General features: G+C 50.1%; 3 protein-coding genes and 1 non-coding gene across 6 annotated transcripts; 2 read left to right on the top strand and 2 right to left on the bottom strand.

The window, feature by feature from the left end:
• Positions 1-7409: 7409 nt before the first annotated feature.
• NBL1 (NBL1, DAN family BMP antagonist) lies at positions 7410-19740 on the bottom strand. Its single transcript, XM_056122922.1, has 6 exons — positions 19694-19740; positions 18840-19126; positions 10355-10395; positions 9412-9599; positions 9218-9329; positions 7410-7871 (listed from the first exon to the last, which is right to left on the bottom strand). The coding sequence occupies exons 1-6, from the start codon at positions 19738-19740 to the stop codon at positions 7614-7616; spliced, it is 933 nt and encodes a 310-aa protein (XP_055978897.1). The 3' UTR covers positions 7410-7613.
• Positions 19741-21114: 1374 nt separating this feature from the next.
• Positions 21115-21192, top strand: TRNAA-GGC (transfer RNA alanine (anticodon GGC)). Its single transcript has one exon. It is a non-coding gene; the product is annotated as a tRNA-Ala (tRNA).
• Positions 21193-35230: 14038 nt separating this feature from the next.
• MICOS10 (mitochondrial contact site and cristae organizing system subunit 10) lies at positions 35231-71359 on the bottom strand. Its single transcript, XM_056123342.1, has 4 exons — positions 71181-71359; positions 39378-39425; positions 38286-38395; positions 35231-35474 (listed from the first exon to the last, which is right to left on the bottom strand). The coding sequence occupies exons 1-4, from the start codon at positions 71242-71244 to the stop codon at positions 35460-35462; spliced, it is 237 nt and encodes a 78-aa protein (XP_055979317.1). The 5' UTR covers positions 71245-71359; the 3' UTR covers positions 35231-35459.
• Positions 71360-141621: 70262 nt separating this feature from the next.
• Positions 141622-253809, top strand: CAPZB (capping actin protein of muscle Z-line subunit beta). 3 transcript variants are annotated; one of them, XM_056122735.1, is made up of 10 exons: positions 141622-141678; positions 197032-197121; positions 224373-224494; positions 228676-228789; positions 241021-241162; positions 241657-241773; positions 249209-249274; positions 249735-249811; positions 251049-251160; positions 252972-253809. In XM_056122735.1, exons 1-9 carry the CDS (start codon positions 141676-141678, stop codon positions 251149-251151), a joined length of 834 nt encoding a protein of 277 aa, XP_055978710.1. In that variant the 5' UTR covers positions 141622-141675; the 3' UTR covers positions 251152-251160; positions 252972-253809. The 3 variants fall into 3 exon arrangements, with proteins under 3 accessions (XP_055978710.1, XP_055978708.1, XP_055978709.1); XM_056122733.1 differs by lacking the exon at positions 141622-141678 and adding an exon at positions 142390-142516; XM_056122734.1 differs by lacking the exons at positions 141622-141678; positions 251049-251160 and adding an exon at positions 142415-142516.
• Positions 253810-255929: the final 2120 nt, after the last annotated feature.

Here is a 255929-nt window from a genome sequence, read left to right as displayed (position 1 = left end):
ACCAGATAGCATTCCTTGGCATCCCATATGGTCCCCCAGCCCTGCCAAGAGTGATCCCTGAGCACAGAGTCAGAAGTAGTCCCTGGGCACTAATGGGTCTGGCTCCACAACAAAATAAACAAAAACTAGGAATCCAAATTCAGAGAGGCTAGAGCGATAGTGGGTAGGGTTTTACTTGCCTTGCACATGGCCAATCCAGGTTCAATCCTCAGCACCCTATAGGGTCCCCCCAAGCCCCATCACAAGTGATCCCTGAGCACAGAGCCAGGAGTAAGTCTGTGCACTGCCGGATGTGTCTCAATAAAGAAACAAAAAAAGAAAACCAAGTTCATGGCATTACGTCCTAGAGGAAGAAGTCAGACAATAAACAGCATAACAACTCATAGCACCCTCCGGCGTGGGCATTGCTCTACAAGAAAATGTAGAGGGAAGGAGGATGTCTTCTCCCTGCGCCAACCCTGGAGAATACCCCATGAGTGAGATTCTGCAGTATTCCGGGGACTTATGTTATCCCCTCCCCCACAGTAATACTGAGAGGTAATGTTATAATGGGGCTCAGAAAGGACAAGCGCCTCATCCCAGGCCACCTACACCCCGTAATTAAGAGGAACCAGAAAGGCTCAGTGCCCAAGGCGGGGAAGCCTGGGACCCTGCAGCATCCTCACCCCTCTCTAAGCCACTAGGTGGCGCTCAGGGCCCCCCTCTTGCTAGTGCTCAGAAGGCCTGCCTCCTGGTCACCATCTGCACCCCTGTGACAATTCCCCTCCCTCCTCCCTGGGGAGGAACTCCATCTCCTTGGGGCACTATTTCCTCCTCTGCAATTGTCGGCCAGACTGGGACCAGAGAGATAGCACAGCGGGTAGGTGCGTGCCTTGCACATACCTGACCAGGATTGGTTCAATCCCCAGCAGCCCATATGGTTCCCCGATATGCTCCAGGAGTAATTTTTGAGTGCAGAGCCAGGAGTAACCCCTGAGCATCGCTGGATTTGTCCCTTCCCCCTCCAAAATAACAGCAGGACAGTTCTACACCCAGGGCTGCTGAGGGGATGGAACAACAGGTGTAATCATAACTGTGACGGTGTCTGTACTGTTGAGCTCAGTGCTCCCACCTGTTAAATGGGAATATGCCCCTGTTCATTATGACTCCATCAGCTGGGGATTGCTGCTGTGAGTAACAGAAACTCCCGAGAGAAGACTCTGAGTGACCTGGGTTTCTAATCTGCTACCTGTCCTATGAAGGTGGCAACATCTGTTATCTTTGCGATAGCACAGCGGGTAGGGCGTTTGCCTTGCAAGCAGCCAACATGGCCAACCGGAGTTCAATTCCTCTGCCCCTCTCAGAGAGCCCGGCAAGCTACCGAGAGTATCTTGCCCACACGGCAAAGCCTGGCAAGCCTGTGAAGTATTCAATATGCCAAACACAGTAACAATTGTCACAATGGAGAGACATTACCGGGCCCGCTCAAGCAAATAGGTGAACAACGGGAGAACAGTGACAATGACAGTGATCTTTGCTACTGTGAAACTGGGGCATTGATGGTGAAGATGAGCATTTAAACTGTTAGGGTCCGTGATCTAAGGAATGAGTGCAACACAAATGCGTAAGTTTAGCAGAGCTTTATTTCATGCCAAGCACAGAGTCCAGATACTGATCCATCAGGGCCTGATCTCCCCAGAGAGTGAGCACGTCCCCTAGCCTCTGAGCCCCTTTTATACCCCAAACCCCAACTGTCAACTAACCTATTCCCTGATTGGTGGGCCTCTAGCTGGATAGAAACTTTCTGGCTCGGAATTGGCTGCCCTTTCCTGGGTCTGTTAATTCAGTTATTTCCTTCTCCCCCCATACTGGTCCTCCAACTGCTGAAGTTGGTAGTCATTCCAGCTAGGTGGTCCTAGGTGGGCCCTAACAAAACCATTTCATATTAAAGATGTGGCTGCTTCATTTTAAGTTTGTAGAAATGAGTCCTTTATAATAGGATAGAGTCCTATGTGATTAGTCCATCTGAGTTAGCTTCTGATGACTTTCACTTTTAAAGACCTACAGAAAACAATGACTCAAATAGTTAACATTGTATGCTGTGGGAGAGATGCTATGGCAGTAGGGCTCTTTCTTGCCCAGAACGTAGTCCATACAACTAGGTTTGATCCCTCACACCCCATATGGTTCCCCAAAGCCCATCAGGAATGATTCGAGTGCAGAGCCAGGGGTAACCCCTGAGCACACCCCAAAGACAAAACAAAAGTGAACATTGTTTCATTCTTTGTGATAATCAAAGATATTATAAAAATTTTTGTATTATATTATGGAGCTGTCCTTTGCCATGAGTAAGAAAAAACAAGTTTGAAGGAATTGATTCTCTATCACAAATAACTCTTTATTTCACAGTGATTCAATTAAAATAGCAAGAGCCGAATAACAAAATCTTACATCTTTGAGGAAGAAAAAAGAGGGACATAGAAATATTCCATTCATATGGGGAACAAAAAGTAACAAAATAGGAGACTAGCACCCAAGAATAGCCGAGATAAGTACCAGGAGGTTTACTCCATGGCTTGGAGGCCAGCTTCACACGTTAGGGAAAAGGCAACTCAGATAGAGAAGGGAGCACCAAATAAAGGATGTTAGGAGGATCCTCCCAGGATGGGAGAAGCATGCTGAAAATAGACTATAGACCAAACATGATTGCCACTCGATGCCTCTTTTGCAAACCACAGCACCCAAAAGAGAGATAAAACAAAAGGGAATGCCCTGCCACAGAGGCAGGGTGGGCTGGGGGGATGGGGGGGTGGGAGGGTTACTGGTATCATTGGTAGTGGAGAATGGGCACTGGTGGAGGGATGGGTACTCGATCATTGTATAACTGAAACTCAAGCACAAAAATTTGTAAGTTTACAACTGTAGCCCATGGTGTTTCACTAATAAAAATTAAAAAAAAAAAAAAAAAGCACACACACACACTTTTCAGGGTTGGGCCTGGTTGGAGTGCCACCTTGTGGCCACACTGTTATTATCTTAAATCCAAGACCTCAGAAGATATGTGTGTGCTCCTAAGTGAGTCATTTCAGACCTGGAATAACAGTGTAAGGATGAAGGTCGGGTTCCATTGCCCCTCGGAGAAGCTGATCAATCAAGAGACAAGGTGGTAGGTTGAGAAAGAGTTTTATTAGCAGTAGGCTGACAGTGGGAGAACGGCGGATTAACATCCAAGAGAGTATTCTTGACTGGTTGCTCAAAGAAGCAGCTACGTGGTCAGGGAGATGGCTCAAAGGGCTGGGCACACACTTTGCTTATGGGTGCCTGAGGCTTGATCCTCCAGGGAGGAGGGCTGGAGAGATAGTACAGCGGGTAAGGGTCTGGCCTTTTATGTGGCCGACCCAGGTTCCATCTCTGACATCCCATCTGGCTTCCTGACCACCAGGAATTATTCCTGAGTGCAGAGCCAGGAGTAACTCCTGGGCATGACCAGGTGCTTCCCCTCTCCAAAAGAAACAAGAAAGAAGTAAGGAAAGATAGAGAGATGGAGGGAGGGAGGAGGAAGAGAAGGAAGGCGAGAAAAGGAGAGAGAGGAAAAGGGAGAGAAAGAGCTAAAGAAGAAATTAATAGGAGATGACTGACTGGTGGGTGTCAGAGTGGTTGGCAAATTCCCTGTGGACTAGTTCTCTGGTGCATACTCCAATTTATAAATCGAAAGAAATATTTTGGAATATAAACTCATAAATGTAGTCATCTTCCTTGCATAGGCTTTTGGGAAGGACAAGAAACACTTTACATTTCCCCCTCAGGGTGGGGGTTGTTGGGGCTATTCCTGACTCTGAGTTCTAGAGTGATCTCTGGCAGTGCGCAGGAGATCAAACTCGTGTGGAGGGTTGGCCACATGCCAGGCAAGCGCCTGACCTCCTGGACTGGCTGTACAATCTCTTCGGTTCCAAAGGAACTATTCTTTTTTTTTTAATTAGTGAAACACCATGAGGTACAGCTGTAGACTTACAAATTTTTGTGCTTGGGTTTCCGTTGTACAATGATTGAGTGCCCATCCCTCCACCAGTGCCCATTCTCCACCTCCACTAATCCCAGTATCCCTCCCACCCCCCTCATCCCCCACATCCCACCCTGCCTCTGTGGCAGGGCATTCTCCAAAGGAAATATTCTTTTCTTTTCTTTCTTTTTTTTTCTTTTTGGGTCACACCCGGTGATGCACAGGGGTTACTTCTGGTTCTGCACTCAGGAATTACCCCTGGCAGTGCTCAGGGGACCACATGGGATGCTGGGAATCGAACCCGGGTCGGCCACAGGCAAGGCACACACCCTACCCGCTGTGCTATTGCTCCAGCCCCGGGAAATATTCTCTTCATTCTCAATAGACCAAACCCAGAGGAGTTTGCTGCTCTAAATGTTAAGTTCGTGATGAGATACAACAATTGTCACACTAAAAAAACTGATTTTCATCCTTATTGATTTTAATATTGGGGCTTTATTATCTAATCAATTTCAACTCTGAAACTGTATCAACAATTGTGATCTTTGTCTACATTAAAATTAATTCTTTTAAAAAGTTAGGTTTGACTCTTACTTTCTTTGGAACCAGTTTCAATAATTCCACCTTCATGATTTTCAGGGAGGATGCTCAGGTTGACTTGGCTGCTGCCTTCGTGGGGAGCTTTCCCCCAGAAGGAAAAAGCTGGTACCATGGTGGAGCAGAGGAAATCCTCTGCCCCAGACCTTGGTATCTGTCATACACAGAGAAAGAGACGAGGTTGTTCCAGAGATGGGGGAATCCATAGTCCAGGGAGTTGGTGGAGCCTGCCCAAAGCTGCTCTCCCAGAAGACCATGGATAAACCCTGTGAGGGCGGAGCTTGTCCACCTCCACTGTTTCTATTAGGTTGTCAGTAAATGTGTTCCGTGTTAGAGCACATGTCTGCATGCGCAGGTCCAATCCATGCATGTTAGAGCCGGAGAGACACTGGTTATGCTTGCTTTGCACGTGGCTAACCCACATTCCATCCCCAGCACCATATATAGTCCCACAAACACTGCCGGGAGGGAATCCCTGAGCACAGAAATAGGAGTTAGCCCTGAGCACTTTGGGTGTGGCCTCCAGCCCTGAAGATCCCTGCCATGACATGCCCTGCAACCAGAACTGCAGAAGTGGCCCCCAAACATTCAATGAATGAACAGAACTATCAATCCAACCACTGGCACCACTGAACCCATCATTCATTCCCAGCTATTATCACAATGAGCAACATTTCTCAAGGTCTTGCTGTGTGCCAGGCACTGTTTCAAGCCCTCTCTGTGCAGCGACACCCCTGGGAGGGGTCACGGTTCCCCATTCGACAGATGGCAAACATCAGACAGCATTGAATAGCTTGCCCAGGATCATGCAGGTTCAAGGGAGGCCATCAGAATTTGAACTCAGTCTCACTGTATTGTCCCAGGGGCTTGAAGCAAGGGGGGTGGGAAAGCCAAGAGGAATTGGTATAGCGAAGTCCACGACCAGCACCCCCCCCCGCCCCGCACCCTCCCACTCCCCCTCAGGAACCCCCTCAGAGAGCCGCAGGCTTGGGTTCAGGGAGGAAAGCCTGTATGTAGTACACAGCCATGGTCACTAGAGGGATGAGGACTGCATCGGAACCTCCCACCAGGCTCCGGGAAAGAGAGCTTGACATTTGCAGAGTCAGGATCTTCCATGGACTCCGAATCATCTATGTAGGCTGACAAATGGGGTGGTAACTATGTGAGGAGGAAGAAGGGGTCCAAATCCTCACCCATCCTTCTGGGTCTCAATAATCTGGGGGAGCCCACGCTCCATTTGTCTGGAGATTTGCATTTCAAAACGTGTCACTGTGAAAGGACAGGGCCCTCAGCACTGTGTTTCCAAACACAACAGCCTGGCAGGCACAGGGTACCTTCGAAGGACAGCCCGTGGGGAGAAGGGGGCTGCAGGAGCGGCTGACGGGACCCCTCATGCCTGGGCTCAATTCCGGAGAGGGACTACTTGCCACTTTCTTAATGCCTTGGGCTCCTCGATGTCATACCTGCAAAATGATGGAGGCCTGGATGCAGTCATAGCAAACCCCACCTGAGTGAGTAATGGGAACCCAAGGGCAAGTCCACTGGCCCATTGCCCCCAGGCCAGCTCAACTTGGGTCCAGGGGAAGCTGAGGGGCTCCTGGGAAGGTCAGCAGAGATGCTGTGAGCACAGCCCAAGGAATCTCAGGTCCAATCAGAGAAGTCCCCCTCCAAGTTACAGGTTGCGGGCACCCATGGAAAGGACCGAGAGCCAGGGGTACAGAGTGTGTCCAGAGAGAGGAGTGTGTAAGGATACAGGCAGGGATGCCCGCCTTTGTCCCGAGGCGTCGCTGCTGGGGAGCTGGCCTGGAAAGAAGAGGAAAGCCAACAAGGAAAACACAAGCCTGGTATGAGTTTATTCATGAGAAAACTCAGGTTCCACGGGGGGAGGGGGCGGGGGGGGGGCATGATCCATTGGTTACAAGCTCCAGAAGCTCTTGTCAGAAGGGGAAGGAAGGCGGGGAGGTGGGGGGGGCGCCCCAGGCCGGGCAAGTGCGGTGGGCAGGCCTCTCAGAGTGCTGAGGGTGCTCTCTGCTGCCCCCCTCGCTGTGCCCTGACCCTCCTCGAGTGTTAAAGTGCAGCTGGGGGCAAGGAGGCGGGTAGGAGTGGGATTCCCCGAGAGCCCCAGCGAACACTGGCACCTTCAGGCCCTCGGTTTGCTCCTTAAGGAGCTGCCTGAAGCCGCCCAGCCCAGTGCCCTCCCTGGGACTGAGTTGGGGAGCCCCCTTCCCCCCATCACTCTCAGAGCATGCTCCCCAGGAGAGGGGGGCTGCCTTCTGAGCAGCCTGGGGGGCGGGTAGGGGACAGTGGGGAACACTTCAGGCTGGGGGAAGGGAACCCTGGGCCCAGGAAGGCTCCGCCCTCCTCCAACTCCCCCCTACAGCCCTCCTCCAAGCCAAGAAAGCCAGAGGTGCAGTGAGCCCTGGCCTCAGAGCATGAGTCAGCAGGGTCCTGCCCAGGCCTGACTCATGAGGGAGGGTCCCTCAGGGCCAGGGGCAGGCGCTGCCTTGGGGACAGGAGAAGGCTGGAGGCCCATGGGGCAGTCCTGGGGTCTGAGCTCCCCCAGCTTCCGCCACTGGTCTGTGCTCCTGGAGCCTCCCCTCAGGGGGTGCAGGGAGGTCCCCAGCTCAGGGCCCAGCCCCAACATCTACCCCAGGGGCCCTGCCCCACCAGGGGCTGCTGGGCATCCGCCTGGCCTCACCCCACCTCAGCAGCTTAGCCAATGTCCTCCCTATTCCCAGGACGCCTCTCTGGGAGGTAAAAAAGGAAGAGAACTCCCCTCCCCAACAAAGACCCCCACCCCCCCAAGACTCGGCATCCTTCCCCCATTCCCCCACTCTTGAATATATTAGATTGTGCCGCATGGTGCCAACCCCTCCCTTCAGACCCCCGTGGCCACAGGGCAGCATTCCAAGTCCAGCCTGAATCCAAGTCCATCCCGTGCCAAGCGGGGAGGGGGTCGGCCTCTCCGCCTCCCTCCCCCCTGAGGGCAGGCCCACCATTCCACAGGGGGACAAGAGGGGGGGAAGAGTTGGGGGCCTCAGTCCTCAGCCCCCTCTTCCTCGGTGTGGGGGGGCCCCGGGGGGTCCTCGGGCTCCGGGGTCTGCTCCCCCAGGTGGGGGTGGGGGTGAGGGTGGGGGCCGGGCTGGGGGGCCGGCCCGTCCTCGCCCTGTACATAGACGCTCAGGCCCTCGGCGCTTGGCTCCTTGCCACACGCCTGGCAGCTGCAGTGCAAGATCTTCTCCACCAGCTTGTCCACGCGGGGCACCTCGTCATGGCCTGGGCACTCCAGGGTCACCTGGAGAGAGCAGCAGCAGGAAGGAAGTGGAGAGAAGTTTCCAAGGGCCTGGGGCAGGCCTGCAGCCCAGAGCCCCCCAGAGTCCTGGGCCCTGCAGTAAATGCACCCCCCTGAGCTCGATGGGCCACTGGGGAAGGTGGGAGTCGGGGCAGAAGCAGCTGACGGGGCCCCTTGTGTCCTGCCACTTTCCTCTTCTTGCTGCCCTCTGTGGACAGTCCGGTGTGGCTTGTCCACCTCACATTCTCCTCCACTGCACTGGGGCGCGGCCTGACTCCTGGCTCAGAACCCAGGGGCCACTCCCCGCAAACTCTGGCCAGCGGGTTCTGCCTGAGACAGGCTCACCCAAGTCACCATGCACCCCCACTGCCCCCCGCTGCAGCTAATCTCCACCCCACCACGCTTCCATAAGCCCCAAGGGCTAGTTCAGACAGTACTGCCCTGAGGAGCCTGACCAGTGCCTTCGCCAGTGCTAGGGATGCCCAACAGGGCATGGTCCTCCAGAGCTCAGAGCCCAGTCAAGAAAACTGGTTTCTCTCAAAATCACTCAAATGCCAATGAAAACCGGCAAGGGGACAGACGCTCAAAGCAGAGGCCAATGGGCTGTGGGGAAGGGGGCCCCCAAGAGTGGTGCCTGAGCCTGTAGCAGGAGAGAGCATTGAAGTCCTTGGAGATGAGGAAGAGGGGGGAGAGGAGGAGGAGAAAGTTCCCGAGTTCCCTCCCGAACGGGTGCAAGCGCATGTGCAAAGGCTCATGATGGAGGAGAGAGAGAAAGTGAGCCCTGTGCCAGTAAAAAGGTGAGAGGCAAGAAGCATCCCTGTGGGGACTGAGGTCCCACACAGAGAGCCTGGTCTGCTCCAAGAGCAACACGAGAAGACCCTAGCGGGTTCGGCATATGACTGACGTTCAGCCAATGGAATTCTGAAAACAGCTCGACAGTTGTGGGTATAGGTGTCAGGCCCTGGAGCCACCCAGAGACACTTTGGGGTGGAGGGGGTGTGGTGGGCGTGGCTGGGCAGAGCCAGGGCGTAACCAGGGTTTGGGGGCGGGGCCGGGGCGGGGCCAAGGCGTGGATGGGGCAGGGTGGGGCATGGGTAGGCGGGACCATGGAGGCGGGGCCAGAGCGTAGAGGGGCGTGGTGGGGCCAGGAGGGGCGGGGCAGGGATGCTAAGGGGAGGGGAACGGGCGGGGCCAGGGATGGAGGTGCGTGGTGGGTCAGATAGGGGCGTGGTCAGAACGCCAGGAGGCGTGGCGGGTGGGGACAGGGCTTGGACGGGGCGGGGCAGGGCAGGGCTGGGGGGCGTGGAGGGGAGGGCCGGGCCGGGGCGGGACGGGGCCGCAGCACTCACTATCTCCCACATGGACTGGGCCGGCATGCAGGAGTCGCAATGCACCAGGGACTCTGTAGACTGCGGGAAGGTGTTGGGGACGCTGTAGCTGAAGCACTGTCCGAGGCACGCCCTGTGGGAGGAGAGATGCCGGGCAGGGTGAGTGGGGGCGTGGGTGGACCCCTGGGCTGCTCCCTCCCTGCCCGCAGACCCACCTGTTCTGGATGGACTTGGCCTCACAGCCGCTGTGGCCCACGATCTGGGTGATGTTCTTGGCCTCGCACCAGGCACTCTTGTCCGGGAACAGCGCCAGCTTGTTGATGGGTGGTGGGGCTGCCAGCAGCACGGCGGGGAGGACTGCCCCCACCAGGACCCAAAGCATCGTGGCCTTCAGAGCCTGGAACTGGGCAGAGCATGCTGGTAAGTCCAGGCAGACGTGAGGGGTGGGGCAGGGGTGTGAGACAACGATCACGTGACCTGCACAGGTACTGCCTGCCTTTGGATCCCAGGACCACCCTGACAAGCCAAGCACAGCTTGGACATGCATTTCCGGGTTATGAATTTCCACAAGGGGACATCTGGGTCCTGGGCAACTCCGGGAGAGCTTGTACCTCTGGCAAGGAGGAAGCTGTGTGAGTGCCATGCCCCGCACCACACGTGGGGTCCCCCAGCACCACCACCAAGTGTGGGTGGCAAGAGTGAAGCAGTAGAAAGGGAAAGAAAGAGGAAAAATATCTGCTAATCATCCGTGGATTAGATGCCTACCGTGACAAGGTTACCAGGGCTACGCCCAGGAAGTCTCAGGTCACATGGTACCCAGGACCACACCCAGAGCCAGGCCCCTGCCAGACACGCTCTCCAGTGCCCTGCCCTGTGCCTCCTGATCTGTTCTATTGGGGAGGCCTTGCATGGCCAGGCTTGAGGGCTACTCTCAGCTCGGTGCTCAGATCCAGGCCTCCTGCATGCAAAGCAACTCCCGGCCCATCAAACTCACTCTTGGGCTTTGGATTTAGAGTGGTCACACCTAGAAGTGCTGGGGCAGGGAGAGGAGAAGGAGAGCTATCCTTGGCTTGACGCTCAAAGGCTGCTCTCAAGGGGCGTGAGGGGGTGTCAGCGCCCGAATCCGACCAGGACTTCCTGCATGCAGAGCAGGTTCACTTGCCCTTTGCACTCTCTCCCCAGTGGCTCAGTTTCTTGCTCTGAAAAACAAGGGCGGTGGGACCGGGGAGGTGGCTCAGAGGCAGAAGCACATTGTTGTGTGAGACATGCGTTTCACCCCCAGCATCACAGAAAGAAAAGAAAGAAAAAGCTGGTGGTGACAGTGTGCGTGGGAAGGGAGCACGGGATGAGTGAACATGAAGTTTCACTTCCAAACAGAGGCTCAGCACCAAGCTACTTGCTCCCTCTTCACTCAGATGTGGGTCCACCAGGAAAACACACATCCAAAACGCCCCCCGCGAGCCAGAGAGATTGTGCAGGGGTGGGAGAAATAGGACAGTGGGTAGGGCGCTTCCCATTAATGCCATCGACCAGGGTTTTATTCCTGGCACCCCATATGCTCTCCGGAGCACCACCAACAGTGGTCTCTGAGCACAGAGCCAGGAATAAGCCCTGAGCATAGCTGGGTGTGGCCCTAAAACCAACCAAACAAAGCCCCTCCCGCCCCCACCCCCTTGAGGTGCTTCCCTCTGAATCCAAACTCCTGGACACAAGGCCTTCGGGTCAGCATTCTGAGGTCAGGAATGCTGACCTCCAGCTGGGCACCGCCCTGTTCTCCCTGCTTCTTCTTCCCTTGTTGTTGCAGTGACCTGGTTCACAGACATCGGTCTGCAGGACTCATGGAAGGACACGCCTGAGCTGTGTCCAAAGAGACTGGACATGCTGTGGCACCACCTGACAGCACAGCAGAGCCACCAGGACCACAGTCAGTGCATGCAGGGAACACGAGGCATCAAAGGCAAGACCTCTGGCTGGCAAGGTAGAAGCTCAGGCCACCACATTCTAGACCTGCTTGGCTGCACGTGGGGAAGAAAAGCACCAGCCCTGGACTATCCTGTATTCCTTTCCAGGGTGCCCCTGCAAGAACCTCGAGCCCTGAGTCTACATACATCTCATGAACCCCGCTCCATCCTAAACCAGTAGGACAGATTCCGGCTGCGGCGGGAGAGAGCCAGACACCAGCCAAACCCAGCATCTTCCAGCAGATGGCACTGCAGGGCAGCACGAGTGTGGAAGGTGTGGCTCAGCCTCCTAGGCTCGGTGCTGGGAGGCGTGGGAGAGCCTGTATGCAGGGACAGGGCGACGAGGGAAGGGTGCTGGGCTGGGACAGGCTGTGTGATCCCAGACACCGACCTTCCGAAATGAGTGATGGTCTAGACCAGCAGCTTCCAAACCAGGCAGGAGATATTTCCTGGGACCTGGGACCTAGACCTTGAGGGTTCACTGAGTCTGCCTTTGTAAGATTCCCCAGGAAGAGCACCCAGGCCAGGCCGCCAAGGCACACAGGAGTCTGGGAGCCCAGGGAGTCTTCTCAAGCCTGGCCCCTGACTCAGGATGTCTCCAGGGGGCCCTGGAGGAGGAGCAGGAAAGAGAGAAGGCAGGAACCACCCCACCAGCCCCAGGGAGGCATGGCACCAGGGCTGGGCTGGATCATCACAACCATCCTCCCCGGGATCCTCCCTGTGGACAGTGGCAGGGACTTGGCCAGGGGTCTGGAGTGGTGTGGGCTGGCTCAGGGGGCCGTAACCACCCCTGCAGCTCTGCATCCTCTCCACCCCGCTGGTGCCCGGCTCTATGATGTGATTGATGCCTCAGGAGCCCTGCTGGCCCAGTCCAGCCTGTAGAAAGGGGGTCGCCTGACTCTCCCACCTGAGTCTGTGGCCTGACCGGGGCACCCCGTCTCTCTCACAAGATGGACAGCTCATGTAATGGGCCCAACCTCACTGGAACCCGACACCTAGGCTTGTTCCTCACTGGCATCTGATGGATTGCTCAGGGGCCCACCTGGCCCTTACAGTGCCTCCTACCCCGCCAGGGACTGGCCTCAGATGCGTCCAACCAGCAGGTCTGCAGGACATGGAGCTCCCTGCCCCACCATGCGCTCAGAGAGGCCTGGGGGCCTCTGTCCAGCCTGACACTGCCAGAGGAGGGGAAAGGAAGGTGACCAGAGCAGGGAATTAACTCGATGGTGCTGGAGATGCACAGTTGGGTCTGATGTGGGTGGGGACTGGGAGGCACTGAGAGCCACGGGCCAGGGCCAGGCTCGAGAAGACTCTCGTTGGTTCTCACTGCTCCCCCCATACATGCCCCAGGGGGACTGTAGGAAAGCTCGGCGACCCCGGGGCCCACATGCACACGGGGACAGGGAGATGCCAGCCGGCTCCACCTGGCCCTGTCAGCAGGACTCAGCCCTCCCTCCACCTCCTGCTGCCTCAGAGAGCCCCCTGCTGCCCCTCACTTGGGAATGTGATCTCTGCGAGAAAGGCCCATGACTTTGCTTGTTTGCGCCTCTTCTGTCTTTGCAAGCAGCAGTCACCCAGCTTTCTTTTCCCCCTTTCAGTTTTAGGGTCACATTCTCCAGTGCTCAGGAGCTACTCCCAGCTCCACGCTCAGGGGACCCTGTGGTACTAAGGATCAACCCCAGACGCCCCACATCCAAAGCCTGCACTCAGTTCACTGAGTCACCTCTCCAGCCGCTCAGCTCGCTTTGTTTGGAGGTGGGGTGGTTTGGGGCCACACCTGGTGGTGCTCAGAGTTTACCCCGGGCTCTGTGCTCAGGGATCACTCCTGGAGGGGCTCAGGGGACCATAAATATGCTAGGGATCCGAACCAGGATCAGTAGCACGTCGGGCTAGGCCTTAGTCCTTGTACTATCAGGCACGTTTTTTTTATAAAAAAAAAAAAGTAGTCGCCCCTTCCTTCCTGAGCCTCACCCCTTCCTTCCACCCTGGGGGCGGGGAGGGGGCGTTGGGAAGACACCCTCTTGTTATGCTAAGGGGTTGTGCCAAGGCCCTGCAGCTCCTGCTGTGCTGCTGGTGACAAGGCTCTTCTTGGAGGAGAGTGGAGAGGGAGCTGGGTCTCAGACCCCCTGCCCAGAGCTCAGAGCCCAGGGGGCGTGCCAAGAGGAAGGCATGGTTTGGGGAGGCAGCCAGAGGTTGGCTGGGGCGGGGGGCGGGGGGGGGGGGGAGCGGAAATCTTCACTCCGCTTTGAAAACTGTTTATTAAAGTGTGAGGTTGGGAGCGTGCATGCCTAGGATGGGTGAGGCCCTGGTTCCATCCCTGACACCACGTCCCTGCTCCCCTACGCATAAAACAGCTCCTGTAAAACAGCAACAATTAAAAAAAAAAAAAAGCAACTACTAGGAGTGGCCACAGCGGGGAGGAAGGGAGTTCCTGGCTGGAGAACCTGGGCAGGTTCTCAGAGTCCGGAACTCAGAAAGTGAATTCAGAGCCTGCCCGGGCTCCACGGAGGGGCAGGAACCTGCTATGGACACTGCACAAGGGGCCGGAGAGACTGCAGGGCACTTGCCTTGTATGCAGCCAACCCAGAAATGATCCCCAGTGTCCCACACGGTCCGCTGAACTTGCCAGGAGTGATTCCTGAGTGCAAAGCCAGGAGTAAGCCCTGAGCACCGCTGGATGTGGTCCCCAAACCAAAAAAAAAAAAAAAAAAAGAAAACCAAAAAGCCAGACACTGCACAAAGTTCTCCACCTATTCATTCACTTACTTAGTCCATGCCATGACCCCAAGGGACAGCTACTGTTATTTCCCCATATCTCACAGGTGAAGAAACGGAGGCACAGAAAAGAGAGAGGCTAAGAGAGGTGCACAGGAGGAAATCGAAGAGACAGCAGCCCCCAGCACCACTGCGGGTGAAGAGCTTCACAGCAACAAAAGAGAGGGCACAGCTGCTCCCTAACAGTGCTCTGAGGTTGCGCTCTACCGGGTTGGCAGACCCCTGAGGATGTCTGTGGGGTCCTAGTTACTCCGAGCTCAAGAAAGGGGTGACACCGTCCTTTCTCAGAGCCGTATTCAAGCCTCTAGGAAGTGCGGGTCCCTTCTTACCATCCCCTCCCGAATCCCAGTTCCCTCCCATCCTCAGAGGCCCGCGACAAACATCTGACCCATCCTGCAGCCACCAGCGCCCCAGAAAGGAAGTGGGGGGGGTTTGTGGAGACTTAGGCACAGACCAAGGACGTGATGTGACTACTCTACCTCCCGCAGCGAGGTGACAGAGGAGACCAACCCTGGCAGCTTCCTGGGGAGCCTTAAGTCAGAGGCCGGGGGTGGTGCAGGCCCTGGGGCCTCTCTGCAGGTCACCTCCACATTTTCACACCTCCCAGAATGTAGCATCTTCCTGACAGGCTGCCGTCTAGCTCAGACGCCTGGGTCCTGCCCTGGACTCTGGGACAGGGTTCCAGGGAGGTCCCTAACATTTGTATGTGTTCCTACAAGATCCTGAGGCACGGCCAGGCAGGGAACAAGGCTCCCCGACTCCCCAGGGAAGGGTCCCCCATAACAGTACCACTGACAGGGGTCACCCACCCCACGACCTGGATTCTCTGTTAGGTAATTTGTCGGGTTTTGTTTCTCTTTAGCTCATACTCCTGCTTGAGGGAACCTCTCTGCTTAGTACTCAGGAGACCGTGTGGTGCCGGGGCTTAAATCTAGGATGCCTGCATGTAAAGGCTGTGCTCCAGCCCTGTGAATCATCTCCCCCGTCTCTCTTGGAGAAATCTTAGTATCAGGGTAGGGGCTGGAGAGACAGTACCGCTATTTCCATGGTGTCTTGCGCAGGGCCAACCCGGGTTCGATCCCCCACGCCCCATTTAGTTCCCCAAGCATACCACCAGGCGTGATTCCTGAGCGCAGAGCCAGAAATAACCCCTGAGCATCGCCAGGTGTGCCCCCCCTCCAAAAACAGAGGGGGGGATGGCTGAAAGCCAGACACGCCAGGGTTTTCATGGTAGAATTCTCTCTCTCTCTCTCTCTCTCTCTCTCTCTCTCTCTCTCTCTCTCTCTCTCTCTCCCCTTCCCCCCCTCTCTCTCTCCAGCTATTACAGCTCCCAGAAATCCCTGGGTGTGGGAGCAGACCAAGGACAGGACAGCAAACCTGGCTGAAAACAGGGAAAGCCTCTCACAACTTTAGCCCCTGCATCCCTCAGGCCCCATTGGGCGTGGAAGTTCTGCCTGTGGGCTGAGCACTCAGTGGCCCTGCGACCCCCTGGCAAGCCCCGGGGGTGTCTACCAAACTTAGCCTAACTGGGGAGAGAGCTCAGTGGGCTGCAGCTCATGCTCGGCATGCAAGAGCTTAGATTAGATCTTCTCTAAGTCCCCAGAGCACCCCAGGAGGGACCTTCAAGCACCAGCCAGGAATAGCCCTGGACCACTGCTAGATGTGGGCCAAACCCCTCAGAAAACAAGAAACAAAAACAAAAATATCAGACTGGACGCTCCCAACCCCAGCTCTCCCTCTTTTTCAGACACATGTGCACATGCACACGCACACGCACGCACTCAAACACACATGCACTCGGGTTACACCTAGCTGGAGGTGTGAGGAGTAGCCCCCAGGTCATCCCAGGACCAGCCCCAACACACACACACACACACACACACACACACACACACACTCCTAACGAGAACTTGGGCTTTTTGTTTCCTGCAAAGTGAGGAGAGACCACAGTGAGCTCCCAGGGAACTGTGAGAATCGAGGCTGAGAGCCACCAAGGGGGTGAGCAAGCACCCAGAGACCACCCTTGGCTGTGGTCACTGATGGCTCAGGCTAGTCACCCCACCAACAGTTCCCCAGAGCCCATCCCAGCTGCCTCCCTCCCTGGGTGGGACAGGAGGGTCAATCTGGAGCTGCCTCTGCCCCAGGAAACTGAAGTCCAGGGAAATGCAAGCAAAGGAGAGGATGGCTGGGAAGGGGCTTACAAACTCTCAAGTGCTGGGATCAGAGAGAGAGAGGACAGCGGGTAGGGCTCTCGCCTGGTACAGGGCAGACCCAGGTTTGACCCCAGCATCCCCCACTGAGCCCACCAGGAGTGATTCTCCAGTGCAGGCCCCTGAGCACTGCGGGGTGTGGCCCCCAAACAAAATAAGAACAACAAACTCTCAAGTGCTGCCCCCACAGGACAGGCCTGCCAGTGCGGCACGGAGGAAGCCCTCTCCAGTCCTGGGTGGCTGATGGAAGGGACCATGCCCCCGGCAGACCAGCCCCCCTAGAACGGACTCCCAGAAACGCAGCAGGGCCCAGCTGCCATGCAGAGGCTGGCGCCTGCCCCAGCCCTCGGCTTGGAGACCAGCCAGGGTGGGGCGGGGCTGCAGGTCTTGGAATGAGTGCAGGGACTTCCTGCGGGCAACCGAAGAGGTGGGTCTTTGAGGGGGCAAGGCAGGGTCAGACCCCCGCCCTGTGAGCTCCGCGGGGCTCCAGGGCTCAGGCTGGAGCCCCAGGACAAGTTGAGGTCCTAGTTCCTACGGGAGTCCCGCGGGGGGTGCTGGGAGCGGCTGGTCTCCTGGGGGCTACAGGCCACCTGCTTGCTGCACCCGCGATGCTTGGGGACAGTGGGGTGCAGGGCATGGGAAGGCCACGTAAGCAGAGTCCCTGGAGGGGAGTGGGGCTCAACTGTTTCCATCCCTTGACCCCAGATCATGGCAGGGTGGTGAGCCCTCCCTGCCCCAAATAAAAACAACTCTTCCGAGAGGCGCTTCTCTCCGATGCCCACCCCAGGCTTCTGTAGTCCGTATCCCCTGGGTACGTGGAGCTGAAGTCAGTCAGGCCCCTGTTAGCTTCGAGAACGAACCCCACCAGCTCTAGGGGCACCTCCAGAAAGAGCCTTTTTCTGGATCGTGCATGGCACAGCGGGCGGCGAGAAGCCCCACCAGTCGCCTTCCCCTCATCGTGTGAGACCTCCACCCCATTCCCAGAACCCGTTTTCCCACCTAGGGTGGACTTCACAGCCATGTGAATGCTCCACACACAGGCAATGAAACGTATTCTTTCTCTCCTACTAATCCGATGTTCATTTGTTTGCTGAACCAGCCCTAGAAGAACTCAGGGCGGGTCGGGGGTGGGGGGGTAGAAAGGAGGGGTGGGGGTGTGCCCCTGTGCCCCGACATCTCTTTCCCATCAGTGCTGGACAGCACGAAGCACAACTGGTCAGCGGGTGGTCATGCAAGGCTCAGCTGGAGCCACCGGCCAGTGAGTGGGCTGCTCTCCATGTCCCGGAGGGAGCGGCAGCCCTGCGGCCCCAGACCCCAAACTGTCTCCCAGACAGACAGATCTCAGCTGGGAGGAGCCTCGCCCGCCTCCACATCTGCTCGGCAGAGTCCCCCTGCAGACTTCGCCAGCTCCCAGAGCCCCCACCCTTGGTGTGTGCCGGGCAGAGGGGGGGTGAGGGGCGGTAAAGAGCTCAGCTCCATCCGAAACTTTACTCTGAGAGACTGAGAACCTATCTCTGGATAACGGGAGCCCAGATTTGCCCCACCGGCCACCAGCCTCTACCCACTCAACACAGGACCCCGGCGGGGGGGGGGGGGGGGGAGATTGCCAGCTAGGAAGAGTCGGGGAGCAGGTGGGGGTCACCAAGGAAATGCCCCAATCTGGCCTTTTCTCTGCCACCCGTGTCCCCCACTAAAGCCAACCACACCCAAGCCTCCCACCCAGCATCTGCGGGACTTTGAGGCAGCCGGACTCTGTGTGTGTGTGTGTGTGTGTGTGTGTGTGTGTGTGTGTGTGTGTGTGTGTTGGGGGGGCGGGGAGAGGTTAGGCGAGTAACAAAGGGCCAGCGGCTGGCTGACAAATTGCTCCCCACCCCAGCTGCCCCCAGCGCAGAGCCTTTGGCCTTAAGCCCTGACCTCTGTTTTTTTCCCTAGGGTTCCCTTAGTTACTCGTCTGGTATCCTCCAGCGGGACTCGGAAAGACTGAATCTGTGCCCTTGTCCCTGGTCGCCCCCGGGGGCAGCCACGCCAGGCAGCTGCCCCTGCCCGCCGGCTGGTAAGAGAAGAGCCGCGCTGGAGCGGGCAGGTGGCCGGCCCCAGGGCCCTGTCCAGGCCGCCTCCTGGTGGGGGTGGAATTCTTAAGAAAGCTGAGCCCCCGGAAAGGCGGGCGCCCCCCACCCCAGCCTCGATTCCAGTGCGGGGTGTGGGGGAGGGAGATGACCTAGGCCAGGTCCCGGGGGCAGTCAGAAGGTGGGGGGGGGGGGGTTGGAATCGCCTCTTTCACCCGGTTCGGAAAACTGCTCCTGAGCTCCACGGGTGTGGGGGGTCTGCCCCGCTCACGTCTGACCTGGAGGGTGGGGGCCCCGGGAGACACGCAGAGGGAGTGGAGAGACGGAGGAAAACATATCGGGGAACGGAAAACGGGCGAAAAGGAAAGAAAGGGGCCGAGCCGGGGCGGGACGCGGACGGAGAGGGGCGACGGACGGGAAGGCAGAGGCAGAGGGACAAGAAAGGGGCTGCGGCGGGCGCGCGCGGGGCCCCGGGCGGAGCGCGGGGGACGCGGCTCTGGCTCTCGCTCCTCCCGCACCTCCTGCAGACTCCTCCCGGGGCGCAGCGGTGCCCGGCGCGCGGCCGCCTCCCCCCGGCCCTCGGAAGGCGCCTCCCGGCCCGCGGCCGCCGCACGGGCCGGGCGGGACTTACCGCGCGCGCGGAGCCGGTGCGGGGCAGGCTGGGCTGGGCTGCGCTCGCGCCGTCTGCGGCCCCGGGCGGGCGCGCGGTGCGGGGGAGCGGCGGGCCGAGCGGCTCCGACGTCAGGGGTGTCTCCGCTCCAAATAGGGAGCGAGGGCGGGGGCAGCGGAGGGAGGGCCGCGAGAAAGAAAGAGCGGGCGGGCGCGCAGGAGGGGGCCCCCGCGCTCCGACGGCGCGAGCCAGGGGCGCCCGGGCACCCGGGCCTGCCGGGGTCTGCTCTGCCGCCTCCCCGCGCGGGGCTGTTTTACCCGAGCCGGGGGTGGGGGCGGGGGGGCGGGGGGTGGAAAAGGGGGGAAGAAGCGCCAGGAGCCGGGATGACAAAGACCGAGATGTTTCCGCGGCCCGGGGAGCGCCGAGCATCGCCGTGCGGCTCCGAGGGCGTGGCGCGCCAGCGCACCGAGACCAGGTACCCGGCCCGTCCCGTCCGCAGGCTGCGATTCTGGAGCGCTCCCCGGAGGGCACCCCGCGGGGGTCGGAGCCGTGCTTAGGACGCTCGGGTCACGCGACCCCGCCCAATCCCGCCCCGGCTCCTGGTTTAGGCGCTTCAGCATCCCCAGAAGGATCTGCGAGGGGGCGCGGAGAGAGTGCGGTGGGTCCAAGTTTGCGCGCAGCCCACCCGGGGTCCGTCCTGGGCACCACAGATGGTCCTCCCATGCCCCGCCGGGAGAGCTCCCTGAGCACAGAGCTCCGAGCACCGCCTGGTGTGGCCAAACAGAACAACAAAACGGCTCTGCAGCCCCAGGAAGGAGTGCTTTTGAACCCGAGCCCGCCTCCCCCACCCCCCACCCCCCACCCCCCCCACGAACCTACGGATGGCCTCGTTCGCCAGCACCTCCGGGGAGTTTGGCTTCATCCGCTGCTTGAGCCGTGCAGATGGAGGAAAGAGAGTGTGGAACACCCACCTAAACTGTCGGTATTTGCGTGCCTAGGAGAACTGCCCCCATGCCCTCTCCGTCGTGTGCCCAGTTGTGAGGAAACAGCCTCCTCTAGGAAGGGAAGTATACCAGGACACAGTGGTGGGACAGGATTTTGCTTTTCCTCTGGATTTAACCCGCCCTTACTCTTCTGAAGGTTCCTAAGCACCCTGGGAGGGCTGCAAGGGGCAGGCTCCCTGTGTCCCTGGGTTTTTCTGCACTCTCCAACCCTACCAATACCCTTATGTCGTTCCTTTCCCTCCTCGGATCTCCCAGAGCAGACACTCTTCATGCCAGCTCGCAAGGCCTTCCCAAGGCCCCTCAGGCAGCTTATGTGGCCCCCTTCTCCGCGGTGATCTGGACACAGGTTTACGCCTCTGTCCACCACATCTCCCTTGGTGGCTCCACTGGACTGGGGGTTCCCTGAGGGCAGGGATCTCCTGTCCATTTCAGAGTCCCGAACATTCAGGGTTCTTCGGACAGGGTCCGTGATATCTTTGGCTAAATGAAGTCATTATCCTCTCTCATGAATGTATTTCTCAGAGGAAAACTTAACAACAATCATAACGGCTCACGTGCATTTAGCAACTTATTATGTGCTTGGTGCCATTCCAAGGACTTTCTACCTACACAATAAATTTGTGAGATAAGTGGTGTTACGATCCTTGTTTCATAAAATCTACACAGGTTAACTAATAGGTCTAAAGACGCAGAGTAGGGCCAGAGAGCATGCATGCAGCCCCACACGGGTTCCATCCCTGGTACCGCATATGGTCCCCCAGGCACCATCAGTATTGGCCTCCGAGCACAGAGCCAAGAATAAGCCCTGAGCACCACTGGATGTGCCGCTCCCCCACCAAAAGAAAAAAAGAAAAAGCTAAAGTTAAAAGGTGCTTTTAAGTTGAAAGATGGCCATGTCCCCCAGAGTAGTCACTCATTAAGTGTTTCCCTTGGGGCTTCCCCCTCACCTGTTCTCACCATGGCCCTGGCTGGGGTATAGAGTGGATGTCTACATTTGGAGGGAGGGAATGCTTGTGCTCAGAAGCTATTCCTGACAGTGCTCGGGACCATATGTGGTACTGGGAATCAAACTAGGGTTGGCTACATGCAAGACAAATGCTTTACCCCTTATACTATTTCTTCAGCCCCTGGGTGTCTATATTTTGTAAGAGCCCCTTCTCGGCTTACAGGAAGCTAGCTGGTTCGAGCAGAGAAACGATCAGGAGCATCAGCCCCCTACAACCAGTCACTGCTCACTCAGACATGAGGTTTTTAGAATAAACCCAAGTGTTTCATCAAGAACATGGGGTTTGGGCAGCCAGGGATGTGGCTCAGGGGTAAAGTACATGCCTGGCATGCATGAAACCTGGGTTCGATCCCCAGCACTGCCAAAACAAAAGCATGGAGTTTGACGCTGAGTCATGCCCGCCTGGTAGACTGGTTATTACAGGAACTACCCTGTGCGGGAAGGGGATCTGGGAAACGACTTGTTGCTTGTTGATAGAATAGCTGCCACTCTGGGCTAGGCGTACACTAGTCTGCTGCTCGCCTTATCCGATTCACACCCCATCATTCTTCCCACTTTGCGGGCAGGAACTCTGAGGTATCATTTCACGACCTGCCTAAGATCGCTTCAAGAGTGACTAACAGAGCCTAGACTTGAGCCAGGCCCTCAACTCTGAGCACTCCCTTACCCACCACACCCTCTTGACCAGCTCAGCACCCCTCCCTGCCCAGCTGCAGTGTCGGGAGGCTACACCTCAGGGACCGGGGCAGGAGCCCCAGTGGGAAAGGCAGAACCTGCCGGGGTCGGAGCTCATGGAGGTGCACCTGGTTGGCAGGCAGCAGTGCGCCAGTTGCCCTGACAGGCCTGGCTGGCACAGGGCACGGGCCAGAAGCCAGAGCCTGCTGGCCCTGGGCCAGCCTCCTGGGGCCGAGGTAATGTGGGGCCCAGAAGGAGGGTAGAAGGCTGAAAGCCTCTCTTCCCCAGCTCATTAGCAAACATCTGGGCTCAAGAAAATGACCGACCTGGAATGTGACGGGGTGTGGGGAGCTGCTCCCCCCCACCCCATCCAGTCCGGGAATGTGAGCTCCCTCCCGCAGGGCACTGCTCGGGCCAGCTGTTTCCTCTAATCCTGTCAGCCTGGCCGCGACAGGGGTCCAAACCTCTGCTCTCCCCGGGAGAGAGAGTCCAAACAAGCAAAAGGGCTTCCTTCCCAGGCCAGCCCACTGAATCAGAGGGTTGGTGCGGGCCCAGACCGCAGGGCCTCCCTCCGCAGGGAGGTCAAGCGCAGGAGCGTCCCTTCCTCCAGGTTTGGAGGGGGAAGGAGCTATGGGGACTCGCCACATCAGGTTCTGCAGTCTTGCTCCATTGCTGACTCTCCGACTCTCTGCAAGTTTTGTTTCTGCTCCTTGGCTTCCTTGTCTGCAAAACTGCAGTGGGTAGTGCTGGTCGAGACCCATTCATTTACTTAACAAATATTTGTGCTACCATGTCTCAGAGGAGTAGAGGACACTACGATGGACTCAACCAGTCTGGGACATTTCCCAGTCCTCAAGAAGCGTAAGTTGGCAGGGGGCCAGGGAAGTGGCTTAAGCAGTCTAGAGCACTTTTGTGTGTGTCAATTCCAGGCACCATCAAGGAAAAGAAAGCAAAAGACAACGACTCAGGAGCTGGAGAGATGCTGGAAGTGAAAGTTCAGCACAAGCTTGGCATGTAGGAGCTCCAGGTTGGGTCCAACCCCCTACCCTCACGCCGCCTCTGTATGGCTCCCCTGAGCACCAAGCTGGGAGGAGCCCCTGAGCACTTCCAGGTGTGGCCCCCAACCCCAACTCAAAATAAAGCAGCAGCAGAAGTTGCTTTTATAGGGCTGTAGCTCTGTGGTAGAGAACAGAGATGAGGCTCTGATCCCCGACACCCAAATCAAAACCAAACCAAAGAAACAAGAAGCGTTAAGTTCTCTGAATGGCAGGCCGAGCAAGCACAGACCCGCAGATGCAGAAGTTTATTCACGAGGGAACTGATTAAGTCAGAGCGGGAGAGCTGAGAGAAGCCTCCAGAGAGGGCTCTCTGGAGTGATAGTTGGTCAGGTTAGGATGAGATGGAGCCAGGACTCAAGATAAATGGCTTCCAGGGGCTCAGCTCAGCAAAGTTTCTGGGAGATAGCACCTGTTCCAGAAAATGAAAGCTATTTTAGGGAGGTTCGTATTAGCAGAGGGAAGGCAGGGAGTCTGTGTGCCAGGACCAAACCCATGGCCATGGCTCAAAGGTGTCTCACCTAAGGAAACCTCAGTTTCCTCATCTGTAAAACAGAAATGTTATTACTGGGGGCTATTCTGGCTTGGTGCTGGGAGGGTCCCTCTGGATCATGCTTGGAGGACCGTGCAGGACCAAGGACTAAACCTGGGGCCCAAAGCAAGCACTCAGTCATTTGATCCCCAAAATAGAAACATGGATAGTGGCCAGACTCAGGCCAGCTGCGAGGATTCACCAAGACAGGTCTGTTTGGCACCGGCCACAGCTATCCGGAAACGCAGCACCTGTTCTTCGCCTTTCCCAGGGAGGAATGGGACTGGCCTGAGCTCACGTGGGAGTGAGGGGCAGGTCCGGGAGGGGCACTGCTTAATCTGGCTGTGTCCTTTTGCTTCCTCCCTCACTGGTGGGCTCAGGAAGCCTTGGGGTCTGTCCTGAGAGATCGTGAGGGTGTGAAAGGAATGGCCCTGCTCTGGGGAACGGTCCTTGGCACTATGGAAAATGTTATGTGTATTTTTTTTTCTTTTTGGGTCACACCCGGCGATGCTCAGGGATTACTCCTGGCTCTGCACTCAGGAATTACTCCTGGAGGTGCTCAGGGGACCAATATGGGATGCTGGGATTAGAACCCAGGTCGGCTGCATGCAAGGCAAACGCCCTACCTGCTGTGCTATCGCTCCAGCCCGTTATGTGCATTTTGCTGGGAGAGTGGGAAACCAAGATCGAGACACGGGATCAAGTGCTAATAATGGAGGAGCTGGGAGAAGAGGGTCAGAGAGAAAAACTCAATTCCGAGGGTTAAGAATGGAAATGTCAACCCAAGTCAGACTGTACCCAACGGTCATCCTTTTCTCATTCAAGAGGGAGTTCCCTCCTCTGTTAAGACTGAAGCTGGAGACAGTACAGCTGCTAAGGCACTTGCCTTGCATATGGGTTTCAATCCCCGGCATCCCATATGGTCCCCTAAGCACTACCAGAAATGTTCCCTGAGTGCAAAGCGAGGACTAAGCCTTGAGCACTGCCGAGTGTGGCTCAAAAACTAATGAAAGACTGAGCATACTGACCTTAGCAGGAATGGGGCTGCCGGGGATGACCCCAGCCACACAGTTTCTTTGCGTCCTCCCCCTCTTGAGCCGAGTTCTCCATTTCCTTCAGTGCCCCTAGACCCCCAATGACCTCCACTCACCTCCAGGTACAGAACCAGATCTGGGCTTTCAGCAAAGGGCCTGGCACCCCCACTTAGCTACTATGTGCAGCATTAAGGAATCAGCTTACCACTCCTTTATGGGGAGGGGAGAGAGGGGTGGCTCCCAGCTCTCTGCCCAACTGTGTTTGGGGGACCATGCAGTATTGGGGATGGAAACTTGCCTCCCACATGCAAGATTCTACGCTCCAGCCTTGTGAGCCATGGCCCGGCCCCTCCCCTTTTTCCCTATGTGTGTCTTCCATTCTCAGCTCTCAGAAGCTCACCCACAGCACAAGCCAAGAGGCTAAGAGTGTTTCTCCTTCCACAAGAGCTGGTCCTTGTGTGCTTGTCTGTCTCTTGCTCTGTTCTTCTGTTCCAGATAAATTCATTGAGGATCAAAACACCAAAAATAAACCAGATAAATTCATTGGGGATCAAAAAACCAAAAATAAACCAAACCAAAAACCTTCTTGGAACATGGGGATTGTTTAAAAAAAAAAAAAGGCACAAGAGGATACTTTGCAAATGTTTACCTTGCCTCCCTCTTCCAGGGAACTGACTCCCAACCACACCCACAAAGCCACAGAGGTGACCCCAGCAACCAAGCTTGTTCCCCACGACCCTGTTCTCATGGGCAGAGCAGGGTGGGCTGCAGTGGATAGCTCCTTCATGCTGGGCCCCTGGTTTTCTCTGAAGAATTTAACTGGGACCACAGGACTGTGAAGAGGACCTGATCACACAGAGAGGATTCCCACAAACTCGGGTTGTGCACAAGGACGTGGGCACAGTTTTGGGGGGACCTGTCTTGGAAGTCAGTCGCTCCCCCAGTAGCTTCTGATCATAAGCAATTGGAAGGGACTTGTAACTTAAGCCCTTGGAAGTCTTAAGGCCTGTTGCTGCTGTTGATGATACCAGGGGGTGGGAGAGAGAAGACACTGGCCTGCTCGGTCAGCAGTGATGAAAGAAGTAGTGAAGGAAAGCAGAGCTCCCTGATGAGGAAGTGGCCAGCCCCGAGGGCCAGGAACTCAGTGAAGGGAGAAGTTCTTGAGGGAGGCCAGACAAAGCTTAGAAAGGCTTGATGTGAAAAGGCAGGATCTGAGCATGGGAGATGAGCAAGGAAGTCAGGGCACACTGGGGTCGAGAAAGCAGTCCTCTCTGGGGACCTGGGAAGAAAGATCTGTCTTCAACAAGTATATGGCCCGGGGCCGGGCAGATAGTTCAACAGAAGGGCAGCTTCCATCAAGGCACTGCATATGGTCCCCAAGCACCACCAGGAGTGACCCCAAACACTATTCCAGGAATAGAGCACTGCCAGGTGTGCCAAATTCCCCCAAAGCAAAGGTCTTGCTGAGAGAATGAACCAGAGGGTCCGGGGACACCGAGGACAGAATGACTGGGACAGAGCAGTGAGGCAGCAGATGATAGGAGTCAAGGTCAGAAGGGGACCAGGATGGCCACTCGATGGACGGTGAAGACTTGCAGGTTCTGACTGGGTGGAAGAAAAGCCCTGAGACCCCCTTTCCTGGACCAAAATGAGATCTGCAGATCACGATCTGAATCGAAAGAAACTTTATGGCAGTTCTCTGGGCCCCAGGGAGAGGAGTCAAGAAATCTTAATGGATTTGACTGACAGGGTTGATGTTTCCTTCTTTGGCTCTAGCTCCTCAGCTCCTCGTTCGTCTTCAAGATGAATTAGGGGCCAGAAAAATAGCACAGCAAGTAAGATGCTTGTCCTGCATGCAGGTGGTCTGGGTTCGATCCCCCCGCATTGAATACAGCTCCCCAAGCTCACCATATTGAGTCTAGCCAGGGGTGGTACCCCCCCTCCCCCCCAAGACAAAAAAGACTATGTAGGAAGGATCTGCAATGATCTCTACTCCTAAACAATAAGAGGACTTTTCCTGGTAAAACAGCTACAGCTGGGATTTAATTCATGAAGCAGTCTGCACTGTGGTAGGCTTTTTTATTGCTGTGCCATAAAAGTCTGTTCTGTGACATCACAATCAACATGCCTCTAGTTTAAATGGCAGGGGGCAGTGGGGGGAGAAGTTCTTTTGAGCTTAATTTGTCACAAAATTGATTCTTGTAAAAACTATTTTTCAAACAAAACATTTTTAATGTTTAAAAAATATTTCACCTTTTTCCTCAGTAACAGAGGGCCATGCTCACATTGGTACTATGTGGCAGATGGATCATTACAATGATCATTCAGTGAGGCCTGCAGAGATCAAGTGACTTGCTCATGATTCCTTAGTGACCCAGGGAAGAGGCTCAGGAGAGAACAGAGGATGCTCTATAGTAAGAATTTGGGAGTCTTTTCTTCCAATTCAAAGTCGCTGACCCACAGAAATGAAAAATCAGGGCCACCCACTTAGGAAACAACTGAAAGGGTTGATTATAATTAATTTAGGGGCCAGGGATCAAAGGGCTGGAGTGCATGTCTTGCATGCAAGAGGCTCCAGTTCCTCCCCAGTACTGCCTGGCCACCGAGTACTTCCAGGTGTGGCCCTGGTGGTTTCTCAGCACCACTGGGCCTGAGCATTGGACCTTCTGGCCAGGAGTTGCTCCTGGGTCCCCTGAATACTGTCTAAGAAGCCTCAAAAAATTAATTTCAGCTCTAAAAAAAATATAGAAAACACAAACTCATCACTAAAAAAAATATGAAGGACAAAACTATTGCATAAATATTACATTTAAAATGTATTCTAGGGGTCAGAGCAATAGTACAGCGGGCAGGCTGACCTTGCAGGTGGCTAACCTAGGTTTGGTCCCCTGAATTCCCTATGGCCCCCCAAGCACCGCCAGGAGTAATTCCTGGGTGCAGAGCCAGGAGTAACCCCTGAGCATTGCTGGATGTGACCGTAAAAAGTAAAACAAATAGCACTGTAGCACTGTCCTCTGATGAATTTGTTAATCGATTTGCTCAAGCGGGCACCAGTAACATCTCCATTGTAAGACATGTAACTGTTTTTGGCATATTGAATATGCCAAGGGGAGCTTGCCAGGCTCTGCCGTGCGGGATACTCTCGGTAGCTTGCCGGGCTCTCTAAGAGGGATGGAATCAAACCTGGGTCGGCTGTGTGCAAGGTAAACACCCTACCCGCTGTGCTATCGCTCCAGCCCAAAACAAATAAATAAATAGCACTGCACTCTAGCACTATCCTCCCGTTGTTCATCGATTTGCTTGAGCAGGCAACAGTAACGTCTCACAACAAATTGTGAGACTTGCTGTTACTGTGTTTGGCATATCGAATACGTCACGGGTAGCTTGCCAGGCTTTGCCATGTGGGCAAGATACTCTCAGTAGCTTGCCAGGCTCTCTGAGAGGGGCGGAGGAATCGAACCCGGGTTGGCCGCGTGCAAGGCAAATGCCCTACCCGCTGTGCCATCGCTCAAGCCCAAACAAATAAAATAAAATGTATCCTGGGTCACGTTCACTGTCAGCAAAAGATGGAAAGTAAGGCAGGACAGAAGCAAACACACAGACCCGGGGAGAGTCCAGACACACACTCTGCTCCCAGTCACGCACCTGCCATTCACCATGCTCCAAGAGCGAAACCAACCTAGTTTCTAACACAACTCTCTAGATATGAACGGGGAGGGCCCAGGATCTACACTGAAGATTTAACTAGAGAACACACTGCTTCCAGCTCAGCCAAGAGCCCCGGAAGCCATGGCAGACTCATGGCAGTGAGCACAACTACAGATTGTTTTTCCCATTTGTTATTTGTTTTGGGGCCACACCAGCAGTGCTCGGGGTGAATTTCTGGCTCGGAGATGCAGAGATCACTCCTGGCGATGCTTAGGGGACCTAAAGAAATGCTGGGGATCAAACATGTGTCAGCAACATACAAGGCAAGTGTCTGACCCGGTCTATGATCTTTCGGCTCTTCCTCCACCTTTGCTCCTTTAAGTCAGTTTTTGCAGTGCCAGGAATCAAACCCAGGACCTCACATGGGCCAGGCATGAGCTCTGTCACTGAGCCACACCCCAGGTCCCAGGTGTTGGTTTTTCTTCCTTAGAAGGAGGAGAGTTTGCACCACATAACATCGTTCAGGAGTTGCTCTTAGGTGGTGCTTCGGGACGATGTGACACTGGGAACGAACTACATACAAGGCCAGCACTGTAACCCCTTACTATCTGTACAGCACAAGATCTTAGTTCCTACCATTCTCTGCTATAAGGAACTAGGGCTCTGTTGGAAAATGGCTGAATCCAAGGGTGGAATAAAGCAAATGCAAGGAGAATCTGGAACATCTTGTGCTTAAAGACTGAATGAAGGGCCCTGAGAGGATGGACCTGGGCTCAATCCTTGACATGGCAAATGATCTCCCAGAGCACAGGGACAGGAGTAAGCCCTGAACAGTCAGGCGTGGCCTAAAAATAAACAAAAAGAGTGGATGGAGACCTGGGTATATGGCTGAGTCACCGAGCACAATGTAGGGGCCTGGGTTTGGTCCCCAGAACTATGGAAAAAGCAAGAATGGAGTCGGATGTAAGAAGCGTACAGAGGGCTGGAGCAATAGCACAGAGGGTAGGGTGTTTGCCTTGCATGCAGCTAACCCGGGTTCGATTCCCAGCATCCCATATGGTCCCCTGAGCAGCGCCAGGGGTAATTCCTGAGTGCAGAGTCAGGAGTCACCCTTGTGCATCGCCGGGTGTGACCCAAAAAGAAAAAGAAAAAAAAAAGAGTACAGATATCAGTCTGAATGAGCTCTTGGCAGACAAATCTAGACAACCAGCGTAGTAACTATTGCTACTAGGGGATTAGAATCATTTTAATAAATTGAGAATACATCAGTTCATGCTGACATAATCAAATGAATAAAAAGGGGGAGAAGGGAGCTACTCTTCGTAGAAAGTCAAGTAATAATAATGAATTTAGGAAGCCATTGATAGATGCTCAAACTATGATGACTTGATAAAGAACGGAATATTTATAGCCTCAAAAGTCTCCCCCTACAAATACTTATTAATTATAAAGAGAAAATATAATAAACTTACAGTGGTGAAACCAGGCAAAAACCCCCGAGTGTCCACTTGGGTGCTTATGTGACTGATACTGAGACAAATGAACATCAAACATACCTCCTGGTGATACCTCCTGTCTCCTCACACTGCAGTGCCTCAGCAAACCAGGAGCAAAGAGCACACCAACCCAACAGAGAAGCATCCTCCAGCTGGCCTGCTTAAACCATACTTGACTGCAGGGAGAGGAGGGGAGGGGAGGTGGGAGGAATTGAGCCAAAGCTCAGAGGGACCATACATGCTGCTGAGGATTGACTGAACCAGGGTCTGCTGTATTCAAGACAAATGCCCTACCCCTGAACTACCTCACCAACTCAAACAAACTTCTCAAATGAAAAGGGGTCACAAGTTGTGGTGACCTGCGGATAGCTGAACGGGAGAGTATCTCTTGTGGGCATGAGGAAGGATGTTCAATCCTATTTGCCCAGAGCAACCACAGTCCCCATTCCCCAGCCCCAGAACTGCATGTAAGTACGTGACCAAGTGTGAACCCCTGGTCACCACACCAACAATAAAAGAGAAGGGCAGGGAAACCAATAAGAATAACACAAAATACTGTGATCTGACGTGGGCTAAAGAAAGATTTAACAAAACACAATGCTTGATCTTTGACTGGATTCTAGGGGGAAATATCTAGACAAAAAACAAATGTGAGTATGTACTGAAGATTAGAAACTACTGCAACCATTGTAATTATTCTGATACACTATAGTTATATAAAAAGAATGCCCCAATTCTTAGAAAGTACACATTAAAATAAGGATAAATGAGCAGCATGTCTCCAACCTACTTCCAAATGACTCAAAAATACACACACATAAATAAGGGAGAACACAACAAGGTGGGCAAAGATACAGGGCAGAGAGACACGGCTTGAAATTTTTAAAACTTTCCTATAAAATTACATGAAAACCCAAAGTTAAAAATTTAGCCCCTAAAAAGCAAAGTATGGGTTAGTAAAATGTCATGATCCCTTATTTTCAAAGGTTTAAGGGAAAACTCATGATCAAAATAAATCTGACATTTTATGGCTAACCCAGCGGTGCTCAGGGGTTATTCCTGGCTCTGTTGGCCATGTGCAAGGCAAACGCCCTACCCGCTGTGCTATCACTCCGGCCCCTGAAAATCATTTTTAAGCAATTTCAAATTGTCTTGCTTTGATTTTGGACTCTACTCAGCGGTGCTCAGGGGGCCCTATATATCTGAAATTAGACCTGGATTGGCAGCATGCAAGGCAGGGCACTGCCCACTGTACTATCTCACCAGCTCCCATCTTTTTTTTTTTTTTAATTAAATTCAATAAAAGTTTATTCAACTAGTTCAAATATGTGGAATGAGGTTTGAAGTGTATCAAATCCTTCCCAGCTTAAAAAGAGCTTTCAGCTGGCCTAGCACAGTGGCTAGATCAGAGTTCTAGAAGTAGGTAAAATTCCTGTGTAGCACCTGTGAAAAAGTGAAAAATCCTGAGGAAAGTTCATTTATCCTTTCAAAATGTCTGTTCAACAAAAAATTAAATGCAAATTGGGGCTGGAGAGATAGTACAACAAGTAGGGCATTTGCCTTGCATGCAGGACTCGATCCCCAGCATCCCATATGGTTCCCCAAGCACTACTAGGAGTAATTCCTGAGTGCAGAACCTGAGCATCACCAGGTGTGACCCAAAAAGAAAAAAAAGAAACACTAAGACAAACAAAAAAATGCCTCTTCATCTCTAAACAAGAATAGTAATTCATAGGATGGTTATAAACATTAAGCACAATGTACTTGAAGACTCAGAATAGTAACTGGCACAGAGTGTGAGCCTAATAAATAATATAATTATCTGAAATGATTAAATTAAGTTTGGCCTGGTGCAAACTGGCTAAACCCGCAAAGAAAGATGCTGACTGACAGTTGAGAATGAGCTTTTCTTGGCTGTCCCTTCCCTAGTAAAGGGACATCTACTACCCATTCTTGAATTCCTCCAGTTTTTTTTTTTTTTCTTTTTGGGTCACACCCGGCGATGCACAAGGGTTACTCCTGGCGGTGCTCAGGGGACCATATGGGATGCTGGGAATCGAACCTGGGTCGGCCGCGTGCAAGGCGTTTGCCCTACCCGCTGTGCTATCGCTCCAGCCCCCCTTCCAGGAATTCTTAACGTCACCTTCCCCCACTTACATCTGATTCCAAACACCCTACTCAAGAATCACACAACTAAAGTCCGTTTGCCCTGGATGCAAATTGCAGTCACTTCTGTCTCCTGAAGAGCTGCTTTAGCTCTTGGGCCCCCGGTTCATGATCAGTGAATTCTTCCCCATTCCCTTTGTGATCTAGCATGAGTCTGTGTCCAGCAACTGGTTTTTTAAAAGCTCGGTTAGAGTTTCAAAAGGGGAGAAGCCACCCTGGCTTTACTTGTGTGTACTTCAAAGTAGCAGAGTGAGAACCAATGGCATTAATACTTACTCATGAAGATACTGTTTTTGGACAATTTTACTTTTTTTTTTTTAACCTTGAAGTTACTTGAGACAAGTCTTCTTGCCTTCAGACCTTGCGAATCTAGACTCCTGGAATCCAAGGATTATGTGCTTTCTTTTTTGGAATAGTCTCACGTACCAGTAACAGCCATGCACCCTACTTGATTCAAATAGCAACATTGCCTTTTTATTAGGCGTCGGGGCCAATTTGGCGGTGCTCAGGAGGCATAACTGGGGAATGATAGGTGGTGCTGGGATTCAACCAGCCGCAGGCTAGGCAAGTGCCTTATCTGTTGTAAGATCTCTCTGACCCCAATGTCCCCCTTTAGCACATATATTTAACCCTCAAAGCCTATAAGGCAAGAATTTCCAAATATTTCTTCCTTTACAGATGAAGATATTGAGGGTAAGGAGGTTAAGATCACATCCTACCTAATCCAGCAAGTAAAGGCAAAGGAACTAGGAGCCAAGTCCTTCGATTCCAACTCAGAGGTTCTTCCCACTGCTGTATAGCAATGCCTCTCCCTTGTTCCTTAGCCACCCTCCTTCGTCAAGGTGCTCCACCATCAAGTTCCCCCAGGCTCTCATGCTTGTTGGCGGCAGAGGCTGCCTAGTGAGTGACCTTGGGGACGTCCACCCTGCTCCTGCCCAGCTCTGTTACCCCTATCACCACCCTCTGGTGTCTGAGGGGACGTGGTGCTTGCAGTAGACTTGAGAAGAAAGTGGTGATAACTTCCAGATGAGCCTGTTATTCTAAATTTAACATTCCTTTTGGTACTTAGAGTTTCCACTTTCTCCCTTTCACCCCTCTGCATTTATGCAATTAGGAAGCATGCAACAGGAAACCATTTGTGTCTCAATACCATCCAGCAAGAAGGCTGGTTCCAGTCCCAAGGAGCACATCCTTGTGGAAATACTTTGCAGAGTTTATTTGGACAGGTTCAAAAACAGTCCTTCAACAATGCAATCAGATTGAACCATGATAAGTAAAATGTAATTATGGCTTGGTTACATAAGAAAAAAAAAAAAAGTGAGGTTTAGGAAAACCAGAAACAAAACTACATAGTTCTCTCGCCTTCACTGCCAATCTTTGCTATTCCTCTCCCAGTAGGATGCCAGGACTGAACCTTTGGCTCTTTCCAGTGATGAGAGCAGATGACACGCACTAGAGGAGACAGCTCAGGAACACGTGCACTCAGGCCAGTTCTCAGGACAAAGGCAAATTTCTGCAGAAGCCAAATGCAGCCTGATAAAAGTCTCCCCTGCTGGGCACTCGGAATGCCAAAGTCATTCACCTAAATGAATTCAAAATACATATTGATCTGGGCCAAATTACACAGTGTCAAGCTTGGACTGCATGCATTTATATATGTTGGCAGAAGAGGCCTCTTTTCGGGCGCCACAGCATTATCCTGTATCCTGTGCCCTGTTGGGTTCTCATTACTCTCTCCTCAAACCCATGAATTTCCTTGCACTTGGTTCCAGAAGGTAGACAAGAAGCAAAATCAAAGTTTCCCATCCCCACAAGGGAGCAAGGCCCCGAAGGACCCGAATTTCTAATGAAATTTAAAGTTAAACATACTGTGTGCCATTGCCAAAAACTGCAACTTTCTGAAGGGTGATTTGAGCTGGGTGTAGGGAGTGGGGACAAGATCATGCATTGTGCAGTGGTACAAAGAGAGAACACAAAGTATTCTAGAATTGAAGCAAACAGCCAATGCTTCCTTTGATGGTGCATGGAAATATAAACTTTTTTCTGGGGAGAAGGGTTCATTTGGGGGCCACACCCAGCAATGCTCAGGGATTCCTTCTGTTCTGCTCAGGATCACTTCCGATGGTGCTGGAAGACCATATCCTATGCCAGGGATCAGAGTCAACTGGGGCTGGAGGTAGGGCGTTTGTCTTGCACCTGGCCAACCTGGGTTCAATCCCCAGCATTCCGTATGGTCCCCCAAGCACCGCCAGGAGTAATTACTGAGTGCCGCCGGGTGTGACCCCCCCCAAAAAAAATCCACAAACTGAGTCAACCATGTGGAAGGCACGTGCCTCAACTGCTGATTTTTTTCCTTTGGCCCCTGATAAATATTTTAAAGCAAATATGGGTACTGGAAAGTGGTTCAGCAGCAGAGCACTTGCCTTGCATGAATGAAGTCCTGGGTTCAACTAAAACAAGACAAGAACAAATGAAAAATAAAGCAAATATTATGACAGGTGTAAGGGATAGACCAGAGTCCAAATTCTTTCTTAGTCGCATGGGTTGTCTTAATCACGGAATAAACAGGGCAAGATTGCAGAATGGTAATGGCAAGCTCTGCTTGCAGTCCTAGGTTCAAGCCCATCTTTGGGCTTCAACTGATCCAAACAAAAATGTTCTGAGAGCAGAGAAGTCAGGACCGTTTTCAGGGCGGAGGCCACTGTATAGAAGTTACTACACCTCTTCAGAAATGGCAGTGAGGCAAAGAACCAGGGAGGGAAGAGGAGAGGCATTTACTACCTTGAATCTTCTCATAAGACTGGCAAGAATCAAGGTCTAATTGGTGCTTCAAAATTGGTACCAGACACTAGTCCCACACTGGTGCCCAGCCTCATCCACCCAGCCTTCTCCCTGGCCTCTGCCAACTATGGCCTAGTTGTTGCTGCCCAGTTAAGAGTCTAAGTCCTTGTGTGAGTGACCTTCCTTGTTGTATCGCTGTGCCAGGAATGCCCATGGCAAGGCTGTGTCAGTGCATGCAGTTCCTTTCTGCCAGCGCATCCTCAGGAGGCTCCGGTGCACCTCCTCGATTCTCACCTCTGCAAGTGCTCGAGTCTGCAAGGATGTCTCTCCATCAGGCTCTAAATCCCTCAGAGGCACTCACAGGAGATCTCAATCAGCACTTACAGGATAAAGGGTGAGCAGGATTCAGCTTTACCAGAACAACTGCATTATACAAAACGTAAGATACAAGAGACTAGTCTCTTTTTAGAAGACATTGCCAGTGTTTTTTTGTTTTGCTTTCAATAGTTCTGTCTCAAGCCTTCCTGGTTCAAATGAAACCAAAGGAATGAATTCACAGATAAGCATTTAAAGTATCCTTTTGTACTTAAATATTTTTCAGGGTGTCAAAGGTAAAATTAATGCTAAACATGGCCTTCTAGTCGTGTCCGAATGTCACAAGCTCTAACTGTAGGAGAAAAAGCCGGTGCGGACTCCTGGTCTGAGTCAGGCTCCGAGAAAGGGAGAGACTGAGCGAGCCCTCAGCCCGGCTCTGTACACTGTGTGCGCAGCCTCACTGCCTGCCAACCTCCCGGAGATCAGCAGGCAGCAAGGCAAGACTCAAGGCACTCACCTGCCTGCATCAGACAACAACGGAGCAGGTGGAAGCGGTTCGGAGAACGACATGTCAGTTGGAGGCTGAGTTGAGGGAAGGAATGTACATAGTGTTGTCAGGACGTTCATGGGGCCTTGGGGTTACTGCTGACATAGGTCTGCCTCACGCTCAGACACTAAGACAAAGAAACACAGGCAAGGCTGCCTATTTTTAATTTATTTTTTTTAAGACCACCTCCTTGCCATTTCCAGAGAGAAAATACAAAACAAGAAACAGACTCGGTTTCAAATACATAAACAGTGTGCCGGAGTTTAAAGCATCACCGATAACATTGTTCCAGAAGAATGTCAGCTTACTCCAGGGCACTTCAATATTCCTGAGGAGTAAACAGGATCTCACTTTCCTCCTGCTGGGATGTTCTCGGCTGCAGTCACTGCTCCTGCTCCTGTAAAACAAGGAAACACAAGTTAGAGGTGTGCAGGATGCTCTGACACCGACAACGCTTACCTTCCTGCTGCAGGCCACTATCCTGGGCCCAAACTGGGCCACACTATCTGCTTTACAACTCACCCGAGAGTACTGCATGTGCCCTCTCTAGGATCTATCAGTGTCCCTCGCAAATCTTAGAGTAAGAAAAATTAGAAAGGACTGGAATAGAGCTTGGTAATAGCCCTAAAATCCATCAAAGGTAAGTGAAGAGAATGGTACTAGAACCAAGCAACCTCCTACTGATGGGATCTCAGACAAGTCACCCTCCTGAGGATTCAGTTTCCCATTTGTGGAGTGATAACTGCACTTCCCTCAGCCCTGGAGGCAGATCAGTAGGCAAAGTGCATGCTTAAGCTTGTAGGAGGCCCTAATTTGATCCCCAGCATTTGGGGGGGGGGGGGGAAGGAAACAATTACATACATGCAAACTTCATTGAATGCATGTCTCACATGCGGGGGGAGGGAGGGAGGAAAAGAGAGAGGAGGAAGGAAAGGAGGAAGGGAGGGAGAAAGGGAAAAAAATCACTCACAAATCGTTTGGGCGTTTATGAGAAAGCACACAGGAGAGTCCACGGGGTAGAGCAAACATTCAATACGCAATTACAATAATGTGACACAGTGAAAAAGCCGGGATTTTGCTCCTCTTACAGAAGGGAAGATGACAAATCCGAGGCACAGATTCAAGTTTAGATAAAGTTACAAGGCCTTTTTTGAGCAATACACATATGACTGTAAAAAATGTTACAATATTTTCCACAGTAACTCCCAGCCATTTAAATACATAATATGTATGTATAATCACCCCTGAGCTATTATCCATGACAACTCAGTGTGGAACAATGAAAACATTTCAAAGGATTCAAAGACCTGCAACTCCTTTCTCTGTTCCTTTCTGCTCCCCCCCATCCCAGATTCAGATTGGTGCCAAATGTGTAGAGTCGTGGAGCAACTGTGCTCAGCTTCGGGGCCATGCAGCTGTGCCTCTTCTCGCACTGTCCTGATGATCTCAGCCTGGCACTGGCTTACGACTGGGAAGGGCGAGGAGAGTCGGCCTTGCTTTCTTGCTTCCAAGCTGCCCGGCTCTCCTCACTCACTCCCTAGCGTTTCCAAACACACAAGAGGTCCACAGGCAGTCGACGGTGGCAGCAGTTTTTAAGACAGCGACTGGGCAGTGGCAGGGTTCTGTGCCTAGAGATTTAGTGACCCTGTGGCCTCAGCTTTAGACTAGAATTAGGAAACTCAGTGTGCCATTTTCCCTTCTCTACTTGTTACAGTAGAACAATGGTGAGGTCAAGCTCCCTATCTTGGTTAAATATAACTGTAATAACCAATATTTCTATGTAAATCACCAAATAGCTTAAAAATAATTTCACCTTTACTCCTCTCAACAACGCTGAAGGGTTACGAAGTAAAAAACTCAAAATCACAGACAAAGCAAGTGATGGACCTGCCCCAGGTCCTCTGGCTTCTCTGCTCTTTCCACTCACCCCCTGCTTCTGTGCACGGTACAGGAAGCAGCTCATGGGAACCAAGGCAGTAGATGACCCTGTACCCAGGCAGTGTGAGGTTCTTTGCTAAAGGCTATACTGCCGTACAGGCTGCCTTGGGAAGCTGGAGGCCATTACCTCATCGAATCAGATACACGATTCACCTCCTTCACTCATTTCACATGTCCATGGGTATTGATTGACCTTGTTCCAGGCCCAGGGAAAAGAGAAGTGTCACCTCTTTCTTACAGGAGCACTCAGTCTTCCAGAGTCCTTTCACTTAAACCCCATCATAGCCAATCATCTAACAGAAAGACAACCGGTAGGGCCGCTACATATAAACACTTTTTTGGGACATGCTACCTTCTTCCCCCATCCCTTTGTTTGTTTATTTGGGCCACATCTGGCAACGTTCAGGGCCTACTCCCTGTGGGGCTTGGGGGTCCATATGGAGTGCCGAGGATCAAACCTGGGTCATTCAAGGAAAATACCCTACCCACTGTACCATCACCCCAGACCCACATCTTCTCTTTTTAAAAGCACGTGTTAGATATTTTTATCTTGTCTATTATTAAAAAAATGCTTCAGTAGAAAAGGTCTTCAGCATTTGACTAATAGACAAAAACTTGCCCTCTTCAATGGAAATCACAATAATGGATGAATCCTAGCAGCCTTTAGGTTTTAGCTTGAGTGGTACGTTTACAAGGCACTCCGTCATCTTACATAAAAACTGTTACTGACAGATATTTAAAACCAATGATTTTACCATGATGATAATTTATTTTGTTTTGTTTGTTTTATGCCATACCTGACAGTGGATCATGTGATGTCATACAGAGCCTCTGCCCAGACCACTAAGCTATCCCTCTGGTCCCAGGATGCTAAATGTTAGGGCAAGTTCATCAATTCCAGTTTACTGGCATATGAGGATGGATCTGAATGTGTACCTGCACCTGACATATAGGTCAGGGGACCAAAGTAGTGTGCACATCACTACTGAACAAAGAACAATTGGAAATCTCAGCGGGTGGGGCCGAAGAGAAAGCAGTCATTGCCTTCAATCCCCAGCACTCCATCTGGTCCCTGAGCCCCACCAGAAATGATCCCTTAGCCTGACGCCAGGAGTAAGCCCTGAGCACTGCAGGGTATGACCCGAAACCGAACCAAAGCAGCTCAGTAGGGCCACAGTGATACTGACATGCATGCACTCTGAAGGATTTTTCAGGAACGGGCAAGAAGATGCTGATTCTTTTCAAAACGAAATAGCAATTCTGTACCTACTTTGACATATTTTCCATGTACAAGATATGGAGACTGGAAATCGTGCTGACAGTTGGAGTAGGCCATTCCCAATCCCATGCCAGAACCGAAAGCTAGAGGCCACATTCTTCCTAGTGAAGAGAAAAAGGAAAATTTAAATACAGACTCATTAAAAAGATTTGTTCTTTGGTCAAATACATTTGCTCATAATTCAGTAATTACTCAGCATGATTATGCCAGACATTTTTGTCAGTGTTTAATCAGTAGTCAAAAAAGAAAAGAGGAGGCATCTATTGGTAAATTTATTCATTTAGCCCAATATTTAAATACCTATGCTGCCAGTATTGCTAATGAATATAATATAAAAACCACAGGCATAGTGGCTCTTAACTTTTCTGTAGCAGCTTTAATCATTTTTTCACTTTAATGATTAACCTTATCATAAATAAAAACTTTCAGTAAGGCATACAATTTTTTTCAGTAAGAATTTCACCAATATTTATAATTTTTACCATCATCCCGATAGTTACTTAAGCCAACACAGTAAATGATTATTTCATACTAGTACTCTGTTTTAACTAAGATTCTCAGCCGTAATCCCCACCAGCTCTTCTCGGAAAAAAAGTCAAAGTAATCCACTTGGCACCTACTCAATATTCAAACTTCAGAAGTTTAACCAGAAAATGAAAGGGATATCGCCTGGCTTGATCTTAGGAGAATTTTAGGCCAAAAAGCATGTGTAATTCTGGTCTACTTGTTTTTATTACCAGCAGGATTTTTATTTTCAAGTTTAAGAAAAACATTAGAATTAATTAGAAATATTTGCACATTTAGTAAAATGACTCACTGGTATTAAATACAGCTTTTAAAATGATATCATATTTAAGGTATCAGGCACCCTGACTCAATGCCCAGGGGAAATTCTGAAATGCCCAACCCTTTCTGACCTCTTTCAGACTCACATTCTTTGTCTAGATGGTTTTATAGCGGCCAACCTAAAACTCATAAATGAATGGGGTTGGCAGGCCTGTGGATGTGCCTTCCAGAAGTGTCCCTGCTGTGTGCATACATATACTAGGGTATATGTTGAAAGGCAGTAAAAGTCACACTTACTTTTAAAGAAGGTAAGTGAGAAAATAAGTCCTAATCCAAAGCCAGTACCTAGAAGAATGGAGAAAAATATGTTAAATCCCATAGCAGTCTTTTAACAAAAATTAAAAATACAGAAATGTAACACAGATAAAACATATATGTTTTCCCATTCCTTTTTTCCCTGTCTAACTGCCTTTATTGCTGTCAGAGTGTGAGGGATGCCTTTGGCCCCTCCGTGCAGGACAGACCTTCCTGCTCTGCCTGGACAGGCCCTGGCGGTGGGGGGTGGGGGTGGGGGGGGAGGGAGCAAGCACCGAGTCCCACTGTGAAGGTCTCCCGGCACTCGAAGAGAGCAGCCGGCATCTTGGGCCCCCCTTGCCCTCTGCCACAGGGCACTGTAGCCAGAGAGCAGACAGACAACGGCAACAGGAAGCCCCCCTTGTCGGCTCAGTCCTCTGAATGATGGCTCCTTTCTGAGAGATGAAATGGAGTATTCCAAAACAATCCCCAAAGGCGATCGCAAGTAAGACACGGGTCAGCAAGCCCAGACAGAAAAGCACATCCTCAAAAGTCCCAAATGTGGAGGGACATGAATTGCTCCGCTCAATGTCTTCACACATCATTTTGGGGCTCACACCCCATGAAACTCACAGGTCACTCCAGGTGGAGCTTAGGGAGCTTAGCTCCGGGTATTCTGGGACCAAACCCAGGTGCTCACCTGCAAGGCCTGTGCTCCAACATTCTAAACCGTCTCCCTGGCTCCCCTCCAGCATTTGAAACCATTGCCTCTCTTCCTATATCAAATCACGACACAAGCCTATTTTAATGATCAGGTAGGGAAAAAAGTTTAATACCTAATTTTGAACGAAATATCACAGGTATGTAAGCCTGGAGAAGAAAGGTTGTGTTTTGTTTTGTTTTTGTTTTGGGGTTACACCCAGGGGTGCCTCAGGGGGAATCACACAGTGCCAAGGACTAAACCTGAGAGGTTGGAGCTCCTGAATGAAAAACAGGACTCCAGCCTTTGAGTTCACTCTTCTCAGCCAAGGTTGGGTTTTTTTTTTCTCTCTATCTCCCCTTTCTCTCCCCCCCTCCCCTTAAATAAATAAAAGACCAGCCTTGCATGTGTGAAGCCCTGAGTTTGATCTCAGGTATCAGGAAAAAACAAACAAAAAAAAGCCCACCAAATCCTCATTTACCCTGTATTTCTCAAGCCTTGGTCATTCTAATGCTACTTTACAGTTTTTGCTAAATCCACATCATCATCTACACAATTATTTAATCAGTTTCTTTAGAAAAAAAAAAGCCAACCTCACCATGGTTTGCATGCAGAACCACAGTTCCCTGGGCACTGTTAAGAAGGAACCCCAAGCATCACTGGGTGCAGAACCCAAACAAAAAAGCCCCCAGAAACAACAAACTGGGTGGGGAGTGTGAGGCAGAACACATGTCTAGCATGAGGGCCTGAGTTTGATCCTGGGTTTGTTTCTGTTGTTGAAAACGAAAACCAAGATAGGCACTTAATTTAATAAACTTAATCTCAACTTAATATTTGTATGATTATAAACTGGAATGCTAGATATTTTACATAGTAGAAATATAGGTCCATTAAAACAAAAGTAGTACTTGTGAACTACTTTAGAAAGAAAAAAACCACCTAGCTCACATACAGTAGTATAATGTAATCTCAAACTCTGAAATAAACTTTATCATAAAAGAAGTTACACGTGCCATAGGAGATAGCCCTGATCTGATCTTTTGTAACATTTCAGACTTGAAAACCATTTGGGATATTTTGATGCTCTTTCCTAAGTATCTGTTCCCGAGTCCAGCAGAGCCCTTGATTAATCTCCTCTTTACAACTAGCACATACAAGCCCCAATTCTTACTAGCCTTAAAGGTTTTCAAATCTGTGCTGTGAAATTCTGAGGGTTTCTTTGTCTAACCATGTTAAAGCTACAACGGAGTGAAAATTCAAAGAACTCCTCTCCAAACAGACAACTTCATCACAAGCAAGCCAAACCACACCTTTGGTGATCCAAGTAATTCTTTCTGCACCTGTACAACAATCCAGTTAATGTCAGCCTCAGGCATTTATGCTATTTACAAGAATCATTTCTTTTTGGTGGTGATGGCAGGGACCTCTAAGCGGTATTTAGGGAACCCTGGGGCCGCTGTCAGGGATTCTCAGTTAACTGAGCTGGATTTTTGACAGGACAAGGATCAGTACTATTCGGGCCTCTAAGGCTTCACTCAGCGATGGAACCATGTGGTGCTAGGATTGAACCAAAGCCCATGGCCTGTAAGGCAGGAGCCCTACCCCCTCTACTAGAGCTCCCCACTCGAAGAATATTTTTTTATTCCCTCCCATCATAAATATGTGTCTTTTCTATGACAGTCTACTGTGCAAATAGGAACTGTATTTAAAAGTCAGTATTTTGCTCCGCTTAAAATGTGCCACATTAGAGGCCTACTTTGGTGCTCAGATTAATATTCAGGGTCAGGGATATAGTTCAAAGTGCTCGAGTGTAAACTCCACGTGCAGGAGTCCTGGGTTTGAACCCCTCTAGGTGCATATCCCCTATCTCTATCCGCATCCTCAATCTTCTAGGTTGGGATATAACTCAGTGATAAAGTACTAGGCTTGCATGAACAAGACCAGGTTCCCTGGCACCACAAAAGAATAAGCAAACTAAAGAAAAGAAACTACTTTCTCAAAATCACTCTTGTCATTCCAATGTCCATATAACTTGGTGGGGGTCGGGGGTTGGGTTTGGGCCACACCAGGCAGTGTTCAGAAGTTATTCCTGGCTCTGTGCTTCAGGAGTGACTACTGGTAGTGAAGAGGTGCCATATCCAGTTTCAAGGATCAAACTAGGGTTGGCTCGTGCAAGACAAACGACTTATACAATCTCTCTGGCCTACCATACAATTTTTTATATGGTGGAAAAGCAGTCAGTTTACAGGCTGCAATAATTAACCTACTAAATAGTTAAACTAGTCAAGGTTGGAAGGAAAAGAAACTAACTTATATTTCCCTTGCCTCCCCCACCCCACCCTCAAATTCTTTTTCTTGAGATGGGGGTTTCCAAGCAATGTTCTGGTGTTCCAGGGCCATTCCAAGCGACACACTCAGAGGTGCCAGGGAATGAATGCAGGGCTTCACACATGCAAGCTATAAGCTTCACACACTCCAGCTCTCTGGGCTCTCTCCCACGTCACCTCAAATTCTCTTTAAACTGAACAACATAATACGGTATTGCTTTTTTTTTTTGCTTTTTTGGGTCACACCCGGCGATACTCAGGGGTTACTCCTGGCTTTGCACTCAGGAATCACTCCTGGTGGTGCTCGGGGGACCATATGGGATGCTGGGAATCAAACTTGGGTCGGCCGCGTGCAAGGCAAACGCCCTACCCGCTGTGCTATTGCTCCAGCCCCAGTATTGCTTTCATTTACCATATGCAGACACTAGTTTAGTCAAGAGAACTCTGTATGTGGGGCAGCACCCACCACTGAACTAGGTGAGTTAGACTCCAAAAACACTATCTACACTCCATCTTCCAAGTTACACTTTCTTTCCTTTCAGAGTTTAGGCCACACCAAGTAGTGCCCAGCGGTATTTCTGGCTCAGTGTTCAGGGGATCCTTGGGATCATGAGGTGATGGAATGAAACAATCCCCTTGTAAGCAAAGCAAGAGCTCCAGGCCTGAGAGGGTCAGAGAGAAAGTACAGCAGGTAAGGGACTTCCCATACCAACAGTTGACCTGGGTTCAACCCCCTGCACCCTACTTGGTCCCCTGAGCTCCTTGAAGGAGTGATCCTCGAGCAAAGGCCAGGGTAAGCTCTGAGTACTGCCAGGTGTGGCCCCCCACAAAATCCAAACAAAGAGCTCCAGCCACTGCCCTTTAAGCTATCTCCCTGCCCCCACGAGGTCACAACTTCAACCTCTAATCGCTACCTCCCCTAAGGGAAACTGGAGTGCCAAAATCTCTACAACTAGCAAAGACACAGACAAAACATGAATTGTGCTTCCCATGCAACAGCCCTGAACGCTAGGCAACCAGAGTAGTAACAAGTCCACACAAAGCCAAAAGAGCTTGTTCAGATTCATTCCCAGACTAATCCCACTGCATATGTCATAGGTACAAGTCCAACCAGTAGGTGTTATTTAAGAACTTCTGAGAAATGGGAACTATCAAGAACTTCAGAGAAGCAGAAGCTATCTCGATGATAATCCTTGGCAAGAATCTACCATTGCCAGCTTTAGGAAATGGCACCGGGTTCAACTTCAAGGAGACTTGCCTCGCCCCTTGCAGCTGGAAGATGAGTAAGATGGTAAATTGGTACTAGAAAATGAGGCACAGGGTCTGGAAAGGCTTACAGATTTCAAACCAGGCAATGGGATGGGGAGAAAGGCCAGTAAAAACATAATGGCTTACAATCAGAGCTTTTGGTCTTCTCCATCTGGAAGGCAATTTTTTGGCAAGCAAATCAAAAGCCCTAAAGGAAAATATTTCAGCATTTTTCTTGTCCCTCTGACTCCATGCCTGTCTCTCCTAGTTTTCCCCAAAGAATAAATGCTCTCTGATGTTCAACTTTTCCTAATAGTAGATCAAGAATGAGGCTCAATCTACCTCCACCATTATCAATCAAGTATAAAGATGAAATGTTTCGCCATCAATGAATAGGAGTGAACGTTTTGTTTCTAGATTTGATGTGAAGGTCAGGTATAGGGTCACCCACCCAGTTTCGCCTATTAAAACATTACCAGCACACAGCTGGGAGATCCAATTCATAGTTCAGGCCATCCAAAAGGCAGAGTGGTCAATGAATGTACTCTATGATCTTGGTTAACTTAATTTGAACTGGTACATCTTTAATTGGGGGAGAAGGAAGGTGTTCAGGGGACCACATACAGTGTCTGGATGGAATCAGGGTCATTTGCATGCATACGAGGTAAGCACCTTAATAAAGTGCACTATCTTCCAGCCCTACATCTTTATTCTTTTCCATTTTTGTCTTAGAGTTACAACCCACGATACTCAGGGATCACTTACTTACTGTACTCCTGGCACTTGGGGGACTGCATGTGGTGTATGTGGTGCTGGGACCGAACCGGGCTCAGCTGCATGCTAGGAAAATGCCCTATCCACTTTACTATCACTTTGGCTGTTTATATGCTTTTAAGGCAGAAAGTAACAAGATCTGTGTAGAAAATGCTTTTTTAATGCTAATGTTTTACCTGAAAGTCAGCTCTCTCACTTATTTAAGAAACAATGGCAGAGCTGCTGATGAGTTTTACAGGTTCAAGTTCTCACATGCTCAATTTTCTTTTAAAAGGCAAACATGTTGCTTCAAAGAAAGTCCCACTTGATCAGGGGACACCAGCTCTGCAGCTGTTTCTACTAAAGATTGGCACCTCAAGGCTAGGTTTAAGCTTCATAACAATAAAACATGAAAGGTTTGTCTTACAATAAAAACAAACCAACATGGAAAGAAGAATTTTCTCTACCTCTGGCCACTTTCTTTTGTTGTTGATGCATGACAAGCAATCCTGAAATGAAAAAAGCCAAAGGAAAAAGTACAAAGCATTTTTCACCTTCCCTGGAAGCAAATATTTAACTACAAATAAAGTTTATATAATTTTGCTGCCCCCCCCCCAATTCTGTTCTTTTGAACCATGCTATCTGAAACAGCAAGCAATTGTAAGGAAATGCCTGATGCAGGTACACATTCTCCTCAAGTCCAAAAAGTTACAGAGTAAGGAGCATAAGGAAGGCAAATAAACCACCATAGGACAGAGGAGCCTTATGGAATTGACATTAGGCAAGGAGCCCACGCTCTGAAACCATTTCTTTTGGAGAGGATAAAGAATTGGCACAAATTCTTTCAAAAATAAATTACTCTGAAACAACCTAACCCCACACCTTAGTGCATGCTTACTGCTCAAAAGGACATCATAAAACTGGCTAGTAGATAAACACACACTTTTAGGAATGAGCAGTTCCTTTTAACAGTTCATTTGATACAATTTTAATAATAATAATAATAAAAAACCAGAATTTCCTCCCACTAACTACATAGAAAACATTGCCTTAATTTTTGCACAAGTGGGTTTTATATATTTTTAAAAGAATAACAAGCAACAGTGGTACATTTTGAATCATATTTTGTGTAAAAATGGAGTGAGGGAATATATGTTGTCTGAGACATGGACAATTTCTAGTAAATGTGACTTTCGAAAATTTCTTACTCTTGCAATGTCACATATCACAAACCTTTATTTCACTGTAAGTAAGAAGCAAATGTAATCAGCGATAATTAACAAGCATACTATGTAATGAGTATAATTTGGGGGTAGAAGTTACTTTGGGGAACATTCCACTCTGGAACTACCTGCATCTTCATTTTTCTTTTTCTTTTCTTTTTTGTGGGAGGAGACTGTATGTGAAGCTGGGGATCAAACCTGGGTCAGCCGCATGCAAGGCAAGTGCCCCACAAGTACTTGCAATATATCTCTAACCCCTTGCGTCCCAATTTGAGGTAATTATTTTATTTTGGCTTTTTTTGGGTCACACCCAGAGATGGTTAGGGGATTGAACCTGGGTTGGCAGTGTGCAAGGCAGGCACCCTGCCCATTATATTAGCTCTCTGGCCTCTGAGGTATATAATTCTCTATTATTTTATGGGGTTTCCTTTTCTCACATTTTCTAAACAGAACTTAAATATGTATGTATATTTTTTAACACAAATTTAAAAAGGAAAGTACTTTAATTTGTTATATTAACCCCTAATATTATTAACTAGTTGGAGCCATATTAACTAGTTGGAGCCATATTACGCTCCTAAATAAACAACTCTGTAAAAATTGCAAATTGAGATTGAGCATTTAATTGCAGAATAACTCATTATTTGGTGAATCACGTGAATGGAAAGTCTCTAAAATTTGGGGTTGGAGTGATAGTACAGCGGGTAGGGTGTTTGCCTTGCACACGGCCAAGCCGGGTTCGATCACTGGCATCCCATATGGTCCCCCAAGCACCGCCAGGAGTAATTCCTGAGTGCAAACCCAGGAGTAATCCCTGAGCATCGTTGGGTGTGACCCAAAAAGAAAAAAAAAGTCTCAAAAATTTACTTAGGCAACACTTCTATAAAACATCCAAGAGGGGGTTGGATGATAGTATAGCAGGTAGGACATCTGTGTTGCATGTGGTCAATCCCAATTCAATCCCAAGTCCCCCATTTGGTCCCAAAACCTGTCTGTCAGTAATGATTCCTGAGCACAGAGCTAGGGGTAAACTCTGAGCACCACTGAGTGTGCCCCCGATCACAACAACAACAATAAGAAATAAATATCCAATGGGGCAGGAGCTGGTAGATTTGATCTTCCCCCTAGGATCTCCAGGAGTGATCCCTGAGTATACAGCCAGAAGCCTTGAGCACCTCCAGGGATGGTCCCAAAACAAACCAGAGGCTCATTTTATTTATCAGTAACATATGACAATTATTACACTTCTGTTCAAATGCAATTTTAACATTTTAAATGAGATTCCTAAATTTCTAAGCCTAAGGAATTGTTATCAAAACTAAATTTTGTCTAAAAATTAAAACTGCAATGCAATCCCATTTCGATTTCTATCATATATCAAAATATTTAAAGAAAAACAAGTATTTATCCAACCGGCAGCTGGATAAAGAAAAACCAGGGCTCAGAGATAGTACAGTATGTAGGGTGTTTGTCTTGTATGCAGCTGGCCCAGGTTCAACTGGTGGTACCAGCTGAAAGCTCCCCAGACTACCAGGACTGATCCCTGAGCAAGAGCCTGAAGTGAGCCCTGAGCACAACCCGCTGTGATCTCCCTTCATCCCACTCCGCCCCCAAAGAAAACTATATAAGTTATAGGCAAAGTTTGAAGATCGAAGATCCTAGAAGCCAAATACGCCAAAGAAGTCCAAATAAGTCCATTCTGAATTGTCCGGAAGATAGTTTCCCACTAGAGAAACTGCTTTCCCATTGAATGAAATGGCTAGGGCACGGATTTGTCACAATACAGGTGGAAATCAAGCTATGGTCCAGGCGACCAGCTAGCTCTCTGACCTCAGGTAGCCTACCTGCAGAGTGAAACACTCTTAGAGAGTTGCTGACTAAAGTGGGAAAATGTAAGGTACAATGTCTGGGACTGAGAAGGAAGTATGGGGGTTAGGGCGCCAGACCTGCACACCGTCAGTCCTGGTCAAACCTCAGCACAGCATATGGGCCCCCATGTACCACAAGAAGTGATTCCTGAGTAGAGCCAGGAATAAGCCCTATACATTGCGGGATGTGCCTACCCCCTTCCTCCCCCGAAGAGAAAAGTGTCTGAAACAGAATTCAGCATGTAGTAAAGTTCTACTTCCCTATAAAACTCAAAAGTGTAACACAGTAATCCTCTATTAATACACAACCCATGAGTTGGAGAGAGTGAGCCCAGGAGGTCAAGCATTTGCTTAGTATGTGGATGCAGCCGGTGCAACCCAGGTTCAAGTCCCCAGCACCACATGTGGTCCCCTGTGCACTCTCAGGGGTCACTCCTGAGCAGAGTCAGGAATAGCCCCTGAGCCCCACTGGGTACGGCCCCAGACTCCCCCCAAAATAAATTTTAAAAGGTTAAGTAAAACACAACTTACTCAGGGGCAGGGATGAGGCTCAAGTGTTAGTACATAAGCTTTACGTGTGCAGGGCCTGTGGTTTAAGTGTCAGTACAAGGTCCCCGAGCACTGCAGAACAGAGCACCCCTGGTGGTCCTCAAAGAATGCTGGTCTAAGTGCCCCTGGGAGTGGTCCCCACCCCCAAAAACACAACTTACTGGCTGTTCAGAATCGGGTTTGCTGAACCTCAGCTAAAAATCATCACCTGTCCCCCACTATTGATACAGTTGACTTGACTTCACTGGCATTAGCAACTGCTTCTAGAATTACATCAGGTATATACATGTACTCACTGAAACGGAAGTTTGCTTTAAAATATATTTTCCTAGCCTTTTGTTTAATAAAGCTCTATTTATTCTTTGAATGTGGATTAATATCAAACTGACCTATTTATAATGGGCATGCTTTCCTGTTCAATCATGTTTCTATCAACTCTATTGCCATCATCAAATCCATTTGTTATGACAGAACAAACGAGAATGTGCTTTTATAGAAAAGTACCCTTGGGACTGGGTTTAGTGAGAATTACATTTCCAAGAAACATTCCTGATTTATGAAAGATGCTCAGGGCCCAATTTATGAGTAAAAAAAATAATTTAAAGTCAGCTCCAAACTGTGTTACTTAATCCTCTGAGGCAAAGACAGATTGTCCCAGGTGTCCATGCATAAATGCCAAGTCATGTGAATTAAGCAAGAAAGTGTGCCAGACCAAAGACCCAGTGATGGTAAATTCAGTCTATGTTAATCAGCTTCTCAAAAGTCAACAGTGCTGCAGGGCATATAGGAAATAGACTAAAAGGGGAGCTATTTTATGAGACCTTAACCTTCCTGTTGCTATCCAGGCTAGACAGAGGTTGAACATCTGTAGCATTTTCTCAAAGGACATCAATTACTAGGATTCTGTTAGAACAAGCAAACCAGTCAGCTGAAAGGAGTAAAGATAGGGAAGGTAAATGTGGAAGTCATTACTCAGTACTCTGCTTTGAGAGGAAAGTCAAACTCACAAAAGGGCCTTTTTTTTTTGTGGTGGGGTGAGGGGGTTGGGCCACACCTGGCAGTGCTCAGGGCTTACTCCTGGCCCTGCACTCAGGGATCACTCCTGGCAGGGCTCAAGGGACTATAAGTGGTGCCAGAGATTGAACCTGGGTCAGCAATGTGCAAGACAAGCACCTTACCTGCTGTATTGTCTCTCTAACCGCCACAAAAGGGTCTTCTTAATTATTATTAATTTGGGGTGTTTTTTTTTTAATTGTTGTTGTTTACTTTTTGGGTAATACCTGGTGATACACAGAGGTTACTCCTGGCTCTGCACTCAGAAATTACTCTTGGCAGTGCTCAGGGGACCATATGGGATGCTGGGAATCGAACCCGGGTCAGCCACGTGCAAGGCAAATGCCCTACCTGCTGTGCTATCGCTCCAGCCCCTTTGAATGTTTTTTGGGGGGCCACACTTGGTGACGCTCAGGGCTAACTGTTGGCTCAGAGGTCAAGAATCACTCCTGGCAGGCTCCAGGAGCTGTATGGGGTACTGGGGATCAAACCCCAATCAGCTACGTACAAGGTAAGCACTCTACCCACCGTATTATCACTCTGGCACACTCTGGTTATTAAAAAATAACCTTGGGGCTGGAGCGATAGCACAGCGGGTAGGGTGTTTGCCTTGCATGCAGCCAACATGGCCAACACAGGTTCGATTCCCAGCACCCCATATGGTCTCCTGAGCACCGCCAGGAGCAATTCCTGAGTGCATGAGCCAGGAGTAACCCCTGAGCATCTCCGGGTGTCACCCAAATAGCAAAAAATAAATAAAAAATAAAAAATAACCTTTTTTAATGAGTGCATAGAGCATGATTCAAATTTCAGAATCCTGAGAGTCATACAATTTTGTTGCACAGAAAAAGAAATCTAGGCCAGGGAGAGGGCTAAAAGGCTAGACTGCATGCTTTGCATGAAGGAGTCCATGAACATCAGCACTGCAAAGGCCTTCAAGCACTGGTAGGTGCAAGCCAGGTATGGTCTAAAAACAAACAAAAACTCAGAAGACTATTTAAGGGGAAAAAAGAGGTGCCAGAACACTAGCACAGCAGGTACAGTGCTTATCTTGCAAGGGACCTACTCAGGTTCGATCCCTGGAGGCCCATATGGTCCCTAAGCCCTGCCAAGAGTAATTTCTGTGTACAGAGCCAGGAGTATGCCCTGAGCATCGCTGGGTATGGCTCCAAAACAAAACAGAAGCCCCCCCCCCCAAAAAAAAAGAGAAAAAAGAAAGTTATAACACAATTTTTTTTTAAAAAAAGCTGTAATGTAATGTATCACATTTCGTTGTGGAAAAATGGAGTTTTTGAGGCATTAACATTTAAGAATTATGGCTGTCTTATAGAAGACAAACTGATTAAGTGACTTATCCAAGTCCATACAACTGAAATGTAGAATTCAAAAGCAGGCCGTCTGGTTCCAAAGAGAGGCACTTTCCCAGGCATAGGGAGAGCTCAGAGGAAGGCCACAAGGCAACAGAGCCAGCCAACTGTTACCTGTGACAGAGTGATTTATGACTAAGCTACTCTTGTGTCCTTTAAGGAAACCAGATGTTTGACTTATCAGGAGTGGTTGAATAACAAAAACCTGAAATTATGGAAAATCAATAAGTCAACACCTCAGTGCCAGGAAATACATTCCTTTGTGCTCTGGTTGGTGATAAAATGAAGCCAAATGGGCTAAGGTCTATAAAGTGCTCAAGCGTTTTTTTTTCTTCTTCTTTCCTAACACCACCAATAGCTCTAACCCCTCCTTATCAATATCAGTAACTGAATTCTCATCCTTGTGAAAGTAAATATAAGAATCAGGGAATCAGCAAACTGTACGTTTGCATCGTAACAGCTTCTGTGGTTTTGCCTGTTCTTATACACAACTTATCCTTACACATGTACATGATTAACATTTACTAGTGCTATGAAATGGACACGGGGTAAATTTCTTTACTCTTGCAGTGTATCAGTGGAGGAAGAAGTGTTCATTTTTTGAAAAGTGGTAAAAGTGGTTACCAGATTATGTGAACCAGAGTAAGACAGGTTAAACATGATTGCGAAGCAGCCAGAGAGATAATACACATGATAAGGTGTTTGATCTCCAGTACCACATAGATGATCCTCTGAGCACAGGAGCACTGTTAGGAATGACCCCTGAGCAGTCAGGTGTGCCCCCCCCACCAAAGCAAATAAAATTTAAAAACATGACTGTGAATACTGTTAGATTTTTTTACTAGTTGTGCCCCAGTCCTTGAGTAAATTACATAACTCCTCTAGGTATCAGTTTCTTCATTCAGGAAACAGGATACTGACAGTGCCAAACCTGGTAGTATAGTAGCACTGTAGCACTGTCCTCCTGTTTTGTTCATCGATTTGCTCAAGCGGGCCCAGTAACGTCTCCTTGTTGTGAGACTTGTTGTTACTGTTTTTGGCATATTGATTACATCACAGGTAGCTTGCCAGGCTTTGCTGTGCGGGCAAAATACTCTTGGTAGCTTGCCGGGCTCTCTGAGAGGTGGAATCAAACTCAGGTTGGCCGGGTCAGCCACATGCAAGGCAAATGCCCTACCGCTGTGCTATCGCTCTAGCCCATATAAATAAAATAAAATAAATCACTGGGGAAAAGGGGAAAATTAATGAATATAGACCATACATGAGACCCAAAATTCTGAGAATCTTGTTAAAAGATAAATCCTGGGGGCCAGACAGCTCAACAGGCTAGCATACGCTTTGTATATGCATGAAGGTTTCATCTGCCAACTGCTGCACTCAGACCAAGAAACAACAGCCCTACCTGCTGTGCTATCTCTCCACCCACAAATGTCCATTTTTTAGCTAGGAGGATGAATTCCCACAAGTAACAACAACAACAAAACTTATGCAGATAAAAGAATGTGTGTGTAGGGGCTGGAACCGAAGCACAGCAGGCAGGACGTGCGCCTTGCATGCAGGCTTGACATCCAGCTATGCCATGTGGTCCCCCAGCACTGCCAGGAATAATTTCTGAGTGCAGAGCCAGGAGTAACCCGAGCATCGCTGGGTGTGGCCCCAAAACAGAAACAAACAAGAACATATGTGTAAAAAGCTCAGAAGAACAATACATTAAAACATAGTATTTCTCCCACAAAAAGAATTGTAAGAACAAACTGAAAGTTCAAGTATTTATTGAGCACTGAAGTACAAGAGTATTTGGGTAAAAGAAAAGTCAGAAATAAGTAAGACACTTCCCTGGAGAGCTTGTGCTCAAGAAAAGGTAATGACAGGTGAAGGGTCCAGAACACCAAAATGAAGTTGTTCCTCTGTGGCGAGAGGGACAGAGCACATTGTAGGGTACATAGAAGGGTGGGGACACATTTAACTGCAAAGACTTCAATCTTCAAGAAAGAGGTGCATTCAAGTTGTCTTTATTTATGTATTTTGCTTTTTGGGTCACACCCAGCCGATGCTCAGGGGTTACTCCTGGCTCTGCACTCAGGAATCACTCCTGGCGGTGCTTGGGGGGACCATATGGGATGCTGGGAATAGAACCCGGGTCGGCCGCGTGCAAGGCAAACGCCCTACCCACTGTGCTATTGCTCCAGCCCCTTCGAGTTGTCTTTAAACACACACTTTGGGCTTGGGGATGTGGCTCAGTGGCAGAGCACTTGCCATGCATGCAGGAGACCTGGGTTCCAGTCCTGGCACCCAGGGAAAAAAAGAGGGGAGAGGGAGGAGGAGGGGTGGGGGAAAGAGAGGAAGCCCATGCTGTCCCGAAGGCACTGAGGTGAGGAGCAGGTACAGCTGTCAGTTAGGAACGACACAGCACAACCTATACTTGAGGAAGACTCTTTCTGCTAAGGTGAGCAGGGAGACTTGGAAAGGAAGAGGTTCTATGTGGGCACACGACCTAACTGACTAGTGTATGTACCACACATACATGTGTGTACATGAGTTGGGAGTTGGCAACAGGGTGTAAAGGTAAAGGTAAAGGCCCTCCCGTTGATCGTCGATTTGCTCGAGCGGGCCCAGTAACGTCTCCACTGGAGACTTTGTTGTTACTGTGTCTGGCATATCCAATACTCTCGGTAGCTTGCCGGGCTCTCCGAGAGGGGCGGAGGAATCGGCAACAGGGTGTGGGGGAGAGAATCTATCAAAAGAAAATGCTGAGAATATTTACGAGATCCAATTCAAAGACACTGATGCTACCTATTTGTGGTATTTACCTCTTAACACCAAACTACTTTAATAGATTGAAAAAATAACTTGACTTATAAAAATGCAGTATCTGCTTTGCAGAACACTACATAAAATTAGTGTACTCACTAAACATTTATGCTTACGATCTCGTGTAATCCTCAAAATTAAAACCTTGTTCTTAGTCCTCTCTGAACAAAAGGAAACTGAGACCCAGAAGGCTTCCGATCACACATTTGGGGTTTAGAATAACAAGCAGTGTGGCTCAGAGATCGGGCTCCTGATCACCATGCCACACTCCTGCCAGTGCAGCCCTTGAACACACATGTACACATGCACATGCACGCACATATGCACACACACAAACACACACTCATTAATTCTGACTTACCAGAGGAAACAAAATCTCTTCCAAAATGCATTCCAGCCAATACTATGTGTGGGCACTGCATAAATTATACAACAGAGAGGCCCAGAGATGACACAAAGGTCCAGCCAAGACTTTCCATGCAGGGCCTGCTTCAAGCACTGTTGGAAATAACCCACCACACAGCAGCCTGAGAGCAGTCCCAGAGCACCAATGGGTGTGGCCCATAAACGAAAGATAAATAAATTTAAAAATTAAGCATTTATATAAACGGAAACCTACATTGTGCCAGACACTATTAGGCCCTGGGGAATAATAAAATCCTGCAATTTTAGGTTCATTGTCTAGTCCTCATTAGACACTCAAAAGTACAAAGTATGATGATAGAAACAGGATGTACAGGATTAGAGGAAGGTGAAAGAGGGAGAAGAGAAATAAACGGCAAGGAACTCCTTTCAATTAACCTATCAATGCGAAGTAAGAGACAGCAAGACAGTCTTGCAGGACACACTAAGGATACCAACCTTTCGCAAAGCAACAAAGGGAATCAAGCAAGAGCCAACACATCAGGTGTGCACTTTACACAGCCCACTCCGGCGGCAAGGAGAGCAGACAGGTTTGAAGAGGCAGCCATGAAAGACGGGGAAACCAGGGAGGGGAAAGGCAGTACAGGAGTCCTAGCAGGTGACAGAGCCAGACTTCAGATTCTCTCTTCTTTGACTGGAAACTGTTCTTGGCTTTTTTTGGCTCTTGTGCCACACCTGGCTATGCTCTGCGGTCATATCTGATCCCAGGATTTAAGTCAAGCGTGACAGGATGCAAGGTAAGCACCTACGCCCCTGGACTATCATTCTGGTTCCTTGACTGAAATATGTCACCTTACTTGGGTGTCTCCTCAATGGCCTGCCCTCTACCTTTCCTCCCCTCCCCGTTAGGCAGTAAAGTAAGAGATATCAAAGGTAAAAAGCACAGGTCACAGCCTGACTTTGATCAGGGACTAGGAACCTCAGGAAGTGAGAGTGACCGTTCAATGATTCTTTCTTAAATTTTTACGGATACAGGAGACTCAATGGTCAAAGGCAGTACTGGGGGACGGGGGCCATTTCGGTGCTCAGTAAGCATATGTTCTACTAGATGCAGGATGTTCTTTTATTTTTTTTCCCCGCATTGGGAACTGAACTTAGGACTAAACAGATCTAAGGCAGATCTAAGTGTTCTTCTGGTGAGGCACATCCCTGGCTCATCAGACACAGGATACCTTTTGAGGTGTGTGTGTGTGTGGGGGGGGTCATACCAGTGGTGCTCAGGGGTACCAGGCTCTGTGACTGGGGGCTGCTCCTTATAGTGCTTAAGAGACCACGTAGTACCTGGGATTGAACCCAGATGCATGGAAGGGACAAGGCAAGCACCTTAAACCATGTACTATCTCTCTGGCCCTAGTCTTCCTTAAGGCATTACTGTTCTAAAAAACCAGCATAATAAATCTCTTCAAATCACAGATTTGCATGTATTAAGAAAAATTTAATTCTTCCAAAATAAAAATTATGGGCTGAAATTTATTTCAAGTTATTGCTGAAACAGGAGAAAAATTAAGTTGTAGTTTTTCAATAGTCAATCGTTTGGAGGAATATATATTTAACAGTAGTGTTCATTCTGATGTTAAGACAATACAAAATTAGAGCAGTAATACATTTGGTTTTGCATCTAATCAGAGTGATCTACCTATTAAAAGTTTAAGGCTTGTCATATACAGGCCCGTGGTGATATAGTTGGAAAAAAACATCCTACCAGGAATACATTTCAATTTAGTCATCTGAAATGATGCCAAGAAACCCGCAGCTTTCTTAGGACTACTTTCCCAGTAAAAAATGAATTATGCTTCTTAAATCAACTGCTCCAGTTAATCATTTAAAATCTATCAAACATGCTTCATACGAGCTGGCCGTCACAATCAAAATCATTTGTTTTAGATATAAACAGTTGTCACAGTCAAGTATAAAACTATCAACACTCATGTTGGAGAGTCACAACAATTATAAATTATCCTAAACATCCTAATGCAGATTTAGGCTGGATAAGGAAACTGAAGTTAAGTACTGGATGTCAATTCCCCCCTATCAACACTGTTGATCACTGATCACATACGTTTTAATTCTGCCTGAAGATATGTAAGTAATTGTAATCAGGCCTGTGGCCACACTGAGATGTGAGGTCACCCACCGCCCTCACACACCTCACACCCTACTCACCATCCATGAGCACCAACCCTCAGGCTCCAAGTCACTACTCTCAGACACCTAATGTCACACTTTCTGACCCAATAACCCTTTCCATATTTTTTCCAATTTCTACAAATTTATCCTTTCTTCTACCTTTCATACCCCCTAAAGAACATTTCAAAGACACTTTGCCCAGGTCCTACTTTGAAAGCTGACAAGTTAAATGGTCAACTGTTACCATGTAGATTCCAATGGATTTTCACCTCGTAAATAATAGTTCCTTTTTTTGTGGAGTTTCCTCCGCCTCAGGAGCATGCAATTTGTTTTAAAAAAAAAAAATCAAAACAGTACAGGCGATGTATTTTTTAAAACTCACTCGTTTCCCTTTCACTTACATCTCATTTTCAGTTGCTAGAAGATGATGTGCATGTCAGATGTGAGTGCCATACAAGTGTGAACAGTGATCTCTGATCACTATCACTCAGATATTCTACAACCAAGCTGCCCTGTGCTCCCTGCGTCAAAACTCTCCACACAAAGATAACTCTATTCTTTTTTTTTTTAATCTTTTCACTTTGAGGGGGGGAGGGAACGGGGGAGTTGGCCATACTTGGCAATGTTCAGGGGACAGTCCTGGCTCTGTGCTCAGGAATGACAGCTGGTAGTGCTTGGGGGTCCCTATGTGTGTTGAGGATTAGAACTCGGTTAGTGGCATGCAAGGCGTGCACCTGCACTCTCTCTCTGCCCTGAATAACCTATTTTCAATTCTAAACAGCAAGACTCATTTCGTCTGAGCTTTTTGCTTTGTATTTTTTTGGGGAAGCACACCCAGCAGAGCTCAAGGGTTAGGACAACTCCTGGTGCATTAGGGGATGCTATGTCAGCAGAGAGCAGGGGACCATGCATTGCTGAGGATCTGCACGTAAAGCATAATCTCAGCCTGAGTAGCTATGTCTTGAGCCCCGTTTTTTCTGCTTTTAAACACAAAAATAGAATCGCACAGAAAGTGGCTCAACACCGCTGTAAACAGTTGCTGTCTGTTCATTATTGTTCCTGTCTAGTATTCAATTATAGTAATACTTACTCATACTGGTAAGGGGCATGTGGGTAGTTTCCAGTTAGGTGTTATTATGAACAATGTTCTATGAGCATTCTAGTTTAACTCGTTTCATGAGCACAGAGACAATGTAGGACATATATCAAGAGCTGAAAATGCTGGGTTGGCTTTCACTGATAGTGCCAGTCCCCCTTACCCCTGAGTCACTCTGTTCTTACAACGACCAGGTCACACATTCTAGTGGTAGTGCTCACACACACTCTATGGTGGTGCCATGTACTTTGGGGTTTATTTGGAGGGGCCACACCTGGCAGTGGTTCAGGGCTTACTCCTGTCCTCTGCACTCAGGGATTGATCCTGGTGGGCTCAGAGTACCATATGTGATGCTGGGGATGGAACCCAGTTCAGCCACATGCGAGGCAAGTGCCCTACCCACTGTACTGTTGCTCAGGCCCCAGTGCCATGTACTTTTGGTTGCAGAGCTTAGAGCTGTTGCACACTGAGGTGCGGTCCTCCCAAGAGCTTAGGCGCATGTTCCCCGGAGTTTACACACTTTCGCTTGCGGTGCTGGCACACTTGGTTTCGGTGTGCTGGAGATCATACTTTACTGTACCCCTAACGCACTCAGCAGGTAAAGCAGTACCAGGTATCCCGCTCAAGACCTGGGCCTGAAGGGTAGGTGCTGTGCCAACTAAGCTAATCCCTAGACCCCTGACAGTGTTCCAAAGTAGGTACACTAGTTTACTGTCTCACAGTCTGATGGTCAACGCCTCTCCAATGCAAAGGTTCCACACACCCCCTCCCAATTCATCTATCATGGATGTTTTCATTTTAAATAACTTTTTGGAGGTATAATTTTTATAGCGTAAACTTTACCCCTGTACTGTCTCTCCTGTCTTATGTTTTCATTTCTTTAGGAAGAATACTAAGTAAAATAACTAGGCAGCTATTTATATATTTATAAATTCTTATAAATTTACCTAAATTTAACTTACTACGTATAGTATCTCATTACGATTTTGTCTGAATGACCACTGATGCGAACATCTTTCATGTACTTTTCTATCACTAGTGTAACTTATTTTCTTTTGTTTGTTTATTTTATGGGGCCACACTTGGCAATGTTCAGGGGTCACTCTCTCTCTGGCCCTGAAAAATATTTGAAGAAATTTTTCAAATTTATTTTACTTGTTTTCTTAAACTAAGCTGTCGTCTTAGCATTAAATTTGAGTTGCTTATTCTGCAAACAAATACTTTATCAAACATATATTGAGGGGCTGGAGCTACAGTACAGCAGGCGCTTGCCTTGCACGCAGCCAACCCAGTTTGATCCCTGGCACCACATGTAGTCCCCAACGCCCAGCCAGGAGTGATGCCTGAGCAGAGCTAGCAGTGAGTCCTGAGCAATGCTGATTGTGACCCAAACACAAAACGAAACAAACCCCAAAACATAAAAAATGCATGTGTATTAAAAACGTTTTCTTAGACCAAGATCTGCCTTTCTTTTTCTTAAGGGTACCTTTAGAACACAACGTGGTAGAAGCAGGTGCCACACAGCAAGATAGCTCGAAGGACTTGAGTATGTGCCTAGCACACACAAAATCTCAAGTTGGATCCCTAGAACAACCAGGTATAGCCCCGGTGACCTCTGAGAACCACAAGACCTGAGCAGCAAGACATCCCATCACCAGACTAAAGCAGTGAGCCATATAACCAACAGAACCAAGCTAAATATTGCCAAGAGTGGCCCCCAGGCCTGTTGAACACTGCTTGGGCTTCCTCCCCAACTAATCCCCCCCTCCAAAGATAAAAAGGGTCGGAGAGGTAGCTCAAGGGCTGACGGCAAACTCTTAAGCACCACCAGGAGCAACCCTTGTACCCAGTCCCCACCCACCTGCCCAAACCAGAAACAAAGAAAGAAAGAAAGAAAGAAAGAAAGAAAGAAAGAAAGAAAGAAAGAAGACAGACTGATGTGATATGGTTTATTTAGCAGGAATTGCACCCAGGAGTTCATACAAACAAGGCAGATGCTCTACAACTGTGCTACATCCCTGCCCAACAAGTTATCCATTTAAATCAATCAGGACATCAACTTTTACTTTGTGATTTTGCTTTTGTTGTCTTCGAAAATCTTATCTGAACTCAGAGTCACATTAAATTTGCTCCTATGTTTTCTTCTTGATATTTTATAGCATAAAGTATGGAGATATGTGCCGTTAAGACACCCATTGTTGAGGTCAGAGTGGTAGTACAGCAGGCAGGGCGCGTGCCCACTTGCCTTACACACAGCTGATCTGAGGTCAAACCAGGGCAGCCATACAGTCCTCTAAGTACTGCCAGGAGTGGTCCCTGTGTGTAGAGCCAAAAGTAAGCTCTGAGCACCACCAGTGTGGCCTGAAAATAAACAAAACAAAAAGAATATCCATTGCTGCAACACAATTTGGTGAAGATTTCCCCATTATACTGTTTTGGCCTATTTGTAAAAAAGGAGTTGACCGTGTATTTATAAGTCTACTCTGCTTGAGCCAATTTTACTGATCTGTACAGATATCCATTCTCTTATTTATTGCAGCTTTATAATAAATCTTAAAACAAGTCATATTAGCCCTCCAACTTGGCTTTTCTTTTAAAAATAACTCCTTGGGGCTGCAGCAAAAGCACGGTGGGTTAGGCATTTGCCTTGCACACGGTCAGGGCTGGAGCGATAGCACAGCGGGTAGGGCGTTCGCCTTACAAGCGGCCAACATGGCCGACCCGAGTTCGATTCCTCCGCCCCTCTCGGAGAGCCCGGCAAGCTACCGAGAGTATTCGATATGCCAGACACAGTAACAACAAAATCTCCAATGGAGACGTTACTGGGCCCGCTCGAGCAAATCGACGATCAACGGGAGGGCCTTAACCTTAACCTTAACGGTCGACCCAGGTTCGATTCCCAGCATCCCATATGGTCCCCTGAGCACCGCCAGGGGTAATTCCTGAGTTCAGAGCCAGGAGTAACCCCTGGGCATCGCCGGGTGTGACCCAAAAAAGAAAAAAAAAATCCCTGGATTGTTTACATTTTCATACAGATCTTAAAATCATTTTTAAGTTACTACGAATACCTTTAGCATTATTTCTCTTGCTAGAAAAAAGATATAATAAAATTTCACTAAGCTGCTAAGACAATATTTTTAAAAAGGGTAATATGTTAGTATACCTGCCAATGACATATAACTAGCAGGCAATTAATTTTAACTTCCTTGCTCTTTCCTTTTCTTGGCCTTTAAACAAACAGGATCCAATCTAGTAATGCCCTAACATTTCACTAGTGGGTCAATGGCTGCAGTAAAAATATTACTACACTAAACAACTTTTATAAGTAAATATTTGTATTTTTACTTGGATTCAAAACTGAAATGCACTTGCCAGAGAAAGCAATTCGGCTTATTTACTAATAAACTAGTTCAGGCCACATTTTAGGAAAGCATAAAACCACATCTAGAACAAAAATTTAAATATGTTTCAAGTTCTATATACTGCCTAATTACATTATTCTGTAATACAACAGCAAATTCTCCTCTAGCAAGATCACAATGTTCTATTATTCGTACTACTGCAGCAAATGGAAAGTTTTTTCGCTCCCATTGTTTAGATATACATATAACAAAATATGGCTCCTTATTCAACAATTAATATGTACTAATTTGAAACCCAAACCTATGAACAACCAAAACCTTTGAAGTATTTTAGTTTAGCTTAGTTGATACCACCCAATGAAACAGATAGAAGTTTGCAAACACAGGCTACCAAAAGGCAATTTTTGATGTGCCACCAATACTTTGTGGCAACCCACATTTATCAGATGAACTGATACTTAAAAAAAAAAAATTAGAAAAATAATATTTCGATCTTTTTCTATGACTTTATTCAACGGTCTCTTTCAGTAGAGCATTTTTTAAAACCTTAAAATGGTCTTAGGGGCTAGAGCAATAACACAACAGGTAGGGTGTTTGCCTTGCACACGGCCAACCCAGGTTCAATTCCCAGCATCCCATATGGTCCCCTGAGCACTGCCAGGAGTAACTCCAGAGTGCAGAGCCAGGAGTAATTTCTGAGCATCGCTAGTGTGACCCAAAAAGCAAAAAATAAATAAAATTTTTTTAAAAAATGGTCTTAGGCCATTTTAGCATGAATACACAAAATCTACTGGTTCTGATAAGGCAGGCAAGCTGCTATGCCTCTTACTGCTCTATTTCCCTAACAAAGGAACATCTCTTTTGTTATAAAGATGAATGTGTGGCAAGGAATTTACTTCCCTGTCAGCTGAGTGCAAAGAGCTGGTGTCCTATCTCCGTATCAGAAATTAATGAACCACAAAATATTAGGTTCCTCTTCGGGTCACCTTTCCTTCTTTTCTTTGTTACTGATGGGATGACTAGGGATAGCATATGCTTGGCTCTGTTGCGCTGGCAATCCCACTTTCACTGTGGTGCTGTGGAACACAAACAACGACACCCACCCCAGGAAGGGGTCACAGTCAGTACATGAGGGATGTGCTGCCTGCAGGGTGGAAGCTCTCTCCCACTGAGTTGCTGGGGTGGGTGTCCCGCCTCTCTCACTGTGCACAGCAACTTGAGTCATCCTCATTACAGGAGCACCACCCCTGATTCATCTCATTCATCATGCATTCTCTGCCTGCATTTCAGACTCTGTAAATATGACCAACAGACTGTCACTATTCTACATCTGTCTCCTTTTCTATTTCTTCTGCTTCCATCTAAGCTCTGGTTTCCGCTAATGACTGTTTTATCTTTGGTAAACATAATACTAACTCATCTCCTGCCTTTCTCCTGAGCCTTTCCAATTCATTCTTCTTGTCACTTCAGTGGCTTTTTCTGAAACTGCAAATCCAATCATTACTCTTCATTTTAACATTCAAGAGTTTTCTTCAAATACTACACCTGTAGTTACCATACCTAAGGGAAATAAAAACGTTGCATAAAACCTTGTACACAGGGCCAGAGAGGTAGTGCACAGGTTAAGGCTCTTGCCTCACATGTACCAGATACCAATCTGATTCCCAGCACTACATATAGGATCCTGAGCATGTCAGGAAAAGACACTTGAGCACTGAGTTAACAGTCCCTGAGCACTGCTGGGTGTTCCCCCCCACTGAAAAAAAAAAAACAAACCAACAAACATGGAAGCAAATCAAATAGCCATCAATAGGTGAATAAGCAAAATTACACACACACACACACACACACACACACACGAACAAATATCCTTGGCCTTACAGTTGCCAAAGTAGGTTCAATTCCCGATATCATGTGTGGTGCCCCATCCCAACCAGGAATGATCCCTGAGAGCAGAGTCAGAATTAAGCCCTGAATATCAGGAATATCAGTGTGGCCAAAAAAAAAGACCAGCAAATTCTGACATAAAGTACAACATAAATGAATCTTGAAATCATTAAGTTACACGATATAAGCCAGTCACAAGAAGACATGCTATATGATTACTCTTATGTGAGGAAGTAGTTCAAAATTAGAGACACAAGTAGAAAAGTGGCTGCCAGGGGCTGGAGGACGGGAAAATGTTAAATGGGCCCAGCGTTTCAATCTTGTAAAGATGAGAAAGAAACTGTGGAGATCTAGGACAGCTATGAGAACAAAATTTATGAATGTATGTGATATCACTTAAATGTATACTTGAAAAGAGCCACACTCTGAATAAACTTTGTTATGTGTATTCTATGGCAACCAAGAAAAATTGGAGAGAGCAGGCAAAATAGTACTGGGCTAACATACTTGGCCAACCCTGGTTCAATCCCTGATCCTGCATGATCCCCAAAGTACTATCAGAAGCAATCTCTGAGCATAGAGCCAGGAGTGATTCCCCAGTTCAGCTGGGTGGCCCAACCCCCCTAAAAAGTTAGGGAAGAAATTTTGGGATCTCTGTATGAAGGTTAAATGAGATAATGCAGAAAAAATATGACTACAGCATGCTTAGCAATGTCTGACACAACAGAAGTGCTCAATACTCAGTAACCATTATCATGATTCCCCAAAGAAGTCAAAGTTCCTCCTTCCCCTGGGAACTGCCTGGAAGGGCAGGCTGAGGCCTGAAATGCAATCCTCTATTAGCTCTCCTACTAAATGGCTGTTTTCCAAGACACACCTTCTTCTCCCGTTTCTCAGGCGGCGCGCCCCCTATGGGCAGGATAGTGCCTTCTCACCTGTGCAGCCCCTTGGGCTTTCCACAGCACCTGGTATTAAACTGCTTGGGGAAAATCACAGAAGCAGTACATATAAACTAGAATACTGGTTGTCAGGTTTAATTTTTTTTTTTGGTTTGGGGGCCACACCTGACAATGCTCAGGTGTTTCTCCTGGCTCTGCAGTTAGGAATTACTCCTGGTGGTGTTCCAGGGACCTCACGGAGTGCCAGGGGATTGAACCCGGGTCAGCCGTGTGCAAGGCAAGTGCCCTACCCACTGTACTATCTCTCGGGCCACTATTGTCAGGTTTATATACTATCTACAATAGCCAAGATCAAAGCCAACCTATTCATTTGCTTTTTGCTTTCTAGCTTTCAATTACATCCTTATGGCTAATACTTATCAAGGACAAAAAATGTCCTTGCTTGCTCAACAGAGATTTTCACTCTTTAGCCTTACTTATAACCTTCCAAGGCAGGTACTATTAATTTATCAGTGAAAAAACTCACGCACAAAGCAGCTTAGTGATCTATTTCTAATGAAAGTAAATCGGGGGGGGGGGGGGGATGGCAAAAGCATGTGAAGAGCCAGGAGTAAGCCTTGAGCTGTTGGGTATGGCCCAGCAACAACCAAACAAAAAATAAAAACAAAAATTAGTCACATTTTCAGTCACACAGTGAGGGGGGAAAATCAAGGGAAATGGACACAGGAAACTAGAAAGTTTTTCAAGTCCCACTAAGGATTCACCTAAGTACTGGGGTCAGGTTTTCCTTAAATCCTACTCTGGTAAACCTGTAACTCTGAAGCCCTAGTCACTGACATGAACTTGGTCACAAAGCCAAAGACTGCCAACACAGGCCTTGGGAATCCAAGAGTGAGCTGTAATAGGACTCTAGGGCAATGACGCTACTTCCAAGAACCACTCGTAGGCCTAAAAAATCTCAAATTACAGAGAAGCACCACCACAAGTCTTTACACTCATTTACTCATCTCCTAGACTCCTATTGTCCCTGAGAATATATAACATCCTAGCTAGTCCAAAGTGACAAGCAGGAGCTGATGGCACTGTCTCTGTGGGGACTGACCACCAACTCTTAGGTTTTTTGGCAAGCTACTATGCCTACACGCAAAACATGTGACTTAACTCAAGACACACTGTTCAGTATTTATAAGGAAAAAAAAAAGCAGAGTTCTTAAACTGAATAGAAGGGAAAAAAAATTCAATAAATCTGATAAAATTTTTCTAAAAATCCATAAAATAGCAAAAACCATTAATGATGCATTCACATGAAACTAATGGAACACGCCATTCATAAAATGTTAACATTCTTGACTCCTTTTCAATTTCCTGCAATAGAGTTTGGTACCTCCATTTAAATCAATACCCCCCTCTACTCTTTTAAGTACTATAGGGCTGGAGCGATAGCACAGCGGGTAGGGCGTTCGCCTTACAAGCGGCCAACATGGCCGACCCGAGTTCGATTCCTCCGCCCCTCTCGGAGAGCCTGGCAAGCTACCGAGAGTATTCGATATGCCAGACACAGTAACAACAAAGTCTCCAATGGAGACGTTACTGGGCCCGCTCGAGCAAATCGACGATCAACGGGAGGGCCTTTACCTTTTACCTTTAGGGCTCTCTAGTTTGTTCCTTCGTTGACTATTACCAAACACTTCTCATATTACTTTATTATCAAGATCTACCGACAGTAATCACTTCATCAAATGAAATAAGCACTGCACTGGAGCACTGTCCTCCCACTGTTCATCAATTTGCTTGAGCAGGCCCAGCAACGTCTCCATTGTGAGACTTGTTACTGTGTTTGGCATATCGAATTACATGGGGGGGGGGGGGGAGCTTGCCAGGCTTTTGCCGTGTGGGTGCGGGCGAGATATTCTTGGTAGCTTGCCGGGCTCTCTGAGAGGGGCAGAGTAATCAAACTCGGGTCAGCCGCGTGCAAGGCAAACGCCCTACCCGCTGTGTGGGTATTTATTTCCAGACCCCAAATGAAATAAATGTTTGGCAAAGTCCCAAGTGCACAAGGATAGCAGAAATTCACATGAAATAACTGTATTTGGAAGTTTAATTTAAATACTCATTCAGTTAATAAATACAGAATAGTAAAGAGCGGCAGAGACCAGTCTACAAATTTCTCAACAATAAACACTCATTTTATAATCATATTGTATGCAGTCTCTATGCCAGGAATTTGGGGGGGGGGTGTCAACACTGAAAAAAACAATCTCTGGGGTCAGGAGATGTCTAAACAGGAGTTAAAATCCTTGCCTTATATACAGCTGACCCCTGTAGGATCTAAAGCACTCCGTATGGTTCCTCAAGCACTACCCTGAGCACAGAGCCAAGAGTAACCACTGAGCACCATTGGGTGTGGCCCAAATATGCCCCTCCCCCAAATCTCTGGTTCTCATAGAATTTACATGGCAGGACAATCAAACTGTAGAAGCTGGAGCAATAGTATAGCAGGTAAGGTTTCATATCAGAAACCACCTATCCTACCATACTCCTATTAAACACAAAAGTAAATAGGTATCTACTAAACAGAACTAATGGAGGGTGGGGGGAGGGGGGAAGAACTGCTTTTCTTTTGACAGCAGAAAAGCAAAAGGGGTATGTCTAAATAAATGTATTTCTTCCTAAAAACCAAAATCATTTGAGAATATTCTAAGACATTGTTTACACTTCTGAGCAAGCGATCCTTCAGAACACACTTCTAAATTATTTTCTTGTAGCGACAGGGATCGAACTCAGGTCTCATGATTACGAGGCATGTGCTTTACCCCTGAGTTATATCTCCATTGTCATTATCATTTTTGTTTTGGGGGCACACCCGGCAGTGCTTGAGGGGCCATCTGGGGTGCTGGGATGGCCCGGGTTGGCCACATGCAAGGCAAGCACTAAGGTGAACTGAACTATCATTCTGGTCCCATTATTTTATTTTTTTGTGGTACAAGGATCTAACTCAGTGTCTCACCACAATGTGCGGTGTGGTACTCTATCACCAAGTCTTATCTCGGGTCCCAAAGAACACACTTTTTTTTAAAAAAACGACTGACTAACATACAAGCCTATTGGTTCTCCAACCCCAGGGCTTAGTCCTGGCTTCGTCTACAGGGATGGCTCCAGGAGAGGTGCTGTGACCAAAACAAAAAATAAAACTGGCCTGCAAAATAAAACGAGGCCGGGGAGATATTTTTACGCAGGAGTCCCCGGTTCGATTCCTGATACCACATATTTCCCCACACACTGCAGGGAAAGACCTGAAGCACTAAGTCAGAAGTAGCCCCCAGCATCACCTAGTGTGGCCCAACAACCCCCACAAAATATACAATCCCTAACCTCACTGTACTGGAATAGGAACTAAAATACCCACTACAGAACTATGTTCCTTTAATAGTCTCAAAGACCATTTAAACTAACCTCCCCCCTAATCATTGTCCATGCTTCATCTCTAGTATACTCTTTAAGTACATTACTAAAGAAAGAGACATCCCCCTCAAAATCTGAAGTCAACGTCTCCCTCAAAATTACCCCGCAGGCTGCCAGAAAGATGGTGCAGGCATTAAAGTACTTGCCTCTGGTTTGATTCTGGCACTGCATTAGGTATCCTGAGCAGTACCAGGAGTGATGTCTGGGCACAGCCATGAGTAAGCCCTGGGCATAGCTGGGTATGACCCAATCTCTGTGCCCCCTGCTTAATTAAAACCCCCTTCCTCAACTTATTCTCAGACAAATTCAACTATGTAAGAAGTAAAGAAATCAAAATCAAGACCTTTTTCCTCACTATATTCTCCCATATAATAAATTGCTAAATCTTCTATGCTGTTTATTGCAAATAATGTATATGCACTCTGCATCTCTTTTAGGCCCACATCTGACTGTGCTGGAGGTCAAACCTGACGCTTCCCTAACACCAGCCGTGAGCTCTAGTTTTTCAAGTTACCTCTTTCCAAACCCTATTTCCAAATTCTAATCAAAGACATTACCACTTGACCAAGTTCTAATCTTGGCATCACCTTAATAAGAAGTGAAAACAAGACAAAGTTAACTAGCTAAAGAGAAGATCAAGAAAACAGCACTTTTTTGAGCGACAGTATGGCAGGTAGGGCCTTGGACAAAGCCGAATAGGTTCAATCCCTAGCATCACATATGGTCCCCCGAGTAATTCATGAGTGCAAAGCCAGGAGTAACCCCTGAACGTTGCCAAGTGTGGCCCAAAACCCAAAACCCGCCTCTAGAAAAAATAAAAAAGGAAAATAGCATTTATCGATTTATTACTGTGTACTCAGCATTACTGTAGCCTAGGAAGTAGGTACTAGTGTTTCCATTTTGTAAATGGGGGAAGACTGAAGTGTCTCAAACACACCCACCCTATGGTCTAAGACAATGTCCTTCAACCTTTCATACTTGCAGACAAGCACCTGACCTGTAATCCCATTCTCAGAGGGGTAGTAAGAACCTGACTAGTGGTTTCTGACCTTCCCCATTACCTGTTGGCCTTGGCAGTTAAAGAATAATGGTCTAAGAGATCAGACTTCTGGATCAGGGAGATGACTCAAAGGGTTTCTTAATTTCTAGCATACACAAGCTTTTGCATGCTCAAGTCCCAGGCTGAGTGCCCCAAAATCCATGATCCATGAAGTACCTCCAGAAGTGACCCTCTGACCACAGAGCAAGGGAGTAGCCCAAAAATAAGAGCCCAAACTTTCACCACTTCACATTCAAAGGAGTCAGTTAGCCTCCTCTACTCCAGATCTGTTCTGTATAAAACCCTGCCAGACAATCATACCAAATTCCATTTTGATCACAGCAATTCCCCGCTGAGAGCAGTGAAATGCGTTGTTTCTTTACTAGCCCAGAGTTCAATAAATATTTGTTGCTTAGAACTATTGCATGACTCCCTACCAGTCTAGGCCTAAATAGCTTTAGAGACAGAAATAGACGAATTTTTTTTTTGGTAGCACCGCCCAAGTATGCTTAGGAGGCCCTAGGGACCACTCCTGGCAACACCTCAATCAATGCTTGGACGTGACAATGTAGTATTGCTTGAACCTACACCCAGGGACCACCAGATCACATCCAGCTATGCTAGAGGACCTCCAGAGTACACCTAGATGTGTAGTGCTGGGATCAAACCAGGTCTGAAGCATAAGAATCCATTTTTTTCCCCCAGGGGTGGGGTGTTGGGCTACACACCTAGCTGTGCCAAGGCTTACACTGGGCTCTATGCTCAGGGATCACTTCTGGCAGAGCTCAGGGAACCATAAGGGGTGCCAGGGATCAAACCCTAGTCAGCCACATGCAAGGCAAGAGCTCTACCATTGTACTATCATTCCGTACTATCATTCTGACCCCCTAGAGATTTCTAAGACAGAGATGTTGGGTATGTGGAATGTTTGTAAATATACTACACCAAAGTCAAGAGAGAGAGTTCAAGACAAAGTGGAATCTCAGACATTTCACAACTGACTCCATGAAAAGCTACCTCTTTCTTTACGGAGAAGTGGCAGTGAAATAAGAATGCTTAAACTCCAATAGGGACCCTTCACTTCTAGATGCTTGATTCTCTCTTTTTGGGGGTGAGTGGAGCAGGGGTGGGAGGGTAGGGCTCTACCTATCAGTCCTCCAGATGACATGGTATCAGGAATCAAAGACCTTTGAGCCAGGCATGCTCTAAAGCACCTTGAGCTATCTCCCCAGCCTTTACATGCTGGCAAATTTCCTTCTCTATAAACTCAGTTTGACTTAGTTGGGGTCAGGAATTCACACAGTGGGCAGTTACATTCCGTGTGAGGTCTTCCCGGGTTAAATCCTGCACATGGAAAAAAAAATTTTTTTTTGGGGGGGGGACTCAGACTCTGTTCTCGGACCATCAAAGTTCAGGGCGGGGCTGGAGAGATAGCACAGTGGGTAGGGCGTTTGCCTTGCACGCAGCTGACCCGGGTTCGGTTCCCAGCATCCCATATTGTCCCCTGAGCACTGCCAGGAGTAACTTCTGAGTATAGAGCTAGGAGTAACCCCTGTGCATCGCCAGGTGTGACCCAAAAAAAAGCAAAAAAAAAAAAATATTCAGGGCATTCTCCAAAGATCAGCTAAAGTCCCATAGTCTTTACAAATTCTCACTGGATGATTCCACTTACTTGCTTTATAATAGACCTAAAGAGTTTGAATCAGTCATTCAATTCTTCCCTTTCCTCATTTTTACAACTGTGTCCCCCACAACACCCTACACATAAATGACAGTGAGACTACTTACTGCCGCAAGCGATCATCAGTAGCATATTACTGATATCAACAATCATTACTACCATTCCTGAACACATAAGGACCAGACATGAAACTAAGTATCTTATTTTTTAATAAGATCCTTTAATCCTCTTAATCCTTCAAAAGCAATGTCTTCATTACATAATTAAGAAAGAGATCTTACCCAAAGCTATAAAACCAGTGAGGCAGATGGGGTAAAGAATAAATAATTTCAAATTCAGGTGTCTCTCTCTCTCTCTCTCCAAAATCAACCATTTTTAGTTTGTTTGCTTTGGTCCACAACCAGAGTGGTGGTGGTGGTGGGGGGGACCATGTGGTGTTTGTAACTGAACCCAGGGCCTCATACTTGATAAGTGCATCACCACTAAGCCACATTCCCAGTCCCACAAAGCCTATTTTTAACCGCATGTATCACACTCTTTAGTAGTTACTTTAGGAAAGAAAATCGTGAACAAAAAAGCAGGGAGGGTCCCTGGCTTATTCAATGCTGTATTCCCACACTCAAGAAGTATGCTTAGGGGCTGGAGCAATAGCACAGCGGGTAGGGCGTTTGCGTTGCACGTGGCTGACCCGGGTTCGATCCCCAGCATCCCATATGGTCCCCTGAGCACCGCCAGGAGTAATTCCTGAGTGCAGAGCCAGGAGTAACCCCTGTGCATTGCCGGGTGTGACCCAAAAAGTAAAAAAAAAAAAAAAGTATGCTTAACAAAAATAACAATAGTAATAATTATAAATTATTTATGATATAATTGCAAATAATAATCATTATTATTTTGGTCATTTGGTACCTAGATGTGGAATCTCCTCTAACTGCAATCTGCCAACGAAAACTGTCCTTGGTGATTTCCAGAAGAGCCCATTTCTACTAAGAGATCCATCCTGAAGCCTCCACATGCTCATTTCAACACTCCCACCAATTCTGTGAGCGAGGAAGAGCCAAATACTGCCCAATTGCCAAACAGGAAAGAGCGCAGGAGAGGTTAAATAAACTGCCGAAGCGACCCAGATGGTGAAGTGCTGAACCGGAGTGCAACGATAGTGAAAAATTAACAGGATTGATTCATCCTCAACAGTTTCTAACGAAGCGTCCTTCCCGGAGACCCTGCACACGCCGGTGGCGAATCCATCCATCACGCAAGAGAACCTGCTCGCTCTCCCTCGGGCCACGCTCGAAAGCGGCTCTTCTGGACCCCCCAAGAGAAACCACGGGATGCGGAGGGTCCAAAGCCGGCGTCGAAGAGCAGGCGCCGAGGCTGGTGGGCGAGGATCTGGGTCCCGCGCGGCCCCGCACGCGCGAGGCCCCGGGTTCCACCCCAACCCGGCGTCGCTTTCCCCGCCGGGACACGGGGACCGACCGGGCCTGGGGCCGACCCCAGACCCCCGGGCTCGTCTTCCCCACCCACTCCTGGCCCCGGAGGAGGAGACCCGGCGCGCAGGGGCCGGCAGATGCCTCTCTCCGCCCGGGCGCGACCCCCTCTCCCAGCCCGCCCCTCCACGCCCCTCGGGGCAGTGCCCGTCCCGGGCTCCCCGGGTGCAGTCCCCGGGCGCACGGGGGAGCGAGCCCTTCCGGGGCGACGCTCGCCCCCGCCGCCAGGCCGCGAGAGGCCGGCGCCCCCGTCGGGCAGGAGAGTCGGCGCGGCCTCCCGGTGACCTTCCTCGGCGGGCGGCGGGGGCGCGCGGCCTCCCGGGCGGGCGGGCGGGCGGGCTGCGGGCTCGGGACCCCGGCCCCGCCGCCGCGCCGGCCCCTCTTCCCGGCCCCCGGCCGAGCCCTCCCGAGGCCGCTCCCCGCCCCCGGCCGCGCGCGCCCGCTCACCGATCTTCACCACCGCATCCGCCATGCACCGGTCCCACTTCCTGCCGAGCTCCGACTCCGACATGTTCCCCACCGGCGGCTCCCGCTTCCCTTGACGGCCGGGGCCCCCCGCGCTCCGACGCCGCGCAGATCTCGCGAGAGCCGCCCGCCGCTCTCCGGCGCGTCAGCCCGGCGGCGGCGGCGGCGGCGGCTGCACCGGGAGATCTCGCGAGACGACGAGCGGGGAGCCGCTTCCGTCCTTTCCGGCTTTCCGGGCTCGGTCGTCAAGGTGACGGGGTTGCCGGCAGGCCCGAGGTGACCCTGACCTTGGAGCCGCGCCTGCGGGAGCGGGGAGGGGCTGACGCGCTCCCGGGGCGGGGGTCGCGGGTCCGTCCTCCGGGCCGGCTCCCGAGGGCACACGGCTCTGCACCCGCGGGGTCCCGACGCCCCCTTCCCCGAGCGCGCCTCGCTCCCGCCCGGCAGCGCAGACTCTCCAGGCAGAGGTCACCTCCGCCTGCATCAGGCGGACACTTTGCAGCAATGGTCAGCGTGAGGTCCAGGTCCTCTCCCCGCTGCGAAGCCACCTGGCTGCCTGGTTGCCCGCACGCCCTGATGCTGGCTGTCCACTCCGGCCTGGTTGGTGGTCGCCGCCCCGGGCCGGGAGTTTGCACGCGCTTGACCGTGGCCTCCGTGATCGCCTGGAGGGTCTCGGGCACATTACGCGGTGTTGGCAGGGTGTTGGCAAGGCGGCGGCCACGCTCGGGGTTTGGGGACCCCAGAGATGACGCCGTGCGTGAGAGGTGTGGGGGTCCCACGTGGAGGGTCAGCAGGTCACCCTCCCACGAGCTACCCGCAGCCTCCCTTGGAGTGACCTTCCCACGGCCACTGTTTCTCGGCCAGCTGCTCAAACACTTCCCCGGGGCTCCCTCCAGTTCCGAGTCTACATACTTGCCCCGGAATGTCATTGCAACCGTCGCCAAGTCTGTGTCCCGTTCAGTAGGCTTTCTCAGGCTTCCTAGGCACGCTCCAGTCACCTTGACGAAGGCATCGATTTCAATCTTCCTGCTTTCCACCCTCCAACCTACCCACAAATACAATATTGGCCAGATTTTTTTTGTTTCCCTATGATGAGTCGTCCATGACTCCTTATTCATTTACTGGCTACTTTTTTTTTAATTTTATTTATTTTTTTGCTTTTTGGGTCACACCCAGCGATGCACAGGGGTTACTCCTGGCTCTGCACTCTGGAATTACTACTGGCGGTGCTCAGGGACCATATGGGATGCAGGGGATTGAACCCCGGTCTGCCGTGTGAAAGGCAACCGCTCTACCCACTGTACTATCGCTCCAGCCCCTACTGGCTACTTCTAAGCTCCAGTGTATCATACCAGGAGATTTCGTGTCTCCAAATCCTCACAGGACTGTCTGTGTTATGCCGAAGCATCTCTTTTAAAGATATTCGGTGCTGCCAGTGCTTTTCAGGGTCTATGCTGTCCGTTCCCCTGCACATTCCCACGACAGAGTGCAGATGTTGGACAGTAGGATTGGTTGAAATCCTGGTTGAACTGTATTGAATGAATGTGGTTGTTCATTTATAATCGTCACCTTTATCAGCAGAACTGCTGTAATACCTGTCACAGAGTGCTACAGCAGGGAACCACCTTCCATGACCAGCCATTGTCCAACTACATCTGAGCTACCAGTCAGATTGTCCAGGAATCATGTGTGTCTTTGATGCATCTGTGAGCAACATGCGGATGGAGACTGCACTGCTTCTTTATCTGCCATGACCAGCATGATGAGAGCCTGATCTGTATTGCAGTCTCCAGAAATGCTTTTGGGGGCCCAGAGCACAGTGGGATTGTCTTGAATATGGCTGACCAGCATTCAGTCCCCAGCATCCCATATCGTTCCCTGATTACCGCCAGGAATAATTCCTGACTTCAGAGCCTGCAGTAACCCCTGAGCATTGCTGGGTGTGGCCCAAAAAAACAAAAGAAAAAAGAAGAAACAGAAATGTTTTTTGGATGGATGTAAGAATTAATGACTATAAATGATTAATCGAATTAGAAAGATAAGAAAAATCTCTGTTCTGGAAGTATTTTATATAGTTTTTATGTTGAAAAAGGAAGGAAAATAAGTCACGAAATATCTGTGTTGCATCACAAAAGCACCATGAAGCTTATAGAATTTCATTTATCCTCAGCAGGCCATCTGAGGTTAGCATCTTCATTTTTACAAATTTGGAAAATGAATCTCAAAAGAAGTTAAGTAACATGGAAGATGCACAAGGCTGTGCATTGTGTATATTTTGAAGTGGACAGAGGCATTTTTATTGGATTCCAGAGAGTTATAAACTTTTGTAGAAGTCAGCAAATTAGAAGCACACTCAGAGTCAGATGCTGGAAGATGCATTCTGGAGCCAGGCTGTCTGGGTTCAGATCCCAACTTCACCGTTTCCTAGCTTTTCTTCTCTTACTTTCACTATCCACAGTTCCCTCACCAAAATGATGCTTTATTCATGATTGCATTCCCACCCTTAAAACATCATCCAGTGTACAGCTTTTGCTTGATAGACATCTCCGTTATATGAAAACAACAACAACAACAAACAATGAAAACTCCAGAGCTTTTATAGTTCTTAGAGAACAAAGACTAATAGAAATGGAATTTTTTTTTTTCTAAACAGCAATATAGAGACTGAAGATAGCTTAGCAGCAGGTCCTGGCACCACCCACACACTGAGCACCATGCTCTTTGTACTGCTCTTTGGAATCTCTCGTGCCACGACAAGGTGTGGTAACAATGCAGCTCAAAAAGTTCATGACCCCTAGAGAGCACCACAACCGAGTATCACACCCTGGTCATCACAACACAAAAGAGAAAAGGCAGAAGGGGAAGCAGCAATGTACTCATGACAAATTTACTTATATTCCAAATGGTTAAAAATAGATTTAGGGAGCCAGAGAAATAAAGCAAGTAAGGCAATTGCCTTGGATGCAACTAACTTCTGTAAGATCACCAGTACTGCTTATGGTCCCCTTTCTAAGTCCTGCCAGGGGTCACTCTTGACCACAGAGTTAGTGATAACCCTTAAGAATCTCCAGTTAGGAATAGCCCCTGATCTGTTCCAGGGCCCGGTCTCAACCATGCCCTTCCTGCCCCCATAATAAATGTCTCAATGATGAAGAAGGGAGAGGTACAACCTGAAAGAATTCTGATGGATTTGGATTGAATTATCAGTAGAAACTTAGGGTGTCTAATATAAGAGACACAGCTATAACTCTGTTTGTATTTCCTGATCCAGTCTGCTATACGGACCCCAAAACAATGATACTCTAGTAACAATAAGCAAACCTAGACCTTAACTTCCAAATATCAGATCCTTGTAAAAGGAGGGCTTTTCGGAAAAACAGTTTCAGAGCTAGGGCAGAAAAATACAAGATTATTCTAAAATACCTTCTTTAGCATGGGTCTTTGAACACTGTACAACTGAAATCCAATCATGAACAACTTTATAATGGTCTATCTCACAGTGATTCAATAAAAATAATGTAAACTAAACTAAAATACCTTCTTTAATTTCTTTGTTCCTGTTTTAGTTTTTGTGCCACACCCAGTGGTGTTCAGGTCTTATTTCTGGCTCTGTGTTCAGAGAACTCTCCTGGAGGAGCTGGAGTGACCATATGAGGTGCCAGGATTGAACCTGAGTTGGCCACATGCAAGACCCTACCCACTATACTATCTCTCTGGCCCCCAAAATACCACTTTATGTTGTTGTTAAGTAAGGAAATCTCCAAAGAATCATAATAAAATATCAAAATGTTTTTGTTGGGTTTTGCTTTTTGTATTTTTTGGAGGAGGGATTGTTTTTGTTTCGGGCCAGACCCAATGATGATCAGGGCTTACTCCTGGCTCCACAGTCAGGAATCATTCCTGGCGTTGCTCAGGGGACCATATGGGATGCTGGGTATGGAATTCAGGTCAGCCTTATGCAGGGCAAGTGCCTTACCCACCTCCTATCTCCCTGCCCCCCCTCAAAATGTCTTAATCCTACAAATTGCCAAAAATCGTGTTTGGTTCCTAGTTAGGGTTCTCTGTAAGTCCTTATGCTTATCACTTAGATTCCCCTAATTGTATGGAATAAGTTTCACTAAGATAAAGTTTGCATTTCAAATGTGCAAGAATAGACGCTTGTAATGAAATAATTTCACAGGAATAGGGCTAGTGTCTTTTGCACTCTGAATAGAAGGAAAACAAAACTGAAAAGGCTCTCAGGGGCTGGCGATGTGGCTCAGCAGTAGAGCACTTACCTTGCATGTTTCAGTCTCTGGGTTTAAAACCTGGCACCAAAAAATTAAATTAAAAAATTTAGAAAAATATGACATTTATGAAGTTCAGGTTTTAGCTTCAACTGGTTAATCAATTAAGCACACTCTTTGTTTAGTTTACTAGATTGTAAAATCCAATTTTATTAGCAACATATTGGAATATTTTATAGCACTGCACCTGCAAAAATAAAAGTCTTTTGGCTATAGCCCCTGTTGCTGGGATAGGAGGAGGCGGGCACCAGAGCCACACACCAGAGACACCTCTAGGGCAGTAGTTGATGTGACTGATCCCAGAACCTTGAACGTTTAAGGCATGTGTTCTAACACTTGAATCACTTTCCCAGCCCTAATAAAGCTTTGTTTAGTTTCCCTTCACCTAAGAATGAATTCCTTTCTTTTTTGGTCAGGGAGAGGGAAGGAATTGAACTGCACCAGCTGTGCTCAGGGGTTACTCCTGGTTCCATGCACAGGGATCACTCCTGACAATTCTTGGAGAACAACATGGGGTGCCAGGGACCAAATCAGGGTTGACTGCATATGAGACAATTGTCTTAACCCCTATACTGTTTTTCTGGCCGCCTGAATTTCTTTATTTTTTTTTCTTTTTCTTTTCTGTTTTGTTATGTTTTTAGGCTACATCTGGTGGTGCTTAGGACTTACTCCTAGATCTGTGCTTGGAGATCATTCCTAGTGGGGCTCAAGGGACTATATAGGATGCCAGAGATGGAACCCAGATTAGCTGCTTGCAAGATAGGCACCTTACCTGTTGTACTATATCTCCAGCTCCTGAATTATTTTATTAAAAGGAGAATGAAATTTATTATTTCATAACATTCTAATAGTCTTACCCAGTAGTTGTGTGTGTGTGTGTGTGCGCTTTGTTTTATTTTTTGTGCCTCTTCTTCATAATGTATCTGGTGTCAGACAACTACTAACTTTGGTCCCAATTTTTTAATTTGTGTGTGTGTGTTGTGTTTATGGGGATGGAAACTGGGATCTCATGCATGCAAAACATGTGTTCTATTCTAACTTACATTCCCAACCCCACTCACATTCTCATTTTTCCTGTTTTTATTTCATCTGTGAAGTACATATCATAAGCATACAAAAATGTGCTTAAGCAGCTGGGATAGAGAAGGGATCACTAAGTCAATGACGGTTGGGAGGGATCGCTGGGAATGGGAGATGTGTGCTGAAAGTAGATAAAGGACTAAACACGATGGCCTCTCGTTATCTGTAATCTGTATTGCAAACCATAATGCCCATAAGTAGAGAGCAAAAGAGGGCAATTGTCTGCCATAGATGCAGGGGAAGGGTGGGACGAGTGGGGAGGGTGGTGGGAGGGATACTGGGGACATTGGTGGTGGAAAATGTACACTGGTGGAGGGATGGGTGTTCAATCACTGTATGACTGAAACTCAAACATGAAAGTTTTGTAACTGTAGCTCACGGTGATTCTAAATAAATAAATAAATAATAACAAGCAGGCAAAAAGTGTGCTTAAAACATAAATACTACCTAAAAATAAATTACCAAAACCAGAGAAACAGTACAGGAGATGAGGCTCCTGGCTTGAATGCAGCTGACACCAGTCAGTTCCATTCCTGATACTACATATGTTCCCCTGAGCACCATCAGGGGTCAGTCCTGAGCACAGAGCCAGGACTAGTACCACCTGAGCACTGCCATGGGGTGTCCCAACCCCCAGTCTGCCCTCCCACCCACCTCCACACACACACACAAAAAAATAGAGGACCTGGAAGAATATAGTGTAAATTTTTATGGAGGAGTACTTTACTTTCGTTTTCTTTGAAACCATAACTTTACTCAGATTCTCAAAGGGACCCAGATCCAAAGTAGGTTAAAAACCATTACCTGCATGGTAGAGTGCATGCCTTGCATGTATGAGGCCCTGGCTGATTATCGGCACCAAATAAATAAGAAACAAGAATCAAAATGAGCATTGAAATCCTTGACCTGGAGTCAAACACAGGTGTCTTCTGGAGAACACAGTCCTTCCAGCAGAGGGCAGTGACGCGCACATTCACTGACCTCCTTGACCTTACAACACTGATTATCAGTAGATCCCAGAAGTTGAGCCAAGTAGGCTATCCAAAGGCACCAAAGGAGGACAAGAAGTGCCCCTGCTTTTCCTGTTGGGTTGGTTTTAAAAGCGCATTTCCAACCTCCAGTTGCCATGTCATGGGGTGAGTTGTATAAGCTGTAGGGGAAGGCCATTGTCTGTCATCAAATTCCTCAAAGTTCCTGGAACAGTCTTTTCAGCAACTCGTGTTATTCTAGGCTTTGTTTTATACCTTTGTCAACGCTGACTTCTCTTGCTTTCCTTTTTGGACCTAGTTAGAGCATTAGAATAAACACTGATTCAGAGGAGCTGGTTGGAAGACATTTTTTCCCGATGGATATTTGAGTAAACTGATTTTGATCCTCACTCGGGATCTTTTGCTCCTTAACTAAGCATTCAAAGTCTTTGAGAGTTTGGAGAGTTCTTTCAACACTTTCCTTAATCTCCCACACATAGGGTTTCTTCTTGGCCAGTGTAGTCCTACAATCTGCTTTGGACTTTCTAATAAGCTCATGGATAGATCACTCCTTTTTTGCTTTATCTTTTCCCTCCTTCAACCCCTTCTTTCTCCGGGAGAATTCTCTGGATGAAAAGTAGTAAAGTCTAGGCATTAAATACTCTGAAGGACTGAGGAAACAAGGTACAAAGATGGACAGGAAGGGAAGCCGGTAGATACTAAAAAGAGCAGATGCAGTGGCCCTGGAGTAGGAAACTTTCTGACTTTTCAGAGGCACCTGGTGCCTGAAACAGTGCACAAACAGGAACTTAAGTCAGAGGGACTGGGAAGCAGATGTTATAGAATCTTGAGGCTCTGGCCAAGACTTGGGTATTACTCTGAAAGAAGACAGGAGAGGATTTGTGGGTGGGTTGTGGGAATGACCATCTCATTTACATCTGACTTGCAAGACATACACCCTACTACCTGAGCCTCAGCCAACTATGTCTGCCCCAGGCTCGGATTTCTAAGGAACTAAGTCAACCTGGAAGTAGACACAGGGAGTAAGTAGGGGAGAGGTCAGTGCTAGTGTGAAAAATGGGGAGTTCTGTCTGTATCTCCTTTCCTAAGATGACTTAAGCCAGAGGAGGGGAGAAGGAGATAGTTCAAATGATAGCATATGTGAGGTCCGAGTTCCATCCCTGGCATGACATAGCCATTGATCACCACCAGGTGTGGACCTTAAGAAAACCAACAAAACAGTACCAGAGTGATAGTACACTGGGTAAAGTGACTACCTTGCTCACAGCTGACCTGAGTTAGATCCCTGACATCCCATATGATTCTATTCCAGGTTGGAAAGAGACCCAGAAGAATGGGGTTTGGGAAGACAAATGAAGACAGTATTTCAAGACAGGGAACATTATTGACTGAATTAAAGGACAGTGGGGGACTTGATGTAGCTTTTCAAGTGGTTCTTTTGATTACACTAAGGCCATTTCTATGGAGTGACCTGAGCCAACACGTGGAGACCAGGTTTGAGAGATGAGAGGGAGGAGGATTGTAGAGTGACTTTCAAGATTTCTACAAAAGGGGGAAGAGGAGAATTGTAGAGTGACTTTCAAGATTTCCTATAACAGGGGAACAAAGAAAGGGGGCACTAGCTTTAGAAAGGGGGAGCTGAGAACAGGTTCTTTTGGAGGGGAGAAGTTGTTCATGTTTGTACGAGGATGGGAGTGATTCAGTGGAGAGAGTAAAAACTGATGACGCAAGAGAGAGAGAGGGCCCGGCTGCAGCCTGGAAGTTTCCAGCAGAAAGACTAAGATTTGGGATTCCAGGGGACTGGAAGGAGGAGACTGCTTTCTGAGAAACGAGGGGGAATGCTAGACATCTGGAATTTCCTCTCCATGGATGCCTGCCTCTCTAGGGCCCAACTTTTAAAGTTGAACATTTACTTTTTGATGTGGTTGGAATCCCTGAGCCCACAATATGTTCCCAAGAGTATTTAATTAAATGGGAATCTGGTGTGCATCTGTGACTAATTAATGCCGATCAAAAACAATTAAATATTAAATGTCAGTAATGTTACCTGGTTCCTTGCTAATAATTGCATTGGGCTGAATGTAATTATCAAGTCCTGACCTCCATAGGAACCCAGTTTCTATTAAAATAAGGAAAGGCTAAAACTATGCTAATGGAAGCACAGATTTTATAAATTCAACAACAACAATAAAATGGAAGTAGTTAAATGTTGCACCTTACGGAAAAGGAATTGCTAATTGTTTTCTCCTCCACCTAGGGGTTTCAGATCTTCTCTTGGATAAGTACAGCAGCTCCACCCAGGTAAAGAACATTTCTGACAGTTCTTCTTGGAGTAAGATGGGTCAGCATGTTTTGTAATGATGTGATTCAATCAACCAGTGTTTAACCAAACCTGGATTTGGTCAGTCCCCTGCCAAGCTCTGGTGATGAAGAAATACATAAGATGGACAGCCTTCTAAGTTTGATGTGGTGTTTCTCTGGACGTTCCCTGGTCCCTCCTCCATCAGCACTGTGTAGGATGTTTGCCTTTCCTGCTTCACTTCAACGGGTAAGAAGGGACTGCTGCTGTCTTCTGGTTTCGTAAACAGAACTTTCGTTTCATTTCTTAGTCGGTTTGGGGGGTTAGTTCTATCATTGGAGGGAAGGCAAATACTTTTATTGTGTTATCTTGAAACTGGCAGGCCACCACAACCCTTGTGGTCCTGGTGACGGGTGGGGTGCTTCCAGATGGGCTGCCTCTGCCCCGTGGGAGCAGTGTGGGAGATCGGAAGACAGAGACCAAAGGCAACGACTTGGATCCGTGCGGTCACTGAGAGCCAGAGAGTGAGTCAAGCCCACGGGTCATCCAGCACAGAGATGGGCGGAGGCTCAGAGGCACAGTGAGAAGCCAAAACAAAGAGAGTTGACGACCAACAAAAATTATGAAAGAGGAGTAGCAGGGTAGAAAAACAAGAAGGCAGCCTGGAAGGATTTCAGAGACAAACCAGGGGTATTTGTGGTGACTTTATTTTCTTCTGTTTTTTAGAGGACCTTCTCAGCACAGTGCTTGGGGTCCATGGAGTGCCTGGGATCGAACTCATAGCTCACATAGGCAACTTATGTGCCCCAATTCTTCTAGCCATCTGCCTGGTGCTGGCGAAGATTTTAAGTCTCATCTCTGTTCCAGCTTGAGCATGCTGCCCAGGTCACTGAAAGGCATTGTAGTGACTGATAATTCATTCTTTTTTCTATTACTCATCTCAAAAGTGAAGAGTAGGTTGGGGCAAGAGAGATAGTACAGTGGGTAGGGCATTTGCCTTGCACACGGCTGGTCTGAGTTCAATCCCCGGCATCCCATATATCTCCTGAGCAACTACCAGGAGTGATCCCTGAACTAGGAGCTAGGAATAAGCCCTGAAAACTGTTGGGTATGCCCTCCCCCCTCAAAAAATGTGAAGAGCAGGGGGTTGGAACTGGGAAGTTGGCTTCATAGACTAGAACACATGCTTTGCATGTGGGGGGCTTAGGCTTGACTCCTGGCACCCCTTGAGGCCCCTGAGCACTACAGGATGACCCCTGAGGTAGCTCTTGGGGTGGAGTACTTACATAGGTTAAGCTGTGGAGTACACACTTAGTTCCATCCCTGGCATCACACACCTCCTCCCCTAATAGACTCTGCTGATGGTCCTGGTGGCCCATGAAAACTACCAGGTTTGTACTTAGTTGCAAAATACATGGAAGACCCTTCCTAAGAGTCTGAGCCATAAACTGTAAAATGCTGTTAGATGCTCTTGGAATGATGCTTTGCACTTGAAACACTGTTTTCTTGGGTGGGGAGGCAGGTGTGGACCATACTAGCAGTGCTTAGAGAGCTTGGGAGTAGTCCCCGAAAGTGCTCAGGGCACTAAATACATTGTTGGGGATTGAACCAGCGTGGGCCACATTCAACCATTTTAACTCATGTATTATCCTGCTGGCTTCCACACTTGACGTTTTTAATCTAGGATAAGAGAGATAGTACAGGAGTTAAGGCACTTGCCTTGCATGCTGCTGACCCCCAGTTGGGTTCCTGATACTGCATATGATCTCTAAGCATTGCCAGGAGTAGTTTTTGAGTACTGTTGAGTGTGATACCCCTCCTCAATTCCAAAACATAAATTCTTTTTGTTTTGTTTTGGGGGCCACATCTAATGGTGCTCAGGGTTTAATCTTGACTATGTCATCAGAGATCACTCCTGGTGGGGAGAGGGGGACCATGCTGGGGATTGAAGCTGGGTTGACTACATGGAAGGCAAGTTCCTAATCCCTGTACTTTCTGACAGAAATAAATTAATAACAAATAAATAAGTAAATAAAAGTTCTGTATGTGTAAAGAGAAGACAAGCATATTTACAGTACTTAGGGGTGCAATGTGGCAGAATATAGCTTCTTGTTCTTAAGTTTCTGCTTCCCATTTGAGCCGGAAAGCAGGACAAGAATGCAAATAGGAGGAAAGAAAGGAAATGCAATTGTTTTCAGCATCTGTTGGTGTTTTCTTTGTCCTCCCATTGGCCCTCTGGGCTAAGCCTTCTCCCCATGATTATAGGTAGAGAAACCAGGTTCTCAAGTGAAGGGAGGGAATCTCAAGGCAGGCCATGCCGAGTCCAGAGTTATGACCTTCCCAGTGCTCAGCAGTGAGTATGGCTTCTGCCACCACCTGTGCCCCATCTTCCTTCCCTCTCCACCTCAGCGGGAGGGCCACAAAGACAGGAGCAGGTGAGCCTGCAGGGACGAGTCTCTTCTTTCTGCGGCTAAGCTCCCTCAGAAAATTTATGTAACTCTGATATTTTGAGCTATGAATAAAAATATTTGACTTTGAGTGTGGCCAAATATAAGAGAACTACTCACCCATTGAATAAATAGAGGAGGCTCTTCGATTCTAGAAGCTACTGTGCTACAACATTGGAGGATTTGAAAATGTGCAAAATGAAGGAGACACACAAAAGTTGACTTTCCAGTTCAGATTCATTTTAGTGTAGACAGATTTTTTTTAAGTCCTGTTTTCAGTGTGGAATTTGCCTCTGGCACTCACAAGAGAGGTGAAGGCACATTTGCACATTAGGAAGTCACCCTCCGGGAGGTCCTGAAATCTTGAAAATGGAGGAATTTCTCAAAGAAATTTGAATTATAGGGAAAAACATAAAGACAAGGTTAGAACCATAAATTAAACCAATGGTTAGGAAACACAAGAGGAAGTTAAGGGCTTGTTCTTTTAAGCCTGCGTTTCCCCTGGAACATGGATCTCACGCGTTTGTCTCTATGTTTCTTTGCTTGGTTATTTCTACTCTGGAGAAATCAGTGTGCTCTCTGGAGCATGTTCTTCTCCTTCTCTCTCCCCTCACATTTTTCTAAATAAAGGTAAAGGTAAAGGTAAAGGCCCTCCCGTTGATCATCGATTCGCTCGAGCGGGCCCAGTAACGTCTTCATTGGAGACTTTGTTGTTACTGTGTCTGGCATATCGAATACTCTCGGTAGCTTGCCAGGCTCTCCGAGAGGGGCGGAGGAATCGAACTCCGGTCGGTCATGTTGGCCGCTTGTAAGGCGAACGCCCTACCCGCTGTGCTATCGCTCCAGCCCATTTTTTTCTAAATAAGTTTCAATAAAAACTGCCTTACTTCACATACACACACACACACTACATGCACACACACACACACACACACACAAACAGGAAGTTAAGGTAGAATACTCTAGGGATTAAAGAGGAGAAAAAGAGGAGGAAAATACGGACAAGAATATTAAATAATATTAGGGGCTGGAGTGATAGTACAGCACGTTGGATGTTTGCCTTGCATGCAGCCCACCCAAATTCAATCCCCAGCATCCATATGGTTCCCCCATACACTGCCAGGAGTAATTCCTGAGTGCAGAGCCAGAAGTGACTCCTGATGAGCATTGGGTGTGACCCAAAAAGCAAACTAAATAAATTAATTAATTAAATTTAGAGACCAGAAAGATAGTATAGCAGATAGGGTGCTTGCTTTGCACAAGGTCAACCTGAGTTCTATCCCTGGAATCCTACATGGTATCCTGAGCCTACCAGGAGTGATCCCTGAGCTCAAAGCTGAATTAACCTGGAGCATAGTCAAAAGTGGCCCCCAGAATATAAAGAAACAAAATATGAGATTAATACCCAAGAATAGCTGAGATCAGCACCAAGAGGATTACTCCATAGCTTAGAGGCCAGCCGGGCATTCTAGGGGAAAAGGCAGCTCAGATAGAGAAGGGAGCACCAAATAAAGGGTGTTTGGAGGATCCTCCCAGGAGAGGAGATGCATGTCGAAAGTAGACTATGGACTGAACATGTTTGCCACTCAATGCCTCTTTTGCAGACCACAACACCCAAAAGGAGAGAGAGAACACAGGGGATTGCCTTGCCACAGAGGCAGGGTGAGATGGGAGGGATGGGGGTGGGAGGGATATTATCCATGGTGGTGGAAAATGGGCACTGGTGGAGGGATAGGTATTTGGTCATTGTATAATCGAAACCCAAGCACAAAAAATTGTAAATCTACAACTGTACCTCATGGTGTTTCACTAAAAATAATTTAAAAAAAGTGGCCCCCAAACCAAAAAACAATAATAATAATAATAATAATAATAATAATAATAATAATGTTTAGACTGGGTTTGTACACAGAGCTCCAAGAAAAGAAGGTAATCCCTAGTAGCTAATGTTGCAAAGGAAGAGGTCATTGGGGGCATTTTATTAAGTCATGAAGTCAGAATATACTCTGCAGATGTAATCTCTTAAAACAGTAGCCAGAACAGAAATTCAAAACAAGTCAGATGCTAGTTCAGAGGAGAAGAGAACATTGGATACCCACATAATGCTTACATTCCAAGATGACTCTGGAAGGCTGTAAGACGGAAATGTGATGATATGCGTGTTCAGTCAGGGGTCAGAGAGATGGTTCAACTGGCCATAGCATATACTTTGCATTCAGGAGGCCCACATTCATTCTCCTCCATTGAATATAATCTCCCGTCCACTGCCAGGAGTGACACCCCAAGAACTTTGCCCCAAGCTAGGCCAAGACCCTAAGCACAGCCAGATGTGGACCCCAAAAAATTCCATGAAAAAATATAAAATCGGAGGGTACCTTTATAATTTAGGGAGAAGGGATTTCTCTCTTAAAACTGTCTAAGGAGGAGAGCCCGAGCCATAGTACAGTGGGTAAAGCACTTGTCTTGTTCGCAGCTGTCCCAGATTCAATCCCCAGCATCCCATATAGTCCCCGAAGCACCATCAAGTAAAATTCCTGAGCACAAAGCCAGTAGTAAGTCCCGAACATCTCTGGGTGTGTCCCAAGTGCAAACCAAAACTAACAAAAAACCTCTCTAATGAGGAATCTAAAGTGATCGTACAGGGACTAAGATGCTTGCCTTGTACCACATCATTTCCAGCACCCCATTATGGTTTGCAAAGCGCTGCCAGGAGTGATCCCCTAACACAGAACCAAGAGAAAGCCCTGAGCACTTCTGGGTATGGTCCAGGAACCAAAAGAAAACAAATTCTCCAAGCAGGAAATTCTTTTAGGGGGTGAGGGGGGCTACACCTCGCAGTGTTCAGTACTTCCTCTTGGTGCTGCCCAGAGGAATCACTCCTGGTAATGCTAGTGGACCACCTGAGGTGCCAGGGATAGAACATGGCTTGGTATCATGCAAGGCAAGCATCCTGTCCAATGTTTTGGGACCATGCTCAGCGATGCTCAAGGTTTACTTGTGGCTTCAAGAACTACTTCAGGAATTACTCCTGGCAGTGCTCAGTAGGCCATATGAGATGCCTGCGATCAAATTCCCAGTCAGGAGTATGCAAAGCAAGTGTCTTACCCACTGTACTATCTCTCCAGCCCCAGGGAAGAAATTCTTAAGGAGGAAATTCTATGAACTTGATTATATCAATAACCAAATTATTTGCTTGACAACAGCACTAAGACAATTAACAGACAGAGGACAATTTAAAAGATGTTTGTTGGATTGGGGGATGATTTAGTGGCTAAAATCATCTGCCTTTCAACCATGAGCCCATGGGTTTCATCTTCAGTGCAGTCCACTTGTTCCAAGCACTGTCATGGAGTAGCTCCTGTCTGGGATTCTGGGTGCCGCAACAGTACCTGCAGTCCCTGGCACCCAGCCATGTGTGGGCAGGCACCACAACTCCAGAGTCAGATGACCAACAAGCACCATGGCTGAGTGTGATCCATGGTCACCGAAACAACAGCAACAAAGAGAGGGGAAGGGAAAAGCATTTTATTTAAAAAAATTTTTTGGCAGGCCGGGGTGTCATACCAACTATGTATAGGAGGTTAAGTGATACACATGACTCCTTTGGTTCCCTGTGCCATATGCCCCTCAATGTCATGCCATTGGGTGTGGCCGTGAAGCCCCAGCACTCTGTGAAGTGCCAGGGTGGCACTGGTGGTTCTAGCACTGCAGTCCCCACACTGTAGTTTTCTGGGGCCGTGGCATTAAACCACTTGGCCTGAATGACTGAGAATCACCAGTGATGGCCCCTGGACCACTAGAGCATTGCTTTGGAAAGAAATTAATGAAAGAAAAAACGAAAGGTAGTTGGCAACAGATCGCAAAATATACTACCCAGCCTGCTCTAGTCAGAGCTCCGGGTTTCAAGGAAAGAAACCCACTTGGAACTGGTATAAACACAAAGCCCTCAAGTTGGCTCCTGAAACCATCCCAGTCACCATGGCTTGCTCCAACTGGCCAGGCCTAGATATGTGCTCAGTCCAGGAATGAATGGTGAAGGAGGCTTGAAATGAGTGTGGTGAACCAGAAGTAAAGAGAAAGTGGTTCCCTAAGGACAGCTAAGGAATTAAGGCTGATCAGGTGAGATGAACCAATGTCCCCTAGAAAATTAGACTCTCCAGCATCTGCCCTGGGGTGCCAAGGAGAGCTTCAGTGAGGACGTGGACATTTGACTCAGGATCCAGAGAGCAAGAAAAGTTTTTCAAGTGGAAACAGTGTTCTAGGGCCAGAGAGATAGTACAGAAGGTAGGGCACTTGCCTTGCATGTCGCTGATCCAGGTTCCATCCTCAGTATCCCATCTGGTCCCCCAAGCCCACCAGGAGTGATTCCTGAGAGCAGAACCAGGAGAAACCCCTGAGCATTCCTGGGTGTGGCCACAGAGCAACAACCAAAGAAACAGTGTTCCAGGCAGAGGAACAAGCAAGAGCAAGGGCCTAAAATTCTTACTGGGCATTGAATATCTGAGGGAGAGGAGGATTTCAGTGTCAGGCGGTGGGGCTGGAGAGCTGCTCCATCCAATTTGGAATGGCTCTGTCTGAAGCTGCGTATGTCCAATCAATTAACATTAGGTTACTGGTCTCAGATATTACTATGAGTCTTTCTAGAACAGTGAAGAGAATGTCATATGAGACACAATAGCTAACTAATATCTAGAGTGGAGCTCCTTGTTGACAGATATTTTTTTGATCTTTGTTCACTAGAATAGATTCTTGAACCTAGAATAATATTTGACATGTGATAAGAGCTCAGTATTATTTGGGTAATAAGTGTTTGACTTAGACCTAAATAATTTGATTATATTAGACATGCCACAAAATTCCTGGTAGAGGAATAAAGTTGGGAAGCTTTGTAAAGACAGCCTAGGGACTAGGAAATGAAAAAAGATCCAGGTAGCTACACCAAGAGCCCTCTAGAGATAGTATAGTGGATAGGGTGCTTGCTTTGCATGTGGCTGACATAGGTTTGATCCCCAGAACTACTGATGGGCCCCTGAAGCTCACCAGGAATATCCCTGAATGTAGAGCCAGTAGAACACCCTGAGCACACTGGGTGTGGCCTCTAAAAAAATCTATTAGAGAGACTGTCTGTATTCTTACTGTACACTAGTAAGAAAATATCTGAATGTCTTGTATTCATTATCTCTTCCAATCTTGACAGCCACCTTATGAGGTCGATAGTATAGCCCCCACTTAGAGATGAGGTTAAGTGAGTTGCCCAAGGTCTCACAGCTAATAAGAAGCAACACTGTGCCTTATTTTCGCAAGGACCAAGTTTGCTCCCTGGCACCTCATCACTTACCCACTTTCCCCAATTCTGGCGCCACTGAGTGTAGCTCTAGAACCTCCTGAGCTCTACGAGGGTGACTTCGGTGGCTCCGAAACTGCTAGATACAAGCAAAAAAGATTTTAAAAGAGGAAGAAGCAACTATGTTGACATTCAAAGCCAATCTGTTTCTCTTTAAGGCCAGAGCTCTTAATATAAACAAGTGCTTACAAGGCAGGCCCCTTCTAGGCTCAATTCTTAGCCATAGACTCTGGCCACACCATCCACATGGTATCTATGCTGGTGGTATATTTATCATCAACATGCCTGTGATCTAGACACGGAGTGATTAAGTGTTTTATCTCAAGTCCAATGTAAGCAAAGGGAAAAGGCTAGATTAAAGCCCAGGTGGTCAAGCTGTAATCTTAGGACTCAACATCCACAGTCCCGCCCTTTGGCCATGACACTGTGTGGATTTGGAGGGGCGTGTCGGCACCTCATAAGATCCTGTGTGATTTGGGGAAATAAAGACACTTTGGAAATAGCCCTGAGTTTGAACACCCACATTTCCACTATTTGATTGGGAGACTAAAACCTGAGACTCAGTTTCCTTTTTGTAAAATGGGAGTAATCATAATCTATACCTTTCAGTTGTGGAGATTACATGAGATTGTTTCTATAAATTATAGTTCCTGGCATCGTTCCTGCCATGAATGTAGACATTTTTTAAATTAATTTATTTATTTATTGCTTTTTTGCTTTTTGGGTCACACCCGGTGGTGCTCAGGGGTTCCTCCTGGCTCTGCATTCAGGAATTACTCCTGGCAGTGCTCGGGGTACCATACGGGATGCTGGGAATCGAACCTGGGTCAGTCGCGTGCAAGGCAAACGCCCTACCTGCTGTGCTATTGCTCCAGCCCCAAATGTAAACATTTTAGTGATTCTTCCCTCCTGCCCAATTCTTACCAAGGGTATTTAGTCTATATCAGGGGTCTACACTCTTTGTGCCATAGACCCTCTAGGTGTTTGGGGAAGCTGATGAAACCTTTCTCAGAATAAAAGTTTTATTTTATGTATTTATATAGGAGTTTGGGGCCATACCTGGTGGTGCTTAGGAACTGCTCTTGGCTCAGTACTTGGGTAGATCACCTGCTCCAGCGTTCTCTCTATCTCCCTGGCCCCAAATAAAGGTTTTATCTATTTACTTTTGTGGTACCAGGATCAAGCCAGGGCCTCAAACATGCAAGACAAGTGCTCTAGTACCAAGCTCAATTCAAGGCCTTAACTTAAAATTCAATATAGTAATACATATCCTGTTAATGTAGCGAATTCTAAAACCTAGTGGTTGGTCTAATAACTGTATCAGTTTAAATATGGGTAATAGACATCTGGGAAAATCTGTGGACTCTTGTTATGTGCAATGAAAATGGCTGTGATTCCTATTGGTGCTCGCTGTGGGCTGAGCAGGCTGTCTTCTGGAGTTTGTTGTCTACATCGAGAATTGCAGGAAATGCTAAATTCCAGTAAGAGGTTAATGGAGGGGAAAGGATGTGATTTTTTTTCCCATCCAAGTTCAAGGACCCTGGGTGAAGCACAGCTGGTTTAGAGGAAGGCGGTGTGAGGGAGACTCTGGAACTGGCCAGTATGTTTGGCATGCCTCTTTTGTCATGCTTATGGGTATTTATGTGGCTCTGTAGGGCATCAACACATGCAGCTCTGATTGGTCCAAATTCTTGTCATCCTCCAGGGCACAGCAGCTCCCACCCTGCAGTCAGCTGGAAGACGGGAGTCTGGGAAGTGCCTGACACCCCCCCCCCCCCTTTCTCTCTTGTGCCACATGGACATCTGAAGAAACCCTGTGGAGTCTGATTTCAAAAACACTGTAGACTCTGACTACTGCTCCCCACTGCTCTGGTCCTGATCTAGTCCCAGCCCCACTGGTTTCTCACCTGGTGGCAGCAGCAGGCCCTCCCAGCTGTCCCCTGCCCCTCTGTGGTGGAGGCTGACCCAGCGGTAGCATGCCCCTTCCCAGTGCAAGAAATCCCCCTTTCCTCCAGGGCAGGCATTTCCTGCCCATTCCCCCAACACTGCCACCCTAGCGCCTGTATCCTGGCATGGCTGTTCACTCTGAAAATCATCTTCCCTCAGACATCAACATTCCCAACTCCCACATTCCTTCTAAATCTTCATGCAGAGGATGTCTAATGCATGTGAGGTGCTGAGTTCCATCCCTGACACCACAAAAACTGGGGATCTATCTTTGTTCTGTTTACCAGTATATTTCTTTAAGATTTTTTAAAAAATTTTATAAAGTAGTTGACAATATTTGATTGCATTTAATATTCAAACACCAATGCCACCACCACTACACCTTCCTACCACCAGATTTTGGATGTTTCCATCCCGAACCTCAATTCCTGTCCCAAAGCAGAACCAAAATAATTATTTTGTTTGTTATGAAAAACAACTGAAAATGCTACAAAAAGTATCCTTAGAGGAAAGAGTGTGCAGATTGTTCATATTTCACCCAAGGTCCATTAAGCCCTTCTATAAGAGATCACTAACATGTTGTTAAAGATTGAGCTTGTGTGCTTTTATATATATATATATATATATATATATATATATGCATATATATGTAAAAATAGTATTTCCCTCTAAGATTGGTTGCCTACTACTTTGAACCCCATCAATTGTGGTGAACAAGCACCATGACCTCTTAGCACTTGTATTGCAAACCATAATGCACAAAAAGAAAAGGAGAGAGAGAGCAGGAAGGAAAGTGCCTCCCATAGAGGGAGGCTGGGGGTGGCAGGTGGGGGGTTGGGAGATGGTGGTGGGGGTCACGGTCCTCCCGTTGTTCATCGATTTGCTCGAGTGTTCATCGATTTGCTCGAGTGGGCCCAGTAACGTCTCCATCGTGAGACTTGTTGTTACTGTGTTTGGCATTCTCTGCCGTGCGGGGCGAGATACTCTCGGTAGCTTGCTGGGCTCTCTGAGAGGGGCAGAGGACTCAAACTCGGTCGGCCATATTGGCTGCGTGCAAGGCAAACGCCCTACCGCTGTGCTATCGCTCCAGCCCCATGGTGGTGGGGAAAAGGGGGAAATGTATATTGGTGAAGGGATGGGTGCTGGATCATTGTATGACTGAAACCCAATTATGAAGTATGGGTAGGGTGTGTCCTATGAAGTGTTGTGCAAATGTGCTGTGCAAATGTGGCCACACTTTACCAGTATATTTCTAATATCTAGAATTGGGTGGAAGAGGGGCAGGGAGTGCACAGTAGATGCTCTAGAAATTGAGTCACTGAATGACTGAGGCAGTTGACAGGTTGTAGAAAAATTGCGCAAAGAATCAGAACCAGCTTCTGCTCCCAATTCCACTGCGGACAAGCTGTGCTACCCATGGCACGCCACTTACCACAAACCCCTGGGCTCACATATCACTGTAGCTTGGGGTTACATTCCTAGACCTTCAGTGGAGAACAACTGAGCCCCTTAATATTATTTTTATTCCTCCACTCACATAGCCATGAGAAAGTTGAATTTATAAATTGACTACAGTAAAAGATTAACAACTCAGAACAAGCATAACTACATAAAGTAAAACTCTGAGCAGAAAGGAGGGATTTGTAGCTCAGCGAGAGGCACAGGCGTTACACGTATGAGGCTCTGGGCTCAATCCCCAGCACCCAAATACATGAATGGTCTCTCGTTCTCTTTCTCGCCCTCTCAATTTATCTTTTATCTTATCTTTTTTTCAGACTGCTGTTGATCTCAGATAGCTGAGACCAGGGACAGAGAAAGCAGTGCTCCCCACCCCCTGACCCCTGTACATCTCTGAAATTTCAGTTCTTCATCTGATAGGTGGGAATCGTGATACCTGCCTCAGGAAGGTGTGAGGATTAGGGGAGCCAGTCAGTAATGAGCCTGGCACTTCGCAGGTGTTTCATAAAGGCTGGTTCCTGGCCTCCTTCTAATCTGGAATTAGCGACTTCCTCTTATTGGCACTGTAACCTGGGAGTTCCAGTCCAAGGGCAGAGCTCTGTCCCTCGCTGCTGCCCTTCTCCCCAGTCCTGTTCCCCAAAAGGCTCAGAATAGAAACCAAAGTCTCCTGGCTCCAGTTGGTGTTATAGCCAACAGACCACACGACCACTTTTTTCCTGTCCACTACTTTCTTTTGGGGTGGAAAGTAGTTGTTGGAATAACTTACCCAGGGGCAGGGAAAGGAAAAAACAGCAAAAATTGTTTTAAAAGGGAGTTATACAAGCATATGCAGGAAAACCCCATTGAGGGATATAAATGCTGATTCAAAGGAGGAGGAAATATGAAATTTGACAGTTTTCCAGGCCTTCCCTGGTCCTGAATTTCCTCTCTTCCATCACACATTTTTCTTGCCCACAAAATGGGCACTAAATGAGATGACAGGTTAAAAAATAAGTTATGTAGAAGAGGAGGGAGTTGGAAGTTGTTGTTCGACATGAGTGTAACTGCTACTCCCTATTATTGGCCGCCAGTTCCAGAAGAAATGATGGGGAGAGGCAGGCTCGAGCAGAAGCTGATGTCTCCCCAGGGAAGGAGAATGAATTCTGGATTACTAATAGAGACCGTTTTCCAGGGCTGCTTTGATCTCCTGCCTGATCTGGGCCTGGGGACCATTGAGTCGGGACTCCAAGGAAAACCGGACTTCACAGCAGTGGCTCACAGCTGTCTTCCTGCAAGGGCGTGTGCCCATGAAGCTGCCTAGCCCTGCCCTCCAGCCCCGCTTGTGCCTGGCCTCTGTGCCCTTGTCCTTCCATCCCAAGGAGTCCTGCCTCCCTCTTCCTCCCCACCCCAAACAGAGCTGAGTTGGCGTCTGAAAATGAGTAAGTGTGAAGAGAGGCGGCAAACTGGTCTTTGTTGAGGGTTTGTTTTTGCCAAGCAGCTTGGTGGAGAAGATTGCATTTCTTGGTTATTTTTAAACCTGGATTTCTGGAATTTGACTTGGAAAACACATACACACACACATACATGCACGCACACACACACACACACACACACATTCGAGAAGTTAAGGAGAGGCCAGTGTCTCTGGCATCCTTGTTAGGAGGCTTGATACTCTCGAGAGAAACCAGAATCCTAGGGTATGTTGGGTTACCAGAGAAAAGAGTTGCCTAGAGAGTTCCAGAAAGTTCCAGAAAGCATCCCTGTTCTCCATCCCTAAAGGGAATAAAAGATCTCTTGTGCATGGCCTGTCACTTCTGGTACTTGCATATACATAGCTGCTGCTGACCAGGGTCTGTGCTGAATGGTAATGGAGACCATCTCAGTCCTGCTGGTTTGGGGCTCACCATTTTTGTTTTGTTTTTGGTTTGGCTTTGGGTCACACCTGGTAATGCTTAGGGATTATTTTGGGGTTCTGCACTCAGGAATTACTCCTGGTGGCCTCGGGGGACAATATGGGATGCTGGGGATCAAACCCAGGTTGACCACAGGAAAAGCAAGTGCCCTACCCACTCTATTATCTCTCCAGCCCACGAGCTTACAGTTTAGATAAATAAATGAATGGTGGTGACATATTTACAAAATGAATTTAAGGAGCCAGAGAGATAGTATAGTGGGTAAGGCTCTCTTTGCATGCACAGCGAACACAGTACTCCTTTACTTACAAAATCTAACACTGATGGAGCCTGTATTGGGTATCAGGCACTGTTTTAAACTTACAACATTATACAACTCAAGGAATCTTTTTCAAACAAATTTGACTTTCATACAGATAGAAAATTAACCTACAGCAAAGATTTATGGCACTTTACAACTAAAGAACAAAAATGATGTTATAAAAGTCACAAGAAGAAATCAAAAAACCTCCAATTTAATTAATTAGTTTGTTTTGTTTTGGGAGCATGCCTAGAGGTGCTCAGGGCTTAGTTCTGGTTCTATGCTCAGAGATCATTCTTGGTGGGCTCCGGAGCATATGGGATGCCAGAGATCGAACCCAGGTCGGCTGTGTGCCAAGGCAAATGCCCTATCCGCTGTACTATTATCCCAGTCCCAGAACCTCCCACCTGTAATGAGAAAGAAGGAACAATGAGTGGACCTTGGGACTCTCCAACTGTTTGCTTCACACCTTCATGGTTGCCTGAGCCACCACCTCAGAGGAAGGAAAAGGAAGCTGGAAGGAAACTTTCTGCCTGCCGGGATGTCTCTGGGGTGCCTATTAGAGGCCTCCACGATGCTCAGCTTGGGGACGTTGCTCAGCGGTAGAGCACTTGCCTTGCATGTGGGAGGTCCTGCCATTTGATCCCTAGCAATGGAAAATGATTTTTCTTTCTAGTGAATACCATTTATATTCCTAAGGATAAGAATCATTTGTATTACTGGTTTTTTCTACAATGTACAGAAGAGTAAAATAGCTAAAAGAAAATGAAAAGAACTAATGCTAACCTATGAACCCATCAGGATACTATTCAGTTTTAAGTTGTTTGATTTTTTTGGGGGGGCTTGGTCACACTTGACTGTGTTCAGGGCTTATTCCTGGCTCTATGCTCAGAGATTATTTCTGGCAGCGTTCGGGAGACTATCTGCAGTACTGGGGATCAAACCTGGTTGGCTATCTGCAAGGTAAACACTGTACTATCCTTGTACTATCACTCTGGTCCTGGTTTCAAGGTCTTCCGATGTATCTCTATGTTTTCCCTGAGTCCCTTATAATCATAGTTCTCTCAAACAAAAATTTTTCTTGATCACAAAATAAAGCTGGTCTTATTAGATTTACTCTGTTTACATAGGTGAAGTAAAAATATTAATTTGCCACAGAGGTCTCCTAAATTAACTTTAAAAAATGTAGCAGCGTAAGTTTTAAACAATTACAAAATTAACTGTTTTCTGGAAGTTTCCATAAGAAACAGTCAATTAGAATTTTAAAAGGCACTCTTATTATTCCAAGGTTAACAAATCCAGATCCAAAAACTTTTCTCACCAGATTTATTTCACTTGTCACACTTACAAATGTAGGAAAACTCTTCTTCTTATTATTCTTTTTTTTAAGGTTCCCCCAAATATCCTTTAGAATCTGGAAAGTACCAGTCAGTTTTTCAAGGTTTTTAAACTTGCTTGTTTGTTTTGTTTTGGAGCCATTGCCCGGTAGTACTCAGGAGCCACTCCTGGCTTTGTGCTCAAGGAGACCATATGTGGTGCCAGGGAATCACCCCTGGCAATGTTTTATGGTGCCATAGATGGAATCAGGGTCAACTGCATGAAAGACAAACACCTTAAATTCCAGTACTATCCCTCTGGCCCATCAGTTTTCTTAGAGAGTTTTGTAGGCATTATTAGTTCCATATGTATAGAAGAATTGCATTTCTTTTATATTTTTTCTTTTGGGATCATACCCAGCGATGCTCAGGGGTTACTCTTGGCTCTGCACTCAGGAATTATTCCTGGTGGTGCTGGGGGACCATATGGGATGTCAGGGATTGAACCTGGTTCTGCCATGTGCAAGGCAAATGCCCTAGCCACTGTACTATCGCTCCAGCCCCAGAATTGCATTTCTTAAGTTAGCTTGTTGGGATCAGAGAGACAGTACAGGGAGTAAGGTATTTGTCTTGCATGCTCCCAACCTTAGTTCAATCCCTGAGCACTGCTAGGAATGATCCCTGAGTACAGAGGCTGGAATAACCCCTAAGCCCAGCTGTATGTGAATCCCAGCCCCTGCCAAGAAAAAAAAAGCATATTGTTATTGGGGATGGTGAGATAGGTCTGAGTTAAGGCACTTGCCTTGCATGTAGTTGCTCCAAATTTTCTGTTGCTGCACCACCTGGTTCTCTGAGCACTGCCATGACCAAACCTCTAGCACAGAGCTAGGGCTATCCCCTGGGCACTGCTGGGTGTGGCCCCAAATACCCATCCCCCAAAAGGAAGATGATATGTGTGACTTGATGAGCATCATTTGCTACCATGACACTTCAGATTAGGTTTTGATGTATATTTTATTAATCCTGATTAAAAGGAGGACTTTGGGCAAGAAGGTAACTCGGGGATCAGGGCACTTGCCTTGTATGTGCAAGGCCCGGAATTTCATTCTTGGCACACACGGGCTCCCCACACACTGCAAAATGAGGCCCCAGAACCACATGGTAGGCCCAACCATTGAACCAGTAGGCCTGCTTGGCCAAGTACCACCAGCAGAAACCTTAACAACTTGTTTGGGGCCCTGGTGAGAGCCCCCCTTATGTTTCCTGAGCACTGCTTGGGAGGCCTTCCCCAAAACACCATAAATAAAAAGACATATTCCTACAGAACTGATGCATATAACTATTATAGAGAAAAGCAAGGAGATTTATTGTGTTTCTGAATTCTGTAAGGTCAGTGGAAATCAGATATTTTAAATTGTTTACTTCAGTTTCCAAGAGCAGAATCTACTAAATTGTTATGGGTTACAGATGGCTTCAGAAGAAAGACAAAGGCTTTCCTTATAAATCTGGAAAACAGAACATTTAAACAAGATCAACTCTATTTCAAACAAATAATAACAACAAAATGTTCCTCATCAGTTTGTTCAGCCCTGTTTGAACCTTTGCTCTGTTGGTTCTTGCATCAGACTCCCAGGAAGCCCTCCGTTTCTGGCCTATGGAGACCTAAAATCCTTACTCATGCCACTGGCACAGCCTAACTGGTATTTCAGGTACCATTCCCAAATGAGTATGTTTAGGCAAAATATTCCTAAACATCAACTGACTTGCAAGAAGTCAGTGAGTGTTATAGCTGATTCATAAAAATGGATGAACATAATTATATAGAGGTAAAAATAAAGCTATAGCATAACAATCCTGAACATTTTTGTTTTGTTTATGTTTTGGGGTCATACTAGGAGTGATAAGGGGTCACTCCCAACTGAGTCCTCATGGGTTCATATGGCGTCTCAGGCCTCCCACATGCAAAGCATGAGATCCAGCCCATTGAGCTACTGCTCTGATCCTGAAAAAGTCTTGTTTTAGGGAGCGATTTTGGCCATACCCAGTAAAGTTTTGGGCTCCTGCAGATTCTGCTTAGGGTCTGTTTCCAGAGATTCTTGGGGGATTCATAGCATGTGGTACTGGGAATCGAACCAGGTAGACTGTATGCAAGGGAAGTGTCCTAACCCATATACTATTTCTCTGGCCCCAAACAGTGTTTTTATACCAAGAATGTCCTAGAAGGGCCAGGAGATGGCTCAGTGGTGAGAAAAAGCATTATTTGCATGGGCTGGGGTGACTCCAACACCAACAAATAAGTAATAACAACAAAAAGTCCCTCATCAATTCGTTCAGCCCTGTCTGAACCTTGCTCTGTTGGTAAGTGCCCTAATAGTTCCCTGAGCACTGCCTGAAGTAACCTCCCAGCAGAGTCCAGAGAAGCTCTTAAGCACTACCAGATGTGATTCAAAAAAACAAAAATAAAATAAAATATTTATATAAATAACATTACCACCACAAAGTTAACCCATTTGGGGCCAGAGTGATAGTGCAGCTAGTAGGGCTCTTGCCTTGCTTGTGGCTCACCCAGGTTTGATCCCCAGTACCCTATCTAGTCGCCCAAGCCCACCAGGAGCATCCCTGAGCACAGAGCCAGGAATAAGCTCTGAAAACTGCCGGTTGTGGCCCCCAAACAAAATATAAACAGTTAACCCAGAGAAAGTGAAGCTTCCCTTGTTTTGACAACACTTACCCCGCAAAGCTAATTCTTCCTAGCATCTCTGTTTATAAAATGCCAGCAAATCTTTGTGATTTCTCAGGATTTCTATGGGAAATCTCAAAGATAGTTTTACATATATTGAGTATTGCGGAGTTTTTTTTTTTAATAAGAAAACTTGTTCTAAGAATAGGAGACTAACACCCAAGAGTGGCCGAGATTAGTACCAGGAATTTTGCTCCATGGCTTGGAGGCCAGTCACACATGCTAGGGGAAAAGGGAGCTCAGACAGAGAAGGGAGCACCAAATAAAGGGTGTTGAGAGGATCCTCCCAGGATGGGAGAAGCATGCTGAAAGTAGTCTATAGACCAAACATGATTGCCACTCAATGCCTCTTTTGCAAACCACAACACCCAAAAGGAGAGAGAGAGAACAAAAGGGAATGCCCTGCCACAGAGGCAGGGTGGGATGGGGGGATGGGGAGTGGGAGGGATACTGGGAACCGTGGTGGTGAAAAATGGGCACTGGTGGAGGGATGGGTACTTGATCATTGTATAACTGAAACCCAAGCACAAAAATTTGTAAGTCTACAACTGTACCTCATGGTGTTTCACTAATAAAATTTAAAAAAATAGAAAAGAAAACTTGTTCTATGGGCTGGAGCAGTAGCACAGCAGACAGAGCATTTGCCTTGCACGTGGCTGACCCAAGTTCGATTCCCAGCATCCCATATGGTCCTCTGAGCACCGCCAGGGGTAATTCCTGAGTGCAGAGCCAGGAGTAAACCCTGTGCATAACCGGGTGTGACCCAAAAAGAAAAAAAGAAGAAGAAGAAGAAGAAGAAGAAGAAGAAGAAGAAGAAGAAGAAGAAGAAGAAGAAGAAGAAAATTTGTTTCATATTTATAATCTAGTTGGGGCAGATAAAATTCAGAAAAGTTAACAGATTTGGAAATTCAATTAAAATATTGCATCCAGTGTGCTTAAAATTGTGATATACAGCATTTAAAAATAAACAAAAAGCTTGTAAAAACTATTATCTCCTTTGCAAGTAAGTGAAGCATCTTGGTTCTTCCTCTTAAATAATAAGGATATAATAAAATCAAAACAAGCTATAGAATGCAATTATAATATGGGATTGTTGCTGCAGCATATGCAGAGCAAGAGGGGCCGGAGTGACATAGTACAGCAGATTGGACATTTGCCTTGCACATAGCTGACCACGGTTCTATCCTTGGCAACACATATAGTCCTCCAAACCTCACCAGGAGTGATCCCTGAATGCAGAGCCAAGAGTAAGCCCTGAGCATAGCCAGGTATGGTATCCTGTCCTCAAGAAACTCCAAAAGTTAATTTGATAAAATTAAATAAATTGGCACTTAATGTTCATAATGTCTTTCCCTGATAGGGCTCTTTATTTTCTTTCTCCTTTCATATTTCCTAAATAAAACTATTTTATTTGACACACAAATTCCCAGAAGTTCTATCTTCATATTAACACGCAGCCAATGTTTGGAAATATAGGGGAATGGACAGACTTTTCTCCTTCATGCATCTGCTTTGGCTGTGAGTAAGAAGAGCTTTAGTATCCTATTTTAGGGTTCAATATCTGACCTACCAACACAACTTCTCTTAACAGAAGAGTCAGCGAGAATGAGTGAAAAGTGAGGAACAGGGGTGGAGCAATAGCACAGTGGGTAGGGCATTTGCCTTGCATGCGGCCAACCTGGGTTTGATTCCCAGCATGCCATACGGTCCCCTGAGCACCGCCACGGGTAATTCCTGAGTGCAGAGCCAGGAGTAACCCCTGTGCATCGCCAGGTGTGACCCAAAAAGCAAAAAAAAAAAAAAAAAAAAAAAAAAACTGGGACCCATGGGGATGGATGACGGGCACTGGTGGAGGGATGGGGACTTGATCATTGTATAACTGAAACCCAAGCACAAAATTTGTAAGCCTATAACTGTACCTCATGGTTTTTCACTAATAAAAAAAAAGGAAAAAAAATTAAAAAAAAAAAGAATTCAGGATTCATAATCAGAGATGAAGAAAAGGGGTTCATTTTCAGATGAGAGGGGGTAGGAGTGATCTGAGCGAAGCAATGTCTCTTCCTAAGTCACGTCTCTCCCTTAGCCAATCCTCCAGGGCCTCGCTCTGCTTCAGTCCGTCTTCATAGGGACACAGCAGTCCAGCCTGTGACCCAACAAACTGGTACTCAGAGGGTGACTGGCTAGTAGTGGTCACTGACTTTATCTGAAATATAGGCAAAGGAACAAGTGGGTAAAGACTTGTCAAAGAAGATGGGGTTTATTGAGAAGATGTTGGAGAAAAGACAGGCAGAGGCGAGAGATGGAGTCCTGCCAGGACCTGGGGGACCAGAGTTAGGCAATGGAGGAGCAAGGTCGAAGGCCTGCAGGACAGAGGCGATCTGCCCATGGGGAGGGGCAGTTATGGGACAGGTGCAGTTGGCACTGAGTGTGAAGGAAGAGGGGCTTGAGGTAAAACCAAAGAGAAAACACAAGTACCAGTCAGGCCCTGGGGGACCACGCTGACAATTTTGACTTCTCTGAGTTAGAGGGAGGCAACCGAGCAGGACGTGCAGAGATGGCCTTTGCTCTGGCTTCACCTCACAAACAAACCAAACAATAGAAGGAATGTTCTGAGGGCTGCATGGAGAGCAGAGTCAGTAAGCATGACTTACTGTTCAACCTCTGCTGCAAGGACACCTGTGATTGATGTGGCCTGGACGAGGGTCACCTCCACACAGATTCAGGAGCAAGGGCACAACTGTGAATAAAAAAAGTCAATCAGATCATTTTAATGGGTCATGGAACAATGATGGTGACATTGACAAAGATTTATTTATGTATTTTTTATTTTTGTTTGCTTTTTGGGTCAAACCAGTGATGCTTAGTGGTAATTTCTGGCTCTGCACTCAGGAATTACTACTGGCAGTGCTGGGGGACTAAATGGGATGTCGGAAATCAAACCCGGGTCAGCCGTGTGCAAGGCAAACACCCTGCCCACTGTACTATCGCTCTTGGCCCCAATACTGGTAAAGATTTCAAAGAATATTTTTAGGTCTCGGCTAATCAGCGTCTATCTGCCTTTTCATTCTGCTAGAATGGCAAACCTTCCTTTGTAGGAACTTACTTGGATTCTTTGAGGAAGATTATTCCTGGCACCCTACTATCTTTGCATTTTATTTACTTATTTCTTGATTGGGGCTGGAGCGATAGCACAGCGGTAGGGCATTTGCCTCACAAGCGACCAACATGACCGACTCGAGTTCAATTCCTCGGCCCCTCTTGGAGAGCCCGGCAAGCTACCGAGAGTATCTCACCCGCATGGCAGAGCCTGGCAAGCTACCCGTGACATATTCAATATGCCAAACACAGTAACAAGTCTCATGATGGAGACGTTACTGGGCCCACTCGAGCAAATCAATGAACAATGGGAGGACCGTGATCATGACCATTTCTTGATTTATTAAGTACTGGGATCAAACCCAGGGCCTTATTCATTCAAAGCACATGCTCTACCACTGAGTTCTCTCTTGCCTCAGTTCTAGGGAATGACACCAAGAGGGTCAGATCCTCCTGCCTCTGCCCCATAGCACAGTGATGGGCCTATAACTTTAAAGAACATAAGGTCACATGCGAAAGCACCCAGAGCCACCCACCAACCCCATATTGCAAGGCCCCAACTTTTGTTGTTGTTGTTTTGGGGCCATACCTGGTAGTGTCCAGGAAATTAAGCTCCTGACTTAATGCTCAGAGGTCACTCCCTGGTATTACTTGAGGGACCAGGTGGTGCTGGGGACATAAGCTCAGACCTTTGAACTCTAATTTTTATTCAGTTCTGTGACATGGCTCAGCAAACTTCTGTAAGTATTTTAGGCTTTGTGAGTCATATGCATTCTGTGGGAACCGTTTAATTCTACGATCTGAAGGCAGCCTCAGACAACATGGAGACTGATGGGCACTCTAAGATAACTTAATGTTCTCTGTAGTTCTGATGGGCAAAAATCAGGAATGTTAAAAAAAAAAAGTAAGGTGGAGTTCATGCACAATTCAATCAGCTAATCAGTGGCTGAATAAATAGCAGTACTCCTACAAAAAAAGGGGAAAAAAAAGGAAAAAAGATCAGGAATGTTGCAAGAAGAAATGAATATTGATAAAATTTTGTTTTCAGGGGGTAGAAAAAGAGCACAATGGACTGAGCATGTGCTTTGTATGTGTGGGGCTCAGGTTCAATCCCCATGGTCTCCTAAGTGCTGCTAGGAATGACTTCTGGGCACTAGACCAGGAGTATCCCCTAAGCACTGCCAGATGTAGCAAAAAAAAAAAAAAAACAAATCAAAACAAAACAAAAAAACCCCAAACCCAAATCATGCAAACAGCTCTTTATTTACAAAAATATGTGATGAACAGGGGCTGGTGAGATAGTACAGCAGGTAGGGCGTTTGCCTTGCACGCGGCCGACCTGGGTTCGATCCCCTGAATCCCACATGGTCCCACAAGCACTGCCAGGAGTAATTCCTGAGTGCAGAGCCAGGAATAATGCCTGAGCATTGCTAGGTGTGACCCAAAAAGCAAAATAAATAAATAGATAATAAAATAATAGTTGTCTTCTTTAAAAAAAAAAAAGTACAAAAATATGTGATGAATAAGGATGGCTGGTAGTACCTAATTTTCTGGATCCTGCTGGTCTATGGGAACAAGACTTTTGTCCCCTAAATTGGCTGAGCATAGCTGCCAAATGTCCCGAGCAACCTGTGATGCTCCTGATTTCCAAGCTGCCTCATAGCTTCCTCTTCACTCTGAATTCTCAACCCCTTTGTCTTTAGTCAGCTTGGGGTGCCGAAAAAAATATTCTAGAAAGAATAGCTTAAGCAGTAGAAATTCATTCAGTCACACTTTCAGAGGATCAGAAGCCAAGATCGGGGTAGGTTTCACTCTGAAGCTACTGTTGGTTTTAGGCACCTCCCACCTCACTGCAATTACACCCTCCCTCTCCCCCCTTACTCTCCCACCCTTCCTATTTCTGTGAGGCAGAGGAGAGTTGGGAGGGAAGAGGGAGACATCTCTAGTCTCCCTCTTATGAGGGCAGTGATCCCATTATAAGGACCCATCCTCATAACGTTACATATTTCCTTCTTAGAGGACCCCCTTCCAACTACCATCATATTGTTTTTTTGTTTGCTTGTTTGGAGGCTACATCTGATGTGTTCTAGTGTTCAAGGCATAGTGCAGTGCTGGGAATTGAACCTGGGCCTCCAGAGGCTGGAAAGGCAGCACAGGGATACAGCCAGGAATAGTAGCTGAGCCTTGTTGGGTGAGGTCCTCCAAAAAAACAATAGCAGCAGCAAAAAAAAAAAAAAAAAAGCACCACCAACAAAAACCCTGGGCCTTAGTATGTAAATCTCATTCTTTCTAGTCCCTTGATACCATCATATTAGAGAGTGGGGCTTCAATGTAGGAATTGGGGGAAGGGAAACACAACATTCAGTTCTTAACCTTCTTCAAATGGAGTTTGGTTTTGCTTAGAGTCAGTTTCAGTTTTTGTTTGGGGGACCACACCCAGCAGTGCTCCAGGCTTACTTCTGACTTTGCATTCAAATATAACTCCTGAAGACTCAGCAGACCTTAGGGTGGGCTGGGGGTCGAACTAGCTTGGATGCATGCAAGAGCAAGACAAGCACAGTAGTTGCTGTACTATCACCCTGGCCCCTACTTAGAGTCAGTTACCATGGCTTGCCGCCAAGAACCTTAATTGATATAGCCCTTACCCAATTGGATTCAATTCTCAAAGGTTCTTAGAAAAAACACCTAGAAGGGAGAAAGGGAACAGTTCAAAGTCCCTCATTCCCGGGATGGGGGGGTGGGAGGGATACTGGGATCCGTGGTGGTGGGAAATGGGCACTGGTGGAGGGATGGGTATTTGATCACTGTATAATTGAAACCCAAGCACAAAAATGTGTAAGTCTGCAACTGTACCTCATGATGTCTCACTATTGAAAAAAAAAAAAGTCCCTCATTCCCACTGCTGGAGAAACAGTTCAGAACAGGGACAGCTAGTGAAGTCATTATACCCTCTTGTTTGTGGGGTTTGTTTTGGTTTCGTTTGGTTTGGTTTGGGGGCCACACCTGGCAGTACTCAGGGCTTACTCTTGGCTCTGTGTGTGCTCAGGATCACTCGTGGTGGGACTTGGGGGACCGTATGGAGTGTCAGTAACCAAACCTGGGTCAGCTGGTTGCAAGGCCAGCTCATTCCCCTGTACTATCTTTTCAGCACTCTGTTAGTGTCCTCTTATTATTTACACCTACGTGTTTACAAGTTTCACTTCCTACCTCTTTGCTAGAAGGCTGCAGCTCCTTCCGTCAGCTCTGCAGAAATCACTACCGACCCCAGGCCCTAGGTCAGTCTTGCTCTCGGCCATCCTCTGCGTCTTCCATCAGCTGTTTAGCTCCTAGAGTGTTTCCTGTTTACAAAATGATATGAAATATATTAATTGAAGAGTGCCCCGTATGCTTTGCTGCCTCACCAGATGAATTTCCAGTTGGAGGTTTGGACCACATTTGGTGGTGTACAGAGTTTACTCCTGGCCCTACATTCAGGGATCACTCCTAGTGGGCCTCAGGGGACCACATAGGGTATCAGAGATGAAACTCAGGTCAGCCACATGCAAGGCAAGCACTCTCCCGTTGTTGTATTGTTCCTGCCCCAGCCCTGTAGTTTCACGTGTCTTTGGAAGTTACGGGCTTGTCAGGGTGTTAGAGAGCCATGACTAAGTGCCTATCTGTAAGGAGCTCATACCACATTGTTCAGTTGCTTTTGTTCAGTTTCCACTGGTCTTCACGGTCCCTGTCATTGATGTTGTAATGACAGGGCTTGCACAGCTGCCTGACTGTGGTGCTCGCACGTTTTTAGGTATGGGGTCTGCTTGGGATTGCATGATAACTCATGATGCTCTCACACTCGGCTGTGGTGCTCACTGAGGTGCTCACTCCTCTAGCGTTGGGTCCCACACTCTTAGAAGCACACGTTAGGGTTGTGTAGAGCTTGCTGGAGTCCCTGCAGTGCTCACATCTGTGCTCCACCAGACGTCATGCTTCCTGGATGTGGGGCTCACACATCATTTTACTTGTGTTGCTTGCCAAAGGGTCACACCCCTCTTTGTGGTTCTCAGACACACCTGGCTGTGGTGTTCTTGGAAATCACACTTGCAGTGCCAGGGTTCACAGACAGCAGAGCTGCCAGGTTCTTGCATGGTGCATGTGATCAAGCTCAGGGATTAGAGCTTGTGACCATACACTTGCAAAGCAGGTGCTTTAAGCCCCGTTAGCGATTCCTCTGAGTCCTCATTTGCACTTAACATATTTATATATCGCCATGTTCCAAAGGAAATGGACTAAAACCGTGCTGTGCAAAAGTTGTCTTTTTGTGTAAGTAATTATGAAGCCAGGACTCAGCAAAAGTTGGGGGAAGAAATAAATTAGATGGCTGTAGGTAAAATAACAATGTACCTAGGCCTGGAGAATGGCTCAGAGGGTTGGAATTCAGTTCCCAGAACCTCATGTTTCCCCAAACACTGCTGGGAGTAGCCCCTGAGCATTACCCAACCAAAATCAAACAAAAAATCTTAGCATATTAATATTGTTTCATTAATTTTAACAAATATACCATGATAATATAGATTATTAAAAGTAAAGGAATTTGTGTCGGGAGCAGGAGTATCTGGAGATTCTATACATTTTTGCTCCATTTTTCTATCAATCTAAAACAGCTCTTTAAAAGTATGTTACAGGGGCTGGAGCAATAGTATAGCTGGTAGGGCATTTGCCTTGCATGTAGCCAACCCGGTTTCGGTTCCCAGTATCCCAAATGGTCCCCCAAGCACCACCTGGGGTAATTCCTGAGTGCAAAGCCAGGAGTACGCCCTGTGCATTGCCAGGTGTGACCCTAAAAGAAAAATAATATAATAATAATAATGTATGTTACTTAAAAACTTTCAAAAAAAACCCTTTTCTCTCTCTTTCTCTGTCTCTGTTTGTCTGTCTCTCTCTCTCTCTCTCCCTCCTTCCTTCCTTCCTTCCTCCCTCCTTTTTGGCATTATGGTTTGCAATATAGATACTGAAAGGTTATCAGGTATATCCCTTTACCTACTTTCAGCATTCAGTTCCTGTCCAAAGTGATCATTTCCAACTATTATTGTCATATTGTTTCCTTTCCATCCTAATCGCCTTTCACACATACACACACAAACACACACACACACACACATTGTGGCAAGCTTCCATCCATTGCCAATCCTCCTGGCCCCTGTTTTCCCTAGCCTTGGATATTAGTCTCTACTATTTTTTTAATATTCCACAAATGAATGCAATTATTCTATATTGCAAATATTTTGGTATTTTTTGTTTGGAGGGGGCACACACCCAGTGTGTTCAGGAACTATTCCGAACTAACTTAGTGCTTGGAAGGTCACTTCCAGGACTGCTCAGAAGACCAGGCCTCTTGCATGCTCTTGGTCCTCTGAACCATCTCTGCTTCCAACTATGTAGCTTGCATATTCGTATCACCTAGCTTCCCTCTGCTGTGGGTTTTGAGTGTAGAGCTGGAGCCCAGCCTTCCCTACCCCTGGGGAATCACCCTGCAGGAGATGTGTGGGGAGCTGACTGCCCAGGAGAGAAACATCAGAGGCAAGAGGCTTGCTCTCCCATCATCTTGCAACAAGGGCACAAGACTTGGATGACACCTATTAACCCCATGTGCCTATTCATTGTGGACTCGGAGTAGACAGCGTTGGCAAAGTAGGACAAGCAGGACCCTTTTGTGGGTTGTGGTGGCTGCAGTGGGGTAGCAGAGACAGACCCTGGCAGTGGCTGGCTGAGGACCCAGAAGTGTCAACTCTCATGCCTAGGCAGGCAGGGGCAGCCTGGCTGATGGAGCTGCTGCTAGCTGGGTAGCAGGGAGAGAGTTTCGTGAGGTTACCAGGGGCCACTGAATGTCCTTTCAATAAAGTGTCTTTCTCCCCAACTCAGCTAGATGTGGTTTCTCTTAGTGTGCAGATTAGAACAGAGACGGAGACAGTTTTCCAGTCACATGCAGGCCAACTTCCTGTTCATCTGACCTGTGTGGTAGTTGGGGGTCCATTTCTCAGAATAGCCATCCCTCCCAACTTGAATGCTTTGCTTTTTTCTACCCTAAAATTTTTCTCTCTGGACTGGGGAAATTGCTCAAGTATCAGGGTAACTGCCTCGTACGTGGGTTTCCCAGAGTTTGGTTCCCAACACTGTATAGTTACACCCCTCAGCAATTTTCCTTGAGAGGAAATTGAAATATATATATATTTCTCTTTTGGGGGGCCAGCCTTCCCAGTGGTGCTTAGGGGGTCATGCAGTGCTAGAGATCAAACTTGGAATCCTGCATGCATACAGCATTTACTCTAGCTAGCTTTCTGTCCTATTTTTCTATTTTTTTTTTAATTTTGAGGGGATGTGGGGGCCATACCCAGCAGTGCTCCAGGGTCACTCACTGTTGAGAATTGAACTGGAGTCATCTATATAGCAGAAAAGCCCTGAATTCTCTTTCAATCTCTCCAGTCCCTATTTTTCTACTTTTTAGGAATATAATTCATACAATGCATATTTTTCTTTTTGTTTTCACTTTTGGATCACATCTGGCAATGCTCAGGAGCTACTCCTGGCTCTGTGCTCAGGGATTACACCTTCCAGGGCTCAGCAGACAATATGTGGTGCCAGGGATCGAACGTGGGTTGGGCTCATGCAAGTCAAGCTCCCTACCCACTGTGCTGTCTCTCTGGCCAACAAAATACATTTTTCTATCATAATGGATTTAAAATTTGCCTTATATGTCTGATGTCCTGGTTTTGCACTGACTCCCCAACCGCAAGTATATATACACATAATGGAATTAAATGGTAAATAATAGAAAAATACCACAAAATTCTCTGAATACTTAGAAATTAAACTATAAACTTTTATTTCATGGGTGAAAGAGGAAAACATTTTTTTCCCTGGGAAGAATTAGAAAGTACTTTGAAGTAGACATTGGAATTCTTGCTATTTTGGGGGGTATCCTCCCAAGCAATGCTCGGGGAATTCTTTGCTGCTATGTTGGGTCTGGATTTAGGGGTCAAGGATAGAAAAGCAGAGAGCAGTGAATGCCACTGCAATAAGGCAGGCAACAAGAGACCACAGCTGAGACTCTGGTAAGAACAGGGTAGATGAGAACGTGGATGGACTCCAGATGCGGCGAGTAACAGCATTCCAACCTTGCCTTGGGGTCTCCACTGCAAACGGGGCGTGGGTATATTGCTTCTCATGAGATCATCCTGCCAACTGGGAATCTTCTTTGGTGGTTAAGGTTTCAGCTAGACTCTAGAAAGGATTGGAACCACATGGTCCCTTGAGCATCCTGGAGCAACACCTAAACACAAAGCCAGAAATATCCCAAGAACTACTGGGTGTAGATAGAATCCCAATTTTTATACATTAAAAAAATAAATGTGGTATGGGGGCCAGAGAGATAGTAGAGTGGGCTGGGCGCTTGCCTTGCATGCCGCTGACCCGGCTTCAACTTCTGACGCCCCAGATCGTCTCCCAAGCCCTGCCTGGGATCTCTGAATGCAGAGCCAGGAGTAAGTCCTGAGCACCACTGGGTGTGGCTGAAGAAAAAAAAATAAAATAAATTCACTGTCACTGTCACTGTCCTCCCATTGTTCATCAATTTGCTTGAGCGGGCCCAGTAACGTCTCCATTGTGACAATTGTTACTGTGTTTGGCATATCGAATACGTCACGGGTAGCTTGCCAGGCTTTGCCGTGCGGGTGAGATACTCTTGGTAGCTTGCCGGGCTCTCTGAGAGGGGTGGAGGAATCAAACTCAGGTCAGCCATGTTGGTCGCTTGCAAGGCAAACGTCCTAAAGGACAACAAATTAGATCCCACCATTCCTTAGAATTTATGTCCAAGAACTCGGAAGAATCTTTCTCGTGGCCCTCCAATCCTTTGGCCAGATTTATTCTCATTTTATCCAGTCCACGGCTGACTCTGCCTGGTTTTGTCTTTTTTTGGGGGGGGGGGGGTGGGAGAGGGAACATGCCCGGTGATGCTTAGGGGTTATTTCTGGCTCTGCACTTAGAAATTACTCCTAATGGTGCTCAGGGGACTATATGGAACACTGGCACCGCAAGCAGAACCCCGGAAGCCAAAAACCACCAGAACCCAGTCACAGCCGTGCTCAAAGCCACTCTCCACATGCTTGGATGAGCCTCACTCATGAAGGAACCGGCAGAGGAACCCAGGTATGTGGGATCTGTGGCTGAGATCTCCAAGCCTGGTTGTATCAGAACTGGGCCTCCTCCACCCAACTCCCCAGTTTTCCGTAGCTTGGGAGTCACACCCACAAACTGCCCCTGGCGCCATGTAATCTATCAATGGCCAAGATCCAGAGACTACAAAATAAAGCTCCAGGAAGAGAGTGATGCAGTATTTCCTGGAGTGCGTGGCCACTTTTGCGGCCGCGCGATCTCTTATACTCTAGCCCACTGATGTACCTAAAGTAGCACACATTTGTTTGGCTTTAACACGCTTGTATTCTCTTATATACAGGCTTAAATGCCCCCAGAATGAAATACAGCAACTTTCACACACTTCCCTCCTATTGTGGTGGGAAGATGCTCGCTGGTGGGGTGGATGTTTGAATATTATTTGTAATGAACTATTTATTGTGAACTACTTTATGAAAATAAACTGCATATGGAACACTGGAGATAAAACTTGGATTGGCCACATGAAAGGCAACTGCCCTACCTACTGTGCACTGTGCTATCACTCTAGCCCCTGCCTGCTTATATCTTGTTTTCACTTTTCCCAAGCAGGGTCTCTTGAGCTTTGTGTTCCTAGTTCTTTTGCTATGAAGGGGGACCTTCTGCTCACTTTTCCGTAGTGTAATCACTGATGAGTTGGCTTGTCTTTCAAGCCAGACATTGAATTTCTTGAGAATAACGCACTTAGTCTAACACTGATCCTGTCCTGGTGACATTGGCATAGAGTAGGTACACAGTTCAAGATAGTCAGAATTGGAACTGAAGTGATAGTACAGTGGGTAGGGCGTTTGCCTTGCACATGGCTGACCTGAGTTCGATCCCTAGCATCCCATAGAGTGCCCCGAGCATCACCAGGTGTAATTCCTAAGTGCAAAGCCAGGAGTAACCCCTGAGCATTGCTGGGTATGATCCTCCCCCCCCCCCAAAATTAAAGAAACCAAGTCAGACCTGATGACACACCTTCTCTGGCCAAGCCCACTCAGAACAGCCTGATGGCTGAGGGACTCACAATGAAAGCAGAAGAGTTGGTTTGTCATTTTCTGCCTGAGCTCTGGAACTGGACTCTCATTCCTGGGTCTCTTTCTGTGTTAGGCAGAGACTTCCCAGATGCAGTAGCCTGTGAGAGGCCGAGACTTGGCTAACCAGTGAACAGATTCTGAAGTTTCTCCAAATAAGGTGAAAGTACTAGCTGCTGTGAAAACAAGCTGGGAGCTGTCAGTAAGGGAATAGTCTCTCTGAGATGGGTCCTCCAGAAACTGACAATAGGATGCTTCCAAATGTGAGCTACTGGCTGGCTGGAAGCCTGCTCGTCCCTGAGCCTCACTCTGCCTTTCCAGCTGGAGATCCAGTGCCAAGTCCACTGAGGGCTGGAACCCAACAGATGTCAGTCTACAACCCACCTGAGAACCTGGGGAAAGACGGTCCTCAGTTAGCAGGCCTTGCCTAGTAATGATAATGTCACAGGGAAGGAACAGATTTCAGACTTTCTGCAGAGTGCTGAAACATACAAAGAGTGAACCATCAGCAGTAGCCATAGGACAGGTCTTCCTAGAACGGATTGTTCAGCCATTTTTTTCAAATATATTCATTCAATGTGTACTAGTTTCCTATTTTGTTATAGTTACTGCTGTGTAACAATAATTCTCAAACATAGCTTAAAATACCTCTCTCTCATCCTTTCTTTGCCAGAGAGACAGTATAGAGACTAAGGCTCTTGCCTTGTATTCAGTCGACCCAGGTTGGATTCCCAGGACCACATATGTTCCCCCCAAGTCCCATCAGGGATGATTCCTGAGCATAGTGTCAGGAGTAATTCCTGAGCGTGTGTAAGTGCCAACGATTGAACCTGGGGTCTATAGGATAAACAGTAGGCAGGGGATCCTACCTGCTGTACTGTCTCTGGCCCTGCAGTGAGAAGGTTTGAACCAGGGTCTTACACATACAAGGAAAGTGCTTTGCCACGATGTTACATCTCTGTCCTATTGTAATTAAGCTGAAGGGAAATTTGATATGAAGAAGAGTCCTGGGTTGAAAGTGATGATGAGTTGATTCATCCATTCATCCACTCACTCTTTGGTTGTTGGGTTTTTTTTTTTTTGGTTTTTTTTTTGCTTTTTGGGTCACATTTGGTGATACTCAGAGGTCACTCCTGGCTCTACACTCAGGAATCATTCCTGGCGGTGCTCAGGGAGCCATATGGAATGCTGGGAATTGAACCTGGGTTGGCCACGTGCAAGACAAATGCCCTACCTGCTGTGGTATCGCTCCGGCCCCACCACTCACTCTTTGGGGGGATTGAACTCGATGCTGTAGGGCTCACAAAGGGGCAGCTTCATTAAAGTGACAATTGTTAGGGTCAAAGCAATAGTACAGAAGGTAGGGCATTTGTCTTTTAGGCAACCAACTCAGATTTTATTCTAGGCACCCCATATATGGTCCTTGGAGTCTGCCAGGAGTGATTCCTGAGTAGAGAGCCAGGAGTAAGCACAGCCAGGTATGGCAAAAACCTTAAAAATCAATCAATCAATAAATAAAATAAAGTAGAGCACTTACTGTAGGTCCTATCCTGCAGAGCATCCAATCTAAAGATCTCATTTAATCCTCCCAATAGCTCTTTGAGGTGGGGCTATTATATCATTCCCCTCCGTACACTGAGGAACAGACTCTAAAGATCATATAGTGTCAGGAGGCAGAAGGCATGGCTTGAGTTGAAGGCCTCTGGCCTCAAAATCCTTATGTTTAGGTCTCCGCAAGGCAATAATAACAGTCCCAAGTAGTCTTCAAACTATATTTATGTCTTCCTGCTCTGCAGCTGAGGGCTCTAGGCTCTGAGAAGTTGAATGACTTGTCCAAGTTTTGACAGAGCTGAGCTGCAAAACCAGTTCTGGTGCGTTCCAAGTCTGTCTCCTTTTCCTACACTTGCTTGAACTGGAGTCCTTGCTGTCCCACTTGCCCCAGAAACAAAGCCGAGATGGAAAAGGGCCCAGGGGAGTGGGGGTGGGAAGAAGGGGAGAATGATTGCGGAGGCCTGGAAGCCTTCATGAGCATGGGTCTCGCCTAGTTGCTTGAAAACTCATCAGAACCTCTCCCAAGACCACTGTGAAGATGTGGTGGAATTCCAATGTGCTGGATGAGGTGTCGCTACAGGAGGCTGCCGGCCAGCTGGCCATCCCTGAGACAGCCCCTCTGGGGTCTACAGACTCCTCCCTGCTGCAACCAGCAGTTGTATCAGCTGGAGCCGACTCTTTCCCAGGCCTAAGTGAGCCACAAGCATGTGGGGAAGGTTCTGAGCACGTTGATCAGGTTCACATTGTCAGGGGTTCCTGATTCACAGTAACTGTGCCTTGTCTGAGTGTGCTCAGACATTCAGCCTTACAGTGGGTTCAAAGAGTCGGTATGTCACATAGTTTAAGTCCCAGGTCCGGCAGCTGGGAGATCTAGAGTTCGAGCTTCTGGTTGTACATCCCCAAGATATTTTGGCCTTTGTGGGCATTCTTTTTTCCATAGATAACATTAAGTGATTTTGTTATAGAATAGAGATGAATTGGAATACAGACTAAACTAACCCAGACTGATTTCGGTATTGTAGATTCATCATGATATATACTTTTCTGTCTGATTTTGAAGCATATGAAGATGAAGACAACTTTATAGGGTCAGAGAAAGTGGTTAATAGACCTGAGCCCAGGATGACTCACGTGCAGGAAGTCAAGGTTCAATCCCCAGAACATGGTCCCCAGCACTGCCATGAGGGACCACTGAGCACTTAAGCCAGGAGCATCCTGACCCCCACCAGGTGTGGCCACAAAATAAAAATGAATAACAAAACCCCCAACTTTATGAATACCGAAGAATGTGAGGGTGCTATGCCCAGTGTCCCTGTGTCTGAGGGCTCAGCCCTGGGTATGATGCCTCAGTACTCCCTGGCTGATCCTGATGCCCTAGCCTAGTTATTTTCTCTCTCTCTCTCTCTTACCCCATACACTCCTCCTGCGGGAAAGAGGAATAACAGTAGACCATGTAACACATGATGATTATGAAGATGAAAATAAATAACATGGGGCTGGAGCAATAGCACAGCAGGTAGGGCATTTGCTTTGCACGCAGCTGACCTGGGTTCGATTCCCGGCATCCTATATGGTCCCCTGAACACTGCCAGGGGTAACTCCTGAGTGCAGAGCCAGGAGTAACCCCTGTGCATCGTCAGATGTGACCCAAAAAGAAAAAGAAAGAAAATAAATAACACAAGTCAAGTGCTCATTGCTATGTCTGCCAGAGAGGGAAAGGAAAATGCTCAATAAATCAGTAAATAAATAGGGTCTGGAGAGATAGTACAGTGGGTATGGGGCTTGCCTTTCATGCAGCCAACCTGGGCTCAATCCCTACATCCAATATGGACCCCCTGAACACTGTTAGAAGTAATTACTGAGTGCAGAGCCAGGAGTGATTTCTGAACACTTCTGGGCATGGCCCCCAAACAAAAATAAATAATAGTAGTTTGGGGGGGGGGGGGAAGAGTGTTTAGCCACACTCAGAGTGCTCAGGAATCACTCCTGGCAGTGCTTGGGAGACCATATGTGGTGCTGGGGATCAAACCTGCGTTGGCCGCATGCAAGGCAAGCACCCTATCCACTACCGTTATTTTAAAGGAATTAGTCTTGGTTGAGTGGTAGGGCTAGGAGTATACTCAAGGGATGTCTGCTTACAGCACCTCTGATTGAAACCTTCACAGTGTGATAGGAAATAAACAGTAGAAAAACCAGAGCTGATAATGTGCTACAGTGACTCGTCCCCTGAGGAATTAAGCATTTTTTAGGATAATTCTTTCTAGAGCTTATATTTGGGGGCGTGAGCTGAGAACAGCTCATGGGCAGTCTAAGTGTGAGGCTGCCGCCAAAGGCACTGAGTGTAATCCTAACACTGATGTGGTATTGTCAAAGTCACAACACAGTGTACAAGTTTCCAAAACAAGATATCATGGATCTATAGGCCTTGAAGGGTTCTGGGCCCCAGAGCTTCTGTCCCTGTGGAGTTTGGGAGTTTCATTTTCCCCACCCAGGGAAGCTTTATTGTTCATTGCTCCTGGAAACTTTGTGAGTTCCTGAGGTTAGTTTGGGTTTTAGCTTTTGGTTTGGGGGCCACATCCAGTGGCCTTTGGGGGTTACACCTGGTTCAGTGATGGAGTCTGCTGGTGGTAGCTGGGGGACAATGCAGTGCTTGGAGCTATCTCCCAGACTCTCAGCTAGGGTTTTATTTTTTGTTTGTTTTTGACTCACACCCAGTGATGCTCGGAATCAAACGTGGGTCAGTTGCATGCAAGGCAAACATCCCATCCACTGTACTCACTCTCTCACCACTCGGGGTTTTTAAGGTCTCGCTAGGCAGACTTGATGGAATAAATCATTGACAATCATGGCAGAACTCAATTTCTGTCTCTTCTCTCCTCCTTGAAGATGGGGTGAGGTGGTGGGGGACCAAAATTCTGATCCTGCAAAGGCATGTTGATTCCCCCAGGCAACCAGGCCCCCTCCACTCACATCTTCAGGGGCTTTTCAAAACTTACTGACACAAGCTCAGGTGTGGCTGAAAGGAGCTTGTTGAGAATAACAGAAGATGAGTTTTCCCTTTCATCTCTCCCGGGAAACAAATATCTGTAACTGGGGGGAAAACTATTAGAACACAAGATGTTCCCTTTGCTTTGATTATTTAGAAAATGATAAGTTTTAGAAAGTCTGTGCTGAGTTCTGGGAAAAGACCTAATATATTTCTTATACCAAAATATCAGTGGCATCACATCCACAAGAACAAAAGCAACCAGTGCTGGTGCGGATGTGGCGAGAAAGGGACCCTCCTTTACTGCTGGTGGGAATGCCGACTGGTTCAGCCCTTTTGGAAAACAGTATGGACGATTCTCAAAAAATTAGAAATCGAGCTCCCATTTGACCCAGCAATACCACTCCTGGGAATATATCCCAGAGAGGCAAAAAAGTATAGTCGAAGTGACATCTGCACTTGTTTGTTCATTGCAGCACTCTTTACAATAGCCAGAATCTGGAAAAAACCTGAGTGCCCAAGAACAGATGACTGGTTAAAGAAACTTTGGTACATTTACACAATGGAGTACTATGTAGCTGTTAGGAAAGACGAAGTCATGAAATTCACATACAAGTGGTACTACATGGAAAGTATCATGTTAAGCAAAATGAGTCAGAAAGAGCGGGATAAACACAGAAAGACTGCATTCATCTGGGGAACATAAAGCAACAAAATAGGAGACTAACACCCAAGAATGGCTGAGATTAGTACCAGGAATTTTACTCCATGGCTTGGAGGCCAGCCACACATGCTAGGGGAAAAGGGAGCTCAGATAGAGAAGGGAGCACCAAATAAAGGGTGTTGGGAGGATCCTCCCAGGATGGGAGAAGCATGCTGAAAGTAGACTCTAGACCGAACACAATTGCCACTTAATGCCTCCTTTGCAAACCACAACACCCAATAGGAGAGAGAGAACAAAAGGGAATGCCCTGCCACAGAGGCAGGGTGGGATGGGGGGGTTGGGGGGATGGGAGGGATACTGGGATCCATGGTGGTGGAAAATGGGCACTGGTGGAGGGATGGGTATTTGATCATTGTATAATTAAAACCCAAGCACAAAAATTTGTAAGTCTACAACTGTAACTCATGATGTCTCACTAATAAAAATTAAAAAATATATATATCAGGGCCATTCCAGGAGACAGTACAGCAGTTAGACCTGGGTTTGTTCCAATACTCCATGGTCCCCCAGAGCATCAAACATTGCGGCTTGCAGCCTGAAGAGCCTCAGCCCTGCTGAGTATCCCCGGTGTGTATCTCTGGCACTACAGGGCCCGAGCACGTTGGCGACCCTGATCCCTTGCCCTGAACTACAGGCTCAGTTGTCTGAGAATCACCTGAGAACATTTTGAGAGCCCAACCCCCCCTGCTAAAAAAAAATATCAGAGCCCAGTGCCAGAGAGATAGTACTGTGTCTGAGCACAGAGTTCTAAATAGCGCTTGAGCACCACCAGATGTGGCTCCAAACCTACTGCCCTCATCTTCAACAAAACAACTAAATATCAAGGCCCAGGGAGATGGCTCAGTAGTAAAAGGCTCCTGCCTTTCATGTCTAAGACCAGGAGAGCTATCCTTAGCATTGTCTATATACACTGAGTGTGGTCCCCATGACTCTAGTGACCTGAGACTGTGTCATCTTTGGTGTACAGCTGGGAGTGAGTAAGCTGTGATCAAGGTGTGTGATGTCAGCAGCAAGTAATGCAACTGAAGATGCACAAGCATTGTGGCTGCAAACTGCGGAAGGAGGACAGGGAGTAAAACGCTGCTGTAAGAATCAGTGGACTCAGTGGACGTGAACTGGAGTGAGAAAGACAACGGGGACACCTCTGGAGTCTGAGAAGAATTGTCCCATCATGCTCCCAGTCCCTGCCCCTAGTGCTGTATTTGCGGCATTCTGAAGGTGGATGCTGGCATTCCACATCAAGGACTGTAGCACTGTTGTCCCAGTTTGCCATTGTTCATCAGTTTGCTCGATTTGCTTGAGTGGGCATCAGTAACGTCTCTATTGTGAGACTTGTTGTTACTGTTTTTGGTAAATCAAATATGCCACAGGGAGCTTAACCAGGCTCTGCCCTGCAGGCAGGATACTCTTGGTAGCTTGCCAGGCTCTCTAAGAGGGACGGAGAAATCGAACCTGGGTCAGCCTCATGCAAGGCAAATGCCCTACTCGCTGTGCTATCGCTCCAGGCGTTACATCAAGGACATGGACTGCAATCCAGACCAGCGACTGTGTCACCTATAGGGTGACAGGTCTACTTGCAGGCAGAATCCACTAGTTCAGTGGCTCCAAATTGGGTCTGTAGGGTTCCAGGGTTTTGAGAGGATCAGAATGTGGATCGGGAGCTAGATTGTCAAGGTTAGAGTTTTGGGCCTATGATTTCACAACTGTGTGACCTCCCACAAGTTACTCGACAACCTCTCAGTCTCAATTGCTCAATGTAAATTGTGGGTAAGACTATTGGGAGGATTTACATTGGCAATGAATCCGTGCCTGTAAGGCACTTAGAACAGAAAGGGGGCATATCGTCAATGCTGTGTTGGATTTAGAAAGGAATGACTTTGGGGCTGAAACTGCATATGGTCTCCGGATCACTATCAAGGGTAACTCTTTTAGACTGTTGTCAAAATATCGAATGTAACCAAAATAAAGAGAGAGTATGGGGGAAATTGTCTGCCACACAGGCAGGGGAAGGCTTGGAATGGGGGGGGGTGGATGGGAATACTGGGGATTTGGGTTGTAGAAAATGTGCACTAGTGAAGGGAAGGGTGTTTGATGATTTTATGACTGAAGCTCAACATGAAAGCTTTATAACTGTATCTCACGGTGACAAAGGGGGGGGGGGAAGGCAACCCTTTTACACAGGGCCAGAAGTAGACCCTGAGCACCGCTGCCCCCCCCCCAAAAAAAAAGAAGATTGGTTTAGTAAGTCTACAAAGGGAAAGCCTATCCATAGGTAGGGTTTCCTTGTAGAGTTGTTGATGCCACACTGTCATTTGTGTTCATTCAATCACATTTAAGTGAGAGTCACCAGTGGCATGCACCATTGGCATCAGTGTGTTGAAGGAAGAACAAGGGTTGCTGTAATTATGTGCCGTAGTTTAAATTTTCATTTATATTTTTTGGGTTTGGGGCCACACCAAGTGTGCTTTGGGGCCACTCCTACAGTGCTTAAGGGACCATATGAGGTACCAGAGGTCGAACTAGCATTAGCAGCATGCAAGACAAGCACCTAACCCCAATACTATCACTCTAGTCCTGTGGCTTAGATTTTTTGGTTTATTTGTTTGGCGGCTATATCTGGCACTTTTCAAGGCTTACTCCTAGCTCTTTGCTCAGGGGAATCTCCTGATGGATTCCAGGTACCATATGGGGTGCTGGGGATCGAACCTAGGTCAACCACACAAGGCAAACATCCTACCAACTATATTATCCCTCCCCCATCCCCTGCCATAGTTTTGTTGTTTGGGGGTTTGGGGTTACACCTGCTAATACGTAGAGGGGCACTTAGGGCTGGGGATTGAACCCAGGTCTCTCTCATGTGAAACATGAGCTCAGCCCTTTAGATTCATTCTCCAGCCCTGAAGTCCCATGTCTTACGTACAGAAATAGCTGAGTGCTCTGCCACGGTCTCACAACCAAGAAGCGGTAGGCAGGGCTCACTCCTTCAGGCAGCACTGTCAACACTGCAAGGAAATGGGAAGGGGCGGGTTGTGGGTGTCTCTCATTTTTTACTTTTATTCTCCCCCAGGACTTCTGGCTCCATCTAGTCACATGGAGCCTTAGGACTGCGGCTAAAGGAACCCACATCTGTCTTATCAGTATAAATTCCAGATTCTTGCAGGTCTTTGGGATTTGCTTGTCCAGCAATCTGCTTTCTCATCCCTGCCCAGGGATAGAAGGCAGGGTTGAGAAACCTGTCCACCACCTAGTCGAGCAAGGAAGCAGGAGTAGGCATAGGTTTTCAGTTCACCAGGCTGGCTTTTCCTTGAGGTGCTGCTCTTTTAGTAACTTGTTAACTTGGTCTGGTAGACCACAAGCAGGAAGGGAGGTGTTATTGGGCACGGAACCCGGGTGGAGCAGCCGAGGCAGGGAGCATCAAAAGTAGGGACTGGAGCAATAAAGGAGCAACATTCCTGCGTCTTGGTTTTCTACTTATGTGGCACGAGCGTTAACATAATCTGTCTGGCTTGAGGTTAAACTTTCATTTAAAGATCAAGATAGGCTTTGTTTGTTTCTTTGCTTGTTTGGGGGCCACACCCGGTGGGGCTCAGTGCTTACCTCTGGCTCTGTGCTCAGGGATCACTCCTGGCAGGCTTAGGGGACCATAAGGGATGCTGGCCAGAGAACCTGGGTCAGCCATGTGCAAGGCAGTCATATCTGTGGTTTTATCTCTCCGGCCCCTCAAGTTAGGCTTTTTGGGGGGTTGGGAATGGTCACACCTGGCAATGTTCAGGGGTTACTCTTGGCTCTGCACTCAGGAATTACTCCTGGCAATGCTTGGGGGACCATATGGGATGCTGGGGATCATCGCTGGGTTGGTAGCATGCCAGGCAAACACCCTATCTGCTATACTATCTGCTATACTATCACTTAAGCACCGAGTTTGGCTTTTAGAGTCAAGCTGCTGTTATCTTCTTTGCCTATCAAGAGTGTGTCTGGGGTTCCTGTCCAGGGTCCCCATGGACCTCATTCTTCATCTTTCTTCTGGTATCACATTTCCACATGGCAGGAGAGTCATCACAGGGACAGTCATTTCAAACTACTTGTGGGCTGTTTCCTGCTGGAGGAGGGAAGCAATGATTTAGTGGGTTTGGGAGAAGGAACCGGGTATCCCTGGCTCAGTATTTTTCTTTCTTTCTTCTCTCCAGCAATATTCACATTCTTCTGCTCCTTTTTCCTAAGTCCCCCAGAGCAAGCCTCCACCCCTGAGACATGACTCTTTCAGTCCTGCGATACCTCAACCAACTTCCTGGTAGAATCCTTATATAGTCCGCCACCTAGAGCCTCTCCATGATCAGCTTGAATGATATTCAAATATTTTCATCTCTGCCTGCTTGGTTCCTATGTCTTCCTCTTTGCCCTGATTTAAGCAGAAAAAAAATGGTAAAATTATTTTTTTGGACTTTCCTCAACCCTAACATCCTCGTAGGGACACATCTAACCAGCTTATAATCCAATTAAAGAGTTGGACCTCCCAATAAATAAAAATAACACAACATTCATTTCAACTCTAACGACAGAGACAACACACAATCCATTATAAGTCTAGCAATGAAATGATGGGATTTGAAAAAAAAAGAGTTATGTTCTTCCAATTTGTAGCTAAAATATTTACATGGGGCGCTGGTGCTCCGAGGCTGTGGTTTACAGAGCACAGTCTGTTCAAACCAAACAGTTCCTCTGTTCCTGATTTTGGAAACTCGTCAAGGAATCAGTGTTTACTTAGACAACTTGGGTCCCTAGAGGCTTTTGTACAGGCTGGATGCAGTCCAAGGAGAAGCCAGGGACCGGGAACATTCTTCTTTCTCCCCTTGACCATTGAAAGGTCCTCTTTGCTTCCCAAGGACCTCTAGAGGGTATCCGGTCCAGCCTCTGTCCACCTCTCCAGCTCTGGAGCTTGACTGCGTAGACTCGGTTCTGTTCTAATATTGGCCCCTTGGCACCCAAGCTAATGAGTAATCCTGTGTGTGAATGTCTTATTCACTTAACTCCCGAAGAGAGAAGGTAGGCTTCAGTGCAAGGGATTTGGTGTGCCGTAAGCGAACAAATGACTGGAATTAGGCTGGAACATACTTCTGGGGGTGGGCCAGCTGTGGGAAAACAGAGAACCTAGGAAGGTCAAGTCTGAGAGTTCAGGAATACAAATCAGCCGCGTTGTCCCACAGAAAGAGAACCTGGTTAACAGTATTGAAGAGCAGTATGAGAAGCAACAGGAACACAGGGAGAAAGCCACAGACCTGCCCTCTCTGTAAGAGAAATTGTTATCAGGGCTCTCCCTGATGTCACCTGAAATGGAGTGAGCTCAGCATGTGGGTGGGCCAGTGGTGGGCTAGCCTGCAGAGGCTGAAGCAGCCAACAGCAGTGATTCCCACCCGCCACCTTCCTCTACAGTCTTTCCCTGACGTTAGGTGGCTCTAGGTCACCATCCCTGCCAGCGCCGTGGCTACAATGACTTAGATCTGGCCAGTGGAGGTATCAATCTTTCCTTCCAATGGGATGGATGAGTCACAACAGAGGTTTGGACCAAGCTGCATTAATCAAAAGCCTTCTGAGAGATTTGGCCTCCCTGAGGCAAACTGTCTCAAGAGCATAGCTTCTGGGATCTGGTGATATGGATTCTGGCTCAACTTGGATGACTTCCTTTACTTCTTTAAGCCTTTGTCTTCCCTCACTCTGCCTTCCCTTGTTGCTGTTGTGATAACTGGGACTTGCAAACGCTCCACTGTGTGGCTTGCACGTGTGCTCCAACTCGAGAAGTACAAGTGGGCAACCACCAGCCAGCAAAGCAATGGATAAAGGAAAGGGAAGAAGGGCAGAAAGGGAACCCCCCCAAAAAATCTGAAAAAATACATGATTTCTAAAGTTACATTATTTTGTTAGGAAGTTCAATTACTATTCGTCTTTGTCATCTAGTCAGTGAATTGCTAGGCTCTTTATGATTTTGCATGCTAAAGAATGGCAGAGCCAACCCCCGATGAGATGCGAATCCTTGTCAGCTTAGGTGCTGGATTTAAAATCTAAAGTGCTCTTAGCCCAGAGTTCCTCAACCTTTTTCCAATTGTGGGCTCCCCTTTCAAACTTGTTTCCTTCCTATGAACCGCTGTTCTGGCCCCTTGTCTCATGCCATATTCCCTCCACTCCTGTTGACTTGATTTTCACCCATGTTCCCCCTCGGAATATCCTGGAGATCCTTGGGGCATCATTTGGACCCCAGTTGAGAAACACTTTAGACATTAGAGAAAAGGGGCATTTGTATTGGAGGAAGCTGAAGAAAGGAATGTGGAAGTGGGCAGGGGTGGGGATGGGTGGGATCTACCTATGCATGATCTTCCCCTTGGGCTAGCTTCTCCCCAGCCCAAGGTGGGGCCAACCTGAAATGGAGAGTGTCAAAGAGAAGGCCCAGGAAGAATGAGGAGGCCCTCAAACAAAGTACTTTCTTGACAGTGGTGACTGCTGAGGGGTGGCAGATAAGGTACCGGATTTAGAATTTGGTCCCTTGGATATTTCTGCCTGACCCTGAGCAAATTATAAGCCCACATGAGCTCTCTTCTCCCTGTGACTTAAATGGGAAAAATAAGAATGCCCACACAGGGCCAGAGAGATAGAACAGTGGGTAGGGTGCTTGCTTTGTTTGTGGCCAAACCAGTTCAATCCCCAGCACCCCATATGGCCCCCTGAGCATCACCAGGAATAATTCCTGAGTGCAGAGCCAGGACTAACCCTTGAGCATCGCAGAGTGTGGCCCCCAAACAAAACAAAAAAACAAAACCCAAATGAACAAAATAAGAATGTCTACACAGAACTAAGCTCAAATAACAAAGAAACAAACATAGAAGACCTGCTACATTTGGATCAGGCAATTCCCATGCCTGGCCTTTTTTTCATTTATTTAGGTCTTTGGGACACAACTGGGCCATGAGCAAGGCAAATGCCCCAGCCACTGTATTACTCCAGCCCCCATCCTGGCCTTATTTAATGGGCCACACAATCCCCAGAGGTGAGTATTTGTGGTTTTCATTTGATAAGGAAGAAGAAGGTTCTGGGGGGCAGAGGGCTCATCCCTCTACACCTCACTGCTTAAGAAACTGTAATGTCCTGGAGCGCTGTAAAATATTTGTCATGAACTGAAGTTCTTCTCAGCTCATTACCTGCAGGCTTCTGCTAAATTTCTTTTAGCAGAGAAATTCTTTTAGAAAGGATTTCAGAGTTCATTGAAAAAATAGATTGGACATGTATTCCTTGTGCTGGGCATGGGGCTGGAGACTGAGCAGTGAATACCATAGACAATTCCCCTTAAAGAAAACATATTCTTGTGTGGGAAGACTAGCAGATACACCAAAAATAGGTAATTGTATATGGGGGCGGAGAGATAGTACTGGGTTAAGGTGCTTATCTTGTGTATGGCAACCCTAGTTCTATGCCCAGCTTCATATATGGTTCCCCGAGTACTACCAGAAGTGATCCCTAAACAATGTTGGGTGTGGCCGCAAGCATTAATTTTTTTTAAACTCCTAAACAAACAAATAAGTGCACAATATTTTTTTTTCGTGGCTTGTTTTGGGGTCTCATAGCACAGCGGTAGGGCGTTTGCCTTGCGCACAGCCAACCCGGCTGAACTGGGTTCAATTCCTCTGGTCCTCTTGGAGAGCCCAGGAAACTACCAAGAGTATCTCGCCCACATGGCAAAGCCTGGCAAGCTACCCGTGACGTATTCAATATGTCAAACACAGTAACAACAAGTCTCAAAACGGAGACGTTACTGGGCCTACTTGAGCAAATCGATGAACAATGAGAGGACAGTGATAGTGACAGTGTTTTGGGGCCACACCAGGCAGCGCTCATGACTTACTCTTGATCCTATGCTCAAGGATTACTACTAATGGGGCTCAGGGAGCAATATGTCATGCTGAGATCAAACCGGGCTTAGCCACATGCAAGGCAGGAACCCTCCCTGCTGTACTATCTCTCCAGCCCTGCATTTTTTGGATTGCAAGTGCTGGGAGGAAAACTCAAACAGAGAAGGGGCTGGAGTCTGACTTTATGTTCAACAGTTATGTCATCTGTAATAAGATGATATAACTATGCTCACACTCAGACTTAGGGTATTGGGGCTAGGCTGGAGAGATGGTCAAAAGGGCTGGGGTACCTGTTTTGCATTCAGGAAGCCTTAGCTCAATCCCAGCACCATGTGGTCCCCCACCATTGCTGGGAGCAACGCCCAGAGCATGTAATTAGAAGCAGACTGCATGCATCTCCGGGTGTGACCCCAGTACCCACCCCCCGAGGTAGAAAAAAAAAACCAACATGAGGGTCTACAAAAATATTCCCTCCTAAGGCTGAGAGCTCTGGGATTGGGTTCAGCCCTATAGCGCGGGTCACTCACAGAAATTCTGGCTCCCGGGAATTGCCCATAAATATCTGCTGAATGAGTGAATGAACAATGTGGGCTCAGACCTGCTAGAGAAATGTCCTTGTTCGGGCAGGCAGGGGAGTTTGGATTCAGTTCCCAGCAGCTGGCTCTTCTGGAGAACCTTCTGTGTGCCAGGCACAATTCCAGCCTCCCCGGTTGCAGAGTCACCCTTCCTTTGAGGATCTGCCCTGGAGACCAGGGTTCAAGGCAACACTTGCATGGCTGGGAGAGAGGGAAGTGGAGAGAGCAAAAGGGAGCTAGGGGGATGGGGCAAAGACCAAGTTTCAGGGTCCAATAAGGGGAGTTAGCAAGTGAACTGCCTGACACTTTTTTTGGTACGAAAAATAGTTCTGCTTGGAGGACTGGGGCTCACTGAGTCAGGGCTTCCAATAGAAGAGCAACAGGATAGGAGTAGCAGAAGTCACCTGAAGCAGATGGTGATGCCCCGGAGACAGACTGTGACCTTGAGGATGTTTTTCTTCGCGCCCTCTGGCCCAGGAATCAAGATCAGGGGCAGCCAACCAAGTTCAGTTCTCCGGGGTCCCAATCCCCACCCCTCAACCAGGTCATTCTCTCCAGGATCTCCCCGCAGTCCCGCCCTTGGACTCCATGCCAGGTTCGTGGTTTCCACTGCCAAGGGTATGAGAAGAACCATCCAGAATTTTCTCTGCAGCATTATTTCCACGCTCTTGGCCACACTTCTCCCTCAGCCCTCGAGACGAGACGCTGGGTCGGAACTGCTTTCAGGAGAAAATGAAGGATTTGCCGGGCCTTTGTTCAGCCTCACAAAAGAAGGGGATGATTATTAAAAGAGATTTCCCATTCCATATTTACCCCAGATGACATTGCTGTGATCCCTAAAATAACTTGAGATCGCCTGGGTGGAACTTGCTCCTTCCTTTTCATCTTGCTATTTTGCAACTGTTTGTGGAGCTCATCACCATAGTGATATTATCAGAGCAGGTGGAATGAGAGGCAAGGCAAACCCTTAGGTTGTGATTGGTTTTCCTTTTGTACCTCAGAACATGACTTTTTCACCCCAAACCAACTCTTTTATTTCTCACAAACATTTCAGTTCGCAGCTCCAAATCAGCAGCAGGCTTCTTGACTGAGTCCCAGAAGTTAAAACCACAGAAGTGGTCCACACTGGGACGAGAGCTAGAAGGCCTTGCTCGGACTGAATTTCTCAACTAAAAACCGTATTTACCAGAAATCTCCTTGGCTTCGGTGAAAACTTGGGCCAAAGTTTCAGGGTGTTGAAAGAGTCACCAAATAAGCGATGAGTATAAAGAAATGTCAGCATTTGGTCCAAGGAATATGGCTATAGAGTTAGTTCAACAAATAAACACAGCTGGTGGGGGAAGGGGGGCAGGGGTGAGCCTTTAGCAAACACTTAATCTTCTTGATTATTTTTTTCCGTAATCATCATCTTGACCCAAAATCTTTGTCATAGCATTCTCATGTACTAGCTGCTGGGGTTGTGAGTTTTTATGGCTCTTTTAATAGGAAATTTTGCAATAGGTGACAAAAGCCTTGACAACATGCTCTTCCTGTAACACAAAATTCTGCTTGTGGGTTCTAAAACAATAACTAGGGATTTGAGCAGAGGAAGAGATACGAAGAATTTCATTGCTAATACTGGTGAATGTTTTGATGATCTGAACTGACATCAATTAAGGAACTGTGCTAAATAAAATGTGGTCTCTCCCTACAGCGGAGAGATACCAGGCTGCCATTAACATAAGGGAGTATGTTTGCTTTTTTAAAATACATAAATAGAAAATGGAGTGATAGTACGGGTAGGACACTTGCCTTAAAAGTGGCAGATCCAGGTTCTGTCCTCAGCCTTGCAGACGATTCCCAAGCACTGCCAGGAATCATTCCTGAACACAGAGTCAGGAATAGCCTCTGGGCATTACCAGGTTGTGGTTCCAAAAATTCTATCCCCCCCATAAATAAAATAAATCACCTCTCTGATGGTCCTTGTGGATAGAAGTTCTCAGCTATTTCTTATTATCAGATAGTTTTCAGGGATTTTTTTACATCAAAATATCTCTCAGTGGATCAGAGAGACAGTACAGCAGGTAAGGCACTTTTCTTGCATGCATCCAACATGCGTTCAGTCCCTGGCACCACATACGGTTCCCACCTGGAGTGATTCCTGGGACCAGAGTCATAGAACAGTGGGTAGGGCACTTATCTAGTATGCAGCCAACCTGGGTACAATCTCTGGCACCCCATATGGTCCCCTGAGCCAGTCAAAAGTGATTCCTGAGCGTAAAAGCCAGCAGGGAGCCCTGAACACTGCCACAAGGTGTGCATCCCAAACCAATCCAAACCAAACCAAACAGGAGTGATCCCTGAGCACTGAACTAGAAGTAAGTCCAAGCATCACAGGGTGTAGTCAGAAACCTAACTAATTAAATAAACCTATTTGTTTGGGGTAGATGGAAAGTAGTGAAGGAATAGTATGCTACATAGAACCAATATTTAGCAAACACAGATTTCCAACCATTTTAAAGTTTAAGGTCAAAGACATCCATATTGTATATAATACATGGAGTGATAGCACAGCGGGTAGGGCGTTCGCCTTACAAGCAGCCAACATGGCCAACCCGAGTTCGATTCCTCCGCCCCTCTCGGAGAGCCTGGCAAGCTACCGAGAGTATTCGATATGCCAGACACAGTAACAATAAAGTCTCCAATGGAGACATTACTGGGCCCGCTCGAGCAAATCGACGATCAACGGGAGGGCCTTTACCTTTACCTTTACATACCAAGAATCACTTGATATTTGGTAATCATGGTGAGGATTGTTTGAAGGTTCGGAAGGGGGCTGTCCATAAGAATGAATAGTATATGAGATGCTGTCAGGCTTTGGGTTATCTCACTGGAATCACAGCTGTCTCACTTTGAGGAAGCGAGGGCCTGGAGGCCTGCAGTTTCAGCATTGTGGAGGTAATGACAATGCTGTGGTCCATCAGAGACGCAGGGAGTCCAGTTTATCACGAGATTGGCCGAGAGAGGAAGGAGTGCACGGGAATGGAACAACTGCACATTTATGGTCCCAAAAATCTTCAACCAGACCGGTAAACATTTAGGTTGCAGGCTGGAGAAAATGATAATGATTTTAACGACCCTCTGAGCACTTGAGGATGATGTTGATATGAACATGAGGATTACAGGGTGTTATTATATTCAACCTCATGGGCTTGTGGGAAGAAGTGGTAGAGGGTCTGCAGTAATATAGAGCATGAATGTGCTAGAGAGAAAATTACACAGAACTCTGGAGTCTGGCATCATTGTGATCATCACTCAAACATCTAAATACCTCTTTGTTTGGGGTAATGTAGGGGAGCAAAAAAAAAAAAAAAAGCACTGGACTAAGACTGGTCTCCATTCGGCTCCACATTGCTACCATTGGGAGAGTCTGTGCTCTTTGCCAGCCCAGGAGCTCTCGCTGGAGCTACCCATGGACTCTTACATGTTTAAGCTATCTCGCTTAAATGGACCATCTTTCAGTGAAAGCTAAAATGGGGACTCTTTTTTATAAAGAGACCACACCTAGCAGTGCTCGGGGCATACTCCTGAGCTCAGGGTTCACTCCTGCTGAGACTTGTGGTGGTGGGGGGGGGCACATGTGGTGCCGGGGATCAAACCTGAGTCAGCCACGTGAGAGGCAAATGTCCTACATGTTGCATTTTCTCTTCAGGTCCAAGATTTAAAAAAAAAATTTTAAATTAAATTCGATGCATCCATTTCCCCCCTTTTTTATTTATTTGTTTATTTATTTATTGCTTTTTGGGTCACATCCGGCGATGCTCAGGGGTTACTCCTGGCTTTGCACTCAGGAATACTCCTGGCAGTGCTCGGGGGACCATATGAGATGCTGGGAATCAAACCTGGGTCAGCTGCGAGCAAGGCAAACGCCCTACCCGCTGTGCTATTGCTCCAGCCCTCCCCCCACCTTTTTAATCTAGTGCTTTTGCTGTGCTTTGCTGCTGTTCAGTGCTGTGAAATTTTTTGTTTTCTTTAGATCTTTTATAGCTTTAGCAATTTGTTAATGTTTATGTATGGTATAAGGGCAAGATTATTTTTTTCCTCCCTAAATGAATATTCAATTGTTCTAGCACCGTTAGTTTAAACCATATATTTGAGTTTGGAGCCACACCTTCCTGTGCTTAGGGTTTACTCCTAGCTCTGCGCTCAGGGGTCATGCCTTCTGGTGCTCAGGGGACCACATGTGGCATTGGGGAGTGAACCCAAGTCAGCAGTATACAAGGCAAGAATACAACCGCCATATTATCTCTCCAGGCCAGGATGAGATTTTCGAAGGAATTGAGGATGACCCCAGTTATCTCCTCAGAGCTGGAAGTTTCCCTGCTCCCCATCTGACAGGCTTCACCACTGGGGGGGCCACACCCCAGGTACGATGGTACCTGTGGACATTTTGGCTCACAGTCCCTGCTCCAAGGTGTCCGGAGAGCATCAGAACAGGTTACGAGTGAAAAGGTGATTTGATAAGGTCTACTAAGCATAGGGCCTCCTGGAGAATAAAGAACAGGATGACACACAACTTTTAGGGGGGCTGTCAGAGAATATGACATGGAGAGGCCATGTTCAGCCTTGGACACGGGTAGGGCATCTGAAGCCTGGTGAGAGGCAATAAACTAAACACGAATTTCCCCGAATATGCATATAAAAACTCCAACAGCTGGGCAACATATGAGAGGCTTTCCTATCATTCTCAGCAAGATATTGCAGATGGTCAGGATATAGATACTTCAGGCCCAGCTGAAGGCAGCTGTGAGTTCTCCTAGGTACTTATTGGAAAACACAAAAACAAGGCTCCAAGCTGGTGGTGTTTAAGCTCAGTCTAAAGCATCCTCGTCACCCTGGAGGTTTGGGAGACACATTCGAAATCAGTGTCTTGCTAATCGTCTGGCTACCTCCCTGTTTCTTGATCCATGTTCTTTCAAGATGCTGAGAATGGAAAAGTTGATCTGAGCTGTCAAGTGTGTTCCTCTACAAACCACCCAGTTCTATCTTCAAAGCAAATAGTGAGTTTCCCCCTCTACTCAGTCCTGCTGGGGTTACAATCAGCAGAAATTTCTGAATTCCTTTGCCCCCACCCCCACCCCCCCACCCTGAATGAGCTTACCCAGAATATTGCTGCTTTCTTTTTTCTTTCTTCTTTTACTCATATGCCAGACACAGTAACAACAAAGTCTCCAATGGAGGCGTTACTGGGCCCGCTCGAGCAAATCGACGAACAACGGGAGGGCCTTTACCTTACCTTTACCTTTTACTCATTAGGGCTGGATCGATAGTTCAGCGGGTAGGGCATTTGCCTTGCACGCATCCGACCCAGGTTTGATTCCTCTGTCCCTCTCAGAGAGCCTGGCAAGCTACTGAGAGTAGCCCTCACAGCAGAGCCTGGTAAGCTCCCTATGGCGTATTTGATATACCAAAAACAGTAATAACAAGTCTCACAATGGAGATGTTACTGGTGCCAGCTAGAGCAAATCGATGAACAATGGAGAACTACAGTGCTACAGTGCTACTCATTAGTATTCCTTTCTCCTTCTGAATCTCCTCTCCCCTCCCCCTTCATTAGCAGGGAAAAGTCCCCTACCCCATTGGGCTCTGTATCTGCCTGTCTTGGGGATGAGGGTAGGTTCATGAATGAAACCTGCTGAAACCACGAGCTTGGATGCTTTGTGTAAGGCTGGAGCAGAGAGAGAGAGAGAGAGAGAGAGAGAGAGAGAGAGAGAGAGAGAGAGAGAGAGAGAGAGAGAGAGAGAACAGAAGAGGCGCCTTGGAGGAGCTCATGTGTTATTGCTACTGAGCAGAATGACTCTGTTCTCCAAGCACTCAGAGAAGCTCAGTTCCAGAGGCAGTGGGAGAGGCAAGCAACAGCACTGAGACAGTAGCAGAGGGGTTTCTGGGAAGGGAGAATGGGAAACAGTGTTGGAGGCTCCTGACGAGTCAAAGACAGCGAATGAGAAAGTGGTCTTTACATGAATATAAGGGTGACCAGTAGAGGGAAGGTAGGTGAGAATGGGTAGATAAAAAAAAATCACTTGATCACTTGACATCCCATTACTCATCCATTTGCTCAAGTGCATGCCAGTAATATTTCCATTCATCCTGGTCGTGGGCTAGTATAGTCCAATGGCATCTGCTCATTCTAGGAACATGAAGAGCCTCAAACCGATCGTTCAGGGTCTTGACAAAGAAGTCTGACCATCTCGTAGGTGGGCGGCCACACGATCTTTTGATGTCCTGTGGAATCCAGTCAGTAATGACTCTAGTCCAGCGGTCTTCTCCAAGTTTCATTACGTGTCCAGCCCATCTGATTTTCAATGCCTTGGCAAACAAGACAGCGTCCCTGATTCTTTATCTTCGACAGAGGTCGGAACTCCAGATTCTTTCTCTCACTTGAGTGAAGCATGATACTCCAAGCATAGCTCTTTTGATTCCTCTTTGATAGTGTTCTCATCCTGACACCAGGTCTCTGAGGCATATGTTAATGCAGGAAGAACAGTGGCATTGAAGAGATGTGCCCAGAACCAAAGGTTCTTCATCCTCTTAGCTATTTCTTAGACACTCTTGAAGGCATTCCAAGCCACTTTCTTCCTCCTGTGCAACTAGGGTGCTAGGTCATTCATCATGTTGACTTCTCAACCTAGGTACACATAACTGTTGCATTCGGAGATGTTCTGTTGAGAGTGAATGGAACGTCAAGAACGAGACTGTTTCTCATAAACATTATTTTGGTGAGATTCAGCTGTTGTCCGATCTTTCCACACTCACGGTCAAAGTCGGCCAGCATTTGTGCCACTTGGCTAATGCTTGGTGTTATTAGAATGATGTCATCAGTGAAGCGAAGGTGGTGTAGTTGCCGTCTATCTTCATTCCCATTCCTTCCCATTCTAGTTGTCGCATGACATTCTCAGTGGCACCGAAGCATTTCAGTGAAATGGTATCACCCTGCCGAACCCCTCTCTTGATATCGATGATCACTTCTTTGTAGAATGGTGAGATCCTGGTAGTGAATCCGTAATACAGCTCACGAAGGATCATGATGTATTGAGTTTGAATGCCCTATTTGGCTAGGGCTTCGATGACTGCTTCCATCTCAACAGAGTCAAAGGCCTTCTTAAATCAATGAATGTTAGACAGAGTGGCATCTTGAACTCCCGAGAAACCTCAATGAGCTTGGTTATCATGTGGATATGGTCGATCATGCTGAATCCTTTTCGGAACCCAGCTTGCTCGCATAGTTGTCCTTCATCTAGTGTTCTGCCAATTCTATTCAGGATGACTCGAGTGAACAGCTTGTAGACAACAGACAATAAGCAGGTCGGGCGATAGTTGCCAATGTCGTGGATGTCTCTCTTCTTGTACAGTAGTACAGTCCTGCTGGTTTTCCATTGGGATGGAACCTTGCATTCAGACACAGGTAGCATGTGAAGAGCCGAGCCAGTGTAGTGATGAGCACTGATAGCAGGTTCTTCAGGTGTTTGGGTCTGACCTTGTCTGGGCTGGGTTCTGTTCGCTTCTTTACCAATAAAATGGCGTGTCAGATTTTGGAAGGGAGAACATTGGGAACGACATATCCATCCTGTGGAATTTGGTATGTGGGCAGGTGGACGTGTCTATTGAAGAGATCTGAGTAGAAGTCATGGATAATCTTTTCCATTGCCCTTCTGAAAGATGTGATAAATCCATCAGGACATCGGAGGGCAGTCATCTTGGTCTTGTAGTTGGCGAAGGACAGGTGAGCATTGTGAATGCTTTTCCTGGCTTCTGCCACATCTGCCAGAACTGCTGCTCTTCTCTCTTTGAGGTCTTCCTTTATCGCTTCTCTGCACTGCTATGCGAGCTCGGATGTTTGCTTGCAGTTGTCTGAGGTTTGCGCCAAGCCACATTGGCGAATGAGCTCAAGAGTTTTCGAAGACAGGCATCTTTCTGTGACTATCTTTCTCTCGGTGTTCCTCGCACAATCATGGAGGTGCTGAACCAGTCGATCGTATTCCTCGTCAATGTTGTCAACGATGGCATCTTCCCATGTTGCCACAATAGTGTCAAAGAGCTCCCAGCTGGTGGTCGTTCTGGGAGTTCTCTTCTTAAACCTTGCAGCCTTTTTCTCTCCACTCCATGAAGTAGACTTTTGCATAAAGGAGATGGTGGTCGGATCCCGTTTGGAATTTTGGGACAACAGTGACATAGGCCAGGCAAAACCGTCAATTGAATATGATGTGGTCAATTTTGTTGTGGAACCATCCACCAGAGACTCCCAGGTCCAACGTTTAGATTCAGCCTTCTGGAACTGTGAGTTACCATGAAAGGTCTTGGTCGACATGATGAATTCAGTCTCTCACCCTGTTCGTTCTAGTCTAGGTCATGGGTCAATGTGGGGTTCTTGGGCTGATCTTCTTGGTCCTATCTTGGCATTTAAATCACCGACAATGACCTTCTAGAAGGTGTGGTCTTCTTTATAGAACTTCTCCAGCTCCGTGTAGAACTTCTCAATTTCTCCATCTTAATTGGGTGTTGGTGCGTAGACAATGAAGATAGAAACTGCCGGCAGTGTGCCACATCTATTCAAGTGTAATCATCAGATTCGGGTTGTTATGCATTCAAATGAATCAATGCTCATGGCCAACTTCATATTGACAAGGACACTGACACCACTGATGCCTCTTACGTCGCATGTTCCGAGGAACAGTTCTTCTCCAGTGTTGAAAAGAAAAGGTAGGAAATACTAATTCTATGAAAGACAGGAGAGAAGCAGCTGGCCGGGGGAAGGGAGTCCTTTTCTATTCTTTTTTTTATAGGAGGGAGCCCACATTCAGTGGTGCTCAGGGCTTACTCCTGGCTCTGTGCTCAAGGATCACTTCTGGTGGGACTTGGGGTGCTGGGGATTGAACCCCCAATGAGCTGTGTGCAAGGCTAGTGCCCTACTTGTCATACTATCTCTCCAGCCCCATTGTTTTCTCTTCTTAAACAGTACATTGGCATATTTAAAACTATAGCAATTTTCTAGTGGAAAGGAAATAGTTGAAAAAAACTGGGGAGAGATGATACTTAGGAGTAAGTTTCTTCAGAGAAATAGGAGCCACAAGAGGGACTACTGTTTACACGATTTCCCAAAGGTCCCAACTGTTTCCTTCATAGTTTATTTTGATGAATTTCCGCAGAAAGTATACCATCCAGGGCTAGAATTCGATCACGGGTTCATCTTAAACCAATGACTGTTGCACTGTAGCACTGTCCTCCCTTTGTTCATTGAACGGGCACCAATAATGTCTCCATTGTGAGACTTGTTGTTACTTTTTTTGGGGGGGGTCACACCCGACGATGCACGGGGTTACTCCTGGCTCTGCACTCAGGAACCACTCCTGGCAATGCTCGGGGGACCATATGGGATGATGGGAATAGAACCCAGGTTGGCCGCGTGCAAGGCAAATGTGCATAGCAGCCCTACTTGCTGTGCTATCACTCCAACCCCCTGTTACTGCTTTTGGCATATCGAATACGCCACGGGGATCTTGCCAGGCTCTGCTGTGCGGGAGGGCTACTCTTGGTAGCTTGTCGGAAAGGGAGGTCAGGCACTGTGGGAGGTACTTCAGAGAGCTGTGCAAAACCAGCTGAAGGGTGAAGATGGAGTGACCACGGGCATCCTTTCTCCCCAGTACTCTTGGAAACAAAGACCCCGGGGATGATTGCAATAGACTTTAGAATACAATGTTAGAATATTCAAGAAATAAGATGTAAAACTCCTTGCCGATAGACTTCAGTGTAGCAATGGGTTAAATGCAGCTAATTGGAGAGTTCTCTTGTATCTGCAAAGACAGTAAAACATCTAAAACCAGTTACTAATCCCTGGAGATTCCCAACTCAGGAAGCAGGCCCAGACCTGTTAAATCTGATGTGATTCTAAAGCAAGGCCAGCCTCAGCCTCCTGGGATAATTGTGCATTTACTAACCCAATAGTTCCAGCTGTAGGAACCTAATTGCAGGAGGAAAGATAGAAACCGTGTTGGGCAGCTTCTGGGTCGAGCCTGCTTTAACGTGTCCGGTGACGGTCAGTGGACGGATTGCATCAAACATTCAGGCGATCCTGGAAGCTGCCTCTTTCCCTCAAGTCAGCTTCTTTCCTTGGGTGTTGGGGCTCCTTGGCTTGAGGCTGTGGTGCCCCATTGCCTCAACTCAGCAAGCACATCTGGACACCTACTGTGTGCAGGTTGCCATGCTTATGTGCTGGGGTGAGCAGACGTGTCTAGTGTCTTTTGCTATTTACCAAATACTTTCCTACATATGGTCCCAATTTATTGTGAGAAGGGGTTGGTTTCCCGCGCCCCGCCCTCCCCCCTCCAGCTTTAGGACACACCTGGCAGTACTCAGGGGCTATTCCTGGCTTTATGCTCAGGAGTGACCCCTGGTGGTGCTTGGAGGACCATACGTAGTGCCTTACCTCCCATATTAACTCTCCAGCCCCCAGAGAGCATAGTTTTAAATTTTTTATTTATCATTATTGGGGGTGGGAGACTTGGATAACATCCAAGAGTGCTCAGAGATCACTCCTTGGAGGTGCGTGGGGGACCATATACAGTGCCATGAATCAATCCAGGGTCAGCCATGTACAAGATGCTTTACCTCCCACCCCGGCCGCCATACTCTCTCTCTCTCTCTCTCTCTCTCAAGCCCCCTGAGAACAGACTGACTGAGAAAGCTCTAAGTGAGGGTGCTTCCCACCACTTACTATCTTGGTGACCTCAGACAAGCCATTTCATCTAATGCTCCACTTCCTCTTCTTTGAGAAGTTCCTAGCTCAATAATGAATTGCTTTGAAGAACAGATAATACACAAAACAGCACATAATAAACACTCAATGGGGGGGGGGTGGAGCAATAGTACAGTGGGCAGGGTGTTTGCCTTGCATGTGGCCAACCCGGGTTTGATTCCCGACGTCCCATATGGTCCCCTGAGCACTGCCAGGAGTAACTCCTGAATGCAGAGCTGGGAGTAATCCCTGAGCACCGCCAGGTGTGGCCCAGAAAAGCAAATAAATAAATACTCATCTAAAGGAGCTATTACCTTTTCAGTCTTGGTTCACTTACACAGTAATCCCTATGCTATTGAGACCTTAGTTCACAGACCTTTACTGAGCACCTGTTATGGTCCAGCTGGCTAAGATTCATAATGACCTAAAGCGTATATATTTTGGTTTGGGGGCCACGCCCAGTGAAGCTCATGGGTTCCTCCTAGCTTAGCACTCAGAAATTACCCTTGCTGGGCTCAGGAGACTATCTGGAATGCTGAGGATTGAACCCGGATCCACTGCCTGCAAGACAAATGCTGTATCCCTGAACTCTCTTTCTCTCCAGGCCCTATGCAGACTAGTTGGGCGAGGAGAGGGTTCCTGTGTGATTTTATTATCTCTGAGGCAAAGAGCCAGCTCAGCTGCTTAATGTGAAGGCTGAGAAGGGCAATGAGGAGGAAGATTGGGAAGATCATCCTGCAGAGTGTAGGGGACTGTCGATAGCAGTGAAACCTAGTAGGGATGACTGGCAGAATTAAGGGCTGATTTGAAATTCATGAATTTCAACCTAAAGTAACATCCGTCACTTTTAATTTCCTAGCAGGGCTCAGATATCCTGATGCTGCTAGGGAGGGAATAGTTGGGCTTAACCTGGCTTGGACATGGACAAAGCCAAGGGAGGAAGCGAAGGAGTTGGGGCGGGGTATTCAGGAAGCGAGTCAAGTGAGCGTGGCAAAGCTAGGTAAGGAGCGATGTGAAGGGCCCAGGAGATAGCTCAGGGGGTTGGAGCACAGGATTTGCATGTAGGCTGGAGAAGTGAGCTCGGCTGGTGATTAAGCCTGTGGGTCAGCAATTAGAGGAGACCTCCAAGGGACACTGGCTTCCCCAACAAGGAACTCTGGATGCTGAGCAGGAAGTCACTGTCACTGTCACTGTCCTCCCGTTGTTCATCGATTTGCTCGAGTGGGCTCGGTAACATCTCCATTGTGAGACTTGTTGTTACTGTGTTTGGCATATTGAATATGTCACGAGTATCTTGCCAGGCTTTGCCGTGCGGACGAGATATCTCGGTAGTTTGCCAGGCTCTCCGAGGGGGGTGGAACAATTGAACCTGGGTTGCTCCAGCCCATCGAGCAGGAAGATGAATATGAAAATATGGCAGGTTTGCTGGTCTCAGAGAGGTTGAAGAAGAACTTCGGTGAGGGGCTGGAGTAATAGCACAGCAGGTCGGGTGTTTGCCTTACACGATTCCCAGCATCCCATATGGTCCCCTGAGCACCACCAGGAGTAATTCCTGAGTGCAGAGCCAGGAGTAACCCTAGTGCATCGCCGGATGTGATCCCCGCTTAAAAAAAAAAACCACTTCTATGCGACTATAATCAGGTTAAAGTGAGATTTGAAATCATACAGTCTGTTTTCTAAGTGAGTGCAAATCCAGGCTGGGACCGTGGAAGTGGGTACCTGGGAAAGGGGAAGAAAAACTTTATTGGCAGGAAGAAACCATGTGAGAAATTAAGATTGATGGACCCCGCTGAGGGATACTGAAGTCATGCTGAAGGGAGGAAGGTGGAGGTGAGTTAATGAGAGCAGAAGGGAAAACTCAGCAGGAGGCTGGTGAGAGTAGGGGGTGGGGTAGGCACTTGCCTTGTCTACAGCTGATCCTGGCTCAACCCATGGTACTGCCAGGAGTGAATCTTGAGCACAAAATCATGAACCCTGAGCATTGAGTTTCATGGAAACCCTTCCCCGCACTCTCTAAAAAGATGGCAGATGAAATAATAAATGGTATATATTTAAGGGGGTTGAATTTTGAAAGAGGAGGGAAGGAGAAACAGCCCTAAAAATCTTTATGGTCCTTACCTGTCTACTTAGTCCTGAGTATTTTTGCTATGATTAATATTGGGTACCTCCATGCTTGGAGTGATCCTTGACTAGCCAAGAGGTACCTACCTCTGGATGGCCAGTGATCTGTGTTATGAGAGATTATTATCACATGATGAGGCTAAAGAGAGTCCCATGGGTAGGGTTCCCAAGACCCACCAGGAGTGATCCCAGAGTGCAAACCCAGGAGCAAGTCCTGTACACAGGGGCTGGAGCGACAGTATAGCTGGTAGGGCCTTTGCCTTGCACGCAGCCGACCTGGGTTCAATCCCCAATATCCTATATGATTTCCCGTGAACTGCCATGAGTAATTCCTGAGTATTGCTGGGTGTGACCCTGTCCCCCCCAAAAAAAACTCTTTTGCATAACCAGGAGTGGTTCCAAAACAAATTATCCAGTGAGTGGGGTCAATCAGACTTAATTTGAGACATGAACTATAAAACATTAAAAAAAATTGACAGTTACTGGAGTAGAATGAAGAGCAAAAAATGGGGAAAGGGCCACCAGGATGGAGGCAAGACAGGTTGGAATGTTTGAGGGAACCGAGCTGCAAAAGCAGCACAGGGCTATTGAATGAAGCTAATACACACGAAACAGCCCAAACAGGGAGGTGGGATAGCTTGCTCTGAAGTTATGTGTTTGTTTGGAGTGCACCCCCTAACCCCCTGCCTTTTAAAAAATTGACCTTTTTGTTCATTTTATGGGCCACACCTGGTAGTGCTCAGGCATCACTCCTGGGAGGGATTTGAAAGACCATATGTGATGCTGGGGATTGTACCAGGAATAGCAGCATGCAAGGCAAGTGTCTTAGCCCCTGTATTATCTCTCTAGCCCTTCACAATGCTCTAAGAATCATGGAATTATATTTTCAATAAGTAAAAGTAAAGTAAAGGCCCTCCCGTTGATCATCGATTTGCTCGAGCGGGCCCAGTAACGTCTCCATTGGAGACTTCGTTGTTACTGTGTCTGGCATATGGAATACATCACGGGGAGCTTGCCAGGCTCTGCCGTGCGGGCGAGATACTCTCGGTAGCTTGCCGGGCTCTCCGAGAGGGGCGGAGGAATCGAACTCGGGTTGGCCATGTTGGCTGTGTGCAAGGCAAACGCCCTACCGCTGGAGCGATATTTTCAATGGTTTTTATTTTTATTTTTTGCCTTTTTGGGTCACACCTGGCAGTGCTCAAGGGTGAAGTCCTGGCTCTGCACTCAGTAGTTACTCCTAGTGGTGCTCTGGGGACCATATGGGATGCCGGGGATCTAACCCGGGTCTGCCATATGCAAGGTAAATGCCCTACACGGTTTATTATTGCTGCAGTCCCCGTTTTCAAAGGGTTTTGAGGTGGAAAATGAAATGATGCAATCTGAAGGTATGCATGTAGGTTCCAGCCTCAGTCAATCTGGCTTGAATCTGTTAGCTGTGTTCTTTTTTTTTTTTTTAATTTTTATTAGTGAAACACCATGAGGTACAGTTGTAGATTTACAAATTTTTGTGCTTGGGTTTCGATTATACAATGATCAAATACCCATCCCTCCACCAGTGCCCATTTTCCACCACCATGGATAATATCCCTCCCACCCCCATCCCTCCCATCCCACCCTGCCTCTGTGGCAGGGCATTCCCTTTTGTTCTCTCTCTCCTTTTGGGTGTTGTGGTCTGCAAAAGAGGCATTGAGTGGCAAACATGTTCAGTCCATAGTCTACTTTCAACATGCATCTCCCCTCCTGGGAGGATCCTCCAAACACCCTTTATTTGGTGCTCCCTTCTCTATCTGAAGCTCTGTGTTCTTAAGCAGGTGTTCCAGTGCCTCAGTTCCCTCATCTGTCAAGTGGGAATAACAGTCCTACTGTCATCTGGTTTATCATGGGGACTAAATGAGCACACATGAGCTGTGACATGCTGTGAACAAGGTTTCTTTTCATCCATATTTTATTGCAGTCAGCAGACCTCTTTTGCAAAACTTATGCTTACGCCTTTGTTCCTTGGATCCTGGAGGGATAGCAGATACTTTTGGTCTTCTTTCCCCCTTCTGATTCTCTCCTGTCTCCTTGCTGGTTGCTCTTTTTTTTTTTTTTTTTTGCCGACTCTCGCTGTGCTCAGGGTTTGCTCCTTACTCCATGTTCAGGAATCACTCCTGGAAGTGTTCAGGGGAACACTGTGGTGCTGCGGATTAGACCCAGGTCAGCTGTGTGCAAGGCAGGCGCCCTACCCACTGCACTGTCTCTCTGGGCCCTGCCGGCTGCTACTCTCTTGGCCTTGTCTCTCCACATTCAGCCCTTGAGTGAGCTCCCCCAGAAGTCTTGGGCTTTTCAGAACCCTTAAATATCCTTTACTAGCTGACAGTTCTGTTATTACCAGCCCCTGCTTCCTCCCCTAACTCCAGTTACTAATGGGACATCCTCATTGATGTATCCGCCAGGCCTCTCAAACATAACTTGATCTCACAGACACTCTAAATCTCCCTACAATATTCCAGGTCATATTAACCAAACAGTACCAATAATCAATTTGTACCAATAACCAAATTATACAATATCCAGCTTATTATCAATAACCAAACTCTACTCTCCCTCCAATATTCCAGATCAATAAATGGCAACTCCTTCTAGTGTGGAAACTAAAACAAACAACCTCCCCTCTCCCACCCCCAATCATCATTCTGGACTCCTTTCTCCTCTTCATGCCCACCATCGTGAGCCAAATATCCAGAAATAGGGATGTCTGATTGCCGCCTCCCAGGTTACTGGCCTGGTTTAAGCCCCCTGTACCTCCCTGCTGTGTGTCCTTGGGTTTGGACTTCTTGGTCTGAATTAAATGACTGAGATCCTGGTGTCCAGGTAGGCTCCATCCCTACTTGTAAGGTGCTTAAGAACATCCATCCAGTAGGAAGCTCACAAAGAGGAACTTATTTTTTTCTTGTTTTATTGGGGGGGCTTGTTTGCCAAGGCATCAAAAATCAGATGGGCTGGACATGTAATGAGATTTGGAGACGACCGCTGGACAGAGCCGTTACTGACTGGATTCCACGGGATGTCAAAAGACCGCGTGGCCGCCCACCTACCAGATGGTCAGACTTCTTCATCAAGATCTTGAACAATCCGTTTGAGGCTCTTCGTGTTCCTAGTACGAACAGACGCCATTGGGCTACACTAGCACGCGACAGGGACAAATGGAGATGTTACTGGCGCCCGCTCGAGCAAATCGATGATTAATGGGAAGTCAGGTGATCAAGTGATTGCGGGGGCGGGGCTGTACCCAGCAGAGCTTAGGGCTTAGTCCTGGCTCTCTGCTTTGGAGTGAACCTTGGTGGGTCTTGGGGGACCTTATGTGGTGCAGTGATTCGAACAAGGGTCAGTCACAGCAAAGGAAGCATCATGAACTAGCTCTTCTACCCAAGAGAAGAGTTTTTTTTTTATTTTTTTCCCTTCTTTTTTAGGAAGGCAGGCAGGAAGGGAGGGAGGGAAGGAATAAAGGAGGAAGAGAGGGAGGGAGGGAAGGGAAAAAGGAGGGGGAAAGAGAGGGAAAGAAGAAAGGAAGTAGAGAGAGAAGGAAGGAGAGGAGAGAAGGAAGGGAGGGAGGGAGGGAGAGAGAGAGAGAGAGAGAGGGAGGGAAGTTTAAGAAGAACTGTTTAAATTAAAAAAAAAACAACCTTGAATACCGGAAGAACTTTTCAGCAGCCCTAGTCCCCCTACAGTCCATTTGGAACACAGCAGCCTCTACATCCTTCTAAAGAGCTGAGGCCGGGTCCAGTGATAGCTGCTGGGTCTCTAACTTTTGATCCCAGGGCTTCTCTGGCTCAGTCTGGGCCTCCTGAACTCCTGTCCTCTGTTCCTTTTGTCCTTTCTGGTCAGAAGTTACCTTTCAACCGGCTTATTGACTCCCCCTGATTTCCAACCACATCTGGTTACCACTGGGCACTGTTCCCTAGCAGCTGATTGTCTTTCTTCAAGGGTTCAAGATTTGCCACAGCATGACCTGTTTTGCTCACTCTCTGTCAACCGCACTTGGTACACAGGAGGTGCTCAATAAATACCAAGTGGAAAGACCAAGATCTTTTGTCTGGATTTCTGAAATGCAAGTGTCAGCTCAGCCATGTAGGACTCACCTAAAAGGTTTTTGAGTGGGGAGCCACTTTTCCTCGGTGCTTCATTGAGGCCTGGATCCTGGACCGGATCAGTTTTGCCCAGTGCTTTGCAGGATACCAGGAGAGCCAGGGTGGGCAGGCATTAATAGCAAGTTTCCTTTTTTTTTTTTTTTTTTTTTTAACTTTTTGGGTCATACCCAGTGATGCACAGGGGTTACTCCTGACTCTGCACCCAGGAACTACTCCTGGCGGTGCTTGGGGGACCATATGGGATCCTGGGGATCGAACCCGGGTCAGCTGCATGCAAGGCAAACGCCCTACCCGCAGTACTGTATCGCTTTAGCCCCAAGTCTCCTGTTTCTGGACCAAGCTCCGCAAATATTTGTTGACTGGAGAGGCTGGGGGAGGGAGTCTTTCTGAGTCACTCTGGGTTGGAGGCAGCCTCACTGGGCAAATAGGCCGATGCTCTGTAACATCTAGAAACACTCGTGGCACCTTTCATCCACGGGCCGAGATTCTGATGTCTACCTGCGTTCGTGGCCAGCTTTTTAGCAGCGGTCAGTCTGGTTCGCGTGGATTTTATTGTTTTTACTCTCCTGGTGTCCCCCAAACCGGGCCTGGTAGACAGTTAGGTGCTCAATAAACGCCGCGGCCGGAGGCCTTCCTTAGGCGCCAGCAGGCAGAGCTGCAGCAGGACCTGGCCGCGGTCAGGCTGCAAGCGGCAGCGTCGGGCTTCCGCGTCCAGGTTAGCGGGGCGGGCCGCCCCAGTTCCGGGTGCGCGGCGGGGCGGGGGAGAGCGCTGGCCGGGTGGGGCCAGAGGGCCCGACCCTTCCCTCCCTCCCTGCCTGCCGGCCTGTCTGCCCGTCCGGAGCCTCCAGCAGCCGCGCGCACGACCCGGCGGCGGGCAGGCGGGCGGGGGCGCGCGCCCACCTGTGTGCTCCGCGCGCCCACCCGCGCCCGCCGCCGCGCCCCGCCCCACCCATCCACCCGCGCCCGCCGGCCCCGCCCACCCGCCCCGCCCCGCCCCCGCGAGGCCGGCCCCGCCCCCGCGAGGCCCCGCCCCGCCGGCCCCGCCCCCCGCGCCGCGCTCCATACTTGGCGATGGCCGCGGCGGCGCGCGCTCATTGGCCGAGCGCGGGCTGCGTGCGGGGCGGGCCGGGCCCGGCCGGGGCGGGGAAGGAAGGTGGCGGCGGCCCGGCGCGGGGGGGAGGGGGGCGCTGACCCGGATGTTCACTCCTGGGCACCGGGGGAAGTGGAAGCGCCGGGCCGAGCTGCGGGGGGGGAAGAGCCACAGACGCCGGGACCGGGACCGCCGCCGCCGCCGCCGCCGCCGCCACCATGGTAAGGGCCGCCGCCCCCCGCCCCCCGGGCCCGGCCCCGGGCGCCCCCCGCCGGGGCTCCCCGCGGGTGGGGGCGGGGCGGGCGGGCTCCCGGCGCCCAGGTGGGCTCCATCCCTGCCCTCCTCGCCCGCTGCCCCTCCCCGACGCCCGCCCGCCCGTCCGCCCGCCCGCCCGCGCCGCGCCGGCCTCCGCGTCCCGGCGCCCCCGGCCCGGGGTCCCCTCCGGGCGCCAGGCGTGGGTGCCCCGTCCTCCCCTCCTCCCCCGGCTCTGCTAGGCCGCGCTTCTCCCTCCCGAGCTCCCCGCCCCACGGTCCCGGCCAGGCCTGCCCCGTCGCACCGGCCCGCTCCCGCCGCTGCCCCCGGGCCCCGGCCGGAACCCTCCGTCCCCGCGCCCTGCCCCGTCGGGCCGCCCCCCAGCGCCGGCCCCTTCCCCCCGCGCCCCTCTCTACCCGCACTGCTCACGGCTCCGCGTGGCCTGCCCGCTGCCCGGTCCCCTTCCGTGGGTGCGCCCCGCGGCGGTGGTCGTGGCCGCCCGGGGGGTGGGGTGGTCCCCCGCCCCGAACCCGGGGACCGGCTCGGTGTGCCCGGAAGGCAGCGCCGCCCGCCCGCCCGCCCGCGCGTCGCCCCGGGGCTGAGGGTGGGGGTCCGCGCGCGGCCGCCCCGGGATGAGCGCACAATCGGGCCCTGTGTGTGGCCTCACGCCTCTGGGCGCGGGGGCACTAGGCCCCGAGTCCAACATCTGGCCCGGGCACCATGAACAGGCGCAGCCTCCCTTTCCCCCTGAACTGTCAGCTGGTGAGGGTCGGAACTGCTGATTATGGAGGAGGTGCCGCGGATCAGGTGAGCCAGGTGGGTGGGGGGGTGGGGGGGAGAGAAGCCGCCACCGCCACCCCCACCCCGCCTGGCCTGTGCTACCCTGGACGCCCAGGGGGCCTGCGGGGTCGTCCAGAGGACCCCCGTTCCAGACCCCACCCCGGCCTCCTCCTGTCGTGCCCTCCTCCACTTTGGAACCCTCTGCTCCGTAGACCTCTCAGGTTGCAAGGCCAGGGAGCCCCGGAGGGTGAAGTGAGGCCCTGGCCTTCCTCCTCCTGGCCCTCTACCCGGTGCCCAGCGCCGCAGATGCTGCAGTGTGGACTTTGGGCCGCCGGGGTTTGGAGGATCTCGGTTCCTTGTTTAATGAAGGGATGTTGCCCGGAAGGAGGGTGACTAATTCGGGCTTGCAAAGTTCTTTCCTGGGTGCCTCTCTGTGTATTGATTTAAAGCAGCTGAGCGACTTTGAGGGAGAACTGACTGCATGGGGGGGGGGGTGTGACCTGGTTCCCTGAAGGGGAAGGACTTCTCAAAGGCAGCTTGGGGTGAGGACTTGAAAGGGAACTGAAGTTTAAAAATGTACTCTAAGGGGCAGGGGGGCAGGGAGGGAGGTGGCTGGGCAGAAGGGACTGCTCCAAGCTCTGTCTGCCAGGGAGAGGCGCCTTGCCTTGGTCCCTTGGTGCCTGATCTTCCCCACGCGTTAGGAAGAGGCCAGAAGTGACCCAGGAGGTGTCTGGAGAGTCCTGCATTCACATCCTATGTGGACAGTCAGAAAGAACCACGGTGGGAGAGAAGGGCTTGCGTTTCTTGAGAAGCCACCCTGCACGTTGCCTCCCCTGTCTGACCTCAGTGAGCTCAGAGGAGCCTTCTGGGCAGTTGCTGTCCCCATTGGGCAGTGTAGGATGCAGGAGTTTGGATGCTTTGGAGTGTTCCTCTGGAAGGATGTCCAGTAGACCCCGAACTTGTCCCAGGCTGCTCTGTGTCAGGTGTCAGTGACAGTGTTTACAAAGCATGATAATGGGGGGACCCAGAGATAGCAGCTTTCATTGTCTGCTGGCCTGGGGGGGCCCTTTGCCTAGGAGAGCTTGTTGGGTCAACAGGCCCAGTGCGGCGGGCATGGGCAATGTAGGCCGGAGCCGGGCGCTTCTGTCTTTCCGGGACTGGCCCTCACCTAGAGCAGCACTTGGCCGGGATGGAAATGGCTTGGAGTGTTCTCTTATGGGATGTGTCCTGCCCGTGAACTTAACCACTTGGATTTTGTACTCATCTCAGTAGTCCCTTCTTAGTACTTGGTCATTTTTAAAATTAGTTGTGAGTGCTTATTGTCAGACATTTTGGATATGTTAAACCAGTGTAAGCCCTTGGAGGAGGGCAGTGCTTGTGTGGGTTCTTAACTCTTTGGCAAGTGCGTTGGCAAAAGGGTGGTTTGTAGTATATTTGGTGGGAGAAAAGGGAACAGCTAGATCTGTCACCCATTGATGGAAATAGTGGTTTGAGATCGAAAATTGGGGGGTAAATTTCATGAATATTCATGACATAAGCTAAGAATGCATTGGGTTGGAGAAATAGTACAGGAGGTAAGGCCCTGCTGGCCTTGCATGTCACCAAGCAGGTTCCGCCCTAGGCATTGCATTGGGTCCACAGAGTGCCACCAGGAGTAACCCCTGAGCTCAGAGCCAGAGTCAGGACCACCACTGAGCCTCTGGATATGCACCTCCCTCCCCCACGGCATAGGCAACTGGCATTGATTTAAAAATGGAATTTAATTGCATTTATCAGGTAATGATCTTATCCTGTCTTAAGTACTTTAGTTCCAACATACTTTTCCTAACATAGCTGTAGTTTCTAACTCGGGGATTTTCTTCCATCTTACGAGTTCGGATTCTGGGGCTGGAGAGAGAGTGTGGAGGGTAAGGCGCTTGCTTTGCATGCGGCTGTCCCGGGCTCCATCCCGGGCATCTCATATAGTCCCCTGAGCACTGCCGGAAGTGACCCCTGAGCAATACCAGGTGTGGCCCAAACTTAAAAAAAAAGTTAGGGTTCTGGTACTGTACCTTGTAGCAGTAAAGGGCTGGGGAAGTTCCCCCCTAGACTGCGCTCTCTAATTCACAGATGATTTTGGTAGACACGGATGGCAGAAGTTATAATATTGTTACAAGGTAAGACAATATGGCTGATTCTGCTCTGTCTTGGCTGGGCTCCTGGCGAGGTTGAGGATTCTAGCTCTGACCCCTTATGTATACCATACAGCCTGCTCATCTAAACCCAACTGGTTGCTCAGGAAAGAAGTAACCAGTTTTTTGAGATGAAGGTACGAGAACTCATACGCTGGAAAGCAAATATTCCTACTAATAACTTCTTTCACATTGCACAGGGAAGGGAAAGGACAGATGAGGGAAGTCATGGTGACTGGGCAGGCTTACTTACTCCAGAGACTCCCACTTCCCCGATTGGGGGGCTGCCTCTGGCAGGCAGAGCGGCAGCCACAGCAGCTTGGCGTTTCGGCCTCCGTGGCCTCTTTCTGCTGCCCTGTGTGCACGGGAGAGACATTGGGTCGGCTCTCAACTAGGCAGAGCACAGCTCGAGGTTGGGGGTCGGGGGTGGGTGTCACTTTCCCTAGCGTCCAAGGCAGAGAAGCCGTGTTTGATATGCCGGCATGTGGCAGGGGGCGTGAGAGACAGCCGGTGCTGGTGCCCGCCTCCTCCCCAACGTTTGGGAGTGTTGCTGTGCTTGTCTCAGCTGCCCTGCAGGCGTGGTCAGAAGCCCGCCACAGGCAGGCAGCCTCTGATGGTCGCAGAACTGTGGGAGGCCAGCGCTGCTCATCTGGGTTGCCACCTTGACTGAAGAGCTTCTCCTGTGGTCCCGGGCCATGGAGGCCGAGGCCCCTGCCGCCTTTGCTCCACGTGCTGGGTCTCAGTGAGCGCTAGGACTCTTTCCCCCATTCTCCTGCAGCCGCGTCCACCAGTGGGAGGGAGGGTGGCATCGCAAAGTGACCCACCTCGGGAGCAGCTCGAGCAGGGCCAGACTGTCAGATTTTGAACCCAGGGCCTCACACAGATAAGTCACGCTCTCTATGACTGAGCCCCTTCCTTGGCCCAGCGGTACCATTTCTAGACTTGACTGTTTACAGATGTTGTCTGTGATGGGCTGTGGACTTAAGGGGCATCAGCCATATGCCATGCACTCTGCTGGGAGCTTTGGTCTCTTGAATGCTCCAGACAGCCTCTCCAGGGAGCTCAGCTTTAGGTGGGAGACAGGCCACACTGCCCAAGAAGTTAGGCCTTCAGAACCTTGCTGCCTTGGGGGTAATAACAGTACTTCCTCCTAAGGCCATTGTGAGGATTAGGGGAGGTAATACATGTCAAGTGGTTTGAATAGCACTTGGCACATAATTCTGTCAATACCACAGTTATTACTATTATCACTGGGGTATGTGCTTAGTTCCACTGTAACTAAGTGGAGGAACTGGGTTTCCTGACTCCAAAGCTAAACCTCTTTGCTCTTAGTGTCTGCTGCAGGGTTATTTGCAGTTTCCTTGACTTTGGCCAATACCTTGAATGAAGAATGTCCCTAATAGAGCCTCCAGTTCTGTTTACCCACAAAAAGACAAGCTTCTCTGTGTGCGGGGCTCCACACATTGCCCAGACCAAATGCCATATCTCATGCTTGGTCTGTGCCTGGCAGAGTCTCATGAACTGAGAGTACTTAAGCTCTTCTAGGTTTGGGAGAGGGACAGGACTAGGGATGGGGCAGTGAGCCCTGTCACCTTGCCACTGCCCCACGCCCTCATGCCTGCTTTTAGAGGTGCTTCTGGAGCGTGGGGGCAATGATTGGTGAGAGCCCAGAGAGGTCTCTGATTGGTTTGAGAGGTAGGTAGAGGTGGGACAAGTTGGCACTGTGGTGGTGGTATATTAGGAAGAGCCGTCTGGCTGCTCAGATTATGGACCTGGGTTGGAGTCCATCCGTCCTTAAGCTTGGATCCTGTGCTCCCTGGGCCTCATTTCATTATGTGGTGGGGTGATGGGAGAGAAGGTATAAAGGAATTTGAGACATAGTTAGTGCTTGACACACAAGTGATAGTCATGATTATGATTTATCTTCATTCTTAATGCTACAAACTAAGCAGTGCTTCTCATCTTTTTTTCTGACCGTGACTCTTTCTAACCTTATTTCCTTTTGTGTCCTCACCCCCACCCCCCATTTTTGTGATTTTTACTGGTGGGCCCCCCGTGGAACAACCTTGGAGCCCACAGGGTCCACGTAGCCCCTGATTAAGAGATGACTAAGGGTCACAGAAGTTATAATCTCTATCCTCTCTCTGGGGAAGGGAGACCAGTGGAGACACAAAGTTCCAGTGTAATAGGAAGGAAGTAAAGTAAGTAAAGTAAAGGGCCTCCCGTTCATCGATTTGCTCGAGCGGGCCCAGTAATGTCTCCATCGTGAGACTCATTGTACTGTGTTTGGCATGTCGAATACGTCACGGGGAGCTTGCCAGGCTCTGCCATGCGGGCGAGATCATCTCGGTAGCTTGCCGGGCTCTCCGAGAGGGGCGGAGGAATCGAACTCGGGTCGGCCATGTTGGCTGCGTGCAAGGCAAACGCCCTACCGCTGTGCTATCGCTCCAGTCGTCAGAAAAGACTGAACAAGGGCCACACGTGTGTGTGGTTGCCCAGGGAAAGGGATGGATGGGGTGTGGCATCGGTCTTGGGAGCTAGGGACCAGTCGTGGAACGGAGGTGGTGGGGTGCCTTTTCTTGGGAGTGAGGCCCTGTGCACCAACACGTGCCCAAATCGCTTAGTGACGTTGGAGCTGGAACTTGCTCTGTGCACTGTGGAGCCAGTCAGGTCTGAGAGGGTAGGTGGAGATTGGACGAGCTGGCACCACGGTGGTATTTTAGGAAGAGTCATCTGGCCGAGGTGTGCAGGAAGGACCCAGGAGGTGACAGAGGTGGGCGTGGAGCCTTCCCAGGCATCAGCTGCGAGGTCAGTCTGCCCTACTACTGCCCTTGGTGTGGAAAGGGAGGCTGGTAAGAGAAAGGAAGGCAGAGGGAGACCAGAGGATTCTCGCCCGGAGCAGAGAGGTTGCTCTGTCCTCTCGGCAGCCCCTGGGGCTTTCCCACAGGGCAGTTATTTAGACTGTTTTTGCTGTCTAAATCCTACTTAGTGGTGGGACTGGAGAGAGTATAGTACTTGCTTTATACACAGCTGACCTGGGTTTGATCCCTGGCACCCTATGTGGTTTCCTAGGCACCTCTAGGAATGGTCCCTGAAGCACAGAAACAGGAGTAAGCCCTGAGAACCACTGAGTCTGGCCCAAAAAGCCAAAAAAAAAAAAAAAAAGTATGAATCCTAGATAGTGGTGTCTGGTAAGTCTTGATGCTTTTTTTTTTTTCCTTTTTGGGTCATACCTGGCAATGCACAGGGGTTACTCCTGGCAGGGGAATTCCCAGGACACAAAGCCTCCTGAGATCTGCAGGGACTGTCACCAACCCAAGTGACCCTGTGACGTCCGCTTTACACAGACAAGGAGACCCAGATCTGAGCTCTGGACCCCACATGCTCCCGCCACTAGTGTTTCACTCCCTCACATCAAATTGATGCCTGCATGCTCCCAGAGAGGTCTGTAAGAATTAGTCTTAAGGTGAGCAGGTGTGGAGCAATAGCATGTAAGCACAAAATTAAGAATCTTAAGCTTACATGGGATGGGCGGGGTGTGTGTGGGTCCTGGAGATGTAGCTCCTTACGTATGTGGTGCCCTTGGGTTCAATCTTGGCACTGTCAAAAATAGTTCAGTGGAGGAAGCAGGTGGGAACAGGTACATCTGTGGTTCCCGTGGCCTCCCGTGTGGCATGAATGTGGGACCAGAGTGGCAGCACAACCAGATTTGGGGTGAAAGGGTGGGGGCTGCTCTCTTCCCCTTTCCTGTTTCCTTCTGTTCCCAGGCCACATTTCCAGCTTCTCTGGGAAACGGAAAAGGAGCTGTCTGCTTTGGTCTGCTTTGACTTTCTAGTGATGAAACTTCTGGCGCTGATGATTTCTTTCAAGGCCGAAGCTCCTGGAGTGAGCCCCCCACCTGACCATGAAAGGGTGTTGTGACGCTTGAGGGAGCGTATGTGCGCGAAGTGGGGGTGGTGCCAGGCGCTTGGTTTTTTACATTTTAGATAGCACAGCGGGTAGGGCGTCTGCCTTGCACGCAGCCAACATGGCCGACCGGAGTTCGATTCCTCTGCCCCTCTCGGAGAGAGCCCGGCAAGCTACCGAGATGCCAGATACAGTAACAACAAAGTCTCCAATGGAGACGTTACTGGGCCCGCTCGAGCTCGAGCATTTCTTTTGGAGGGGCCACACATGGCGATGCTCAGGGCTTATTCCTAGCTCCACAATCAGGACTCACTCCTGGAGGTGCTTAGGGACCATATATGGTGCCAGGGATTGAATGCGGGTTGGCCATGTGTAAGGCAAGTGCCCTCCGCACTGTGCTATCTCTTCTGCCCTGATGCCAGGGCACTTCATAAGTGCATCATGGGTGTTGGCCATTCTTGCAGGTATTTTATTCTTGAGAATGGTTGGTGTTTCATTGAACGGACCCACTGGCCTGGAAGATGAGGGGTTCCTGCCAGGCTCTGCTGAAACCGCAGAGGGAGAGTCCCTTGCCCAATCTGTTGGCCATCTCGAGGGCTCACAGCCCAGTGTGTTCTGGCCATGGAGTTTTGACCACACTGGCTCAGACCCTGAAGTTCTCCACCCACTGCCGAGCTTGTGACGCTTCCTCTTCTTGCCTGAACTCAACAGGACCCCTCTGTCTTGGGCGCTGCGCCGAAACCACCGTGGATTTCCTGTCTCGGGTTTCTGTCGGAAGACTCAGGCAGAGGACTCGTTAAATTGCCAAGTGAAATAATGAATGAAAATAAGGCTCTGAAGCGATGCCTATGCACGTACTCTCTCTGCTGAGGAAGTGGGTCTCAAGTAGCTTCCCATTGGCATCAAGTGTTGCCAGCCCTTCCCTTCTCCCTGTCAGCCAGGCTCTGCAGGTAGACAGGCAGACCGACCAACCAACGGGGAGTTCAGCCCTGGCTTGATGCATCTGATGTTGCTGTTCAGGCTTGTCCATCCGTCTGTTTGTCCATCAGTCCATCTGATCCTCGGTTCTATCCTCAGTCTCCAGGTTTCGCCCTGAGGTGGGATCTAGTTTCACAAGTGTGGACTTCCTGCTTGCAGTTTTGTGCGTAGAGCTGAGGGGATGTTTTGCACCCCTGCTGGTTGCCTTTCCTGGTGCAAAGACTGGTCTGGCTGGGCCCCATGGCCTCTGAAGGAACTCTTCTGGACTCTCTTAGCTCTGGCTTTGTGTTTCTGAGGGCTTGGCTCCTCCACCGGTCACTGTTTGCGTGGGAACTTCGTGGTCAGTGCATGGTCGCAGGGGCTGGGTATGGGCCTAGCCCCAGTTCTCACACACACGAAACAACTGAGATGTGTGGCGGTAATCTTAACTGTTATTATTGATGTTTTCGGTGTCACTGGGTTCCTGTCAAGAGGGATGTTCATGTGGGAGCGTTTGCTTCTTGTTGGAAGGCTTCTGGACTCTGGATCTCTGCCTTGTGTCCCAAGGCTGCGCTGATTCCCTCGATTGCCTGGGAACCTTGCTAGTTACAGGCTCTGCAAACCTTTTGCCTGTCTCTCTGGAACGAGTTGTTTGAAATGGTACCTTAGTGATCCAGATTATAATAAAAGTCACTTCTGGAAAATGGCTTATTTTTCCCTCTCTGGCATGAACGGCCAACCCTGGAGTCCCAGCTAAGTAACATTTGGGAGCAGGGCATGGTGCTTATCTCTGAGGCCCGTTAACCCTCCCCTCCCCTCTCTAGTCTCCCTTCCCGCCACCCTCAAAGGCCACCTGTTCCCCACGAGTGCTTAATTTTTTATCCTTTTTTCCCTGAAGGTAGTTTTTCAGAGATATTCTCAGCTTTTACTAATCATTGTTACCCGTGTGAGATGTTCTTAAAGGGTTTAAGTTTTAGGGTACCTATTTTAAGCATACAGAATTCGGGGGGGTTTGGCGTATAAGAAGTAGGCAAGTTAATGGAAAATGTGGGGGTGCCAGTTGCTGAAAGGCAGCCTGGTAGAGGATCCTGGAGTGGGATTCCTGCATCACTCCCTTCAGGACTGCTTAGGAACGGCGTGAGTGCATGCTAGTTGCTTCTTTTCTCTGAGCCTCAACTTGCTGATAGTAAAGCGGACATAAAATCTTCACAGGGTAGGTTGAAAGGATTAAATAATAATATACATGAAGTGCGGTTCAGGCCTCAAAGATTGGCACTTGATACAGGCTTATCATCTGTAGGAATTTCATCATTTGTGATGCAAATTAGCACTTTCCCATGGAAGAAAATGAAATTGAATCTGAAAGTCTCCGTATTAAGGTATCCTTAAGTCTAAACCGCAGACAGGATCCTCACACTGAGAGACTATGGCTTTCCTAGGTCCGGTGCTTGCCCTGGGGCCTCTTCCTAAAGGCGGGCAGGCCTCTGTTGGGCAGCGTGGAGGACGGGTCATGCTCGAGAACTTGTGCTGGCCTGACACAGCTTGTCATCCTCACTCTGGCCTGGTTATGTCCCAGACCACTTGCAGACGTGGCAGTGGAGATTTGCAGGTTTTAAAGATACCTTGTACAAGTCTCAGAGCTCATTAGGGACAGAGGTGGTTGCTGACTCAGCCCTGGTCCCTGAGTTTTGATGTTAGTATATGCTGGAGGTTGATCCAAGGGTGTCATTTGTAAGGACAGGGGAAAGTACTGTATATTAAGGGTTTTATTTTGGTTTGGGGGCCGCACTTAGAGACTGTTCCGCTCTCAGTACTGGGGTCAGTCGTGGGCAGCCTGGTAGAGGCTGGTGAGATATACCATGTATTCCATTCTTGGCAGTGCTTGGGGGTCATGCGATGCTGTTGCTTGACTCCAGCTCTTTAAGCCATCTCTCTCTCTGGCCCTCGTGGTGTGTGTGTGTGTGGAGTGAGTGTGACACTCAGCTGTCATGCACAGATCTTGATCTCAGAGATGGAGCCATAGATGCTTCCTGAGGTGACGCTGCCGAGAATGAGCGTCTGTGTGACACCTATCCAGGGGTGCTACGGGTGCTCCTCCTCTCCCATGCATGGCAGCCTCTGGCTTTTCCTTTGGTCTGATTATGTGATCCTCCTGGGAAATAAATCCTGGTTTTACTTTTTTCTTCTTTTTTTTTAATTTAAAAAACTAGGCCAGGGATCAAACACATCTCATATGTGAAGGAATACGTTATCTCTAGTCACAACCACAGCCGCTCTTCATCTTTCTTTCCTCCCAAATTTTGGGGTTGTTTTGGGGAGGCCTTTCTCAAGGTGCTACTCGTGGCCATGTTTGGAGGCCATACAGTCCTGAGGATGGAACCCAGTCCTTAGAGATATCTCCTTGCCCCCTCATGTTATTTTCTTAACCACTCTGATTTCCTCATCTCCTTCTTTACAAAAAGAAGTTCTAGGCTGCTGAGATAGTATGGTGGTTAAGTTATTTGCCTCAAATCACCTCACATCCTGCTAACCCTAATTCAGTCTCTGGCACCACAGACTGAACACCAGGGTGTGGATCCAGCCCGCCTCCCCACCTTTTAAACAGATAACTTCTTTAGAGCTGTTTCTCCTAACTGTCAGTCAGAATTCTCATGTTCTTTTGTGTACCATAAAACTGGCCCTGACAACCTTCTCTCCTGTGATGGAATCCTATTTTCAAGCTTGCTGGATCCCAGATGGAGAACCCACAGAAACAGCCAGAGGAGTTTCCGCAGAATCCTACTTTTGTTGTGGTTCGTTGTTATCTGGTGCATACTGACTGCTGAGGAAGAAATGACAGATACTTGCCAGGTTGCTTCGGCCACGTATTGTGGCCATCTTCCGTATTGTGGCTGATGGCAGAACATAGGCCCAGAGTAAGCCCTGGGGGCATTGGTGTAGCACACACTGCTGCGGGTGTTTTTTTTTTTTAAAGGGTCACACCTGGCAATGCACAGGGGTTACTCCTGACTCTGCACTCAGAAATTGCTCCTTGCGGTGCTCAGGGGACCATATGGGATGCTGGGAATTGAACCCGGGTTGGCCATGTGCAAGGCAAATGCCCTACCCGCTGTGCTGTCACTCTAGCCCCAACTGCGAGTGTTTTAAGGGACTTGAGTCCTTCCAGTGTCCTTTGAGGGATAGGATTAGCTGAGAAAGCTCTAGGAGTTGAAGTGATTTGCATGTCACCATCCAAGGAAAGGAAAAAAGTGATTTCCAAGCCTCAGGTGTTGGAACTAATAGAGTCTGTTCTGAATCGGCGGGCACATGGTTAATAAGCAAAGATACTACACTTACTGCTTGGTACTTCACACATCCATCATTGTATGTCATTCCCAGAATTCTCAGTACAGGGTCCCACGAATTAGGGGTATGATTACTTTATGTAAATTGGTAATAAATGTAAGGCCAGGACTTTAAAATTAAAAGCCTTTGTCTTTAACCTCTGCCATGTCATGTGATTTTATTGCTCACATGGTACTGTAGCTTGTTCCGATAAAAGAGTAAGTCATTCCTGCATCTGGGTTGTGTGCATTTCAGAATATGGACTCCACCCTCTTGAACAGGCTGTTGTCTCTTACTGTGTAAACTTGGGCCTATTTGAAAATGCATCTTTGGGGCCAGAGAGATAGTACAGCGGGTTTGATCCCCAGCAACCCATACGGTCCCCTGATCACTGCCAGGATTGATGCCTGAGTGCAGAGCCAGGAGTAAGCCCTGAGCACTGCTGAGTGGTCCAAAAACTAAAACAAACAAACAAATAATAAAAAGAAGAAGAAAATGCATCTTTGAACATGGTTTCCCTGTGATGTGTAAGTTGCAGGAGTGCGTCTGCACTTTCCACTATGGCCTTGTGAGAGAGCTTCATGGAATTGGTATTCCTGTATTGGCCTATCCAGGAAGCCTGTACCCTGGTGAAGAAACCTAGGGACTGGTCCTCTTCAAGTCTGGTCCTGGCAAGTCCGTAGGAGATGTGATGTGCATTAGAAAGACATAGGAAAAAGTGAATGTCCAACTCTACATTGAAGATGGTGAGGCCCGGAGAGCTCAAAAGGCTGAGTACACGTGACATTCTCGGTTGGACCAGCTCCCTTTTCTCCATCCATCCATCCATCCATCCATCCATCCATCCATCCATCCATCATCTGTGTGCGTCAGTGCTCACGCATGCTCATGTCCACATTCTCCTCCTGTTTACCCCCAAGCATCTGTTCCTCAGTGATAGGCAGGGAAGTGTAGGCTGAGGGGGCAACCAGTTTTCTTTCATGCCTCTCCCCATCTCTTTGTGGTCTCAGTGCTGTCTCTGGAACTGTGGGCTCTCTGCCTGCCTTGGGTCCTTCCTGTCTGATCCCTCCTCGGTCTTCCCCTCTTTTCTGGCCAGACTGAGAGAGCTCCTTGCTTTCTTATAAAAATGTCCTGATTTGTGGCTTAGCATTTGTTCTTTTGGGGGTGGCGTGGGGCACGTTCATCTTTATCCCAGGACCATTCATCCCTTTTTCTTTCTTTTTATTTTTTTCTTTCCTTTTTGGGTCACACCCGGCGATGCACAGGGGTTACTCCTGGCTCTGCACTCAGGAATTACTCCTGGTGGTGCTCTGGGGACCATATGGGATGTTGGGAATCGAACCCGGGTCGACCACGTGCAAGGCAAACGCCCTACCCGCTGTGCTATCGCTCCAGCCCCCATCCCTTTTTCTTTAAGTCGCCTTACTTTTCAGCTTATTTTAAGGAAAAAACTTAGTCGTTGCCAGAAATGGAAAGCCCAACTCCCATTGTCATCAGTAGAAAAGACACATTGAAGCCCACACAGGCTCCTGTTGAGGTCCAAGAGGGCGCCCCTGTAACTACCTCCACAGGCTTGGTAAGCCTCATTCTCTGGCTTCTTCCAGTACGCCTCCTGGCCTGACCCTTTCCCTGTCGCAGGGTCCCCTTGGACTTGACAGTATCGTAAATAATTCTACTGTGTTTTATCTGTAATGTAATGTAATATGTTCATCACAGGACAGTTGGAGATCGAAAAGGAAGAGCAAAACTGATCACCTGTGACCTTCAGCATATGGCCCTTTGTCTGGGCATGCTTTCAGAGCTGCTGTGTGTGATTTAGTTCAGTGCTAGCTGCTGTGTTTGTATTGTTTCCACAAGAATGTTTGTTGCTAGAAGCGCTTCATAAACACTTTAAATGACCACTGTTTCCTCGGGTTTATTGTAATTTGCTTAGCCTGCCCCCTGTCATTGGACAGGTAGGAGATTCTTGGTTCCCTTACCCAGGTCACTGCACCATACCTTTCCTATGGCCTGACTCTAATTTGCTGTCACACATTATGACTTGGTTCCTGCAGGCCTAGTTCTCTTCCCAGCGCACGTCTATGTAGTCTGGTTGCTGCCCAACCTGAGTGAGCAAGTAATGAACCAGTGTTTCCAGGGGAAAGGGGGAAAGGTTCCCATGAACCGCCAACTCTGTTTAGACATCTGATGAATACATAGCTGGACCAGAGAAGGGCATAGTACCAGCTCTGTATGAAATGGAATGGCAAGGTCGGGGGTCAGAGAGACAGTTCAGCACCTAGGGGCATTTGCCTTGCATGTGGCTGACCCAGGTTCAATCCCTGGCATCTCAGATGGTCCCCTGAGTCTGGCAGAAGTGATCTCTGAGCACCGCTGGGTGTCACCCAAAAACAGACAAAAACCAAAAAACGTCAGATTTAGAGGAACAGTAGAAAAGTGGCTGCCAGTGTCAGTTGGGGGAAGCTGGTACAAGGGTATGCTCTTGGAGGTAACTTGAAGTCTGAGGATCTGATGGGAAACAAGCAGTGAGGTTGGCTTTTATTTTAGTATTCCTTAGTGAGTGAACATTGTTGTAGTCCCGTGAAGTCAGTGTGGCAACATGACCCCATCTGAATGGAGCTTCCTTAAGGCCTGTTCCTCCTCCGGCACCTCCAGCACTGCTCACAAGCAGGGGTCTGCACTGTAGTTGGGACGGTGTCAGAAGATTGGGCGTGTCTGTGTGGTTCCCCATGCTCCCTGAGGCTAACTGCCAAAAGGATCTGGACAGCGGGACCGACCATGTTGCAGGCATGTGACAATCAGGTTTTCTCTGGGAAGAGCACGCATGTTCACACTGGTGGCTGAAACAGGCGGGGACTGTGCTCACTGCTACTCACCCTTTCTGCTCCACACTTTGGCGTATGATCATGAGGTGCTGTGAGTGTTGGTTCCAGAGTGAGTGGCAAATGTGCAGCTTGGGAACTGCTGGTGGTGGGACTGTCCGCCTGGCAGTGGCCTTATGAGGTAGAGCTGTTCAGTATGCTGATGCATAAAAATAAAATGTTTGGGCTGGAGCGATACCACAGCGGGTAGGGCATTTGCTTTGCACACGGCCGACCCGGGTTCGATTCCCAGCATCCTACATGGTCCCCTGAGCACTGCCAGGACTAATTCCTGAGTGCATGAGCCAGGAGTAATCCCTGTGCATTGCTGAGTGTGACCCAAACAGCAAAATAAATAAATAAAATAAAAATTAAAAAATTAAAAAAAATGCTTATTGGGCCAGATCGGTTGTATAGCAGGTAGGGCACTTGCCTCCATGTGGCTGGCCTGGGTTTGATCCCTGGCATTCTATTTGGTTCCTGGAGCACGGCTAGGAGTGATCCCTGAGCTCAGAGCCAGGAATAAACCCTGAGTACTGCCAGCTGTGGCACAAGACCAAAGGGAAAAAATGAGTAATAAAAAAATTTTTTTAAGAAGTTTTATTGGGTCACCGTGAGATAGTTACAAGCTTGAATGATTGCATTTCAGTCAAACAATGCTCGAGCACGCATCCCTCCACCGGTGCACATTTTCCACCACCAAAAAAATGAATAAATTTTAATGGAACTCTCCATACAAGATTTGGTTTTTCTTTTATTGGGAGTGGGTGTGAGGAGAAGCATGATTCTTCTAAGAGTTTGTCCCATAATTTTCTATTAAGTCAGTGCTTATTGATCAGAATTTGATAGGAGGGAGGGTTTGGGGGAGTGACATTTTTATTCTGCCTGAGAATGGGTGCTTCAGCCTCTCTGGAAGCTCAGCTGTGACCGTCACCCTTCAGGTGCTTTCTGGAGCGGAGAGGGGGCCAGCCCTCCCAAAGGCTGGTGTTTGAGCATTTCCACAGCGTTTCCAGCTCTGGCGCAACATCTGAGCTGGTGTGAAAACACATGGGGAGGCGTCAGGAGGTTTACCATCTTGAACCCACACAGTGTGGTAGTGCAGGCTTTTGTGAGCAGGGGCTCTGATGGGTACTGGGGTCACGTGTGGCGTCTGAGATTGAGCCTGGGCCAGCTGCGTGTAGAGCAAGCACCTTGTCCCTGTGTCGTCTCTCTGGTCCCTTGGCTTGTCTCTCCCTGCTTCCTAGCCAAGGTGATAGCTTGGGTGCGTAGGAAGAGTAAGATGCCTCCATCCTTCCTCCTCCCCTGCCCTGATGAGTGGATGTTGTCGTCCCAGCAGGGCTCTTGCTCTGTGCAGGAGACTGGAAGTGCACGTCTCTCATGGTGTTTGCTGTGGACGCCTTGCTCCCAGCACTGACCGTGGGGGTAGTCGTGTGGCCTCGGACTCCGAGGGTGAAAGCCTTGCTCCTGCATTGGCGGCTTCAGAGCCCTCTCCGGGCCTGACTTCTCGGGGGGCTAATGGAGCAGGTGAATGCCTGCTCTGTAGGTTCCTGGCTTGTGACGGTGTTGTCCTTATTAATGAGGTAACACGGATGGGATAAATTGTAGTGCCTCGAATAGAGTTTAGCATTCAGCAAATGTGAAGTGGTGGCAGGGGGCCTGGGACAGGGAGTGCTGGCTTGTGGAAGGAAAGAGACGGATGGTTCTCTGTGTTCGCTTCCGCTACTTCTGGAGGCTTTCCATTTCTGTCAGGCCTGGAGCTTCCCAACAGGCTTCTGGCATTGGACCACACTACCCCAGCTGAGCCAGCAAACAGACGCCCTCCTTGGAGCATGGCTTTGGGCGAAATGCAGCTCAGTTTAGAACAGGTAATGCTCACATTTGGCAAGTGAAAATAATGAGGACTGTATGTTCTGTCCTCACCCCTGTATGCATGGTCTAATAAGTTTATCACTTACCCACTTTTGTTGTTGTTGTTGTCGTTGTCTTTGTTTTGGGGCCACACCTGGTGATGCTTGGGTTATTCCTGGCTCTGCGCTCAGGGATCAAACCACCTGGGTCGGCCACATGTAAGGCAGACACCCTACCTGCTGTACTCTCCAGCTCCCAACTTACCCAGCTCTTAAAAGTTTCATTTTAGGTAAAACGATGACAATAGTGTTAATGTTTATGGTATCAGTGTACAAAGTCACCACACCTCACACCACCAAAGTGTGCAAGACACTTCCCCACTCTCCTGAGGTTCTTTTGGTCTACTCAGCCACTCCTCCCCTCCCCTCTGTAATCTTGAAATTCGTAAATCTTTTGAGACTAAAGGTTTGTCATCTTTATTTTATTTTGAATGTAGGAGTACTGCTGTTTATTCAGCAACTGATTAAGGAGTGGAGTTCATGAGTGAAGCAGGCATGAACGCCACAGTACTTTAAAAAAAATTATTGAATATCCATGAGATAGACCATTACAAAGCTGTTGATGACTGGGTTTCAGTCATACAATGACCCAACACCCATGCCTCCATCAGTGCACATTTCCCACCACCAGTGTCCCCCTTTTCTCTCCCCCCGCCCCCACAAACCCCACACCCCATACCAGCCTCCCTCTAAGGGTTTATCATCTTTAGATACCATCTGTTCCCTCTTAAAATTTTATTTATGGCTTTTGGTCCACACCCTGCGGTGTTCAGGGGTTACTTCGAACTCTGCACTCGGAAATAACTCCTGGTGGGCTGGGGGGCCATATGGGATGCTGGGGATTGAACCTGGGTTGCTGGGTGCAAGACCATACCTGCTAAATTCTCTCCAGCCCTATATTCCCTTGTTGTGGTAATCTGTACACCACAGATGAGTGAGATCATCCAGTGTGTGTCTTCCCTGATTTATTTTGCTTAAATCTCATCCAGTTCTATCAAAGTTGCAGAGAGCTGCATGATTTCATCTTTCCTTACAGCTAGTAGTCCATCATGTGCATAAACTATTTCTCCTTTTCCTCCTCTTCCTTCTCCTCCTTCCCCTTTTTCTGGAGCAAGATAGTTTTTACTGAATGAAACTTACTTAGAAACATGTGAGGAGAGAAAAAGGAAATTCTTGATCCCTAGGTAAGGAGTGTTGTTATTTCTGGAGTGTCTTGTTTATATATTTTTACATGCTGAATGTTCATTGTGAACACAGTTTAATGAGTTTTGGGAATCCTGTACCAGACACCGTAATTGATAGTTACAACTGAGGCAAGTTCCCTTGTGCCCGTTTGCTCTTACCCCACCTTCCCTTAGCAGCTCCAGCTCTTGACAGCCACTAACCTGCTTTGCTGCTGGTTTTGGCTTTTTTTGTTTAACTGCAGAAATGGAACCATTCAGTCATCATTGGTGGTTTTTATCACTTTGTTTGATTTTGTTTTGTTTTTTTGAGAGACATTCATGTTGCAAGTGTTGGTTCTTCTTACTGCTGTATAGGACTCCACAGGATAGGCCTATACAGGGGCACATGGTCTGTGCTCCAGTTGATGGACTTTTAGTTGCTTCCCCACTTATTTTTTAAAAATTCCTTTCCCCTTTCATCCTTGTCGAGTGTTGCAGTGACTGGTAATGCAGCCCTCCTGGCTGCGTCGTGTGTGCATCTTTAGCAGTGCTCATGAGGGCATTGCACATTAAAACTTGGTGCTTGCACTCGGCCGCGGGAGTCGCTGAGATTCGCTCTTCCCCGTCTTTTTTTGGTGAGGGGACGGGGATCGAACCCAGCCCTCACACATGTATGTAAGTCAAGGTGCTCCACTACTGAGCTACATCCTGACATGCATTTTAGAATGTTATGAATAAGTGTGCATAAATCCCTATGAATTAATTTTCCATAAAATCCATGTGTAACAAACTTTGTTTTCCTTGCATTTTTATATAAAGTTTACAAATGCTTTTGCACCCTGTGATTTCTTTTTAAAGAATTTTATCATAGAGATGTGAAATTTTGGGGGGGGTGTGGAAGGGGGCATACCAGGTGGAACCAGGGCTTACTCCTGGCTCAGTGTGCAGGAGACAAAATGTCATTCTGGGGATCCGAACCAGGGTTGGTTGCAAGACTAGCACCTTAGACCCTGTCCTGTCTTACCTGCTCCTGTTCTGGGTCTTGACTTAACGGGGTTTTTTTCCCTGGACCATTGGAGGGGGCCAGAAAGAGGCTGGACTGGGCTTAGGCGGGGTCCCACAAGTGCTCTGGCATCGTAATGAAATGTCCAGGAAATTAGCTGTGCACTGCTCATATCCTGTTGCAGAAACCACAGCTCCTTCCGCACAGGGGAGGCTGGCTGTGGGGCCCTGACCCGCGCTGGCGAGTGCTCGGCGTGCTGGGGTGTGGGGCAGCGCAGTGAGTTGGGTGTTGCCTCAGAGTAGGTTGCTGCCACACTCCCTGTGTAGCCAAGGTTCCAGCACCCCCTCATAATACGGGGTCCTGAACTTTGGGAGGAAATTTAGAATTCGCATAAGAAAGGAAGGCTAATGAGGTATTTCCCTTACTCATCTGGTGTTGCTGTTATCTGGAAAAAAATGGATTAGGAAACTAAGTCTGCAATTGAATAGAAATTACATTGTTTGCATCTATCTTCTCTCTTCCACGCCTGTGCAGTCCTGTGCAGTCCGCTAGCTACTAAGCCCTAAGCCCGTGTGGCTTCTTAAGCCCTTGCCATGTGGCCAGTGTGATCATGGAACTATTAACTTAATTTTGTTGTTGTTTTTGGGCCACACCTGGTGGTGCATGGGCCTTACTCCTGGCTCTGAGCTTAGGGATCACTCCTGGTAGTGCTGGCGGACCGTACGGGGTGCTAGGGATGGAACCTGGGTCAGTAGCAGGCAAAGGCCAGCCCACTATATTATCACTTTGACCCTCTCAGAAGTTATCTAACTGATTAGGGAAATAAATTATCTGACTTATTAGGGAAATCTCAGGCCTGGATTTCCCTAATCCGAAATGAGGATGTTGCACTAGATGGGCTTATTTTTATATTTAAAAAACATTTTGACTTTTAGACCACACCCTGCAGGGCTCAGGGCTCACTCCTGGTGGGGATTGGGTTATTGTATGGTGCCAGGAACCAAACTGGGGTTGGCTGTATACAAGTTAAATGACTGACCAGCTGTACTATCTCTGGCCCTTGGATGGGTGAAGGGGATCCATAGCCCAAGATCAGGGTACATGGTTAAACGAAGGTTCAGAAACACGGCTCTCAGCCACTGGCAGAGTAGTAGTTCTGGTCGAAGATAAAGGAGGCCCCTGGAAGGGTGGACTGAGCTGGAAGGGACATCCAGTAGCCATCGAACTTTCTTCTGCCACACCCTCCTGTGTAGCTCGGGTGTTGGACTCTGCATCCTAGTTTTCCTGGTGTGGTTGAAAGGTTTCTGCCTTTTGAATTTATGGTGCAAAGTGCTGTAGCTAGGCCTGATTTTCACTGCTTGAGTTTCCTTTCTCTTTTTTTCTGAGTTTTCGTGTCTTGAGGTCATACTCAGCCGTGCTCAGGGGTTGCTTGTCGTTTGGGGTTTCTGTTGCATTAAATTCTGGGAGCTGTCTCCCTGCCCACATGGGCTGTGTTTCCTATCAGATATCTAAGTAAATTTCTCTACTATGGATCTAAAAGGGTAAAGGCCCTCCCGTTGATCGTTGATTTGCTCGAGCGGGCCCAGTAACGTCTCCATTGGAGACTTTGTTGTTACTGTGTTTGGCATATCGAATACTCTCGGTAGCTTGCCGGGCTCTCTGAGAGGGGCGGAGGAATCGAACTGGGGTCGACCATGTTGGCCGCTTGTAAGGATCTAGAATTCTAAAGTTTTTCCAGACTGGTCGGTTTGTATACACACATGGGGGGTGGAGGTATTCTGATATGTCAAAAAGTAGGTGGTATATAGGATATGGGGACTGGAGCGATAGCACAGCGGTAGGGCGTTTGCCTTGCACGCAGCCAATATGGCCAACCTGAGTTCGATTCCTCCACCCCTCTTGGAGAGCCCAGCAAGCTACCGAGAGTATCTCGCCCACACGGCAGAGCCTGGCAAGCTACCCGTGACGTATTCGATATGCCAAACACAGTAACAAGTGTCACAATGGAGACGTTACTGGGCCTGCTCGAGCAAATCGATGAACAACGGGAGGACTGTGACCGTAATATAGGATATATAGTAGTATATAGTAGGTGGTATATAGTTTGTCCCTACGAACTCTAAATACATGAGGTTACTAAAAACATTTTGATTATGAAAATATTGTTTACATGAAACTGCCACTTTTATGGACTAGAATTGTAAAAATTGGCCATTTTAATAAGAGTTCATTGTGGGATTATAAAAGTTTGGATCATAAAAGAAAAAAGTAACTTGTAGCAATTTTTTTTTTGTTTTTGGGGGGTTTTCTTTGTTTTGTTTTTTTTTTTGGGCAGTGCTTAGGGGTTACTTTTGTTTGCATCCAGGAATCACTCCTGGCAGCGTTTGGGGGAACATACGGGATGCTGGGATCAAACCCAAGTTTGGACCGATAGTACAACGACTAGGGCATTTGCCCCGCACTTAGTCAATCTCAGTTCGATCCCCTGCATCCCATATGGTACCCTGAGCACTGCCAGCAGTAATTCCTGAGTGCAGGGCCAGGAGTAACCCCTGAGCATGGCCAGGTGTGGCCTCAAAACCAAAAAAGATCCCCAAAAAACCAAACCCACAAAACTTAAGTATGTATACTCTCAGCATGATCCAGCAGTTGTATTCCTCAGATTTATCAAAGGAGTTGAAACTGATAATCCACAAAAATCTGCACACAAATAATATATTAATCTTTATAACTTTTATTCTAAAACTTAGAGGCAGCCAAGATGGTCAGTAGGTGAGTAGGTAGGTAAACAAAGCATTACAGCATTAATGTACAGCACTAATAAGAAATGAGCTGTTTTATGCATGTTTTAAATGAAATAATTCAACCTGAAAAGTCCATGTGCTGTGTAGTTTCCATTACATGAGATTCTGGAAAAGGGAAACGTAGTCAGTTAAAAGACCAGTGGCTGGGATACATAGGTAGAGCACAGAGGTCTTCTCAGTTTGCGTGTTTGTGTGATACTTGTGTGGCTCAGTGTCACCCATTGGTCTGAACTCAAAATGTAAGTAAGAGTGGACCCTCACATAATCTGTGGGCTTTGGGCTGGAGCGATAGCACAGCGGTAGGGCATTTGCCTTGCACGTAGCCAGCATGGCCGACCCAAGTTCGATTCCTCCGCCCCTCTCGGGGAGCCCGGCAAGCTACCGAGAGTATCTCGCCCGCACGGCAGAGCCTGGCAAGCTCCCCGTGACATATTCGATATGCCAAACACAGTAACAACAAAGTCTCCAATGGAGACGTTACTGTGCCCGCTCGAGCAAATCGACGAACAACGGGAGGGCCTTTACCTTTACCTTGGATAATAATGTGTGGTATAGATGTATCAGTCATAACCATGTTATGTCTATTATTGGATAGGTTAGACACATGTATGGATGAAGCTAAAACTGCTCTTAAAGAGGCTATTCAGATGATTAATAGCACCTACGGGTTTTTCTTACACTGTGACAGCCACCGTCGTTCCCTAGTAGTGCTCAGAACTGAGACAGGTTCAGTACAGCAGCGGCTCCCCTCACGTTCTGCCCTGAGCTGCTTCCCGAACAGAGCGTTGCGACTATGGTCTCTGATAAAAGTTTCCTTATTGGGATATTTTTGTGGGATGTCCTCCGCTCAAGAATAAAACTGCCAGAGTTTGAACACTTTGAGATCTCTTGACAAATATTGCCAAGTTGCCATCCCAAATTGTTTCCTAATTACAATGCCACCGTTATTCCTGGACATAATGCCACCACAACACAGATGGCTGAGTATTGCTTCCATCTCAACCTTGGGAGTTTTCTCATTTAATTTCTAATTTAATAAGCAATTACTGTGGCCGAAGAAAGAGTAAGGCACTTGTCTTACACACAGCTGACCTGGTTTCCACCTCTTGGGTAGCACACTTGGTCCGCTAGGCTCTGCCAGGCCTAAGCCCTGGACACTGCCAGGTGTGGCCCCAAAACCAAAATAGTAATAGTAATAGTTATAGCTGATGCCTTGTTTTCTACTCTGAGGTTCACAAGGATAAAGATTTCTTTCCATATTTTTGTTTGCCAGTTGTACTTCATGTCTGTCTGTACACTTATTGAGCCTATTATGTATATGTACTTGTACCAAATTAGGAGATTATAAGTAGAATTGTGAGAATAGCACTCCCCAAGCACGCACAGTGGATTACACAGTGCCCCCTGAGCCGGCCTCTGAGCCATTGTTTGGGGAATTAGCGGTGCCTAATTAGTGCCCATCAAGGCTGGAAGCAAGTGCTGTGGACCTTGTCTGTGGTCCCCCGGGCTCTGGGTTGATTCAGTGCCATATTCTACCTACTGCAGCGCCCTGAATTCTGCTGAAATTTGATCACATTGCCGTATGGCTGAAGGTCCTAATTAGCCATAAACCTCAGGAAATTCAAAAATTAAAGAGTTCATTAATCTCAAGCCCCCGCCCTTGGTGAGGGACTTTAATTCCCCTTTGGTTTTGCTTTGTTCCAACAAGAGTTGGATAAAGTAACAGCATCTTTTGCTGGAGCTGCCTGTTTTAAAGTATCTCTTTAAGCCTCCCCGTCTGCTTTTCCAACTTACTGATCCGGACTCTGTGTCATTACTTCCATTTCTCAGATTTACCTGGCTATGCTCAGGGCTTACTCCTGGCTCTGCACTCAGGAATCACTCCTGGCAGGGCTTGGGGGTCACATGGAGTGTTTGGCTGGAACGTGGTCAGCCTCGTGCAAGGCAAGCACCGTACCCACTGTTGTATATTTGCAGTCCTTCCTGTTTCCCAAATGAAATCCGTTATAGAGGAGAGTATTATGACACCTATTGGTGCCTCTTGCCATCTTCTGACCAAGGGGGAGAGTTGCCTTGTGCCGTCACATGTTGCTGAAGTTGGAGACGAAGTATCCCCTGCCTTGGCCTCTTAAAGAATTAGTGGTTTTGTACCCATGTCTCAGATTCTTGTGGTCTGGGCCATTCTTATTGTAGACTCTTCCCTTCCCCCTTCCCAGGTCACCCATGTGACTAGCCCAAGGGAAACACAGTCTGAGCATGATACATGGTTAGACTGTTGACACTTGGGGACAGCCAGCAGCCCTGCAGTTCAGTGGAGCACATGCACGCGGGTGGGGGCAGTTCTGTGTTCCATCAAAAGTAGTTTGCTTATGAACTGGGGGCACCTTTGTGGAAGGGCACTCAAGACCGGGACCTTGAGTGGGTGGTGTTGGGAAGCCCTTCCTGTGTTCCAGGGAACACAGAGACCTAGCTCGCGTGTGTGCGTGCTTTATCAGTTTGTCCCAGGATGCCTGACCTGCCTTGGGTTTGCTTCTGAGAGGTTTCATTTCAGGATTCTCTTTATATTCCTTTTATGTCTTAGAACTCTCTAGCTCTCTGTTTGTTCCGTTTACAGCTATGGGCTGCTCTTAAAATTGAATCCTGCTTATGAGAACCCTATAAAAAGCAGGAAATTGGTCTTTAATTTTTCTTGTAAGTAACTGGTTCTGCGATTGTGACCTCTTGAGGGTTTGGAAAGAAATCATCTGTAAAGTCTGAGTCCGTGCATCTCAGGCTGCCAGCTCTTCTGGAAGGAGTTAAGGTGAACAGCATGTGGGGGTGTCGTCATCGGAGCCGTTTTGTTCTCTCGACAGCTTTCCTAGAACTGGTTGCATATCCAGAGGTCCAGTGTGACAAATGACCTGACCAGAGAGACCTGTGACGTGGTGGGGCTAGGACAGATGGGAGGGCACCTGGAACTTTGATGTCTCTGAATGTACTCAGCCCTGTGGGTTGGAGATGAGGAGTGGGGATGGTGAAGGGTTCCTGCTTGTCTGCAGGGAAAGACCCACCAGGGGGACACGCCGAGGTCCTCTCAGACCTGTTTTAGAGACAGAAGCTGTTGGTGCAGCCCTTGGAAACAGAAATGGAAACCGACCATCATCACCAGGGTCAGCTCAGTCCTGACCGCCTTGAGCCCTGGGATGTCCCATGCCTGCTTTAGCCATTGCTGGGGTCACAACGCTTGACTCTTGTTAATGCTTTCAGCTCTTTGCCAGACTTAGCACAACTTGACCTTTTTCTACCTCCTAGGTGGATTCTTTGTTTCTGCCTGGCAGGGGTACCCTGGCCTGCCCAGCAGGGTTTAGTCGCCTAATCTGCCTCTGGTGGGAGCTGAGCTCACTGCCTGCATCTCCCCTGCTGGGCTGCTGTCCTTGGCTGAGCCTGGAGCTGTCTCCCCCCGTGGCCCCTCTACTTCCTGGCTGCTTGGTCTGCAGTTTGCCTTCCTCTTTGCGGAACGTTTGAACTCCCTCACGCAGCCCCTGCTCCCCACCCTTCTCTTTTCCCAGGGCTGATCTTTCCTTGTGTTCCTGCTGACACCCGCACTTTCTGCCCTTTCCGAGCAGTGGAGCGTCTGGCTTGGCGGAGGGGGGGGCGCTTCCAGAACCCACATTGAAAAAGAAGGGCAGCCCCCTGGGCCCCCATGCTTCCCCTCTAGCCTCCTGCCTCCGAGCTCTGCCGCTGGAACGTGCCCTTTGAAGTAACGTGGGAGTAGGAAGGAGTTGGGACAGCTGCAAGCTGAGTAGCATGGCTCTGGGTTCCCGCTTGGGCCCATCCCCATTGTCAGCCTCTCAGGGCTGCTCAGGACGTGCAGGTGTAGAGGTGCTTTCTGAGCGGGGGAGGCCTCCCAAGCAGGGACCACTCCCGGCCGTCCTCAGTGCTCGGCAGCAGCAGGGCCACGCATGGTGCTGTTGCTGTGGGGAAGGGCTGGCTGTGTGCTGGGATTAAGCTTACACACTGAACCCGTGTTCCCTGACCCTGGGCGCTCTCTGGCCTTTTGCAGTAAATCTTAGTAACCATATATGATATTGCAGAATAAGGCACGGGGAAATGCCCTTAAGTAACATTTGTTTGACTTACTGTGGCCTTTTCGTTTCTTTTTTCTTTTTAGCTTTGGTGGTTTTGGTGCCCGTGCTCAGAGCCAGGGCCTCCCCCATGCCTGGCAAGTGCTGCCCCCCCCCTTTTATTTTCTTTTTGGGTCACACCCGGTGATGTACAGGGGTTACTTCTGGCTCTGCACTCAGGAATCACTCCTGGCAGTGCCCAGGGGACCATATGGTTTGCTGGGAATCGAACCTGGGTCAGCCGTGTGCAAGGCAAATGCACACGCTACCCGCTGTGCTAACACTCCAGCCCCCGGGCAAGTGCTCTTACTGCCGAGCCACATCCCCAGCCCTGTGGGGGGGCTGTTTCGGGTGAAATTAGGCCGGCTTACAGCACAGATGTGCTGTCTGCCCTCACACCCACCTGAAGGGCCCGCCTCACGCTGGCAGCGCAGGTGTGGTCGGTAAATATGGCCGAGGACGGTGGGCCTGGCAGCCTCACCTGGCTGCTCTTGGGCTGTCCCGCAAGGGCTGCCAGGCTCTGTCGCTGACCACTGACTTGTCCTGCCATCCTCACAACTCAGCGAGGGCCTGACCCTTGCAGGGAGCCACTCAGATGGGCGGCCTGCCCTGACGACACCCGTGGGTGACAGCCAGTGCTGCATTTGGATCCCGCACGCTCCATTTCTCACTTTTAGATCTGTGAAATGGGAGAGGGCTGAGGAGCTCCTCTGAGCCCCCAGGAAGAGGCCCGGGAATCGTTGGCTGTTAGTGTGTCAGCGACGTGGATTCAGCCCCGACTCCCCAGAGTGGCTGGGACAGGTCCCTGCTTTCCTGGGACAAGGCCATCAGCAGGTAGTTTCAGGGAGTGAGAGCTGGGGGGAGAAGCCAAGTAGAGGATGTGCTCAGGCGGGGTCACAGAAAGAGGCCCCCCTGTGAGCACGTCAGGCCAGGGCCATGACATGGGCTGCAGGTGTCCAGCCGTTCCAGTCGCCAGCAGCTGCAGGGCATTCGAAGGGGTGTTTGAGCTCTTGGTTGTGTAGACCAGGCTCCTCTCATGCATGCAGGTGGGGAGGCCGGAGAGTGAGTCTGCCCTGTGAGAGAGGGTGGTGGACAGACAGGCTGCCCTGTGTACAGGCTGACCTGGCTCCCCCCAGCACCGGCCATCTGTGGCAGCTAGGGGTGTCTCCCACAGGGGCGGTTGCTTCCGGCCTCCTGACCCTGACCTGCACCCACACCCGTGCTTTTCCCATCCCTCCAACCCTGGTCCTTCTGCCTTGCAGTGTCCCTCTGGTGGTGGATGGCTTGCCAGGATCAGGAGCCAGTTTGCAGCCCCTTCTAATCTTACATGCAGTTTTCACTGTTGTATTTTGGGCGATCACACCCAGTGATGTTCAGGGGCTGCTCCTGGCTCTCTTGGGGCACCATTGGCGATTGGAGTTCAAACTTGGGACCTCCTCCCTGCCAACTTGTTGGGCGTCTCTCCTGGCCCCCTTTTCTCCTCTCAGTGCTCAGCACAGCTGTTAATGTGTTCTCTGGGTATTTGTTCCCACTGGGCGGGCGTTAAACACCAGCAGGCCCAGGAGCCCCCAAAAGGACAGCGCACCCACTCTCCTGGGACCTGCAGTCTCGTGGAAGAAGTGGGCGGATTCCAGCCAGGGAGGAATGGAGACAACAGCGATCGGTGATTTGGGGGGTGCCTTATTTCCTGCTGTTCCAGAGTGCCCTGGGCAGAGACTCCTCTCCTGTCCCAGCCTGTCCTGGAGTTGCCGTGGTTCTGGGAGGAAGTGCTGTCCTCCTGCACCCTGTTTTGTCTTCTGTAGAGGGACCGTGACGCTGCCTGTCTGACCCCCATACTTGAGGGGCTGCATGCCACAAGGAGGTCCTTGTGGTGGGGGCTGTAGTATTGCTTTCTCTGTTGTCTGGGGGCTCTCCATCCTTCCACCACATGTTGGGAGAGGGAAACAGCTTTCAGATTTTGCCAGCTCTCAGCTTGTTCAGTTCCATTCGTAAAAGGCCTCTTTTATGCTACCTCTGTCAGTAATTTCTTTTTCTCTTGCCTGCAGTCTTCCCAGTTTCTCTGTTTTTTGTGTCCTTTGCTCCTTTCTTGACCTCCCCCCACCCCCGCCTCACCATGGTGCTTGGGTACTACCATGCTCAGGGGGCCATGCATCATTGTGGATGGAACCCATACCTCCCTTCTGCATGCAGAGCCTTCTCTTAGCTTGTTGAATGCTCTATCCGGCTCTATCCCCTCCTTGCTTGTGCCATGACCCAAACCCAGAGCCTGTGAATAGTTCTCTGGGAACTCATGCTGACTCTGTGGGCATTTCTGAGCGGTTCAGTTGCTGTGTTTGATGAATTCTTGGGTTAAAAAACACTGTTAAGGCCTGAAAGTAACCTGGAACAGCTGGCACTAATGAGGAACAGCAGAACTCCCTGCTCAGAGCTGGTCGGGTGCGTATCAGTTTGCCCTGCAGTGGGACATGTATCCAGCAGTGATAACTTTTGCAGACTTTTTAATTCACCAGTCTTTCCTTGGAACCAGATGAGAGTAGGCCTAGCATGCAGGAATGAGTCATGTAATAGCAAAGATAATCTTTATGAATAATAAACATCCCTTTCTATTATTCCAAAGACAAACATTGGTGGTGGTGGTGTCGCTGGGGTTTTTCATAACCTTCTGTGGTCTTTTCCAAAACAAACGTGGTATCTGTGTTTTAGATACTTTTCCTCCCTTGACCCTTTAATGCTTTAGAAGTACAAGATTTTTCCAACACTGGCCTAAATATCAACTGACATTGCAGAAGTAGAGAAGAATGTTATAAAAAGGTTTTGCTTCAAGTCTTCTTGTGCCAGTTTCTCTCTCTGGATTCAGCTCTGTTGTTCATGAAATAATTGTATGAACCTACTTTTTTTATTTTAATTTTTTTTATTTATTTAAAAAATTTTTTTTGTATGAACCTTCTTAATCTGCAAATGCACTTCTTCCTCTGTCAAGTAAAATGGACTTATTTGTTTATAAACCCATACTGTAAAGCAGCACCTCTCACCTGGGGACCATATGGCACCTGGTGGGTTCCCAGGACGTAGTAGAGCGTCATATGGCATAAATGGGGTTGGGGGCATCTTGGCATTAAGGGACCAATCTGAAGGTCAGGGTGGCCGCAGGAAAGTAACAAGGCCAGAGGTGGCTTTGGTGAGAAAAAGGCTGAGAACCACTGCTCCTAAAGACCCACCATGTAACTGATTTAAAATTTTTAGAGTGAAAATTACTTCTGCTGCATGAATTGACCCTGGCAGGAAGTCTGGAGGGGAGGGGAGGGAGTTTTTGAAAACTGGGTGTCCCGCTGCTTGAGTGCCAGGAGGCGTCCACAAAGCTTGCTCCTGCTTTGGGGTGACTGTGGTTGGGTGCCTTGGCAGGGTGTGTGGGACCTGTGCCTCTGACTTGTATGTAAATGCGCCCTTGTTCTGCGCTGTCCAGACTGAAACGGGCGGGGGTGCTGAGTCTCTCTGTGGGATACAGGGACAGTGGACCCTGGAGAAGTGCAGGCTAGAGCACACCCCTCTCCCCGCCGGTGTGTGACTGTGCAGGGGAACACCAGCACCTGCTCCAGGTTCGTCAGCATCACTATGAATCAGAGGCCATTGGGTGATGGCACCCAGTGGACTTTCTGCCGGGTCAATCCATGTAGCAGTGTGCTGCAGTATACTTACCCCTTCCTTCGCTTTGGGGGTCTGAACACATTGGAAAGACGATGGTGATAAGAAGTGTCCGAGTGGTGGTGTTCTCCTCAATGATTGTCCCCATCTGAGGGAGGTTGGTAGGGAAAGTCAGCTGCCTAGTTAATGGTATCCATAGAGCACCCCCCCCCCCCCAAAGCCCTTAGTGTGTGGACCAAGTGACAGCTTGTTGCAGACTAGGGAGTTGAGCTGGTGTGCTGGGGAGGCATCCTCTAAGGTGGGTCATTTGCAGTTGAAGGGAGAACAAAAAATCAGCTGTCTTAGTAGGCAATACCTGGGAAGCTCTTGGCATCTTTCTTTGGTTTGAATTGTCGCAACTTGTCACCAAGTCTTGATTTTTTGTGGTTTTGTAAGCAAAAGGTTTTTTCATTGTTTTTTAATTTTTTTTCTACTTCTGGGAATTGGGAATTAAGTTGCTGGAGTGGGAATTTGGCCTCTAAAACCCCTTCAATTTAGGACAGTAAAAGTAGAAAAATATTAATCAGGTATGTGGCAAGCTAGAAGTAGAGGAAGCAGATGTACCCCTTTAAAATTGATTTTGCAACTGGGAGTAAAAGGTTGAGCTATTTTGAATATAGCCTCTTTTTCCCATAGCCTCTATTAAGCAGTGAGGATTTATTTTAAAAATAATAAGTGGATAGACCTGCTAATATTATCTAGCAATTCCATTCCAAAATATCACTTAAAGAACATAAATACTAATTTGAAAAGAGAGATACAGACCTTTGTTCATTGTAGCACTGTTTCCATCAGCCAGGATAGATAAACAGCCCAGGACCCACCAATGGATGAGTAAAGAAGATATATATGCACAGTAGATTGTTATGCAGCTATAAGTAAAGATGGACTCTTTCCTTTTGTGCACCGTGAATGGAGCCGGAGGAGTTCCTGTTAAGTAAAATGAGTCAGAAATAAAAAGATAAATAGCTGACTGTCTCAGTCCTCTGTGGTATATAAAAAGACAAAGCGAGAGGACAGTGTCCAATAAAAATAAACCCATAGAGGTTGGAGTGACGGTACAGTGGATAGGGCGCTTGCCATGCATGGGCTGACCCGGATTTGAGCCCCACCACCACATATGGAACCCGAGCCCTCTATGAGTGCACATTCAGCCCTGAGCACAGCCAGCTGTGGCCCAAAGACCAGGAGAAAGGAAAAGAAAAGAAGCCAGAGTGATAGTACCGTGGTAGGGTGTTTGCCTAGCATGCGGCTGACCCAGGTTCGGATCCCCATACGGTTCCTCGGGCCAGCCAGGAGTGATTCCTGTGCACAGAGCCAGGAGTAAGCCTTGAGCACAGCCATATGTGACCCCAAAACAGCAACACAAGAAAAGAAACTCTCAGACCTCAGCTGTAGCCCTGAGAATATCAAAAGGGGGCGAAGAGGCTGAGAGGGGAGAGGGAATGTGGTGGTGGCGGCGTGGAACATGCTTTGAAAATGTACCCCTAAAACAAGTTTACCAAAGTGGGTGTTCTGCTTGCAAAGCATGCACACCTGGGCCCTTGGAGCTATCTCCATGCCCTGCTCTCGTTCGTAAAGGAGAGTGTTCATACTTGATAAATAATCGCACCGGCTTAGGGGCAGCAGTGCATCAGTATGGCGCAGGGTTCTGGCAGAGGCCACCAAGCAGAGGGCATGTGAGTTCCTGGACTCTTCGGGACTGTGCCAGTTAGTTGTGCCTGCCTCTGCCAGTTTTCAGCTGAGCTCTGGCTGGAGTGCATGGACCCTGACCTTGGGGTGGTGATCCTGGGCCATGTCTGGATTGCTGAGCCCACAAAAAACTTCACCAAGACTCAAAAAAAAAAAAAAAAGATACAAGACCTGTGTTTCCTTGGTTCCTTCAAGGATAACATTTGGTCATGCCCAAAGATTTTATTTTAAATTCAGTGTTTTTCTGCCCTACTTTAAACCCAAATAGTGGCATGATCCTTACTCTTTGGGAGAATGAAATTTTGCTTGCTCACAGTAGGAATGAGTTTTAGTGAGGATTGATGTAGGGGCACACTTTGTGTGTGTAGGGGGTGGCAGACATATACCATAATCTGTAGCAGTTGTGACTTTTTAAGAACACATTCAGAATTACAGTGTTAGATCTGGAAAGTAAAGTGAGATTATTTTTGCACAGTTCAGGCCTTACTGAGAAGTGCTAATGAAATCAGGTTACTAGGTATGTGGCTCAGTGGTAGAATGTGTGAGGACAGTCAGTCCTCAGCACCCTGTATGGCCCCCCTGAGCCCCTCCAGGAGTGATCTCTGAGCGCAGAACCAGGAGTAGCCCTGAGCACAGCTGGGTGTGGCTCCCAAACCAAAAAATCAAAACAAAACAAAAAATACCGGCAAGTTTTAGGGCCAGAGATAGTGCGAGGATTAAAGCACGCACCTTGCATGCGGCTGGCCCTGGTTCGAGTCTCAGGGTCCCCAAGTACTGCTGGGAGTAGCCCCTGAACTCAAATGCTTTGCCCCTCAGAACAGGAACCTCAGGCATGTTCATGCTTAGTTTCTTTTCTTATAGTGTAGGGCTTTTAAAAATTGGTTATCTTGGGGCTGGAGCGATAGCACAGTAAGTAGGGCATTTGCTCCCCAGCATCCCAGGTGGTCCCCTGAGCACCGCTAGGAGTGATTCCTGAGTGCATGAACCAGGAGTAACCCCTGTGCACCACTGGGTGTGACCCAAAAAGAAAAAAAGATTTGGTTATCTTTTATATCCCATTAGCTACTTTCACACACAGCCATTTTGCCTTTAAGGACTTTACAGTGCAAACTGTGTAATGGTTGGGACCCCTCACCTTCCTGTGGTTGGCCCCTACCCCCACCCCCAGGTGTTTGCCATGCAGTGGCTGCGTGTTTGTGGTAAATGTGAAGGATGGCTTTAGGAAAGAAATGTAAGCCTTTAGGAACACTGAGTTTTTAATACAGAGTTGCAGTTCTTCCTGAGGGCGTCTCCCCAGCCTCTCCCACCGCAGAAGGCAGAAGACGCCCCACTCTGGCTCAGGCTGCCTTTTCTCTTCCCTGCTAGCTGTCATTTTACCTTTGAGATGCCCATTTTGGTGCTTTTCCCCCCATTTCTGAGCCACACCTAGAGGTTCTTGGGTGGGGGTGGGGGCGGGAATGAGGACGCCGTGATGCGGAGCATGTGCTGCTCCCCCTTCGTGCCTTCTCCCGGCCACGAGCTCTGGGCCATTTGCTTTGCCCCCTTGAGGCCTTCCAGGTTGCCAGGGTCGGCTTTGAAGTTCCTGCTGAATGAGAGCAGTGTTCTTCCTTTCCCTGCCCACGGCACACCTTGAATGCCCCAAGATGTCTGGGCACTTGATCTTTGTTTATTTTTTTAAAAACCAAATCCATCACGGGTGGAGAAATTTCCCTCAGCCAGATTCCCCTTGGACCAGCCAGGCCCACGGTAGCCTTTGTGGAAGGCTTTAAAACTTAGGAGGGAGCCCGTCTCTGAAGCGGGAAGAACTCGGGGAATGCCCTGTCCTGCCCCTGTGCCCGGCCCCCTCCCACAGCCGAGGACTTTACAGACATGCCAGGAAGAAAATCAGCCCTTGAGCTGGCCCTGGGCTGGTGCTCTGTCTCTGTGCCTTTGACAAGCTCAGCCCTGGGCTTGAGCATCTTGTTAGGGCCCCTGCTGTCCTGTGTCCATGCTGTCCACGTCCCGCCCCCACGCCTTTGCAGTGTCCGGTGGTCTTCCCATGTGCCCAGAACCTGGCAGGGTGTGTTGCTGGCTTGCCCGGGACCAGCAGCACCTCCATGGCCCTCGTGGCCGTGAAACTGTGCCAACAGCTGCGTCGTGGAGGCAGGGCATACCTGTCATGAAAGCCCCTGCTGGGACGAATGGAACAATCTTTCCATCACCCCAGAGACCATGTGTGCCCACTTACAGCTCCTGCCTCTTCCCACCTCGTCCACGAGCAGTCGTGAATGTGTGTGGACAGTTTTAAGTACATGGAATCCAGTGCATGGATGAGTTTTTGGTCTTTTTAGCGATGAAGATTGGACCCCAGGGCTTCTAGACGTGCATGGCATCTGCTACTCTGGGGAGCCACATTCTTGGTCCCCAAATGCATTTTTTTTTAATAAGGAAAAAGTTTATTCTCTAAGTCTTGCTTCTTGGAAGTCATCTTGGAACAGACACCGAATAGCAGTTGTGGTGCCTGGGAGCTGGTTTCCTGTGGGTTGTGGGGTGGTGCTGGGGAACCTTGCGCTTTCTGTGATGCTAGAACTTTCTACAGAGACAGCCCTGTTTGTAATCGGAAGAAAAGAATAAAGTGGGGTCATCTTTTATTTATGGAAAAAGCAAAACTGTTTAAAGAGGATTTAAAAAAAATCAGTCACTCAAAATTTCCTTGTCTTCTGAGCGATTTTACTTTACTTTTGTTTTTCTTGGAATATAATTTTTAAAATAATAAATTTTGTACTTTAATTTTGCATCCTGGTTTTTCTTGTTGGCATCATTTCTTTTCCCAATTTAAAATGCTCTCTCATCCTATTAATGATTGTACAATGTTCCTCTTAGGTTGTAATTTACTTCAGTGGGGTATTAAGGTTACTTTTACCTTTGCTGTTTCGAGTAATGTTGAAGCTTTGTTGTTGTTTATTTTGGGGCCACACTCGGAGGTGCTCAGGGCTAAGTCCTGGCTCTGTGCTCAGGAATCACTCTTGGCAGGCTTGAGGAACCGTACAGGGTATTGGGAAATCTAACCCAGGTCAGCTGTGTGTAAAGCAGGTGCCCTACCCTCTGTACTATTCCCCCAACCCCTATGCTGAAATGCTTTTTCGTCATTTTATTTCTGCGAAAGTTTTGCGTAAGGTTTTGTAGAATTCCTTACAAATCCTAAGGGGATTATATCTCAAACAAAATTATTTTTTCCCTTGGGACTGTTGCTTCCTTGTTTGCTTCCAAAGTTGCTTCCCTGGTTTCTTCTCTGAGTTTCATCTCCTCACAGTTACTTATCATGGCCTTGGGTCTGGATTCCCAGGCACAGACTCCTTTTGTCGGGTTAGGAGTTGGGCAGAGGGAGAGTGGTCCAGGTGGTAACCCTGCCCTGGAACCCTCTGTAGTTTATCTGAATCTTCTTCACCCAGAGAAGAGAGGCATTGTTGTATTCCCTCCCCCCCCCCCCCCCCCCTGCAAAAAACACTACTCTTGGGGGCCAGGACAGATACCAAGAGGAGTTAAGGCACTTGCTGCTAAGGTGACTGACCCTGGTTCAATCCCTGTTTACTCATATGGTTTCCTGAGAACCACCAAGAAGGAACCCTGAGCACAAAGCCGGGAGTAAGCCGTGAGCACTGCTGGTGTGGCCAGACCCTCTGTCTCTCCCCACTCCCCAATAATTTTCTTTTGTTCTGGCTTTTGTGATAGCTCATATGGCTGAGAAAATGCTGTTGTCTTATTAGTCTTAAGAGATTTTTGGGGTCAGATTTAAACCAGAGTTGCCAAGGGCTAGGGGCATTGGCAGTGTGCAGACAACGGGGATCTGGGGGGACACACAGGCTCCCAGGGAGCAAGGTCAGGCTTGCTCCCTCACGCACGCACGCACGCACGCCATCCAGGTTAGAGTTAATGGAGTTCTTCAGGATGGAAGTTTTCTTGGGGTGGGACTTGTAGGCCTGGAAATGTTTTGCTGGGGCCCAGCTGTGATTGGGGGTCTTGCACCATATCTGGCCCAGCAGTGAATTCTCTGGGCAGCCACCTGAGTGCCAGGGATTGAATTTGCATTGGGTGCCTGCTGGATCCATCTCCGTGGCTCCTGAGCAGAGTCTGAGCAGAGTCGGTTGGGATTTGTTTTGTTTTATAATGCAGAGTGGTTTTCATTGAAATTCATTTAGAAAGATGTGAGGAGAGAGAGAAGGAAAGAAGCACATGTCCTTTTCAGAGAAGAAATAAGCAAACAAAGAAACCAGCAAGTGATAGGGGTTCAAGGGAGAACATGGGCTTCAAGAGCATGCCACAGAGTTCTTTGTGGGGGGGGGGGGGTAGGGCGGGGCGGGGCGGGGGATGGGCACACCTGCTTCTTCTCAGTCGGGACTTACTCCTGACTCTGTACTCAGGGATTGACCCATGCGATGCAAGCACCAGACTTTTTGTTGTTATTATTGATTTTTTGTTTTTCTGCTTGTATGTGGTGGTGTTGGTTTTTTTTTTGGGGGGGGGGCACGCCCATCCGTGCTCAGGCATTACTCCTGGCTCTGGGCTGAGTGATCACTGCTGGCAGGCTCCGGAACCATGTAGGATACCAGGAATCAAACCTGGGTCGACTGTGTGCAAGGCAAGTGCCCTACCTGCTCTACTGTTGGTCTTACCCCGGATCAGAAATGTTTAAACTGGGATGTAAAAAAACCGGGTTGGAAGGGGTCTGAACTGACCATGTATTTCCTTCAAACTGTTGTGCATATGACCATTTCCCTGCGGAGGTGGCACTTCCTGTCCTCCTGGAAGGTAAGAACCATGACAGATTCCCACCCTACCCACTGTAAAAATAGTTTTTATTGAAATTTACTTAGAAAGATTTGTAGTAGAGAAAGAAGCACATGTTTGATAGAGAACACAGGCTTTAAGATCTTGTGTCTTCCTTAAAGAGGAAGATCCGCAGCCCTCACTGAAGTCTATCCCTTTGCTGGCCTGAATGCTCTCTGTCCCATGCCTCCTGGCTTGCTCAGATTCAGTCCGAAGTTAATTTGAATATTGACTCATGAAGTTCTGACTGTATTGTGGATCAGAAACTCATATGAGCAATTTTGTGTTGCTTTCTTGCTGGCCCTGAGTGGGGTATACTGAAGTGACTCTGTCTTGCTTATTCTAAAAATAAGGAATAGAATGGGTGCCCCAGGGTAGGGTTCAGTGACTAACTGCACCTCTCCTGCCAGTGTGTGGCCTTGAGTTTGGTCCCCAGGGCAGTTTGTGTACGCTGAGCATGGTCTGTCTTGGTGCTGTGCTGTCAGTACTGTGTATGGAATCCAGCATTTGCCAGCCACGACCCCACAAGCCGATTGACCCCTGAGCATCACAACAGAGGAAGGGGGTGGGGCAGGGGAGGGAGAGAATGGAATGACTTTTTTAAATCTTTCAATGAAATTAGACCTGCTCATTGTAAAGAAGGGCACAAATATTAATGACATCAAGGCAATGCTGGACATTTACCCTCAGTTCACCGGTAGAACGAGTGCAGGCGGTGAAGACTTCTGTTAGTGTCTCTGGTGTAGCATTAGCTACCCTAGAACAAAGGGGCTTTTGGGATTCTGAGGAGAAGGCTGCCAAACTAAAGCCTGAGAAGTGAGACTTTCCTTAAACAAACCCAAGGAGAAGATGCTCAAGGGCTGGGTGGAATCCTTACAGGAAACCAGTGAGAGCAGAGCTGGCGGGGGGACTTGGGGGGGTGGAGAGTAGAGGACCCTGAGTGTTTCCGCTTCCAAGCACCTGACTGCTGCCCAGCTTCGTAGAGGGTTTCCTTTCTTCTCGAAGGGATTCCCTGGCCGGAGTGCCAGTGTCTGTCAACATCAGACTCGTTCAGATGGGAAATTCTGCGGAGCCTGGCATCAGACGGCATCTGGAACATAATGCAAGGGCGGTGCCTCCTTGATTCTGTTTTTTACTTTCTGGTGGCCACACTCAGTGGTGCTCAGGGGCTAGCTTTTCCCTCTCAGTGCTTGAGGATTACTCCCAGCGGGGCTCGGGAAACAGTATTGTACTGGCATCACACTGGGCCTCTTGCCTGCCCTCAGACCCCTGAGCTCTCGCTTTGCCCCTTCACTGAGGCAGAGGGAGGCAGGCTTGGGCAGCACACCTGGTCGCGCTCGGGGTGCTAGTCCTGGTTTCCCGACAGACCTTTCTCCCGGTGGTGCTCAGGAGACCGTGCAGCGCTGGGGATCAAACCAGGCCAACTGTAAACAGGGCAGTGGTTTTACCCTTGCACTCCCTCTGGTCTGATGGAAGACAGACTGCGGGGAATTCAGTACACCTATAGCCCAGCCTCAGCAGCCGCCCTCCCTGACCTGTCATATTTCCTCTCCACCCACCTACCCCACCTTCTCCTTGCTTAACTGAGTTGAAGCCTCTCATCTGGTTTCGTTTTAATGAGCAGTGGATCTCACTGCTCTGAGAACAGTTTTCTCCCACATTCCGTACTTTGCTGAGGTCTAAACCACAAGAGCGACTGCTGACTTTTGTGTTTTAAAAATTGTCGGTTTAAAAATTCCCTAGCCTTTCTCATGATTAAAAAGAATAAAGCATGCCTGTCCTTAACTGAAAGTCACCAGCAAGTTTTAAAGATAATAAAGCCCCCCACGCTTGTTCCTCCTGTGGGTACCCCGAGTGTACTGTTGCACAGCTCCAGGGTTGCCGGTAGTTGTGCTGTCGTGAGCTCTGTCATGTGGAGCTGGGAGGATCTGACACGGCCCCTCTTGGCTCTAGGGCCCCGTGTGTGGGGGAGACCCTGGGTGCATGCTGAGCCCCCTCCAGCCAGCCATACCTGGTGGGTCCTCTGTGGGAAGTGCTGGGAGGGCACTGTGTTGCCTGCCCACTGAGCCAGCGGGGTGTCCGTCTGCCTCGAACACCTCCTTTCCGGCCAGCAGTATGCGCCGCAACACACTGCCCGCCCTAGACTCTAAGGAGAGTCTCACGCAGATGTGCCCGGGTGTGCAAATGTGTGCCACATGTCCCCACTGCTGCATGCAGGAAGGGCTGCACTCCAGACCTGTGCTGGACACAGACCGCATAGCCCAGAGAATGAGCTGTTGGCCAGATAGCTCAAAGGAGGGGAGGCTCCCAGTTAAGAGTTCCCAGTCCTGCTTTTCAGTTGTTTGTTTTTTTTTTCCTGAGTGCATTATTCATGAAGTGCATGGCTTTTAATGTAATGGTCTCACTTTCGGACATAACTGTCGAGTTGGATGCAGTAATGCTATCCAGAGTCTACTTTTGTGTCCCCCCAACCCGGGGGACCTGAGTTTGGATGTCTGAACTGTGCCTTCTCACTGTTGGTCCAAGGAGTACACAAAGCGCACAGGGCAGCAAACTGACTTTGAATCTGGTGCTTGCCATCAGCACAGGCGACCTCTAGCCTCTGGTCAAGCGGAAGTAGACCCTTTCGCTGTGAGGGAAGGGTGGATTGAGGTCTAAGAGGTGACATTCAGAAGGAAAGCTCAGCTCATTCTGCACAGAGAGCAGGCTGTTCCTGTATCACCTCCCCGCGTCTTATGCACAGTCATCGCAGGGGTGTCTCTCAGTGCGGTGTTTGCTGAGTGATTGTGACTTGCAGCACTTTCCCTGCTTTTCCTGGACTCTCAGTAACTGCAAATACTGATGCTCTCCGTGTCCCAGACCAGACAGAGGATGTGGAGGGCAGCTGGAGAAACTGCCTAAGTACTGGCATCAGGACTTGAATCCTTCCAAAATTCATTTCAGAAACAAACGGGGAGGTTTCCTCCCCTCCCCACTTTCCCCTGGCCGAGTTTAACCAGAGTATCACTGCACTGTAGCTCTGTCCTGTTGTTCATTAATTCCCTCAAGCAGGCCCAGTAACGTCTCCATTGTGAGGCTTCTTGTTACTGAGTTTGGCACATCGAATACATCACAGGGAGCTTTCCGGGCTTTGCCATGCGGGCAAGATAGTCTCGGTAGCTTGCCGTGCTCTCTGAGAGGGCCGGAGGAATCAAATCCGGGTTGACCCGGTCAGCAGCGTGGAAGGCAAACGTCCTATATCGCTCCAGGGATCATTTCTATAGTTTGTTACTAGAGAAGTTTCTCTGATCGTGTAGAGTACTAACAGGAGTAAGATCTAAAATTAGCAGTGTTGTGTAAACTCTGTGAATGAGTGGGATCGACCCTGCTCACCTCCCCACCAGTGCGATGGCGCGTCGTCTGGGAATTGCTCACCGTAACCTGCAGAGGTGGAACTTGAGTGTTCAGCCAGGAGGTGTGCTGCTTTCTGGGGGCGGGACATGCAGGCCGGCTGCAGGTATTTGAAGGGCTATTGCATGGACAAGAGCTGCACCTCTCTGGGAGGGTTCTGGCTCTGCACGGGGGAGAGCGTGCTGCATAATCTATAGGGAAACAGGTGCCTTGGGACATGCTGGTCGTGACCAAACAGTTGAGTTTGCATCTCTGGAATGACTGAAAAGCCCAAGGGTTTAGGGAGTTTGCAAAGTAGAAGTGGAACTCAGAGGTCAGGCCTGCAGACTCTGGTGGGGAGTGGGTACCGGGGTGCTGCGACCTCCTCCTCATCGTCTAACAGCATCATGTGTTTGAGCAGAACCCCTCACTTGGGCAGTTCCTGTCACCACATCTGCCTGTGTGGAGTCTGGCACATGTAACAGCACCCACGCAGTGGAAGGGCGATCATCTGGCTCTGGGGTCTGAATATGGCACACGCAGCAGCACTCACGCAGTGGAGGAGGGATCACCGGGCTGGGTGTGGCTAACTTAGCATAACCAGCACGGTGTGAGGGGGCTATTGGGCCTGGGTTCTGAGTGTGGCTAACTCAGCAGCACCAGCCCGGTGTGTGGGGGCTGATCCGGGCCTCGGTTCTGAGTGTGGAGCATGCGGCAGCGCCTATGTGGTAGAGGGGCGATCCTCCAGGTCTGGGGTCTGCCCAGTGACGGGGTGATTCCCACAGCCTCTCTGAACTCTGTCTTGGACACAGGACATCCCAGCATTCACATGTCCCTGGGCCTTGCTGTGCTGTTCAGCATTGACACACCCGGGCGTGCCACCTCTTCCCCCTCAGCACCCTTCACTTCCGGATTGAATTCTTTCCCTACCTCCGCTCTCTCAGGGCTGGGGGCTGAAGAGTGGTGGGCGCTCTCAGATTCCCGTCCTCTCTCCAGCTGGACTGAGCTCTGTTTGAAGGCCACAGAGCCCTGCAGATTTAAAGTGGACACTTCAGTCCTTGCTGTCTGTCTGATGCTATCACAGAGCATCTCCCTTCGGGCATGCTCTTACGCCCGCACTCCCTGGTTTCCAGCCTGTGTTCAGCAGCGGTTCCAGCTGGCAGGGCTGTAGCAAGTGTTTCCGTAAGCATTCCCACGGTCCTTTCAGTGAGGGGCGTGACCTTGGAACCCTGTGCCCATCCCCTCCCCTGACATGGGAGTGGATGGGAGGTAAGAACAATACTGGGGTGGGTGGCTTCCCTCTCTGTCACTGCTGGATGCTGAGCACATGTTGGACATCCAAACACTAGTGCTCTCCGGGGATCCAGAGGTTGAAAGGGGACAGAGTCAGTGGACTTCTCCCTTCCTCTCTGAGTGGTCTTTCCACAGGGGGTGATAGCCTTGGGTGCATGTATGTGTGTGTGGGGGGGGGTTGTGTAAAGAAGGTAGATTTCCGGGGGGGTGCTGGGTGATTTTTTTTTTCCACGAAGGGTGGTGATAGGCCAGATAAATTAAGAACCCCTCTGTTAGAGGAAGGAGCCTTGCGTCCAGCCCCTCTGCTCTTCTGAGCGCTCCTGGACTGCCTCTCATTTGTTTTGGTCACGGAGTGTATGAGCTCAGCCTAAGAATATTGGCAGATTCAAGCAAGGCTGGTTTTTCTTTGTGTCATGAGCTCTCCCACTAGTGTTCTGAGGCTGGCTGTGCGGGGGTCTGGTGAACAGTTCACTTGGCTTCTCCAGGCTGTTGGGAGAGCAGAAGACAAGCCCTTCCTAGCTTTGGAATACCCGGAGCGTCCTCTGGAAGGCGCTTACCACCCTCCTTGTTGTTCCCTGATCACGTCCCCAGCTGTAGATTTCTCATCTCCTATCAGGGTCTCTGGAGCCTGTGCAGAAGCGGCCCAGGTTTCCTAGGCTGGTTGATGTGTGTTTCTGTATTCACTCGATCGTGAGGTAGGAAATCTCTGATGTTAACCTTTTCTTTTCCTAATGGGCATTGAGCAAACATCCCCCTTGAAAGCTCATTTAGGAGCGTGTCTTCGGGGGCTCACTTGGCGTGCTGCCTAGCTCGACCAGTTTCCATCTGTGGGTGAGGACTGTGCCAGCTGGGTGTGACTAGGGTATAGCGGCCCTGCCCTGAGCTTTCGTGCTAGCATCTTTCCTCCAGTGTTTTTTCCTGTCCTCGTCTCAGAAGCAGGTCATGAAGCCCTTTGACCTGAGCCAGAGTGATATTTCCTTTGGGGGTGGGGTGGGGTACACCCAGCAGTGCGCAGGGCTTACTCCTGGCTATGCACTCAGGGACCACTCCTGGTGGGGCTAGAAGGACCATATGGGGTGCCCAGGATAGAATCTGGGCCAGCTGGTGTCAGACCAGCCCCTGCCTGCTGGCACTGTCATTCCACCCCGCCAGAGTGATATTTCTCACCTCTCTAACTGCAGTGCCCAAGGGACTGTGTTCCTTGCCTTCCACCAAAGCTGCAGCAGAGAGTTTGCAGGCTGGAAGAGAGGTTTCCCTTCCATGGTAACGGAAAACACAGTGTTGTTCTGGGAAACTGAGCGTTCCGAGTCTGAAACAGTGGTCAGAGAAGGCATCCTTTCATGACTTCTTTGTTGGAGTCTGTGCTGAAGTTGCCCAGGACAAGCCATCTGCCTCACCTAGCCACTTTAGACCAGCTGCATGCTGCAGGGCTTGCTGGGGCTCCCAGTCACCCATATGGTGGACTTAGAGTGTCCTGCACTGTTTCTCGCATTTGGCAGATGGCCAGCAAGCCTTTGTTTTGGAGTTTTAGATGGTAAGAGTTTTACCTCCTCCTCTTCCCTCTGCTCTTCCTCTTCTCTGTTAACATGCAGGATTTATGAAGTAGTGACTCATGTCCTTAGCTGTGCTAAGTGCTCCATCAGGATAACTCTGTCTTGATTCTCAGTGCGAAGTATGTGCTGTTTGACTTTGAGTTGTTTTTTAGGTTGGGCAAGCCAAGAATCAGAATAGCTCAGAACAGCTAGAACTTGGTGGAATTAAGGTTTGGATACAGACTAGCTATCTCAAAACGATCTCTTTAACATGAGCCAGGCTTCAACTTTTCCTGCTTGCACCCCCTTTTTCACCTGGGACTTTTTAATACCTATCACAGGTATATAGATACATAAAAATATACAAATCAAAATGAAAATGAGTACTGATAGTAAATTGCAAAGAAATTTATTTTAGAACAAAATGTTCATGACCCCTATCCTCAGCCAGGGATTTATGTGATGATAGCAATATTGTTGGGTCCTGCTAAAATTGGCAGAGCTTGCTTGAGGTATAAGTGTGACAGATGGTGATGGTACCCTTTATTATTTTTTTGATTTTGTGTTGGTTTGTTTTCAGCCGCACCTAGAGGTGCTCAGGGCTTGTTCCTTGTTGTATGCTTAGGGAGCAGTCCTGGGAGGTGTCAGGGAACCATATGTGGTGTCAGGGATCAAATCTGGGTTGGCTCCTTGCAAGGCAAGCAACTTAACCCACTGTACTATCACTCTGGTCCCAAAGGCTATGTGATGCCTAAGTGTATGATAGGTTCTTTTGGTGAGAAGTTTGTTTTGGATCTACACCTACCTGTGCCCAGGACTTGACTCCTGACTTTGCTCAGGGATTCCTCCTGGTGGTGCTCAGGGGACAATATGGGGGCCAGGAATTGAACCCAGATTGGTTGTGTGCCAGAAAAATGCTTTACCCACTGTACTTTCTTCTTCAGCCCCATTGTTTGGGTTGAGTTCCTGATTGTCAGAAAGGTTTTTTGGAACTGGAGGTTATTTCTTTTTCACCACTGAAGAACTTGAAGCTCCTTTTTCAATTTCCGCAGTTCTGTAGAGACTTGGCAATCAGTTGGGAATGAAGGAAAAGATTTGGGGCTTGAGAAAATGTCTTATTGGCATGCTGTTCTCTGGCTCTAAGGAAACTCGTTGGTTGATGGGGGAATGGTGTTATCAGTTATAGTGATCACTTTTATCTGGCCCCAGGAACCAGAAAGGGGCGTCTGTGGCTGACTTGATTTTCAGGCTCTTGTTTAGTGGTTGCCCGCTTGCCTTTCCTAAGGTAATGCAGGCTGTGCAGAGGCTGGGAAAGTGTGTTTATTTCATACCAGAACTTAGGCTCTTGTACCCTCTGGAACGAAATTCTAGATGAGGATGGTGATAATCTTTCCTACGGAGCATTTAATATGTTTGAGGAACTGTGCTAGTTTCTTGATATATTCTTTCTGATCCTGTCCTCAAAACAATACTGAAAATTCGGTACTGCTCTTGTTAGCCCCATTTGACCGATGAAGGAGTTGAAGGGAGACAAAGGACTTGTTTAGGCTTTTCTCTGTTGCTGAAGTTTAAGATGAAGGATTTGAACCCATTTTTATTTTCCAAGGTCCGCTTACTGTCCCCCTTCTGGCAGGGTGGTTTGTCTTCATTTTAAATGTTAGGAACTTCATTCTTTGACATCTCTCTACCCAGTTGGTCCTGAACACTGGAAGTGGGCTGGGAGAGGGGTCTTGGATTAGGTCTGCAAAGGCTTCCCAGTTGAACCAGGCACTATGGCTCCTTCTGTGCCAGGCTCTGTTAGCGCTTCAGCACGAGTGAGGGTGTGAGAGTCCGACTGTTGCAGGGTGCCGGTGCCCTCTGGTGTGCCCTAGGGGGGCGTCAGCATGGTAAAGGGCTGCCCTTGAGTGGGTTGCGGGGGGGGGGGGGAGTTTTCCTCTGCTCAGACACTGCTGTCCCAGTATATGTGCTCGGAAGCCTAGGAGAGAAGCATGCCAGGTGCTTAGCAGGATGCGTAAGCACTGTGCTTTCACTCCCCTAGCCTCCCTCTGGATACAAACAGTACAGCCCCATAGGAAGCTCTTGGCCCCTTCTGAACACAGTCTTGCTACGTGCAGTCCCGTCCCCCTCCCACCCAGCCCCCGTCTTTGTCTTGCTGCTTTTCCATCAAGACTTGCCTGTGTGCTGTTTGCATGTTGGGCCCAAGACCTCCCCACACCATTAGGAGCCATGTACACAATGTCATTGGCATGTATTTGTGGTGAAGTGTTAGAGATTTTATCCAGGCTGTTTAATAACTCAGTTTGGAGGAAGGTTTATGTGAATTGGCTGCCTCTGCTTTGAATAAGGGAGTTTACTTTTTTGTTTTTTTTTAAATTTCGTCAATGATCATGTGGGCAGTTTTTCCAAACCTTTATTTTTTAAACTCCTGGTTGGAAGACAGTTTTAATTATCTTTGACTTTCACAAAAGACTCACTGGATTTCTTGTGCCATCAAAATCCAAGTGGGATGATGGTGTGTAGGGCATCCTGAGGACTCTCAAGATTGCCCCTAATTATGTGTCTAGCTGGTTGACAAAGTGGAGGGATTATCTGCTTGTTACATGAAACCAGCCAGGTTCATGCCTAGGCGGCGGCAGCTGCAGACATATGTGCAACTTCGTGATCAGACACTAGGTAATGGTGCTTTTGGGTCTTCTGAAGGGTCCAGGAAACCATTGGCCTGAGAAGCTGCCTGCAAAGGAGTTGGTGTTTGGGGCCCTCCTCATGTTAGCACCAGTGTTTCTGGACCCCATTGCAGAGCCTGGAGTGGCAGGAGAGCTGCAGGTGGATAGGATTCCTGGAATTTGGCCAGACTCGCTTGGAGTCGTGGGAGAGACTCGCTTCTGTATACTATCAAGTTGTTCTCTACAGTCACCTGAAGTTCCTTTATTTAACTTGAATGGTTTCACGTTCCCGAGAGAATGGTCAAAGGTGGCAGACCTGTGTATATTGTAGTGACCTCTCCGTCCTCTTCTGGCTCTGTTCTGAGTCGGGCCTCAGTTTACTTCTCTGAGCAGCAGGAGCTCTCCTTGAGCCGCTGGCTGGCTCTCCAGCAACCACCACGCCGGTCGGGCCTTGCTTCTGGGCCCTTGGAAAGCCCCGGGCAAGTGTTCATTTTCCTCCCCTGTGCTAAATGAAGAATGATTAATTTGGAAAATAAACTTTTCTGGATGATATTTAAATATACTTGAAAGTGTCATTGTTGCGCCCTTAAAAAGTGTCATTGTTAAGTCTACTAATAGAGGATTTCTTTTAAAATGTTAATGGAAATAAAATAAATAGAAATTTTTTTTTCAAGTTAAAAACATTCTTGAATTTTGATTAAGCTGCCAGCAGATACAGAACACTAGAATATAGAATAAATTTGTTTTCTGGTCCCAGGTCACTTGCTCTTTACTTAAATTCTGATTAGTCCTGGCTCAGTCTGGGCCTTACTTCCTCATTTTAGAAGAGCTGGTTGATCAGATGGTTTCTGAGATCAGCCTGAGCTCTAACACTTCTGTGACACTGTTTGAAATCTGGGGAGGTGAAGGGCGGCACGCCCAAGATAACGCGCGCGCTCCAGTTTCCCCAGCTGGCTCCCGAGCAGGGCCAGGAACAGTGCGTGAGAAATCTGGTGGGCAGAGATCTGGAGCATTGTCAGTTGTCAGATGACGGGCCTGGGGGTGGGGGTCCCCGCCAGGCCCCCTCTGCTCTACTGTAGGTGGCAGCAGACAAAGGCTGCCTGTGCCTTTAGGTTTAGAGCTGGTTGGGAACCCGGTTTCAGTGCCTAAAGCCAAAGCCTGGATGAATAGAGTTGGAGTGTGGGAGGAAGCGGGTACCTGCCTTGTGAGGGCAGCAGGAAGTGCCAGAGCCGCCTGTTGGAGAGTTCTGTGATCTGCAGTTTGCAGCTCGGAGGTGGAAACATGAATCTTAGACCCGAAACCTTTCCTTTCTTCTTTTTTTTTTTTTTCATTTTTTTTGGGGGGAGGGATACACGACGGTGCTCAGGGATCACCCCTGGCAAGTGTGAGGCTGGGATCATACGGCATCAGCTGTGTGCAAGGCAATTGCCCTAAATCTGCCTGAACTATAACCTTGGGCCCCAAACCTTTTTTTTTTTTTTATTTTTTAACCCACTCTGTGGCAAAGATAGAACTGTTTTCTGAGCATGATTCATTTTGGGTTTTTCTTTCTCTGGAGGAATGTGTAAGGGAAAAATCAGCTGGTGGCTGTGTATAGTATTTGACCCAGAGCCCACGTGTACATTGCTAAGTTTTGTTCTGAAATAAATGCACCAGGGAGACGGGAAGTTGAAAATCTCATTGCTGGTTGGGAAGCGATAGCTTAGTTACTCTCTTAGGCCTGTCCCGTGTGTCAGTTTGATGGCTTCGGAGGGGGTTGGGGATACTAATAGACAGTTAAATGGCTGCAGTGTATCCTGGGCAGGAGAGCACCGAGTCCGGGAGTGCTTCAGGAAGGAAGCCAACCAGAAGGTGACCGTAGTGCCCCCGCACGACGATGAGGGGGGGAAGTGGGGGCTTTGGAGGAAGGGGAGGCCGGGGCGGGGCCTGTGGACACTGCCCTCCTCTTCGCCTATGAAAGTGGAAACGCTCCTCGCCCACCTTTCTCCAGGCCTCATGGCAGCCTGAATAGAAAACCGGGGCCAGCTGAGCCACCATCAGTAGGAAAGACCGGAGCAGGTGCCCAGGGCCTGGCATTGGAAACTGCAGATGCAGCACACGCCCCTCCAGCTCAGGCCCGCAGCAGGCAGTGTGGGCACTCCTTTACAGCTCAGCGCAGTACTTTCCTGGGGAGTAGCTAGGCTGGGTTTCCTGGGGGAGTGCGGGCCTGGGTAGCCTCGCAGGTTAGGGGGAGCAGAGGAATGATTATTCCTTTATTCATCCTTTCACGGTTAAGCCTCCTGAAAGTGGGGACGAGGTGACCTTTATCTGAGAAGGGTGTCTTCGCTGTCCACCTCCACCTCTGGGTGTCACCACAGGTGTCCATGGACCCCACAGCCTGACCCGGCCTGGTTTTCCTGCTGAGTTTTCTCTTCCTTCCTCTCTTTTTTTTAAACAAGAATCAGTTTTCTCTTTCCCTAGTCTATAATAGATGAGAAGCAGCATGTTAGATGAGGAGGTGTAGTGGACCGGCTGACAGTAGAACCCTGTAGAACAGGCCGAGGGCTTCTAGTGGCCTCCCTTGCCTGGGAGAGACATACCCAGAGCACCTGACTTTGTCCCCTCATATAGGCACCCACCGTAGGCATATCTTAATGGACGTTTTAGGGTTTAAAACGTTGCTTTGGCTACTTGGGAAGGGCTCATGCCCTCCTGCATGATAGTGGGGACCCGTCTGGAATTGGGTCTTCCCAGGTGTGGAGCAGGCTGGGTCCTGTGTGTCCTGGCCACTGCCGGAAGCTCTTTGAGGACAGGAGTCTGTGTCCTCCTTGAGGATAGGACCTTGTGCCGGGTCACTGTGTTCCCCTGTGATCCACACAGATTCTTACTCGCTGAATCACATAGAAAGAGAATTGTGACCATACAGAACACCTCTCAGCGGGCATGGAGGGTTCCGGTGCAGAGGGGGCACGGGCTGTACCCTTGGAAAACTCAGCACTCAGCAGGTAGATGGGGCAGAACCTGATTATATTCAGGGTCTTTCCAGAACCACATTTCCGTGATCTTGACAGTTTTTTCTTCCAAATCAAAAAGACATATAAAGTGATTGTTTTCACAGTGATCAAAATAACACTGACCCAGTCTGTTTTTAAAAGCCCACAGGCACCAGGCCGTGGTGCTGTGCAGTAGGTCCACAAACGATGCAGGCTGGATCTTCCAAGTGGACCGTCCCTGAGGCTCTGGTCACTTGGTAATAGGTACCGGGATTTCTCGTGGGAACGAAAAGCTGGGGCAACGGAGGGTGTTCGACTGGTTGGGAGCCATCTTCCACACGTCATCCTTGTGTCGTGTGTTCCCCCCCGCCTCCCCCCCCCCCCCCCCCGACCCGTCCACGGAGGAGAGGCTTTTTATGAGTAAAACGTGCCGTTTTCCAGAGTGACCTACAGATAAATTGTTGGCAGGCAGGACTGGTGAATCTTTCTGCAAATAGCCCCCAGCACAAATTGTTCCTGAGCCCACATGGCAGAAAACAGATCCAACTTTTAAACAAAGTTGCTTGTTGAGTCACAGATTATACAAGACAAGCTGTAGTTAAATGAGACTCCATAAATTGTGATAAATCAGACTGGGCTCCAGTGAAGTTTACCTTTGTGCTGTCTCAGAATTAAGTATTTGCTAAGCCTCTCGGGAATGTAAACGAGTCTTGATGAACTTAAGACAAACTCTGAAGGCCTTGAAGCTTTGGCTGGTTGTTTATGTCTAAGGAGATGCTATTAAGAACAGATCTGCCTTAACCAGTCACTGGAGCGGCCAAGCACGACTTCTGCTTGGAAATCTGAGCAGTTTGAGTTACTGCTTGTCCTTGAAATTGCAAATACTGTGTAGTAAACGGGCCCGCACCCCGCACCCCGCATAAACCTTCTGTACTCCGCTGGGGCCTTGACACCAGCCTCTCTGTGACCCCTCCTGTGACCCTGTGATTCCTTCCTGTTTCTGGGGAGGCACTTCACTCTGTCTGTCCTCCATGGAACTGTGTTGGGAACTGCCCCTACTCCCCAGGCCAACAGGCATCCACAGCCTGGTCGCGCTGCCGGCCTTCCAGGACGCGACTGGTTCTTGCTGTCTGGTACTTGCCACGTGTCCAGTGGCCTGAACTTAGTGGCTTTTCCTCTCTCGCAGGCTCTCTCTCCGTGTGTCAGAAATGCAGGAGGGCCTTGGGGTTCAGGTTCAGGTTGAGATCACTGAGACTAAACTCTGGGGGCCTGGAGCACGGGGAGGGGACACTTCCGGTGGCAGGGTCTCTGAGTGTGGCTTTCTTCAGTATGTAGCCGCACTTCGGCTTGGGGCACTCCCAGAGTGTTTGTGGGGGTCAGAGAGAGAAAGAGAGAGAGAGAGAGAGAGGACAGGAGGTGTGCAGGGCACTTAGCTTTGTTGCCAGTCTGCTAGGGAAAGTGGGGAGCGAGGGAGGTAGACTGGAGAAAAGAGTGTTGGCACCTCTCTGCGCGACCCACCCCAGCCACCAGCGCTCAGGGAGGCATTGTGGGCCCATCACCTTCTCTCACAGAAAAGAAATTCAGGAGGAGGTAAAATGACGAAGCAAGGTGGTTTCAATTGAAATTTACTTAGAAAGATGTGAGGAGAGAGAGAAAGGGAGAAGTACAAGAGAAAACACAGGCTTCTCCAGAGTGGAAATAAGCAAAGAAACACCGAAACAAACATGGGTTTGAAGAGCAAGCTCAGTTGCTTTGGGGAAGAACTCTTATTTTATTTTTTGCTTTTGTTTTGGGTCACACCTGGTGACGCGCAGGAGTTACTCCTGGCTCTGCCTTCAGGAATCACTCCTGGATGTGGTCTGTGTCCATATGGGATCCTGGGGTTGGAACCCAGGTCAGCCACATGCAAGCCCCGTCAGGAAAAGCTTTTATACAATTCTTTCAAATGATTTTTTTCCCCTGTAGTTTTGCATACATAAAAAAATTAAAAATTAACCAGGGCGTTGTCACAGGAAAGCCCTGTACTATTGATCTTCTCCTAATCTCATCCCTTGCAACTGTAGTAATCTCTTCATGATCTCAGGTTCATCTGTAGCTTCTCCTTTTCTCAGAGTTCCACCCTTCTCGGGGCGGGGCCTTGGATTTCTGCATCCGGGTGGTGCTTCTGTTTTTTCCTCTTCAAGGAGTTCAGAATTTATATCTCAGAGGGGTATGGTCTTCATGGCCTTGGGTTACTTCAGAGGAATTTTTGTTTTATTATTCCCCAGAGACTATAAAACCCAGCTCCCGGACATCCTATCTCATTCTTACTTTGGACAAACCTGGCAGGCTACCGAATGTAACCTGCCCACACGGCAGAGTCTGGCAAACTCCCCGTGGTATACCCAATATGCCAAATACCAGTAACAATGATGGGTCTCATTCTCCTCCTAACCCTGGAAGTGCCTTGAATATGGCACTTTTTAAAAATCTCAGGGCTAGGACGAATGAGACGTAACTGGGGCCAGCTCGAGGCAATCGACGAACAACAGGATGTTCGTGATCGTGATTGCCCCAAAAGTACATTTCCTGGGCCCCCATCCATCTGCCCACAACACTTGCCTGCCATCTCTTCTGCCGGCCCTTGTTCCATCCCTGGCACCACATAGGATGTGCGCCACAGTGCCACAGCCCCGGACCCCATTCCATGTTTCTTGCTTTTGTCTTTGGGCCACACCCTGTGGGGCTCAGGGATCACACCTGGTGATGCTGGGACACCTTTGGAGTTGCGGGGTGGGGGGGGGGGGTTGGTGTTGGTGTTGAACCCTGGTAGGCTATGTGCAGACAAATTCCTTACCTGCCGTACTAGCTCCCTCAACTCCCCTCCTCCGTATTTTCATGCCCTAAGACTTTATGAATTTTTTTCCATGTTGCTTTTGATTCCACCTTAAATTCCAAAAGACAGGGACTTTGTTATGTTCACTATTCAAAAACAGTGCTTGTCACCTAGGAAACATCCATATAATTATGGGATGACTAATTGAATGGGCAGAGAATTCTGGAGCACGAAGTGGTCATTTTACTGTTTACCTTTCAACCCAGAAACCCCTGCAGAGCTGGTAAAGCTCATTTTTCGAGGAAGTGGGTCCTTTGGGGTTTTCAGGAGCCCAGCACATAAGTGCCCTTTGTCCTGGGATGACAGTGTACAGACGGCAGAGAAATGTTAAGAAGTCACTTGGTAGAAGAGCTTGGAAAACTGCCACGTGAAGAAGTGCAAATGGGTGTGAATGCAGCTTGGGCATACTCACGGCTCTGCTTGCACTCATTTCACTGCCTTGGGATTATTTGCTGTTTTGTGGGCGGTTCTTTGCGATTTGCAGTGATGTGTCATTCGTTTGGCCTCGTTCAGGGCCCTGCCCACGGTCGCTTTCTGACCCCAGCTGTAGAGTTTACACCCAGCTTCAGGCTTCGCATGGGCTGGGCTGGCTGAGCGCAGGGCGGGGACACCCACTGACTGCATCTGCCTCTGTGGCGGGACCCAGGGCCTCGCCTCCTACAAGGGACGTCCTAGTGGGCATATAGGCCGGATACGCCCCCATGAAGTTGCTGAGCAGCTTGTTTCACTGGCATCTAGTGATATGTCAGACCTGGAGCCCCAAATCCCAACTCCTGTTCTCCTGCCCCTGGGCTTGTTTTATTTCGAAGGCCCTTAATAAGTAATTTAGTAAAGTAAACAATGAGAGATAGTGGAACAATGATAGTGGAACAGAATAGAAAGTCCAGGAATAAACTCAGGCTTATCAGTAAACCAGGTCAGTTAATTTACAACGGGATCCAAGAACGTACCATAAGCTGAGGATAATCTCTTCCATAAATGACCTTGGGAAAACTGGACAACCCATATGCAAAAACTAAAAATGATTTACCTCATACTGCCAAGGAATAGAGTGACATAGACACAAGCATCATCATGCAATGACTATACCTTTACACCCCCGCTTCATGCAAGATTTTGGTGAATATCAACTTTCATCTTTATCTTGTGGCATCTTCTCTTAAAACTACTCGACTGAATTTTGTAACAACCATCCTCTTATCTCAACCAAGAAAATGTGAAAGGGGACTGGAGCAATAGCACAGCAGGTAGGGCGTTTGCCTTGCACGCGGCCGACCTGGGTTCGAATCTCAGCATCTCATCTGAGCACCGCCAGGGGTAATTCCTGAATGCAGAGCCAGGAGTAACCCCTGTGCATCGCCGGGTGTGACCCAAAAAGCAAAAAAAAAAAAAAAAAAAGAAAGAAAGAAAGAAAGAAAAATGTGTCCTGCCGTGTGCTGCCTCACCCCCTTGTCACCCCATTTCTGCAGTCTTGGGCTGTGGCTCTCAGCTGTGGCTCGTCCAGGGTGTCTCTTTCTATGGTGCTGTTTGCTCCTGTAGTCTTCTGGGTCGGAGACACTCCCAGCACCAGGTTCCCGTTAGCTCTGATTGCACCAGCAGCAGGTAAATTCTGTTCTGCTGGGTGAGGTGCTTTTAGTCTTTCACAGGCTGGCTCATCAAGCCTGTGTCCTGCCTTAAGCCTGTAGCTTTCTGTCTCTTGGCTGGCTATTTCAAGCTTGTGTTCTCCCTGTACACACGTTTCCTTTCCTTTTCCCCTGCTCACATCCTTCTAAGGAAGCTTTGTTCAATAAAAAATACCTTGCTTCACTAAAATAAAACAGAAAAACCCAAGTTGAATGGTAGGGATCTAGTCTCTTGAGATTAGCAGTGAAGATTTCCAGTGACAAACATCTTCAGCTACAGTTGATTGGGATCAATGCAAATGTGGGTTTAACCTTTTTTTTTGGGGGGGGTACTGTATTTTAGTGCCCTCAGCTACAAGTAGAGGTCTGGAGGAAATTCTGTATATGGGCATTGGGGGCCTGAGCAGGCTCCAGGGAAGGGCCGAGACACTGACTTCCCATGTTGACCTTCTCGGGTCACTGTCAACATTTCTCTTCCTGGGCAATGATGTGCTCTTCAACTTGTAGTCAACTCTGAACCCCAGGATGTTCTGGGCCCAAGCTTCAGTGTAGGTAGGCTTCCTAATATTTATATGTGTTTTTCTGTTCTCAGGAAAATTGTTAGTATCCCACTGAGCATACTTCAAAGACCAGAGGATTTGTGCTATTGGGCGTAATCTCCCGCTTGGAACTGTCTGTGAAATGTCTCTCTGCCTGGGCGGTTTTCTGAGGTTAGATCAGAGTCTAGGAGTCTGCAATTGCCAGAAATGAAGCTTTTTATCTATTTATTTTACTTACGGGGAGGTGTTTGGTGATGGTGCTCAGGAGCTTCTCGAGTCCTGGTTCTCTGTTCTTGCCAGGGATCAAACTGGGGTTGGCTGTATGCAAGGCCAGGGCCTTACCCGGTACTGTGTCTCTGGCCCAGGTAACCGTAAACCAGGGTTTCTCAGACTTGACGTACTAATGCTTTGGGCCACATAACTAGATTCTGTGCTTTGTATTGTAGGAAATGTGGCCTCTCCGTTAAATGTCCATAGTTTCCCCTCCCCAAATTTGAACATTTTTGTCCAAAAAAAGTCTCTGTACATTTCCAGATGTCTCCTGGGAGGTTTGTGGGGAGGGTAGCCCCAACCTCAATTGAGAAACACTAATTCACAGTTACAGGCTCACAGCAGATTGAGCAGAAGGTACAGAGACCTTGAATGATCCCTGCCTTCTTGCGGAATAGCCTTCCTGCTATTAACTTCTCTCACCAGAGAGAATCAGTGACGGACATTGATGCGAAGTCCATAGTATTAGGAGGGTTCTCTCTTGGTCTCCTATATCCCAAGGGTCTGGACAAACTGATGACACAGATTCACCATTACGATGTCGCGCAGAGAAGTGAAACTAAAAATTCCTTGTGTTCTGCCTATTTGTCCCTCCAGTCCCTGTGACCCCAGATCTCTTCTCATGGTTTTGTCTTTCCCAGAATGTCACAATTGGATTCATGAAGCCTTTTCAGCTGGCCTTCTTTCACTTTTTTTCCCCCCTTTTTGGGTCACACCCGGCAGTGCACAGGGGTTACTCCTGGTTCATGCACTCAGGAATTACTCCTGGAGGTGCTCAGGGAGCCAAATGGGATGCTGGGGATCGAACGAACCCAGGTTGGCTGCATGCAAGGCAGACACCCTACCTGCTGTGCTATTGCTCTATCCCCTTCTTTCACTCATTTTATGCGGGTTCCTTTCTTCTCAGGCCTTCACAGCCCCTTGTTTTAGTCCTGGATGAAAAGATATTGTCTGTAAACATGTAAACACACACACACACACACACACACACACACACACGGTCTTTAAGCATTCATTCACGTTCTAAAGGTCATCTTGGATGCTTGGATGAATAAAACTGATAAAAACATTCACATGCAGGTTTGTTGTGTGAATATGTCTTCAACTCCTTTGGTGAAGTGCACCAAGGAGTCTAGTAGCTAGATTGAATAAGAATAACATGTTTTGTTTTAGAAGAAGCTTCCAAGCTGTCTGAGAGTGGCTGTACCGTTCGTTCCACTCTTCCACTAATAATGAGCGTTTCCTTGCTTCTCTTTTCCACACTCTGCTTCAGCATTTGGTGGTTTGAGAGCCCAAGGGTAGGGTTGGCCTGAGCGATCCCTGGCAGGACATGAAACAGTTCCATCCCCACTCCCTGCACGGTGCCAGGAATAGCCCTGAGCACAGCGGGGTGTTTCTTCTTCCCCCCGCCCCCCCAAAAAATTACTGCTCCAGAGTTGACCAGAGTCGACCATTAGAGTCGACCTGTGATGTGACCCTATTATTTTGACCCTTTATTTTGTTTGGTTTTGGGCCACACTCAGTGGTGCTCAGCATTTACTCTTGGTGGTACTCAGGAATGAACTTGGGTCGACTGTGTGCAAGGCAGACATCTTACCCGGTTTGTTACTGCTCCAGCCTGCTCATTGTTACTTTAATGTGCATTTCTTTGCTGGCATATGAAGTGGAGAATCTTTTCCTATGCTTGTGTGTATCTTCATTGCTGAGGGTTGTGTGATACAGTTTCGGCCCATTTTTAAGAATTTGTTAACTAGATTCACCTGAGTTTTCTCTTTTTGTACAGCCAGCATGGAGCGTAGCTATTCATGAAGATGGACACTGAGTTTCAGTTTAGAGCAGCAGTGGAGACTACAGAACTGCACAGAGTGGGGCCAATGCATAAAAAATATACTTGTATCTTAAAATATGTTAAGCTTGTATTCTTCTCTCTCTCTCTCTCTCTCTCTCTCTCTCTCTCTCTCTCTCTCTCTCTCCCTCTCACACACACACACACACACACACAAATACTGCAAGTCAAATACAGGTACTCTAGTTGCCCTGTGAAATGGAAACTGCCTCTGTTAGAGGTTAGGGACTTAGTTGCCCAAGGCCATCCTTCTGGGCCGAGCAGCTTCAGAATTGCGGTCAGACAGGCCTCCTCATGGGCATTGTTGGCCCCATAGTGTTCCTCCTTGGTGTTCTGCTCCGTGTTGGGGTGCCCTCCCTGGCACTGACTCTTGGTGCTTTCCAGCCTTATCCCTGCTCAGTTCCGCCATCGTAAGTGGTTGCACACTTATGATGACCGGCGCTTGTGGCTCTCAGCTTATATTTGCAGGGAGAGAGTTATCAGTACACAGCATGCAGTTAAAGAGAGTGTTGAGGGGCCGGAGCGATAGTGCTGCCGGCAAGGCATTTGTCCTGCACGGGGCCAACCCGGGTTTGATCTCAGAATCCCATACGCTTCCCCGAGCACCACCAGTAAATTCCTGAAAGCAGAGCCAAGAGTAACCACTGTGTATCAGCGGATGTGGCCCCAACCCACACCCAGCCACTGCACCCTTGCAGACCTCCGTGGCAGGATACTGCCCTGGTAGTCCCCTTTCCACAAATGTGGTTCTGCTCTTGGGTTCCTAGGTGAGGACCTGGCGCCTGGGGAAATGTGTCACCCGTGGCTGATACGCGGGATCCCATGAGTGTGCTTGCACCTACTCTTTGTCTTTCTGTGCCTGACTTGGGACACTTCGAGACTTGTCACCTGCACTTTGCAACTAGGTGACACAAGTTAAGCCCAACATGATGCTGGGTCGCGCTTGGTGTGGAAACTGTGGGGAGTCTGGCGTAGCCTCTGCCACCATGGCAAGATGTCTTTGGAACAGAGCAGCTCTGAGCTCTCTGTCCACGTCACGTCATCCTGGACCATTTGGTTTCCCTGCACTGACAGTGAAGGCTGCAGACACCCTGGGCAAGACGAAACCTTGTGGATGCTCTCTGCAGGGGTGTGTAGGTGTTTGCTGTTGGCAGAATGACTCAGACGCTTTTTCTCCTTTCAGAGTGACCAGCAGCTGGACTGTGCCTTGGACTTAATGAGGCGCCTGCCTCCTCAGCAAATTGAGAAAAACCTCAGTGACCTGATTGACCTGGTAAGTACTGTGTTCCAGTACTATCCTGTGGCTCAGAATTGATTGGTCCTATGTCCCATTTCCTGTGCAGAATTCAGAACACACGGGAAACTTCCTCTCTGCAGCCAGGCACCAGACCTGAGTCAGAGCTACCTGTGTTACTCAGGAGCTCAGATTGGTGTAGCAGTCTGGCTCCTGGGACCCGGTGGGCTTGTTGGCGGTCTCCAGCAGCTCCACTTGGGCCTGGCCCTGCTGCCATGCGGGGGAGAGGGAGAGAGAAGGAGAGAGAGAAAGAGAAAGGAGAGTCGGGGTGTGTGTGTGGGGGGTGGCCTTGTCTAGAACTGTAGCAGCTTCGCCTCAGATGGGAAATGACACAAAATGCTAATGTTGGCTTTTGGAAAACTTGCTGCAGCTATTTTAAAAATATTTACCTTTATTTTTTTAAGATTCAGAGTGGTTTAGTGGTTATCTCAAAATGATACCCGAGAGTAACTCACCTCATAATATTATATTATTTGAAAAAGCTCAGAGTATTCCCCCCAAATCCATGAAGCTGGGAGGAAGTATTAAGAAGTCAAAGAAAATCAGGCCCCAAGCACCCTCCTGAGTCCCTGGGTCAGTGTGCCAGTGTTTCTGGTTCTGGGTCATGAACCTGGGCCCTCCCTTTTTACCATGTCTCCTGGCTGCTTACATGGTAATTATCAGGTGATTTGAAAGCTTATGTGTTCCTGATGACTTTATCCTTTCTAAAGGAGTAAGGGAAAGGGAGGAAGATGACTGCAGGTGAGTAGTGATACTCCGGGGTCACCCTCCACACAGCAGTCTAGAAAGAAGGACTGTTGTTCTAGGGACCCACACCTCAGTGGAGGACAGCTGTGCCGGAGTCCAGCTTGCTGGAGTTGTGAATTCGCTCTCACCTGTGGTGATGTGGGAGGTTACGTGGGCTGAAGGGCCCTCATGACAAATGCTTATGATGGAAGTGCCTAGAACAGTGGGGGCAAGTAGTGGCCTCCGTACAGTTCAGGGGCACTCTGTGTTGGCTTAGTTAAAGAAGGCACATTTCACGAAGGTGAAGGTATGTGCCAAGTTTTGCTTGGTTTTTCTAAAAAGAGGGCTGTAGTGGGCAGGGTGTGTTTGCCTTGCATGCAGCCCACTTGAGTTCAATCCCCGGCATCCCACATGGTCCTTGAGCACTGTCAGAAATGATTCCTGAGTGCAGAGTCAGGAGTAACCCCTGAGCATAGACGGGTATATACGGTCCCCAAAGAAAGAAGGGCACTAAGCAAATAAGTTTGGGGCCCTCTAGAGTTGAAGGTAACCGTTAGATGGTGGATGTTTTACCTGAGTATTAAAGAACAGCAGGTGGGGTGTGATGCCGACCAGATTGCTGTGTGCTTAGTCTGTCACATGCAATACCTGGGGAGGGACATCAACCCCTGCAGTGAACTTGGTGCAGAAAAAGGGCTTTGGCAGGCAAACCACACCTGAAGGTAGTCTGTTTGAAAGAATTTTGTGTAGACTCAGGGCAAGAGCATATGAAACTTGATCTGGGGGAGGAGAGGAGAAGGCAGAAATTTGGTCTTTGTTGGGAAAGTGACTTTCTGGGAGAGGCCCTAGGGGAGTGAGTGAAGGTGAGATAGTGTCCAGTCGATGTGGGACCAGCCCTCTCTCCTGCTTTCTCTGCTGCTTGAAGCCTCTCGGCAGGAGCACTGACTTCTGGTTTTCAGCTTGTGACCCCAACCTGAGTCACGGAGGACTTGGAACGATGTCTGGAACTGGGTAGGTTGGAGGCTGCTGTCAAAGTCAGAAGGAGCCCGGATCTGATGTGGTCATTGTGGGCACCAGCCCACTTGCTGACCTTGGAGTGCAGCGTGTTGGGCTAAGCACTCGACGGAGTGGCCTTGTTTTACCTCCTAGCACTCCCGCAGGGCCGGGCTCCAAGATCTGGTCTGGGGACTGCACGAGTCTTTGTAAATTTCTCCCTCAGAATCTTTGGTTGTAGGTGGAAGAGGTGGGCAAAGGTTGAAAGTCTGATCACCTTCCTGTCAGGTGCTGAAGATGTGGCTGCTTTTCAAGGCAGTGTGGAAGTGTGCTTGGCTGAATTTAAACTTAGTTTGCCAATTCAGTTATTACTCTATTTTAGAAATAAACCAAACCTGGAAGTAAGAAATGATGAGTAAATTTTTCTCAGTAGACTCATGGTGTTTCACAGGCTATTTTGTTCTTATGGCAACTGACGTGATCCCCTGCAGCTGTGTGTTGGCTCTGGGGTTCCCTCGTTTCTCCTTCTTCCAGAGTTGAGCACAGAGCGGTTTTCATGGCAACCCAGTCAGCTGGGTCTCTGGCCACATATTGCTCGCTCGTGTCCCCGGGCTCCTCAGGAACTCAAAGGGTGGCTGGTGAATGGAGCCTCGGGCCAGCCTTCACCTTTGCCAGATTCTGGGTGCGACAGATGCAGGTTTGGTTTGGCATCCGTCGAAGTGCTACACCACATCTCCCCAGAACATGTTGTGGGTCCTGGGGAGCAGTGTCAGCGCAGTCTTGGGTGGGGTGGGGAGGGGCTGTCTGCTGCACTGAGTACCGCTGCGTGCCCAGGCCTGAGCTCTGGGTGCTTCTAGCTGCACTGTTAATCATTGCAGCACTCTTTCACCTGAATGTGGGTTTAAACTCGGGAAAGTCACTACTTTTGTGTGCCCGGGGTCCCGAGGCACTTTGTGCTGTGAGCCCAGTTGCTGGGACCTTCCAGGGGAAAGGGTCCCATGCCCGCCAAGGACCTTTCATCCAGCGCACACAGTCCAGCGGGTTCATCCTTCTCAGGTGTCACTAACGCCTGTGTGGGGAGAAGTTGATTTATCAACATTACTGATGCAAGTAGATGTTTTTCTAATAGCACTGTGGCACTGTCCTCCCATCGTTCATCGATTTGTGAAACTTGTTACTGTTTTTGGCCATACAGAGTATATATATGATATGCAGGAGGGGGACTGTGTATAGGTATAAGTCTAATAGCTCTGCTATCATTTCAGAATCGACTAAATAACCTAAAACTGTTAAAACTGTTAAACAACTTATTGTTTTAAAATTTGGCAGTGGTGGGAAATTGTGAGGTTAAGAATATCATTAATACTATAGAGAAAATGTAAATATGCATCTGGAATTGCAGGCCCTTACAATATATAAACCTGTAATATAAACCACTAAATTAGACTCATCTTTAGAAGTCCTTTCCACTCCCAAATTTAATGCAGCTACTCTTTTATTATATAATATCCCTAAAATTGTAAATATGCTAACTAGCTTCTTTGCCATTTTTCTGTATCTGGGTCTCATTTGTCAAATAATTTTTATCTGACTTCATCATGGTGCTGTAATCTCAAAGAAAGAGTGTATAATAATAGTTTTAGAGCTAGTAAATGTCATTTAAGTACAATTCACTGATTCTAAAAATGTAATGCTGAGGCTGGAGTGATAGCACAGTGGGTGGGGCATTTACCTTGCACACAACCAACCCGGGTTCAATTCCCAGCATCCCATATGGTTCCCCCGAGTACCGCCAGGAGTAATTCCTGAGTGCACAGCCAGAAGTAACTCTTGAGCATTGCCGAGTGTGACCCAAAAAGCAAAAAAAAATAAATAAAAAATAAAAATGTAATGCTGTGATTTAGTGTTGAGTGACCAAAAGCAAATTAATGAGAATCAAATAGTTCACTGAAACCAGAGTTAACTTTTATTTGACTTGTGTTTTTAAAACATTTTATTGACTGAACAGTTATTAGGAAACTGATTTGTGTAAACTCCAAAATTTGTGCTTGGTTTTAACAGAAACAGCTTTTTCACAATTCCATTGGTTGACTTCAAAAAATGTTTCATATCCCATGGAGTGCATCTCTCTCTCTCTTTCTCTTTCCCCTCTTTTCTCTCTCTCTCTCTCTCTCTCTCTCTCTCTCTCTCTCTCTCTCTCGCTCCCTCCCTTCGCCCCCACCCTACCTTCCTCCTTCCCCTGCTCTTTTAGTTTTTCAGTTTCTCTTTCTTTCAGCTCAGAAATAATTCCTCGAATTATAGGATGTAAGTTGATCAGTAACAAACTTCTGTATGAAACAAAATGGGAATAGGAAGAACCGCGGGTAGGACGTTTGCCTTGTACATGGCTGACATGGAAGAGCTGTGTTTGATTCCTCTGCCCCTCTCAGAGAGCCCGGCAAGCTACTGAGAGTATCTCGCCCGCCCGGCAAAGCCTGGCAAGCTACCCGTGACGTATTCAGTATGCCAAAAGCAGTAACAACAAGTCTCACAATTTGTTGTGAGACGTTACTGGTACCGGCTTGAGCGAATCGATGAACAGTGGGAGTACAGTGCTACTGTTTTTGGCATATCGAATACGTCACGGGGAGGTTATCAGGCTACTGTGCGGGCGGGATACTCTCAGTAGCTTGCAGGGCTCTCCAAGAGGGACAGAGGAATCGAACCTGGGTCGGCTGCATGCAAGGCAAATGCCTTACCCTCTGTGCTATGGCTCCAGCCCCCTTTAATAATGACTTAAAATTCACGCAGTTTTTCAAACAGTTTGAGACTGGAAATACTTTTCCTTCTCCTAACGGAGCCTCTTGGGATTATTTTTGTGTTGCTTCAGGGAAGCTGGAGAGGAGCTGCCTTCTGGGTGAGGTGGAGGCCAGTTGTGTGCCTTCTGCCCATTAGCTTAGACTTAAGAGTTCAGCCTTGACGGGTGCAAACACAGACCCCTGGTTCCTGATTCTTGGCTGCACCCTTCTCATTTTATCACTGCTTGCTTTAAAACTTATTTGGTCCTTCATGTAAATCTTTTTTTGTCTAACACATGAAGCTTTGAAGAACTCAGAGCCGCAATGCTACCCCTAGAAGAATAGTTTTCCCCACTCCCATTTAGACCTAGCCTCTTCCTGCCCTCTTGAAATAAATATTGCGAATGTAGTTAGTTCCTTGTAAGTAAAAAATAAATATATACATATATACATTTAAAAATCTTTAAAAAAAGTTCAGTCTCCTCCAGGACTCCACAGGGCAGTGGTGTGGGGGTAAACTCCTCCCAATCGTAAGGAACCTGTGTTCTGCCCTTTTAGTCAGTTCCTTGACCACCATCTACCTCCTAAAGCCACAGGAGGCCAGGAAGGAGCCCCATTTTCTTGAATGGGCTGAGGAACTAGTATTCTCATTAGTTTTTTAGTTTGAAGTATGAGAACCATCAAAATGGCAATGAAGCATGGCTTTTCAGCAGATCAGGACCTGGCAGAATGTGACTTGTTAAAACGATCTTGTCATGCTGGGGACTACTCCTGGCTTGGGACTTTGGGGGCGGGGGAGTCTTTCCTGGTGTTTGGTGGACCGTGCAACGATGCCCATCTCGCTTGCAGCACATGTGCTCAGCCCTTTGAGCTGTCCCCACCTCCATCTCATGCCACTTTTATTTTTTTATTGATTTATTTTTTTTATTTTTATTTTTCGCATTTGGGGTCACACCCGGCAATGCACAGGGGTTACTCCTGACTCTGCACTCAGGAATTACCCCTGGCGGTGCTCAGGGGACCATATGGGATGCTGGGAATCAAACCCGGGTTGGCCGCGTGCAAGGCAAACGCCCTACCCGCTGTGCTGTTGCTCCAGCCCCCCATGCCACTTTTAGATGAATGATCTTGCCTTGAGGATTTTGCTACGTTGCCCTGTATTAAAGGAGAAACAGTTGGGCTGCATTTGTCTTGGATTCTTTCTTTTTTTTTTTTTTTTCTGAGGGAAGGGGGCAGTTGAGCCACACTGGTGGTGCTCAGGGCCTACTTCTTGCTCTGCACTCGGGGATTACTCCTGGTGGGTTTGGGGAACCATACAAAACACCTGGAATTGAACCCGGGTTGGCGGCATGCAAGGGAAGTACCCTACCCACTGTAGTGTCTGTCTGGCTTCTTGTCCTGGACTCTTGACCAGCCTGGAAGTTTCTACTGTTTTCCCTGTGAATGGCCACTTGTCTTCTTTCTCTCTCATTTGCTGGATATGCAAAATCCTTCCACTCATGTAGGGGTCGGTCAGTGCTCTGAGGCCCACCTGCAGTTTCACTTTTCTCCAAAGCTGTGTTCTCAGAAAACTCACACTGTCCATGTGAGCTTGGGGTCCGTCTCCAGGTGCTTGTTTCATGTAATGTGTGATCAGTTCCCATATTTTGAAAGTAACTAATGCACTGCTCAGTGCAAATTGCAGTCATTCCTTCAATGCCTGCCTGCCTGCCTAAAGTAATGGAGAAGTGGTTGCTTATTTAAGAAAAGTATCCAGTTTTAAGGACAGGAATGTTAGAATTTCTCCACATTCCCCTTAAAGGGACTTGCCTTGCTTGGATGTTGAAGCCAGAGGGGCCCCGAGGGGAGTTGATCCCGCCCTTCAGTGGTCTGATCTCAGGGAATCTATAAAAAGAGGTGTGGCGCATGCTTGGCTGCCAGATTTATCATGTCGGATCAGCTTTCATTTTTCTTTCCAGCATCAGAGCTTTTGCTGCATTGGGACTATGATGCATATTCCAGTTGGTGGGAAATGACCTTCCTTTGCAGATGGTGAAAACATCACTTTGTTATATATTAATCTAATTGTCCTAGAGTGAAGCCAGCTGAAATGCGTTATTAAGTGGTTTCAGAAATACCCACATGTCCATGTGGGCCAGGAGGAGTCATATGCAGCTAAGATGCTCCCTTGGCTTCCTGACTTTGGCCTCCTGTGACTTTATTCTGCGCACGGCAGCACCCATTTGGAACCTTTCCACTTGGGAGGTGGGTGCAGTGTATTTCGAACCCTGGGCTGAGGAAGGAGTTTGTTTCAACAAATTGTCTCTACAAATCTCTATGAAGATCGTCCTTTCCTTTTTATAAGAACAAACCAAACATAACCTAAGATCTGTCTAACGAGACCAGAGGGTCTTGGCTTGTAAATGCTGACCACTTTGTATTTAATTCCTTCTCTCTTCTTTGTGATCAGACCCCAAAGATCCAGAGGCTCTTGATTGTCCCTGGCTTGACTCAAGCAAGGGAGTGAGGCAGTATCAGCTCCGGGAGAGCACCCAAGCCTTCCCGGCCATATCTGTGAGTTGGAAGAGCCAGAGACTCCCTGACGCTTGGACCAGGAAGTTGATAACTTGATCGGTCTTCATTTCAGCACATTTTTCTTTCTAGCAGCCAGAGTTGCCCTCCAAAAATAGAAGGGACTTCTAGCCGGCCTCTTGCCCCACTAGCGTCAGCAGTGCCTGTCCTAGAAGCAGCTTGCAGAAGTTGTCTGCGCTAGGCAGTGTGAGGAGCTTGAGGCCTGTGCTGACACTTTGCCCTTTGGCGTATTGAGGTCGTAGGTGCACCCAGGGGCCCAGGAAAGGAGCTGGTCGGGACCCGGGGCATGGCATGCTTCTAAGAATCTGCTCCCCGTGAGGCAGGCATCCTGCGGGGCAGACACCAGGCCCGCTTTGTGAAATGATGGCTTGTTGATAGCTCCTTGATAGCATTACCTGTTTTTTTACTGAGCATTGCCACACAGTCCTCTAATTGTTGGGCCAGTGAAAGCAGGAGAAGATTTCCCTAGTGACAGCTGTGACTGAGCTGACAGTTTCAGCTCTGTTCCTGGGTGATGAAATCTGGATCCTGTAGCCCGGGAGCAGGTCCACCCTGCCCTCAGGAATCTGCAGGGCCAGGTAGATCCAGAGATTAGCATTTCATTCTTGTCCTCCCATGCCTGTATTTTTTCTTCCTTTATTTTTTATTTTGTTACCATGAATTCCAGAGTTACGCCTCATGGGGTAGCACTGCAGCACTGTCTTCCGTTGTTCATCAATTTGCTCGAGCGGGCACCAGTAACGTCTCCATTGTGAGACTTGTTACTGTTTTTGGCGTATCAAATATGTTACAGGGAGCTTGCCAGGCTCTGCTGTGTGGGCGGGATACTCTCGGTAGCTTGCTGGGCTCTCCAAGAGGGATGGAATGGAGGAATCGAACCCAGGTCAGCCGCGTGCAAGGCAAACACCCTACCAACTGTGCTATCGCTCTGGCCCAGTGTTACAACATCAGTCTCTTCACCAGTGTCTATTTCCCTTCACCAGTGTCCCAGTTTCCTTCCCGCCCATCAGCCTGCCTCTGGGACAGGCATGGTTGGTTTTGTGGCACACACACCTGGAGGTGCTCAGGGCTTACTCCTGGCCCTGTACTCAGGGATCACTCCTAGCAGCACTTGGGTACCGTATGTGGTTTCGGGGATTGAACCTGGGCTGACTGTGTGCAAAGACAGATGCCTTACCCGTTGTACTGTCTCTCTGGTATGACGCTTTTTATAATAAATTTTAGGCTCTGTGGTTTGCAGCCCTGTTAACTGATAGGGTTTCATGCATAGCACTGCATCACATTTCAGCACCCTCTCCCCCTCAGAGTGATCACTTCCTTCCACTATGGTAGTGATCTCTTTCCTGTCCTGTCCTGTCCCGCCCCCTGCCTCCTGTACTTGAGAGGCAGCATTTAACATGCCTTCTCTCTGGGCGGCAGTGTAGTCATCCCAGCCTCATGTGCATGGCCCCTGGGTTTGTGCCCCAGCATCACACACAGTCGATCAGCCAGATAGCTGAGTACCTCCTCTGGACTTGACACTGTGGTCAGCCCAGGGGAGAAACATAACCTGCATTCCTCAGCTCTCATTCCACAAAGAATACAGGACCCTAAAACTGAGTCTTTTACAGAGGAGACCTTGATTGGCTTCTCCCATCCATGGTAGTCGGCTGTGAGGGTGACCCAGGAGCTGTGGGAATGAGGGATTCTTTCAGCAGTGTTTGGCGACCGCTGGGGGCCGGACCCCTGGCATCCAGGTGCTGAGGCCCTGTGCCCTGCTGACACTTAGTGGGGGACTCAGGAGTTTTCAGAAGGACAGGGCCTTCTTCATACTCTGTGTGATTTTTTTTTTTTTTATGTAGGAGTACTGCTATTTATTCAGCCACTGATTAGCTATTTGAATTGTGCATGAACTCCCCTTACTTTTTTCCCCCATTTTTTTTTTATAATTTTATTTATTGAATCACCGTGAGAGCAGTTACAAAGCTTTCGGGTTTAAGTCTTGGTCATACAATGAAACACCCGTACCTTCACCAGTGCCCATTCTCCACCACCAAAAACCCCAGTATATCCCCGTGATTTTCTTTATTTTCAGTTTTGGGGGTCGCCCCCTCAGTTGTTGCCTGTGGTCTGGGAAGGAGGGCTGGGATCCGGTCAGGCTCCAGCACACACTGCAGCAGTGCTTGGGCTGTTCCTGACTGCACTCAGGAGTTATCCTGGCAGTGCTGGGGAATCATATGGGATGCCGGGGGTCAAACTCAGGATATCTGTGTGCAAGGCAAACTCCCTACTCGCTGTACTATCACTCCAGCCTCACACCTGGCATCTTTCACTGCTTTTCAGGTTCTTTCCCCAAAGTACTCCTAACGGTAGAGGAAAGCAAAGACCCATCTTTGTTGTGTTAAAGACAAGTTCAGAAGTGATTTTCTCAAGTAGAGTGTCTTTTTGTCTTTAAAAAAATAAAAAATAAAAAAAGTGTTCCTATTCATAACCTGTTCAATTGCAAGAATTCTGACTGGAGTGTTTCCTTAGCAGAGCTGTAAGTCAGGTTTATGCTCTTGGAAATTGGGCCCTACCTTCATGGTGGCACCCAGTGTGGAGAGGCCCCCCTGGGTCAGGGCTCATCAGTGCCTCCTTTGTCCCTCGATGCGTGCAGAGCGCCCAGAAGCCGGGCTTGTTGGCTCCCATGCGGATGCCCCCGGTGCTCAGAGCCAGTGCAGTTCTGAGCTGCGGTTCCATCACTGGCCCCTGTGGGTTTCTGCCCTGACTAAGGGGCTTGGCTTCCAGTGTCGTTCGTTACAGGGCCTGCAGCGAAGTTTTCAGGCAGGACATTGTCTCTGAAGCCGGGGTAGGGGGATGGCTCGCACAGTCGGTGATTGGACAACCCCCCTGCACAGGCTCTGCTGTCTGGATGTCTCTGCCTACTCGGAGCTTTCCTACAGGCGACACTGCTGCAGTTTTCCGTTTACAAGGGGGAAAGCATTCCAGCCAAGGGCCTCCAGCAGTATTTTAATGAACTCCATTCCTTGGAAAGTTGTGGTGAGCCTTTTCATGCAAGCCTTCTGCTCTGACTGGTCTGCAGCTGTGGAGACTAAAGCAGCCCCCTAACCCCGACTCTGTTCCCTCCTGGCACCACCTCTGCAAGGGAGGGGTTCTCTCACGCTGCCAGCTGAGATGGAGGCCCGTGCCTAGTCCTCTCTTCTGGGTCAGGGAGGCCCTGGGCCATCCTTCTGAGGCGCCACCGGTTTGATTTGCCTGGAGAGAGGAAGGGAGAGCCGCCTCGGGCCAGCCCCCTCCCCCCCCCCCCCTTCATCCTGACCTCCTTTTCCAGATGAGACTGGAAGCTCTTTGGAATTCTGATGAGGTCTTTCATATGCAGAATAGCGAGCCCTTTATGGTCCAATTAGGAGTGAGATGAATTAATTGCCTCCTGCGTAGCAGTGAGAGAGTTAAATCTCAGGAAAGCAGACCAATGAAGGGAAAGGTACAGAGCCTCGGCATCCTTCTGTGGGCTTGTTCCTTGGGGAGCACACGGTCCCAGAGACTGGCCTGACCATTCTCCAGCAGCTACTGTAGATCACCCAGGACCTCCTGCACTTGGAACTCTGTACAAGCAGGTCATGGAAGACTACCTGTGCCTTATCACCTTCCGTGTCAGCCACCTGGGGGAACTGGAAGGACTTTGCAGAGGAGATTAAAAATTCAGAATAGGGCCAGAGCAGCAGTATGGCAGGCAAGGTGCTTGCCTTGTATGCGGCTGATCCAGGTTCGATCCTCTGCACCTCCTATGATCCCCCAAGCGTTGCCAGGAATGAGCCCCTGGGGACAGAGTCAGAAAGTAGGTCCCGAGCACCGCTAATATAAAGTTCAAAATAGAAGTTGTTTGTTTGGTCTCAGCTTTAGAATTGGGCTCTCCCTTCTTCTCATTGTCCATAAAAATTTTGTTCACATGGGGCCAAGTGAGAGAAAAGGGCATAAGGTGCCTGCCTGTGTGCTACCAACCCCGGTGCCATCCTTGACATGGCATATGGCCCCAAGTACGGAACCAGGAGTGATCGCTCAGCATCACTGCGTGTTCCCCAGTTTTGTTTTGTTTTGTTTTTTTCCTCCCAAATGAGTACCAGAACAAAATTAAAGCTCTCTGAAGCTTCATGAGCTTTCAGAAGCACTTCCGGCCACGGGCCGACATTCTGTCATACACCCTTCCTGTCCTCAGGGGCACTTACGGGGTCCTCTGGGAAGTGATCGGTAACGTTCCCGATTACAGAAGTGGTGAGTAAGCTTTCAGAGCCCGCACCTTGTACCTGACCAGCACAGAGTACGAGCCAGCCTCTGCTCCTGCTCAGAGTGTTGCATGCCAGATTGCTCTGGAAAAGTAAGAACATGACTACACACTGCTGTGTGGGTCCTGCAAAGCGCAGAGCCTTACAGGGGAAAAGCAAGAGAGGTTTGTGAACTGGGCAGGACAGTGGCACGAAACTTTCAAATACTTTTGATTTTCCGCCTACCTCCGGAAATGAAACACCATCAGAGCTCATCTTGAACAGGAAAAAGCTAGCTGTTACACAGCGTGTATTAGCTCCTAATGAACTATGTTTAATGTATGTGTAAGAATCAGAGGGAGTATGTTGATATTTAATACTGAGATGAAAGCTTTCTTTTCTTTTGGTGGTGGGGGTGGGGGGGCACACTTGGCGATGCTCAGGGGTTACTACTGGGTCTGCACTCAGGGATTATACCCCTGGAGGTGCTCCAGGGACCAGATGGGTTGCTGGGGATCGAACCTGGGTCGACAGTGTATAAGGCCAGTGCTCTATCTGCTGTATTATTGCTCAGACCCTGAAATACAAGTTTTCTTAAAGCATAAAAGCTCAGGGGCTGGAGCAATAGCACAGCGGGTAGGGCATTTACCTTGCACGCGACCAACCAGGGTTCAATTTCCAGCATCCCATATTGTCCCCGAGAACCGTCAGGAGTGATTCCTGAGTGCAAAGCCAGGAGTAACCCCTGAGCATCGTCGGATGTGACCCAAAAAGAAAAAATAACAGCATAGCTCAGTGCCAAAGCAATGCTTTTTGGGGTTTTTTTGTTTGTTTTTTTCCCCCTTTTTTAAAATTTTTATTAGTGAAACACCATGAGGTACAGTTGTAGACTTACAAATTTTTGTGCTTGGGTTTCAGTTATACAATGATCGAGTACTCATTTCTTACAAATGTTCGGGACCCGTTTCTTACAATTTTTTGTGCCTGGGTTACAGTTATACAGTGATCAAGTACCCGTCCCTCCACTGGTGCCCATTCTCCACTACCACTAATCCCAGTATCCCTCCCATCCTCTATCCCCCATCCCACCCTGCCTCTATGGCAGGGCACTTCCTTTTGTTCTCTTTCTCCTTTTGTGTGCTGTGGTTTGCAAAAGAGGAATTGAGTTGCCATCATGTTGGTCTGTAGTCTACTTTCAGCATGCTTCTCCCATCCTGGGAGGATCTTCCCAACACCCTTTATTTGGTGCTCCCTTCTCTATCTGAGCTGCCTTTACCCCTAGAGTGTGCGGCTGGCCTCCAAGCCATGGGTAAACCTCCTGGTATTTATCTCGGCCATTCTTGGGTATTAGTCTCCTATTTTGTTACTTTATGTTCCCCAGATGAATGCAGTCTTTCCATCTCTGTCACTCTCTTTCTGACTCATTTCACTTAGCATGATACTTTCCATGTAGTACCACTTGTATGTAAATTTCATGACTTCATCCTTTCTAACAGCTACATAGTACTCCATTGTGTAGATGTACCAAAGTTTCTTTAACCAGTCATCTGTTCTCCAGCACTCAGGTTTTTTCCAGGTTCTAGCTATTGTAAACAGTGCTTCAGTGAACAAATAAGTGCAGATGTCACTTCGACTATACTTTTTTGCCTCTCCGGGGTATATTCCTAGGAGAAAGCAATGCTTTTTGATCGTATACAAATTCAGCTTAAAATTTCATTTCCTTTTTAATTGACTTGAGAAACGAAACCAGAGGGGGTGGCTCCGAGAGTCTCCTTCCCTGCTAGCCCCTCTCAAAGGTTCTGGCGAAGTCCTACCCCGTTCAAGACATAGAAAAACAAAACCCTGTTTTTCTTTGAACCAAGTGTTTCTCTCACTCTCATGGAATTCGCTTTGGAAAATTTTGGTTTCCTGGAAAGGTTTGTGACTTACACATCAGATGACCTGGATACTAGACCCCTTTTAGCACTAACCATCAGTGTGGTGTTGGCCTGGTTTCAAAGTTTCATAACCTTTCGGGGAAAATGGCATAGAAAAGGGCATCTTGAACCTTTTTGATGATTATGTAAGATGGGAAAGTTGGGAGGAGAAAGCATTGTGTGCGAAGCAAACCTTGCTGGGATCAGAAAGCCCGGGTCTAGCTGTGGCCTGCTGCCACTTGGCTCTGTGACTGTCAGGTCTCGCTGGGTCACAGGCTTCTCCTCTGTGAGGACCAGATGGTCTCTATCTCAGAGTCAAGTCTGTTGCTGGAACAGAAAGAACATCACCATGGATACCCTCATGTTGATGTCACGACTTTTAGGATTCCCTTTCGCGAGGAGGGGCTTTTGTTTCTCCCATGTCAGATCATGGATGCCTTTTGGATGTTCCTGAAAGTCCTTCCTGAACAGAATGCACCCAAGCCTCAGGACCTCTGACTGCCTCTGTGGCTAAATGACACTGTCCTTCACTCGCACATTGGCTGTCTCACACCAGCCCCCATGTTCTCCCCTCTGCCTTACTTCCACGGAGCTCTTGACTCCCTGCATCAGCCCCGAGTGCATCACTGCCCACATCCTGCAGCCCTGAGTGCATCTCTGTCCCATCCTCCATCCTCCAGCCCTGAGTGCATCTCTGTCCCATCCTCCATCCTCCAGCCCTGAGTGCATCTCTGTCCCATCCTCCATCCTCCAGCCCTGAGTGCATCTCTGTCTCCATCCTCCATCCTCCAGCCCTGAGTGCATCTCTGTCCCATCCTCCATCCTCCAGCCCTGAGTGCATTTCTTCCCCATTCTCCATCCTTCCAGCCCCGAGTACATCTCTGCTCTTATCCTCCATCCTCCAACCCTGAGTGCATCTCTGTCTCCATCCTCCATTCTTCGTCTAGCCCTTAGTGCATCTCAGCCCCATCCTCCATCCTGCAGCCCTGATTGCATCTCTCTGCCCTCATCCCTCATTCTCCAGCCTTGAGTGCATCTCTGCCCCCATCCTGCAGCCCTGAGTGTATCTCTGCCCCATCCGCCGGCCTCCAGAAGCCCTTGAGAAGACTGAGCACAGTAAATGGGTGGGTGGTATGGAGGACTCACTGCACTTGCCAGTTACCAGAGAGACCCTTGTCCTTTTTGCCCTCATCACCTCCACTTTGGCAGTTCCAGGTGGCACCAGCACCTTTCCATCACCCAGGACAGGCACCTCTGACCTCTGGACACCCAGGCCTCTTCTGAGGTCACCTTTCCGTAGTCCATCACGACTGCTGATCTTTGTCCCGAAACCATATGTCTGCTCTTCCTCCTCACCCCTACCCTGCTACACTGCCAGTGTGACCCCCTAAACACCCTCTCCCTATCATGGGGACCCCCGGGGCTGTGGCTGAGGACTACTTATATCCCTGCCGGTGGTCCTCGGCTCTCTGCCCCTTTCCCTCCCATGCAGCTCTTGTGGTGTCATTCTTGGTGGCAGGCCTACTTTAGAATGTCACCTGTGGTTCCCCTTCATACCCCTGAATAGCCGCCACTGCGAGTCCCACCCTCAAGGGTGCAGATTTCAGACGATCTGAAACAGGGTGCCCCTACTTCCTGGAAACAGGTTTATGATGATCTGGTTGCTTCTGTGCTCCTGTAGTCACTGAAATGAAAAGGCCCAGCTGAACCCAGCTTGCCCCCTCACTGTGCCTCAGTTGCGCGCACCTTGATTTTCTCATTTAGGACGTGGGTGTGACCCAGTCTTGAACTGGAGTCCATGTATGCTTACAACCACTCCCTGATGGCCTTCTGAAGCCACGTCAAAGTTGGCATGAATTGTGCAAATCAAGCAAATGGATGCTTTCCTGCTGGTGTTTCTTGTTTGTTTTTGGTTTGGCACCATATCCAGCGATGCTCAGGGGTTAATCCTGGCTCCGCACTCAGGAATTACTCCTGGGGTGCTCGGGGATGCTGGAGATCGAATCTGGGTTCGCCGTGTGCAAGGCAGGCGCCCTACCCATCATACTGTCTCTGCGTCCCTTCCCTCCTGATTGCTGAATGGGGCCTCTCAGGTGCCAGATACCATTTTAGGTCCTTTGCATAATGTAAATTGCACACTGCAAGCTTAATTTTCTAATCCGTGTTATCGCTGAGACAGGTTTAATGAGTTGGTCGGAATCTCTGGTTCCCAAATAGTAGCAGAGTCAGGGTCTACCTTGGGCTTTCTCACCGAGGCCCTTTCATCTCCCCCCCCTTCTGGGTGTGCCCACAACCTCCAGGCACAGGTTTTGCCTTGTCACTGTACGGTTGCAACAGACAGCAGTACAAGAACCACTAGTGCCAGGGAGAGGTTAAACCGTCTTTGTCGGCTGCGGCTTTCTGGGGTGGTGATGGAGGTGGCAATGCCGCTGATGGCAGTGGAGTGACGTGCCTTCCCCTTGCTACAGGAAGAAGTCAGGGCAAGTGGTTCCACCCTCTGCCTTTTGGGGGCTATTGGCGCTCATCGTGCCAGACATTTTAATTCTGTAGTCTGATGGTTGAGGGGTTGCCCCTTTGTCACAGCTGTTGCTGCCTTCTTGAGACTGCCCTACCCACTCTTTGGGCTCCTTACCAGGACCCTGTCAACCAGCTTGTGCACAGAGCCTGTCCCCGAGAGGCCGCCCCCCGCCTTATGAACGATTGCAGAGCACGTTCTGGATGCTCTGTGAACAGAAGAGGCAGGAGCAGCCCCTGGCCAGCTCCAGACCTGCGGGTCCTAGTGGGCCCGTTACCTTTGATATAATTGAAACCTTCACGCCAAGACCAGAGTTGATGTTCCAGATGGTGGTGGTAGGAGTTCTGTCAGATGGAGGCTTTGGAATAAGTACCTGACAGCAGGCTACTCGAGGACAGCTTCAGAGCCAAACCCAGAAGAGATTTAATTATCGTTAATCTCCCTCTCCCTCTTCTTGGAATGTAGAGGCACGCTTAATTACGATTGACTGGCAGCTAAAGTAACGCTCCGGGTTAGTCAGGAACAAAACCCATGAGAATTTGCTGCAGGCTGGGAATGATTATCTTTCATGCAAGGTTTTCCTTCCTCCTGACTGTGTGCTGAATCTCAGGCCGCAGAGAAGGGCACTGCGCAATTGAGGCCTGCTTTCTGCTGCTTTCCTGTCGTCCTCAGACCTGCGGGATCAGCCTTCTAGATCTAATCCTCGCGTGCTCAAGGTAGCCTTAGCTCCACACTGAGACGCTCACCAGGGCTTGGCCTAGAGCATTCCCTGTTCTGTGTGTGTGGTGATTTCATTTTTGTGACTAGCATCGCTGGGCCCCGTGCCCTGTGAGCACCTGTGGAGGGTGACAGTGCTCATCCAGGTCCCCGAACCCAGCAGGAAGCCTGGCCCTGTCGCAGATGATCAGCATTAGTTGATGTTCTAGCAAGCCTGCCCAGCTTACTGACTCTGAGGAGCGGCTCTCAAGGCTGAGAGGAGTCTCTGAAGCTGGACAGAGTGAAGGCAGCTTCCTCCTTAGTGTGCCCTCCAGGGGTCGGCTACTTGGAGAGCCCTGACATCCTTTGGAGTCTCTCAGATTACAGGAGGTGTGAATCGGCTGGCTGGGGCTGGAGCCATAGTGCAGCAGTAGGGCATTTGCCTTGCACGCGGCCAAGTTGGCCGGCCTGAGTTCGATTCCTCCGCCCCTCTCGGAGAGCCCCGCAAGCTACCAAGAGTATCTCGCCCACATGGCAAAGCCTGGCAAGCTCCCCGTGACGTATTGGATATGCCAAACACAGTAACAACAAGTCTTACAACAGAGACGATACTGGGCCCGCCTGAGCAAATCGATGAACAGCGGGAGGACAGCACTACAGTGCATCGGCTGGATGTGGATACAGCGAAGTAATCCGGAGCAAACCACATAGATTCTGCCTCTGTTGACACATCAGTGCCGTGGAGAAGAAAACAGCCTGCCTTCTCCAGGAGGACTGTGGGGACCCTGGCATTGACTGCCTGCCCATTGAGCCAAGAATTTCCAGTGGGGCTGGGTCCGGGGAAGTGTATAAGCAGTCACTCTCCACAGGTGCTCACAGCCCACAGGGCCTGGCCATCCTGGTGACTGGATACTGTTTTGATGACACCACAAAATAATACAAAACGCAGTCATGGGGCACTAGCAGGGCTACCCACTATCTCTTATTGCACTGGACGTCTGTGTCCCAAGATCTTTGAATCATCCTGAAGTCAATCTGCCTCGGCAGTAACTGCTCTTGGAGATGGTCGAACTTCCTGCCTTGTTCCCTTTCTGTGCCCTCCCCACCGCCATGTCCTATTAGTGGGCCCTCTAGTTGTGCCATGCGCACGCACGCGCACACACACACACAAACACACACATCTCCCGCAGACATGGTTCACACCTGTAGCCTCTTCTGCCACCCCACCACCCCACTGCCCCTGACTGAGAGCCACTGCTAAGTGATTTCCTGGTTTCATGTGCTTCTGAACACTCAGGCTTTACTGAAGAAGTGAGAGTGCTGTGTGTCCTAGCTCTTCACATCACAAAGTAGGTGAGATGTTTAAGAGGGCTCCCCCTGGGGCTCCCCCGAGCATCTTGAAGGAAGAGGAGGGGTGTGGTGTGGGTGTGACCGCTGTCCCGCCTCAGACAGTGCCACAGACACAAGTCCCTCCTCTGTTGAGCTGGGCCCTGTTTTTTTTTTTTCAATTCCAATTTATTGAATCACTGTGAATTACAAAGTTACTCATAATCGAGTTTCAGGAGTATAATATTCCCAGCACCAGTCCCTTTGACAGTGTCCATCCACTTCTCTTCATTTTTTCACTGGATTAGAGATCACCTCCATCCACAATGTGCAGGATACTTAGACCCACTGGAAATATGAATGTCCTGTAATGCACACACCGGCTAAAAATACAGTCCCTAAATCCAGGGTGAATGTGTGGTGGGTGGGGTGGGGAATGCCTGCCACTTACATTCCTGCCTGAAAACACCTTTGACAGGAGTGTGTCCCCAGCTGTGTGACTGCCTGAGGAAACGGGGTTCAAGCCCATCTGCTTCCAGGCTGGGGGGGTTGAAGTGGCTCTTGACTCAGGACAGACCAGGTGCTTTATCCTTGGTGAGCGTGTCAGGCCAGATTGGAACGTGCCGATGACTCCATCACTTCCACATTCTTGCCATTCCCGAGACCACAGGGAGCTCCGCTGATGCTCCACAGGCTTTGCGAATCTCCCCTAATTAGAGGGCCTTCCAGCTGCACACACAGCTCTCCTGCCTCAGAGCTCTGCCCCTTTGTGTTTGTGTTTGAAATTCCATCTTTCCAAATGTTTGCCACTCAGCAGATCTCCTTGAAAACCCCCACTTTAGTTCGGGGGAAGATTTTTTCCTTCCCGATTTTCTTCTGCCACAGTGCTAGCGAGAAGACGGGTCGTTGGGACTGTGCAAATGCTTGTTGGTCTTTGGTCTTTGTGGTTTGTGGGTCACACTCAGAGTGCTCAGGGGTCTTAGCTGTGTTCAGGAGTGACCCACGGTGAGCTTGAGGGCAGTACAAGGTACTGGGGGTTGAGCTGCCTGTGAGGCTCCTGCCCTCTGTGCTGCGCCGTCTCCCTGGCCCCTGCTCTATTGCCCGTGGCGCCCCCTGCAGCTTTTGGAGACAAGTTTGGTGGCTTCCAGAGGGGTGAGCAACTTGAGCAACGTTTTGGGGGGAAAGAACAAAGGGCTTAGTGCGCTGGTGGTTCAGCTTAATGAGCAGCAATCCTGCAAGCCCCGGGACGGGAAGCAGAGCTGAGGTTCAGGGGGTGGTGGTAGGGGCTGAACTCTGCAGAGTGGAGAGGACACTGGGTTCCCCTGTTGGAGCTGGAAGGCTCAGTGTGAAGCGCACACAGACCCTCTCTTGGCCCGGCCCTAGCGGAGCTTTGCCTTTGGTGGTCCACGTGCCCTTGCATCTCAGAAGCCAGGCAGCAGCCTAGCCTATTTATTGCTGGTGGACCGGGGATCAGTCTGTGGAAATGCTTGGAGAGCTCTCCGGGGGTGCTGAAGCATCTCCCAGTTAGACCCTGGGGTGGTGAAGACGTAAAAGTCAGTTGGAAAGAGATTCGCCTTGTCCAGCTCCAGAGGAGGCAGCAGACGGTCACTTTTCAAGAGCGTCCTGGAGCCTTGTCGCTCCAGGCTGGCAGGCCCTGGGCCCGGGTCACTGCCTCAGAACACATCTGGTTTTGGAAACAGATGAAAACGCTGGAGGGGAGGGTAGCCTTCCCGGCCTGCTCGTCCCTGACATTTGAAACAGGCCAGGAATGTGGGCCAGACAGGGTGGAGCCGGAGCGCCCCGCGGGGCTCTGTCGTGGAGGCCGCCTGGGCCCACACCACCCACTTGAAAGCCTGCTGAGGGGCCTGCGTGCGGGCTGGGCCTGGCGGGGCTCCAGATTCCTCTGCACGCTGCTGGGCCCACTGAGGCACTGTGCTCCCCTCCTGAGGACTCTCTCCACCTCCAAGTTTGCATGTCAATTTGTATGAGCTTGACTCTTTTCTTGAGGTGGGGGATACACCCAGTGGTGTTCAGGGATCACCCCTGGCGGGCTCAGGGGATAAGTGGTTCTAAGGATCAAACCCAGGACAGCCCTGTGCAAGGCAAGTGCATTACCAGCTGTTCCATCTCTCTGCGCCCCCCCCCCTTTTAAATTATTTTTGTTGAATCACCGTGAGATAGTTAAAAAGCTTTCATGTTTGAGTTTCCGTCATACAGTGATCAAACACCCATCCCTCCACCAGTACACAATCTCCTCCACCATTGTCCCCAGTATACTCCCCTTTCCAACCTTCCCCCTGCCTCCATGGCAGACAATTTTCCCCCATACTCTCTCTCTACTTTTGGACATTATGGTTTGCAATACAGATACTGAGGTTATCACGTTTGGTCCTTTATCTTTCAGCACACATCTCCCATCCTGAACGATCCCTCCAACCATCATTGACTTAGTGATCCCTTCTCTGTTCCAGCTGCCTTCTCCCCCAGCTCATGAGGCAGGCTTCCAGCTATGGAGCAATAGTCCTGTCTGGCCCCATTTTGTTTGAGCTTCCCCTTCAACCCAGATCCTCGGTTCCTTTTGGTGGATAGCGTTCTGATGGGGACATGGTGGGGGCATATTTAGTCTAGGGGGGGGTGAGGTCCGTGTCTAGTCACGTGCCGTCTGATGGGGTGGGTCAGTATTTAGTCACGTGCTGGGGGAGGGTCAGTATTTAATCTGATGGGGCTGGGGTTGTGTCTCTCTGATGGGGAGGTGGTTCTAGTCACATGCTCTCTGATGGGGGGAGTATTTAGTATTGTGTCCTGGGGATCATCAACAGAGGTGATTCTGGGGTCATAACTCAGCATGTGTGTGCCCAGGGATCAGACTCGCAGCCTCCGGCGTAGACGCAAAGCGTGCTCCACACTGAGCCATCCCACGCTCATTGAAGTGGATTTCCTTGAGAGCCATCACATTGGTTTTCCTTCCTAACAGGCCAGAGTGGAGAGGCAGGAACCCTTGACCCTGGAAGATCTCATCAGCAGAGGGGACGTCACGTCAGTGACTTCCCCAGTGGGAAGAAATGCAGATTTCTTTGTCCGTGTGTCGCATGTTCTGTGGTGGGCTGGCTCAGTGAGGTCCTGACAGGAGATGATGGAGGCACATCAGTGTGAAGCCTGGTAGCCAGCCAGCAAGACTGTTGAACTCATGGAGGAAAGAACGCCTCCTCCTCTGCTCTGGGCTTGTCTGCTGTAGGCCATGTGCGTGCCGGCCCCACCCACACTCGGATACACGCAGGGGCCAGCATTTCCACGTGGCCAGTGCCTGTGGTAGCCTTGGGGCTTGGTTGCCTGTGGTGGTCCAGGCACTTTGGAGGGGCTGTGTGGTGGAAGGACCTGTTTAACTGGCCACATGCCTCCTGGGCAGCTTGGAGTGGACCCTGGTGGTGCCCACACAGCGCTTGGCGAGGGCTCCGTAGGTGGCCGTGAGGCGATGGTGCCCGGGGTCTGGAAGGCTGCTCGACTTCCGGGAAGTCCTCTCTTCCTCCCAGATCAGGCCCGTCCCCTGTGTCAGTGGCATGGCTGATCCCTCGGCTCAGCACAGGGTGTGCCCTGACTCGTGCCAGGCTGCTGCCGCACTTGGAGGAATGCAGAGCACAGTCAGTGTGGCTTCCTGCCTGCGCAGCTCTTGCTGGCAGCTGGTGTCCCGTCCAGGTGGCCTGTGCCCCCGCAGACTCATCCGCCACAATCGCACAGCCACCTGTCCTGGTTCTTGGAGTTCCCCTCCTGAAGTTTCCCACGTGTCTCAGCCACGGTGTGGCCTGCATAGGGCCTCTGTGATGGGGAAGCGACTGCGTGTGTCTGGCCCAACCCCTCATGCAGGCCTAAGGAAGGCCCTGTCTCTGGCTCCTGGTGCAGAGACCCCCCTGCACTGTGCCCTACTGGGAATTTTTTTCTTCCTTGGTCTAGAAACGCCCCCTTATGTTGGGGTCAGGTATTGGGGGTAGGGGCTGGGCAGCAGTGAGCCAGGAGAGTGGCACTGACTCAGGGGTGGGACCCTGTGGGCCTCATTGACACGAGGTTCTGTAACTCACAGGGGCAGGGGGGCTGTGTCTTCGTCACTAAGTGGGATTCATCTGGAATCGCATGGACACTGCTGCTCCTGCCGCGCTGCAGTGATGTCAGAGAGCCCAGGGCTGCATGCAGCTCAGGTGTCAGTCTTGCTGTCATCCCCTCGATCGTGGACTCTGCCCCAGTAGCCCCTCCAGACCCCGTCGAGCAGTTGCTGAGATCATGGCAGTGCCTAACAGAAAGACTCTCTTAGTCACATGGGTTTTATCTGAGGTATCTGTGAGAGTCAGCCAGTGCAGCGGGAAGCACAGGGTGACCATGGACGTCCGGGGATATACCCCAGCTCCTTGTCCACACTGGGCTTCAGCAGGCACCCGAAGGGCCCACAGCAAAGGGAGAGGATTCCGGAACCATCATTGCCCCACTCACGCTAGCTAGTCTTCTCCCTGCCACGGAAAGCAAGCCTTTCTACGTGGCTAAAAAAGAGGACTTTGCAAAAGAGAGTTCCAGCAACCCTGGGAGAATTTAGGGGTGTCTCCCCGACCCCTCTCCAACACCCCCCTCCCCCCACATTTATATCGGAACACAGGAGAGACCCATGGAGAACCTGATGTGTCTTTGAGGGCCTCTGGCAAATCCCCATATCCTGGCTGAACAAAAGCTACATTTGGACTCTGGAGGTCTGAGGCCGGAAAAACTCTAGGTGTGAGGAGATGCAGTTCCAGAGATAACAAGTCAGCATTCATCCAGAGGGTCCGAAGGCCAGCAGAAGATTGCTGGCCAGAAAGGCGTCCACAGGGGCTGGATGCAAATTGCGGGTCGAGGTGGTGGGGGGTTGAACTGGTTTTCAGAGCTGAGGAGGGGCTCCCCGGGAAGAAGACTGTGGGGGAGCTCAGCCTGCCAGCGGGTGCCTTCCCCACCGCCTGCCTGCCGGCTCCTCCCCCAAGGGACAACACAGAGCATTGTGGGAGTCTGTGTCCCACCCGTGCTGGTAGGCCCACTGGTCTCGACCTGGGCATGGCACCACTCTGATGGCATCGCAGAGCTGGGGCAGGGCACCCAGTCTCGAATATGGGCGGTGGCGCAGGAGCCTTGCCAGGGAGCACTTGGATGAGGGAGGGCCTCCACCGGGCAGCCCTGGGGAAAGATGGACCCTTGTGTAGGATGGTGGCAGGGGGCCGACGGAGTCCGAGCCTCTGAGCTCGCACGGGAGGAGCGAGTCCCATGGGGGTTGGGGCAGGATGCGGGACACAGTGTGCTGTCCCTCTGCGACCAGCCTCAGTGCACAGGGCTGAGGGTCGTGGGGACAGCGGGGCCTCCTTGGGGTTTGTGTCTTTTCACTTGGTCTTGTCTTCTGTCGTACCCACCCTCCAAGTAGTAAAGCACCCTGGCACCTTGTTCCAGAAGGCGAGGTCTTCATGATGGTGCCTCCTGCCCCCCAGGCATACAGGCGGTATTTGGACTTAGAGCTGAGCCCAGAGGCCTTCGGTTTGGCACGTTCCGGTGCTCAGACCCTGCCCTGCTCTGTGCTGGGTGACAGGCACAGTTGCCCACTGGCGTATTCTGAGAAAAGCCTTCGTAGGCTACTTGGTTAGCTGGAGCTGGGCAGCTGTCAGCGCGGGAGAGTGCTGCTGTGTGGCGAAGTCTCCGGGCACCACCGTCCCGTGTGCTGCCTCATGAGAACCAGGGGTCAGTCTCCTCCGTGCCCACTCTGCGTGCACTGAGACCTGGAGGAGGGTCAGCCGGGGGGACGCTGCCCGGCTTCTGCTGTTGCGGAGACTGCAGCTTCTTCCCACATGCTCAGCTCCTGTTCTGAGCAAAGGGGGTCCTCCCTGATCCTCTCTCTCCATCTCCTGGGCCCTGGGAGTTCTGTGCCCCCTCAGTAGCAGCAGGAGCCAGGCAGCTTCCACATGGCCCCACCATCCGGGCTCTGGGTCTACTGTGGGGGTCTTGCGTGTCATCTGCGGGGTCTCTGTTAGTCAGTGGCTTGTGGCTCCCCCGAGGGGGGGGGAGGGAGAGAGAGAGAGAGAGAGAGAGAGAGAGTGTCGCGTACGGAGTGGAAAGGGTTTCTCGGGAAACTTGGGGACTTGGGAACTGCAGGCCTGGTGGGACTGAAGCAGCAACTAATTTTCAGGTGGATGATCTCCAGGGCACCGTGCTACAGATGATGTTTCAGGCCCCGTCACGTATATCTCAGGATCAGTGTTTTTGCGTGTGTCCCCCCCCCCGCACCCCCAAGAAAAAAGGGGAAGTTTGGGGTTTGGGGAAAATACCAGGGATTGTAAGCATAGCCCTCTGCTGGCCACCTGGTGTTCCTGTCCTGCTCGTTTGGCTACAGGACGCGGGTAGAATCATGCTGCCGGCGTGATTACACCCGCGTGACCCAGGAGGGTGCAGCCGTGCACGGGGCCTGTTTCCACTCTTATCTCTGGCGGTGGGCTCACGGCCAGCGGGCACATCAAAAGGTGGAATGTGTTCGTTTGGCCATTTTTTAAAAACTGAGGTACAAGAGTGCACTTCTAACAGGCTGGAGCGCCATGGATTAGATTATCCGTGGAGCCGTGGAGTTGAACTGGTCTGGCTTTTGTGATGTATTTTTTTCAGGGTTCATCTCAAGTTTCTTTTTCTGGTTGAACAGTTTTTTTCAACATTAATAACTAATGGAGAAGGGGAAGAGGCAAAGTAGAACCATATGGCGGCACAAGCACGATCCTCACTTGTGGCCGGAAACTTCTGATTTGTATCTGTTTTCATGTGATCAGCTGCTGGGATAGATAGTAGAAAAGTTCTCAGTTTGGGCCAGTAACGCAAGTGGATATACATTTTTCAAACTGAGCTGTGCCGTATCTCACATGTCCTTTCTTGGCCTTGGCAAGTATCTCGGACGGAGGCCCTGCTGACCCCGTCTTTATTTTTATTTTATTTCTGTTCTGTTTTGTTTTGGGGCTACATCTGCAGTACTCAGGACTCTGCACTCCTTGCCCCTCCTGGCTCTGCACTCAGGGGTCACTCCTAACTGTGCTTGGTCCCCCATATGGGATGTCAGGGTTGGAAATGTGCAAAACAAATGCCCTCCCCATTGTACTATTGCTCCGGCCCCGCGACCCTTTCCGTAAAATGGGGGTGGTGACCCTGTCTGAAGCTAGGCTGCGGCAGGGAGCAAAGCAGGTGATGCTGGGAGCTGTTGCTCGGTGTGCTGGCAGGGCCCCACCCGGGCTTTTTCCTCCCTCTGCTCCTGCCCCCAGGCACTTGCTGGTGCCCTCCTAGTCACTCTCACCTCCGCCTTCTGCGGGCTTTCTCCTCCTCGCCCTCCTTCCCTCTTCCCTCTCCCCCGACCTACCCGAGTGCCGGGTGGAGTGCCTGTGGCAAAGGGTACACCAGAGGAGTGGGCCCACTGGGGAAATGGACGGGCCCCAGAGTCTCCTGGCCAGGGTCACTGTTCATTGTTCCAGATCACTGAGAATGACACTGGAACCCCAGACAACTGGGGTCAAAGGCTGCAGGGCAGTTTGAACAGGATCCATCGGACTTGGGTTGTCAGCAGTCCTGTGTTCTCGCCAGAGGATGTCTGTGCCTGTGGAAGGAGCTGAGCCCATGACACTTGTACCCCGAGTGAACTCTAGGGCCTGTTGCATATCCAGATCCCTGTGCGTGGTCATGACCCACAAGATGGTGCATTGTCAGCCTGCGCTGTCCAGCTCTCTCCTGGGAGGTCTGCCCCCAGAGTGCCCTTCCTCTTAGCCCTCTGCAGCCAGGTGCTGGGCACAGGGGCGTCTTCTCTCTGCCAGCTACTTTATTGTTATTTTGACGATGCTCAGGGGTTACTTCTGACTCTGCACTCAGAAATTACTCCTGACATTGCTCAGGGGACCACATGGGATGCCGGGGACCAAACCCAGGTCCTGCATGCAAGGCAAGCGCCCTACCTGTTGTATTGTCGCTCTGGCCCCTTCTGCTGGCTTCTCATGTGGTCCTGGGCCTGTGTTAGGATTCCAGGCTCAGTATTGAAACTGGGAGATGAGAATGATACCTAAGTGCCAGCACAGTGCACCTGAACTTCATAAGGGCAGTTGTTCCACAAGGCTCAGTAAAGTGCGTGGTCTGTGGGAGACACTTGGAAATGGTGGGACGGATGCAGGTAATGTCAACAAAGGCAACTTTGAAGTGTGTGTGTGTGTGTGTGTGTGTGTGGTGTGTGTGTGTGTTTACAGGCTGTCGTGGCATGGAGACTGAATTCTGAAATAAGCAGGTGTGGAGACAGGGCTTAGAGGCCAGAGTTTCTATAAGCTGCAGTACAGAGTAGCGGCTATAGCTGGGCCAGAGAGGGCCTTACTGGCATCCCCGGCACCTCAGGTGCCAGCAGAAGTGCCTTGAAAGCTGGCGCAGGCCACTGTGGCCTCTGAGGTGGGGGTATTCCTTGCCTTTCTCTTTGTGGTGGGTGGGGGTCTTCTGCTGTTGCTCTGGGCCCTCTGATGAGCTGCTCCTCTGCGTGCCTTTGCCTCATGATTTAACTTTTCCATTTGGAAGGGTCTTTGGTATGGTTGGCAGCCAGCTGCCTGGTAAACGATACGGTGAGGTCTCCGTAGCCCAGGCCTGTGAAATGAGTAAGTCAGCACATTGGAAATGCAACACGGAAGTGACTCAAGCCCTGAGGAATCCTTTGCTGAAAGCCCTGCCTTCCCTTCCTGGAATATTTCGGTGGAAATTGATGTTTGGGGGGTGTGGAGGGGCAGTGGCCAGGTTCCTGGCAGGGCCAGGTGTCGCGCGGGATGACTTTGCCCTGGGATTCCGCTTGTCCACCCCAGACCATGGGGGCCCTTTCCCCCTGAGGCCGCCCCAGATGGGCATCCTGTGAGAGGCCCGTGAGGCTGGCGTGGGGATGTGCGGTAAAGCTACCTTTACAGCAGGTAGGGTCAGCTCTGTAGGCCAGGTCGGTAATGCTTGGCCAAGAGCCTGGAAAGTGTCGGAAACAACACCCTGCCTGAGAGCCTGTGGGAGTTCTCTGGCACGGATGGGTTATTCTCGGAGTTCTTTGGATTCCTATGTATTTAAAATGTTTACCTTCTTCTTGGGACTTCAGCTTGTACTTTGTCCACCAGAGACCAATACCAGGCGTACAGATACTTAAATGTGCTGGACCACCCTGGTGACCAGGTAATTAAAGCTGCACACAGATTTGGAAGGAAGGCTGGCTTGGAAGTCACGCTCCGCTGTAATTCAAGAGCAGGTTTCTTTGTAAAGGGACACGGTTGGTGTCAGACACACGTGGAAAGGAACAGAATGGACCCGTGGTCCTGGCAGTGGGCCACAGGCCAGATGTAGAAGATGCTGACCACGATCTGGCTCCACTCGGTGTTTGCCAGCCTGGAGTGGGCTGTTGTTTTAACCCTTTCTCTCTTCCTCCCGTTCTGCCCGCCAGGTCCCTAGTCTGTGTGAAGATCTCCTGTCTTCTGTTGACCAGCCACTGAAAATCGCCAGAGACAAGGTGGTGGGGAAGGATTACCTGCTGTGTGACTACAACAGAGATGGCGACTCCTACCGGTGAGTTCTGCCTCCAGGGCAGGGGCAGCTAGCCTGGTGTCTTTGACAGAGACCCCGGGCAGATCGCACTGGGGTCTCTTCACACTCCCATAAGTTTTGTGAGGGGCAGGACACAGGGTGTGTACGTACCAGGGATCCTGAGCGAAGGGAGGGCCTCTGGGTTCACGGACATTTGAATGCTGCTCTGTCCAGAGAATAACTAATATTTAGAAATAAGACTCTCTTATTGCCGTTGTGCTGAGCACAGTCGGTTCCTGGGTCACTGCATCAGTGGTGGCTGGCCTGGAACAGGAGACCAGGCCATCAGGCAGCTCCTCGGAGTAGCTGTGTGCCCCCGTGCCTGTTTGCACTCTGAGGGGAGCACAGTGGAGACTGCACTTGGGTCCGGGAGGACTGGCTAATGGAGGTGTGATGTCTGAGTTAGGTTCTTAAGGGGCTCTAGGAATTTCACTTTTTAAAAAGACGGAATTCCTCAGCCAGTCTGGAGTTTGGTGATGGATTGCTGGAGTCAGTGCCTTGGCATGTGGTGGAGGAACACAGTCTCCTGCGTTAGGCCTCCAAGGCCGCAGACCAGGGCAGGGGCGGAGAAGCAGAAGCAGGAAAAATTACCTGGAGAGAAAAAAATAATGCCCTACCTGGATTCGCAACCAGTCCTGCCGGTTGAGGCAGGGAGACTTTGCCAGGGCGCTTATGCTGCCGGGCTTCTGGTTTCCCTGTGGGGAAATGGAGATCAGAGTCTTCCTGCTCCTGTGCTAGTGAGGCGACCGGATGGTCAGCGAGTGTGTGCCTCCTGCAGGCCGAAAGGGGACAGAGGGAGAGGCAGCGCTTGTCTGCTGGCTGAGGCCCTTTGACCTTGAGACTGAGGGTTTGCAGGTGGGAAGCTCTGTGTGAAAGGCTGGCGGGGAGGCCGAGGGCACTGGGAGGCCCAGGCAGGGCAGAGGTGGTCCTGCAGGGCCTTGAAGGCCAGGGCGAGGGGACTGGGGCTTGGCAGCAGGTTTGAGTGTGTGATCAAGGAACTAGCGTGTGGTGCTGAACAAACAGCACGGAAGCTGGGAGGAACCGCCAGGATCTCACGCCGCCTTGTATGAGACAGGAGCGCTGCTTGTATCATCATGTTCCGTTCCAGTGTCACAGGGAAAATGGGCTGGAGACTGCTTGGGCTGTGGGTGAGCGGGGCTGGGGCGGGGGGGCGCTGAGCGGTTTGGTGACTTGAGGTGGTCACAGTTGCTGGCTGTGAGGTGAGGTGCCTGTGAGGTGGACACAGAACTGTCTTGGGGCCTGTGGTTCCACCCAGAGCTCCTGGAGGGGTCTCGGGGGAGGCGGGCATGCAGCTGTGGGAGCTGCCAGTGTGGAGGTGGTGGAGGGTCAGCCTGTGCTCTGGGTTTCTGCTGGGTGAGTCGTGGGCAAGATACCCACATCCAGCCCTCACTGGGGGCCAAGGTCCTGCACGGTCAGACCAGGGACATCTCGCCGGGAGATAGGCTCTCTCGTGGAACGCTCAGGAGTGGCTTCCAAAGGTGGAGGGTTCCCGAGAGGAGTCTTGTTTAGCATCCCTAGGATACTTCTTTTTCCGCCTAGAAAGTCCAGCTTGCTGTGCCTGGCAGCTGTCCGCAGCAGTCTGTAGAAGGCTGGGGTTGTTGCCATATCCGTGCCAAGCAAGGCCAGACTTCCCCCCAGGCTTTGGTTTCTGCCTACAGCCCCTTCAGGTCACCTCCCCTGCCCCGCTGCTCCTGCCTGGGGGTCCCCAGCCAGAGAGGAGCCCGGAGCGTCACCGTTGCAGGCCTGCCTTCCTTTTCCCTTCTCGGTATAAAACTTCAAGGTCTTTTGATTTTCTGCACACATTTCCATCCTAACTGTGTTTGATCATTCACTTAAATAAGGTCCTTATGGCGCAGCCGTTGCCAGCAGCGCTGTTTGAAACCTGTTAGCTGAAACAAAAAGCATTCTCGGAGGGGAATGAAAGGCCTGACTTTTGAAATCTAAGCGTTCCTGTCCATCTGTCTTTTTTCAAATAGCCTCCATTTAAGCTCTTAAATGTGTTCTGAGTGCCCCTTCCACTAAGAATATTCTGGCTAATGTTATGATTTTTCCCTCAGCTACAATTACCCCGGCTCCAGTACGAACAGTTTGAAATGCTGTCGTCTGAGCCAGAAGAAATGTGAGTTACGGGCTTCTTGAGCATTCCAGGCCCCGGGTCTGCAGGAGAGATAGGCCCTTGTTTGTGATCTGGTTGTCTGAGGGCGGGGGAGGGGGGGTGTGGGTGGGGTGGGGTGGTGCGGGGTGTTCCCTCAAGACCTCAGGCAAGCAGCACAGTTCCCTGTGGAAGGAGGGTCAGACCTGGGCCTGCTGAGGAGAGCTGGGGAGTCTGGGTGGGGGGCGGACCTAGGACCCCCAGTTACTTTACCACTAAGGAGAGGTGCCAGGTCTGCTTGGCAGTGGAGACCAGCACCCTTCACCCACATCTTTGTCTTCCCTCTGGTAGAGGCCTTGGTGAGTGTTGGACGCTTCAGCATCCCTCTGCAGGGCAGGCGGGATGATGCCCTGCTGGTGCCATTTGAGCAAAATTCCTGCGGTCCATTCTTTTATCCCAGCACTCATTGTGCCTGGACGTGAGGGCTGAGGTGCAGGTTGGGGGCGGGGGGGCGGGGCGCACCATGCCATCTGTGTGATTTGGCGTCTGTTGGGGAGGAGGGTGCTCTTCTTGGGGGGTTGGTGCAAGAGTTAATTTCATGTCCTGACCACATTCTCATTTTTAATGAGTGTGTATGTAGTTGCGCGCCAGCGAAACAAGACAGAAAAGGCTCTTTCCCGCTTGGTGGCGCTTGTGTGCTTGAGGTAGCCGATTGGATTGTTAACTAGATCAAGTGAAATCAAATGCGAAAGGTAGTCCCTGCGTCCCAGCAGCCCCCTAGAGCTAGTGGTGGCAATTTGAATGATTCTGGTGAGCCTTCTCTCTGGACATGCCAGTCAAGCCTGAGAGGTAGAGGCACCCCAGGTGGTCTCTTCCTGCCTGCCCTCCCCTACCTGGCAGCCCAGGAGCTGTGCAGTTCAGTGTGGGCGGAGAGCTGACCGCTGGTCAGGGACTGAAGGAAGAAGCCCATCCCTCAGCCTCTTCGAGCATTGGTCGCAGTGCACTGCAGGTGGGGCATGGCCCGCTTGGAGGAAAGGGTCCCCAGCTAAAGGCACCGGGACCCCCCCCACTTTCCTTGTGGACAAAGCCCCTCTCTGAGGGTGACTGGAGAAAAGAATGCCAGGTGCCACCCTCGTGAAGGTGCATGTGCATGTGGTTTGTTACTCCTAGCATTCAGGGGTGCAGAACCCAAAGCACGTGCCCGACAGGCATGAGGCCACACGTGAGGCCCCGGTGCTGCCGTGCCCCCGAGGGGTAGGAGCCAGGGGGACCATTCTTCACAGCAGCCCCAGGCCCACATTCCCGTGGGTCCCTACCAGGAGGGTGGGGTGCAGGCACAAGGGCAGGCCTCTCTCCTTCCTGTGTTGTGCGCTGTTCTCTCCCGTTCTGGGAACCACCTGCCGGCGTTGGGACCCATCCCTCCTAAGTCCTGCTCAGGCTTTCACGGCTTTCCTGGGTGCAGCACACAGTGGAAGCCCTCAGGTCTCCCAGGAGTGAGAGGCCGGTTCCCCCCTGCTCAGCCCTGCGCACGGGAGGCCTCGGCCGCCCAGGCGTTCCATGCTGAGTCTGGGGCCTGCTCTTTGGCCAGCAGCCTTCGGCTTAGCTCTCGCTGGGTGAGAAAGCCTGTACAGTGGAAGGTTAACCAGAGGAGAGAGGGACAGCTGGCCAGCACGGTTGGAAACAGGCGTACCAACAGAGTCCAGGGCAGGAAGGAAGGGACATGGACCGAATACGTACCCAGCCATACTTACTTTGGTGCTTGGTGTGTTTTTGTCCTTGGCCCTGTGCGTCGCACGTGGCAGCCTCACTATGCCTAAGGCACTGAGGTGCGGTGATACCTGAACACTTGCTGGAAGTGCCGGCGAGAGGGGGAACGTGGGACTTCTGGAGCTGCACTCTCACTCGGGGAGAAAGTCGTGTTGGAGCCTGGGAAACTCTCCCATGGGCTGGCTGTGGGTTTTTCCTCTGAAACTGTTGGCGGCGTGGGCTCACAGCTGTCCGGCTCTGTCCCCCTGGAATGATCGACATTCTTTCCTTCTCCCTCCTGCAGGTCACCGTGGAGTAACAAGTATGACCCTCCGCTGGAAGACGGCGCCATGCCTTCCGCGCGACTGAGAAAGCTGGAGGTGGAGGCCAACAACGCCTTCGACCAGTATCGAGACCTGTGAGTCACGCCCTTGTTGTAAACCTGGGTTCAGAGTTCTGATGTTTTGATAAGTAAATTCTGGGAGTTTGGTAAGTCCGGGCCAGGCCCTCTCTTGAACCTGTCAGCGACCATGCCCTCCGGACAGAGACTGAGCTCCCAGTGCGGGACCGTGATGGCTGACGGGTCAGGGACGAGGCGCCGAGGTGATGGGATGCAGCCATGCAGCATGCTGAGTGCGCACGTGCACCTTGTCTTGAGCAGACAGGCTCAGGGCTGCGGAGGCGCCCCAGCTGGGTCCCACAGGCTTTCTGCATCACGTTAGAGCCCCACCAGCCTGGTGGCGACCTGTCCTGCCTGTGTTTCCGTCGGGGAAGTCAGGTGTCCGGGAGTCAAACTCGCTTCTGCTCTCTTTTCTGGCCCCTCACCTGGACTCTTCCTGGAGCGCAGACCAGTCACCGAGCGGGCAACATTAAGGATCTTCCCCAGTGACCGCACATGGCCAGGCCTGTCTGAGCGATGTGTGCTGGACTCCTGTGGCCTGGACCTTGGCCCCGCTGTGCCCGAGCCTTTTGCTCTATCGGCTTTGAGTTCTCCTCTCGCTCGCTCCCTCCACCCCCTCCATAAGGAGGGCCACTGCATTGATGACCCATGCCGGAAATGGCCCTGATGGTTCTCCTTGGACGTGTTTCTGTTCAGTCCGGTTCTGTAGTCATAATCTGGCGAGCCTGTGAGGACACAGCTGCCCTAAGAACACAGTTGTCTAGGAGGGTTGGAGCACTTGGACATAAAGGACCAGGGAGTAATTACCCATAGGCTTCCTGGGCTCCTCATCTCACCCCTTCTTTGCTTTTCCTTCTTTAAAAAACTTAAAAAAAAAAATTTGTGGCGGGGGGAATCATACCCAACAGTGCTCTCGGGTTATTCCTGACTCTGCAGTCCAAGATTGTTACTGGCAGTCTCAGGGGATCGTATGGGATGATGGGGATCAAACCTGGGTTGGCCGCGTGCAAGGCAAGCGCCCTCCCCGCTGTGCTGTTGCTAGTGCCCCACTTTTCGGCATCTTTTTTCTCCCCCTTCTTTCATTAACCTTTGAAAGTGCACCTCTTGAGGTTTGGAGGGTGGGATTCAGCCTCAGGTTGTAGTTCCCCACTCCTGACCTGGGATTGATAACGGGAAAATGGGAATCAGAGAAGCAGCATTGTAGCTCGAGAGTGCTGAGCGTGTGGCCGGGATGCAAGGGAAGACTCACTGAAGGATTCCAGGTCTGGGGCCTGCAGAGAGTGGAGAAGGTTCTGGTACCCCAACACTGAGGCCGTCGCAGTGCTGGGGGCCTCCGAGCATGGCCCAGAATGGCCCCCGTGGAAGAAAGAGAAGACTCTGAGGGCCCTGCTTTGCAGACAGCTGGAATGGCATTTCTGTTCACAGCAGATTCGCTTTATTAATTCAGTAGTGAAGACGTTCTCTTGGAGCCTGGTTTGAGAGACGAGTGGCCTGTCTTCAGTCTGACACTCAGACCACAAATACCTCCACTTGAGCAGATGCGTGAAATATGAAAGCCTGGCTCTAAGGAAACCTTAAACAGATAGCCTGACTGCTCTGGTCACCCCGGAAAATGTCACTATAATTCTGTATCTAAGACCAGAGAGATGGTTAGCTCAGCAGACGAAGCCCGTGCCAGGCCCGGGTTCAGTCCCTGGCACTGCAGTGCTTTGGGCTGCTGCTAGCTCTGTACTAGGGATGGGAGGGACTGGGCCCTGCCTCCTGCATCTGTGGAATGCGTTCTTGCCTTTGAGCTGTCTCCAGAGCCCGCCGTGATCCACATCATATTTAGGCCTTTCCTCTGGGGAAGGTTCCCGCCCATTCGCAGATGGGGGAGGAGGAGGGGACGCGAGAACAGTTCGCCGGGCGAAGAGCTGGTACTGTGTCCGTGTTTGCCTGAAGTTCCCATGGATCACCACCGACTTCCACTGTGCGTGAACTATACCCAGAGCAGCCCGCCCTCCAGTACAGCTGGGAAGTTGAAGCGTGTGATAGCATAGTTTATTTGTGATTGTTTTTGCAATTTTTCACCCAGCCATGTGGCAAGAGGCCAATCCAGCAACGAACCCGGAACTCCTAAGTGGAATCAGCTCCATGTCAGTGTGGTAATACTGATAATAAAACAGCCGTGATGATAGTATCAGTCACCCGCCTACGACTCTGCAGGCCGTTTATTGCCCCAATGCCTCGCTGTCTTGGGCTCAGACGGCCTGCGAGAGATGCCGCGGCTTCTTCGAGCTGGAGGTGCCAGTCTTGACTCACAGCTCTGAGTGGTGGTACTGGGGGAGCAAACAGCCCTTCTCTGCCCCAGAAACAGCGCTGAGCATTGGCCACCAGGGGAGGTGCCCTGGTCCCAGCACTCCGGGCCCTGTGTGGACACACCCCTTGCTCCCCTATTGCCAGCTGAGCCCCCCGAGACCTGTGTTTCTGGGTGCCTTTGCCTCCCGCCTCTCAGAAAGGAGCTCCTGGGGTGTAGAGTGCCTGCTGGTGTCACTTCCTGCCTGTGGGAAGAGCAGTGGACAGGCCCAAGCCCAGAGGGTCGGGACAAGCTTGTGGGGGTCCCAGCAGCGTCAGTGAGCTGTGCCCCGCGGAGGAGGGCCAGGGTGTCCCGTGCACCCTGCATTAATTATGGCAGCCACAGACCACGAGGCTGGTGGTCAGAGCTGGCACCGGCCGGCCCTGACGATAGCAGCTGGCTGAGGCTTAGGCTCCCCTGAGACCGGCTGTGAGAGACGAACGCCTTCGCGCTGACCACACACCATGGCGCTGGTGTCCCGAGGCTGTAGCTCTTCCCTGTTTCTCTCTCCTCCCTCCCTCCCTCCCTCTCCCTCTCCTTCTCCCTCTCTTTCCCCATCTCTCCTCTCTCTCTCCCCCCCCTTCCTCCTTCCCTCTCTCCTTCCTTCTCTCCCTCCCTCTCTGTCTCCCTCCCTCTGACCCTCTTGTGGGTGAAGAAGCCTTGGAAGCAGGACCTGTGGCCCCAGGTGACATCAGGTGCAGGCCCCGGGGAGAGGAGCTTCGTGCCCTGCATGTTTCCTAACACTCCTCCAAGGCTTTCCCTCCCTCCTGACACCTCCATGTTTATCCAGCACCTGTTGAGGGTGTGACCCAAAACATCCCTGTTTGTAGGTTAGAATAGCAGTTTGCTGAAAACACTTAGAGGATGGGCCCGTTTTACTTTAGTGGGGGGCCTCCGGGGAGTGTCCCTGCCCTGCCCTTCCACAGCCCCTCCCTGTTGCAGCTCAGCTCAGACTTCACGCTGGGCAGCATGTCTGGCCATAGCTGACCCTGCCCGCTTCAGGCCCTGCCCAGGCTGGCTCTTCAGTTGTCGGTCGGTTGGAGCACACAGCCTCGTGGCTCCTCCTGAGAAGCTCTTTTGAGATGAACCTTGCACCTCAGTGGGGGCCAGGCCCTTGCAGCCGCCAGAGCAGCTTCCTGCCTCGGGTCTGAGCCCAGGCCGCGGCTGTGACCCCGAGGACCATTGCCCTAGTCTCGTCTCCCAGGGAGGACGAGCAGCCTTCCCTGCTCTAGCACGTGGGGTCTCACCGGTGCCTCTGTGGGCCCGGGTTCTGCCAGGACCAGATGTTGTAACCGAAGGGGCTGGCACCGCTCTCCCCCGAAGATGATTGCTCCCATCTGGCCCCGACGCCTTGCCCCTGCTCTTGGCTCACAGCGGATCTTACCTTCGAACATGCGGTTGCAATTTATTGGCCTTATAAGTTAATTTTAGTGGGTGTGCGATTGATTGAAATCAAAGCTTAATGAAGGCCAGAGTTGGAGGGAGGAAGAAGGGAGGGAGGAGCCGGGTGGGAAGCATTTGGAGTTCTTCCTTGCTTTGGGTCCGAGATAATCTTCAAATGCTTTAATTAGCTTCTCTAATCAACCCTTCTGTCTGGAAGAAGTTTGCAGAATGAAATGAGGCTGGCAAGTCCCCCAGGAGCGACCACGGTCCCCAGGGCCTGGCCATTCCTTGGCTCCCTCCTCTCGCTCCCCTTGCTGGGCTCGTGTAGGATGCGGCTGTTTCTGCTTCCATTGTGCGCCCAACTGTCAGATGGCATTTGAGCAGCCAGCACTGGCCTGGGAAGGACAGGGCATCCTCATCCGTGTGAGCAAGAGTGTGAGCCTGGTTCCCTGGACCCTTGAGACCCTTCTCCCAGCTACCTTCCCAGCACCTGGACCCCAGCCACCAGTGGGGTGGGTTCGGGCCTTCGTCCTGAGGGATCTCATGAATTTCCTGATGAAACAAAGTCACAGAGGCTGGGGGTGTGACCCAGCAGAAGCCCTGGCTTTCAGAACAGTCTGCTTCCGTTTCTTCCCCCTTCCTCCTCTCCCTCTCCCCTGCCATAGCTGGCCCGCAGGGCGGGGAGGAGTGGGCTCTCTAAGGGGGCGGGCTCTGCCTCTGCTCTGACCCGCCTGGGCAGGCCAGCTGCGGTCAAGACCATGCGACTCCTGGACACTTTGGAACATCCTTCTCGAGACAGGGGAGCTTGGTTCTCTCTGCCGTGATGGGAGCAAACCCTTCATTCTCAGGGTATCACCTGAGAACACACCAGGTGGTGAACACGCAGGTCTACACATCCGAGGGGTAGCGTTTGTGTAGACGGGGCGTGCGAGATGCACTTGGCAGGGAGACCAGGGACAAAGTACTCGCACAAATCAGCTCCTGGTTTCCGGGCCGGCACAGTGGGGCATGGGGCATTTCTGGCCTTGGGTGGGCACTGGGGAGGGCATGTGCTTGCAGGACAGCGGGGCTGTCCTGGCCAGAGGAGACAACCCTCGGCTGGCGGCTGCGGCCCTGTCGGGGTGGCTCATGGTGCAGCCACTCCAGCGTCCTGCTTACGGGCGATGCATAGGCAATGTCCCGCTTACAGCAATGAGTCTCTGGGTGCCCGGCCAGTGAGCCTCCCGGGTGACAGCGTAGGACACGTGCTCTCTCTCCAGCAGCCCCCGGAGTCTCCTGTGGGTGCCTCTCCCTTGCCGCCCTGCACTTCCCCTTCCTGGCAGAGCCACAGCCTGCTGAGAGCCCTGAGTGCTGGGCGTCCAGGAACAGGGGTGGCCTGGTCAGTGAGTGCGGCCAGAGCAGCCGGCCAAGGTTCGTGTGGCTTTGGGAACACAGTCCTGTGGGTCAGCCTGATGTCCCTTGAGGAAACTGTCCCTCTTTGGCTGAGCGAAGTTCGTGGTTGGGATCCCCTGGTGCTTTCCACTGCCAGGCCCAGCTGAGCCGGGTCCCTGGTCTGAAGCCAGACCCTGCTGTAGATGGGAAAGCACAGCGGCGGTGACGGAGGGCTACTTGGAAGATTCTGGAGTAGAATGAAACCCGGACCCTCTGTGTTGGCCATAGCTTTCACCCTGCCCCACGCGACAGTCCCCAAGAGGATCCTGCAACTGCCCCCTGTGCTGCGTCTTGTGTGTCCGAGGCAGCCTTGTGAGCATGGAACCAGGCTTGGGGTCTGCACAGACTTTCTCAGAGAGGCCCCCGCTGCCTCCTGCTGGGCGACTCGGTTCAGTGTGGGAGATGCCCAAGTTGGACTCTGTCAAGCTGCATTTTTTATTTCTTTTTGGGGGGGAGCGGTTTGGGACGGAGGGGATGGGGACACTTCACAATGCTGGACATCAAACTGGGGCTGCGAGTGAGATATGTGTGCCAGCCCTGTGTGCCATCTCCCTGGTGTCCCGTCGGAGGCCCGAGGGGAGAAGCCCCGTCAGCCTTCCTGGAGCGTAGTCTGCCATCTGCCCTCCCAGGACTGCTTTCAGCTCTTGTGACCACCCCTCTCCTGCAGGCCTCGGTGCTGTGCCCACAGATGTCCAGGCTGGGCCCTGGCCTGTGCGGTCTGGCTTTCATCTGCTGAAGGGAAGTTCAGTGGAAAACAGGAGCGTGTGGAAAGCGAGTTCTCTGCAAACGTGACCCCCCCCACCCCACCCCCAGCCAGCAGCGTCGGGGACTCTGATTCGCTGACGTTCTTGGGTGGCCGGAACCATATGGTGCAGTGTCACGCTTTGAGCCCCGCCGCCCGCGCGTCAGGGTGAAGACGCCCCTCTGAAAGGGGAGAGCTGCTCCTGGCGCCGACCCAGCCTGTTTCCTGGGGAAGCTGCTCTGGTGCCATTGGGTGGGGGCTCCCCCACCCCCCGGTCTGCCTCTCTGGCCTAGCTGCACGTTCCTCTCTTTCCTAAACCCAGCCGCCTTGACTGACCTGGGGAGGCCTGGCTGCCCGCCTGCGTTCCATGGGGTCTGCCCCGCCACCGCAGGATGTTCGAGGTGACCGGGCTCGCTGCCCAGTCAGGGATTGTGAGGTGCAGCCAGGACCGGCCAAGGTGTCCTTCTCGGCCACATGTCAGCATCCTCCTGCCTCTGTCTGGAATCCAGGTTGTAGTACATGACGTGCGCTGCCCCGGTACAGAGCAGTCACAGAAACAGAGCAGTGAGGTAGCTCCGAGAGTCCAGAGGCCTTGGTTGTCACCATTCTCAGGAGCTGAGGCAGGGACCAGCCCCAGCGCCAGGTGGACAGCCGGGCAGTGCATCTGCCTCTGCGGAGAGACGACCTCGTGTGTCTCCTCGGTGGGGAACTCCGTGGGGCGCTCAGGCTGAAGCCCTTCACTGTCTGCTTGGGGCATTGCTGGATGCCGCTGTGTTCACTGGCAGACTTGGGCGCGTGTTCTCTAAACCATGGGGTGGGCGGGGGAACAGCTGATCTCAGCCCCCAGATAGGCGGGTTTTGGCAGTGGATCTGGATGTGGCCCCCAGGTGCAGGGTGGTGAGGTGGTGACGAGCCCTTCCAGGCCCTACTGCCTGCGGGAGGAGCTTTCAGACGGGCTGGGTAGGAGGCTGATCCTGCTCGCCAACCCCCCTCCAGACACTGGGCCCTGGGCAGCACCACGACCTCCTGTTGATGCCTAGCTTCTTGGTGGGCCTAAGTGTTGGTGTGTGCCGTGCAAGGAGAGAGGCTGAGTTTCAGGTGCTTTTCATCCTGGGAAGGAGCTGACTTGTTCCCACCCGTGGGGACCAGGCGCTCTCTCTGCTCCCTTGTGCGAATGTTAGACAACTACAGCACAGTCCTGCCACTTCCCCGTCGCTGGGACAGAGCAGGGAGGCCTGTTGGGAACAGCCTCAGTCTCCACATTTATTTTCCTCGTCCTCCCTCCCTCCCCCCCCCCCCCCCCCCGCCCATACCCTAGTGGTGTCCTCAGCCCTGGAGTTGAGACCACGCATGGTCTCCCCACAGCACCTCATTCAGCCTCCACACTCTCCTCGAAGTCTGAGTTCTGTGGTTTGGAGAGTCGACCCACATAGTTTGGGATTTGATTCTCTACTCGTTTGGCTTCTGCCCTGCTTTGATGTGTGTTTCCACTGTAAGGAACGAGCTCCTGGCCGCGATACAGGTACTAATAGCATTCAGCACCGCCAGGACGCGTGGAAGATGCTGGAGCCTTGCTGACCGCAAATAAAGATTTGAGCGGAAAGTCACATTCTTTGGGGCAGTTTCACAAGAGCACCCAAGAGAAACTATTTTGTTTGTGACCCTCATGAGCTCAGCGGGTTTCGGTCTGACTCTGCCAATGACCAGGTAGCCCAGTGGCCCTTGCTCTCTGCTCGGCCTGAGGAGTGGCGAGCTGGGCCCTTGCAGGGAAGGAGAACCACGTGTGGCGACTGAGTCGTGTCCTGCGAGGACTCGTAGGAACCTGAGAAAGCCAGGAAAGGGGAGTCTGGGTCCAACTGAGCCATCTGTCACTGTTCACAAGAACACGTAGAGAAAGGACAGTGAGTTGTTTCCTGTCATCGCAGAGGCTGCAGGAAGAACTCGTTCTCGGGTCCAAAGGAAATCTGAGCTGTTGGGAGCTGAGCCTTCTGCCCTGAGCAGGTAGTGCCTGCCCCTTCCCTGCAGTGCTCACAGCCGGCCCTGTAGCAGAGAGCAGGCAGTGAGGCTTTGGTGTAAATTAAACAGTCACTTTGGGGTCAAGGCAGTATTTTTCAGCCCCCACAGCATTTAGGGGGCAGGCCCGAGTTGTCTGGGTTAGGGGCTGTCTCAGCACTGCCAGTGTCATGCCCAATGCCCAACAAGATTGTGTGGCCACCCTGTTATGACCACTGGAAGCGGGGCCCGCTCACTGAACCAACATCTCAGGGGCCTGGGGCCTTGCTTTCCTTCCCAGGACACGTCTGCAGAGTGGCCTTTGCCACCTTACCGGTGCGTGCGTGCATTTGGTTGTCTGGCTTGTCCCCCAGGAAACGATGGGAAGAAAAGAAGCAGGGACAGCCCATCTCAGATCTGTTCCATACTGTTTGCCGAGGTCCAGCTGCAGCCCCTTGGGGGCCACGACTGGGGATGGGGTCTTTCCTGGTGGCGCCTCGGCCTCCTGGAACCTCCATCCACCTCAGCTTCTGGCACGCCCAAGGCCTTCGGAGCGAAAAGAATGTCTCTTCTTCTTCGGCGCATGGGCTGCTCTGAATGTGTAGCAGTAGGTTTCCTGTTGCATCTCCCCTGCACCCTCCACCCCAGGCCTGTGTATGCAGTTACCGAGTTAAGTATCTGAGTGAACGCGGATGCGTAGAGCCAGAGCGTGGTTTCAGGGAGAAAGAAACGGAGCCCTGGGAGGAGGCATTCAGAGCTTTCCTCTCCGTTGGTCCAGGCGTAAGGGTCTGGCAGTGGAGCGCAAACTTGAGCAGGTGCCGGAGTGGGCAGGAGCTGATGAGAAACCAGCTCCGTTGGCGGGTCTGCTTTTGCTCCTCCGTGTCCAGGGGGCAGAGGTGCCTCGGTGGCTGGGTCCTTGGCATCTCCGAGGCTTGCTCTTGCCTCTTGGCACCCCCTTCCTTCTGCAGGTGCTGGCACCCACCCCCAGGCCCTGCAGACGCAGGGAGGGGACAGTTCAGAGGCTCTCCGTGAGCTTTGGGGCCTGGGGCTGGCGCTGGAGAACTCACTCCTGGGCCGAGCACGCTGGGCCCACCTCTCTTGACTCCGGGGGCCCATGGACTTCGAGATGCAAGGCGGAGGCCTGGACCAGGCCTGGCTAATTCCACCAGAGACACTCAGCCACGCGTGATGGTTCCTTTGCAGTGACGGGCAGGGCCCACGAGCTAGGCGCTGGCGCTGGCAGAGCCACCTTATTGAAATAGCATGTTAGCATTTAAACAATATTAATACTATTTGACTCATTAAATATACAAAGGCCAGTTAAAGTGTTTCCATGTGTGTGCTGTTAGTTCTGGCCGGCGACTCTTCAGATGGCTTTATGTGGTTTCAGACAACATTTTAGCACATTCTTAAAATACCCACAAAAGCCTTTATGTAAAAACTCATAAATGGGAACCACATAAAAATTATTTTTTCCTGTTTCATGTCGTTATGATCAAAGTACAGTAGGTAAGAATAAATTTTCAGAAACTGGTCGAGATCCCCCTTTAATGAATGCTTCACGCGCAGAACACAGCTGTAAACTGGGGTGGGTGCAGGACACGTTGGTCTGGGCCCCACAGTCACCTCACAGGCTCGTGTTTCTGAGACATTCTAAACGGCCCTTCTGATGACTCAGCCCCTTTGTCTTAGAACTGAGGTGTGTGGCACTCCAGGCTCTGGAGATCCCTGTAGGTGAGTGGGATGCAAGTTTATTCTTTTTTTTGGGGGGGGGGGGAGGTGTCACACCCAGCAATGTTCAGAGGTTACTCCTGCCTCTGTACTCAGGAATTACCCCTGGTGGTGCTTGGGGGGACCATATGGGTTACCAGGGATTGAACTCGGGTCGGCCGTGTGCAAGGTAAACACCCTACCCGCTGTACTATCGCTCCAGCCTTCAAGTTTGTTCTTGAACCGCAGTGGTGCTGCAGCCAGGCCTGTGGGGAGCCAAGTTCCTGCTGGTCCGATCCCTCGGTGGGGGCAGCCCCATGTGAGGGCCACAGTGTGCTGTGGGCTGCTGCTGCCACCGGAACCCACTGTGTGGTCTGCTGGGGATCGAACCTGGGTTGGCCAGGTGAAGGCAAGCTCCTTACCTGCGGTAGTAGCTCTCCAGCCCCAGGAAAAGTCAGACTGTGAACTTGGGGTCTACACCAGGGAATGCCACCCCTGCTGTTAATACAGTCATGGAGCAGAGGTAGGAGGGGGGAGCAGGAGTGCCTGGTGCTGGGAAGAGGCCTGTACTTTGCCCCGTCACAGGGAGACGGAGCCTCTGGACAGAGATGGGAAGGGAGTTTGGAAAATTGGGTTAATGGATGAAGTTGATTTATGAAATTATGGGCTAACTGAAGACTTTCCCCTTTTCAAATGTTCTTGCAGTAATTATTTAATCAGAGAGCAAGAAATAGTAAAGTCACACAGGAATCTGACTCGAGCTGGCGTCTTCACCTTTTTGATGTCAGTCTGTGGGCCCGGTACCCGTAGCCCTGGAGGATGCCAGGGAGAAGCTGCCCAGAGTGCTGGACCATAGGGAAGGGGTGCCGGAGTGGACGGAGTGATCTCAGGGGAGGGACTGGAGGGGCCTACTGTGGCCACTCTTGCGCCCCCCCCCCCCCCCCCCCCCCGTGACATCTAGGGACAGAGACTGGCTTGTCTGGATCCAGCTCCTTCGCGTCCCCTGCCGTCTGACCCATGCTGGGCCCAGGGACCGGCGCCGGGTGTGTCCCACCAGCAGATGTGCAGCAGGCCTCCTGGGCAGGGCTGTGCGGCTCCGGGAGAGTGGGGCGTGGCGGCTGGCGGCAGTGGGATGGACGCGCAGGGCAGCAGGCCTCAGGAGGGACTGGGGGCACCCGGGGTCGCAGTGGATCCAAGCAAGGGAGCCCAGAGCTCGTGGCGGAGGGCGCAGGCTGCGCGCAAAAGCTTGTCGGTCTGGAGCAGCTCTAGATTTGGAAGTTACCCAAGAGGAGGAGAGGGGGTCTGGCGTTCCCTCGACCGCATCCTCTCTCAGCTTTGGCCTCGCCTCTCTGGTGCTTCTGGTCCCGGGAGCAGGACTGTGGCTCCAGGGGGAGCGTGTCTGTCTCTCAGAAAAGAGCAAAGACACTCGGGAATAAGACCGCAGGAAGAAGGGTGGCGTTCGCTGCGTTTGTTCTGCCCCGTGTCGCCTCTGCCTTTCAGCAGGCTGGGAAAGGCAGATTGTCCCTGTTCTGTAATGTCACAGGAGCCACAGCGCTGCGGACAGCACCTCCCAGTGGTTGTTGGAGAGCAAGGGTGTGGCTCAGAGAGGAGAGCGGAGCCTGCACGGGGCCACGCTGGGTTCACTGCTGAGTGCTGCTGAGTGTGGGTGGCGCCACCATCAGGCAGAGCGCGAGCATGGGGCTTGGCGGGAGGACCCTTCCCTGTGACTTGCCAGGGCCCCTCTGTCTCCACCTTCCAAGCCTCCTGCCTCGTGGCCCTTTCTCTTCTGGCCCCTCCCCCCAGCCTCTCCTCTCCTCCCGTCCCCCTCTTTTCCCTCCCCTCTCCTCCAGCCTCTCCTCTCATCTTCTCTCTCTCCCCTTCTCCTGTATTTATGTGTGTGTTTGTGTGTTTCGAACCACACCCTGCTCACTGCTCAGGACTGACTCCTGGCTGTGCGCTCAGGGATCACTCCTGGCGATGCTCTGGAAACCATTTGGGTTGCCTGGGTTGGCCATGTTGCAAAACAAGCGCCCCCTCCAATCTCTTCCGGCCACTTCTTTCCCTCTTACTTTTGATCTTGCTTAGGGAGTTCTCCATGTTGCCGCAGACCTGCAGACAGGGTTCTGTCCCAGGCACAGCCCCGGTGTTTGGCTGGTGTGGCAGCCAATTGCTTAAAGGCCGGACTCAAGCCCTGCTGTGCCTGGCTCTGGGGGACTGGGCTGGGGAGGGTTGGTGGCTTTGCTTTTCTTCTTTGCCTTGTGGTCACGTCGCTTTCCTTGAAGATAGGCAGAGCCCACAATAGAGGTTGCCAGGAATGGGACCCGCTGAGCGTGCTGCATGCCACACACTCTGCCTAGATCTGGGAGGGAAGCAGAAGTAGCTTCAGGTCAGTAAGCTTGCTCAAGGCTACAGAGTCGACTCGAGTAAGTGGCAGAGCTTACACACAAATGCATCTTGAGGCCTCCAAAGCCCTGGTTCTTTCTGTGACCCTTTAAAGATGCTGCAGCCCCTCTGCCAGCCACGGCAGATGAGGACACACCAAAGACTCAGTCCTGCAGCTGTCTGGGGAGGGTGCTGAACCCGAGGAGGCTGGCCCGACCGTAGGCAGCTGATCTGTCACTGACAAGCTAACAGGCTCGAGTTTTGTCTCCTGCAGGTATTTTGAAGGCGGCGTCTCATCTGTCTACCTCTGGGATCTGGATCATGGCTTTGCGGGAGTGATCCTCATAAAGAAGGCTGGAGATGGATCAAAGAAGATCAAAGGCTGCTGGGATTCCATCCACGTGGTGGAAGTGCAGGTGCTGCTCCAGCAGCTGGTGCCGGGCCCAGCTTCGTGCCCGCTGTCTGTCAGATGCCTTCTGGAGTGGGGAATACTGAGATACATTCCCCCTTACCTCACGGACCCCAGGCCTCTTTGGATAAAAGTCCACTGAGCAAAGTCGTCATTGAGATAAAGATCCCGCAGGGGTCCATTAGACATGATTGCAGGCTCTGCCCCCTTAACAGCCAGTCGGGACTTTAGAAGAAGGGGAATTTGAGTACAGTGGGTAGGGCACATGGCTGACCCGGGTTGAGTCCCCGATACCACCACATACCATCCCCAGAGTCCAAAGCTAGGAGTAAGCCTTGAGCATCACCGGGTGTGGTCCCAAAACAAAATCAAAAAACGAAGAAGGGGCATGAGCTGGTACTGTCTTCAGAAGGGACATAGGGTGATGCTGATTTCGGGCCCTTTTCATGAGGTAGGCTGGGGAGGTGCCACTCAAGTTCCCGTCTCTGCCTTGTCTCCCAGGAGAAATCCAGTGGCCGCACTGCCCACTACAAACTGACCTCCACAGTGATGCTGTGGCTGCAGACCAACAAATCTGGCTCGGGCACCATGAACCTCGGCGGCAGCCTTACCAGACAGGTTAGTAGCTTGTGCGCGGCAGCCAAGGAGGGGCTTGGCTGCGGGGTTCGGTCCCACAGGTCTGTGGTTCCTTGTGCCTGAGACGCCGTGGGGCAGGGGCGGGAGGGGGAAGCACCTCCCCCCAGCATGTTTGGAGTTGGTGTGAAGACTCTGGGTTGACAGTGACTGGCGGAAGTGTAACTCAGTCTTGCAGAGGGGTGGGGTGTCCACTCCGACTAGGTCAGACCACAGCGTGGGGACTCTACCAGGCTTGTGTCTCTGTGCCTGCCTCCCGGCTGCCCCTGGCCGATGTCTCCTGCCTCCAGTCTTGGAACAAAAGCTGTTCTTTCTCACAGGACTGTCCTCGACCCAGGCGTCATACTGGCCGGGCTAAGCTCATGCCTGATGTTAAATAGGGTGCTGGTGCCAGCGTCGGGACGCTGGCCCTGGGACGGTGTGTGCCCAGAGGTTGTCGAGCTCGCATCTGACTTTGAAAGGGAGGAGGGTGAGGGTGGTAGAGCCCCTGAGGTGGCCTTTGGCTGGAGGGGGAGAGGGGGACAGCCAGAAGGAGCAGAATCTCGAAAAGGGGAGATTCCACTAAAACAGGCTGACGAATGGGCTCACCTGTCACCTGCCTGGACGCGTGGCCAATATGCCTAGCTCAGTCTGGCCCTCTGTCCCCCCCCACCACACACAGACACAGCAGCCTGGCACCAGAATCCTCCGTGCAGGCCCTGGCAGGTCCCTGTCCAGAGCTCTGGACCCTCGGCTACGTTATAGGAGAAGTGAAATCGGGGCAGAGAGACAGTACAGCGCGCAGGCATTTCCCTTGCACGTCACGTGCTTGGATCTTGGATTTGATCCTCGCCACCACATCTGGTCCCCGAGTACCGTCAGGAGTTATCCCTGGACACAGAGTCCAGAGTAAGCCCCGAGCACCGCCAGGTGTGGCCCCAAAGCCAGAAAGAAAGAGAAGAACGTGAAGTCGGAGGTGCCTGAGCTTCGGGGTCTCGGCCCTGAAAGGGTCTGACAGTCCCCTTGGCCCGCCTCCCGCCCTGACAGAATCCTGCCACTCTTGCCTGCAAGGGAGCAGGGCTCTTTCAGCTTGGGATGCTGCCCGCCCTTTCCTGCGTACCACCAGCGTGCCCGGGATTGCTTCGACAGGTGCCTCTCGCTGCCCACTGGCGTGTTTCTGTCTCGCCTTAGTCTGCTTTTACTGGTTTTGCCCTTGACAGTTTCTCTGCACTCTGGCTCCCAGATCCCGGTGTTTGCATTCCTTCTGGCTCTGTGACTCACACATTTGCTGATGAGGTGGTCGCTCAGAGTTGTGTTCGGAGCTCTCTAGCGTGGTTTCTGTAGGGCAGAGCCTTGGCCGGGCAGACAGACTCCTTTCTTCCAGGCCGGCCTCTCTTAGCAATAAGTGAAGTGAGTGTAATGCATGTTCCCCAGGAAATGCCTGGGCAGAGCGGGAGTGTCCCTGCCCAGGACTCAGTGACCATGTGCCTGGTCAGGGCTCCCTCCAGCCCTGGGCCTCGGGCTGCGCTGGTACTGGAAGCAGAGCTCTGCTCCGTCCCCATCTGGGATGCCCAGCAGCCCCCACAGCCCCGCTAGAGACGGGGGGTGGGGGGCCCTGTCCAGAGTCAGACTCCCCACGCGAGTTCTGCGCACTTCCCCTTGAAGCTGAGGGGCTGGAGGTGAGGCTCAGCGAGGAGCAGATGTTTTGTATGTGTGCAGCCCCAGACTGAACCCCGGCCCACCCAAACCAGGAACAAAAACAGTGGCCGTGTTTGGACAAGGCTCCTGCGCACCTCGCTCTTGCTCACCTTTGCCCAGCTGTTGGCAGCTTCTCCGGGTGGGCTGCGGAGCTGGGCCAGAGGCAGAAAGTAGAGCTTGAACGGGAAGTGCTGCGTGCTTTAACCCTTGTGAAAGGAGGTCAGAGGCAGAGTCCAGGGGGCTGGGCGTTTTCTTTGCACTCGGCCGACCCTGGTTCCATCCCCAGCACCCTAATATGGTTGCTCCGAGCACTTCTGGGTGTGGCCCCCAAACAAACGAAAAGACCTTGCATAGGAGCCTTGTTTAAGACCCCTGAACCCACCTGAGGGAAGGCCTGAACCGTAGCATGTGAAAAAGAACAGGGGCCAGAGAGCTAGTGGAGCAGGTCAGGCGCGTGCCTTGCACACAGCCAGCCCAGGTTCTGTCTCTGACACCACACACGGTCTCCCATGCTCCACCAGGAGTAAGCCCTGACCACCACCAATTTTACCCCCACCCCCGAGAGAAAGAAAGGACAGTTCAGGGGAGGTCCTGTCTGCTTCCCTGTTACAGGCTGCGCGTGTGCCTGGTTTCCCAGAATAAGGCCCTCTCAGAAAAACTAGCAGAAAGTGTCCGCTCAGGGTGGTCCAGACAGGCCGCTCACCCTCAAGTGCCCTTCGTGTGGGAGGCCCTGAGTTTGACCCCCAGGGTTGGAGGGGTGGGGGGGTCTGTTTAGGAGCGCCTCCTTTTGGTGAGCTTGTTAGATTCTAGCAGTCACAGACGCATCTACACGTATTTGAGAAGGAGTCAGTGGGCCGGGATGCAGAGGGAACCCAAGGTTTCTCCTGCTGTGTCGGGGGGCCGGAAGGGGGCTCCAGGCTCCCCGGGGCAGAGCCCGCCGCTCTGTAGGGAGAGGGCCCTTGTTTTCCAGGAACCACTGACCAGCGAGGGGCGGCTGAACCCCCAGGCTGCCGGCTCTACCGCAGCCTGCCTCCCCCGCACCCTGCCACCTGGGGAGTGGTGGAAAATCCTAAATCCGCATCCGGAGAATGTTTCCTGCATCACTTACCACTCCCAACTGTTTATAATTCCACCCGGTTGATGGTGACCTGGACAAATATTGAATCCACAGCCTTCCGAATAGTCTAAATCAGAGCTGTCAGCCCAGGGCCAGGCTCTGGTTCCGGCTCGCTGGGAGCGGTGCCTCCTGCCAAGCCAAACGCGGGCCTGACGCGCGGCTGTCCTCGGCGCACCGGCCGGCCCCGGGCCTTGTTTGGATGGCCTTGTGTTCTCGGGCTTTCACGGGGAAATCCATGCTTCTGTCATCATCCCCACGGCCGCTCCCATAACTCATCTGAGGCGCATTAGGGCCAGGGCTGGTTTCCAACGTAAGTAACTGCAAAAGGAGGGCGGGGGAGGGGGACAGATCTAAGTTAATGATGCGCAGCTTCTGAGCGCAACGGGAAGTGAGGGCTGCGGGCTCAGTTATGTGTCCCAGATGAGCCCTGGAAAACTCTGTGGTTGCCTTGGATGGGAGATGAAGGGGTTCCCAGAAAGTGGAGCAAATCAGCGATAAAGAGTGAACATTCAGGGCTGCGCCAGCTGTCTCCTTGGATTAGACTGAGCGTGTAAGTTGCTGTTCCTATTGCACAGGTGAGGGCACGGAGGCTCAAGCTCCACTAGGGTTCAAACCCAGACCTGCGTGCCTTGGAAAACAGACTTTCTACCACGCCTGGGTTTCGGGATTTACTCCCACCCTGGGCCTGGCCTTTAGTCGACGCCCAAACTGCTCAGTGTCGTGGTGATCTCTGAGAGCCTTTCTCTCCTTCCGGCCAGGGGTGCAGCACATGGATCTGTGGCCCCAGAAACAGGCACAGGGGGTGAGGCCAAGCAGTGGAGGCCGGGGGAGGAGTGGTCCAGCCTCCCCTGGGGTGTGCTCAGCATCACCTCCCCTGGGCAGGTGCCTCCGCGTGGCTTGGAGGTTCATTCTCCCATGGGAAGCACAGCGTGAGCTGTGTCCCCCCAGGAGAGCGAGAGCCGTATCTGGACCGAGACACACCGTCAGGATTGTGTTCAGAGATGCACTCTGCCCGGCCGGCGTGAGGGCTTGCTGGGACAGACCTGGGGCTGGAGTCCAGACAAGCAGGTGATGGCCTCGGGCCAGGAGTAGAGAGGGAGGGCCACCCGCAGGCTGTGGGTGCTGGGGTTGGGAGAGTTGTCCCTCCTTCCGGTGTGCCAGCAGTGACCCAGGCCGTGGCGCTCCAGCTTCTGGCACCCAGGGTGGTCGCGGTCACTTACACTTGCCCCTGTGTGTCAAGCAGGAAGGGTCCCCTGTGGCCAGCACCCACTGCAGACCGTTGCCCGGGTTCAGACCATAGTGAGCAGAGTTCAGGCTCGGTCCCACAGCACCCACCCGGTCCTGGGCCATCTGTTTTTTTTTTTTTTCCCTTTGGTTTCAGTTTGGGGGCCACACCTAGAATGCTCAGGGCCCACTCCTGAATGTCAGTCTGCTCAGTGATCACTCCTGATGGGCTTGGGAGGCCATATTGGAGTACTGCACTATTGCCCGGCCCTCCTGTGCCGTCTGACCCAGGCTCGCCTTCCGGTGGCCAGGGGACCCAAGCAGAAAAGGTGGCGCCACCATATTAGCAGCAGTGGCTGTTGGGGCCCTCCCGTTTCACACCTGGTCTCCACAGCCGGTATCTTCCCGTGGTGAACTCAGCCCAGAGCCCCCGCCCGGCGAGTCACGAGAGTGTCAGTGGGACAGGACCACAGATAGACAGGGTCCCAGGAGCAAGTCTTGCACGGGGAGGAGGGCGGGAGATGCCCTTGGCAGGCGGCCAGGCCGCCCCGCGGGAGGTTGGGGAGCGGGGAGCACCGTGCATGCCAAGTACCAGCATGTGGAAAGGAGGTGGCTTCGCGAGGTCACTGCTCGGGGGGACAGCTGGAGACGTGGGAAAGAGGCGAGACTGTGAATCTCGGGAATGAGATCCAAGGTTTCCCATCCGGCCGGGCCCTGCAGATGTTCCTGGGATTCCCCCCCCCCCCCCCCCCCCACACACACACACATTTGGAGCTTTTATAAATGAAGGTGGAATGTGTTGTCGAGTGATGTGTGAGGCCGAGCACTTTGGATCGACTGGAAGGAGGCGCTGCCGGCTCGGCCGCCAGCCCAGGCACCCAGAGACTACAGGGCTGCGAATCCCAGCGCCTCAGAGTGTAGGTGGTGGAGAGCAGAGGGAGCCCCACCGAGCCCAGGGCACTCTGAACCTGCTTGCCCGGGTGGGCCTGCAGCTCCCACCACACCCACAGTCCTGTGCTCTGTGGCCACCTTTGGAAAGAAGGGGGTTTGAGAGCGCCCCGGTGGCCACCCCGTCAGGAAGGCAGGCTGGAGAGGGAGGGGGCCAGAGCTCCTGGGGATAGGGCGGAGGGTGGGCGAGGCTCCGAATTTCCAGGCCCTGGCTTGCGGTTTGTCCTTGGTTTTCACAGTAAAAAACAGGGATGAAGTTGAGCGAAGGAGAGGTCTCATGGAAGAAAACAGGTTTTGGAATGTTCCAGACCTCGGTCCTGATCCTAGCCTAGTCACTTTCCAGCTGTGTGACCTGGACAGGCCACTTCCCTCTCTGAGACCTCACCCCGCAGCTCCAGCGCCACTTTGGAGAGATTGTCGAGTGCAGTGGAAACCCATTTTGGCACGTGTCTTTTGCTCAGTGGATAGTAGCGGTCACTGCCACGGCCACTGGCCTACGTCTCCTAGAGCACTCTGCTAAACTGGCTGAGAGATTGACTGACCACCTCCCTCTGGATGGGCAGCAGGTTTCCTGCCCCGCTCCGACCCACAGCCCCGCTCAGCAACTGGGAGCGCCGCCGTGTAGGGGGAGCTGTCGGCCCCCACCAGCTCCCACTGCAGTGTGGGCTTGTGCAGGGGGCCTGGAGGGGCCTTCGGGTCCCCGGGAGACTGGGACCGAGGGACCTGCTTGCCATTGCTGTGTGGTGCTGTCGTCATTATTGCCCCCGCTCCCAGCTCCAGGCCACCGAGGGGAGGAGCTTAGTGGGGACCAGCAGGCTGGGCGCTGACTTCAGTCTCATTTGGAACCTCCTGGTGGAACATCTGTGCAGCCACAGCACATAAAAATGTTTGCCTTCTGGCAGCCACTTTTATAAGGATGTAATAATATATGCATTGCAAAAATAGTTTTGTTTGTGGCGAGTCAGCCTTGCCAGCAGGCTGACCCTGACCAGGTGTGGAGGTTGCCGGCAGGGGTGTGGGTGAGGAGGGCTGTGGAAACAGGCTCGCGCGTGCCAAGTCCTGCTGCCCCTCCAGCCAGCTTCCTTCCCTCCCACATCCCTGCTCGGCCGAGGGCCCCATGTCCGGCTCCCCGCTCTCTCGGTTTCCCTCCTCCAACCCCCACAGCCGCCTCGGCCCTGCTGCTCATTCTGATGGGGCTCATCAGAGCCGAGCGCTGAGGGGGAGCGTGGCCAGGACATCACTTTCCTGGGGGACCCGGCGCCCCGCAGCCGGCTTCCCTGGGGCTGTTGCTGCACCTTCGGAGCAGGGATGGATCCCAGCAGAGTACACTCTCCCTTGCCCGCTGCTCTGCCCTTGGAAGGACACAGTGCCCTCTCTGTGTGGGGGTCCGCAGAGCCCGCAGCTCCTGCATGCAGGGGCAGGTGGCGCACACTGCTCCCCGAGCATCTTGGTTGGCCGGGTCCCCCCAGGCCAGGAGGGCCTGGGGCAGCCAGCAATCCCTCCCCGAGTTGGGAGAGTGCCATGCCTCACTGAGCTGGTCAGTGCCACAGGGCACGAGCATTGTCTGCCTAAACTCGCCGAGAGCACGGGACTCTGCTCAGGTCTTTTCCTGCTACCTGATCAGGCAGCAGATCACCTGATGGCTTTTCCTGTTAACTCGGATCAGAAGTAGGAGGGTCCCTGTGAAGACAGAGTGGAAGCGCTCTGAGCTGGGAAGCAGTTGCCATTCTGTTGGTTAGCCCCCATGTCTGGTGATCCTTATGGTCAGGTGTGCCCTGGGGCTGTCGGTGGGTGCTGCTGACCCTTAATGCTGCCAGGGATGGAAGCAGCTGAGGCTGGTGCTCTGTTTCCGAGAAGGGCACCTGCAGCTCCATCTAGGCGACGTGAGCGGTGCTCTGCTCTCGACGTGTGCCCATGTGACGGTCCCCGTCAGGCTGGAGGTGAATTTCCAGCTCTGATCTTTCTGCTGTTCCGGAGACAGGACGCCTCTGGGTCTCAGTGGGACTGGATTAGCAGGGGGGAGGGCGCTGATGCAGGAGAGGGGCCTGCGGGGGTGGGGGCAGCACAGTGGGGTGGGCTTCTGTTGGGAGTCAGACATGACCTGGCTTGGATTTGATGGGAGGGGACTGGAGCCCCAGGGCCGCCTTTCCCCAGAACCCCGCCAGCCCCGGAGGCTCTGCTGTGGTGGCACCCAGCCGCACAGTATCGCACAGCTGCGTCTCCTGGCCACCCTGTGACTCAGGCCCCAGTCTGCCAGTGTCGGGCACCCCACCGGTCTGCCTGGAGGGGGACCTCTGGCTTCTGGCCGGCATTCCATGGCCTGTACTTGCCACAGTTTGGTGTCTCAGCTCACCGTTGCAGGGGTGCTGGCCCCTCCAGCAGCGGGCTTTGCCTCGGCCGAGGCTCCTCTCCCTGACGGCGGCCCTGACTGTGGAATCTCTTCATCTTTTGCAGATGGAGAAGGATGAAACTGTGAGCGACTGCTCCCCACACATAGCCAACATCGGGCGTCTGGTAGAGGTGAGTGGGGACAGTCCCTGGAAGCCCGGATGAAGCCTGCTGGCCTCTCGGCCCGCGTTCCCCTCCAGCCCGGCCAGTGGCCGCATGCATATCCCTCGCCTTCCCGGAGGCCTGGGCGCCTTGGTCCGTGGGGGGCTTTGCAGGGCTGTCTGGGCAGCCCCTTTCCGCTCCCTGTTTGGGACAAAGGAGGTGCTCTCGGGTTTCACAGCGGGGGGTGAGACCCCGCACGCAGGGCGATGGGGCTTAGATCACCTTCCAGTAATGGTCAGCCCAGGGTTGGCTTCCACCCTGCCCAGGAGAGGAGCGGGGTGAGAGGTGGGACTCGGCCGCGCCAGGCTTCCCAGCTGTGGCGCAGTCGTGTGCCTCCCCCTTGTGGTGGCGGTGGGCACTGCAGGGCCGGCTGGTGGGGCTGGATCCTGCCCCTCTCTGCTGGCCCTATCTGACTGTGCTCCCTTCCCAGGACATGGAGAATAAAATCAGGAGTACGCTGAATGAGATCTACTTCGGGAAAACAAAGGATATCGTCAATGGGCTGAGGTAATGTATCCAGAAAGTTCCAGTTGGAACCAGCAGGATGAGGATCGATGGGTCCTTAGGTGATGTGAGAGTGGCCCGAGCCTCCGTGTGCTCGCTGGTGCCTGCTGCAGGTCGTGGCCTCTTGGCGTGGCCACCCCTGGACTCGCCCCCTGTGCTCTCAGGATGGCTGCGTCCTGTGTGGGAGCCCCTTCCTGCTGCTCTCCCCTTCCCGTGGAAGCACGCAGGGGAGGCCACGGGCCCTAACGTCAGGGCTGGGCTCCTGTGCCATGGGAGACCTCCTCGTCTACTCCAAGAGATGGTGCGAGGGCGGCTGAGCCAGGCACTGCCCACAGAGTCCAGTGTTGCGCCCTCTGTCACACTGCATGACACACCCCCCGTGCCTCGTCCGCATCTCTCTGGAGGTGACCTGGGGTTCATCGTTGTTGTTTTTGTGTTTTTGTTTTGTTTTATTTTGTTACTTGTTGCTATGGGTCACACCCGGCAGTGCTGGGGGGGGGGTGGCATATGGGATGCAAGGATCAAACCTGGGTCGGTGGCGTGCAAGCCCTTCCTGCTCTACTATTGTTCCAGCCCCCCTGGGGTCCGTTTGCTCAGTAGATTAGTCTCTTTGACCTACTCCCTTTTTCAGCACTACTGGTCAAGCCTCATACAGACAGTCGCACCCCCTCCTCTGTTCGTTTGGGGGCTGCAGTGTAGTGCCCAGGTGCCCCTCCCCACTGTGCCCTTCACCCACCCCTTCTTGACATTTTAAAAATGGCGCAGGGTACCCTTGGACTCTCCTTTTTGCTTGTCCTGCATGGGGCTGGCCGGCCCGGGGGTTCAGCATTCTTTGGCCTTCCCCTTTTCTTTGTGCACAGCCAGTAATGCCTGCAGGGCTGTCCCGGAGCCCTGAGGTGCTGGGGGTGAGGCCCCAGGTGCCGTCATACAGCTATGCTCCAGCCCTTGGCTCTACGCCCAGTGCTCCTGGAGGAGTGCGAAGAGCCCCTTGGACCCACCGCACCGGCCCCCCAGTGGTCCTACCCGCTCACCCTCTAGTGCTCTGGCTGATGGAGGGAGAGGGGCCCTGCCCTGGGGGTGGGCGTGAGCTCCCCGCCTGCGTCCACGCAGCGGCCCGGCCGTGGCCTGGGTGACGTCGCCCTCTCTCTCCTGCCTGTGTGTGCCTTGTATCTCCTCTCAGCTGTCACCTCACCCTGTGTGCCCTCCCCTCGCTGCTCTCATCTCTGAACACTCTCTGTAGATCTGTTGACGTTATCCCCGACAACCCCAAGTTTCAGCAGTTGCAGAGGGAGCTTTCCCAAGTGCTGACCCAGCGCCAGATCCACATCCAGCCTGATAATTAGCCGGCCCAGGTACCCTGCCCGGGAGGCGCCAGTGCCACCACTAAACAGGACTCACCAACCGGCCAGGACCCCGCCAGTCTGGCGCGTCCCGTGTGGCTCCCTAAACCACCACTAACCCATGGGGGCTAACGGCTGTGGGCAGCCACGTAACCCCTGGGCTCAGCCCCACATGACATGGCACGTGTGTGGGGCGTGTGCTTTACCCTGGGCGGGGCGGGCGGGGGGAGCTTCTGCTCTTGAAGCAGCTGCTCGTCTGTGCTGCTCTGGCCCGCCTCAGAGCCAGGGTCCCTGCCGGCCTCCCATCCCCCACAGCCTGTGACTGCTGCCAGTCCTCCCTGCTTTGCCACCGAGGACTCCAGAAGCCAGATGGCCCCCTTCTCAGTGGAAAAGGCGCCGTTTGGAGTGTCTCACTCCAAGTCTGAATGGCCGAGCAGCACCTGGAACCCCCTGGCCAGGCGTGGTGCAGCCCAGACTGGTCGCTGCTGGAGCTCCGGGGATCAGCCTAACTGGTGCCTCTGACGCGCTGTGGCTGTGCCCCTACTTACCTCGTGCTGGTTGATCCTGGATGACAGCCCTGGCTGGAGCTGGGACAGGGACAGATGTTACACAGCAGCATCCTGGGGAGGAGGAGGGAACTGACTTTAATTTAAAAAAAAAAAAAAGCGTTTGGCAGCCCCGGGCCAGGCCAGACCCAGAGAGGCCTGGTCTGTGGGTGCCAGCCAAGGGAGCAGTTGGCCTGGGACCCTCCTGCTTCCGCCAGCTCAGGAGGGAAGCCCCCTCCTTTTTCCAGGGGTGAGGGTGCCATTTGGGACACACCGTGGTGCTCGGGGCCTAGTCCTGGCTCTGTGCTCCAGGCCGTTGTTGGCCATTCTTGAACTCCAGGGAGCAAGCCAAGGTTGGCCCCAAACCAGGCAAGTGCCTCAGCTCCTCCACCATCTCTCCGGCCCAGGAGCCCCTTCTTCAGGGACTTAGGGATGGTGCTGTTCGTGCTCCCACCCCTCTACCTTTCGGATGGGTCTGCGGCCTTGGGCCTCTGCAGCAGACGCCCGGCCCCGACTCGTGGCCTCTTGGCCGTGACCATTCCGAGTTCAGCCTGCGAGTACCCTGCTCCTCGTGCTCGGACTCAGAAATCTTCTCCTGGGGCAGGCCGGGATCCTGTGCTGCTTCCATCCGAGGGGAGAGGTCACGTTCCTCTCCTGGGGAGCGCTGCTTGGAGCATTGCCGTGGATTCAGGACATCTGGAGCCTCGGGGGGGTCCCATGGCTGGCCCCCAACGCCAGGGCAACCCAGAGCACTTCTCAGAAATGGAAATTTTGCCAGCAGCAACCAGCTTTCTTATGGAGATTATTTTAGTTCCATGGATTCTTTCAAAGTCTTGTCTCTTGCTCCTTCCTCTTGCCACTTTGCAAATAACTTTCCATTGATGCTCTCTAATTTGGTACAGGGGTTAGCCTGGAGGGGCCAGAGAGAGTGCAGTGGGTAAGGCACTTGCCTTGCACTTAGCTGACCTGGTTTGATCCCTGGCACCACAAATGGTCCCCTGCGCACTGCTGGGTGGGACCCAGAGGAAGGAAAAGAAAGGTAGCCTGCCTGGATGCTGTGGACTTTTCCACTCCTGACTCCTTTTCGTTTTCTGATTTTTCTCTCTTTTATTTGGGGGCCAGACTCCCTGGTGCCCAGGGGTCGTTGCCGGTTGTGCTCAGAGAACCCCTGAGTGCCAGGGATGGAACCCGAGCCTCCCACTTGCACTCCCTGCAGTGCGGCACCCGCTGCCACCCTCTCCCCGGGCGCCTGCCAACCATTCTTCTCCCCCCCGACAGGTCTGTGCAGACTTTCGCTGACAAATCAAAACAAGAAGCTCTCAAGAACGACCTGGTGGAGGCTTTGAAGAGAAAGCAGCAGTGTTAAACCTCTGCTTCCCGCTAACCGGACACCATGCACTCGTTAGAGTCCTTTCTTAGAAACTCGTTTTCTGCTCCCTTCCCTCGCCCCCGCTCTCCCCACAGGTCACGTAACAGCTCGCATCACGACGCATAGCGCCTTGGCTCCCGAATAAAGCCTGAGCACCCTCCTGTCTCTGAGGCCCTCCTCGCCACCACGTTCGCGCTCGAGGCGCGCGGTTTCCGCAGAGACCATGTGGTTTTCGTTTGCCTCCCGTCCCTCCCCGGCCCCATTTCTAGGCATAAAAGCACCGTCTGCCGCCCCTCCCCGCTCCCGCCTTTTTGTTACATTGGTGTAAAAAATGTAAAACAAAAAATTTTATGAACTGTGGTGTGTGAAAGATAGAAGAAAAAACTGGAAATCTGATTCCATGTGTGCTTGGGAGTTGCTTGGGGCTGGGGGGCTGTGGGGGGCGGGGGCAGCTCTGGAGCAGGGAGGCCCTCAGCATCGTCCCGCACGCACTGGCCCTTGTCCCACGGAGACCACGCGGGGGGCGGGTGGGGGGCGGGGACCTGCCGACCGTTCTGCTCTTCTGGCCAGGTGCTTTTCTGTCAATTTTTATGGAATGCAAAGGAGTTTTTTTTTTTTCTTTTGTTTTATTTTGGTTTTTTTTGTAAAGCTTAAAAAAAAATCTACATCTTATACTTGAGCTTCCATACTTAAAAAAAAAAAAGAAAAAACACACACAAAAAAAATAAAAACAAACTGGGACGCAAATAGCGTTGGTCTCGTTTTTCCTCGCCCACCAAGCACGTATGCCCAGACTGCCGCCTCGTGGGACACACCCCCCGCCCCCACCCCTGGGGTTGTGGTGGCCCAAGCAGGGCTTCATGCAGAGGTGCTGGGTGAGGATTTGTGGTGCGTCCCTGAGAGGGATGGGTGCCAGGCCAAAGTGGTCCAGAACATACTGCATGTGTTTTGAGGCTGAGCCGGGCCATGGGGGCAATGGGGTTCCCTTGCCTGGGGGAGAGCGGTGCTAGGTGCTCTGCCCCAAGACTCAAGACATTTTCTCAAAGTGCCCTTTGCTTGCCACCAGCAGAACGGGAAGAAGCTGTGGAATAGGTGGGTGGCAGGAGCCTTCTGGCCTTGCTAGCTGGGTACCCCAAGGGCCAGCGGTGGTTTTCATCCTACAGAGTGGCCGCTCTGGAAGGCCCGCCGTAGCCATGGCCTTCTGGGCAGCCTCCTGGGACCCCGCCTGAGGGGCTGCTGGGGCTGCCATCCTTTGGGGCCACATCTCTGTCGTGGGTTCCCATCACTAAGCACCGCAGGGTGGCAGGGCAGGCACTGTGGACATGTACCTGAGAGCTGCCTCGGTGCCACCCCCTCAATGCAGTGCAGTCAGGGTACCCCCCCTTAGTGGCCCTCGGCAGCCCTTGAAGATGTTTCCACCGGAAGGATATCCCTGGAGCAGACAACTCCTTCGTGCCGACTCCCCCCTTCTCCCCTCCGAGTACCTCCACCTGCCAGTAGCTTCCTCTCTGGCTGGCATAAGGGGTGGGCAGTTCCTGGCCACCAGTGACCCAAGGAGGCAGGTCAAGCATAGGTCAACATTCACCTTGAACCCTCATGACCAATGCAAGGGGCCTGAGGTCTCCTACTGGCCAGCGTGCAAGAGCCCAGGAGGACCAGTCTCAGCGCCAGACTTCACTAGGACCCGAGAGACAGTTCAGGGGTGAAAACACATGTTCCACATGGAGCAGATCCCATTCTGATCCTCAGTACCACACAGGGTCCCCCGAGCACCCCCGAGAGTGACCCCTGAGCACAGGTTCAAGAATAGCCCCTCAGTACCATGGATGTAGCCCAACAACCAAACCACCCTTTCCCAAAACGTAAGCTCATTATCACTTTTACTCATTACTTCAGAAGATAAAATTCAGAATATAAGGAATCATGAACTCAAGAAATACAGATTCTGAAGTTTGTGCTCTAGTTAGGTTTTATTCGAACTTTTTTCCTAGTTTATTTTTGGTCGCTATTTTGGGAAATGACACTCCGGCTCTCACACATGCCAAGCCTGTGCTCTCACTTAAGTCTTTCACATTTTTTTATGTGAGATAAAAAAAGGTTTTTGTTTGGGGGCCACATCCAGCGGCACTTGGGGCTTAGTCCTAGCTCTCTACTCAGGGATCCTGGCAGATTCAGGGAACTGGATGTTGTGACAAGGATCATACCCAGGTGAACCACATTAGAGGCAAGTGCCTTGACCTTACATTATCTCTCTGGCCCATATTTGATTAGTAAGTCTAATGGACATTTCCAAGTAAAGGGTGTCAGTAGAACAAGGAAGCGTTTTTCACAGGGCTTCTCTTCCTGAATGATTCGTTTATTTTGAGGGTCCTATGTACTCAGACATGAATGTGATCAAAGTATTTTTCACGAGGCTGGAGCAATAGCACAGCGGGGAGGGCGTTTGCCTTGCATGCGGCTGACCTGGGTTCAATTCCCAGCATCCCATATGGTCCCTGAGCACCGCCAGGAGTAATTCCTGAGTGCATGAGCCAGGAGTAACCCCCTGTGCATTGCCAGGTGTGACCCAAAAAGCCAAAAAAAGTATTTTTCACACAACTGACAATACATTCCATGCATTCTGGATTCTTCCCATGATTTTCACTTATTTTTGTGTGCCAGGCAGAGTCAGATAGAGTTGCCAAGATCATACTGGCTGCATTTGACCAGGAGCTAGGAGCTGTTCTTAGCCAATGCTGTCTCTCGAGAGCCTGAGTCTTTTAAAAACAATGTCACGGGCAGGAGCAATAGTACAACGGGTAGGGCACTTGCTTTGTGCGCCAGCCTACCTTTAAGATCCTCTGAGCATTGTTGGGTGTGGCCCAATT

The sequence above is a fragment of the Sorex fumeus genome, unplaced genomic scaffold, assembly GCF_029834395.1.
Source record: "Sorex fumeus unplaced genomic scaffold, SorFum_2.1 ptg000047l, whole genome shotgun sequence".
NCBI lineage: Eukaryota > Metazoa > Chordata > Mammalia > Eulipotyphla > Soricidae > Sorex > Sorex fumeus.
Note: the sequence above shows the minus strand (reverse complement) of the source record. Positions and strands in the feature narration are given on the sequence as shown.

Excerpts from the sequence above, each read along its gene's own strand:
- NBL1 (XM_056122922.1), bottom strand. The coding sequence starts at position 19,740 with ATGAAGCCAAACTCCCCGGAGGTGCTGGCGAACGAGGCCATCCGTAG. Across the intron at positions 10,396-18,839 it reads GCACCGGCTCCGCGCGCGCG|AGCAAGAAACTGAGCCACTG; the intron begins GTAAGTCCCGCC and ends CTTGTTTTTCAG. Across the intron at positions 9,330-9,411 it reads GCCAAGTCCATCCAGAACAG|GGCGTGCCTCGGACAGTGCT; the intron begins GTGGGTCTGCGG and ends CTCCTCCCACAG.
- CAPZB (XM_056122733.1), top strand. The coding sequence starts at position 142,430 with ATGAACAGGCGCAGCCTCCCTTTCCCCCTGAACTGTCAGCTGGTGAGG. Across the intron at positions 142,517-197,031 it reads GAGGAGGTGCCGCGGATCAG|AGTGACCAGCAGCTGGACTG; the intron begins GTGAGCCAGGTG and ends TTCTCCTTTCAG. Across the intron at positions 197,122-224,372 it reads TCAGTGACCTGATTGACCTG|GTCCCTAGTCTGTGTGAAGA; the intron begins GTAAGTACTGTG and ends TCTGCCCGCCAG.
- MICOS10 (XM_056123342.1), bottom strand. The coding sequence starts at position 71,244 with ATGTCGGAGTCGGAGCTCGGCAGGAAGTGGGACCGGTGCATGGCGGAT. Across the intron at positions 39,426-71,180 it reads GGATGCGGTGGTGAAGATCG|GTACTGGCTTTGGATTAGGA; the intron begins GTGAGCGGGCGC and ends CCATTCTTCTAG. Across the intron at positions 38,396-39,377 it reads CTCACTTACCTTCTTTAAAA|GAAGAATGTGGCCTCTAGCT; the intron begins GTAAGTGTGACT and ends TCTCTTCACTAG.